The following is a 288,358-nucleotide window of genomic DNA, read 5'->3' on the forward strand; positions in this document are numbered from 1 at the left end:
TGACATTATTCCCGTTTTAGAGACGGATGTTTTTGTGACTGTCTGTCATTTGTCAAAGGTGATTATTAATAGCTGACAAAAGAAGTTAATGAGAAGTCAGCCAGGTTTTTGCTTGATCAGTCTGTGCGATACTGCAGATTTTTTTTTATCAATCCTATGCCAAGTAAATATAGTGCCAGTATTGCCGATACTAATACTGATACTTTTTGGGGGTCAAATTATGTTGTTAAAATATAAATAAAATAGACGTGACAGTAAGCACAAAAAGATTCAGACATTTTTTGTAGTGTTTGATGCATAGTTTTTACATTTCCAGTAGTAGTAGTAGTAGTAATAATAATAATGATAATCATTATTATTATTATTATTAATTTAGCAAAGCTTAGTGGGCTACATACTGAGCTTACTGATCCTATTGCACTAATATCGGTCCAGTACTGATAACATCAACGCTATCAATATTTACGTCAGTGCATCCACCTCTGAGAAATGCTCCATGAGAAGTGGCCACATTTAGTCAGTCACAGATAGACGTGACTCTGTGCACAGCTGCTCCATCCTGTTTGATAGTAGTTTGGCTACACATGCTGGACAGGATTCCAAAGTGTAGGGTTATTATTAGGGGCTAAGACCCCAAGAACATGAATGCAACCTCTGCAGGCAAATATTCGCCTGGTTCTCATCAACCTCCAACACTGACCTTTGCCAGTGCTGTTAACAGGCTGCTGGCTTTGAGCAGGGCTTGTTATTCAGTATTTGTATTTCTCACAGACTTAATAATATTACCTGCAAAGTCCACAAATATAGCTGTGTTTGAATAAATTAATATCATAATTGCTCAGCAAATAGCCTCCTAATTATATGGAGATTTATGGCTGTAAACAAAAAATGTGCTGCAGACACATTGTGTTGTGTCTCAACAGCCAGACCACCAGGACAGCCGGTCCAAGGCATTTATTTTCTTAAACATTAGCTCTATTAACTTGATGCATGGTCTATTGTTAGACGGGTTTTCATGGAAATCCCAAATCACCTACCTGCAGTCCTGACTGTGCAAAGAGAAGGAAAATCCACTCAAGTAAGATAAGCCCTTTGTAATTTGCCTGTAACAAGTTGTAACACCGATATCACCCAGGACTCAACATCTGCTCAAATGAATGATCTCATTGTTCATTTGTACCAGGGCGCTAAATGAGAAGAAGTTGTCGGAAGTCAACCCCGGGCCAAAGTTTTCTCGCATCCGCTAACAAACCAAAGTGACACAGCAGAGGCGACCCGCTTGACAGGGAAATTAATAGCGGAGGAGTGGTTCTCGCTGAGTGTCACCATGCCTCATAAGCCCACATAATCCTCCCTACTGCCGTTTGGTGGCACAACATTCGGGCTGGGTGAAGAGGCCATCCTCATTTTTTATCGGCCAATTAGCTCAGAAGAGGGGGAGTAATTAGCAGGGCTGGCTGGGAGACAGGCCAGGATCCTGAGGTTGGCCAGTGCTCATCGTCAGAATATGTTGGTGATGAAGATGCCTGGGTGCTGTTCCAGAGGGCTGCTCTTGTCTTCAAAGTTGTCCCGCTTAGTCTCTTGTCCAGCAGTCCATATAGTAAAGCTGTGCTAACTGCATAAAGGAAAATGTGCTTCCTGAATGATTAATGTGGTTATTTTGCACCCCAGGTTTAACTCCAACAGTGTCTTCTTGCAGCAGTTCCTGCACCCTTAGAGCGTCTCACAGTTGCCATACTTGCAATGCCGCTCTTGCCTTTGTTTATGCCTGGGGGGACTTTTCTCTCTTAATTGCTTGCAACTCTAATGAGACTAAATGACACTGGTTGCTAAATGACACTTGAAACTAGGATTGTGTTAACCAGAGAATTTAGTGTAATTTGAGACGTGCTCTCTCAAAAGAAAGCTTGTATCTTTTGAATGCAGTGTGTGCACATCATTTCACATTTCCGTAAATCAGGTGAGACAGAGAGACGCAGTTGCTTGAGCAGAGGCAGCTGTGTTAACCGCTCACCATCAAAGGCACCACATACCCTCCCCAGTTCATCCCATGTATTCCAACTGTTTTGGAACATTTTGTGGCTGTGTGGTCTCGGCATGATTGTGATGAGGGCTGGGAGTCGTTCCAGTGAGCTTTGCCTTGCTCCACTCGCTCATCCTTCCTTGTGTATGCTTCTAATATTCCCACCACAGAAAAAATTCCCTTCTACAGTCCCGCTTTTGTCTCGCTTTCCTTCACAGGACTGTATTAGGGTGGAGATTTGTGAAGGTGAGAAAGCCTTCGGTCGCCTGTGAAGCCCTAAAAGGTGGATTGTGCAACACTGTCTGGTAAAACATTCCTTTTTAATCAGCCAAAAAAAGAAAAAAAAGGATCTGAAATAAAGAAGAACATGTGCTGATTTTCTTTTTCCCCCCTTAAACACAACCCTGATGTCAGTGTGGTCATGTGCAGGGAATTTAAGAAGTAGAAGTGACTAGTTTTTACTACCAGGAAAAGAGAGAGGCATTCAAAGGCTTTTAGGACGCATACGTATGGAATAAAGATTATTAAAGTAATGCTACATAAGTTCACCATCACTAGCAAATGCTTCCCAGGCATAATATATGTGTAATGGCCGAGCATTTGAGAAGAATATATGGGGATTGTAAACCATGTCTATAGAAAAATATTACAAATTTTTAACATGGAGTGTAACAAATTACCTGTTAACAAATACTTTCAGTCTTATATGCAGCATTACTGCATAACTAAACTGATACTCAATTTGTAGATTTAATAAATGGATGAATTTTTGCTACATTTAATATCTTGACCTGGGTACTCATTTGGCATTTGAATAAAATCATAAGATGCTACACAGTGTTGTCTAATGAAAAAAGCAATAATTTCTCTTATTTTAAGCCGTGACTGAGCAAACACGCTAAGAAGGTAGTTAAACAAAGACCTGGATTACCGGTGGACTGACTCTCCTTGCACAGATAAACTGTGTATAAAACACTTCCCCTCAGTGACGGCAAGTAGCCACGATAAAGACTTGCAAATTCAGGCTGCGGTAAACAAATACCCATGGCTGAAAGGTAATCTGTGAGTTCAGAGAGTTTCAGGCAAAAGGAAGACAAAACAGCCTTTGGGCTGCTGCTGATTGGTCGCTGATAAACTCCCCTCAGGATGATGTAACAAGCTGGGCTTGACAAAGGGCATGTATGTGTGTGTATGACGGTGCGCACAGGCTCTTATGCCCCAAAAAGACTGCATTTCAGGTGTGTGGGGTGTGTTTGGGTCCATGCACCTGGCATGCGTATGCACTGGAGACTATATTTTGCCGGCTGTCTGCATGTGCACGTATACGATGAGTCACAAATCATATTGAGTTTGCTTTTAAAGCCTGTGAAGTCCCACCTAATACCTGGGAATAGAGTTCCACTGATGTACTGTGTAATCTTGGCTACATGGTCTCACTGGGAGTGTGCTCTTCCAGCCCAACACTGCCGCTTTTATTTAGAAGATTCAGAAAATAACACAAAAGCTTTCAGAGAGCTCTTATTGAAGCATTTGTCTTGTCACCTGCTTTACAATTCCCAAGTGCTACATTGTTGCAAAGTTTGGGTGGGTAAAAGTTGAGAGACACGGAGATGCAAACATATTATAATGAAATGCTGGTCAAAACAGTGTCTGGGCTGCTCAACCTGAGGCAATAAATTAATTCCACATATTCTCATGGCTGGCAAACAACAAACGGCACAATGACAAACAGGTCAGAAGTTTAGCTTAAAGAACTGATGAAGCTGTGGCAAGTGAGTGGGAGTCAATCTGGACTTTCTGTTCTGACTGCTAGCCTCATGGACTGCTCGAGGCTACTGAATGCTAAATGGTGTAGCCTTGGCTATCCTTTCAAAGTGCTGCTCATTCCGTGTGTGGGATGCCTAGTAATCTCCTTATTCTTTATTTATTTAAAGCGACCTTTCGACTCCCGAGCCGAGATTGCTTTGGGCAAACTGAGCTGGGTTTAAATGTTCGGGGGTGTGGGAGGGAGGCCATCGTTTGTTGCCAGGGCCCTGAGCGAACCGCGCTCAAACTCTACAGTTTTAACCCCAAAATTCTTCTGGGAAGCGCAGGCTGGCAGGCAGCGGCAAATGAAGCGTTTCAGGTTAGATGTGGTGATAGGTTTTTGTCCTCATTAAAAGAGAAATCCCTGCCACTGCTTCCTCATTTGTATTCCACAGCAATTCATTCGAGGTGGATTTTGATTTGGGGGATTTGGATGGTATAAGGCCACTGAAGCCAGGAGGAAAAGAATGAATCTTGTAGCTTCATCTTACGCAAAGCCCTGAAAGAACAACTTTACATATACTTTTCCCTCACTTACTTTCCAACTTTGCTATTAAATACAAACCCTTCGCCTTGGCTGAGCAGCAGGAAAGTATTCCTGCATATGGAAGGGTCTAACCCTCATCCCGTGAAACACCTACTCTTAAGCACACTTAGGGCTGAATGTGCCAATCACTTGAAACATTGGCCCCACTTCAGGGAGCTGAAACATAATGAGTGTCAGTATCATTAAATCTACCGTGCTGATATTAAATCAGTATCATTCAAAGGAGCTCATGCTGATATCATTGCTTCAGAAAGTGCTGATGCTGCTCTGGGACCTGCAGGCTCCAGTACGAAAGGATTTTGCATCCATTCAGAGATTCTCTAATTCCCCCAGGCACTACACTGCACAGTAATCCACTTAATTTACAATTACCCATGCAAGCCACACTCATATGGAATGATAAATGGACTCAAGTAATCCCACGGATAGAGCTTGTGAGTGTGGAAATCAGACCGTACTGTACACGGTGTGTTCTGTCGTTCCATCATTTGTCTTCATATACACAGCAAGGTATATACACAAGGACCGCTCTCAGTTTAGTATGCACACCCACATACTGTATTTACAAATATATATGCTGGACGTACCCCATGTATCTCCCCTGTGCAGACTGCATGAATTCCTCCCTGCCTTTGAGGAGATGCGGGGCTAAAATATGGCAGCACAGAGTGAATGCTAATGTTTTAACCTCCCTCCTTGTCAGAGATCAGAGGAGAGTTTGCTCTTCTTACCCCTTTGAACTTTAACCTGCTTTTTAACTCTGCCAACCTTTATCTTCGCTTCATCTGCAGACGGAAAAGGTTTTTGGTGGTTTTTGCGCAGGCAACAAAGCATCTACAACCAGGAGAGAACGGCGTCGTGAGGTATAACGTTTACTACGTTCACCATGATTTTGTTAATTGTTACTAACTGCAAAGGAGCAGATTCTAATGCAAATATGAGTTCAATAGGTATCTAATCATAAACCAGAATATAGGGCAAATTGAAAATGCGACTTGCTGATGATACTGGATGAAAAGTAAACAACTCTTACGCTTTAATTGTGCAAGCATTTGCACAATTCAGAGTCCATTAGATATTAATAAAGATATACTTGGTTTTTCAGGAATCAAAGAAATGCACCTTGCCTAAAAATATTGAAAGACTTCCCTTTTATTCTTTTTTCCCCCCTTTGATTAAGTGCTATACTGCTTGTGTCCTACGTCTTAAACATTCAGTTTGTGTTTATGATAATTAAAGATGAGTTGCTGAATTACAAGAAACACTGCTTTGGATCAACTGCCAGTTGATCCAAAATGCTGCAGCAAGAGTACTGACAGGGACTAAAACTAGAGAGCATAGCTCTCCCATATTGGCTTCTTTTCATCGGCTGCCTATTAAATCCAGAATCAAATTTAAAATCCTTCTCCTCACAAGGTCTTAAATAATCAGGCTCCAGCTTATCTTACAGAGCTCATAGTCCTGTAGCACCCCAATACAGCACTTTGATCTGAGACCACTGGTTTACCTGTCGTTCCTAGGGTTTTAAAAGTAAAATGGGAGGCAGAGCCTTCCGCCTTTAGGCCCCTCCTCTATGGAACCAGGTCCCAGTTTGGATTTGGGAGGCAGACACCCTCTCTAGTTTTAAGATTAAAACTTTACCTTTTAAAAAAGCTTATAGTTTGGATTTTTCCTTAGTTATGCTGGAAAAGGCCTAGGCTGCTGGGAGGATTTTGACTTCACTCACTATGTGTTTATACAACACTTTACTTTATCTACATTATTGTAAATCTCTGTCTTCCTCCCCTCATCCCCAACCAGTCACAGCAGATAGCTGCCCTTCTTTGAGTCTGATTCCTTCCTGTTAAAAGGGAGTTTTTCCTTCCTACTGTCACCAAATGTTTGCTCACTGGGGGGTTGTTTTATTGTTGGGGTTTTCTCTGTATTATTGTGGGCTTTATAACTTTAAAAAATCTTGAGGCAACTGATTTGGCACTATAGAAATAAAACTGAATTGAACTGAACTTCTTTCCATCTCACTGACAAGAAGAAAGCAATCCACCATTGTGGCAGGAAACAGCCTCTGCCATCAGTGACCATCCCAAATACAGACTCTGTCACCAAACAACTAATAGAGATTAAGTTGGAGATGAAGTAAGTTACCAAGTACAGGGACAGCTTCCTGCTGTATGACCCTGTAATTTGATGTATATATATATATATATATATATATATATATATATATATATATATATATATATATATATATATATATATATATATACTGAGCGTGCTCAGTGAATACCTCAGGCAGCAGAAACCCAAGAAAGAGGAGGAAGGCGAGGAACCATCATGGAAGGACAGGCCCCTGCACGGTATGTACCACCGGCAGATAGAGGAGGTGGCTGATATCCAGAAATCCTACCAGTGGCTGGACAAAGCTGGACTGAAAGACAGCACAGAGGCACTAATCATGGCAGCACAAGAACAAGCTCTGAGTACAAGATCCATAGAGGCTGGGGTCTATCACACACCAAGACCCCAGGTGCAGGCTGTGTAAAGATGCCCCAGAGACAATCCAGCACATAACAGCAGGGTGCAAGATGCTAGCAGGCAAGGCATACATGGGCGCCATAACCAAGTGGCGGCATAGTGTACAGGAACATCTGTGCGAGTATAACCTGGAAGTCCCGAGGTCAAAATGGGAGATTCCCCAAGGGTGATGGAGAATGACCGAGCTAAGATCCTGTGGGACTTCCAGATACAGACGGACAAAATGGTGGTGGCTAACCAACCAGACATAGTGGTGGTAGACAAACAGGAGAAGACAGCCGTAGTGATCGATGTAGCGGTTCGAATGACAGCAATATCAGGAAGAAGGAACACGAGAAGCTGGAGAAATACCAAGGGCTCAGAGAAGAGCTCGAGAGGATGTGGAGGGTGAAGGTAACGGTGGTCCCCGTGGTAATTGGAGCACTAGGTACGGTGACTCCCAAGCTAGGCGAGTGGCTCCAGCAGATCCCGGGAACAACATCGGAGATCTCTGTCCAGAAGAGCGCAGTCCTGGGAACAGCTAAGATACTGCGCAGGACCCTCAAGCTCCCAGGCCTCTGGTAGAGGACCCGAGCTTGAAGGATAAACCGCCCGCAGGGGCGTGCTGGGTGTGTGTGTGTATATGTATATATATATATATGTGTATATATATATATATATATATATGTGTACATATATATATGTATATATGTATATATGTATATATATATATATGTATATATATACATGTATATATATATATGTGTGTGTGTGTGTGTGTGTGTGTGACTTCCATTTTGATTGTTTTAATTGTTTGTCTGCAAATTGAATGCCTTTTCTCCTCGTTTATAATTACTCTGTGAGAATTATTAAAGCTGATTATAAACTAAGCTAACTTTGCGGTGGTGTTACGAGAAAAGTCAAAAGACCAGCAGTTGATATTTCTGTACTGACCGACCTTCTAGCGTGGGAACATCTACAAGTTCCCTTTTTCATTTTATACTTCTGTTTTGTTTTGGGGGTTTTTTTAGGGAGCGGTTACTTTGTATATGCACTTTTCCCTTTAAGGCAAATCAATCTTATTAATCTTATTCTTTGTCTCTCTCCGTGTCCACATGACATTCATCTCTGATTCGCCTGCTCCCACAGTTCTCTCACTTTGGTCTCCCCGACACATTTGATTGGCCTCTGTTTCAGTTTCTAGTGAAAGACAGGCAAATCTATCTCCGTCTTTCACTTTTTAATCACTGTCTCTTGCTCGTTTCCTTGTTCTTTCTTTCTCTCTGACTTAGCCTCTCTGACCCTTTGACTCAGTCAATTGTGCTCCCTGTACCTCGCCCCTTTTCTCTGCTTTGATTCACACGTTTTAATTGCCCGTTCTCCCATCTCCGGAATTAATGAAATCTTTAATCATACAAAGATTTATTAAGATTTAGACTGGTGGGAAAAGAATGTCGAACAGGAAGGAAAAATGAAACAATATGTGGTATTTAGCTTCTTGCAGAGAACAGCAGATGTTGACAGCAGTGATTAACCTACAGCCAAATAGCTCAATCGCCCCTCGCTAACAGGAAATAAATCACACACGAACCTTAACAATCTCAAATGAGAAGCATGTTTTTCTCCCTCTGCTTTGTGTATCATTCGCTGTCTAAAGCCTTTGAGATCGACGCTGTGAAGGAAACATGGTAGATCAAAGTCTTTTCCCTCAACCCCCTCTTGCTGCAGTCCTCATGCAGGGAACGACAGATGTGGGTGATGGGTTGACGGCAGAGAAAACAATGCAGTGAAAAAGGTTAGAGTGACATGTGAGGGCATGTTATGACTGCTGCTTTGACTTGACAGTGTAGGGTTAATTATGGATGGCCTCCTCTGTTGGTGAGGGCTTAACATTAAGTTGCAAAGAAGCCTAAGATAGCCTGGCTGCCTTCTGGCTATGTGTGCATTAGGTTCCCTTATGTTTTATTACTGCTCGAGAATGCATCGGGCTGGTGGAGTTCCACTCAGGATTTCTGACATGGGAAGTTAACAACAGTTTTTGAGCTGATGTTTTATTGCTGACACATTCTACTAATGGATTACGAGTAAAACACATCCCCTGAGTAACGTGGAGCTGATGTAGCTGCTTAACTCGCCTGACTGAAAAGAGGAACCAGAGACTCATGAAGAAACACATCTAATTCCTTCTTTCCTCAGCAATGAGATGACAATCTATTCCCTATAAAAACAGTCTGACATTACGGAGAAACACTTTCATTTCTTTCAGAGGGTGAGATGAGAAGATTGATACCAGTGTCATGGGTACCTTAGCGTAGCGCAAAGCATGAAAGTGGGGGGGAAACGGCTAACTTAGGTGAATCAAAACTCACTAAAACTGAAATATATTAGCACAGAGTTTCCCACACTGAGTCACACAGAGCAGGTATTGTAATACATGCTGTCAGTTTATCTGCACCTGGCAAACTATGTTGAAACAGGGAGAAGCTCTTCCACAGAGGACAGACGTCGATGTTGTTTCCACATACAATAGATGCCCAGTCAGAGCGTCTCTTACGAAACTAACTATGAATCATATTATTACAATAAAGAGGCCAAATACATGTGTCTGTTGTTTAAATCATTTTTAACTGACTGAAAATGAATTTGATTACTAAATGGCTGTGAACAAGTCTCCAATTCAACTGCACAGACATTTTTTTTAATATACCCTATATAACCCTATATAACCCTATAACACTTGTAAGTCATGTACCTTTATTTACATGTAAATTTTGGCCCATCAGTTGCTCGGTGAACCTACATGACTGGACTCTTTGCCTCCTGATGTCTGCATTTCAAACCTATCATGGTATTGAATCAGTAGGTGGCTCAGTTAGCTCAGCAAGATAAGAAATGGACTTTAGAGTGTCAGGTTAATAGTTTAATCCTCCTTGGATGTATTTTCTTAACTTTCTAACTCTTCTGTTGCTCAAAAATGTTCTTTTGTGTTCATTTCATGTTGTTAATATTGATTAAATACAATATAATATAAAACAATCCTTATACACAAACATCAACTTAAAAGCACAGGGGTAATTTGAGAAACACACAGAGCAAAAGGTGCCTGCTAGGTAGCTACTGGGGAACAGTCAGCTATAGGAACAGGAATATTGGGATACAGCAGCGATAACTTGAAGAAATCGTTTAGGTTGATGTCTGGGCCTGATTCTTTTCTTTTTCAGCTATTCTGTTGTACACTTGCTGCTTTGCTTGCGATTATCATGCTGTTTTATGACCCACTTTCAGCCAAGTTTTAGGCATTAGACAGGTAGCCTCACATTTGACTAGAATACTTTGGTACAAAGATGGTAAGGCTGGGCGATATGTAAAAATTTTCCAACCAACAATCGTCAGTTTAATAACCGACGATAGGCGATATATTCGCGCATGTGCAGATTTTTTGATGGCAATGTAATCATGCACTGACTGATTGCACAATGGAGGAGAAGGCGCAGATAGAAGTGGACTGTTACCTCAGCGAGGCGGTCGTAGACAGAGAAGAAGATCCACTGGCTTGGTGGAAAATGCATGAAAAATGTTTCCCATTGATGTCACACATGGCACGGAAAGATCTGCGTATACCAGCCACAAGCACACCATCAGAACGCGCCTTTAGCACCGCTGGTAAATTGTTAACCATGTCCAAAAACCAATCAATCAATCAATCGCTCTTGTAAAAACGATCGATAGTCAATATATTTGTCCAATCGTCCAACTTTAGTGCACGGTCTACTCATTGACTTCAAGGTGCCCAAATCATCACCCCTACACCACTGTGCTTGACAGCTGGTATGAGGTGTTTGTGGTAAAATGCTGTGATATGCTAGCAAACATCTACACTTTGGTCTCATCTGCCCAGAAGTTGTTGGGAAGTCTTGTTGTTCGATTATATGCAAGTCTGTTAAACCTAAGCCATGTTTCCATGTTAGTTTTAGAGCGAAGAAGCTTCCTCCTGGCAAACCTTCCAAACAAGCTATACTTGTTTAGTTTTTTCCCTTCTTCTTTTTTTCTTTTTGAGTCTCCTTTACAACTCGGAGCCATGATGGTGACTGTAGAGAGTTAGTAAACCATCCAGCTACTCATAATGAGCATTATGTTGCCATGTTTGTCAGCCTGAAGCAACTTATGGACACGCAAGTGGATGAACAGAAATATAAAATTTAAGACAGCCTGTGCTTCTGTTCCAAGGAGATGGTTGCTTTGATGGGTTTTATGTTTCCAATTATGTACGGGTTACACAAACAAGAAACAGAGTATTAATTAGACAGCTTTAGTGATAGGCATATTTATTCAGTGTGTACATGCATCCTTAACATCTAAGTAGGTCACTAGCTTTAAAAAGATGAAGAAAACCCCATTATATTGCAAATCATTAGCTCTGTTTTTACCAGTAATTTATGCACACATGTATGGTGTATAAATCAACAGATTATTAGCCATTTTCTGCTGATGCATCGTTTCATTCCACACTACAAGTTTACCTCAAATTGTTCAGTCAGTGATAAGTAAGATATGCCCAGTTTATTTGATTCATTAAAATCTGTGGCTTACAAAAGCACCACTCGAGGGTCTGTTGTGTTTTCACAAGACACTGCATATTCATAGGCGTTTGATTGCACAGATGCCATAATTAGCTCGGCCGGGAGAAAGCATTCTGAAGTGGTTCTGCCCGAGTGTATCTATTTAAAAGACCTTGTTTTTGTATTGTTCACAGAGTTATGGATCAGGATGAAGTGATGTCAGGGTGGAGGAAAAAAGCCTGAAACATTTAGTCGATTTACTGTCTCGACCCGTCGTGGAAAAAGTTGCTCAAGCCAGAAAAGTAGTGGATTTGTCTCTGTTGTCTGCAGTGTGAGGAGTAATTTGCTACATTTGGGGAAATGTGGGATAATTTTTGCTTTGTCATGGGGAATGCAATGATTCATGCTAAAAGAAGCCCAACATCTGGCCTCATTAATCATTTCTTTTCAAGTCTGGGTTTTCAGGGAATACTTTTCTATTTTTTTTCCTCAACACATTCTCTCTATCTTTTTCTCCCTCTTTCCCCCCACCCCCCCATCTGCACTGCTTGTCATCTGTTGACATTCTGGCATGCCTCATCACCCATATCACTCCTCCCTCTTCATTTGCTCCTTAATTTGTTTAGATGGCAGGAGAAGGAGAGGGGCAAGAAGGAAAGTGACTAAGGTGTGGTAGGAAGATAGAAAAGAAGGATAGAGTGTGGGAAAATGAAGAAGTGGAAAGTTGTAAATCAAGTTTGATGAAATCCATTTAACAGTTAGGGAGTTCCTCATTACTCACTAAGCTCCCAGTGAATGCAGTGACACATCCACATTAATGCCACATGCTACGCTGCCCGGGGCCAACACAACACAACGATAAGAACAGTGTTTTCCATTCACTGTGATGTCAAGCACCCACACGCCACTCGTCACGCATTTACAGGGTTTGGAAATTGCTGCTTTCTGATAAAGTTCCCATGACCACTGTGATTACAGCTGACACATATGTTACTCTTTATTGCATTACTTTCATAATGTTGAGTGATTGGGTTACTGAAACTGAAAGATGACACTCCAACTAACTGCAAAGCACTTGGAAGGATGGAAGCGTACATTACAGTAAAGGAGCGGGTCAAAACATATCATAAACTGCAACTGAAATGTCAATGCTTTCATGAGAAAAGCATTAGTCACTGCAGTTTTCCCTAAAACAGGATATGTTTACACTCAAGAGACAAATTCCTGATGACTAAGCTCCTTTAAACTTGATGAAGCAGTAATTTAATTCAAATCACTGTTTCTTTATTCCTTATTTTTCTTCAAAACTATAATTTTTTTCCCAAGCCAGATCACAAGCCAGTGCTTTCATCCTGCTCAGAGGCTCGACAGATCATAGAACATTTCTTTCTAGAGGCCGAGGATGAATTATGTAATCAGTTGCTTAATATAACATACTTGGTGAGAGAACTAAAACAAGAAAGACCTTCTTCCTCGTTTTCTTTCAGATGGTATCTTTAAGAGTCGCCACAGCAGATCATCTGCCTTCATCTGACCCTGTCCTTTGCATCCTCTTCTCTCATGCCAACCCTCTGGATGTCCTCCTTCACTGCATCCATGAATTTCCTCTGCAGACTTCCTCCTACCTGGGAGCTCCACACTCAATTATTTGCCTCTCTAACTTTGTCTCCAAACTGCTCAACCTGATGTACTCATTTCTAATCTTGTCCATTTAAGTCACTCCCAACAAAAATCTTAGCATCTCCTGCTCTGCCTCCTGTATTTTGTCATTCCCACCATCTGCAAACCTTAGATCACAGAAGGTCTCACTACCATTTTGTAAACCTTCCCTTTCAATCTTGCTGCTTCTGTCACAAATCACCCCTGACACTCATCTCCACCCACTCCTGCACTCTCTTCTTCACCTCTCTTGTGCGCTGTCTGCTGCTTTGGATAGTTGACCCCGTGTATTTAAACTCATCCACCTCCACTACCTCTACACCTTACGTCTTGACTGCTACACCTGTCTCCCTCTCAGTTACACACATTATCTGTCTCGTTTCTACTGACTTTCATTCCTCTTCTCTCCAGAGCATACATTACCACCTCTCCAGGCTCTGTTTCACCTGCTCCCTACTCTCACTACAGATCATCTGCAAACATCATACTGCATGGACACTCCTACCTGACCTCATCTGTCACCCTTAGAACAGTAACTTTAGAAAAAACTTATGTTATGCGACAGGTTCCTTTTATTTTGATGGCTGTTTGTTTGCCAGAAAGATTATGCATAAATAACAAAGCCAAATTTCATGAAACTTGATGGAAAGATGGAGCATGCACATTATAATTTGATAAACAGGGAATTAACCTTGATGGATGATGCATTTTCTGAATGTCACTGCAGTTTTGTTTTGTTTTTTGGCTTGAATAGCTACATTGCAAGGTCAGCAAAGACTGACAGGCAGTAGAGAGTAGAAAGAAACCGTAAGTCACATTTTTTGTGTTACACCCAACTGAATGTAAATGAACAGTGTGTTACCGGTTTAAAAAAAAACAACATTTGTCCTTCATGGCTGTAATGTCAGTTGCACATCAACGTGCAAAGTGCAAATAAAGCAGTTCCAGTGAGACAAAGTAGTCTGTCTCAGAATTACAATGCAGCAAGTTTAAGTCCCAGTTTTTTAGTGTGGCATTATTTTGGCACTTTTCTTTGGCACAGAGAAGCTGCAGCTGCAAGGACAAGCTCACTGGCACTTACTAACAAACATATGCTAAACTCACTCACAGCGCCATCAGAATATAATCAAGATCTCTGTGGTGCAATCTGAGCACAGTAAAATTTATAAAAGCTGGGAAATGCGACAGAGCTGTCTTTAAAAAGGCCAGTTTAACTTTGAATCTGAAGTCTGGGGCAGCAAAGTGGAAAAAAGGTCACAAAGTAATAAGGTTTAGTGAGGTATTCTTGTGCTCTCAAATCACAGTCTTCTTCCAGATGTTTGTAAGATGGTAGAGCTGCGATAAAATGAGCATCCAGCTAAAGGGAGTCATTGATGTCATGGTTATTGAATAGGAAGCTGCACCTAGATTTTTTGCAGACAGTGATTCAGTTTTTGAAGAAAATACATACTATACATGAACTGGCTAATCCAGCAGACAGGGCAAAGATGAAAAACACATTTCTTACCTCATTTACCTAATCACTTAACTTGACCTCACTGGAAAATATCTTGAGGTGAAGGAAAATCGAGGAGAACTTCTAAGGACTTAGTACTGTGCAAAGAATCGGATTAGTCTTGCACCAGAATCTTCACAACGTCTGCCACACTAAACACTACATTGTCCAGAAGATGAAATATAAAATATGCATGTTACTTCACCCCATGTGTTCCTCTGGTGAAACATTTTATATACCCTATAAATTAAATACATATTGCTTTCTTTTTTCCTGCTGGTGAAACTACCCAGTGTAACTCCTTATTCTCTGTTTCGTTGATGCCGTTTGTGACTGAAGTAAATTTCTCATTCAGGACTAGAAGATCCTGAATGGATTAATGTTAATCCTAAAGGCTGCCAGTACAACAATGGACATATTGACTTATGCAAACTGAACCACAACGAACTTTAAATCAAGTTTGCTACATTTAACACCTTGAACAAAGCCTAACGTTCAAAGTTCAGCTGTGGGTGCAACAGGCTGAAAATTCAAAGCACATCAGCAACAAACGTATAATTAAGATTTATAAGATTTTCATCACTTTTCAGGTGTGTTATTAATGTTGTGTTGCTATGATTTGTGGGATGGCATTATCTCCTCTCCTTAAATAAAGGATAAGCCAGTGTATCCTGTGGTAAAGGAGCTAATAAAGAAGCTCTGATGTGGCTTTCCTTGGAATTCAACCAGCCCCTTTTATGGCTACAGTACAAACTTCTGGGTCATTTTGCTCAGTTAGGAACCTTCCCAGGGAAATTTGACTTCTCAGCCACACCCAGCATCTTGCATTGATGACATATTTTCTTGCTACAGTACATCAACACTTACAAGTATGAGGCAAAATGCGTCCCAAAGCGCTTCGGGAGCTGATTTGAGTGATCAGATGTCAGTAGATATCGGTAATAATTTACACTTTTATTTGGGCTGTTTGCTGTATCCACAAGATATATTAAACTACAAACTCACCCATGGAGACACTACACTACACTGCATCATCTCCGCATGTGCCCTTTAAGTGGACTCCAAAGAAGAACAGTTGTCTTTTCGTTGTCTGCAGGTGTCATGTAGCACCAGTAGAGGTGGGCTGTTATATGTAAATATAGATAGTATCACTGTCAATGTGGGTATTGGTATTGGATTGATACCAGTGTGATAAAATCGATATTTCATTTCTGCCCTCTAAGTTTAGCATGTGGACCACTGAACTGTGTTAAATACACTTTTTTAGAAATGAAAACATATACGCACTGTGAAAAATGCCTCAACCTTTTGGTTTTTAAGTTTATTGTATTTATAACCTATCACACGTTTAAACAACAGAAGTTGATCCAAACTGCTTTAAAGACCTTCCAGGTCTCCATAAAAACTGATTTTTCGAAATACACGAAAATCCGAAAGTTACGTTTTGTTCTGTTAACTAGCAATTTTGGAAAGTAAAAATCTAAGTGATTTAGCTGCCTTTATAAGTTGAAAATATAAGTATCGGTGTTGATATCGGCAATACCAGCCCTGTATTTACTTGGTATCAGATCAAATCAAAATGTGCAGTAGCGCACAGGACAATGCAGCAGTACTAAAAGGAAGTGAGATGGTGTCTTTGACCAAGAATGATATTTAAACCTCTGCTTGGCAATTATTTTCCTGAACAAAGACAGTTACCTCAGTACCCACTTTTCATTCTGCAAGGTCCTCAGATCTGATATCAGTAACGTCTATAATCTCCACGGACTCAAATTTTAAGCAAGTAATCCTACATAATCCTAAAAGAACAGCAATTCATACACGCCTGCCGATTAGAGAATTTATAATCGCATAGCTCACTGTAAGATATTACCATCATTTTTTTCACATATGAAAAAGCATATGTTTTTAATGAAACCTGTCTGGAAGCTGTAAAGAAATGCTCAGGTTTGATGCATGTGAAAACAATACAGTCTGTGTGTAAAAAAGTGTATGAAAGATGTATTCTTTAAAAGTATTACCCTATTTTCTGTTGGGTATACAGTATAAATATAAAAACTTACTACAAGCATTCTTTATAAATAACAAAAGTCTATTTTAAATCCACTTTGTTGTATATACAACACACACTGACACTAAAGCTTAATGTACAGACGCGCACTTAAGACTAAATAGGCTCAGCATCAATACAACCCATTATACTGAAATTACAGCTGCACAAAGGAGAGAAGCGGGCCCCAAACATACAAATATTCACACATACCCACTCACACAAGGACAGGGAGTCATCCAATTAAGTGAATTTAATGCAGTGTGCTAAACAATAGTCTACGTCACAGGGAAATGCGCACAATGAAGCCATATGAAATAACATAATTGTGGTGTGTTTGCCAAACAGGCAAAACAAAAACCCAGTCTCATGCGTGAGTGCTCTATAGACCGACTTCTATTCAGAGGATTTCTGCGCTTCATGGACGTGTCAGAGAGAGATATCATTAAACTCTCACGTACTGACAGGCGCAGCAGCTGAAATGATAAATTATGGGTTTGTCCACTTAGATCTGTAGATTGTCATGAAAACAGCATTTCAACAACAAAAACCAGCACTCTTCAAATCTCAAAACCTCAAAGCGGTGAAGATTAGGCCTCAACTTGTAACAGGACATGGGAGATTACCTGTTTTAAAGATGAACTACAAATATAAAAACCCTCCACCAAATCAAGGACAAATCCCAACTGAGCAGTTGTAATTTAGCATGGAAGATCTGTCAGCTTTATACTTCTTTATGTGTGGAGTTTGCATGTTCTCCCTGTGTCTGTGTGGGCTTTCTCTGGGTATTCTCCCACAGTCCAGAAACCTGCATGTGATTAGGTTAACTGGTGATTCTAAACTGGCTGTAGGTTTAAAAGGTCGTCTGTCTCTATGTGACAGCCCTGCGACATACAGGTGTACCCTGCCTTTCATGTGACACCTGGGATAGGCTCCAGACTCCCCGTGACCCTGAATTGGATAAGTGAAAGAAAAAAATTCAGCTTTAGATACTCATTTACACACTCAAAGTGCTTTTATCTACATTGCTCATTCACCTAATTAGACACACATTCATGCAGGCTTTTATATACTCCTAAACACTTTCTAACATTTGCACACACTCACACTCCAGTGGAGGGTTCAGTATCTTGCCCCAGGATATTTCTCCCTCTGTTCAAGAGTCGGGGATCAATCCACCAACCTTCAGATTGGCAGATGACCCACTCAACCATCTAAGCCCCAGCTGCCCCAGCATGGTGGGCATCACAGTGGTGCTGTGGTAAGCAATCCTGCCTCATAGCAAGAAGGTCCTATAGGTTGAAATCTAATGGCTAGCTGTCCCTCTGTGTGTGGAGTTTGGATCTTTTCTTCCACCTTCCTCCCAAACACATGCATGCTAGGTTTTGGCTGTAGGTGTGAATGTGATCATGAATGTCTTTATCTCTGTTACCCTGTGACAGACTGGTGTCCTGTCCTGTGTGTACCCTGCCTTTCACCCTGTGACAGCTGGGTTTGGCTCTGCCACACCATGACCCTGAATTGGATAAGCAGAAGAAAATGGATTCATGGATCAAACCATGTCATTCTGCTCTTTATTCTGTGGGTAATAGAAGGAATGTGAAGTCCCTCAGGTCTCTCTGTAGTCTGCTTTTACTGTCTACCTTTGTCTGAAATTCAAAGCATTGTTTCATAGCTCAGGATTCCAAAAGAGCCGTGCAATAGTGAAAACCAGAAAACTGGTGTTTATTTAAGTATATTCAAATGAAATAATGCCAAAAACCTCCTGTTACAGATGACAGTGTATTATTCTCTTTTTGTGCTTATGTCTCTTTATTCTGTTTTCTTTCGGTGAAAAACGACTAATTGATGATGGAAAAATAAGGAGAAACTATGCAAAATAGTCATTAATCCCTCATTATGAAAGCTCAAGCGTTATAGAGCCCCTTATCTCCAGCTGGCTTGGACACCGATTCCATAAGGGATTTCGAGCCAATAGTGCTTGGCAAGGACCAAAAACTACGCTCGAGAAGCTCAAGGACACCCCACTGGCAACCGACATCTAAGAGTTAGCTTGGTTCATCAGGGTCCAGAAAAATAAAGACACACAGATCAAGGTTTTCTCGGGCCAGTATTGTGTGTATATTCTCCAATTTGAGCTCAGCTAAGATAGAAGATTTTCAGCCTCTTGCTGTTTCATCTGTTCTGTGGAAGAAAAAAAAAACGGAGGGGTTTTGGGGAGAGGGTTAGCGGGGTCTTTGCACACTGAATCATCTGGCCTTTGTTGGCCATAAACCTTTGTGAAATTGGGACTCACCCAGACCTGAACCATTGGTGTTGCCTTTTATCAAAATGCCAGATGAAAATAGAGGGGAGGGGAGGGGGAGCAAGAAAAACCAACAGATAATAAAGCAACACGAAAGAAGAGAGAACACAGGGCGGAAGGTGGATGGATCTGAATATCTGGGCTGCAGCGTACACAGACGAAGCGGTGACACAAATGGCGTGAGACACAGATTAGAATAACTGCCATATTTTCTTACCGACTTCTCAGACACAATGTTTATAGCATATCTAACTATATCACTCATTCGTACAGTATTACTGTGGCACATGCTCATTCTATGCATGCATCACAAACATCACATGTTGTGGAGGTGGAGGACAGTGTGGGGTGGAGTATTCCTCTTTTTAAGAAGCAGACCCAAGGGTATGTTCTGGCCTCAGGGAGATTACTCTCCTCATCCTCTCAGGGAGGTACTTCGCCAAAGCAAAGGAGAGGAGTGTGTGCCATGTGCAATGTAAAAATGTCTTTGTCACGGTCTTTAAATTTTAGTGAAAAGTGTATGGGTGCTACAAAGATTTGGGAGTCTGGGTATTGGAGATTTAGTTGTCGTAGAGCCAGAGTGAGAGCTTGGTTTGCATTGCTAGTAGTGATAAAAACATGTTCCCAGTGGGTGTGGAACTTTATCACAGATGCTCTTTGTCCCTTTTACTCTTCATAACTTTTCTAGAATTTCTAGGTGCAGTAGAGGGGCACGTAGTTTGGTAGTTTGCAGCTGGGGGCAAATGAAAATCAGCCCCTCCAAGTCTGACGCCACAGTTCTCAGCTGGAAAAGAGAGGACTGCCTGCTCTTGTTGGCTCAAGTGGAGGAGTTCACATACCCTTGGGTCATGTTGTTGAGTGGGAGAAGATTGGAGCAGGAGATATGCAGGCAGATCAGTTCTCTGCTGGAGACAGAGAACCACAAGTGTTAAACCTAAAGCAAAATCAGTTTACAGGGTGATCTGCATTCTCGCATTCACCTATGGATGCAAACTGAGCAGGAACCCAAAGATTAATATTGGCGGTACAAATGATGGAAATAAGCTTCCTCGAAAGCGTGTCAGGTTTCACATTTAGAGAGGCTTAAGGTGCCTGGACTGTCTGCTTCTCAGAGTAAAGTTACTATTCCTCTGAATGGGAAGGAAGCAGCAGATTCCTGCCAGCTGAGGTGTTTTTGGCATGTCTAACTGGGAACAGGCACCCAGGGCAGATTCATCCAGCAAAGAGGTAAAGGCAGTGGTGAGAGAGAGAGGTCTGGGCAGCTCTTCTTAGACTGCTGCTCCTGCAACAAGGACCACGATAAGTGGTATGAAATCATGTTTGGAGTGAGGTCTGTGGATCATTTCCATCTTTTTTTTTTTAAACACAGCTGTTCTTTTAGTTGTATATTAATAGAATGCCTCTATAGATTGTCAGTAACATCCATTTTATTACTATTTCACTAATTCCAGATGAATTCAGTTTAAGTATTACAAAGGAATCCTACTGGCTTTAATAATCCCTTAATCTTACCTCTAGCACCAATAGGTGCCGATAAAGTTTATAGATACAGTTCAGTGGCTGTTGGATGGGCAGCCTTTTTATTGATTGCCATCACCAGGCAATAAATAAAACAGAGCACCAATTTTAAAACTGTTCATGACCAAATACATTTTCATTAAGTTTAGATTGCATTAAGTACAAGTTTATGAATGTTAGGATGCTAAATTTGGATATTGTTGCATAAGCTTATGAAGCAGAATGTGACAATTAGTGCACCCACTGATTCAGTAGCTTTTAAAACCACCTTTAGTAGCAATAATTTGTAGTTATTATTCTCTGTATGACAGGTATTATTTTAGGGTTACGCACAGCTCTCTTAAGGTCCCACTACAGTATTTCAGTCAGGCTGAGATTTGGCCATTTCATATGACTTTATGTTAGAGAATCACAAAGCCGCTGACATAGCTGCAGATGGTCTCTCCTTTAATTTTTCAAAGACGTGAGCAAAAAAAATTGCTAATGAGTTGGCTGATGGATTCATGAAGCAACTCATTTTTAATCAAGATGAAAATTTGACCAATGAAATGAACTTGATTTGTTTTAGTTTCAAAAAATTTACCAATATCAGGGAAGTAAGGTTAGTTTATGTACAGTGAGACACGAGTTAGGCGAGTCAGAGCAGGCATCAAAAGATATACTGGAGGAATAACAATGCATACAGATATTTCAAAAAAGATGTAAAAACTAAGTTACAATAACAAAACCAGCAAGGCAGTATTTAATATTTTGATAATCATGTTTTATAAGTGATAAATCGAAAAAAAACAATTAAATGGGCAACATGAAAATCTCCTGCAGGCTGTCATCATGATTAGAGCCCTTGGTTCTTTCCTCTTTCCTAATGACTCAAGAGTCAGAATTATTAGAGAACCAGTGCTTTTAATTAACTTGCTCTTCCTGCTCCTATCATATTCATCAGCGCTGTAACCCTAATGTGCAACATTAACACTGTAGATTGCATTAAGACACGCAACAGCAAGTGTGTCAGTGTTTGCTTGTGTGACGTACAAGAGGAGGGTGAGAGAAATATAAGAAATGGAGCCGGAGAGCGTTTTTAAAACACCTGGTTTGGGCTGTGTAAACAGACAAATTCACAAATTTGTAAGTGTCAATAACTTTCTGTAGAATGATTCTCTCTCTGTGTATATATATATATCTCCTATCAGACATGTAACTTTAACTACAGCACAGTTGCCAATACAAGTCTGTAAAAGTTGCTCTTTTTTTGTCTTTTCTCACTGACCCCCCTCCTCGCTTCACGCTACTCTGAGTTTGAGCTTGCCTGAACAGCTTGGCGTGCATCTCTGTGATACATTCCATCTTCCAACGGCTCCGGAAGATCATAAGAAGGATTTCCTCAATGATTTATTCCTGACAAATTGTTGGTACGGAGGTAATATGAGGCAGACACGGCTTTCGTGCATAGACAGTTTCAAAGTAGCGTTGTTCAGATTACTGTGCAATTTGTAGCACCCTGTCGTACCCTTAATATAAAGAAATTGTAAGATTTTTTGACTTATCCTGCTTTGTTTTGTTTTTACCCTTTTTTAAACTTTCAGTATGTGGTGGAAATGTGTAATGCTAAGATTTGCAGGTGAAGGATCAGAAATGTGGTTAAACGGATCCTACATCTGCACAACGAAGTAGAAGGGAAGAGAATGAAAGAAGAAAAGCTGTATCGCTGTATGAAAGCTCATAGTATTCATAGCGTGAATGCCTCGGGCAAGAGAAAGAATTACATTGGGAGGGAATGAATCTCAGGTTTTGCTTGCATTAAATGAGAAAAAACAACAACAACAACAAAAACATATTACAACTGACTTATGGTTGACTAATAAAGTGCAGAGCTGCACTGGATAGAACAACTTACTGAGTATTAGCAATTTAATGACCCTGTATTCTAAATTATGTTCAGTGTCATTCACAGGAAAATAAACACAAAGCTTATTATAGCTGAATTTGGAAAATTAAATGTAAACCGTCATTCAGTTAGTCAGCGATAAGGTCAGTTATTAATCACGAGCTTTAGATTTAAATAACATTGCAGCAAAGAAAGCAGCAGCAGGACTTTGCAGTCATCGCCATGTCTCTGAAAAGCTGAACTCGAAGTCTAAAAGCCACGTTCCCTCAATCTAAGTAGCTCAGAAATATAAAGGAGCTACATGCAACATTCAGAGCAACCGCTGTTGGACTAGAGCACCAGGATCTTTTATTCGATGCACCTCACCTGCCGCTTTTTCTTATATTCATTTAAAACAGGTTACTCAAGTTGTGAACGTTAGACACAGACTGAGTAACCTTATCTTCACTTCACCATTGTCTCTTGTCTGTTGTGTCCATTTCCTTGTGACGCACACACACAGTGAAACAGAAAGAGAAGCAGGGAAACAGCAGTAGAGCTTCTTAACGCTTAGCTGAAATTAAAGTAGTGCAATATGAAATCACAGGGGTGGGGACAGTTAGCTGAATGCTAAACTCCACAGTGCCATCTTGCAGCACAGTATGGGAGGTCACTGTCTCATGGCTGGTCACACTGACTACCAAAAGAACAAAGAAGACTGGATTACAAGTGATGATTTTGACTTAATTTTCTGCTAAAGATGTGACGCATTGGTTCTCTTGTCCCTGGTGAAAGTGTCTTTCTTTGCTAACGACATCATTACTATATCTTTACAGAGCAAATAGTTGCTTGCTGAGGCCTGTACCATGAAGCAAGTTCAACATACCCGGGCTATCTTTCTGTTATCTGGATTCACTTACCCTGACACTGCCAATAACGATAAGTTGTCAGAGGAAGCTGGTTATCAGCTCGCTGAGTTAACCCAGAGTTTCCTGGTGCACGTTCACATGAAAGGGCCAGTGTTGGCAGTATCTGACCAATCGCAGCTATCGTCAAGTGTATTTGCAGGAGAGTGGCTGATCTTTCAAAGGAAGATGGAAGTGTGCGATGGGGAAAGTATGAAGAGGTTAAACACACAAAGCAAAGACTGAAAGCTACACAGCAGGATGTATGAGAGGAAAGGCATTGTAGAGTAATAAAAAGTTTGAGCTTTGGTCCGGAAGACTGGAAAAGAGTTACTGTATTAATAAAGTTTAATCTATTTGAAGCTTGGAAAGAGAGACGGTAAAAATGCCAACTCTCTAAGTTTACAGACTGCTCAATATCACAGCTCTAGCATTAAGATACTAGAGAATACTGTGGATTATTGAGTATTGGAGTATTTTATTAAATTAATGATAAAAAGAGTGTTTTAGTTTTTATTTCAGCTGGAACATCAGTGGTGTTTTAAGAGTCTGATAGTAAGGAATAATTATAAAATGTAGACTTAGTCTACATGCGAATATGATAAGCAAAGACAAATCATTTTAAAGTTTTAATAAAGCAGCCAAACAATCTATAACTATCTATATTCAATACTAATGCTCATAACAAGACACTTTTAAGTAACTTTAGACCCTCGTACTTGCTGCACAGAGGTCCAAGGAATGGTGACACTATTTTCTGGAGAACTCATTGGTCAGCAGAGTGATTTCATACATGTTCACCTCTAATCTAAAATATAAGATGGTCCAGAGGAAGTGAGGGTGTCACCTACCCCAGTAAGAAGCGATCAACCCTCATAGTACTTGAAAACCTGGGGTTAATACTGAAGTCACCTGGAAAAGATGAAATCCTGCTTCACAGTACAGGCCTCTGCTGCAGTAATACCATATACATTGTCTCATAAAGAAGGTTTAAAATCAGAGGGCCAATTTCAAAAGATGTATGTCCTTCATATCCGTTACATTATGCCGTGGCCTAGGGGAAACCAGAGCACAACACAGAAGAAGTGACTCCCCTGCTTCCCATTTCTGAGTCTAGAACGCTGCCACTGTGAAATTTGCTCTCCAAACTATTTTAGCTTATTTATCAGTTTTCTGATAGAAAAACATCAGAGTGGGCACGGACAAAATAACAAAAAAAGAAAAAAAAAAGGTCCACTAACTGACCTGTTATTACAACCCACAATAGATAAATAAATAAACACAAACATAAATATTTCCTAAGAGAAACTAGAGAATAAGGCTACATCCACACGTACACGGGTATTTGTGAAAACCCCGATTTTTCTATGCACTTGGGCCTTTCGTCCACACGTAAACGGCATTTTGGGTCACTGAAAACTGAGATTTTTTAAAAACTCCTGCCAGGGTGGAGATTTTTGAAAACTCCGTTTTTGTGTTTAGGTGTGGACGAAGAAAACGGAGATTAAGTCATGCAACGTCAAAGGTGTGCACCGTTTTTGACGTTACGCCGTGCGCCACGTTATTGTTTACATGAGATAAATTTCTATAATAAAAAATACTGATGCTGTTAATCTTACTATCTGCAGTTTTTAGATGCTTACATTTACACAGGCAGTTACTGTCCATCATTTAGAAAGACAGAGGAGTCCGAGTGAACTTCGGATGTGGCTTCTACATTCAACACAGAGGCTCTCACAACCCAAATCCCAATGTCGGTTTTGAATGAATTTCATAAAAAAAAAAAATACATTTATTATTGCTGTATGCATTTTGTTCATTCCTAAGTTGTGAGTCTACACCAGCCAAAAATACTGTCTGTAATTATTAACATAATTGAAAAGTAACACAAAATAAGCTACCTTTTCTGAAAAATTTCGTTTTTGGTAATTACATGTGGATAGAGATATTTTTTCAAAGCTGCAGGTGTGGACGGGATTTAAAAAAAAAGAAAACGGAAAATCTCTGTTTTCAAAAATACCTACGTATGTGTGGAAGTAGCCTAAGGTTGTCAAAAACAAAAAAAAGATTCCCAAGATTCGAAACCACTTTTACTTCTGGGTGTGTGTTGCCAGGAGGGAGCGTCAAGCCAATCTTGTCAGGCTTGAGTTTCAAGGTGGTTCCTCCAGTCTTTCACCTATAGATCTTACGTAATTGGGAAATTAGCTCTAACTGTAAGGCTTAACTAAAAGCAACAAAGGCAAAACAAGTATCTTCCAACAAAACGTCACTTGGAAGCTTGTTTCCACCACTAATTTTCTTTTTTTTTGTCTGTCTGACAGTTAAAATTTCAAGTTAGTATCTCAAAATTTGAACTTATTGATTTAGGTAGTGAAATGTTGATTTAGCATTTTTTCTTTCTTCTACAGTGGTTGAAAAACATTTCCATGAGTAACAGTTGAGGATGTGCTACTTTTTGCTACATTAGCGTGTAGCACTAGCATTAGCTTGCTAACATGGTCACATCGTATAATATTTACTTATAATATAATGTTACTATAATAATACTAAAAAATATTTTATTATTTATTATATATTTATTTATTATACTAATAAACCTTGCTTAAAACTTACTTTTAAAATATAATAGTAAGTATTTACTATGTTCTATATCTTAGCATTTTAGCATGCTAATGGGAATTTTATAATGCTTCCAAAGCCAATTGTAGACATTTTATTTGTTATTATTATATCTATGAATCTAATTGAAATGTTAGATTTATCCAAAAGTTTGCAGACATTTGAATGAAAAGCAAATATTCAATTCAATTGAGTTTTATTTATTTAGCACCACACCACAACAGAAGTCGCCTCAAGGTGCTTTATATTGTAAGGTAAAGACCTAACAATACTACAGAGAAATATTTTTATATTATGGCAGGTCCCATACTCAGAGTGACAAGGATTTATCACCTGCCTCAACAGCGATGAGTAAAACAAAACAAACAAAAACCATATTTCTACATTTCTGGGGCAAATATTCTTGGACATGGTCAGATGCCAGGTGCAACATCACCCTGCTGTGTCTCACAGCTAGCAAACTAAAAGTGAAGTTTTACATATTTGTGGCACATCAAGGTTTTGCCACCTAATGGTTAAGCAGGTACAAGCTGACCTACATGTGGTAAATAGAGCAGTTCTTTGAATCAGCTATTAATCAAAGTGAGTCCTTACAAACTACTGTTGTTCTGCACAGTTAGACGAGAGCAAAGGCAAACGCTGTATGCATCATGTCAGCGTTATATTCCTACTGAGGATTTGTTTTTGAGTTTCTCCCAGGTAGGAGGGCCCTCAGGTTCTCTCTGCATTACTTCTGTGGGAAGATGATACGTAACGCTTCATCTCTTCCCGTCTTCCTACCTGTCTGTCTTGACATGCTAGCTACAAGCAACTGTATCCATTTACTGTAACTGTCTGTCAACGAGTTGGCCCACCTGCTTTCTAGTGTCGTTTTTTTTAAAACAGGAACCACGGCTTTCTTCACCTGAAATGAATTCATTTCACCCATACTGGACTCGTGCCACTGCACACCCTGCTATGGCTGTTGGTTGTGTTATTGTTTCACTCAGCTGTTTTTTTTTGGGGGGGGGGGTGAACCTCGCTAAGGAATGGTACATTTGCACAAGTGCTGTCAAAATACATGACTGTTAGTCGGCACAAATGTGTGGGTGGGCATGTGAAAAATGAATGGCATTTTGAGCGAATGCATTCTGTTGTGCATAAGTATGTATCAACGCAAGGAAAAGTCCTGAAATGTTGCTCTAACCTTGCGCTCCAGATGTTTTCATTTGGTATTCAACAGACTTTAATATTGACTGACTCCGAGCTGTCAAAACATATCAGAGTGATAATGCACATTGCAGTAGGCTACACTGTACTCAGTTCCCAGATGAGGCACATTTTCCCATGTTTTTTTGTTACGCTGGTGGAAATATCTCGGATGCTGACTAGCTGAAAGATCGGAGGTCTCTCCTGTTAAACAGTACAAAGGTCGCTCTTTGTTTCCTTCTATTCTTTCTGCTTTCCATCACCTTCTAGCCCCTCAGTGTAGAAATTTGGATTTCTTTGATTTTTTAAGTTTAACACTGCACTCTCAGTTTTGCTTTGACTAGTTTATTTGTAGATTGCTCTGTCTTATGAACCTTTCTTAACAATGCATGCACCTTTTGGTATCTGTAAAGACTATCAGAGAAAAAGAAGAGTCAAAAAAGGTAACATAGCGAAAGAGTACAACTTTATACTGGATATTCAATCTGATTTGAACTGGAGCTTGTTTACCAGCTCTCATAGAGTAGTGACAAATGAGGCAAGTCACACAGTCAGCATAAAAACCTCAAACATTCCACCTCTGCTGCCCCTGATTTACTCTCATTAACCTAACTTCCTCCCTCAGCGGCTTTCAGCTGTCTTTGACCCCATACCTTCAGCCTCCTGCTTTCCAGAAACCATGTCCTCATTTCTGGCTCCCTGATGCCTGAAACATCAACCTATGAAACCGATTCCTAAACTGCAATGTTAATGTGTGACTGCGATTTTAATGACTTGTTACACTGAGAGAATAATGTGGCTATCGTGCATGTTTGATCTCGACAAAGTTACAGCATTTGGGGTTAAATGAACCAAATATGCTAATCTTAGTAGCCATAATTTGCAAGGACATTATTATAAAGCATTAATCTGTGTTTTTCCTTTTTAAGAATATCTAACACTGAATATTTTTCTATCCAAAAGATAGGAAAATTGTTATTTTACCAAAGCGAATTGTACACTTTTTTTCCCCTATCTGTGTATTTATTCCACCACCCACTGACACAGCAATGGGGAGCAATTCAACAGATGGGTAACCTCTGAGATGAAAAACTTGGTATACCAGCTGATAAAATGTGTGGTAATCATGAAATAGAAACACATTTTTACCACAAAACTAATCCCATCAAACTGTTTGTATATATTATAGAAAAACATTTCAAACCATGCAGAATGTTTCTGATGCATTTTTTAGGTCTTAAAAAAACTAAAAAATCTTGTTGATTCTTGTTGCAAATAAATAAATAAACATGATTTTCACTTTCTGAAATATAGAACTCTGGCATGATCTTTTGGTATTGGACCAGCACACAGTTTAAAGGCAGATTTTGAAATACTCACAACACTGTATGTTCATTTTTGCTCATGGAAACAAATTGTTCCATTTTGACATTCTTGAAAGAGTAAAAAATCTAACTGATCTGCAGAGAAATGGTTTCTTTGAAGTTTCAGTCAGCACTCAGTACAAAAACAGCTTCACTGGAGGTTGCAAATGATCTTCTTATGGCCTCTGACAGTGAACTCATCTCTGTGCTTGTCCTGCTAGACCTCAGAGCAGCGTTCGATACTGCTGACCATAATATTTGAGAACATGCTGCAGGTAATAAGGTACTGCACTGCAGTGATTAGAATCATTGAATCATATCTACCATTTTCAATTCCATTAACATTATATATGTTTCCCATAGGCAGTATTATTAGAAAGAATAGCATACATTTTCAGTGCAAATGGTTGCAAACTTTATCTCTCCTCGAAACCAGATGATACACATGAATTAGCTAAATTAATTAATTTCCTGCTTCTAAATTTGATAAAACATGGTGTCAAGCCAGATATCTTCTGGGTACAGTTTGGATTTGGGAGTCAGACACCCAATCTACTTTTAGGATTAGGCTTAAAACTTTTCTTTTTGATAAAGACTGAATCAGGTAACCCTGAATCTTCTTTTAGTTAAGCTGTAATTGGCCTATGCTGCTGGGGGCTTCCATGTTCCTTTTTCACTCACCTCTTTTCACTCATTATATACAATATAGATTATATACAGGGGTCAGGGGCCAGTAGTTATTATTAATCACTGGCTCTCTTCCACAGTGTGTCTTTTATCCTGTCTTCCTCCTCTCACCCCCAATTGATGGTGGCAGATGGCTACCTCTCCAAGCCTGATTCTGCTGGAGGTTTCGTCCTGTTATAAGGGAGTTTTTCCTTCCCACTGTCACCAGGTCCTTGCTCATGGGGTGTCTGTTTGTTGGGATTTTGTCTGTATTATTATAGGCTGTTTACAATATGAAGCACCTTGAGTTGACTGGGATAAACAAATGAATTGAATTGAAAATGACACCAACAGTGTCCTCATTCAGAGGTTGTGGCAGCATAAGTCAATCACCATTCACTTAAGAGACTGTAGTCTGACACCAGTTTAATCCCACATACATTCTGTTTTCTTTATTTCTCCCTCTTGGTTTAATATTTACTTTGGTTTTCAGTTGTGGTTTGGCTTCTTTATTGGTGATTTTCCTGCATTTTCCCAAGAAATATATCAATTTCATTGTTATACTGACCACAAATAGGGCAATAAGTATCCATTTCTTCTTCTTCTTCTGGCTGCTTTTTCAGTTGTTACCACAGAGGATCATCTGCATCCATCTCACCCTGTCATACCAACCCTCAGCATGTCATGTCCTCCTTCACTACATTCATGAATCTTCTCTGTGGTCTTACTGTTTTCCTCCAGCCTGGCAGCAGCTTCATAACTTCCACTATGACTATCCCTCGTCTGCACATGTCTAAACCATCTCACCCTTGCCCCTCTAACTTTGTGTCCATACTGCTCAGCCCAAGCTGTCGTTCTGCTACAGTGATTTCTTTTTTTTTCCATTTCATTTGAACAAAAAGAAAAAAAAAACATTTAAACAGCTCAACACACACCTGACAATAAGCAACAGCACCCCCTCGACAGTCCTACTACACAGTCGACAAAACCACAAAGGGTTAGTAAGCAGTAATAATAAATAAATGCTATAGTAATAATAATAAATAATCAAATAAAACAGGAAAAAAAATGCATCATCTCAGTCTACTATCTATATGTCTTTTTAGGGTAACCAATAAAAAGCGATAATAATGTGTTTTACAGATTGGGCAGAGGACTTCCACTCAGCAAAACTGTTTCCTTTTAGAAGCAAATTTTTCAAGTCCGAGGATAGATAGTTTAAAAAGAGTAACCAGACCCTCAGGAATGGCTCATAATTTCCTTTTATAGTAGCACACAATCTTTCATGCAGGAGGATATTAACAATTTTCCCGGTACCACAGGGTAACACTAGGTGGGGAAACTTTGATCCAGTTGTGTAAGTTACACTTTCTGGCAATTACAAGGAGCTTCTCCAGCGGTCTGTAATGTGGTGCAGGTAGGTGGAACTCTCTGGAGCGCAGGCCTGAGAGGAAAACACCGGGACCTTTTTACATTTTTATTTAAAGTATTCCACTAAGTTCCTCTGAGATAAATGTCCAGAACCTGAAAATTAATTTTCACTCCCAGAAGGAATGAAAATATGTTCCCCTATCAGAATGGCACTTAATGCACGGCAAGAAAGAGAGCGATTTATCTTGTGCAAAACAACAGGAGTGATAGGCAGCCTGTGAAGAATCTGATACCGAGTCTGTCTCGGTCCACTCTATGTAAAGGTGGATTTGATCAAGACTACAGCTCCCCGCCAGTTGCCTTCAATATATTTTATATGTAAATCATTTTCCTCATTTATGGGCAAACTTTGTATAAATTAGAAGTACAGTACCAAGAAGTGAAATGCATTTTGATGCTCCCTGATCTTCAAGCTCATCACCTTCACAACATCTTCTCCTTTCATCTTCATTGTTACATCTGTTTTGCTTCTACTGGCTTTTATTCCTCTTCTCTACAGTGAACAGTTTGTGTCCACGTAGGTAAACAAATAGATCACATATCGTCACTATTTCCATTACTTGAGCACAAGCTAAGTGGATTTCTCAGAACAATGCCATATCCAGCACATAGAGAGAAACACAAACATTCATAGTCTTACTTTTTACTATGGTAATTTAAATTGACTGCTCTTTAAGCTATTTTTTGGCCTCTACAAACTGGTAAATCACCAAACTTGTTTGCCAGGTGAGTCATAAAATTTCTCCTCCTGCTGTTAGCTACAGGGCAGCAAAAGTCTAAAAGAGAGAGCTCAGTAGTCTAGGGCTTAAAGCTGCTTTAAGATTAAGCAATTAAGACACTTGGATGAAGATAATGAAAAAGCAAGCGCTGATTGCATCTTCGTCTGCCATCCTGCATTAAAGTCAGATGTGCTACACCCTCATCATCACACCCTTTCATTTCACCTTTCCAGATTAAGTACTTACATTGTTTTATTTGTAGTGAACAGAGGATCAAAACAGGGGTGAGTGAAATTGCGATAACTCTAAAAATATACTACAAGCCTAATTTAACACAACACAAAACTACTCAGATTACACACAGTGACACATAAACTGTCTCTCATCTTTCTGTCCAATCCTACGTGCCCGTGTTTATACATGTGTGTGTCTGGAAGTTCTAACTTGGTTGGCACCCAGGTCCCAGCTGTCGCAGTACAGAGAATCTGCGCCAAGCCGGATACCCACAGGGCACAGTGGAGCCAGAGGCTGCCAGCTGGCCCACCACTCCCAACCCTCAATGACTTACATACACACACACATACCCAATCCTCACACTCAAAACCTCTTCCACGGACCTCTCAAACTCACCCGCTTCCCCCTCCTCAACACACACATTTAGACACACTCGGGATGGGCAAACATCCAAATCTTGGCATGTCGGAGCCGTAAAGGCGACAGGAGTGTCAACAGCATCACGCTGCTGATACATAATCCTGAGTACACCAGCACAGTCACATAGCCTCAATCAATAAATCAGTCCCCTCACTCAACACGTCTTAAGGAAAAAGAGGCGGGGTAATTGCTGCTGGGACATGAAGTGACGTCATTTTTAATTCTGGCGCTTTATTTATTATGGTAATGCAAGATCATAATAGCTGAGATTGAGAGGCCGACTTGGAGATAAATGCGAGAGTGTAATGTTCGAGACAGAATGTAGGCCAGCGAGACAATCAAGACATTGAGCTGTAGCTGAAGGATAAGAGCTGAGAGTGACTTTTGTTCCCCAAATTGTTGTTTATTCACTGTTTTGTTGCCATAGATCTTAAACTGCCCATTCATATTGAAATGGTTATTGTTCAGAGCTATTTCGGCCTACACATTATGCAAATCTCGGGCAAGCCAATCAGCTGAAAATGCTCCACAGTGCTGGTTCTTAGAAATGGAAGAATACTTGTCATCACGGGTTATTGTGGATGGGAGGAAGAAAGCTCAGTGTGTTTGTTTGGTGCGAGGTCATCGTCTGAGGTGTGGACGGGATGTCATCTTTTCCTTTAGCTCGTGTCACTTTGTTCCAGTCTGTGCCTGGAAGTGCTCACAAGAATATACCGAAACACACATCCATGCCAACCTATGCACGCACGCACACAATATCAAAAATGCACATATGGTGGAAAACAGATACTCCTACTTCACCCATACATGCAGGCAAGAAAGACAACACTATGATTGCATATGCAAAATACACCCAGTCCCTGCAGTTCTGCTCAATTCTGACTCACTGACTCATATGCTGAGTGCAACATTAGATCAGTCAGTGCAAGGGTTTTGCCGAAATTGAATTTCCAAAAACACTGCATAACAAAAACACTGCAAATATACATGCATACTGTATAACATCTGTATATCTAGAAAGATGTATTGTGTGGGTTATTGCAAATAATAATAATAATAATAATAATAATACATATTGTTCATCTGTATGTCGGTGCAAAGAAAATGCAGCTCATTGAGATATAAGCTAGCTATGCAAAACCATTATAATTCTACAGTTTTTTCAGTGCTCACTGATGGGATATGTTGCTGTTACAGCCTGATAACAACCAATCCGGAAGTTTTAAATTGTTGCCATAAAGAAACCACTGGTCTTGTTGCATCACAAAGCCCATGTAGGGGGCATAGTCTTAATACAAAACATCACAATTGTTGTTTGTTTTTGCTTTAACAAATTCATATGAGTGTCTTGTAGTTTTGCATACCTAACACAATGCAAACAATGATATATATAGTTTAACCAGTGTTGGGTATAGTGCTTTCCCAAAGGCATTAATGTAATCACATTGCATTTCTAGTAACCTGGCAATGCAACAAGTTACTGTACTAAAAAAAAGTTATAATTATGTTATGTTGCGTTATAAAGGTTCTTCGGTTGTCTTCATGCCAGGTGGACAGTGTCTTGAAGAACTCAGAATGATATCCACCTCTAAAGTTTGACATCATCGGCCATTTCCGGGTCTAAACTCCTCTTCAGTTCCCAAACTCAAACAAACTGCAGCATCTCTGAGAGTTAAAACTGTCTGAAACAGCAGTGGGGGAAAAAAAAGTACAGTAACCGAGAACTTAATCAAGAGCATTACACTCAAGGTAGCGCTCTGCTTTACTTTCAAAACTGCTTCAGTCTTTGTGGGTATGGATTCCACAAGATGTTGGAAATATTTACTTGAGAATCTGCTCAGTGTCGACATAATTATAAAATATAATTTCAACAAATGTGTCGACCTCAAATTCATGTTGTAACTCTAACTTTGTCATACTACCACATCCTAAAGAGCCAGTGAATGGTGAGGGCACTGAAGCTCACTAAACCCACTGCCATGTTCATAAGAACAGTGTTTAAATGACAGTTAATCTATCGCTTGGTGCAATAGTATAATGGAAGTAGCTCAAAAGTTACATGTGGATGCACGTGGTCACCAACAAGAGGCTGTGGCATTCAACCAAGAATTGCAGCTATTAAGGAAATATCGCTAAAACCGCTTCTCAACACCACCACCAGCCCAAACTGTTGACACAAAGGCGGTTGGGTCCATGCAGCTGATACCAAATCCCAACCCTCAACAGATATTAAGGTTCATTTCTCCAGGCTAAAGTAAGGTTTAAAGTAAGTAAGGTTAAAATGTGCCCGCTGCAGCTTCAGATAAGAGTGGAACTTGATGTGGTCTCCTTCTTTTGAGGTCCATCAAGGTTTAACAAGGTGCTCACTCTGAGTTAGCTTTCTGCCAGCTGTAAAACAAACAGATAAAACATAACCAGCCACTGCAGACGTTCTCTACTGTGTGTCTATTGTGTCCGGCCCTCCTGCATGCTCTCCTCAGTCAGCAGCCTCACTCATTTCCAGAAGTCAGAATGTGTCAGATGCAAACAATCTCCTACTGTGTGCCAAAGTGCAATTTTTGGACAATGTTACAATCATATTATTCTGACATTTTCTTTTGTGCGTGCTTGAAAAACAGCTTTAGAAATTAATAACAATATATTTTTGGTTATCACCTTTGGCAACGAAATGCCACAAAGACAAAGAGACCCTTTCTGCTATGACTCAGAGACACTGAGCTTCTTTTCATACATGAACTTCTGACAATTTCAAGAAATTTCAGCACTGTTGGATTTTCTCACATGCAGCACACAGCAGGAAATTGTCCATCTTGCATGCGGCCACATTGTTGGAAATATTCTGTATGGAACCAGCATGCATGAGGCAGGACACAGGCTAGCAGTGAATATACTTAACTATTACCTGCAATATTTGGACATCACAGAGCACCACGTCACATGGACTTTATACTAGCAAGCTCAGAGCTAAAGGCGAGTTAATGTTCTCTCATGCACCTCTGCCAGGAGGCCTAATTCCAAGAAATGTTCAGTGCATATGCACTTCCAACTTGACAGAGTGATCATAAATTTAGTGCCGTTTAGGATCGGTGAGTGCCAAAACAAGATAAAAACTTTTATGAGAATAAAACCATGAATACACCTGCCTGAGAATTTAGAGATTTTGTTTTAATCGGATCCACAGTTAACCAGAACCCACGTCCAAGGTTGCACAACAAGGTAGGAGGAGAATTTGCTTTTGTTCCAAACATCTATCTATTACCTGCAGCTGTCATGATATTAGTATAGAAATATGCAAAAGGGGTCCAATTTTCTCTGAAAATAAAATGCGATTGTACAAGAGAAAATGGAAAGCATGAAAACACCACGAATAAATAAATAACTGGATAAAAAGTTCCCTCATGTGGTGGCTTTACTTGGATTTAGAAAGCTGGCCATATACGTACAATTTCTACTAATCATTAGCCTGAATATAAATATGACGGGGCATGTTTGTCATATTTAATTGCTTCTTTCTTAGTAACAATTCTGGTAAGAGAGCAATTTAGGACACTGATGTTAATCATTTACCAGGACACTGGAAATACCCTGACATCAAATATCTCTTGCCAAGGTGGGGAAAATGTGGAACAGTAAGCCTCTAAATTAATATTGACTCATACAGACAGTGGATGAAAGCAACAAGGCCATCAAACAAGCCTACACTTTAAACCCCTTAGGATACCCACACCACCACCCATTTTACTGTCCCAGTTCTGTTGCACAGTGAAAACAGGAATAGACGATTTCTCACCAAAGGCACCATGTTACATCATTTCTTCTGTTCTGTGTTTTTGTTCTTTTTTGTTTTTCTTTCCCCCTCTACATGGTATCATTTCACAGCGAAGTTGTCAAGCCAGTCACTCAGAAACCCGACAGATCAAGGCCCAGCAGTGTGAAATGTGTCGGCCATTTTGGCTCCGTCAGAACTGGTGGCACAGAGAGCAACAGCTCATTAGAAGGCAAGTGTGACAGAGCCTCTCTCCCCACTGGGTTCAACTTTCTCACCCAAACAGAGGGGGAGAGCAGAGGGAGAGGAGGAGAGAGGCAGATGGCGCAGAAATAGAAAGAGGAGCTGGAGCGGGAGGAGGGCTGGAGGGAAAGCGAAAAAGAGGGGGATAGATGGGAGAGAGAGGGCAAGCTGGAAACAGGAAACGTGCCGGCGGATATCATTAGGGTCGGGCGCAGGGCTGTTTAACGAGCAAGCTCACAGCACCCCTCCATCCTCTGTGGCGCCTGCTGGCTGGAGGCCCCCAGGTTCTGGCTACCCAGTAGGGGCTCTGGCATGTTCCATCACGGCTGAAGGGGAGTTTGGTGGGGAGCTCAGGGTGAGGATTTATTTTCTCTCACAACCTGTGGAGCACATTTACACACGTTTTCACAGACTTAAAAAAAAAGAAGACAAGAAACATTCACTGAGGTTCACACGCGCATCCTCAGGGAGGAGAGGTTCCCCACATGTGCATTCTGTCTCCCCCCCCATTCACGTCGGAGGTATAATTGACACCGCCTGAGACATAAACACAGTGGTAATAATCCTGGATTCTCCTTGATGTTGAGCGGCGGGTGCGCACAGCTGTGCAAGGTGCTGGGAAAAGTCATCAGGCAGCAGGTATTTGCTGTTGCCTTTTCAACTGTTTCATCGTGGTGCCACCATGGAGACTGACCAGAAAACACTTCCCTGTAGACCTCTATTAGGAGCCATTTCTTGTTTGAATACATCGATTCAAGGAAGGAAGAAAGACATGAATCGTGAGGCTGAGATGCTGTACAAGACGGTACAATAGCTAGAAAGATGACTAAATAGGCCTCTCTTGGCTCTGCATCATAGACAGACAATATACAAAAACTTAACACCTTTTTATTTGCTTTAGGTACAATTAGTCTGAATCATTCCTTCCAACTACAGGATCTTAACACATTAATACTCCAAACCTGATTGTGCCTAAATCACTGATTCAGTTACACTTCTATACATAGTAAAATGTACACCTGATACAGCTAAATTTATAATGGAATTTGGGTCAAATATGCAAGTTGCAAGTACCATCTGTATATGCATATGTCTGAAGAGACAGGTGGTGCACAGAAGTGTCATTTTATGCTAATATTGTTATCACTGATACACTTCCTGCCCCATGCAGCAAAGTTTGAGTATCTTGGGATCTTGTTCAAGAGTGATGGCAGCTCAGCCAGGAAGCTACGGATGGTAACCGAATGACTGAGACAATCGATACGAGTTCCTTCTGCAGCATGACTGATATCCAGAGGGGACTTTGGACACAGCATCTGCTAATTCAGGTGGTACAGGGGTCTGTCAGGTTGCCTCCTGGGTGCCTTCTTTCAGAGGTTTTCCAGGCATGCCCAGCTGGACCCCAAGTTAAACTTTCTGGAGGGGTTATACATCTCATCTGGCCTGGTATGTCATCTTGGGATCCCACAGGAGTGGCTGGAAAATATTGGTGGGGAGACAGAAGTCTTGAATACCCTGCTTAGCCTGTTGGGAAGAAAATGGATGGATCATTCACATGTCCTTACTAGAAAGACACTTTTTAAAATAAGGTTTTAATGTGGAACCATCAAATGTTGCCACAATCAATTAGTGCAGCCAGTGGGAATCTTGCCTTTGCAGTGTGGCTGTAGCAAAGATAAAACCCAATGAAATGAGACTGTTGAAAAGGGAGTCGACCAAATGGACGTCAGCTTGATCTCTACCGAATCAACACACAGCACAGGATGATAAGAAGGCTTAGCCAACTTAGGTGGGGAAGGGAGAGACTCTCCTGATGCCCACTTACCTGAATGCACAGCTTTCTGAAGATATGACATGCTCATGAAGAACACTCTGAAGTCTTTCCTTGCAGACACTGACACGTGTAGAGATAATGATACACACAGAGACACCGTACACGCGTCCCGCTGACATCCAAGGCTGATCCTCGCCGCAATGAGCAACATCAGTCGCTTTGGAAAGTTTGTATTGACAGGATCAGTGAGAACAGGATTGGGAGGGGGGGGGGGGGTGTTAGGGGAAGAGAGGGTGAGGTGTGGATGAAAGACAACAGAAGGATAAAACGCAAAGATCAAAAACACGGGAAAAAAGGAAAAAAAGGTGAATGTAATTTCAACAATGAAAGTGAGAAAATACAACAGTGAAATAAAGAGTTTGAAACAAAACAGGCTGAAAACTCAAACAAGTGGAGGAATATAAAATGTGCCGAGAGCCGGGGAGGGCATGAAAAAGACTGCGGGGGGGGGGATAAACTTTTTTTATTGGTTGAAAGGTTCTTGTTCCTTCTTTCCTTTGACCATAAATCATGAAAAAAACAAACATGTGATAACCCTCACTGCTCAGTGGGATGCAGTGTCAAGCACTAAGTAACACACACTGGCAAACACTCACGGTGTGTGGTCAGAGCCCCCTATCTCAGAACCAGTGCTCATCCTGACACTCCAAAGGGGCTCAGTGTGTGCACTGTCTAAGATGTTTAATTCATACAGCTGCCTGCTTGTGCTCGACACGAACGTGTGACGGAAGATGGGAACGCGGAGCATTATGCACAACAGCCAGGCTGGCGATGACGCAGAGACACAAAGCGGGGAGGCTACACAAACAGACAGGAGGAGAGAGGGAATCTTTGAAGAAGACAGAAGTGAAAGAAAGCCATGTAGGAGTGTGGCGACAAAGAACACAAGGATATAGAAATAGACACGACTGAAAGCTGTGAAGCAATAAAACGATGGTAGGGAGGGAGAGAAGAGAGGGGAACGAAGAGATGAGAGAGCACGTGTTTGGGATAGATTCTCAGTCGCTGGCATACAGAGAATGAGTGACGGATAGAATTAGAGCAGCAAAACTCAAAGAGCGAAAAGAGGGACAGGGCAAAGTGAGAAACCAAAGGAGGGAAATTTCCAGATACAAAAAAATTGGGGATGTCACACAGGCAGGTGGCGAGAGCCCAGAGTGCTGAGGGTGTGATGCGGGTCTCGGGAGAGGAAGGCAGGGGATTGAGTGTTAGCGATTTTCTGTCCCCTCTCTCGGTCTCTTCATCCCTCACGCCTGCTGTGCACCTCTTCTTCCTTAGCCCGCCTCCACAATGCAGCATGGCTCTTCTTACAAGCACTACAGCATACAGTGGAGCAGTTCTAGGACATCAGTTTTGTTTGTTTGCAGATCACATGATTTGTAATACACCGGTATTCTTTAGTTTTTCAAAACTTTTCCTATGAAACCTGCACAATACTGTCTCCTTCTAATGCAAGTACATGCCAAAACCCCTGGTACAATAATACAGTTCATACCCTACAGCAAACAAGCTCACATTCCTCTATTTCCTCAGAAGCCATTCTTAAAGAAGTAATTTTATTCATTATTAATCAATAAATCAATCATCAGGCATACTAACTTTCCCCATAGAAAACATATCAGATTAAGATGCAAATTCAATTAAATCTTGGCCTTTAGGAAAAAAAAGTCTAAGCCTGTATAAAAGTAAAATGCAGACACTGACTGAAGCTCTCATTTTTGCAAGAAATACCCAGTAAAAGGTTGTGCATACTGCTAACAGTGGATATTATTGTATGGTGCTCAATGTTTAATCTTCAGACACTTTAACTGGTTAAAATTTAGATTTGAAATTATTATAGTGGTGGCAGAGGCTCGTGGCTATTGTAGTATTCTCTTAGTACAGAATTGAAGAAAACAATGCTTTACAACTCTATACAAAGAATGATGGTGAAAGCAGATATACAGATTAAACAAGGCCCCCAAAATCTGCTTGCAAAGTAACCAAGTAAATCAAACACCTAGACACAAACACGAAGTCTAAGTTAGTATATCTTGTAACATTAATAAATTAATTTAATTTTAGGGGTTATTTTAACTTCACAATACAGAATAATCTTTTTAGTAATAATCAAAATTCATCATTCACTCATTCGCAGTTTCTTAAAATACAAACACCGTATCGCATCCATGAAACACGGCTTCATTATTTTACTCTAAATATGATCATGATTTAGTAATTGAGCGCCATAATGTATCAAATAAAAGTTAAATCTAGTGACTGACACGTGGAATCATCAAGAAAGTGTTTAGTGAGGGCATAAATCAAGCAGGCAGTGGGGCTATTTTCTCATAAACCTCTGTACAGTTTGACCAGAGGAGTCGCCTCCTGGTGGCCATCACAAAGAATGCAGGTTTAAGAAACTACATTGGCTTCATTTTTCAGACTTGGAGTCAGTGCTTTTCTTTTATAGCCGATATATAGCAACGTCCTATCAGTCAGCCCACAACAGTAACAAAAGAATCACTAAACCTAAAGCGCATGAGCTGTACACACTCACAAAAACACCCAACCTTGCACAGTGTAAATCAGTAGGTGGAATAAACAGAGAACACATAATACATCAAGATTAATCTCTTTATTATGTACACTTATTACGATATCAATTCCATTATCATCCATCATTAGGCACCTTATATGTAGATAGATTGGGGGAAGAGACTTCGCTCACATGCCTGTTACAAAAGCACTCGGAGCAGAATTGAAACATGCTATCAGCTGGGCAGAAAACAAATCTGAGATTTGTCCTCTGTTTAAATTCTGTTTGAGGTGTCATTTGTTTACATGTATTTACGCATAACTAATGTGAAAGATGTCAGCGGCTGTGACTACGCTTCCTGTTAACTGATGTGTGCGCTGCTTGCATTGTCACTCTGTGTATGTGCTTGTGCATTTGTTTAAGTCTGTGTCCTTGAATGGATTTTACACGTGTGTCAGCATGTGTGAAAGTGCTTGTGCAATAACTGTGTGTGTGAGGTTTGCACTGGGGATCTCTTGTGTAACAGTGCACTGTGTATCAGTGTCTGCGAGTGTGTGCCAAAACTCTTAGGGGCACTAGAAGTCTGTAAGGCCAGTTCAGGCAAGTTCCTAGACACCTTGGTACAGGTGCCACAACTCAAGCTGGTTATACCTGGAATATTAGAGCCAGCAAAAACTGTGGAAATTTTCCCCTCATGCCTCTGGAGTTGAATCTATTCCGTCGCTTCCCTCCCTGCAAGTAGGGAACACACCCTCTGGAGAATATCAATACAAAATCAATATTTTACTCCCTACACCCTGGGTTATCATAGTGCTGCAGTCTGGCATATGGAGCACTAAGACACAGTGCTACATTTGTTATGCAGTGGAATGCCTGCAAGCAAATTGACCCCATTTTTTTTTTTTAATTTGGGAAAATTCATTTCAAAGACACTTTGGAAGGAAATATATTTTGATATGAATGCTCTGAATAATCCTTTACAGCCACACTGAAGTGCTGAGCTGAAAGCGAGTTAGAAAGCAGAGTGCTTTCTTTACTGGACTACCATCGAAAATGATGAAATTCTATGCAACTGTTTCATATACTGGAAGATCAGAGAAGTCAGGGTTGATTTCGTTTCCTACTAAATTTTAAGAATGCCTGGACACTTGCCTTGTCAGGTTCTTGTGTGCTTTTGACCATATCCAAACATGCTTTTCCTTTCTTGCCAAGAGTTCTTGCCATTTCCTTCTCCTTTTTCAATTCAGGGCTGCGGGGGGAGCTGGAGCCTATCCCAGCTGTCGTAGCACAAGAAGCAGGGTACACCCTGGATGGGTCACCAGTCTATCGCAGGGATAACACAGAGAGACAGCCAACCATTCACACTCGCATTCCCACCTACAACCAGTTTGGAATTACCCAAATGTGCATGTCTTTGGACTGTGGGAGGAAGCTGGAGTACTAGGACATGAGTGCTCCCCATGAAAAACCCCACCCAGCGGATTCAAACCCAGGACCCTCTTGCTGTGACGTGATAGTGCTAACCACCACGCCACCGTGCTTCTCCCAGTATAACTCCTATGTCCAATAAAGATTAGCAAACTGGTTGGAAACTGGTACAGCTAGCTTTGGTCTGTGTGAACATAACAAGACCCACCTTCTTTCTCTTTTCTACAGATTTTAAAGTTTTTGAAGTGCTGGTATATAGATTCTGTTGTATGCTAAGCTAAGCTAACAGGTTGCTGCATGAAACCTTCTACAGGTAGACATGAGAGTTAAACTGATACAATAGTTTAACTTTTTAAACAGTAAGATATGTTTTTTACAATTTCAAGACTTTATTCTGATCTTATTCTGTCATCTAGTCTTATTCTTATTACAAGAAAACTCCTTAACTTAAAATGTAACCTCTTAGATTGACACCAGCTAGATGTTTGACTGGTAACGCTTTTTTAGTTTTTTTGCTATGCTGAGCTAGAGCTAGATTTGTACATCAATATGTGCTATGACAAAGATATCAGAGATACCTAGTAACAAGTTTGGTGATGCCTGTTTGATGCTGCTCACAAATGACTAATGATTATAGTATCATGAACACCCAATACCTCTCTAAGCTAACATGCTAGCTCAAAACCAGTGCTACAACTTAGCCACATGTTTCTACCTTTCCACTGACACAACAAGACCTTACATGTTGTACAGCTTGTTTTCTTTAGGTCTTCTAATCCCAAAATTGGTGATTTGTTTCAGTGAATAACACCTCCATGAATATATCACCCTCCACTGATTCTTTGACACATGGTGGCAGATCCGCACACCTCTACTCAGCAACTCTTTACCAATTCAAACCATTCCTTTAAGTTTGTTTATGGACATTTTCCAAAGAAAAGGAAATCAAGTAGTAAAGAAATCAAACTTAAAGGAAGCTTCAGCCCTCCTCTTCCCAGCTGTAGCCTTGACAGCCATGGACACAGCACCACCACCCAACCGTGAAATAACCACTTGTGTTTTAGCCCGAACAACTCCATTCCTGTGACTGTCAGCATCCCCCCCCCTCCCGGTTTTTGTAATCCTAGAGGACCAACTGTATGTCCCGAAGAAGTGATCAATACTATTCAATCTGCTTGCAAGTCTGTGCTGCATTAGGCCGTGCCTGCTATACAAACCATGCATGGGTGGACACAGAAGGACCTGTGTGCAAATGGAATTCCACTAAAATGTGATGGCTCTCAGGGGTCGACCCTGTTTTTGTTTTTTTCCCACCCTGTATTCTCCTCCAACTGCAGCTGCTATTTTTTTAATGTGCCTTTGATTGACAGAGCCCGTCCAGGAAAGAAAAAGATGTTGCCGTGACAACAGCTCCTGCTACACCAGCGTGGATGCGAGCTTTTGATAAATATCACTCTGATACACTGAAATCAGCGGCTAACACTGAGAGGTCATTATATTGGCTACAGATTTTTATAATGTCTTTACACCCACAGACATAATGAAGTGGTCCAAGTTACAGCTGTTTTGTTTCGTTACAGACAAATGTGCTTTTAAGTGCTGTTAAAACGTCTATAACATCAACAGTGAGTGGCCATTATTCACATTGACAGTAGAGATTTGAGTTTCCCATCTGACATAAATAGGATGCGGTGTATGTTCCCAATATGACTGAGAAAAAACATTTCCATGTTGAGCTTTTGCACACAGCACGTCTTCTTACTACACTATTTTCAATATATCTCATCTAAAAATAGTTTCAAGCAGTGAGATGGAAAGCAGACAAAGCAATAAAGAGTTGGTGAAACAGAGGGGAGGAAATGAAAAAGGCTCCTCTTTTGTTATCTCTGATGTCTTTTCTTCTTTTTTTCTCTCTCCTCATTAGAGTAAAGAATTTCAAGTCAAAGCCCCTCTTTGTTCAAGGAGCCCTTTTGCTTTGCCTTCTTCTTCGTCTTTTTTTTCTTTCAGCCAACCCCCCTTTGGGTTGCCAAATTAGTTTACCTACTAGCACCATGCTTTCAGTGACACCGAGGGACTTTCCTCCTTGCAGTTCATCTCCGTTTCAGGCTCTGCTTCATCTCCATTGGATTGCTTTTCACAACGGTGTCACTCGTTTCAGGGAGCCAACTTAAGCGTACCTAATGTGATGCCAGGTTCAGTCTTTATTCTCCTACTAAATGTTATTTGTTTTCACAGTGAAGTTCTCTCAGGGTTACTGTCTACCCGTAGATATATACAATATAGAGGGCAGAGGGAGACACAATGGACACTTCACCGGGTGTTGTCAAACACTGTTCACAGGATCTATGCATAGAATGAGAAAGAGGAAGGACACTAAAGCACATACATGGTTGTGTGTGTTTTGGTGTTCTCCTCTTATGTTTGAGGAAGTACAATCTGGAAATATGGAGGAAGAAAGGTAGAAAGGGAAGTATAGAGTAGTATAATAGCAGTCCTACGGACAGTCTTTTTTGCTGCTTTTCTGAGAGTCCTCAGCGGGGTAGAACCAGGATCGGTAATACAGCACAAGAGTACGCACGGGAGAAAACACACATTAAAGTGCTACGATGAAGGAGCTAACATGCCACAAACAGTTCAGGACTTGTGTTTGAGTGATTGGAAAGTGAGTTATACTGTAGATGTCACTTTTTACTGTAGGGATAGATAGCCTTAAAAGCACAGACAAAGCAGAAATTATCTCTGTGCTCAAATACTTTTTGGAAACCTTGTTAGGCTAGAGTTTTGGGAGAAGAAGTGAAGAGAGCTATGAGAGAAGTCAGTGTGTGAGAGGTCTGGTGAAGGTTTGGCTGCAAAGGGCAGGAATGACTGGGGATGGGGCGCCTGCAATGGAAAATATTGGTCAGGCTCCGAGAAGCTGCGAGCAATTGTTTGAACTGCGAGGAAACAGCGAGTCAGAACTTGTGAGAGTTCACAGGAGTGGCTGGGACGAAGGCATGGTTTCTATCCAGATCGGTCTTTGGAGGAATAGAGGTTGGACACTGAAGAGATGGAGAGCTGCGATAGGTCCAGGAAGAAGTGTAGGTGGGTGTCGACAAGGCGATGCGTGTCAGCGTCCTTTTGCGGCTGGGAAGCCCTTCTCCATCAATCTACGGTGAAGACGGAGTGCACTCCAGAGAGGCTGCAGAAAATGAGAAAAAAAAGAACATTGGAAAAAGTTTATGAGAAAAAAAAATCTTCAGAAAACACAGTCCCAGCTGAGACGAGGTTGAGAAAAATCAGAAATGGCAAGAAGGAGAAAAATAAGATAAAAACAGAAGAGCAAAAACAGAAACGATGAGGACCATCTCTGGAGGAGCGGGGAGAAGGGTTCAAAACGAAACCAGGCAAAGTGACGTAGATGAGAGAGGAAATTAAGAAGTTGAGATCAAACAGAGAAGGAAAAAAAACAGAAAGGGCTGAGATAACAAGCATGGGCACAGTAAGGCATAAAAATGGATCTGGTGGGGTGGTGGTGGTGGGATGGGTGGAATTAGAAAAATAGAAGAGAGAGGCGCGAGATAAGAGAGACAGGATAAAAGAGAGAAAGCGGGAGAGCGAGCGAGGGGGAGGACGAATGAAAAGAGGAGACATAATTATAAAATGGCACGAGAAAATCAATGCAGTGGGCATCATTGTGCTTGCAGGAGCCGTACAAAGGGAGGTGGAGAGCAGCAGTGTGTCCATCAAACAAGTACACACCAGCACATGGTAGTGTCTCTGTCTCACACACACACACACACACACACACACATAAGCACTTCAAATGCAGAGTGAAGACAAGGAGGATGAGTCAGGCAGATGAAGCGGAGAGAGACAAGTGACATTTAGAGCTCACTCGGAGCATGTGAAGACAAGGCATAAAGATACATGCCAACCCTGCCTCTGACAACAGCTTTTGTGTGTGTGTGTGTGTGTGTGTGTGTGTGTGTGTGTGAATGCAGAGCTTGGTGCAACAGATTTGTGACTTTATACGTTACTCTTTTCAACAGTGACAGCTGAAGCTCAGGGCAAATAGCTAACACAAAACTGAGATGTATTTTTAAAACTTTTAAAAGTACAGTTCAGATCTTTAAAGTACAAAAGCCAATACTTTGATGTACCTTGACAGTACTCCATTACAATTAGAACCCGTGTATTATAATCCACTTTAAACAAATGAAAAAAGCAAAATGTAAGCAAAAGTACTCAATTTTTCACTTCCAACTATAAAATATAATTATATGTGACTAATCCTTTGCTTTACTTTAATAAAATATAAGAAGTCTTGTTGTTTTGTAATCACTTTAAAACTAAAGTTCTTCTGACTTGAGTGTTTTTGGCTTAAAAGAAAAAAAGTTGAATAAATGCTCGGGTCAGACTCTTTTCAAAGGTCACCTATTACTTATATTTCTAGCTCAATATTTTTTTAGATGCTTTGCATGATTCACAGGTTAAAATGAATCGAATGATCTGATACTGGCTCTTTGTACATCCACTAAGTTCATCACTGAGAAACAAGTTTCTCCCCTTTGTTCCGATTGGCTGTTGCTCACGCACAGACGGCTGGAGCCGTTTACCTCAGATAACCATATAAAGGAATAGCCTCTGTCTTTGACATCATAAACATCCAAGAATAAAAAAAACAGTCTTAAACAGAGCAGTGTAAAGCCTGAGGTTTTGGCTCATAAGGAATACTCGTCCACATGCTGACACCAAAAATGTGAAAATCTGGCAATGTGTAATATGAGCATCCATCACTGTAACAGTATGCATATGGCAGGTTTAAAAAAAAAGGAAAAGTATCAAAGATCTGCTTTAAAGAAACAAGATTAACACATCAGCAGACTTCCCAGTGCGCGCTGTTTGACATTTGAATCTGTCATGAGAGTCTTCTTTTCATTGTATAAAAAAACCCCCAACAACCCAACGATATAATAGAAACATGTGAATCTGTTCATAAGTTATGGCTGTTTCTTTTCAAAATAATCCAAACAGTAGTATTTATGATGATGGTTTGTACTTTATCTGTAACTGTTACTGGATGCAGTCTCATGTATTGTCTTTCTCTGGTACAGAGCTGCAGCTATAAGTTCTTGTCACATTAAAAGAAAAACTACTAATTATTTTGCGTAACTCCAATTCCCACCAAAATGTTGTGTAACTATGTAGAATGTAAGTAAAAACATGTGTTATTCACAAATATGTTACTTACAATAGAACGCACATCAGATGTTAAAAGTGGTCACAATTTTACCATTTCATGAAAAATTATTAGCTCATATAATATTTTACATTTAATAGCAGCAGCACATCTCAAAAATGCTGGGAAGTGAGCAACAACAGGCTGGAGAAGGAAGTGGTACTAAAAGGAAACCGCTGGAAAAACATTTTGAAACTAATCAGGTTAATTGGCAGCGGGTCAGAAACATGATTGGGTATAAAAAGAGCATCTGAGAGAGGCAGCGTTACCAGAAGTAAAGATGGGCACAGGTTCACCAATCTGCAAATAACTATGTCTGTGACAAATTGAGGAAAAATTTGGTGTGAAATTATGAAGACTCTGAATATCTCATTATCTACAGGGAGTGCAGAATTATTAGGCAAGTTGTATTTTTGAGGAATAATTTTATTATTGAACAACAACCATGTTCTCAATGAACCCAAAAAACTCATTAATATCAAAGCTGAATGTTTTTGGAAGTAGTTTTTAGTTTGTTTTAGTTTTAGCTATTTTAGGGGATATCTGTGTGTGCAGGTGACTATTACTGTGCAGAATTATTAGGCAACTTAACAAAAACAAATATATACCCATTTCAATTATTTATTTTACCAGTGAAACCAATATAACATCTCCACATTCACAAATATACATTTCTGACATTCAAAACAAAACAAAAACAAATCAGCGACCAATATAGCCACCTTTCTTTGCAAGGACACTCAAAAGCCTGCCATCCATGGATTCTGTCAGTGTTTTGATCTGTTCACCATCAACATTGCGTGCAGCAGCAACCACAGCCTCCCAGACACTGTTCAGAGAGGTGTACTGTTTTCCCTCCTTGTAAATCTCACATTTGATGATGGACCACAGGTTCTCAATGGGGTTCAGATCAGGTGAACAAGGAGGCCATGTCATTAGTTTTTCTTCTTTTATACCCTTTCTTGCCAGCCACGCTGTGGAGTACTTGGACGCGTGTGATGGAGCATTGTCCTGCATGAAAATCATGTTTTTCTTGAAGGATGCAGACTTCTTCCTGTACCACTGCTTGAAGAAGGTGTCTTCCAGAAACTGGCAGTAGGACTGGGAGTTGAGCTTGACCCCATCCTCAACCCGAAAAGGCCCCACAAGCTCATCTTTGATGATACCAGCCCAAACCAGTACTCCACCTCCACCTTGCTGGCGTCTGAGTCGGACTGGAGCTCTCTGCCCTTACCAATCCAGCCACGGGCCCATCCATCTGGCCCATCAAGACTCACTCTCATTTCATCAGTCCATAAAACCTTAGAAAAATCAGTCTTGAGATATTTCTTGGCCCAGTCTTGACGTTTCAGCTTGTGTGTCTTGTTCAGTGGTGGTCGTCTTTCAGCCTTTCTTACCTTGGCCATGTCTCTGAGTATTGCACACCTTGTGCTTTTGGGCACTCCAGTGATGTTGCAGCTCTGAAATATGGCCAAACTGGTGGCAAGTGGCATCTTGGCAGCTGCACGCTTGACTTTTCTCAGTTCATGGGCAGTTATTTTGCGCCTTGGTTTTTCCACACGCTTCTTGCGACCCTGTTGACTATTTTGAATGAAACGCTTGATTGTTCGATGATCACGCTTCAGAAGCTTTGCAATTTTAAGACTGCTGCATCCCTCTGCAAGATATCTCACTATTTTTGACTTTTCTGAGCCTGTCAAGTCCTTCTTTTGACCCATTTTGCCAAAGGAAAGGAAGTTGCCTAATAATTATGCACACCTGATATAGGGTGTTGATGTCATTAGACCACACCCCTTCTCATTACAGAGATGCACATCACCTAATATGCTTAATTGGTAGTAGGCTTTCGAGCCTATACAGCTTGGAGTAAGACAACATGCATGAAGAGGATGATGTGGACAAAATACTCATTTGCCTAATAATTCTGCACTCCTTGTATAGCACATAATATCAGTCAAAGATGATGAAAATCTGAGCAATCTCTGTGTGCAGGGGACCAGGTCAAAAATCAGTATTGGACGCCCACAATTTCCGGGGCCTAAGGCAGAACTGGACTGGATGTATCAGTGCCTAAAGAATTGTCAGCTTGCACATCTGCAAAGGCGCCATCAGTGCTGAAAGGCTTATCCAGGTTTTAAAGCGCCATAAGCGGCATCTTTTTTTAGGGAAAGCCTTGGATATTTCAGCAAGACAATGTTACCCCATACTACTGCTGTTACAACAACATGGCTTCAGAGTAGAAGAGTTTAGTTGGTGAACTGGTCTGCCTGGAGTCCACATCTTTTACCATCTGAAAACATTTGTCTGGTTATGAAATGAAAACTACAACAAAGAAGATCTAGAACTGTTGAGCAGCTCGAATCAGGTGAGAATGGGACAAAATTCCTCTCCAGCAACTGGTTCCCTTAAGTTCCCAGATGTTTACAGTCTGTATTTAAAAGAAGACGGGAGGATACAAAGTGGGGAAACATGTCTTAACTTTTTTAAGATGCGTCTCTGCCAGTGCAAAAAAAGCAGAGATGAGATTCTTATCCTTATCACGAAGGAGGGGGTAGACTTCCCTAGCGAACTCTGGAGCTATGTTGTCAAGGGCAACATGGCTGCTGGTACTGGCTCTACTGGCCGGGTGACAAGCTAAACTAAGTATATTTCATAAGGCCTCTATGGAAACAACAACAACCACCTTGCTACCTGGATCTGGGTTCCAGGGACCCCACCCAAGATCCAGACCTGGGGGAGGGGTGAACTGCTACTGGTCGGGCATTAGTTCATGAAGTCAGGCTTGGCTCAACTCCAGTGAGCCACATGTGCCGGCCCTACTGCAGACCCACCACCCAAAGGATCAGGCAGCTGTGGAAGTTGAAGGCTTTGGCTTCCAATACCTGCTTACTTAAAGTCTTAGGTTCAAAGTTTTTTTCCTCCCACATAGTGAGTTTTAACATGCTACTAATCTAACCCTCAGCCATATAAATAAAAGCACTGCAGCGTTAAATACTGTTAGAAATGCACCTGAGACTGTCCGGCAATGATTAGCTTGTTTAAGGAGTGTAGGAGTTGAGTGACGCATGCTCAGAAGCATGTATACATCATGTCAGCCGGTGCGCACACAACTGGGTGCACACTCTTACTCCTTGTTAACTGCATTAGTGCCAGGGCTTATCGGTGTGGCAGGACCACACACCACAAAAGGCTGAAATTCATTACAGTCGTAGGAGGGCCCTGACAAGCTGTCAGCATGTTCGAAATGTTCTTCAAATCCCGCCCTCCCTTTAGAGGTTCGCTCTGTCTTCTGAGGATCGGGAGAGTACTCAGAGCTATCTGTTTACCCACACACACTCACGCATGCACACGTGCGCACACACACGTACACGTCTCCTGGTCTACATCTTAATTTCAAGGATAGTTTGCATTGTCACACGCAGAAGCAAACGTCTACATTTACGAAACAAAACGAAAAAAACCTCTTAATTTCATGGGTAGTTTACATTGGCCATCACACACACACACACACACACACACACACACACACACACACACACACACACACACACACACACACACACACACACAAATAGAGCACACGGTGTATGCAAACACATTACTCTGACATAGTGCTAAATGGAGAGCAGGCCCAGAGGTGTAGTTCAATGACATACTCTGTATTTCCAATTTATGTTGGTGTCACTGCGTCTCTATTGGCTGCCACCAAACACGCACACACACACACACACACACACACACACACACACACACACACACACACACTGCATCTCAATATAAAGGCTAGTTTGCAGTTATGACTAGAAAAACATTTCCCTGAATGCCACAGAGATTACTGTTGCCATAAAACCACGCGAAACAATAAAACCATAACTCCTCGTAGATCCTTTATTTTAATATATTTTCCAATCTACTTGAACCAGTAAAAAGCAGAGTTTAAAAAAAATTGGAGTATGAGGATCCTTTAGCTAGCACTGTTTCAGTCTTCAAGGACAGAAAAGGGCAAAGTACTTTGAAAAATCTTTTCTTTAACATAATTACTATAATCTGCCAAACCTAAATTAAACTGAGCAGCGTGTGAATGCCTCCCTGACATAAGTGTGGAGCATGTGTGTGTGTGCGCACCAGCATTTGACAGAAAATTATGATTTCGGCATGCGTCTGTGATGTGTAATCGCAAGTGTATGTGCGTGTGTGAGTGAATGAGAGGCAGAGAACAGTTGGTTTGTCTCCAGTTAAACTCACCAATTACAAAACCCACTTTTCATGTTTATGGCCCATACGTAGGGAAAACTGATATATTACTAATGTTCTGTTTCACAGTGTATTTCACACGGATTCCATCTCATGGCCATATGTTCGTATGTTCAAACATAAAGCTTGCAGGCCTACAACACATGCACACAAACTCTCTTGTATCGACAGCGGCTCGCTCTTCCGTGCCACCGGTATGAATGATCAACGTGATTTGCTTCTATTAACACATGAGCAGCTTTATAGAAACAAGGAGTTAAATGTCCAGATCATCAAATTTTCCCCATCTGTCTTCCTGCCACACTTCACTCACGCTGTCATTGCCGTCTTTTTCTCCCCCCCCACTCCTTCGTCTCCTCTGCAGCTCGCACCCATGCATTTGTAATCAGAGCTGTCTTGCTTGTTCAATCAAAGCACACCTCAGTGTGCGGCTTCATCTGCCGCCTCTCTGCTGCGTGCCGCGTCTCGATGTGAAAATGTAAACGAGGACGCGGTTGCGCTGATTCTGTCCGCCCTGCTTTGAACTATCTGCTCCATACGGGCTGGATCCTGCACCTGGTGCTGGTGTCCTGCTGCCGGGTCACATTAAGATGAGTTTTCAAAGGATTGCTCTTCATTATCGACAAATCCCACAGAAAGACGAATCCACAGCATCAAGTGTCATCTATGTAGTAAAAGTCTGCCGAGACAGGGGCTCCATTTATGTCCGCAAAACAAAAAAAATACAACTGAGCCACGGCGTTGCACTGACTAACAGGTTCCTTCATTACAATGAATGTGGGCACTGTAGTTTATTTTGAGCCAGTCCCACACACAGATTATTATTGCAACAAATGTGCATAAATGTGTGGCTGAATGTAGTCCAATGAATACACAAATACGCCAACAAATTTAACTCGGTTTACTCTTGTTGGAGTTATTTTTGCTACAATATAATTAGTGTCATGCACTCTATACCAAACACACAATCATGGTTAACCACATTTAGCTGAACATCTGTCTTCTGTGGCCTTCAACTGAACACCTTTGGGAATTAGATGTTTTAGATGTCCACCGCAAGCAAAGCAGCGAGTGAGGGAAAATCATTTGGAGGAATGGTGTTCAGTCCCTCCAGCAGAATCCGAGAGACTTTTAGATCAATGCTGGGGCTATATAAAGAGTTTGGTGGCACCTTACTAGTTCATAGTGTTTTTTGCTTGAATTTATAATCCATTAATTAATTGTGACCTGTTAAATGTACCAATCGATGATTTTCTTATTTAAGATATGTACATACTCGAGCCTCCGTCGTGCTCAGATAAGCTTTATGGAGCCTCGTCTTCCAGCATCTGTTTAAAATAGGTCATCTTATTCTGCGAGTCAGAGCAAGCATGCCTGCTTCTCTTCCTGCCCTGATTTCAACAACATAAACAACTGACGGGATGTTTCCCCTTCTCCGTCTCTCCATCTATCTCTATAAAGCAGAGCTCCTCATCAGCGTAACCCAGAGAGGTTAAATAAATAAGTTTATTTTATGCAGAGCGAGCGAGAGGGGAACGGAAGTCCTCAAAGTGCTTGTATTTTGGTTTTCTAACTCGTGTCAAGTTGAATTTGTTTGCTACTGTGCCTTTTCCAGTGCCACCTGCCAACACATACAGTGACACACACTCGCACTTTGCACATGCACAGACCTCGCCTCCATGGTTCGGCTTCCTTCAGTTGCTCAGCAGGGCACTGTCAAACTGAGCTCAGCACTGTGCTGCTCTATCATGCAGGATATCTCTACAGAAACAAAGCTGTCACGGTCGTCAGGGCCTTAAAAAAAGTGATACAAAGAAGCAAAAAGTGAAACAGTAAAAACAAGCTTTTCATTTATTTCAGAACATCTATGCTGACATTTGTTTGTATCTATATTTTTAAGCATGTCTATGTGGGGAAGTTTGTGTAGATATGCTTTTAGATCACTGACTCCCAAAGTGTGGTCCACAGCCCCCTAGTGAACCATTAAGGCACAGCAGGTGGGCCACGACATGCCTTTTACAATAAATAATTAAACAGAACCAATGAAACAAAGCAATGGAATTTAAATGTTACACATTATTCTGGATTTTCTGATATTAAAGAAAGCAGGTTTGGGGATCTCTACAGCACATCACCCACATGGACCCCAGTATGAAGGTCCTAATGTTTGGTTTTGTGTACTTTTTGCAACCTCTTCAGGCAGGGCTACATCTAAAATTTGCTTGTTTACTTGCTAAAATGAGACTCAAGTAAGAGTAGATCATTATGATAAACGAAAAATGACATATAACTCTGAATGTTATATTCCAGTTCTTGAAATGGTTTCGATTGACGGAATCAAGGCGGAAACACAACAGACACTCGACAATTTGTTACTTCTAGAGCTAAAACAACAATGAAATTAAACAACTGGGTCAACATTTGGTTGTTGTGATTAATACCAACTCAGGATGCTTACTGCAAATGGTAAGTGACATTACTTATCTTCAATTTTGCAAATAAAAACATTTGCAAAATTCAAATTTGTCTCAATTAGTGGAAGCTGACACGGATCCCTTACATATCTAAAGTTATTTTTTTGAGCATTGCAGGCAGTGCTGCAAATTAGTGAGCAGATCTTCATTATCTATTAAACTGGATTCAGAAGACTGAAGATGTTGGTACTTATTTTGTACACGAGAAATATTCAAACTGCAGTTTTTTGGTTTTTTTTAAATTGCAAACTCCTTCAGAAATGCAGCTATAGACTGTAACAGAAAATCTCAAGTAACTTTTCAGGGGATTTCATTCACATCTTCATCAGAGTTTTGCAGTTCCATACATACCAAGGAAGTTTGCCTTTAAAACCTACACATTTTGGTTGAAAGCTGAACAGCTTAAATCTCTTAGTCTGCCAGTCTGGTCAAACGTGGTTAAACGTTACTGATTTTGCTAGTCAGCCCCAGGTAGAAGGTACTAGTTGATTATTATTATTTCATTATTGTACAGTGAGCTTGCTCTCCCTGTGAGGAGATGTTGTAAATGAGTAGATTTGGAAAGTAAACAACTGTGCTAACTAGCGTTGTTCTGCAATTCTTTCATGTAATGTTAAAAAAAGTCAAGTTTGTCGAATAAACTGGAACATAACAAGTCAGATGAAGCCACAGGTAACAATATTCTACACCAAGATGTTCATGCTAGCATGGAAGAAACCAAGGCTACTGCTGCTAGCAGTGCTAAGGTTAGCCAAACCCTAGAAACTCCCAACACTGTGTTTGCAACATCACGTACAGCACAAACGGCTGCAACATTCAAAGCAGGATTTTATTAATGAGGAATGTGATCAACGGTTTCATATACCACTTAATGTATTTGTTTGCAGGACATTTTCCATCCTATCCATGAATTTGAAAATCATCCCAAACAACATAAAACATACAGGGAGTGCAGAATTATTAGGCAAATGAGTATTTTGTCCACATCATCCTCTTCATGCATGTTGTCTTACTCCAAGCTGTATAGGCTCGAAAGCCTACTACCAATTAAGCATATTAGGTGATGTGCATCTCTGTAATGAGAAGGGTGTGGTCTAATGACATCAACACCCTATATCAGGTGTGCATAATTATTAGGCAACTTCCTTTCCTTTGGCAAAATGGGTCAAAAGAAGGACTTGACAGGCTCAGAAAAGTCAAAAATAGTGAGATATCTTGCAGAGGGATGCAGCAGTCTTAAAATTGCAAAGCTTCTGAAGCGTGATCATCGAACAATCAAGCGTTTCATTCAAAATAGTCAGCAGGGTCGCAAGAAGCGTGTGGAAAACCAAGGCGCAAAATAACTGCCCATGAACTGAGAAAAGTCAAGCGTGCAGCTGCCAAGATGCCACTTGCCACCAGTTTGGCCATATTTCAGAGCTGCAACATCACTGGAGTGCCCAAAAGCACAAGGTGTGCAATACTCAGAGACATGGCCAAGGTAAGAAAGGCTGAAAGACGACCACCACTGAACAAGACACACAAGCTGAAACGTCAAGACTGGGCCAAGAAATATCTCAAGACTGATTTTTCTAAGGTTTTATGGACTGATGAAATGAGAGTGAGTCTTGATGGGCCAGATGGATGGGCCCGTGGCTGGATTGGTAAAGGGCAGAGAGCTCCAGTCCCACTCAGGCGCCAGCAAGGTGGAGGTGGAGTACTGGTTTGGGCTGGTATCATCAAAGATGAGCTTGTGGGGCCTTTTCGGGTTGAGGATGGAGTCAAGCTCAACTCCCAGTCCTACTGCCAGTTTCTGGAAGACACCTTCTTCAAGCAGTGGTACAGGAAGAAGTCTGCATCTTTCAAGAAAAACATGATTTTCATGCAGGACAATGCTCCATCACACGCAGCGTCCAAGTACTCCACAGCGTGGCTGGCAAGAAAGGGTATAAAAGAAGAAAAACTAATGACATGGCCTCCTTGTTCACCTGATCTGAACCCCATTGAGAACCTGTGGTCCATCATCAAATGTGAGATTTACAAGGAGGGAAAACAGTACACCTCTCTGAACAGTGTCTGGGAGGCTGTGGTTGCTGCTGCACTAATGTTGATGGTGAACAGATCAAAACACTGACAGAATCCATGGATGGCAGGCTTTTGAGTGTCCTTGCAAAGAAAGGTGGCTATATTGGTCGCTGATTTGTTTTTGTTTTGTTTTGAATGTCAGAAATGTATATTTGTGAATGTGGAGATGTTATATTGGTTTCACTGGTAAAAATACATAATTGAAATGGGTATATATTTGTTTTTTGTTAAGTTGCCTAATAATTCTGCACAGTAATTAATAGTCACCTGCACACACAGATATCCCCCTAAAATAGCTAAAACTAAAAACAAACTAAAAACTACTTCCAAAAACATTCAGCTTTGATATTAATGAGTTTTTTGGGTTCATTGAGAACATGGTTGTTGTTCAATAATAAAATTATTCCTCAAAAATACAACTTGCCTAATAATTCTGCACTCCCTGTACATTTAAGTTTGTATCATTGTAAATTACACTCGTTCTGAGAAAAAGTGCAAACCTAGTTGCTGAAGACGTGATTTTGTTGATACATGAATCTTGATTGTTAAACCATTTTTTTTTAACATTAACATATTTCAAAGAACAGTAACTATGCACTGAAAGGTGTATCCCACAACATATGTACCATGCTGTCATTAAATATATTTAACTTGGAAAAGGAAGGGACAAATCCATAAGATCACACGGACAAAGAGGAAGGGACATAAACGAGCGATATGCTAACACCACAGGTGGACTGAAGATCAGTCCTCTTTGATACATTTTGTATTTTTTAATCTTTTCTGTCACTCTAACCAACACAACATACATATACAACATATCAAGAGAAAACAAATTCAAAGTTTTCTTATTTTGATCATATAACTACATTTAGCATTTATGTTTGATTTTCACAGTTACATTATATTCCACTGCTAACATCTTTGTCTGAGGCAGCACTAACGTTAGCGCTGATTTGCTATGCTGTTACCATACATGTAAAACAAAAATTACAAATAACATTTCTATAATCTCAAGTATTTATTTGCCATATTTATTTAATAATCTACAAATAAAGTAACATATCCATGCTATCTTGTGCAACCCTGCTCTAATTTTAACCATGTTACCATATCACTTTTATTAAAACAACCATAAATGTTTTTGTTAGGTCACAAGGGTTAAATCTATTGCCCTTGCAATAGTTTTAAATAGGTTTTAAAATAAATATCGAAATTACAAAAAATAAATATTTGTGTCTATTGAAAAGTTGGACAAGGTAGATTTTGAAAGTTGGTTAACTTAATAGAAATTAAGTCTTATCTAAAATCGAATTAGTATTCAGTATGATACTGATTACCTTTAACTTAAATGTCAATGAAACAGTATTTTTAAACAGGGTTGTGCCAAGCAAAGCACAAAGCAGCTAATATATCTCTCATAAAGTATGCCTTTAATGCCTGAGCTGGACAAATCTAATTTTGTCTTGATTTATTATTTGTTTTTCTTAAACAGACAAACCGAGGCATTCGACGATTTCACTAGAATCAATAAACTATTTGACAACTAGAGCTAAGCAGTTGTTTAGAGCAAGTCATTTGAAATACAAAATGACAGATAAAGTATATGGTGACAAATAATTTTCACAGTTTGGTATATTTCTGTTTTTCTTAAGTGATTTACTCAAAAGCCAACCCCTGAGGAGAAATGTAAAGGAAAAAAGAAAGGCTCTAGCACTGTGGACTAAAAAAAGAAAAGCTTAAAACACGTGAGTAGAGTCAATGAGAGAACTATATGAAGTACCCTCAGCTCACAGGTTTCTGCTGACACTGATAAATACCTGAGGAATGGGACACAGTCGAGAGGTTGGCTATGCCGTCATTAACCTTGTAAAACCTCAGCTTGTGCTCGTGATTAACGATGCCCCATTATATGCTGCTAAACAGCAGCAGAGGAGGGTTTCGTCCCCCATACCAAAACACCACAATACTGCTTTTCAGGCAAAGTCTTCCTGGGCTTGACAACGTTGTTCTGCAGGGAACTGAGGGTTTAAAAAAAAGGCCTAGCATTTTAGCATCAGCTAAAAAAGATTAGTTGGCAAGTTACAGAATGACCCACTGTGTCCTAATATCCTCTGACTGCTTCTTCTTTGCGTGCCACTTACATGTTTCCCCTCCCAGTCTTGTTCAAAGGTCTGTTATTGTTTATTACAATAGACCTCAGTGGAGTCCCCGTAGAAAGCTCAGTGATAAGCAAAATACTCTGACACAGAAAAGAGGCTTTTACCATATGAAAGGCAGGGAGAAGAAAAAGGAGAGAGAGAAACGGGAAACAGATAAAGTGAGAACAGATAGAGGTGCTGGGATGGGGCGACAATGTGCGGAGTGAAGGATGCATGTGGGTGAGAGAGTAAAAGTAAGAGGGAAGAGAGTGTGTGGCGGGCGGGATGGGGGAGATAAAGGCAGAGCTGTATTCCCCGATGTGGTTTCTGTGCATTGCTCTTCGCAGCTCCTGCTCCAAGGATTACTGCATTTACACTTCAACTTAAAAATAGCCCCTGTGATAATTTATTTAGCTTGAGCACGCCATCCAGCATTGTGTTTCCTGAGAATAGACTTTTCCCTATCCGAGTCTCTATGAGATTCTTCCTCACTTTTTCCCCCCTTCACTATAGTGATGATATTCTTTTTATCTCCAATTCCCTAAGAAAGTATCTCTCGCTAAAAAATATATATAAAAAAAATCACATATAAACACACTGGCCATGTTTGCCCGCACAAAACTTTAAACTAGCTATACAATACTTTTACATAAACCTTAGATATACAGACTCAGTGCAGTGGATCAATACCTCTCAGCTACACCTTAGCAGGTACCACACAGCTATGTGTTTGTGAGTTTGTGGACACATTTTTTAATATTATCCCTGCATAACATGACAACTGATTGATTACAAAGAGTCTCGTCACGAGCCACAGACCTTACATTGCTGTTGACAAGAAAATGTCCTATAATAGCGGATGCCACTCATATCACCATCCTTGGAGTCTTCATGCATTTGATCTTGGTGTTACTGGATATACATGTTGTGCAGTGACACGAGCCTCCAGACTTTGCACCCAACATGCACCTAACTTTGTTTTTTGCACTTTATTATATTCTTTAAGCAGGAGAGAGACAGAAGTAAGTGAAACAATAGAAACAAACAAGAAAATAGACCGAGCCCAAGATGCCGATTTGGACACAATACAATATAATCACTATTATTACCCATTGTGTTTGCCTGCGTTTATTTTCAAAATTAAAGACATGACAGAGCTGCAAAGGATTAAGATACAAGTAATAGTCAAGTCAATAGTCAAATAACAGCTCTGCCTTCAATACAGTTCAACCCCACAAACTGGTTAATAAACTAAGCAACTTAGGACTCAGCAGCTCACTGTGCAGCTGGATACTGGACTTCCTGAGCAACAGACCCCAGAACGTAAGAATGGGAGAGCACACCTCCTCCACCCTCATTCTGAATGTGGGTGTCCCACAGGGGTGTGTCCTCAGTCCCCTCCTATACTCACTTTTCACCCATGACTGTTCACCTATCCACACCAGTAACATCATTATAAAATTTGCTGATGACACCACTGTCATAGGACTGATCGACAACAACAATGATTCAGCGTACAGAGAGGAGGTTCAGCATCTGAAGCAATGGTGTGACGACAACAACCTGCATCTGAACACAGCCAAGACCAAGGAGATGGTAATCGACTTCAGAAGAACAAAGCGATCTGAGCACTCTACCCTCTACATTGATGGGGAGGAGGTAGAAAGGGTAGAAAGCTTCAAGTTCCTCGGAGTCCACATCTCGGCCGACCTTACCTGGTCCACAAACATCTCCCACCAGGTAGGGAAAGCGCAACAAAGGCTGTACTTCCTCAGGAAACTACGTCAGGCTCAATTACCCCAAAGACTGCTAGTAAACTTCTACCGCTCCACCATTGAGAGCCTTCTGACTTACTGCTGCACACTCTGGTTCAACTGCTGCACTGCGGAGGACAAGAGGAAACTGCAGCGGGTGGTGAGGGCAGCAGAGCGGGCAATCGGCACTTCACTAACTCCCCTCAGAGACATCTATACTGGCAGACTTCAGCAGAAAGCCAGCATCATCATTAAAGACCCCTCGCACCCTGGACACTCACTTTTTCCCCTTCCCTCTGGTAAACGCTACAGGTCCATCAGGTCGAAGACAAACAGACTCAACAGAAGTTTTTACCCACAGGCTGTCAAACATGCCCTACCTCCACCCTGATTGGAGGATAACTGCACTGCCAACACTCATGGACATTACACCTTATTTATAAATCATATTTCTGTTTATACTTCAATGCAACCAACACCCTTACCTCTTTAAACTGTATTTATTATAACCTTATTTAGTATAGTTCCAACAGCACCCCCCACTCAATGTGCAATATCACTGATCACACTGCACCTCTCAATGCACCTGCTAGTTAGATGGCATGTATGTGTATGTATATAGATGTAAGCGTGTATGTGGAAATATGTGTGTGTATGCATGTACGGATGCAAATATGTATATATACATATATGTATGTATGTGCGTGTATGTTTGCAGGTGTATGTATAACTTGTACATATCTTTCTTGTGTAAATGTAAATTTGTCATTGTGTAAATACTTACGCTATTGTGTACTTCACACACATGGAGAGATGCCAAACTGCCTTTCACTGTTCTTGTAACAGTGACAATAAAAAGCTATTCTATTCTATTCTATTCTATTCTAATACAAATTACGCGATGTCCCAACGTAACACTAGAGCTTTGGTTGACAAAGCGATACATAACCTTTATTACACAATAATTTCTAGCAATTTCAAAATAGATTTGGCTACTTTAGCTCTTCAACCCAAAGTATAAGCAATGAAAGCGGCATAAATAGTTTGTAACACAAAGAGTAACCTCTGTATGCTTACAAAAGCAAACAAAGAGGCTAAAAAGTGTAATATAATGTAAAACTGTACATTTTATTCATAAATGGGCCTTTGCCTGGCAGATTAAAGATTTCTTTTGAGATAAATTCAGCTTAATAATCTAATGTAATACAATAACCTTTAATATCACTGAATCTTTTAAAACTCTGCTTCTGAGGTGTCCACGTTCTTCATTAATAAATATCTGGTTACGGCATCTTTCTAAGGTCAGGTTCTGAGAGGGTTATACATGACTTTATCTCAGCTATTGTAATGGCCTTTTTATTGGTGCAACTGGTCCACAAAATGCTGCTGCAGGCCTCCTTACTGTAACCAGTAAAAGCAAGATCACATCTCCCCTGTTCTGACCTCCCTTCACTGGCTCTTTGCGCACTTCAAGATTGATTTTAACATTTTATCGTATGTTTTAAAATTTCTTAATGGGATAACGCCGCAATATCTTACCTCTTAACACTTTATGTCCCGTCAAGGTCACAGAGGTCTACAGACCAGTTACCGCCATCATTCTGTTCTTATTGTCTGACTCTTTTATTTTATGAATGTCATTTTGGTCAGCTCTACCATTTTAAATGTGCTTTATAAATAAAGTCGGACTGCATCAGTATTTTTTACAGAAATTCAGCTGTTATACGTGTGGTTTCCCAATATTGTGTATCCCATGCTTAACTTTCCCAGTCCCACCATGCTATCACAGCTCGATGTGTAGCTATGTGAAAATTCTCCATGGAGTGTAACCAAAGCCAATGGACATGAGAGAAATTAGCGTTACCACAACAATTCTGATTCTAGGACAAGCCCCTAAGCCAATGATATACTGCTCAAGTGAAGAAAGCAATACTATTACCACAGTGCTATCCAATTTGCCCTTGGGGTACGCCTTAAAATGTACTTTGAGAATACTTGAAGGAAATGATCCCACTCAAGCTTCTCAGTTGATGCGGCGCCTAGCTAGACTCAAACAGGGCATGTTCAAAGTCAACAGCACTTAAATATAAGATATGGGAGGGGGGCTTCAAATAGCACAGACAAAAAGGCTTGGTTGCTATTTTCGAACGGGGAAAGTGCTTCAGTAGCCGAGGTTAAAGGGGATCATCAGTCTTCGTGGCACAGTGAATCTCATTTTCCACAGAAATTTGATGACTCGACAACAGGGAGGATGGCCATGATGTAGACAGAGGGAGCAGGGAAGTGGTGCTCAAAATAAGGAAAAAACTGCAATGTGTTTCACTCAGCATTTTCTCTTTTCTGTCTGTCTCTCTCTCTCACCTTCTGTCTCTCACTACAGAAACCCTGCGAGCTGTTGGTGAATAATGATGACCTCACATCACCATGGCTCTGAAACACTGGCAACTCTTGTTTCCCTTTGTCACTGGAGTAATGGGATCTTATTTCTCAGTATCAGGTCTCTGCTCTTCTACTAACTGTGAACAGTTGTGTTGAAGATGGCACCGCTTGTTGCCTTCTGTTCAAAGTGACCGCCAATGATTGAAAACAAATTAGGCAGAGGAAAACAAAGAGGGATTCGAGATGCTTTAGCTAGCTACATCACCTTGTGGCCCAAATATGAAAAAAAATAATGTAAAACAGACTCGAGAGGTTTGACCATTGTTAGTTATTGTTATGCTGACAATGTTCCCATTATTGCACGGTACATAAGCCAATCTGTAAGCTAGAATAATGGCTACTGCTTGTGTTTGAGTTATGCTAGCTGTGCTATGCTAGCTTGGTCCAAGCATTTCCCTGTGATTGACTTTTAAAGTTATTGACCTGCTTTAAAATGCTACACTTTGAACAAAACTGGAACAAGATGATGATGAAGAAGCGACCTAATAGAAACACAACATTGTTCTTGTACTGCGGTGATGAACTAGTTTTAGCTTGTTAGCCTATATACATACTAAATAGGAGGGAATTCCAATCATTGGAATTTATGGTAATGGAAAAGCTTTTAGGGTTGGAGGACTACTGCAGCCAGATAATGGTATTTGAAAGGACTAATTCAGTGAGTAGATAGTAGAGGTGGGATGTAACGAAGTACAAATACTAACTGTACTCAAGTGGATTTTAAAAATGTTCTTTATTTTCTTGAGTATTTTTATCTGTACTTTCTACTCAACAGATGTAAGCAGGGGGGAAGAATAACACAAAAAAAGCATGCTTACCTTAAGTAAACCTCTAGTGTGGACCTCATATCACCTACTTTGAGCCAGCTCATCACAGTGAAGTCAATAACCTACAATTTAGGCAACAGCAAATACAGCTTTTTTTCTTTTTATTTGTGTTTGTTTTTCTGTTTTTCTCTGTTTGTGTTCTACATAACAGATGGTCAGGCTGACTCCACTAATTACAGTTATAATTTAAGTTGAAATGACATTTTTATTTCCTTGTATTGTATGTTGTTGTATTGTATGTTGTTTTTTCTATGTTAATTTGGCACATGGTTTAGTTTCCTGTGGACCAAAATGCCTGTTTCAAACACCCTCCAACGAATTACTTTTTCCTTTTAATACTTATATTTCAAATATACATTTCAAAGTCTGTATCTTTCACTTTTACATAAGTCATTAAAGTACTTCAGCTTCTACCAAAGTACTTTTTTTAAGTGAAGAACATTTGTACTTTAGCCACCTCTGTTTTGATAGGTGTAGATGCTAATAAATATAGCCTTTTTAAAAAAAATTAAATTATTGTTTTTTAAACAATTAATTTTTTACCTTTACCCAAGAAGGGTAAAAAATATCTTAAGAACAAGAGTACAATGAGAACAGTTAGAGTGGCCTTGTCAGGCTCTAGATGTATGAACTAAATGAATGAAGCCTATATCTTGAAATGGCTACATTATGCTAAAAGGTGTTATTTTCATGTGAGGCTAAAAAATGCCTGAGAAAATGACTTAATATAATATGAAGTGTATTTTGCGGTGTAATAATGTTTATCTAATGTAATTGCACATTTTTTTTTTATTGTTGCAAGCATTCTGTCAGTTTCATATAACAACAAAATGACTTGCATGAAATTATCATAAGCAAACTGCTGAAAACCACAACCAAAGACATTTTCTTTGTGTTTTCCTCAATTCCCATTTAATCTGACTCATGCATCCGTTTTGTCCCTGAAGGCACCATTTCCACTGATGGGATCATTATCCTCTTTCACGCAGTGACAACGTAAAGAAACAGTTTTCAGCATTTGGTTGCAGTTACCAAAGGTGCACTATTGAAAATATACATTCTCTTGTCAATTTAGCCAGTGGAAGAGATACATTAAGGAAGTGATGAAGCTCTCGCTAGTCTCTTCGGAGAGGACGCTGTGTATACTCGGTAGATAAATCGGTCTGGTAGCGCAATAAAGCCTTCCTCTCAGCGACATAACCAATCACCATGAAAGAAAATTTCATTTTCCTCTCTGCTGAAAACTTTTGGAAGCACTTTAATTCCTCTTGAGTGGCTCTGGGATTTCAAGTTTAAACTAATTTGCCTGTCTTGTAATTAAATAAGAAATCAATTCTACAAACAATTAGTTCCGCTGGTGCATCCAAGCCAGTTGAGTGTGCAAATGCTCATGTGTGTGTGCATACAGTAGTGTTCATGCACATTTCTCAGGGTGTTTGCTGTGTGGGCGGAAGAAAATCACTTTCTGTGAGAGTGATTGCTTTCTTTGCTTTGTGAATCTGAAAAATGCAGGCATACCTTAACACGTCGTCAAGTTAAGAACTCTGTAATTCATCAGTATGAGACATCTGTAACAAACATGAATCCTGCAGACTGCTATCCGTGTTGTTGATTACCTAAACGAACTGCCCGGTTTAGACTTTACCGCTGCTCTCGCAATACTCTAGCAATACTCTAGCAATAATGCTCAGGACCTGTATCGAGTGTCACACAATTGTGAGGTATTTTATACAAAATAAAGTTTTGCATAGGCTGCTTTGCTTTTTCCATACACCTCCCACAATGTATTTGAACAGCCTGCAGACAACAGGTATGCATTCAGTTCGAGTGGGAGGAGAGAGCGATACAGATAATGATAGGAACATTATAGTAACTGCAATAAAACAAGTATCTTCAGGCAAAAAGAGGGAGCGCTACTTCCCCTACTAATTTTTGGCTGCATTTCCATGAGACATGTTTACTGTGAGTGGCAAATTAGCATCTGCACTCTCTTGCAGGGTTATCCCTGCACAATTGTTGCACGTCAGCACATAATGCTGAGCGTTCTTTTGCCTTAAAGCTGCACTAATTAATATTTTAAACAAACAAAATCTTCACGCGCAATGTACTCTGTACAATGCCTGCTGAAAAGCTAATGTCAGACACATAATTTTAGCAGATATCTGGAGAGATTTGTATAAGAGTTCTTATATAAGCACAGAAGCGCAAACAACTCAAAATACATGCAAATGTAGCACCTTAGGGCTGTTTGCTGTCTTTCTAATGTTGTGTTTCTGCCACATACAGTCTTTGTTTTACAAATTTCTGATATCCAAATTAGTAATTCAACACAAGCCGTAACTGCAATGCAAGCAAACGAGTTAATTTTGTTCTTGTTATACTTTTGATTGATGCAACTAATTACAGCAGAAGACAGCTCAAACCCATTTTTCACTCTTGTAATAACTGATATCAAAATAATGCAAAACCTGCTTCCACTGAACTCCTAACAGGTCACTGTGGATTTTCCTATATTGTAAGGCAGTGCTCAGTCTTCATGTGCTGACACCGAAATCTTCCCACCAGTCCCTCACACCCTCCCTGCTTCAAAATAAATCACCTGAAGTAATTGTGTATTCTGGGTACGCCGCCTGCCCCGCCTGACTCCGTAGCATTAAACGTGTATTTACCAGCTAGGGGTCTGAATACGTGACGAAGCTCCTGGTTTCCCAGCGGGGCCATACCTGCCACGACTACACCGCATCGCCCTTGAGCTAGACACTTTTAACCTTAGCAGAGCACACAGGCACATCATGTCGAGTAGACTATGTATAAATGGATATAATGTTGGTGTCAGGGTGTGCAGGTCCCAGCGGATACAGAGGAGGCCATCTGCAGGCAATGAAGGAACCATATGATGAATATTAATCATCAAATGTGCAGCATATCTGGGGAGGCTGTTGTAAAGAAATACATCGGGGTGGGAATTGAACATATACATTCATTACCAATCAATAGTGCCATACCTGCTGTTGCAACGAGGCAGTGTGCTCTAGCATGGCCTCCAGTCAGAGAACTGTAGTTAGAGCTTTATGTGTTTGTGCGCGCCCAAGTGTGTTCAAATTACACGCACATTACACCGCATGCGACAATGGTGGTCCTACTGTGCAGGGGGCTAGCGCTGCTCTCTGGTGTGTGTCTTTTTTGAGGCACACACATCTCCTGATAACACACTCTCCAGTGTCTACCTGTAGCTTCATAATATGTCTGGGTCAACAGACATTGGTAACGCAGAGGGAGGCTAATGTGAAGCAGACAGTGTATCTGCTTCACTGCTGGCAACCATCAGCATTGTTTGCTAGATGTATTAGACACAGTTGGTGAACAGCGCTAGCAGAGCTGCACCCATTTGGATACAGTTTGAGGCATCTGACAAACTTGAGATTTGATCTCCAACACAGAAACATGCATTACAACAACCTCCTGAACTTTGAATTTTTGATTTTTGTTGATTTTTTTCAAATGGACAAGCAGAAAAACGTGAATATCAAATTAGTATTAAGTCAAATTTGTTATTTTTCAGGGTGTCAAACAGGGCTTTTGCATGAGAAATATTATGCATTGGCATTATGCATGCACTTTGCAATGTAAGGTAAAGACGTCACAATATTAGAAAGAAATGCCTCCTACGAGCAAGCACTCGGTGACAGTGGAAAGGAAAAACTCCCTTTTAACAGGAAGAAACCTCCAGCAGAACTTCATGTTTTATTATGTGTGAAACATTGATTTCACCCCCCAACCCCCCCGTTTTTTTGCATTGTTTTGTCTGCTGATGGCTTAGAATGTAAAATATCAGAAGATTGTGCCAAAGGCCCCGTTGCATTCTCTCAGAGCCCTCTGCGGCTTCAGAAAAGGATTTGGTTTGCACACCTTTAGCATATTTGAAGTCAGATACTGTATTGCAAAATCAGGAGAGCTAATGAATCAACTGATGGCATAAAAAATACATTTGACCCATCAAATTCAGTTTTAAACAGGCTCATTAGAAGACTGTACAAGTTGTCCTTCAAAGATAAAAGCAAGACTGAAGTAGGCAGAGGATTACTGCAGGGTATGAAGGAGTCCACTATTGTACAAGCGAAACCGACTGCTTATGCTGAAGAACTTGAGTGCAATAGGTGTCCACTGTTTTTTTTTTAATTTTTAATTTTTTTTGAGACTGAAACTGGTCTCTTTGGGAAGTGAAAGTGAAGCGAGGGAACATTTGCACAAATGATGACTAATCGCCAAAGCCTTGTTTGCACACGCCCCCCACAAATAAACGTGTCACCTGTTTTCACCGCCTACTTGACACTGAGTAATCACACAGTGAGAGACATCTGCCATGTTACTGGATGGCAGCGTTTCATCCCACATCACTCCTAGCCAGTTTGAAGAGAGAAAATAAGTGCCACAGGAAGCACTGTGGGCTTGGGACTGACCCCTTAACACCAAGGGCCTCTATCAAGGCTTTTCTTAGCAGTGTATTAATAGGCAAGCTATAAAGGGGTTTTCTTAGAAAGTCTTCCACATATTGGGTGTGAACTCATACAGAAGAATACCTGCTATGGCCAGAAATAATATACTAACTGGTTATACTAAATGGGAAGAAGTAACAGCACAAAAACGGTGTTGCAGATGGAAGCAAAGGAGAAAGGAACAACCTAAAAACATGGAAACTATGGCTGGAACAAAGTACTAAATGAATGTGGCAAAGTGGGAGGTATACAAAGCATTTGAACAAGAGAGAAGACTCAGTATAGCTTTTGAAATGTCTTTGGCTAACATGTGTGGCAGATGGTTAGGGTAGAATTAAAACACAAGCAAAACACCAAACAGTAAAGAGAATCAAAGAAAAGCGTTTCAGAGTCTAGTTACTGCGTGTCCCTGCGTCTTCTTCTACAATACCTCTACCTAACCACACTATGTAGGTTCAAATACACACTGAATAATTTAGAAATGCTATTTGACCCTGGTTTGCAGCGACGTAGGCTATATCAATAGGATCAGATGAAATTCAGGTACGCTGGATATGAGCCAGTACTCTAATGAAGGGCTATTACATATCCTTCTGATAACAAGCCTGGCTTTTCTGCTTCTTCAAGTGTAAGGCTAAGACTGGGGAGAAATGACTGAAGTACAGAAAGAAATGCAAATTAGGGTTTTTTTTCCTCAAGCATCCACTTTATGATAATCACATCTCTACAAGAAATGAGATGATTTGAGAAAACTTGGGGATGCCTAATTACCAACCTGAGAAGAAAGATTAATTTATTTCAGAGGCCATGAGTGTGTGTGTCTGTGACACAGGTTACTGGAGACGCGCTATTTTCTTTCATTGAAATACATCTCGACACACTTACTCGCGTCTTTTGCCATTTGGGGTTGAGCAGTTAGCACAACACTGACACAATTATCTTGAGAATTTGATGCGATGAACGTGTCGCCTGTTTATACATTCAGTAGGCACGCAGATGTATTTGCATTTATTTGAGGCTGTGCTTGTAAGAAAAACGTAATTCAAATATTCACCTCACTTTTAGCTGTTTTTTTTGGTTTTTTCTTTTGGTTTCCAGCAATTCCAGAGAGAAATATCAGATTCTAAATGCTGCACTTCACAGACTAGATGCTAAGGTTGTCTACTATGCTGAAAACTGTTCCATGCTGAGGTGAGACTAATCCAAAACTCTGCCGCAATGCTATTTTGAAATATTCTAACAAACATATCTAAAATACAAAAGTATGTTTCTGCTGTTTCCCCCAAAATTTACTGTATGTTCAGTTACTCAATTTTAATTAAAAAAACAACAGGAAATCATATTCATATAATACAAGATGCGTAAATGGTGCAGTATATTAACAGCTAGAAATCTATACTGGTAATTACTGAGAGTATAAAAGTTAAAGCACTTTGCATATAAATAGAGATACCATGTAAATACTGCAATAAAAGTATAATCTGTTTTCAGAAAGAACACCATCACTAGATTCAGTTAGGCCCCACTCACACGGTCCGGTTGGCAATCAACTGACAACCACAGGTCACAAGGGGAAAATGTGCACTGTATTCTCCGACTGGTTGTTAGTAATTACTGGAAGTTGCCCTAAAACTGATTGCTAAAGCAGCCTAATTCACACACACCTTTAGACCAATCAGTGATCCTCCTCTAGCCTGAAAATGACTGCAAACACAGTGCTGCACTGAAAACCTCCTTGCAAGTGTTTGGTTGCTAGCAGTTGAAGCAGCTGCTAGTATTGCACTATATATGATGACTTATCTACCAATCCCTTCCCTAAGATGTCATGAAAGTGTGAAAAAAACAGAATGTTCGCCATCAAAGTAAAAGCCGACCCTTCTAAAATGTGTTGGATTGCACAACTTCTACTTTACAGGCAAATTTTGGGCTATTTCCCATTTGTGTCCCATGTTTCACTACAGTTTGGGGACAAGTGAAGACAAATAGGCGTCTTTTGTGCAAACTATGAGGAACTGCAGCAATCTGCAAGTGACCAAAGCAATCACAGGAGGTTTTTGGTGTAGCTCCCTCTTTATGATAATTTCATTGTCTGGGAACATTTCGCAGGTGCTGTACCAACTTTTACAATTTTTAAAGTTCTCAACAAAAATGGAACAGCTTACAGGTTTGAGGAGGCACACTCTGTTGACTGATTTGAGAAGCGCAGCCTGGTCCTTAAAACCAACAAGCCTAAAGAGTTAATCAAAGGCTTCAGGAGAACTGGAAGTACCTTCACATACATGGACAAGCAGTTGAGAGTGGAGAAACTAAAGTTTCTTGGACTCACCTTATCCAACCTCCTGACATAGACCTTCAACACTAGTAAAAAAAAAGCCCACCATCGACGGCATCCTCACAAACGGTATAATGGTGTGGCACAGGAGCTGCACACCTGCTGAGCTGAAGGATCAACACCGAATGGTGAAGACTGCACAGTGTGTAGTAGGGCTGGACCTCCCACACCTAGAGGATGTCTACAACAACCGTCTGAGGGAGAAGACAGCTTCATTTCAGACATGTCACACCCCGGTCACCCTCTATTTGAACTTTTGCCATCAGACGAATGATACAGACTTACACAATCCCACACAAACAGACTGAGGAACAGCTTTTTCCCCAGCGCTGTAGCCTCCATCACCTCTCACCCAACACACATACACTACAATAACTTGCACTGATAACAGCTTTCAGGACTTTCATTCCATCCTATCTAATGATTAGATAAATAATCTTTTATCTGCTTAATTATTGTTATTATAGTCTATTTATTGCTTTTTGTACTATTTGTACAAAATTTTGTTGTACTTGAATAATGACAATAAAGATTATTCTATTCTGTTTTTGTGCAGTTAGGCTGTTTTAGTTGCTTTTGCCTCTTATATGGTATACAGTGGCTTGCAAAAGTATTCGGCCCCCTTGAACTTCTCCACATTTTGTCACATTACAGCCACAAACATGAATCAATTTTATTGGAATTCCACGTGAAAGACCAATACAAAGTGGTGTACACGTGAGAAGTGGAACGAAAATCATACATGATTCCAAACATTTTTTACAAATAAATAACTGCAAAGTGGGGTGTGCGTAATTATTCAGCCCCCTGAGCCAATACTTTGTAGAACCACCTTTTGCTCCAGTTACAGCTGCCAGTCTTTTAGGGTATGTCTCTACCAGCTTTGCACATCTAGAGACTGAAATCCTTGCCCATTCTTCTTTGCAAAACAGCTCCAGCTCAGTCAGATTAGATGGACAGCGTTTGTGAACAGCAGTTTTCAGATCTTGCCACAGATTCTCGATTGGATTTAGATCTGGACTTTGACCGGGCCATTCTAACACATGGATATGTTTTGTTTTAAACCATTCCATCGTTGCCCTGGCTTTATGTTTAGGGTCGTCGTCCTGCTGGAAGGCGAACCTCCGCCCCAGTCTCAAGTCTTTTGCAGACTCCAAGAGGTTTTCTTCCAAGATTGCCCTGTATTTGGCTCCATCCATCTTCCCATCAACTCTGACCAGCTTCCCTGTCCCTGCTGAAGAGAAGCACCCCCAGAGCATGATGCTGCCACCACCATATGTGACAGTGGGGATGGTGTGTTCAGAGTGATGTGCAGTGTTAGTTTTCCGCCACACATAGCGTTTTGCATTTTGGCCACAAAGTTCCATTTTGGTCTCATCTGACCAGAACACCTTCTTCCACATGTTTGCTGTGTCCCCCACATGGCTTGTGGCAAACTGCAAACGGGACTTCTTATGATTTTCTGTTAACAATGGCTTTTTTCTTGCAACTCTTCCATAAAGGCCAACTTTGTGCAGTGCACGACTAATAGTTGTCCTATGGACAGATTCCCCCACCTGAGCTGTAGATCTCTGCAGCTCGTCCAGAGTCACCATGGGCCTCTTGGCTGCATTTCTGATCAGCGCTCTCCTTGTTTGGCCTGTGAGTTTAGGTGGACGGCCTTGTTTTGGTAGGTTTACAGTTGTGCCATACTCCTTCCATTTCTGAATGATGGCTTGAACAGTGCTCTGTGGGATGTTCAAGGCTTGGGAAATCTTTTTGTAGCCTAAGCCTGATTTAATTTCTCAATAACTTTATCCCTGACCTGTCTGGTGTGTTCTTTGGACTTCATGGTGTTGTTGCTCCCAATATTCTCTTAGACAACCTCTGAGGCCGTCACAGGGCAGTTGTGGAGCTGTTTTGCAAAGAAGAATGGGCAAGGATTTCAGTCTGTAGATGTGCAAAGCTGGTAGAGACATACCCTAAAAGACTGGCAGCTGTAACTGGAGCAAAAGGTGGTTCTACAAAGTATTGACTCAGGGGGCTGAATAATTACGCACACCCCACTTTGCAGTTATTTATTTGTAAAAAATGTTTGGAATCATGTATGATTTTCGTTCCACTTCTCACGTGTACACCACTTTGTATTGGTCTTTCACGTGGAATTCCAATAACATTGATTCATGTTTGTGGCTGTAATGTGACAAGATGTGGAAAAGTTCAAGGGGGCCGAATACTTTTGCAACCCACTGTATGTAGTTTTTCATGAGCTGGGAACCAGTAACACCCTCCTGAGTAATGGGTCATAATTCAAATAGCAAATAACATGAAGCGCTCAAGACGTCTGGAAAGTGTCCAACATTCATGTAGCTATCCATGTGGTTTGTGGTATCAAAGTTTGCATGTTTTTGTAAATAAGCACATCAATGTGCACGTGTTTCAGACTAGCAGCCATGGGGTAGTGTATCAAAGGCAAGCTAACAACTTATGCTTCAGTGCCTCTTTAAATTAATCATCTGTCTCGCTGAGAGAGCACAAGGCACTTCAGAAAAATCTACTTGACCTGCTCTATAAGAGCACGCAGGAGTAAAGACAATTGGGCTAAACCCACTGCTGCTGAACAAAAGGATTTCATTCTTCATTACCGGTGGAGGAGAAAATTAGTTTGTCTTCATGCACCAGTGGTGGCGAAGCAAGCAGGTAGAGTACAAACCGCCTTGCACCTCAGTTTGACAACCAAATAACCAGAACGGCTTCAGAAACTGAACCAAATAACACACTGATCCTATGCAACAAAAGGCCATCACTGGCAAGCTAACTGTGATTCAGACAGTTAGTCAGTTGGAGGGAGTTGATAGACAAATAAGCATTGCCGCCCTCGTCTCTTTATCTCCCCGTTCTGTTTAAGACTGCAGTTGTGTGATTGATGGCTGAATGCAGGCCTTAATTTGTAGGAGGTGAAAAGATGGGGATTACAATGCCTGACAAAACAGGAACAAAGGAAGCGGAGATATAGATTGAAGGCAGGAGGAAAATGGAGATGTGAAGATCCATTGTTAATCTTCAGCACAGATAGAGTGACATTTGTTGGCGCAGAAGAACAGCGACGCCTGGTTAAATACTGCAACGCATATATATACCCAGTGGCACTCTTTGAATGCAAAGCTACTTTAAAAAAAAACATTTTCAGCCTGTCACGATCGGCTAATATTTGAGATAGCAAGGCTTATATTAGGGTTGATGTAAATGCTAGTTGCCATGGTAATCAATGCCAAAAATCTGCATTCAAATGCTTCCTTTTATTGTTCAAGATTACGCCCGAGTTGTTTGACGTTTTGCCCTTTACTTTAAGACCCTTGCATTCATGCATCCAGGATGATGACTATAAACAGTACTGTTTATGGTCATCATCCTGGGTGCATGTATATTATATATTTACAGGAGAAAAGTGCAGAAAAGAAAAAGCTTTCTCCAGTTAAGTTCTATATTCTTCATACTTTCTTTTGAGACATTTCACAGCCTTTTTTCTGTCGCAAACGAAGCATACCTCAAAGAGATAAGTCTCATAACTCGGAAAATAGAGAAATGGACTTGTCAGAGGAGACTCATTGTCATCAGTTCCTACCTTCCATTGTAATTCCTCCTTTCACTCTAAACTACCTTCAGTTTCTGTTAGCATCTCCCTCTTTCCCCTTCATTAAAGACTTAATTGTTGGCCTTGTTTTAGCCCACATTTCACCAGAACGTCAATAACAGCTGTTTTGTGAAAGCCGCTGGCATCTCACAGATAGGTGTGCTTTGGCGTTTGGCTGTACGGCTGTGATCGTGGCAATGAAATTAAACACAGTGGGCGAACGTAATTCCTCAACACGCCGGATTACTGATTTGAAGTGCAGTACTCTAAACCTAACCAAGTAGTTTGTAGTACTTTTGTCTCTCTTGGTGAAATATTTTCCCTGCTGATTCATCTATGGAAACTGCTCTTTTCTATGATTGCAATCCCTTCTGATTCTGATTGATAGAATGGCAACTTTTTGATCCCTGCTATAAGAATATGCTGTTCCAAACACTATTAAACATTCTCCTCAAGCTTCCCTCCTCCCTTCTTTGCCGTACATTTAAGAGGAGTAGCTGGCAGGTAATTACATTCGCCTAAAGATCTTTATCCCAGTGTAAGCGTGATAGAGTCTCAAGTTAAGGTGGCTGTTTAAAGATAATTTACGACACACTTGTCATGTCACCACCGCAGAATCCGTGAACATGATTTGTTACACAAATGTGTAATTTTTTTCAATTTTTTTTTTTTTTTTTGAGCAGACATGCTCAGTCTTCAACACACGCATAATCACTTGCACTTTGCTTCAACCCACAATTACAGAAACAGCCACTTCAGGCAATTTGAAAGCAGCCACAATAAACGAAGGTGTTTACATCATCAGAACGCTTTTCCCCTTCAGGAGAAAAGAAGAGAGGAAATTAGTGTCGTTCTTCACATGTCAAGATTAAAGAGCGCTGACTTGAGTAAACACTGCCTTCTCATGTGATACTGATGGAGACCCTCTTTGGGCTTACTAAAGACATGTTATCACACGTAAACAAGTCAAGTCAGTGGATACTCGGTAAGTGTGCGTTAAGAAACAAGCAGTTGGTTTTGGCTTGTTCGACATGACAGGCCTGCATAGGGAGAATAGAGGGAAAACTCTGCGCAACAGTGTGGTAAAGCAGACCAGACACATGGCAAATTACTGCATGTTCGGCTGTATATCACCTGAAACGCAGTACAGACAAACACTGCTGCAGCAAGGGTGTGCTGTTAACTGGCTTCTGCTTAGTTGCAAAGCTTTAAACTGAATTTGATTCAACAAAGCTTTGAATTTTTGGCTTGCTTTTCATTTCTCCCAGCACTGAAAAACAAACAGTGTATGCTGCATTGTTCCCGTGTAACACTGGGCTGCCAGCACCCCTGTTTTATTTACAGCTATAAAAAAAAACAACCCATATGTTCTCCAGAAACCGATAGCAACTGGGACTGGTTTACTTACATTTTGAAGATATTAGTGCAAACTACCTTCGTTAGTCATCAGAGTATATTCTTAATCTTCCAAACAGCAGCTCGTATACCTGGCTGTCCAGAAGCTTCCACTCATATCATATAACCAAATGGTCTAGTTGGCATAAATTTGTGGACGTTTGGCTCTCACATACTTTTATACCAATGTGGGTAAAATATGCTTGAAAAAAATGGATGTGAACATCGATGTAAAGTGATAGTAAAGAGGTCTGACAATGCTGATAAGAATTCAGGTGCGATTGTTTTCTCTTCAACATTTCACACAAACTGAACACTGACACGTTATCACATTACTATTTAAGATATTTAAGATGAGTCTCCACCAACAACTTAGGGAGATATCTGCCTTTTTAGCTGCTACTTGTTCACTATATTCCTGCTGCTTAAATCACCATTTCTGAAGCTTTTGGAATATTTGCCATCCACTGACCAAATTTGGCTGTCGGGGTGGATTACTGAGCTATCATCTATAGAAACCTCCGCACATCTACTGACTGAGAGGGTGCACATACATGTAGAGCTGCAAAGTAGTGCTAATTAGCAGTACAAACATCTTATTGTGTATTAACTACATTAAATACATTCCAGAGTGCATACCAGAAACAAGTTTGAGAATGTTTAACTCTTCGACACGGCCTGAACTTTCTTATATAAACCTTTATCACTCCACAAGACCTGCTGCAACAGATTTTCGGTGCATTGTATCATTTGACATACCTCAGCCTTTTTTGACTTTATCCTTGTCTTTTATCCTGTAAGATCAGCTTCTTGACAGCCACTTCCACTGAGATCATTTCGGCCAACACTACGTGGTCCAACTGAAGGGTCACATGCATCTTTCAGGTCCTGTGTCAGCACTTTGCTCGTTTTTTTCTTCCTATTTCTTAAGGACATGACAATACTAGCAGTATTTCAGATACCGTTCATCTGCTGTTTATATATTTTTTTCTGTCACCTCTTCTTTTTTCCTCCACTTGCACAGATGCCTCAAAATTTTAAGAATGCACTACACACCCTGCCGAAATACCATGCCAAATTTCTGACTAATATCTCTTCAGGAATCACCTTGTTGGTGCAAAAATACAATACTGTAAAACCGTTTTATCTTTGGCATTTTTGTATATTCAACTAAAGAGGTGGGAACAAATTATGAGTTTCTGTGACAGGCTGATAGTTACAAAGTGCCTAAAGATACCGTTTTGCTCGTCTCTTATGCGTACATGCAAGACAGCTTCAGTCCTTGAGTTAGGTGCCTTTTTTCTGCTTGAATGATTCATGGGTGAATGCTAAGTGGCTTGACAAGCAAACAGCAACAAGAAAAAAAAGAGCATTCTTCTAAAATGGTCAGGTACAAGGACTGAAAGGGAAATGAGTAAAAAGGCATTTTTGACAAAGGCCACATCCTTTGTCAAGTATAACTTTAAGTCTTAATACAATTGAAACAAGTGAGATCATCATCATCACAAGTGACCGCTTTCCACTTACGGCCGTTTGGACTATCTGCTGAAAAATGCTTTATTATGTGTGTGAGGAAGTGTCCGTGCTCACTTTGCTGTTCATTATAACGGAATAAAAGTTAGCACATCTCTCCTCCACTGCTAGTCAGTAAATTTCTATGTAAATCACCTCATTACTTCAGTAAATCCCAAATCCTTTCCCTTTAAAGAAACTTGTGCCAAAATATAGCACCACGGGAATTATTACACTTACTTTTGTGTGCTAAACATTAAACTTAGTTTATGACCTCAAGAGAGAAATAGCGTCAGTGCTGATGCCATGCAAGAATCATGCAAACTCTCAGCCTAAGTACATTTGTTCCCCGGGAGATGGTGAGCCGATGTCGCACGACAGTGACATTTTGTACACTCTCTGAGGAATAAGCGGGCAAAAATGAGATGCCACTATGATTAATAACCCTAAAAATTTATGCACACAGTAGACTTCAGGTGGCAACAATATGGATTCTATCAAGCGAACAATGACAAAGTTTAGCAATTTTGGCTCCAAGGGTGCAGTCATGCACAACGTGAGGTAGCCAATTTTTATAAAATGTAATTTGCAGCAAATGCATGTATAGGCATTCGACTCCCAGTAATCATGTAGAGCTTCCTTCAAAACAAAACTGCAATCAAAGAGGATTCATAAGTGTGTGCAAGAGAGTCATCATTTGTGCGTGTGTGTGTGTTTGCTTGCAGACTGATGACTGCGTGTGTTTTTGTGTGTGCGGTACCTGCCTGCCTCCTTCACTATTTTCCATCAGGCTGTGTGCTGTCAAGCTGTGTTGTATAGCGTGGAACCATTCGATCAGTCTCAGGGAATAGAGTGTGTGTCTGCAGCGTGGCGATGGCCACCACTCTTCTCCCAGGAGTCAGTTCACTTTAATTGAAACTCCATTGAAACACAAGCCCGGGCAGTACAGTAACTCACACAACACTGTTATCTGCAGCATCTCTGTCTCCCCATAGAAATAGAATTAGACTGACAGCCCCTGGCCTGGAGACCTGCTTTGTGACCGACACACACACAGGCCAACACACACACATACACACACTGACAAAAACCACTCTGTCTTGCACCAAAATAAATTCACATACAAAACACAGTAACACAGTAACAAAGACAAAGGTGAAAGCGCACATACACACACACACATGCACACACACCCTCATATAAACACACACACAAATACAGTGTGCTGGAGTGGCTGTGGCTCTCTATCAACCAAGAAATCTCATATTGGTCTGCACTATATTGGTCTGAGCTGCCACGGAGGAGAAAAGAGAACACGGAGGAGGAGATGATGGAAAATAGAAGGATGAATTGAAGCAGAGTGAGCGATGAGAATGAGACAAGAGAGCAGAAACAGAGGAGAGAAAGAAGGCGACATTAGAGGAGACCAGAGATGGGAAACGAGTACACAGATGGTGGGTGTGTGGAGAGAAAATGAATAGTTACCTTCTTTCTGGGCTTCGCTATGCCTCCTTGTTTGAATTGGGTTCAGGCTAAAGTTTAAGAGCTAATGACTGTTTAAGCCTGTTAATGAAACCATGGGATGCAGATTTCTCACACAATATAAGTAACTGAATGAATAAATGAATAATGTCAGGAAGAACCTTTAACTACCAAGAACTGCCCAGGAAATATGTAATTCATAAATAGATATTTATGTATATAGAAGATATCTTTGCTGTGTTTCTAACTGTCTCGTAGCAGGAATCTGTATATTATATATACAGATACACAGATGGGGACGATCGTGGCTCAAGAGTTGGCAGTTTGTCTTGTAATCGGAAGGTTGCCGGTTCGAGCCCCGGCTCTGACAGTCTCAGTCGTTGTGTGCTTGGGCAAGATACGTCACCCGTTGCCTACTGGTGGTGGTCAGAGGGCCCGGTGGCGCCAGTGTCCGGCAGCCTTGCCTCTGTCAGTGCGCCCCAGGGCAGCTGTGGCTACAATGTAGCTTGCCATCACCAGTGTGTAAATGGGTGGATGACTGAATGTAGTGTAAAGCGCTTTGGGGTCCATAGGGACTAAATAAAACACTATACAAATACAGGCCATTTACCATATATGTAGCCACAAGGAACTCATGCTTTGCAGATCTACTGTGTTAATAGAAACCTTTGATAACACTGTGGCTATTTGTTGTGTTTGCAAATAATTGTCACGGTTATTGGGGAAAACCTGGTGTCTGCTTTGACGCCAGTAGACCCGTTATGCTGCATAAGTTCTGTAGGGATCAACAGTAAAATAAGCATTGTGCTTGGAAATAATTACCAGAATACTGCTGCAAAGTGATTCATTAATTAATTCTTTCTGGCATTAATTCAACACAGTGCTGGAACAATCCGTCAAATTCTGACCCTACCTATTAAATGTTGCAGCAGTCCTAAAAAATCATGAGACCAGGCAACGTTTTTCCAGTTTCCTATTGTCCAATTTTGATGAGTCCGTGTGAACTGCAGCTTCATTTTCATCTTCTTATCTGACATTAAGGGCACCTGGTGTGGTCTTCTGTTGCTTCACAATACCACACGGTGTGCATTCAGAGATGCTCTTCTGTAGACCTTGTTCGTAATGAGTGGTTATCTGAGTTGTTGTCATCATATCACCTTGAAGTGGTCTTGTCTGGCCTCTGAAGTGACACTGGATATTTCTTCCTTCTCAGAGCATTTGGTGTAAACCCTAGAGATGATTGTGGAGGAAAATTCAATCCCAGTAAATCAGCAGTTTCTGTAATACTCCACACAAAACCATGACACGTTCAAAGTCAGTTTGATCTGCAGGTCTTCTCCATCATGTCTACATGTCTAGAAGCATTGAGCTGATGCTGATTAGAATCCTGTATTAATAAGTAGTAGAACAGGTGTACCTAAGAAAATGGCAGGTGAGTACAGGTGCAAAAACACACACAGACACACACAGCAGTCAGTGTTGTGATTGCAGTGGAGAATGCACCGTCTCCTCTTCTCCTCAGATGCAGTCCACATGAAATCAGGTTAATGACCACAGAGAGGCCAGTAGAAGTTGACGTCGGACGACCAATTATTAGGACAAAAAACGTTTTTCAACTTTCAAATTGTTCTTTGATAGTTTGCTGACTAATCTTAAAAGTAGGGTGTATTTCCCTTTGCACGTTTATGGAAGGGAATACTCTTTTTAAATCCCCGTAATCAATAAATTATATATTCTGATATTTAAATTAAAAAAAACATCTATTATGTGGGGCTGTTACAATACTGTAAGATCTCCATCCAGTCACTGCATCAGTTGAAGTGATTGGATGGCTACCTATCTATCTACCTTCATCCCTGCCTATTAGCTTGAACACTCATCATCATCATCACGGGGGTTTCTTTGTAATCTCGAAACACAGATGTGTGTAGTTTGGCTTGAATGTGCAGAAATCACAAGTACTGTAATCTACTACTGGTAATGTAGCAATGATGTTGTGAGAAGAAAAAGGTGCATTTCTTGGCCGGCATTTCACCAAAGCTGAAAACTGAATGAAAATTTTCCATAATTTTATTATATTTAGACTGAAAAATTAGTCACGAAACAAAAGCTAAATGCGTATAAATATAATCCTATTAAAATATGTGGGCTGACTTATATCATGATGAATATGTGGATAAACGATGGCTTTTGGTAAATGTTTCCTTTGTTAAAAAGGAAAGCAGAGTTCACTATATTGTTATCCACTTTTCTAAACAACATGTAGAAATGTTACAGATTTGTGGGCATGTTTTGCTCATGGTAGATCAGCTTTCATTGATTTGTTATGCTTTTTGATTCCTCTCTCTAAAAAAAAAAAAAAAAAAAAGCAATACAAAAAAGAAAAAGAAGAAGTCAACTATCAAATATTAATTCGCCTCTAAACCCTTTGCCAGTTGTCTTGATCCACACCATGATCTCAGCTTCTGCAAGGCAGGGTCACATGGTACCAAGCAGCAACAACATTTTGAGAGGGTACTTCATCACCCTTCCCCAATTTAAAATTTCACACCGTTTGCTAATGCATCCCCACCATTAAGGAGCGCATAATGAGCAGCAGGACACTGTTTAGCATGCAGTAAACACCTGCTTGGCCCCAAATCATATTTCACTCTTTCTCATCGTCAGCAGCTCTTACAGTGGATAGTGTAGGAGCTGAGATGTAGAGGACAGGAGGAGCAAGAGGGGCTATTTGTATTCTACTAATCCTCCAGTACAGTGCTGCAGAGGGTAATGGGGGTTAACAGGACTTTCACTTAAACACACGCTGGACTCCCTGCTCTCAGGGAGATTCTTAGGGGCGAGAGGAAGGTGCACTTCCAGATACGAACCCTTCCAGCGACATGCTCACCTGAGGACTGCCTAAACTCTTTGATGGGGTCGTGAAACTAGGTGAATTCGCCCATCGGAGACAGTGGATGGCAAAAGTCAAGACAAGGGGAAATTACAGTGGTAGGGGAAGGGCACATGTGGTCATGGTAAACCATAATTGTGTCATTGGTCTGTTAATGATGCTTTCGTGAAGGCACTAGAGCATAAGCACACACGTAAGCAAATGTTTCCAGCAACACACACAAATCTAACATTGCCGTAGTTCAGTATTTGTGTAATGGGAGTAACTACAAACAGTGAGGTTTCTTGTGTTTTTTGTTGATTTAAGCACACATTTTAACTACATTTCAAAAGTTTGTGTTTAAGTCTTTCTAAATGTATTTCACAGCTATATAATATGATGGCTACTACATTTTACTACTAATGACACAGTATAAACTACTCCCTCAGTCACAAAGGGTCACCATAGTAGAAGGAGGTGCAAATTTGATTTGGTTGAGGTTTTTTCGCTGGATGCTCTTACTGATCCAACATTTCATGGGATTTGTATCTCTTCCCAGTCTCAAATTGGGAATCTTTTGCATGCTAGGTAAATGCGTTAACCACTACACTCTGAGCAGACCATTCTCACTCCCGAACCGACGATTTGTCACGTCCTGAGGTGTTCCATGGGAACGCAAACGCTGACCTTCCGCTTTTCTATGCTACGCTCCGGGTTGTGGATGAAATCCAGTAGAATGACGATCCCGCGGTAATAGACATTCCAGCCATGTATTCCAGCCCTAACCCTAACCTTATCCCTAACCTTAACCACCACTTTATTGACGTTAGATCGTGTTTTCCAAAGCGATTTAAGTAAAATAAACATACATTTGTAGATTCATTCCAAACAGTTCTCATGTTTCCTAATTTTTCCGATCTCATAATATAGGGACGTGTTGGGTGCCCGGAAGCATAATATACAGACGATTTGTCACCTACCGTAAAATGTTACGCTTTGGGAGTGAGAACGTGTTGCTCTGAGCCCTCTTCACTATCCCTCTTCTACACGTGTCCAAACAATCTGAGCCTTGTCTCTCGAACTTTTGCTCCAAAACGCTCAACCCGAGCCTTCCCTCTGACGTCTTCATTTTAAATCTCGTCAATTCTGCTCACTCCCAATAAATTCTTGATTGCCATGTCCAGCTTGGCCTCCTTTTGTCAGTGCCACTGAGTAAAATCACCTCCCCAGCTATATGAAGATGCTGCTTAAACATACTCTATATATGTTTGTGTATTTACTTCATCCATTTCCTCAGTCAAAGCAGAATGCTTCTCTTCTTTTTGTTACAGGGTGCTTCTAGATTTCCCTAACTAAATTTTGAATGCGCCTTCAAACGCTGCTCACATGTGGTCCTTGGTGCTTCCTGATCCTGAGTCTATATACAGTATTTACACAGTGAGGTATTCATCAATTAATCATCAATCCACTCATCTATTTCATGACTGTTTTTTTCATGTTTTGCCTATTCTGCTCATAGCTGCAGGAGACTGTCTCAGCATGAACTCTGCCTGGTCGCCAGGCAGAGTTCATGCATACTTAGAGGCATGTTAAGCATTTTCAATTCATCTATTCATTTGTATTATATCTAGTACTTATATTGAGGGCACTGCATTCATTATATCTTTTATTAAATATAAAGTAATATGAGATGCAAAAGCATGACTGTGGCAGAGACCAACATCAAGATGAATGCAGAAAAAGCACCTGTTGCTGCATATACATTTGTAAATTACTAATGCTGAATGCATAGAACATTTCCTCTCTAAATCATATATTAGTCTTACATTTTCACATTCCATTTGCAGATCATACAGCAGCTTTACATTCTGAATCCATTGAGTGGAAAACGATTTGACCTGAGGCTTGCAGTGCATCCATAAGGCTCATAAAGAAAACATTATCTCTAAGAGAACATGAAGTTCCAGTGCTTTAACTGAAAAGATGTGTTCACATGTTAATGCAGTCTGGTTTTTTGAGGCGTTTCAAGGCAGTTTTGCTGTAAAATATCATTGTAACCGCCTTTTATTAATGGATATTATTCAAAAATATTTTCGAAATATATTTGCTAGAGTACATCAATTGAAGCTACACATTTCAAACTACACACTTCTTCCTTCTTCTCCATTTTTTGACATTAGCACCTCTTTGTTGTCATATAAAAAGTGGACAGAATCCAGAAAAAAAAATACAAGAGGAGGAAAGTGTGTCAATTCCCTTTTAAATCCACTATGTGGGAAGAGAGGTGGCAGAGGGAGCGTGAGTACTATTCTCTAACTGGAGGACAAGAGGTCAGGCCCCATGGTTTGTAAGCATTCACTCTGCTGAAGTGTCCTTGAGCAAAGCAGTTAACAGCTGCTAGCTTATATTCTCTGTGTTACCCTGGACTCTGACAGTGTTGAGTGAAAATGAGAAGCCAATAAAATCTAAAACATTAATGTACATTAAGCACTTTTACTCACTGTCTTCTATTTAAGGCGACTGGACATCTGGCACAAGATATTACTAATGTTATCTGCTTTGCAAGATCAATTTATTTAGAATAGCTCACTAATCACCACACACAACCTTTAGAGATAATTTCCAACTCCATATTTTTATTCCAGACTCTTGCTCTTTGTGATCTACAAAGTTCAAAGTCATTTTTATTTATGTCCTTTAAGTCAACTTTTTATCTGATTGCCTGCCTCTCTAAATCACATGTGTGGGGTTTCGCTGCTCACAGTCAAAGCTGGGTGACCTAATAGGAACAAAATTAGCAGCTCTGACTTGGCCTTTTGATGAAGTTGCACATCACCCCAGTCAGTGTTAGCTGAGAGTGTTTCATTTGCCAAACAAAGAGTCTTAAAGCTAGATTAACTGGTGATTCTGGTTTGGCTATAGGTAGGTGTTCCTCTCTCTGTTAGCCCTGCAACAGACTGGTGAAATGTCCATGGTGTACCCTACCTCTCGCCCCATGGGAGCTGGGACCTCATCCTCATCCTAGGTGCTGGTTATTTGGTTAGAAGTGAAAACATACTCTTTGAACATATAATAAGTGTGTTAGCTAAAGGTTCAAACAGCTGGCGCTTATGAAAGATGAAACAAGTTTCCTTAATGGGAAAAAAAAAGACAGGAGCAATTTCTTTATTTTATTAAATTACATGTCCGCTACACTGATCATTAACTGGTGCAGACTTTTTGACAAGACCTCATTTACAAAAGTCACAGTTTTATACAACTGAGCTGTAAACGCCTGCACTTTTTAGCAAACCTCTTATATTCTAATTAGGTAGCTATGCTGTAAGTTAGCACTTCTGATAAAATCTCACAGTCTTTGGGCAAGGAGAATTAATTTTGTTAATTAATGTTAATGGAAATTTACCAAAAAAGAAAAAACTTTTTGGTGATAAATCGCATCTGTTATCCCCTCAGATCATCTGTAGTCTGTTATAATGTAAGATGTGCTGTGTTAGAAATGTGTTCCAACAATAAGGAGGGATAGTAGAGTAGCTGAGTATATGACAGAAAGATAAATATAATCTGTGATTTCATGCACATATACTGTATGCTTAGTGTGCCAGGTTTGCACACTGACTTTACTTCATCATTTGAGCAGTTCTTATTGGGAAATGAACAGTAAAGCAGTTACACAAGCAAAGGCTGAACTTTCTTTAACCTTTCTCCACTTGATTGCTTAGACCATAGAAAAATAAAATGAGGACCATAGTGGACTACGCGGCCTCAAAGAGCCCTCAGGAGGGTTTAAGAAACTTTTTAAATTAAACATTGTCTGCGGACATTCATTAAAATGAGAGCAATGTCAAAAGAACAAGGTAACTGATGTGACTCAAAGACTGAAAAGGTTGTTTTCAGAGTGTCAGGTTGGCTTCAAAGAGACATACATTTAAAAAACGGTTAGTGAGAAGGTTTAAATGAGACGAAAAAAATATGCTCCTTCCCAAAATGAAGAATACAAAAAGTATTCCACTTAGAACTATGAACCAACTTCTCAGATAAATGGCACCATAGTTTAAAAATACCGAACATCCACATGGAGCCTTTTATTCCTACTTTCTGCGACCCAGGATGCCACCGGGGAAAGTACCTGCAGGTATTTTCCTCAATGCTTCATCTTCTTCACTCTCTGTGGTCTGGTGAACCCCCAAGGTGCGCAAAAGTAGTCGTATGTCAGGCAATTTTCCGACAGACTTTGTGAAGCCACCAGGTATAAATGAACAACATCTTCTAGAACAACATTTAAACTGAGGTTAAACTGAAAACTGAACTTTTTATTGAACTTTTGGTTCTCATAGCAAGAAATAATTTGCTTGTATTGTTTCTTTTAATCCTCATCCAATCTTCAAACATTCAAACATTCTTTATTCTTCAAGTTTGTGCCTGTAGGTCAGCTGCAAGCTCTGCAGAAGTTCTGCAAAGTAAAGGCAAGCAGATGTGTACATCAGCCACCTTCTTCACTTGGGAACGTCAGCATATTCTAATTATGTTAGCCCGCTCTGCCTAGTTGCATGGCCTTGCTTTCCAATAAGTCACTGTTAATCCCATTTTTTGGTACTTATATATATATATATATATATATATATATAAAAATCTGTCTCTAGCTGCGTTCATGCAGCCTGAAAAATAGCAGGGGATCTGCGCTCAATATCTTTGTCCAATAGTATTGTAATTGTGTGGGGCTAAGGTGGCGGGAGCACAGCGCCTTGGTTTGGATATTGCCTGGTTAGATTTCCCTTGAGCCTGATGCAGTGTAAGTAGTCTCTCAAGGTCTCTCTTGCTCACATCTGTCTGTCCCCTCCTCTCTATTTAACTGTCTCTCTGCCTCCGTCTGGCTGTCGCACCCACTGCACCATGGGAGAGAAAAAAAGCATGTCTCACCTCTCTGTCACACATCAAAAGGAACATTTGAAATTTGAGTAAATGAAATGCACTGCTTCTGTGAATATACGGGCCTGAAGAAACAATCCTCAAATAGCGTGATAATTTTTGGGGACTTTATTTTGCATCTGTGACATTTTTCTGAAAGCCATTCCTGTCATCAAGCACTGGCTACTTTCACGGTTAGAGTTGAGCTAGTTTTAAGCAGGTTAAGGTTTAAAGATTTTAAAAGGAGGACTAGCAGAAGGAAGAGAGACAGTAGCATAAAACAAAAAAAGTGTGAAACCACGTGAAGGTAACGAAGCAGGCTTTGGTAATCTGGTTCATGGACAGCTCTGTAACCAGTTTAATCACTCACTTCCCACACCCTGATATTTCCCCTCTTTTTGCCTTTTTGCCACTGGGTTTCTCTTCTTGTCTTGGCCTCTTTACTTTTCTCCCTCTCTGACTCTCTGTTCATTTACACTTGGCAGGAGAGCGAACGGATGGCCCTTAATTCTTCTGCTGCAGCCTGGACGAGCTGGCTGGAGACACGGGGCCATTTTGAGAAACAGGATTAAGGGGGAAAAAGTTCAGAAGTACAAGAGGGGAATAGGACAGCGAGTGACAGCGAGAGGGAGAAAGCCGAGGAAGGGGGATTATGAAAAAGAGATGGAATGCGTGGGAAGTCTGACACGTCATCTCGTGTTCTTTCGCAGAAGGTGAAAAATGTTGTGTAAAGATGGGAGAGTGTGACAGACTGGCTTTAAATCCCTGCGCTGCACTGCCTGTGCTGCAAATATGGAGGTGATGAATAAGCCTGCGTTGTTGGCTGCTAGTCAGAATTAAACTATGCAGTTGGAAACTTTAATTTTGACACAGGCCACATATTTGATAAGCCCAACTTTTGATTGGCTAATGCATCCTAAAAGCTTTAGCAGTATAAAAGGTTGGGTGATGTTTGTAGTTTGAGAAAGACGATGTATATATATGTGTGTGTGATGACCTCTTGTCATAAAATGGTTCACTGCGATGAACTTTGAAGCATCTGTCTGACATTTTCCCAGCGTTCCCATGTGATGGTAAACAAGAATGGATAGCATCCAGGGCTGAACATAATAACAGCAGATGACTGCCATCTTTCTCGGTGGCGTGTGAGAGATGTGCGTTTCTGTTGCTCAATTTGTCAAACGATCGCATTCCCATTCTGGTAAAAATGACTAAAAATAGTTCAGTTCAAGTCATCAATAACGTTAAAAACTCAGTGACAAAAAGCGAAAATGAGGAAATATGATTAAAGCCCGACAGCTTCATTAAAACAATCATTCAAGTCTACATCCATCCATCCAGTTGTGCAGATGAATGTACAGAGAGGAGCATCTGTGTTGTTAAATATGTAAACGTTTGAAATGTAGTTATTAGAAATAACATCATCCGTCAGTTACTGTTTCAGTGTTTGAAATTCAGTCTCGCACTGATATTACAGAGGATTATTTTATTCTTTTTCTGCTCTTCTCCAGAGCTTTTAACAAGGTGGGAGTAAAGCAAGCCGCTTTCCTCCACCTCCCACTCTCTTCTCCTACATTACTTTCCTTCCTTTTGAGACAAATAACCAGATTAATATTTCAGAATAAAGAAAATCTAACAATCTTGATATGAAAACTTATTTTATGTTTAATTATTTTGTGACAATAAATCCGTATAGAACTAGCGATGCTTACAGGATCCGTGGGGCGGGTGGGCAATCTTTATCCAGAGACCTTCATCACCTCTCATATTCCAGTGGACCAGCAAATGTGGGTGCAGCTGGGCAATGATAATATCCCATGTAGCCACAATCATTAGATAAGCAATTGCACTTACACAGCACATTTTAATTTTGAATTACAATAAACCCGCCTGTAAGTCTCACCTTTTAATAACCTGGGAAATTATGAGTGAGAGAATCATAACCAGCTTTTCAGTCCAACACCTTAATTACAGCAGCCTTGCTTTTCCATCATCTGTCAGAGACACTACCAGAGGGCACACACACACGCGCGCGCACACACACACACACACACACACACACACACACAGACGATGCAAAATGTAATTGTGAGGCACTAGATAGGACTCAGCAGATCTGTTTAAAATGTGTAAGAATAGTATCATGTGGTTGAATGCAGGGTCTCTGTTTATCTGATGTAAATATCATTTAATTTACAGCCAACTGTTAGGAACAGGACATTTATAAGTATAAAATTCATGAGCATCACCACTACAGTCTCAAACTAGCACTGCGGCAACAAATTTTGAAGCATGTTACATTTAGAAATGTATGAAACAGAAGATTAGAGCACAGATAATGTGTTTCAAAGACTGGGAAAGAAAACGTGTATTTTGTTCATGTTTTTCATGAAAATATGAGCAAAATAGTTTTTGTGAAAATCTGTGAACAAAAAAAAAATGACAGTGTTATTCTGTAGCAGTTGTTTAAGGAGTTTCCACTTGGTACCAATATTAAGTGCACTGCAGCAGGAACTGTTTAGAGGCATTTTTAAAGCTCACAGGAGGAAGCATATAGATGTCACTTACTTCTTTTACAGCTAAATATCCTTTATGCAAATGTGGAGGTTCTTGCATTAATTTGAGAGAAAACAGGATTAGAGCCAGGCACCACTCCCACACTGACATTCTTGAAGGGCCGCTATCAAATGATAGATTCATTGTTATTATTGTTGTTGCAAATACATGGTTTGCAAAAGAATTTTGGAAATAACATGCAATATGCTTCATTATGGCTGAGGGGTACACAAAACGAGGATTAGCTATGAAATGTAGCCAGTTTTTATTTACTCAGAAAATACAAAACTAAATATAAACTTAGACAAAATGTGAAATTGTTATATCCCCACGGAGAGGAAACCAGGTCAGCAATCTAAGATTAACATTCTTATTCAGAAAAACTGAAAGCCTACTCCTGTGGGTCCACTTCCCCCCCCCACAAAAAAACAGATGCACAGATAAACAATGCACTCAACAAAGCAAACGGTGACTCACTCACACCCACATGTCAGTTACCTTCGCGCAGTTCATGTGACGGGGCGGCATTGTTGCTTCAGAGGAACCTTTTACTCTGCAAGGGTTAGCGAGTGTGGCGTAGGTGTAAAAACAGATGATGCTGCACCAGTGAAGTTTGTGTCAAACACTTAGCAAACAGAGCATCTTGTGTGCCAGTCAATATGAAACTTGCACAGGTCAAACCGATGTCGGGAGATATTTATGGGATCTCAGCCTGTGCTGCTAATTCCCATAAAAGCTGGGTAGAGCATCTCTTCTGGGTACCAGGAAGCAATGTGTGATGTCAAACAGATGGATAAAAGTCACCATGCCCTTCTTTGTGTTTTTTCCTCCCCATGCAAAAAATTCAAAGTTGCAATGCCCTGTAACTTCTGTCACACTGATGATGCTAAGCTTGTTCTGGTTTCCAGAGTAGTCTATTTAATAATGATGATGTCCGCCTTGATGTAGTCAACACAAAAAACCAGAATGCCCCCGAAAGATCACATAGCAGTTATGGCCTGAGAAAAGCTGCATATTTTCTACTGCAAAGTGTGTGTTAGAGTTAAATAGACAGTGCTGAAGTTAAAGGAACTTACATGGGAACTACTTTCAAGTTATAATAGTTAATAATAGGCAAAAAAAAAAGCAAAACCAAGAGTTATTATGAATGTTTTCAGCCTCCAGGGTCAAATCACACTGATGGGGAAAAAAAGGAAAAAACGTGTATTCGCCCTAATATTTCAACTGATGATTTAATGTGTGCATAATGAAAAATAATATATCCCCCATAAATATCTGCTGGGTAGATTTGGTGTCATGCGCCCCAAGTGTGCAGTGTATCATGATATTGCCGTGCCAGGGCAGTAAATGGCTGGCATAGCAGAGCATGGCCTGCCTCATTCTGCGTCTTATGGTTTCTCCGCGCCCATTTTATAGTGGCAGCACTTAAAACAGTGACGTGCCATAATTCTGCACTTTCTGCAGCCAAACGCTATAACACTGTGTAGAAAAGGTGGAGATGGGGTTGAGCAAAGCACAGAGGGGAGGAAAACTGTATAAAGAATGAGGGAACGGGCGCAAAGGGTGTGTATGTGTATGCATGCATACACGTGTGCTGTACATTTGTTTTACATCCAAATGCCTTTGTTATAAGCTCACTGCCCGAGGCGGAACAAATTACTGTAAATGGAACTATTAGTGAAACACGGAGGGTGAAAGGAGGAATTCAAATTAAAGCGTTGCTCGCTAGCCACTTGCTTTCCTTCAATCTGCATAATTACGGTTAGGACACCAAGCACTTGTGTATGCATGTGTGTGTACATTTGTACATTCAACCAGGCATTAGGGGTCACAGAGGTTTCCTTTGATTTGCCAAGGTTACAAACACCAAGCATGTTTCCTTTCATTATCATCACAGGAGCTGTTTTAATTACAAAGGAGGGAAAGCTGATGTGTCTCTGCACATGGAAGCTATTCTTTCATGTTTAGTACCTTCATCGTCCATATGTGCACAGATGCACAATCAATATAGAACAATGATGATATTTAGGTTAGAAATTACACCTGTGCTAAAATTAGGGGGTTGTATCAGCTCAATAAAAAAGAAATCACTACATAAATGCATGAATGTGGATTCAGAGCGCTGTGAAAAAGTATTTGCCCCCTTCCTGATTTCTCATTTTACTGTTATTATTCTTTTTTTTTGTTGGATTTCCTTTATTAAGGGAGAAAAAGCTGTCCAAACCAAGCCCGATGTGAAAAACCATAAATTAACTGTCATTAATCAAAAGTTTTGGAAAGCTGAGTTTAGTTAGTTCATCCCCGAATGCCGCAGAAATGTGGTGAGGTCATTTTAAATAAATTATTAGAATTAAAGTTAAAGTGATGCTGTTTGTTGTTTCAGGAACTCAGTCTGAACTATGATGTCTCGCCACTATGTCACAATGTGTCAGAGTAATGGAACAAACTTGAAGGTCGGTGGTAAAACAGGAAAACGGACACATTTTTTGTATCTGATTTAAATGTTGACTTTCAGCTTTAATTCAAAGGGTTTGACAAAAATATTGAAACTGTTTAGAAATTACAGCCATTATTGTACACACTCCCCTATTTTTAAAGTTTCAAAACTAATTGGATGGTTGACTGACAAGCAGTTTCATGGCTAGTTGAGGCCCGTTTCCTTGTTATTTCATGACAAGCTGGTGTAATAAAACTGCCATCCATATTGATCCTAAGTGTAGAACTTGCATTTTGTAGCTGTTCACTGGAACTGAGAGGTCCAAGAGATGAGGTCATCATTAGAGTGAAAAACTAAATAAACTTATCAGAGAAACAACAAAAAATTTAACATTCTTAAAAAGAAGGAACGCACTGACCAACTCATCAAAGCTGAAAGTTCACGGATGACACCTAAAGTGAACAATGACATAATCATTAACATGGTTAAGAAAAAAAACAACTTCACAACATCTAACGAAGAAGTAAAAAAACCTCCAAAACAGGCAGGTGTATTATTATCATGGTCTAAAATCAGCAGATGTGTAAATACAATTTACAAGGTGCAAACCACTGGTTACACTCGAGAACACGGAGGCCAGATTAGATTTAGCCAGAAAACATCTAAAAGAGGCTGCACAGCTCTGAAATAAAACTCTTTGGACAGATGAAACCAAAGTTAACTTGACTGATGGGAGGAGAAAAGCATACCGCATCATCGGTCAAACATGGAAGAGGCAATGTTATGGCATGGGCATGTATGGCTGCCAGGGTCTAGCGTTTATTGACGACATGACTGATAGAAGGAACAGTTATGCAACTACACAGTTAAAACGCTCAGATTCAGCCAAATGCTGCAAAACTGCAAAAGTAACCCAACAGTTTCTCAAGGTAAAGAAACAGCATATATAGCCAAGACAGTCACCTGATATCAACCCAACAAAGCATGCTTTTCAGTTACAAAAGACAGAACTGAAGGCAGAGAGAAGCTGCTGCAACAAAAGTCTGGCAGTCACAGACTATGAAGAATCTTCATCCAAGTATTATGGCCAATCCTTATTTTTAAAACGATGTTAGTTTGTCCAGTTAACTTTGAGACTCTCAAAATGCACGATTATGTATAGTAATGGGTATAATTCTTAAACCACTGATGCAATACTTTTTGTACAGGGTCAATTTTTTATTGTATAAAAGATGCAATATCCTCTTCTCCCTCGCTTCTCTTTCACCTCAAATAGGTGGGGCTGATGGCTGGCCCCTCCATGAGTCTGGTTCAGCCAGAGGTCTCATCCAGTTAAAAAGGGAGTTTTTCGTCTTCGAGTTACCTAGGGGATCGTCTCATCTCCAAGTCTTCTATCTATGTTTTATGCTTTACCTTATAATACTTGCCTTGAGATGACTATCATTGCCATTTCATGGTATATGAAAAACTGAATATAAACTTTTGAACCTGTAAATGTATCACAGTTCTGCAGTGAAGCTACCATTTATCATCTGATTATTTAGTTTAAGTCTGACAAACTTCAGCCATGTATTTTCATCTTCGGAGAGTGATATAGATCTCCGAAGATCTATGTGGTTTACTGCAGAATGAGATGCTAAGGTAAAGGCAATTTCCACATGTGAGTTTACGGTATACACCTAGCATGGTGTCACAGCTCGAGTTGTGCTGCTGCTTAGCATTAGCGTGCTTGTCAGCAAGAAACAAAAAGGACAGGTACAGCACTCGCAGAGTAAACTTATTATTTACTGCTTCCTGATGCACAGGAATGCAGCCGCAGGTATGAGATGACTGAAACAATAAATCAAGGTGCCAGCCAGCAGTGGGAAATACTAGGTGTCCCTCATTAACTGAAGCAGTAGCAGCGGCTGGCAGACTGGCTGCACTGGGGCCAGGCCATCCTCGGGTCAGTCTGGACGATAATCAAAAACTATGATTGTATCAGCAATGCCCCTGAAGCACAGTGACTGGCAGGAGGCAAAGGAACACCGACCAGTATCAGGCACAAAAATGCAGAAGATTCACTGACAGAAACACTGAGGAAGACAAAAAATACATAAATAGAGAGAAAAAAGGGACTAAAGTAAAGAGAAAACAGCTTTAAGAAATCACAGATCTCCAGTGGGGCAGACAATAAAAGATGTGAGACGCTGATGTGTACACAGAAAGTGTGAAGAGAAAAGAGTGAGAGAAGGAATGAGCGACAAGGAGTTTGGCATTCATAGCTGGTGTATGAAAGAGCGATGGGGGTGAAAGGTTGGGGGGTGGAGGAAGATCAATCATGTGGAATAGCAAAAAGACCTTTCAACAAACTGGCTTTAATCTTCTGACAATGAAACAAACTGGTCTTGATTTGAAACGTCTTCCTGGGGCGCGAGGGCCCCCGCTTCTAATAGCTCCCCTCTGTGAACAAGCTAAATCTTCAGCGGAGGGCAAGTTCAGCCCAGAACTTGTCTCCTGCTGCACGTACATAACACAGCAGAGGCACGGGAAAGCAAGAAGAAAACCCTACCTGTTCCAAAGAGAGCTTAGTGGGAACATGACCATTTATAATCAGGGCACTTAATGCTCATATTACTCATGTAGCACCTAAAACACCAAAGTGAAATCAACATAGAGAAAAAAAGATTACATAATGAGAGAGTTCTAAAAAAGCCTCATTTATATTTCATCCCTTAGGCAACCTTTCCTCTAAATATTTATTAAGTAATTAAAATAAAAGTTAAAAGCATCTGAAGCTTTAAGTCCTCTGGTGGTGTTGTGGATAAAAAGCTCACTTACAATTAGTTCTTTTGAAAATTCTAAGCTTAAACCAATGCCATCTAAAACATATCTGAGGAGTAAAGTACTCTGAAAAAGGGAGCCAGCTATCATGGGATCAATTAATGCTTTGCTTTAATGCTAATGGTGCCAGTGGCCACCTTCTACCGATATATAATATACATATATACCCAGCATTGTGGCTGGGTTGTAGGGGAACAATTACTTATTACACTCAATGACTCCAAATAAATTTATAACTTTTCTATAATGTGGGTTTTTTTTGTGATATTCTGTCTTTCACCATTAAAGTGAAATTACCATAAAAATTGAGACTGCCATCCAGTTTTTAGATCCCTTCCCAGACGCCTTAACGCCCACTCACATCCTGGACCTGTTGACCAGGAAATCACATGATAGGGTGGGGCTAGGTTTCACAATGAGTTCACCTGAAACCATGGCTACAACCATTTTCACACCTTGGCTCGTCTGATTAGGTAGAGGATCAATAGGGGGTCCATGTCCCTCTTGGGGGACACTCTTATAGGGCTTAAATCTGGGACTGTCCACCATTTGACCTTAGAACTGAAGAAGATTCTCAGATGAGAGGTGAAAGGATTCAAGCAACTTAAAGAAGTCCAGACACTTTTCTTTCCAAGCTCCTTAGACTACAATGAGCTGGGTAACTGAGAACCTTCACACTTCCTTTATAAGTAAGCAAACTTCTAAATTCAGCGAGGGAAATAATTATTATCTCCACTGTACATAAATAAAGTTATCAATAGTTTAGGAGTTTTTTTCTGTTATAAACCTTAATATTGGATAAATTAAGATGTTTAATTGATGATATGCCCAGATGAAATGCTAAAGGACCCAGCAGGCAACTTTCATGCAAATAAATACAGTGTCACTTAAAAACACTTTTTGCCACTTAAAAAAAATACATGCACAAACTAACATTAGCATCCCCGTGATGAAATAAAGTTTATATTTTATACAGTGAAACACTCACTGTATGAACAAAATCAGATGATATCCCTTTTAGTTGTTTTGTACTTAGTGTTGCTCGTCTGTACCATTTGCTGCAGACCTTATGGGTCTTTAAGGGTCCAAGCAGCAAAGTTATTGTAATGATTATTTTCTTTCCTCTTCTTCTCCTCCCTTATGTTCTCTTTTATGTCCTTACAGTGTTTGTGAGCAGGAAACTTCATCACATCGTCCCAAATTGGAATGTGTGATATCTAACACCCAAACTTCTCTTTGGTTAGAATAGAAACACTTTGGCTGTCTTATAGTTTAAAATCAAACTGTGAAAGACACCCCCAAAAATGAACATATGACATCATCGCCTCAGTTTATGAAAAGGTGTGCAGACAGCCATGCCTCCCTGATAGCGTGGTTAGTAAACCACCTTCTCTGGGGATACAAATGATGCAAAGACCCAGGGTTTAAACCTTCAGGCAGCCAAATCCTTCTCACTAATAATACAGCAGTTTATGCATGTGGTTTACTTTCAAGCGTGCACTAAGATCATCAAATGCTAATAGTTCCAATTCCTGCATTCTGTTGGGACGCTGCTGATTGTTGCCTGTAGCAATTGCTTTCATCATGACCCAAAGTGCAGAAAATGTGCAGTGCACAGGATGGTGCATGTGCTGATGTGCTCCGCATTTGGAAGTACAGTTTTCTAGACCTTCCATCAACAGGTAAAATGAAAAATATATATTTTTAAGTTTCAAAGTTTCCACTGAAACGAGTACACAATTACTTTTAATTACTCTGCTCAGAACAAAAAAAAAATGACAAGAGGGAAATAGATAGGCTGACATTTTGGCACGCAATCAAGCATGAAAAGACTAATGGCACCAATTACAAGTGACGTAGGGTGGGCTGATCACTGTGTCTTACTAAAGCGTTTGATTTAAACTTTTTGTGTGTGTGTTTTAAAGTGGATTACTGTCACTTTTGAGGGAAGAGTGGAAAAAGAAGAAGATCAAGTGAAGCACTCTATGGGTACAACAGCAGTATGCATAAAAATTATTCCTACAGAAACATATCAGATCACATGCATGCATGCTACGAGGCATTTGTACTGTACATTATGCATACTTTCAAAGAAATTGGTACACCACAATGCACATTTTCTGAGTGCATTTATATTTCAAAGCATGCAAAAAAAAGAAAAAAAAAGACCAAAGTCAAGTCGGGCATATTATAAAAGTTTGCTTATTCTTCCACGTGTCCTCCCGTTTTAGTGGTAATAGTTTGATAAATGATTGTCTTCTTTTCAGATAATGTCCAATTGCAAACAACACCTTTTTAAAATACTTTTTGTCACTTTTGTAGTAACAACAATTTCAACCCAAAGTCATTAACAGCTTGCCATCAATCATATCTGCCCCCAGAGTGAGAGATGTTACAATAATAATGGATGATCAGTTGTGATGCTGTACTCTTGCTAAGTACGCCGTCATAAATCCTTGATACACTAACCACGATCCTGTACTGGTGTAATATACATCATTTCCTTTTATGTACCTGCTCGTTGCACCCCATTTCCCTCCAAATGTCCTTGGTATCCCGCTTCCTTTTCACTTGACACCATTCTCTCGATCTCCTTTATGCCTGATGATTTTTCTTTGCATGTCTTTCAGTCTCAGTCCTGGCTTTGCTGTCTATAGACGTTTTCATAAATGCACCGCAGCTCTGAACTGTTCTAGACATAACCTGATGAAAATACATGTGGGAATGCAAACGTCAAACACAGCTGGAGCAGACATTAACTCTTTAAGGTCCCAGTCACACACTGACACACTAGAGACCAGTCAGCAACCATCTGGCAATCACAGTTTCTGAGGGAAAAATGTTCATTCCATGACCTGTTGGCGAGCAGTTTCTGGAAGTTACTGAATCAATAACCTCCTTGATTGACAGAGAATACAAATTTTTTCATAGTGACCAGGTGGATGCTGACAGACCGCTAGGCTTTTGTGATTGAGGTCTAACCTGCCAGTTCCCCAGTAAGGCTGTGGGCTGTTTACAGTAGCTGTGCCCTAATGAGAATATCACAGGTAATAGTGCATTGAATTCACAGCAGAGGAGGGGGTGTCATGTGTTTCCCGCCACCTGCATGGTGTACTCAGATACTCAGATGTCAAGCTCAGTATTTCCAGAAATAAGTGCATGTCAGAAGTGAACTTTCTGCTGCTGTGTACAAAGAAAAACAAAGGACAACCTCAAACAATGTCACCTTCTGATTCTCCCATCATCTTCCAGAGTTTGCATGTTAAAATATTTCATGCATGCTTGATGCTCAAATACATGGACAGCAATGAGACGCAAGGCAGCAAGCTTTCCAACGATTGCAGCAAATACAACATGAGAACCTCCAACTTTAAAATATTTTAAATGAACATATAAAGCTCTAGATGGTCAGACCCCTGCTTATAGAGCAACTGAGACCTTATCATTGCAACTGACTTCTTAGCTTTACCCATAACTTTTCCTTCATTAGTTAGGCTGTTGTTTGCTTCGCTTTGCATGAATTGAAGTGTTGTATGTTAGTATGCATGTCTGACTATATTATTGTACGATTGTGAGTCTGCATGCTAGAACGTGTACACTCAGCTTTTATTTTCAAACTGTGAAGCATTTTGCAAGTCTCTGTGTTTTGAAAAGTGCTATGCAAATAAAGTTCATATGTTCATACAAATCTCCATATTAGAAACATTTTCAGTATTCCCAATATTTCAGCAGTAACTTGAAAAAGTTACTCTACTACCAGTACAAAGTGCTTAAACCAGAGCACAGGTAAATGGAATTCACCTAAATAGCCCTTTCCTACCAAGCTGCTGCTAATGGACCCATTAACCCAAACAGCCATTTATGCTACATAATTTTAATTCAAGCATTGTTCTAATGCATTATGCGCCATCCTCTAAGTAGGCTGGAGACTTTCAAACACTGCAGATTCATCTTATTAATAAATTATCACAATTAAAGTACCATGGCACAGAAATACATTAACACATTGTGGTGTCTGTTCTTATAATGCATTAACCAATGGGCTTAACGCCACACTACCTCAAAGCTGCATAATGGTTGCCTTGACAAACAGTGGGCAAAACAGCTTCTTGAGTGGCATTTTCCTCTCTTCTCCATTACACATACGCACAGTAAGTCTGGAGCCAGTACATGGGCATGTTTATGGGTAATGGCTAGTCTCAGAGTAAAGTACGTGTCCTATAGCTATTGATCCAGGTTACTAAGATCATGAGCAAATGCTGGGAAGCTGAAGGCGTGTGCTCAGGAGTCTGGTCTGTCCACGCTGTCTGGGCTCCTGGATGTCCGGAGGTGGTCAGGGAGGCTGGAGGCAGCTGCAGACTAAGTGGAACCAGCCAATGCTGCCAGGCGACCAGTACAATGACTTCCTAATGGCTTCTCATTTTGCTTTAAACTAATGACTGCGGCTGTGCGCATTGAAACCTTACCCGCTACTTCTGGTTTAAAAAGGCATATAAAAGCAAACTATTGAGTGCTTGGGATTCATCATCTGCGGAGGTCATTTTTATATAGAGTGCAGGTTGTGATTTCCAACCATCGTACAGTTTACAGAGTACTTCTGCAAGATGCACCAACTTCATTAAGTTTGCGTAACTGCTGGCATCCAGACTCTGACAACATTCGGCCTTTGTGGTGCAAGGCCACATCTATACAAATGATATAATGATGGATTAACTCTCTGTAAATTTTCCCTTACAGCAGTCACGTTACGGGGCAAAAACTACCATAATGCTTTCAAGCCTTACTGGACGTTCGGCAGCCCAGGACTCTCTGGAGACTCTGTGCAAATCATATCATATGATGTCAGTGGACCTGTCAAAGCAATCTGTTTCCCTCTGCCATGGGTCAGATGGGAGGACACTGAAACACAGACAAGTGCACACACCACATCTGACAAGTGCTGATGCTGTTCCTCAGGCTTTTCCACCTTTTCCACCCTTTCCCTACGTCTTCCTTTGGTTCTGGGTACATCTTTCTTTATTATCTCTCTTTATTTCTTTTCATTTTCTCTTGGTTTCATCTGTTTCCTCACATAATTTGGAATTCCAGCAGTGCCCTCTTTCCTTCAGCTTCATTAAGAGATCTGCACATGTTGTTCATACTCGGCTGCATCCTGCTCTGGTGTCCTTGTGAGCCAGAGTTGGAGGTAAGAGCGGGCTTGGTGCATTTATGCATCTCTTGCTTCTCCGAGGGTAAAACTAGATGAAATGTGCCTTGCCTAACCTTGATTCTGCTCAGCTATCTGTGCTTTTTTCCTCACCCCCCCAAAAAAGAAGAAAAAAAAGAAAAAAGAAAATGGCCGACTAGCAGTCCAGTTTGAAGCGCTTCGAGGGAGGTGAAAAGGGAAAGTATGTAATTGGGGCCCTGAAAAGGAAGATTTCACTGCATGCCAAAGAGAATTATAGCTTGAGGTTATAAAAAATACTTTGAGGAAAATAGGCTGCACTGGTTCTCATTTTTCTTCTTTCTTCTTCTTTTCTTTTTCCTATCAAAATACAACTGAGCACTACTTGCTATGAGATCTCTGCTATACCTTGATTACACAACAGTTTACTCTCTGAGGTGTATTGCTATACAGTGGATGTCTGCCGCTGGGCTTTGTATCCCTGAGACCAATGGCATTAATGGCCAAGGTTAGGTTGCTCTCTGAATGGTGAAACCATTTGCTTCTAACTGACATTTCCCTTGTATGAGCTCAAAATGGCTTTTAATGTGGAGTCACCCAAGGCATCAAATTAATATTCAGAGAAGAGTAAAAATGAGTCTGCGAGACTTTATTAAGAGCGATATTGCCATACGCTCCATATATCTATATGAAAAAGGAAAAAACATGGCTCACTTTGTCAGACATAGGTATTCACTTTGCCTGCACTTTAATCACATCTTTCAGGCACCGCACCATAGATGGAGTCTCTGAGGGAGGAATCTGGGTGACAGGAAATTAAGGAAAAGAATTAATTTGACCTTCGCTTGTGGCAGGGAAAAGAGAGGGAGAAAAGGCAAGCAAGCAAGAGAGAAAGCAAGACAGATAGAAAGAAAGCAAGAAGAAAGAAAGAAATGGCATCAAGGGAGGTTTAAGGAGGGAGCGCCTCCACAGAGGGCAGAAGCCTGAGGAGAGAACTTGTATAATGAGAGCTCTCAGCTCTCCACACACTCTTGCAAGACATCTGATTTACTAAAAAGCCCAAAGGAAGGACAGTAGTCACCCTGAGCTCCTTAACTCTTCAGAGTGAGTGGTTTCAATAAAGGCTTTGGAGCGAGGATATTTTGTTCACTTATGATGGCCAACGGGACACACAGAAAACCTATGCTGCTGGCCATCCTTCACCAAAAGCCCTGGATGTGTTGAATTTGGTAGATCAACGTCGAAGAATAAATACGTTTTTTTCAGTTTTTAATTAAAAATGTCTAGATTTTTACACAGTTTCACCTAAGAAAATGTGCAAAACATCTAAAGTTAAATGTAGCAGATGCAAATTCAAGCATCATAAAAAGATGGACACTGTGACTTAAAGAGTTAAAAGCATAAATGTCAGTTACTGTTTTTCGATGAAAATCTTGTTCTTGGCCCATGGACTTGGAAGAAAAGTTAAAAACTTTTCAAGCTATTTTTATTTAGTTCTATTCGAACATAACTGGCAACAAAAATATGTCCAAACGTTTATAACTACAGTTTTAGAGTTGTTCGTAACTGCATGGTGATGATACAAAGCCTAGACTTTATGTATTAAATATTGAGGTCAGCCCATGTACAAGTAATTCCTGACTTCATTCTACTTGACAGTTTTTGCTGCTCTAATATGATGATATAGATGATATATAGGGAATACCTTTAATACAGCGGTCCCCAACCCCCGGTAGGCCTAGCGGTCTGCGAGTCGTTTGGTACGGGGCCGCGAGAGTTGAGGCTCGGGTGTGAAATTTATGGTTTTTGGGGTTTTTATCGTTTGTTATCGTTAACTCGGTTTTCCTCTGTCTTTTCCCGTGTGTTATGAATAAATCTTTTTTTGGGGTACTGGTTTAATGTGGTCATCTTAGGCAGATGTCTTGCAAGCGTGTGTGGAGTTCTTTCCTCTGTACTTAAGCAGAAATTTTATATATTTGTACTTTTCTTGAGTATTTATTTTTCGGACAACTTTTTACTTTTACTCCCTACATTTTTTAACAAGTATCTGTACTTTCTACTCCTTACATTTTCAAAACGGACTCGTTACTTTTGGTTCATTTAACGGGTCAAGAGGAGGAAGGGTGAAGGGAGTGACTGCTAATTTAAAATTAAATGTTTCTATCAGCTCAACAATCAGCAAACACACATGCTGTTGCCAGCTAAAGGTTAAGCTGCTGTGAGAAAAAAGAAAGAGAGCTAACTTCATTCTGAGATGAAGAAAGAGTAAAGCCAGTATAACCAGAGTAGTGTCAGTGTTGGGGGAATAAATCATCATTTTTGTGTTCTCGTGTACTAATATTTTATTATATTAATACAGCTAAATCTTCAGCTACCTTTGTACGAAAACAGTTAGTAGAATTGTCCTTCAAGGACTTCCTTTTTACTTTGAGTACATTTCTGAGTTTGTACTTTTTCACTTTTACTTGAGTAAAAAAGTTGCTTCAGTACTTTAGGTTTTTTTTCAAACTCAGGCATCTGTACTTCTACTTTAGTAAAGAAAGTCTGTACTTTTTACCACCTCTGATCTTAGACTCACAGCACAGGTATTGAGCACAGCAGCCACAACCACCTGCCGAAATCATTGTAAAGGAGGGCAAGAGGACAATGGGAGCTATAAAGGACAGTATAAGGTAAAGAAGGATTATTTTGAACTGTGACTCACATAGAGTCAAGAGAAAACGAATGGACCTGGAAATTAACAGACAGGTTCAGGAGTACAGCTTGGAAGCAAAAAATCTAAAAGATGTCTTAATGTTGTACATGATCACAGTGTCTTGCCACTCTTGAGCCAACCTCACAGTGTTCCCACTTTGTGCTTGTAAGCATTAATGTTATTGATTTGACTGCTTGTTATTCCACAATCACTGGACTGTAAAATGATGCAGTAATTTACTAGAGGGGGAATATGTGAAATTTGTTTTATTTATGGTTAGTAAAGTGTCTCTAGTTACTCGGAATCTTCATTTCGGCACAGTGTGCATGTCGAACAAGTTAAAAAAACATGGAGAAAAAGCCGGAGAGGGGTATCCTGTTACTGAAGAGATTTCCTCTATAAACCCATGAAGCAGGGGGAGATCATTCATTAAGGGGCCTGAAGCAAAGGAAACATAGGTCTACTAAATCACAACAGAAAAACTTTTTTCATTTACTGCCCTCGGGCCATAGTACTTTACAAAAGCTGTCAGACTGGGAAAGGAATAAGAAATTCAGGCCATAGTTTCAGAGATTTAAGCAAAGAAAAGAGACAGTAGCTCTTGTTATCTGGAAGGAATCACAAACAGCACTAACATTAAGGGATGTCTAAGATTTATTTGTTTACTTACTTCTGAATGTTTGCGTGCATATATTATGTCACTGATAAAGTATGGAGCTGAAACTACATTTAACATCTTTTTAAAAAGTGTTCAATACTGTTGATTCAAGCAAACACACGTGTCAACAACTGAAGAACAAATGTCACGAATCCAGTGGACAATAACAGGCACAAGTGCACAAAGTGAAAGAAAGTGAAACTGTCAAGCAGCTATGTCTAATTTCTTCAAAGTTGTCCTCATCTTCTCTTTTAAATGAGTCTCTGTTACAGTAAATGAAGCATAAGCAGTGAGCCTGTGTCTACATTCACAGATTAGCACTATGTACTCAGAAAACCACTTTCATAGAGCTCTGTCAGCTGTGTAATTCAAGTTTCTTTTAAGAGTGATGATTTCACAAGCCAGTAATAGCATATTTACTGGCATAGGGCTGTTATTGAAAACTCTGAAATGGTTATAAGCATGAAATTGAATACAGAAGAAGAGTAAAATGAGATTTTTTTTAAGAGGAGAAACACGATGGCTTAACAGCTTCCAATCTTTGTATTTGGAGTTAATTCGTGGAGATTCAGTGCACTCACTAGAGGGTTTTACACATAACTATCTGAATGGCTAAATGGCATTATAAAGAAAACAACCTAATTAATCATAACAATCTCATTCCCTCTTCCATTGTCTCAGAGTTTGACTTTTTAAGGTGTCAGAAGAGTTAATGTGAAGCCATAACTCACTTTAATTTGCTAGAGAAGGGCAGATATTTTTGTTTTTCATCCAGTCCTCCTCACTCTGCCTCAGACATGGAACGATCTTTTGTTTCTCTCTTAATGCCCAAAGTATGTTAGGGGAAAATATCAAGGATTTATACCTTAGATGAAGACATTTACGTTAACATGAATAGATGGGAGTCGTTCGGCTAATTGAATCTGTACCTGTCACAGTTCTGCTGAACATTTACCATCGTTCCAGAGCTTTTTTCTGCTTTTGTGTAGATCCAACACTAACATTTAATAAACCCTCAAATAAAATGTGACACATAAAAGGAAAAGCAACCTCTGTTAACACAAAAACATATCTGCCCTCTTAGTTGGTAAATCTGGTGCACTGATAAGTGCTTGCAGCTGGACTAGAAACACCCAACTCTGATTACAAACAGTCCTGCAAAGTCAAATCATTTATTCAGTAGATCTTTCTCAGAAGAACAAAGCTGGCTACAAAGTCTCACCAGAAGGACACAATGCAAGAAATGCAACAGAAATGCATCAAACATGGTAGAGCCAATGTTATGCAATGGGATTGTGTCCCTGCTAGTGTTTATTGATAAGACTACAATTCATCCCACTGCTTTCATGAGCAAAGTTACTTTTGAGCTGCTGAAAATGGGGAACAACAGTGCATCTCTCAGAAGTGGCTGGACTTCCACAAATCCTCCAACAATGTTGCAATAAGTTCTACAGAAAACATCCAAGATATTGCACCTCAAAGTTAGTCTCAAAGTTATGCCTTTTAAAAATGCATCCATGGAAATAGTTGGTAAACCACAAGAAGATGAATGGCATCAAGTCATCACACCTTTTTGGCAAAATGGTGTTAAAACTGATAACTTGAATATTGAACTCTGTGATAGACAGATAGCGTAAACTGGGCACAACTAAACAGAAAGAACACAATTGAGGCCAGATCAATTTATAATTACAATTCAGAGTAAATTAATTTATGCTCTCTAGTTCTCAAGTAGTAATATTTTATTTTTGTGAAAAAGTGAAAGATGAACGTTACCATATTATTTTTTAACTTAAGCAGATCTAGATTAAACGTGATTTCCATTCATGTATTACAAAAACCCACAGTTACTATAATATCAGATCAATTTGAACCAACCACACCAATTAGCTCGACCCATCTAGTTACCCGTGTACATCCTCTTTTTAAAAATGTTGTTAAAGTACATGTTTTTAGGCTCTAAACATAATTTGCTATTAAGTACACAGCACTGACAAAGCAAGTCATATTACTTTCTTAAAGGTGGCAGTATTAACACATATTTATTTCATTTATAATTTAGTGTGAATTGTTATTTACAGCTTATTTAATTTAAGATTAAATTGAGATTACATAACCAAAAAGGGACAAAAACCATATGTAGGCTTATATAATATTTTGTTAATTGTCAGAAATTATAAATCTGGTCGTGGAAGCACATTTATTCAAACATTGGAAGTTATACATTAAATGTGTGTGACAATAGTGACAGCATTAAATATATCATGAAATTAATTTCAGTGAATATTTGCAGGAAAAATATAACCAGAAATATAAGAAATATAAATATAAAACTTCAGAATTACTATTAAATGCATTCAGCATGACTGCATTTCTGGGTGTCTTGTTCTTACTATCCTGGTGTATCTGGCATCATTTATTTGGCTTCTGAGGGGGGCATCTCATAAAAATGTGAGACAATCAGTGAAAATTTCCCCCCAAGTTACTAACTTGTGTATATTTTATACTAAGGAAAGATTTCATTCCCACATATTACCATTATCAGGGTTTATGTAAACCTACAATAAAAATGTTCTATATACTTTTTTTTCTTATGTTTAGGGGAGCAGCTGTTTCACAAGCATCACAAAAGCACTGCCAGATCTATCACGACAAAGATAGTGTGTGGGAACAATGAAGCCAACACTACTTTCTCTGGTTTTCATGCCAGCCCCACTGAGGCTCACTGTGGCCAAACAAAAACACGTGAAGCCATTTCAAAATGTTTCTACTGGCCACGGATGCCGGTGACATCGATAACTGGGTGGGAACTCCAAAATAATATAACTGTTTTTTTTAAGATGAGGCTAAAAGTCATTTGTTAGAATTTTCTAATTAACAAAGGTGTTCATTTAATAATTTGAAATTCCCCTGCCACAACATTTGCTCAGGTTTCCCAGTACACAGTTTGTCAGGCAAGTGCTGCTACAATAAAAAAACAAAAAAACAGTAGAGTACACCCCAATAAAGGCTAGTCAAAGGTTAGAACCTGCAGTCAGCAAATCATAAGAAGTCACTTGGATGCTTGACCAAACATTTTTAACCATATGCAGATGAACAGTGTGGGATAGTGCTCAAAAATCCAGGTATGGCTGTCTTTAATTTTTATATGATGAATTGACTTAATATGTCTTTCTATTTATGGTTTCCCAGCCATTTGAACTGGTTGGAATGGATCTTACTGGAAAGCTAACAAAAACCAAAACTGGACATCAGTATGTTTGCGTGTTCATTGAATACATCACAAAATGACCACAGGTGTATCTGCTGAAGTCCCAATCAGCCATAGAAGTGAGAAACTGCCTGATTAAATTTAAATTAAACCTCAATCAGGATTTTTTACTTAAGTATTTTTATTCATCTTTTTATGCCTAAAGATGAATACAAACACTTGAGAAAAAAAAATCCTGATTGAGGTTGTCATAATTCATGCATGAAAGGGTTCAGGGTCCAGCTCGAGTCTTGACTTGATCCCGATACAGATTCTGTGAAGGTAGCTGAAGATTTGGGTGATAATAAAAAAGTATATCGAACTTAAAGGTCTTTGAGCTAAAACATGAATCCTCAAATTACTGGGTGAAGGTGACCAGTAGTTATAGGAAGGGCTTAATCATTGTAATGCTATTTTTTCTATTGATTATTGACGACATAAATATTTTTTATTATAATTTGAAAGATGGCTATGTCATCTCCTGTCCAAACAAAGTTTTTGATTTAATGAATAGAATTTTTGAATAGAACTGTATTTTGTTTTTCAGGTTACAGTTCAAACAGAACCATTATCCTGGTATTGATAACTCTGTGTGTGACATTTGTATGACTGGTATATGTTTTATCTCTTACTGTACTGCATTTCTATTTGCACTATGCTCGCAATTTTATTTTTGTAAAGAGACTAAAACCAGTGTGTTTTATATGTTATTGCAGCTCAGCAAAAAGGTGTATGAAATGTTGAATATATATTAGGAAAAAAAAAATCAGCGTTTGCCCCGTCATCTGCAAACAAACGGCTGGATAGTGTAGTGGTAAGACTAGACACCTTTGGAGAGGGATTCGCAAGTTTGATTCCCACCCATTATCCAGTAAGGGTCCTGACTAGACCCCCCATGCTAAAGGCCAAGCCCTGGAATGGCGCGGCTACGTCAGCGGTTCAGACACAAAACTACTGCGTGTTGTACTCTGTATGACTGTGTATGTGACAAATAAATTGTTTGTTTAACATATGACAGTCAAATATTTACAGTAAATTCAGCTCCATGACTAAATGTTTTATTGGTTTTCTTTTCAGTAATACATCAATGCACGCCATTTAAAAAATATAGCAACTAAAATAATTTTGTGTATTTTGCTTTTGAATTTGGTTTTCCTGTCAGAGACTTCTTGAAAATTGTCGGCGACCATCCGGAAACATGGGTTGACTACATTGATGCCGTGATTTTTGGGGTTCGAACATAAAAAAGCAGATGACCACCAAGTACTCACTTTGGCAGGGCGGCTCGTTAACCATCCAAATTTCCCGAACAGTATATGGTTGTTATTTTTATCTTTCTGTCTGTGACAAACTACTCGACAATCAAACACAATGCATCGGAATAAGAATCCAAGCTTCCTGCCGAACTACTTCAATGCATGCTATTTCACCACCTTAACAACACCAACACAAGGAATGTTTTGATGAATAGAAAAGTTGCCTCCATGTACATTAAATACAATCATAGATACTGATGTTAGTTTCTATATTCTTTTATCTCAAATATGTTTTGTTATATCCAAATTAGAGATTTCTGATTGAAGACAAAAATGCATGGACAAGATGTCACAGAATATTGCAAAACATAAACAGCTGTTGGAACTAGTGAAAGAGAATATTAGCAAAGCACAGGAAAAGACAAAAATCAGAATAAAAAGGACGACAACTAATGCTGCCTTCAAAGTCAGTGACAAGGTTTAAAGAGCCAACATAAGCAGCCAGCAGAGGAAAGGAGGAAAGCAGAAAGCAAATTATTTAGGACCATATGTTGTAACGGCTATCCAGGACAAAAGCGCCGACCTTCAGGATTGCACTGGGGTTATAATTTCAAAAGTAAACATCGACCATCTGAAGCTAAGTAAAGAACCCACACCAAGAGTGCCACAAACATCTGGGGACTATCAGCTTCAGCCATGTCACCTCAACCTGAAGACCCATTACCAGCCACAGCCGGCCCACATTTAGTTCCTACACCACAACCACCATTACCTGACGCTGCTCACAATGTGCAAGCAACACCTGGCACATCAAAAGCTCAAAGATAGCTGCTGCAGAAAGAAAAGATCAGAAGATTACAAAGTTCATCGTAATTTAAGGTCTTAGAGCTCAAGCAGGCGTGGTCAGTGATTATTGGCAAGAAAGACAAGAATGATCAAAATGTGGATTAATCACAATTGATATCATCATCACAATATTCCACAATATCGTAAATCCATGTTTTACTAGCGTTGTGCACCTTTTCTGAGATACAGACTCTCTATAAATTTTAATTAAGCTACAGTGTAAACCTTTGGTGTGACCACTTTTAGTACTCGGCACAGTCTGACCTCTTAAAAAGGCTGTCTTGTAATTACTTTAAGTATTACACATGATCATCTTTTACTGTTCTTTTACTGGATACGTTGTTTATGTAATGTGAAGGACACACTGTACACTATGCTGAGAAATGCAAAATTTCATATGAATCAGAATCACTATATAAAAATACTATCTGTCTGCCAATTTATATAAAATTCATTGGCTAATTATTTTGTGTTCACGTTATAAGGTAGTTATTAACATGCCACATTAGATCAAGCCAATGGAGTATGATGTCATTGTGGGAATAGTGAACGAACATCATCACTAGACCTTATTGGTAAATAACAAATTCATTTTAAATACTCATTTAAATCATTTAACCAAGACAAATGCTTGGCATGTGGATACATGGATTTTTAAGGGAGACATTTTGTTATCATTTGTGCTTCTTCACTAAACTTTATTTGAGGTCATACAGCCACGACAAAACAAGTCTCTGTAACTGGATCCATTAGGAGAGACAAAACAGGACATCCAGAGATGTCGAGAAACAACAAGGCAAGGACATCTGCCAAATGTTATTCTGTTATCCCTTCTTATACAAATACTTTAATATAAAAAGTAATATAATATAAAAATATATTTATGTTATTAATTGTATTATTTTTTTAATATGAAACAATTTGTATAATTCTAAAATCTGGCACCACAAAAGTTTCATTTTTGTATAGTTTAAAAAAATAATAATGTATTTGTATGGGTATTCTTTGTAGCTTTTAAAATACCTGTCCCTGTTTTTCTTAGTGTTTATTTCTACCCTTATGTCTGTATCTGATGATTCTTTCACAAAAGACAATACGGCAGACTCTACACTGTTGTTGAGGTGCAGCAGTAATGCATCACACCATTTGAACTTACCCATGTTACACCAGTGTGTTTTGCTTTCAGCTCCCTCTCTTTGCTTCTGAAGTGTAATATGTAAGATACTGGCTTCTACATCACAGATGAGGGCTAGATGTGAGAACCACAAAATTGCACAGTGAAAAACTACTAACAACAACAGTGCTTTAGATGTTTAAAAAAAGAAGTAAATTTGATAATTCACACAGAGATCGAGGAGAACTTTTGTAGATTTTAATGGATTGATTTTTGATACATTTGAGTTGACACTGGTACCAGACAAAGATTAAATTACCTAATCTTTTAATCTTTCCACACGTGGGATTTTTTTTGGTCAATTACAATTGGTTTTCAGGGCATTTGTGTGAAGAAAGGCATGCAACCTCTCCAGGTGGACTTGCGACACAGTGAAACATCCCAAACAAGTGGATGCTACATCGTGTAGCATCCACTTGTGTCCTAATCCTCATAACCTTCATATATCTATCTATCCAGCCATCCGTCTGAAAAGATATGAGTATGAAAAATGCTATTTTTCAATTAATATACCATTTACATTTTGGGTAGAAAATACTTTTTTAAAGGGACAGTATCTTTTCTCTTGTCAAAAGAAGCCATAAACAAACACAGGCTGCAAACTGCCACCTCTCTCCTTCTTAATACAGGTATGTAACACATCACCATTCGATTTTCTGACAATCCTAATATTTACATTTTTAACTACTGTTGAAATTAACTGTAGCAATAAATATATTCTTTGGTGGCATATGGGGTATTTTTTGTTTTTTTCTACAGATGACCTAACAAACCTTTGTCACTACTGTGGATAGAAAGAGCATAACACTGATGACAGCTGTAAACTTAATCATAAACTTGTTGTCAAATGGTTACAAGACATCCCTGGAAATTCTAGGCTGGCCTTAAATCTTGTTTTTTTACAGATTAAATGTGACAGGTGTATGTGATGGTGTGGAAAGCCCACCTATACAAGATATTTTTCTTTGTTTGCCTTGTAAATAGTTTACACAGTTACCGCAGGTTTGCCATGGGTACACCGAAGAGTATTTACATATGATAGGACTTATGTTGTTAACAATTTTATATTTTAACTAAGGAAGGGAGAAACTAAGATCACTAAGAACTGAAGGCTAGCTGAAACACTTGACATGATGAAAGAATAACTAAGAACCTAAGAGCTAGAAACTAAACAGAAACTAAACGATCTAATAACTTAGAAGAACCCAGCTTACAATATCATTTACAAATACAGTGGTCCCTCGCTATTACGCGGCTCACCTTTCGTAGCCTCACTGTTTCACAGATATTTTTTGTACAATTTTGCATGCTTTTTTTTTTTCCAGTGCATTGTTTTCTGCATCCTGATAGGCTTTAGACCATTTTCAATCAATCTCGTGCTGTGGTCCTGTACAGTACAGAATGCGTCCAGCTCATCAAATTTACATAAATCTTCGATCGCTAGCAGTGTGACTTTGAAATGCTCTGCTTTATGTCTGTAAGTTTTCTCCCCAACAAACACAACAATGTCGATATAAAAGTGCTTAATATCTGGAAGGTAGGTACCCCGAAACGTGATTTAGTAATACTCCTGTATCTTTTGCCAGATGGGAGAAGACTGAAGGTGACTAGCTTTCCTGGTGGCATAGTATGAAGGTATGGAAGGCACAATGCAACCAATGATCTTGGAGCCTCTATACACTAAAATAAGAAGAAAATAAGGACTTTCTGTAACAGCTTTGTAAAATTGGGTCATACCTTCCCGACTGACCCTGTATTTTCTCAGCTACTGGAAGAAGTCTCTGGTGGGCTTTACTCACTGGTGTTTAATTCCCATGATAGACTGGTGTATAGTGGTGCCCAGGAAGTGCTTGAAGGAGGAGACACTCTCAACAACCTGGCCAACATCATTACTAGAACTCCCACTGCTAGAAAATTCAGAGGAAGAACATCAGTCTTTAAGCTGAAAACTCACCTTAAGTTATGCAGCAGGACAGCAACCTAGCATAAGACTAAATCTACCTTTGAAAGGAGAAAAAAAAACGACTTTGGAGTGGCCTAGTCAACGAACACATCTGAAATGCACTGAAATTGGCTTGTGACATTAAACAGGAAAGAAGGCATGGTTGAAATTTCACCATTGCGATGTCGGAGACTTGCCTCAAGTTATCAGGCCACTTTGTAACAGTCGTTACTGCTAAAGCGTGGCACAACTCCGACCTTTGTCATCAATGCATTGAATAAACAGTTTGGTTCAATTTATACAAAAATTCTTACAAAACTTGCATTACAGGTTATTTTTGTTTGATGTTAAATCTGACAGCACAAATGCACATAAAAACAGGACAGGTCAAAATGCTAATTCATGCTAGCTTGGCACCAAGAAGTGTGGACTTCCTTGAAAAACAGAAAAGCGACTGGTAAAAGTAATGCTGAAATGATGCTTCATCTAGTTGTGACAATATGGTGTATTGAATCACCTTATGATATTCAGTTTTATTGGTTTTCGGTCATGGATTCACCTTAATGTCCTTCGTATTCCATATCTGACCCATTCATATGTTTAGACACTGTAGAAAAGCTGTCATTTGTTGATTTTATCTTTTATTCATTTCTATTCATTTCCTCCCTGCTGAAGCTGAAATATTAGCAGCTATATTTGACAGGTGTTCTCAAACTGACAAAAAAAAAAGCCTTATTTATTTATTCATTCATTTCTGAGGTGATATACTGAGGGCTTCCATACTGTTATACTAGTTTAGTAGTAGTTTTACTTCAGCTAAAGGAGGAAAAGTTCTTTTCTCAACTCTTTCAGCATGTTCACCCTTCAAGCATCAGAACTGAGGGGACTAAAATTTTCAGCAACACAAATTATTCTTTTGTTTACTCTCTACACAACTGCTGGAATAATCTTGTCAATGTAAAAGACACGATGTTGCACAACATTAATCAGATTCCTTCAGCTCCAGTGCTGCTCCACATTTCTCAGTCTGAACATACAGTGCATACCCCCTGCTTTGCTTTTATGCTACCACTGGTATCGTGCACCACACCACTTTAGATCAGTGTTATTCTGAACCCTGCTCTTATTCCAAAGTGTCTCTACCAGGTTGTACACTCTAAGGCTGCTATTAAAAGGCTGGATATACCACTGGATATCACTTTCCGTTTGGTGGACCTCAGCCCATCTCTGATGACTGTAGGGAATAAGTGGTCGTGAGCTTCCGCTGTCCTCGTGGCAAAGAGAGAAAGGGAGAGACAAAGAGAGGGGAGAAATCTAATTATTTCTCTCCCATGGCCCAGCAAGCCTTAAAGGTTAATCACTGTCCGTTGAGCTAATTCTGTCTGGGTACACTGCAGTAATTACAACACCTGTCTCTCGCTCTCCCTCTCCTGCTTCCTCTAATGCCTTATTCTGTCTGTTTGTCTATCTGTGTGTCTGTCTGTGTCTCTGTCTGTGTCAGTATTTAGACAAGGGCATAACTGTTCTAATTTGGCGTCTGTACACCACTACGGTGGACTTCAAATTATGCAATTAAGATATGATTAAACCGCAGACGTGTCAAGTTCAAGACAACACTTCTTATTGCACAACAAAAAAAAAAGCTCAGGCAACAGGACAAACAGCCTCAGGTGTTGACCCGGCTTCCAACCTCTAAATATCTCAGTCGAATGAAGTATATATTTGACAGACATAAACCGAGAGAGAGCGGCATGGTGGTTAACACAGTCGCCTCCTGAAGGTCCTGGGTCTGAAACCGCTCCCCAGCTGGGGCCTTTCTGTTTGCATTTTGTCACTGGTTTCTTTCCAGGTACTCCAGGCTTCCTCCTGCAGTCCAAATATATACACGGGGTTAGGTTAAATGGTGAGTCTAAACTGACCGTAGGTGTGAATGTGAGCATGAATTGCCTGTCTCTATGTGTTAGTCCTGTGACAGACTGGTGAACTGTCCGGGCTGTATTCCGCCTCGCATCCTATGACAGCTAGGATAAGCTCCAGCCCCACCGTGACACTGAACTGAAGTGGATAGAGAGATGTGTTTATATAGGTACAGAAAGAGAGATGTATTCATATCTTGCATCACATCTCTAAGTGAGGAGGGTTTCCTTTTCTCACCCCCTCTCTTTCTCACATTCCTCACTCATTCTTTCTTCTCACCGCCTTTTCTCTCCCGTCCTACCTTCTCGTCACCTACTGTCTCACTCCCTCCCCACTACTCTCAACGCCTCTCTTCCTCCTCCTTTCTTCCTCTTCATTATCTCAACAGCACTCAACCACCGTCTCTTTCTCACCTAATTTCTCTCTGTCACTGGCTCGGCTTCTAACTGTGTACAGCTGTATCTCACTTTAGCAACAGCTGAAGGAACTTCGCCCAGGGCCTAGAAATACTGCGCCATCTCTTCTCCTTCCATTTTTTTCCCTTTTACTACCAAAAGTATGTCCAGAAGCAACAGCTTAAGAGTACCTCTCACTTCCCACCAAAGTTCAGTGATATAAGTGCCTTAGATGCACCGCCTATGACTGCTGAATAGAAGTTGAAGCATGACCAGTGTTCTTGATATTACTGTGAATAAAAATTGCTTATACATACTTTAGAAAACTGCTAATTTATGCTTAGTAGACCTTAGAAGACCCTATTCTTATTAATTTCTTATCACACTGCCATACACAAAAAGAAGTTTTCTACATCCCCTTTCATCCTCTACTTCTTCTTTCTGTTTCCAAATTTCCTACAGTTATCAAATTAGTATTTTTGGTCGCTCTGTTTTTTCTCCCTGAGGCCCAGATAGGCTTCTCTAACAGGCTGCTCCCTGCTGAGGCCAGTGGCCTGATGCTGCTGAGGCTGGTGGGCTGTCATTTCCCATATCATCAATACAAAACAGAGAAGAATGAGAGAGAGAGAGTGAAAAAAAGAAGAAGACTGGAGAAGATGAGACACAAATCATGACAAAGAAGCTAAGAGTAGCCCTTAGCAAAGTGTCATCACTCAGACAATCTCCTTCCCTTCCACTCTGTCTTTATGTTTTCTACGTGCTAAGGGACCAAAACAGAAGCGGGGGATAGTGCCAGCTTTATCACATTCCAAATGTTTTCCAAGAATTTTGCGAAGTGACAAAGATCCCTAGAATTTGTTTCTTGGCCCCTGAGGCGAAGCGCTGCTTGCGAGTCTGTGCAGATGGGTGCTGATGGAAGCAGTGGTGATGAGGAGTGCTGCTGGTAGCTGGTGGAGGGAAGCTAGAATTGCTGAGAAAGAGACGAGGGAAGCTGAGAATTTCACAGGGTGAGGAGGAGAGAGCGAGAGGGGAGAAGATGGAAAACAACAGCACCTGGCTGGCTGTTATGCCTTCGCCAAGGAAAGAGTGGAGGCGGATGTATGTTTCCAGTGATGTTTATCTGTTTCCCTGTATGTTTGTTTGTCTGCAGGATTAAGTCAAAACTACCGAGACGAATTTGATAAAACTTGTTAAAAAGGTGGGGTTAGAGCAACAGACGAACCCAATAATTTTGGATCACTTTAGAATGTGTCGAAGAATGTATTGTGGAAAGTCAGATGAATGGTCTGTCGAAAGCAAAAAATGAGGCTGAAGGACAAACTGCATCTATTATTATTATTGTGCATGAACATAAATGGAGGAAAATGGTGAGCTTTTTGTAAGGCTGTTTGCCACATTTCTCAATTTCTTCCGTCTGTTTCATGTAATCCCCAGAGACTGTATATAAAAGAAAGCCATAACCACCATGAAGAGCCGCTGGTCTGAGCTTTGATGCTCCAACATTAGCATTTTGAAGCCAGATGGAGTGCTAAGTAATCAGCAATTAACTGCACAATGAGCTGTATTATTTGTCATATAACTGCATTCAAATTATGCATTTGTGGATGACATATACCATTATCCACTCCAAGAGTGCATCAACGACTCATCCAGGAGGTCACAGATTAAACCAGAACAACATGTAAAGGACTGCAGGCCTCACTTGTTTCAATTAAAGTCAGAGTTCATGATTCAAGAATAAGATAGACAACGGGCAAAAATGGCATCCACATGAGCGATCCAAGGAGAAAACTACTGCTGACTAAAAAGAACACAAAAGCTCGTCTCACATTTGCCAATAAAAAGCATCCTGATGATTCCCAAGACTTTTGGGAAAATATTCTGTGGACTGACGGGACAAAAGATGGACTTTTTGTGTGCTGTTACATCTGGTGTAAAACCAATGCATTTCATATAATGAACATCATAGCAACAGTCAAATATAGCGGTGCTAGTGTGATAGTCTAACACTGTTTTGCTGCTTCAGGACTATAATTGATGGAACCATGAAATCTGCTTTCTACGAGAAAATCCTGAAGGAGAACGTCCGGCCATCAGTTTGTGCCCTAAAGCTCAAGCACACTCGGATTATGCAGCGGAACAATGATCTGAAACAGGTCAGGAAGTCCACCTCTGAATGGCTCCAAAAGGAACAAAAAAACAAAAACAAAATGAAACTTTTGGAGTAGCCAAAACAAAATCTAAACTTAAATCCCTCTGAGCTGCTTTGGCATGACCTAAATGTGCAGTCGTCATTTTTATACCCGCTGTATTGCTCCTATACTGCATATTTCTAAAGTGTGTTTGTTGACAGTACATTTACTGCTACATGCATTTAGAGTAAGCTAACGCAGGTAAAGTAAGACAAAAACAGTTAAACCTTGGATATCAAAGTTATTAGAGAAAGCAATATGTTTAGTAGTTAAAACAGTCTAAGTTTATTTAATACTGCAATGTAACTTCTTAAGAACATATTCTGAATTCAGACAGCTCTACAGTATGCAGATAAACTGTCCACTTACAATTAAAATCGTACCTTTTCCTTTAGTGTTAATAAACTCAACATATTGCTTGCAAAACTGAAGGCATTTTGTTCTTCTGTCAGCACACGAGCATTGATCCTATGCCTGTGCTTGCGCTGGAGTGTAGCAGCACCCACACATATTGCTGAGATGAATGTCTGGCATACAGGTAGACTCTTTATAGCTATTCTGAAATGTTTTGTCAAACAACCTTACAGTGTAACCATATAAGTTATCACAGCCTGACCTGTGTAGGCAGGTAAAGTCGTAAATCTTAAAAGGCAGCGACGTCTGTGCGCATCTCTCTTTAGAGCCGTACATGCTGTAAGCGTAGTTAATATATTTTTTAAGATGTAAAGCATATGTAACGTTCCAGAGAAGCTTGCAAAAATCGCACTGTGTCTTAAAGGGTTTTACACGCTGATGTTGCATCTGGCCTTAAAGAGATATATACACTTATCATGCTCCACCAGGTAAATGTGGAGCAGGATAGCTCTAAACTACGCCTTTAACATCAACAAGTCATCATGTTTACCACTCTGAGCTTTCTGTGATCACAGTACACCAAAAGAAACCAAAAGAAACAATTTGTGCATGACTCTCTCAGTTGCATAATCATTTATGATTCACCACTTCCTGCAGGCTTTAAAACATGCAGTGATTGCCATGACTACAGATGGCATGTGCATAAATGCTGCACATTAAATGATTTGAATATTTATCAAAATGTGACATGCTGGGTTTATTGAGAAGAATTTTACATTGCTGACAGGCAGATACAATATGTGCGCTTAAAACCTAGATGCTGATGAAGATTGACAGCATTATGGTCCAGCGTATACACTGTGTGCAAAGGGTTCTGCTTAGAAGACCCAACCCCAGGGAGACCAGTGAAATCCTAGTGCCAGAACCAAGCCTGGATTAAGGGGACGGGTTGGGTTGAAAGATTCATGGATGTAGTGAAGGAGGATATGCAGAGGGTTGATGTTCGAGAGGATGCTAGGGATAGACAGGCAGATGAAGAAGAACAAGTTCTGCCTAAAAGGTACCTTGTGTGAGAAGTTGCAGAGTCCGGACTTCCTCCCGGACACGAAGCTGCAGGACCTGCTGCAGGATGTGCTGCCTCTGCGCTTCCTGCATGATGCCCATTCTTTCCAGCTTTCTGTCCGTCAATCTCATCAGAGCCCGCCCTAAACAAAACATGCAAAACGAATCTGAAGGTTAAAGGTCAGATGCCAGGGTGAGATTTAACATGCACAGCTGGAGACACTCCAAAAAGGGCTACCGATAACGTATTCGTGCCTGTGGAAGAGCAGAGTGTAAACGGCATTCAAGTGCAAATTCCTAAAGCTGTTCAAGGACGCAATATTTTCTTTTATAAAAGCATAAAGAGAAACTGTTTTACGACTCGTTCCTTTTTATGTGACCGTCACTTAGCCTGAAATTTCCAATTAAGCCCAGTGCAACTCACTGCAAAGCAGATTCGTCTCTGCATAAATATCAGTACTGTGTATCCCTTGAGCAAGGATCCCTCACAGCTCTTTCCTTAATTGCAAATCCTTGTATAAAAATCCATAATTTAATCATGCAATCAGTTTGTATGAAGGGGATTTAGGCTGCTGATAAAAAGCCATGCAGAATATGGTGTAATTATTAACGCTTGTTATGAGTGCCTTTGTAACATGTGGGATGGTAAGCAGATAGGATAATAATGCAGAGCAATTACTAGGCATTAAAGTTTGTCCCCAGCAGCTCCCTTTCCTCTTTCGCCCTGATGGCTGTCTGGACAAGAAAATCTGATTGGTTTTACTGCCAAGAGAGTAGCTCGGTCCTGAAAGCCTCATGGATGCTGGTTTCTCATATTCGTCCCCATCTTCTTTTTGCTCTTGTTTCCTCTGTTCCACGACTATTTCTGGCTTGATCAACAACAATGAAATGCGAAGCCTCAATAATAAAGATTTAATATAAAAATGTTTGCTTTTATTCAAATCCAGCCTGCCAGCAAAAAAAAGGCAGACTTTACAATTTCATGTCTCTTGACTTTCTTGGACTATCTGTCGTAGATTGTTTGGGCATGCCGAGCCCCGTGCTACCACTTTGCTACCACAGCACAAAAGGGAGTTTGCTTGGAAAGCTAAGTACCCTTAAGTGTTATTGGTAAAATGTTGACTGTGTTAGGCCAATTTTCTTCCGCCTTAACAAAAGAAGCTCTTGACTCTGCCCTACGGCCAGATGGGGGTAAAATGCCTAACCAAGTTAAACGCTTCAACTTAGAGTCGCACTGAAAGACTGTAGACATTACAAAAACACTGGGGAGCTAAGTAGAGTCATAAAGACTCAGAAGTAAGAGGAGCATATTAAATGGGAAGATGGAAAGACGAAGATTACTGATGTGAAAAAAGAGAGTGGAATCGGAGGCTGAGAGTGGAAAGTCGGGAGAGAAGAGTGAGACGTGCAAACTGACAGGAGGAAAAAAAGGATGTGCACATAAAGCATGCTGTTATGAGTCTATAAATATTGACCAGCCATCACTTGGCACCTGATCTTGTAACTGAAGATAGATTGGCATGGCAACAGAGGTTCGCTTTTTCTGTGCCTCTGTAAAGTCTACCTTAAACAACAGCAGAAACAACAAAGAAAACACATAATAATGCATGCTTAGAATCTTGATATGTTATTATTATCATCTTGATACTGTGAATTTGGAAAATTAAAATAAAACTATAGAGCAGTTGTGTCAAACTCCAGTCAACTTTTAAATGTGTCCTTGCTGCAACACACCTGAATAAGATTAGTCAGTCATTAGCAAGACTCTATAGACTGCATGCTGAGGTGGCAACCCCTAAGCCTACTCAAGTAAATGTAAATAAATGTAAGTAAATGCAAGTGTTTGGAAAAATGTACTTTTATTGCACCATGCTCATTCGCTTCGCTTCATTGCAACATGACTCAAATTGCTGAATGCCACCTCAGCTTAAAAGTTTCAGGACACCGGCCCTCGAGGACTGGAGTTTGACGCCCCTGCTATAGAGAAACTCCCCTTAGCTTTAGTATTTATTACTTTGCTAAAATTTGTTATCACAACTTGCCTATTGAAGCTTTGATGGGCATCTTTATTGAGACTCAGAATATCTACAAGACTGCTTTAAAAACGCTCTGTGTCACTTACTGTGATACCTACACTGATGTTTCCTAAAGCAATACTGGGAATACTTAAAAAGACTGAAACTAACAGTGAAACTAATAAAAACTAAACTAAAATGAAACATTTTTCAAACAATAAAAACTGGCAACACTCTGGAAAAAAATTATTAAAAGCAAAAAGTCAAAACAAACAAACAACAGAAATAAAAACTAATAAAGAAATATAAAATATAATAACTATGTTCTCCGCAACTCTAGTACCCACCCTTCACTATTTATTTGCCCACACATTGTTTGATCACCACAGACAGAAGATTAGGATACTTAAAAGAATCAAGGTAGGCTAAACCTCACATATCTTATTTCAGGTCAATAAGTTTAGGGAAGAATTATGATAGTGAAAGGAGGGCTTTATTATTATTTCCATTCTAGCATATGTTCTTACTTTGTAACATTCCCTTGCTTTCACCTGTTTGTGTGCCAGCTGAGGCTCTTAGTGTACAATCTGAAGGACAGGCTTACAGTCTTTTCCTCTGTTGCCATTATTATGTGAAACTGCTCTCATTGGACCCTGACATTACTTTGTTTGTAGATTGCTTGTGACTCATATGGCGTAGTAAGTGGACCTTGGCATGATGTTTTTAAATGTCTTTTTCCTCTTCTTTCTCCACAATGTCACCATCGCGGATGAATGATTCACCTGCTGAAGCCAGTCCAACATATAAGCTGAACAGTTGCGTGATAAATGGTTTTGATCTCTTCCACCCAGACTTACAGTTTCCCTGTTTGCTTATCCTAAGGACAGCTTCAACCCTTATTTATCTTTACTCCCAGATTTTTTATTATTATTATTTGATTGTAATTTTAACAGATTGTTATCATAAAGCATGACAACAACATGCACTGTATTGTATGGAGATTTTCCCCCCCTGGTTCTTTGTAGAACTCAGAACTCCTAAATTGATTCTACTTTAAAATCTTTGAATATATAAAGTGTTCCAGTTAGAACCCCTGTTCACACTGGAAGCGATTTGTGGCCTGTCACTTGCAGATGTCTGTTGCTTCGGTTGCCTAGGTAACTCTTTAATGTATTTACTTTCAAGTCACATGTCAATCAGAGGCATGCTGTCCCATCATCTGCAGTCACTTCAATCTCCCACTTTGGGTTTATCTCTGGACCCCCCATTTGGTTAATTCACCCGTAGTCGCTTGAAGTCGCTCCGTGTCTTTAGCTTTCAATGCTGCTGCAAATCACTTCCAATCTAAACATCTACTTAAATGGAAAAGGTGCAGGATTGAACTCCCCTCCTTCTAGAAACGTAAAGTTTAAATTCAACCATAAGCTGCACAGTTGCGATTTGAGTAAAAGTCAAGCTTTTTATAATGTCACAAATCTAGTGGAATATTGTGAATGCCTGCAACATGACAAGCTCTGCAATGATCATGAACAAGCTGCCAGTTCTCAGCGGTGAATGCCAACGTGCCGCTTCTTCCGGTCAGTGAGGCAGCATTAGCGGGGTGGAACAGCTTCTGTAAGGCGTCCAGGCTTTCGCTCTGCTTTCCTGCAGTTCTGAGCCATTTGCTTCGACAATCCCACCAAGACTCAGCTGGGAGTTTTTCATTCCACAATTAATACACTGTGCACTGTAGCGTGGTCGTGAGGAGAGGAAGAAGAGGAGAAGGAGGAGGTGGACAGCAGAGGAAATTGGTCAAGAGGAAATAAATGATGTAAGGGGAGGAGAAGATTTAAGAAAGGCTGAATGTAAGGAAGCGAAAGAAAAACAGTGAATCAGCAGTAAAAGGCCCCAGAAATGCAGAGGTGAGAAGAAAAATGAGAAAGGGCCTGGGCTGTGTGGACAGTGGTGCGAACAAAATATTATGTCGGCCTGGTGTTCTGCTGCTTGGCCAAGACAGTTACAGCACTATGATATAGCATGGCCTTAGTTCATTTAACAGGCCAACACATAAAGATCATGGCAAAAAGACAACATGACAGAAAACCATTAACTCATCATTTACTTAAAACATATAGTTTACACACTCACACTGTGACACTGTCATCCTTTCCCGACCTAAAAGCGCAACGTTTGGTCATGAATCTAGTTCTCAACATGTGCACAGTGACTGTCCTGTTACTGTAGGCAAGAAAGAAAAATGCTGGCTGTGATCCAGTCGCCACAGCTCGTTCTCTTTCAGAATATTGATTAGACAAGAAATTTCATCCGTCTCTGAAAACTGAAAGGGTTTACCCTCTTTCCTTTTTTCACCATCATTCTTTTCCATGCATCCCCCTTTCTCGCTCATTCCATTTAAACACTACTTCAGAGTTTTTATTTATGAAATTTAGGCAAAGATGACAACCCTTCGACTTTCCAATTTTGGCCCTTGAGGTGTTAAAGCTCTAGTCTATTTTCCTGTCCTCATTAATCAAGCACCAAAAACTGATGAATTGTGGCAAGTCATTGTTGCAAACACGCCATTTGTGTTTATCCAGTTAATTCATTTGTAGGCTGTGGCGATAAAGTGGACACATGAACCACCCAGCTGGACAAAACTGGGGACATCACACACACCCTTGTTTCTACTATGAGTGTTGGACATTTACCGTATTTTTCGGACCATAAGGCGCACCGGATTATAAGGTGCATTAAGCGAAACAAATCAGTCAGATAAGTCAAACTTTACTCAACTCATTCTTCTTGCTTCCTCCACTTCCGTACCATTGATTCATTAATGTTGAATTCTGTCACAGCTGCTCTATTCCCGTGTTATTGCAGTATATTAATGACTAACCTCGTATTGTTGATGGATTATCTAAGTTGTTCTCCTGACTGAAATTTGGTCCGTTTACAGCATCCTGCCATGCGACCGCATTTGTCCCTCCCGACTACGGCAGCCGTAATGCTCAGACAATCCATAAAGCAGTGCGGCTTCGTAGCATACCAAAGTGGTACGAAAACATTTTTGACAGATTTTTAAACGCTGTGTACCACATAAAATCGGTTCGAGGTCTGTAATCACAACCAGAATTTATACATAAGGTGCACCGGATTATAAGGCACACTGTCAATTTTTGAGAAAATTAAAGGACTTTAAGTGCGCCTTCTAGTGTGGAAAATACGGTAACCTACTTTAAGTGTCCAATAAGAAAGTCATAGATCTGAAACAGAAATTCAGAAGCTGCTCCACAAATAGCAGTTAAGTTGCAGCAGGATTTAACAGAAAAACGACAAAGGCCCTTGACAACTTTGCTTTTATATAAGAATATAACCAAAAAACAACCAATTGTTACCGGCAACGATTGCAACATGTTGGCAATCAGCTGTCTGCAATTAGAAATTTGCCTCATCTGTCTGGGAGTGAATGCAGTGAGTGTGAGACAGACTGCATTTATTTGGAGACAGGCTGTCTCCCATCAGGCAACCTGTGGACAATGAGCTGGTTGCTATAAATGTTTGCAGTTTATCACCAAAGGTGAAAAAATTCATTGCAATCACCGGGCAACTGGTGATTTTTCTTTGTCGCAAGGAGGTTGCCATCTTATTTTTACTTTGGTGTGAGTAAGCCATTAAACTAGTCGGAGAGACCCAACCCACCACCATCCAAAAAAAAAAAAAAAAAATACAAATAAAAACTGCCACCCGACTCATTCAGGTCATCAATGTAGTGACTTGAATGTTGAGAGGATGGAGATGATACCATAGTCCGAGGCAGAGTGTGTTCTACTCTGGTGTTTTTACACACAATTTGAAAATGTGTGTATCAGGCATGTCTGTAGGATGTTAAAAGGAAACATGAGGGTGTATATGTGCTGCTGCACATGTTCTACCTGCAACACAAATGTCTGAATTTCAAGTGTTGAACAGCAGGGAGATGAGGTGCTCTATTTTCATTATACTCTGTGTATTTTAACACACAAACCAAATAAGGGTACACATGTTGTGCACACATACTTCCTAGAAACACACCGACGTACACACAAACACATTGTCCCTGGGAATTAGATTAATGAGTGGTGGGTGAGCAGCAGTGTTGGGCTGAAGCAGATTAATCTGCAGCTATAGCGTGGCATAGTCAGTGATGAATGGGAGCTTAAAGTGCATCTGTACACACGCACGCACAAACACAAATACATATACAGACAAAGCACTCACACCCAGACACTGATCCTGCAGGAGCCCACTTCATTTTGCAGGTGGAGCTAAAACGCCATACTAATTATGGCTGTGTGTGAGGCAGCCATGTGTAAGGACAGGAGTACAAAGGCAGCAAATTAACAGTCCTCTCCCTCCAATTTCCAAAATGGCACTTTTCAGCCCTGACAATTTTTGGCAGCTGTGCTCAAAGCTTTCGATACGGTGTGGGAATGTATTCTAAGACTTTTCCTCAGGTAAGTCTTCCATACCAGTCACTCATCTCAAATCTCCTTCTCAGCTGTGCCCATATGGGTGTCCTCTGGGGATGAATGTCACCGAGCTGCATCTGGAAAACTGCACTCCAAACCCGCACAACACTCTGTCAAGCGCAGAATAACAAGCCATGCAAGTGTTGAGCACTGGATATCCAGTACACTTCTTGCTGCCATATGTGATAGGATCCCCCTCAAGAATAAAACCAAGATAACAGAATTGGATTCAACTAGCGTGCAGTGACAAAACTGTGGCAGCACTGGGCATATCCTTCACTAGTATTCACTGTGATGTGGCGCAGCTTGAAGTCCTTAAAGTCAATGGCAACTGATTGTCTCAGTCACGCAGCTGCCTGTAGCCCTGGAGCTAAAAGGCTACTAGAGCTACTGAGCACCTGTGATCCAATGCTAATGCTAATGCAGAGTGTAGGAGAAAAGCCCAGTTATAATCCTAGAGAGAACAAGGTTCAGTCTAAGTAATGAAGACAGTTCCACCAGAGATGGAGAGACACACAGTTACACGCACCCAGACAGATAATAAGCCGCCTCAATCCTCCACTTGTCACATCAGTAGTAGCCTCATGCTGATTTCACCATTACTGATGTATTCTAAGTTTGCCGATCATTATGCTGCAACTCTGTTGGGTAGCCACCGCTAACAACATGCAGACCGCTCACTTGGACTCTAACACTGTGGAATCCATCTAAATTACTGAGATGACTTTAAGTTTTCCGTGGCAATAACTAGCCGTCTTTCGATGGTCATTATGGAAGGACGATCGCTTGTCATTTTAGATAACTACCGTTCTGCGAGATGAAGTAGATTGCTGGATACACTTGTTGTGAGCCGAGAGAGGTTGTGATGACTCAGGTGAAACCTGCTTTGAATCTGTCATACCAACCTTGAATTCACCTACACTATCAAGTTATCTATTTGCTGTAGTAGGAAGAAGAAAGATATTATTCTAGCAACCTAGCAGAATTATATTTGGGTAATATTTACTTTTTTGGTGGAACACTGCAGATTTTCTGGGCCTCTGATGTATCTATATTGCATTTATTTATATGTGGCGCATGGTCATGCCGCACTTAAAACGCACTGTGAATTCGTAGTTTCTAAAATAACATTTTAGGCAATAAAAATGTGGCAAGCAAAATATGTAAACACATATACAGTCCTATGTGCATGGCGTTGAGGAAACCTTGTGAGACTAGTTTTACTGATGCAGGAAACATTTAGGAGAATCAGATGTCTTACACAAAAATATTTATTGCAGAGAGCTTGGCCCTGCTGAATAGATCACAGCAATACAGGCTGACACGTAAAAAAAAGCCAACATCCACTTAAGTGGCCATTATGATAACAGCCCATATTTACCTACACAAAAACAAGCCATTTGTGTAGGGTACACCACTTTGTGAATGAGATATTATATATAGGGCAGGTGTTACTTGGAAGGGAAAACGTGTAAACTATTCAAGGTGTTTCTAGTGAAGCCATAAAGATGGAGGACGGTAGGAATATGTGATTGGTTAGTTGGTCTGCTGAACTACCTATGAGAGACCCCAACCCATTGGAATCATAGCTAAGCGACAAACATCTTCACATAAACACACAGACAATAAGCATGATGTATACATATTTGGGCTGAAATACAGCCCAAATCAAGACAGAACCTAAACAGATGACTGTAGACACTGTTGTACCTTGCTCCTGACCTCTTCTTTACATACTGATAACAACTTGAACCAGATCTTTGGATTCATCACTCCATCAGACACATTGCCACTGATTTTGGGTTCGGTTCTTTTTCTCTGGCATACCTCAGCCTCTTCTTCCTGAATGGCTTCAGATAGCCTGGAGGACTATTTCTTAAGACCACTTCGAAATATTACAAGAAAGGCTAGCTCCTCTGAAGCAAAATGTAAAGAAAAAAGGGGTGGAACAAGAGTAGTGTACAGTTGTGGAACATTAAGATTTAACGGGTATCACGGTTTCAAGGGTAGCGCGTTTTCACGGGCAGTGCGGTTTCACGGGTAGCGCGGTTTAACGGGCAGCGCATTTTCACGGGCAGCGCGGTTTAATGGGTAGCGCGGTTTCACGGGCAGCGCGGTTTAATGGGTAGCGCGGTTTCACGGGCAGCGCGGTTTAACGGGCAGCGCGGTTTAACGGGTATCATGGTTTCATGGGTAGCGCGGTTTAACGGTTAGCGCGGTTTGTCACTCCCGTAACACTGTGCTGTCTATGAAGGGGTATGTTGTTCGTGAGAACTGACCATTTGAGATCCTCCACAGGATGTACAGCTAGGAAACGGAAGCTGTTCACTCTTTCCACAGCAGCGCCGTTGATGGCGATCGGGGTATGTGCTTTACTACACCTCTAGAAGTCCACTATCATCTCTTCTGTTTTTGTGACATTGAGGGTGAGATGGTTCTCTTAGCAATAAAGTTTAAAGGCACTGAGATCCTCCTCGTAACTGTCACCAACCGCTGTTGTGTCATCCGCAAACTTCACAATGAAATTGTAGATGCTAGTGGCCAGCACACCGTGCTGCCTGCACGGTTTGACTGGCAGCGCAGTTTAAGGCCAGTGTTTCAGCAATTCTAATAATAAAACTAATAACAGGTATAGATTCTCCTTCACTGCTAGACAATTAAACTATTTTAACTTTAAAACTCTGCTCTCTAAGATGGGCTCTTGGTCTGAAAATCTTTTGTCTCAAAACCCAAGTTAACATTATTCAAGAGATTCATAAATAGATATGAATTCCAATCACGTTGCCTACTCTTCATCATAACTCACAGGTAGGCTAAAGAAGTGGAAGCAATTTGGAACCAGGGTTCCTAATTCGTGTATATAACTAATGCATGTCATTTAAAAAAAGACAAAAAACAAAGTACAAAAATTAAAGAAAAAATAAAAATAAAATAAGAAAATGAAAAAAATGAAAAAAGCATGCGCATGCCTTCAGGCTTCTCTAAGGCGCTGCCTGCTTTCAGTCTTTGCTTCCATTGCTGAATCATACTACTAAAATACTTGGGCGACATAAGCAGAACAGTGTGACACGATTACTGTGCTTGAGACTGTAATCATATGAACACATAGTGGCAATGAGATAAGTTGCCTTTGAATAAATGTCCCATTTTCTCAAAATCGTTACAAAAGCCTCACTGGTACACGAGCTGCAATCACTTGGATATCTGAGCTTCTCTTTTGGGCCGAGACATGATTTTTTTTCTCTTTTCATCAATAAACGGATATCTCTTTTCAGTTTATTATTATATCACTATTTAACGACAAGTCATTCACAGTCTCTACAGATTAATTTTTAATTCTCTGTATGAAGAAAATTAAGAACACCATTTTCTAAACATGCAATTGGCAGGACAGTAATTAATTACATGTTACACACTGACATGAAATCGCCTTGCTAATGGTTTCATTAACCATGATTCCTTCTGCCTGTGGATCAGATTGTCCCCCTAAGAGCTCATCAGCAGCGAGCTGTGCAACAACAACCACCGATGGATCTTTTATGTGGCTCGCCACTTGATTTGGAGCCATGTTAGTCCCTTTGACTCATTTGCTGTGTGCATTCTCATCTATTACCTGGAGGCAGTCTGTAGAAATCGCTGCATTCATGAAACAAATGCTCGTTAGGTTATGAGTTACATTTATATGGTGTTTTTTTTGTCCTGATGACGATTCAAAGTGCTTTTCACTGCAAGATACATTCACATTTTTTAAAAGTATGAAACTATAAATATAAACAGATGGTAACTTTTTTTTAGGTGCATAATCATGATATTTTGATATTTAGCTGGTTTAGTTCTCTGCCTCCTCGAGAATAAAAAAAAAGCACCCTGTGAGTAACCCTGAGGCACACAAACACCACCACAAATACCCTGGCATATGCTGGTGTGACAGCGACCGGTTGGAAATCTCATCCAATCCTAACTTGAAAACTGTTGTATAAATGTGGTTCATCCTAAGAAAAACTGCACTCAAATCTGGACCCCCATCTTCGACAGTTTTCTAAAACCAGCCCCTGCAGCCAGCCTCCACAGCTGCTTCTAATTCAGTCACTGTACGCCCTTAGAGACGCTCTGAATTTCCACACTGTGATGTAATGGTCTCTTCTGACAGAAAATATAAGTTAATAGTGACTCGCCCATTTTTCCTCCTTCATCCTCTTTGCTTCTGATTACCTATGTCATCGCACCTTTTATGCTGATTACATCTGAAGTATCGGAAACGGTGTGTTTAACTAATTTACCATGCCAAGCTATTCTCTCAACCAAAAGAGCTTTGTCTTTGTAATTACAACGGATTAGGGACTAATATCTAATTATGCCTTAATATGCTTTAATGCATTTTTAATGGCAGCTGGGTGTTAAAGTCAAATTCGCTGCCGTCTCTGTTGGGGGTGGGAGGTGAAGATTGAGGAAGGGAAAGGGTTTCTTGGCAGCAGAGGCTGGAGGGAGGATAGGAAACATTGATTTCTTTGGCAGAGGTTAGAGGAGCCTAGAAGGAAGCCAGCTGCTGCATACTGAAGTCGCTCAACGTTAAAATGTTGCACCAGTCCTGATCCGCAGTAAAATGCATTTCCCTCGCCGCTGTTTTATGTCAGGAGCGGGAGGACACAAATGCCTGTTTGAATTATGATCTGAAATAGAGACCGTTTATTGATTTGCTACTTTATGAAGGGACGACTACGTTGCCAAGACAAGTGAGATTGAGTACCGCTGGCAGCCAAAAAGAGGGCTGACTTTTCTGTCAGAAAATACAGTCAAGAATTGCTACGGTCTGGAGACTCCGATGCTAAAAAGCCAAAAATCTATTCATGCACACACACATGCGCGCACGCACGCACGGTTCTGATTTTCAAGGGTCACAGCTCACGGCTGACAAGCACACTGAACAAATAGATATTCTCAAATGCATGCCTGCATGCTCTTATAAATGTATTCATACTCACTGTTTGTTTGTCTACGCATGATTGTTTTCCACAACAATATTCCATCATTTGTTTGCCCCTTGTTTATTCTAATAGAGTGTAGGAACAGAAAAATATCTGCATAATATTTCAAAGATTGATTGGGATGCAAATTGCCTCGTGAGCCCAATTGGTATGGCTTGGCCTGTTTTAATTGGGCTCTGTTAATTAATGCTCAATGTGAAGACAAACTGAATTACTTGCAGGTTTTGCGCATGTCATTATCTCCTAATTGTGCCAGAGTGAATGTGTGTGTGTGCGTGTGTGTACAATATGCGCACGAGTTTTCATTTGGTTAACCCTTTCCACACCTGTTAGAGCCTGCAAACATTATTACACCTTAATAACAAACACAGGTCATTAAGTTAATACACTATTAGGAAGCTAGGTTCCAGGGTTTTAATAACTGGGAGACTAAAAGTGTAATTAATTTACAGACTAACTGGATGCACTAGAATTGTTAGGCACACAGAGGTGTTTAATCTTAAAGTTAGATTAATTTTTCCGTATTCAGATATGGACCTCATGAGAAATTTCAAATGAGTGGATGGATAAGCGCTCTAACTGCGTGATTAAGAGTGTTTTCAGAGGCAAGCCCTTTAAATCGTCCTTTTATATTTGCCTTGTAAGTCATCTGAATCTGCAAATATTTTATTTAGCACACGAGCTCCGAATCAGTCCACAGAAACCAGAAGCTAATGTTTCACAAGTGACTTGTCAATACATCACTTTTAGCTTTTACCTTGAGTGAAAAGAAAACAAAATCTGCTGAAATGCCTTCGCCTGAAAACGGATTAAAAAAACAAAACAAAACGCAGCGGTGGTTCAGCAAGCGTGCAATGAACTGTGGATCTCTCAGACCTCTATGCTGGTGATGAGATATATCTGCAACTTGAGCTGCAAAGTGGCGAGATTCATATTTTCAGACCATTAAACAGAAGATGCTAAATCTCAAAATCCTCCATGCAGACGTATAACAGAACAAATGCATCAACGGGTGAAATGGGAGCGTGAGTCATTACACCACTCATCATGACCACCAAGTGATTTATCCTGCCAGCCAGTCACTGAGTCGAGGAGGTCCTCGACAGCAACAAATAAACATATTAATGCGATCATTCGTGCTCTGAGAGGTAGAGTGCGCGGCAATTAGCGCTCGTCTGTTGCCACGCGGGCTGGAGTGTCGTTAGCGTCAGAGTGACCTTGAGTAGCCTCGTTAGGAAGATGATTGACATGGCCGGCTGTTTTCGGCGGGAACGCTGAAAGTGGGAAGTGAGGGATGTAGGCCGGGTGGCAGGTGGCAGACAGTGGGTGCAGAGAGCACCTGGGATGTTATGAATGAGATCTGGTTTTGTCAAGAGCAGATGTGATAAATGTACCACTTTCATGAACTTGACTCCAAACCTCATTTAAAGAGAGATATTCAGTGATTTAATGTTGTGATATTTGTTGCATAGTGGTCAGTGTTGCTTGCACTTTAGCACTTTTTCAGGAGCAAAACAGATTTGCTTTGTTTTTTCTTACTTTCTTTAATTAGTTAGCACAGGTCTGACAAAGGTGGCTGCAAATATATCCAAACTCTTCACACATGCATGTTGCACCTTTTCTAAATAAGCCGGTAATAAGAAATTGGAGTTTACCAGGCAGGAAACGCTAAATGTTTAAATTCTACAGTTAGCTTAACCTCTGTGATCGCACATAGCTCTCAGGAAGTGAGGATCTCAGAAGAGCACTTATTTAATTACTGATATCATATAGAAACATGTTTGTGATGTTAGGTTAAAAGCCGCCACTATGCTTTCTACTAAACTGTCAACATAGCGATATAGCAGTTCAGTATCTATACATCCACTTCGTCTTATCCTGTTGATCATGAATGTGAATGGAAAAAAAATCAACCAGATTTTAAAAGAGCAACAACCTACTAGAAACCTGTGGATAATAAACCATAAAACCTCCTTAAATGAAGCCACTGTACAGGTGCCAGAACCTACCTGTGATGTCGTGCTGTTTGAACGAATCGCTGTAGATCTGGTGCTGATTGGGACAGTGTTTCTTCAGCCATTTGCACACGTCCTGTTGGGTCCACAGGGCCACTGGCTTGGACAGCTTCACATATCCTGTCTGTATAAGATAGAAACACAATAATAAAAAATGAGAACTCCTTCTTTTTAAAGCTTTTTACACAGTCACCATTTATAACCATTAATAAACCCTGATCGTGACGTTTATGGACTACCACTTACTTTTTTTGGTCAAATCGTTTGATCTAGAAGATGCAGGTAAAACACTGTTATGTGTCAGTGTTTTCCGTTATTTTGACCTGGTGGGATCATGCCACTTTCATTTCTTAACTGTATTTTAGTGTATCTGAATCTTTACAGGCTGCTTTGTGACATTTTCCCTTTTGCATCAGTGATCAATGACTAATAACTGATTTTTTACACTACAACTCCAGAAAAATGTTTAAAAAGACAGTCATGCAATCTACAGCTGGGAGCTCAGCACAAAGTAAAATATTTAATCTTGAATTACACACACTGTTATGTATGAATTAAACATATGTTCTCAACATATGTTCGCATTGTACAGCTCAGAGAAACGTATTGCTTGCGTTAAAGTTAAACACTAAACGGCTCATTTTTCCACAACAACAACAAAAAATCTGTATCTAAACAAACAAAAAAAATGGTGACTAATTGAGAAAGGTGGTGTTAATTAGTGCAAATCGATTCTGTGCTTCTCATTTTTCTCTCGCAAAGGGATCAAAAACATGGACTCGAAATAAGCAGCTAGAAGATGAACACCTTGTGATGTCGTCTTGTGATGTCCCCTGAATTACAACAGGAAGCTTAGAGGATAACTCTAAGTTTTCTATTTTGATTATTTGCTTTAACGCCTGATAAGCACGTTAATCAAAATTACAGATGTCAGGAACGCATGCAAGCTCTGAGCTCTGCAAATGTACCAAACCAGTATATTTCCACACAAGCGGTAGACCGGCCAACATCAACACCACCAAATGTCTCTGCACATATTAAACATATGTTATTCTGTGTATATCTTATTATTTATTGTGATTTGCTAGGCTTTCTTTTTCCTTTCATTGTACTACGTGTAATGGTAATGAAGAGTTAAACTATTAGTGCATTTTTGGGGGAAATTAAAAGTATGCCCCTTCAATTTTCCTGTTAGTTTTCTTGTTGACTGACTTTTGCTGTATGCTTGGAAGTCTTGCAGTGTTTTATTCTTTCTGTATGGGCATCTGAAATAAAAAAGAATAAACTAGACCATAAGAAAGACAGATATCATACTGTAAAAGCACAAGAGGACCAAAGCTTACTGCTCTCCAGGGCCAATAGTAGCCAAAGCCTATAATATTGTAGCTGCAGCCAGTTTTGACAGAGAACTACAAACGAGCGCTTGCATACACTTCTCTGTTTTGCATTGCAGCCTTGCTGCAAGACACCCTTCTTATTTAAACGCACTACTTCAACAGCGGGCTATGCAGTAGACTGCCAGCGGATTGCTCTTGAAAGTGCTGGCAATGGATTTGATTTTGATTGAGGGGGCTACTAAAATTACAAACACAGGGAGGTGATTAAAATTTCACATCCACTCCCCTCCACTTCAGCCTGCTCTCTTGCTGCCGTGTGGTGCGGCATAGCAATGGAAGCCCCCTCTTTCCTCCACCCAAAGAAAGCAGAGCAGCAGGTACTGGCAGCATTTCTCCCGGCTTTTGCCTTCTCGCTCCTTCCTTCCATCCCGTCTCATCTCTCCCCCACGTTCAATCTCACGCAGGCCCTGTCAGATCTATCGCGTTGTCTTTCTCACTTCTTCTCCCCGCATATTGTAGCCCTCGTCTCTCCCATCGCCCTTCTCTCACCTGTTTCTTATTATATGGTGCTACCTCACTCTTGCCTTTTCGGTGTCTTTTCACCGCTCCCTCCCACTCATCACGCGGCATCCCAGAGAGAAAGAGAAATTGAGGGATGTGTACATGCTGATTTGGGCATATGGTCTGTATCCCCTGTAGGTAGGCGAAGTGACAGACAGCCAAAGAAAGCAGGTAGGTATGTACGCAGAAAGGCGACGCCGCCTCTCTTAATACGATTGCTTGGCAGCCTGCAAAGGATAGGTGTAGAAACTGCAGAGAGGGGAGGGTGTGGTATTACAGGAAGAAACCACATTAACCATTAAACACAGCTCAACTCAATGCTAATTAACCCCGACTATAAGCCTGAGGCGACAAAAGAGAGAGGGAGGCCAGGATGTCGTAAGAGTGAAGGATGGAGAAGAAAAGAAGAGAGAGAGGAGTGTGTGTGTGTGTGTGTTGAAAGCATGTGAGAAAGTAGAGTGTAGAAAAGGAGGAGAAAGAAAAAAGAGAGGAGGCTGGGAGTGTGAAGGATGGCCGGACTGACAGATGATCCAGAGGAATGAAAAGCAAAAAGCCTAGTGCTCCATGGTAGACTCAGCAGAGTTTGACACAGGAGACTCTCTCATTTTCCATGAACCCATTTGTGAGTCAATGGCCATCTGTGTTTTACATTCTGCACTGATTTAGCCCATAGCTGTGTTCCCTGGGCCTGTACAATAGGTGAGCCGGTGCCTTTCTGCCTGCCAGCCAGCCTGCAGAGCCAAAGGGGGGGGAGAAAACAGAGCAGAGAAGAAAACAAGAGTACAATCATGCTCAAAGAGCCGTGTTCAAGAGACTCCAGGCCAATTAGAGTTTTGAGTGACAGCGCAGGGGTGAGAGAGGAAGCCCGCTTTATTTCTAAGTGGAATACGTCTGGGAACGAGCACACAAAGACGCACGCATTTATCCACATGTGCTGCCCGTTCGCACAAACGCGTTCACACTGGAAGAAATGCGCATAAATGCAATGCATACGCGGGCACGCAGCACATTTATATGACCGCCATCTGTGCCGACATGCGTACAGTGTTGTGCTGTCCTTGGATTTAATTGATATCTGAAAGCCCAGTAGAGCTCCCAGTATTCTTCACGTTACCTTAGCAACAGAGCAAGGACAACCTCAAAAATTAAAAGAGGAGGAATAAAGCCTTTTGGGGGGGAAAACGCACAACCCCGACACGACCCGGAGTCTGCGATAAACATACATTTCCAATCACACTGGAAAAACAACAACTATTACATACATAATGAAGCATGTAATCCCACTAACACTGATAAGCATTTAAAGATCCAATATGAATGCACTCAGCTAAATTAATCAAGAGGCAATCACATGGCCCCTTTGTGAGGACAGTATTGGAATACAAAAAAGAGCTGGGAATTAAAAAGCGCTGAAAAGCATTCCAGAGACAAACACCATGTGACTGGGAGAGTGAATTTGGCAGTGGTGTTGCACGGCAATAATTGTTTCTTAGGAGAACTGCAAACCCCCCCTCCTCCCCGTGCCGCGGTTTTCATTTTGCCTCCAAGATTGTCGGGCCGATTGCGGGGTCAAATGGCTTTTCACTCAATTAAAAATGTTAACTACAGCAGCAATTAGCTCATGTAAGGACATTGTCTTGTCAATAATTTGAATTTAGTGCTAAACTGACCACAAGGCGCTTATAAAGTGAAACAGATTTATTAGTTGGTCTGAGTTTTGCTTACTTACCAGAAATAACTCAAATTCAACCTCGGCTCTGGATATTTCCCTGGACAATATGAAGTGGCAGAGTTCATTTATTGAGCAAATGCATACAAGGGCAGAACAAATACTCGATAGCTCTTTAATAGCAAAATGCTGTTTAAAACTGTTACAGCTGTCTAGTAGCCTTCATTAGGCGCAGCGGTGTTTGTTGAATAAATCGTAGCTGATTCCTTTTTGTCCTAAACAGGTATGAAAAAAAATGGAAGTAATGTTCACACAGCGTTTCTTAATATTTTGCTTCTAAACAGCCAGACTTTGTTGTAATTTTTGTTGTCTTTAGGCTTTCTGAAGGTCTTTCAAAGTATTTTTTTGGACATTGGCTGCTTTTGCACTGATTTTCCAGCCTTTGTACTTGATCATTTTTAAAGGAATGGTTTTCTCTTTTCTTTGCTAAGCCACTTAACAGCACTGACCTATGAATCACTCAAGCATAAAAATGGCACTTTACTCAAGAGATGAACCAGTGTTGACACAAAACAGATAAGACAACTAAGCAAAAACACAATTTTAACTATTGTAACTGCAGTCAAAAAACCAAAAAACCAAAACATAATGTCTGACAGGCATATTGAATTTATGATAACAATTCCCAAAGAGCTATTGGGGTTTTTTTGTATGTGAAGTGACTGGCCTAGGTAAACAGTATCTGAAAGTCGTGTCCTTTTGCACATTACTGTACATGTAGGACACAAAATGAGAATCATTCCATTTTAGAGAGAAGTTTCTCAGTTGCTTTGTGTTATATAAATGCTTATTTAATGTGCTAGCAGTTCACTTCAAATAAATAACTATGAAGACTAGAAGATTGAAAAAAAATGCCAGACTGGCTCATAAACTTTTATAGACAATACAAGGTCCTGACAGCCAATCTGAACTTATTTTCATAAAATTATGGACGCCTCTAGTAGAAAGAAGAGAGCCTGTTATCAGTGTTCATTTCAAAAGTCACCAACACGCCACATTCACACACTCATTCATACAGAGGTTTATTCTATGCCTTTAAGAGCTTTCTAACTTTTATACACACACACAAACTCTGATGTTTGATCGCACAGTATCAGCAAAATATTCAATTTAGTGTTCAGTATTTTGCCCAAGGACATGCAACATGCAGACTAGAGGAGCTAGAGAATGATCTTTCAATTGGTGGATGATCCACTTTAACGCCTGAACCACTCATGGTGGTGCATGAGTGCACACGGAAACCTTGAACTACTGCGAGAACACCATTAATGCTATCCAGACATCTTTTCTTCAGGAAAAGGCTTTGCTTATTTTAGCAAGATGATGGAAACCTGCGGCAACTGGGATAGGATGCCCTACAACCCACAACTGGACAATAGATGGGTGGATGAATAACCCTAACCCTAAGGTAAATATATGATAAACTAGGTCCTAAAATGTTAAACAGTGCTGATTGTACATCAGTAAAGGACGGGAAAATGTATCTTTTGAAAATATAATTATCAAAACTACTGAAATACTTAAAGTGTTAAAAATGGATGAGGATGCAAGACAGTGGTTCTCTTAAATGTGTTGCTGACATAAAATTCAACGTGAGTGTAAACAAGTCAACATTAAAACCACTGTCTATAATACTGTGTGCAGTATTTTTTTTTTAAACGGCCCTGCCGGGGGGAGTTTGCATCTCAGTAACAACAGGTGGTCCGAGTAAAAACCAAATGAATGCCAGGAATTGAATTTCCCAAGCAGAAAATTGCATTGTAATAAAATTATTGGTGTTATTCACATGGCTAATCGGTGTATATTAAAAAAAACTCATTAGTTTCAACATTTCGATTGTTTTTTTATTTTTACTTTCAATTAAATCTACAGATTAAATCAACTGCAAACTTGCAAAATTGTATTTGTTTTTATTCTAGACAACATTACAGCCTATTTGGAAACACTGTTATAGCTAAATATACCAATATACTCACAGCTTCTCAAAAATGCAATCCTGTATTTACATAAGGCCTTAAAACAAAGTGTTACCACGTTATATTTCATTCTTTGTATAAGTTATAATTTTAGATCCAACTTCTCAGTAGTCAAATTTGAATCTAATCCTGATTTTACCTTTTAATTCCATCCCTCAGTTCTCAACAGCAGCGGGGAAACTGAAAGGTTGTATTAGACGCTTCCTCCATCCTGAGCTTCCTTATGTTACACGAGTCACATTCCCTGTTATATACTACCCTCTAGTGTCACCACTAAACACTGCCTCCACGTTTAACTGCAGACTGACGGAGAAGCACTAAGAAGAGCAAGGCAGCTGCCATTAATGTCATGTTGACTGAGTGAATGGGTGTCTGAGACACGGAGCCCTGTGTCGCCTGCCCTATCTCCACTGCACAGCTAATTAACAGCTCTGGCATGTTCTCTCTCGCTTTCTTTTCTTTCTGCCTCGCTCCATTTCTCTCGGTGAGAGCTGGCAGGAGATGAAAATTCCCTGTATTAATTAATCTGTTACATACAGGAATTGGGATGAAACCGTGATACGGGTGCGTGTATGTGTGCGTGGACAGGGTAGAGAGGAGTCCAGAGAGCTGTGGATAGCTGACAGAATAACACGCTGTGCTGGAAAAATTAATAAGCCTTAATAAGGAGCCTCTGTTTGAAATTGGATTTACAGGCGATGCCAACTTTACTCAGGCACATCAAAGAAAGCACACCAGATCCCTTCAGAGCACCTGACCTTGGGATTCAGTGGGGTCCATAAAGCATAGCAGGGCGTGTTAACACCAAACAAGATATATTCACCTTGGGCTTCATATTGATTACGACTGAGATGAGGTTATTTGCTATGGATGTTATAGCTATCCACAGAGTCTAAATGGCTGTTTTATGCTTCATGTTTAATCTATGGCTGAGCCTTGACTCGATTATAAATCCGAGCAGGCGCATGATTCAACTTTAATCCAATATTTAAAAATTAACGCCGCTGATGTGATGAACTGAAATGACCTGCTGTATGCTGTTCCACAGAATGGCACAAAGGTCTGGATTTATTATGTCTTCACATTTATTCAGGGCTAATTGATGGATCATTAAAACAGGTACTTACACTCCACATGAAAAATGAGATGAATGAGCCCTAGCATCAAACTCTCGCTCTTAGTCAGCAATCCTGACAAAATGTTGAGTTTCTCACCTGAAAAGCCGGTGAAGCTCGGTACGAAACCTTAACGTTTCTCTTCTATCAACTGAAATGTGTCTGTAGCGCTGAAAAAGCACTCGACTGTGGCACCAGGAAGTTTCAGTTAAACAGGATTTAGATTTCTCGGGGCGAGGTATCAATCACGAGTGCTGTGTTGACTCTAGAATTAATACAGACTCTCAGTTTCATCTGCGTGGCTGCTGTTATTCAACAGCCAACAACATTTGATTAGAATTTCTATGTGCAAGATATATGGTCCCTGGACTCATATGCATATACACAGACAAGCCAAAACATTAAGACTGCTCACAGATGTAGTGAATAACATTGATTATACAATGATGCATTTCAAGGTCTGGATTAATTAGACTATAACTGAACATTTGGCTGTTAAAGCTGCGCAAATGGGCAGCAGTAAAGAACTAAGTGACTGGCAAGGGTGAAGTAGTTGCAGCCAGATGACTGGATGGGAACATATCTGAAAGAGCAACACTTATCAAGTGGCCCCGTTTGGCACTGTCGAGTACAAACTCGCAGTGGTCTGAGGAGAGATAAGGCATGAACTGATGGCAAGATGTTTTAACTGTTCTCAGTTAAACTTGAGAGGCTTGATGCACCCCGGGCAGCAACATTTGTTGGTGCAACACTCCACACGGCACCTTCAATGGTCTTGCCATGGTGGGTCCATTGATTTGGCAGCACACAAAGACCAACAAGCAAATGAGTTGAGATGTTGCAATGAAGGGACATGACAATCAGGGAGTGCTGAAAAGAGATATATGGGAAAATTCTGTAACAGAGGAGCCAATCAACAGTGTAACCTGGGAACATATGAGCCACTGACGCCTGCACACAGCACAAATGCTGTTGTTAAGATTGTTGTAAAGATGCAGGAAAGTGTACTTTTCTTGGCTTTTCACCCATAATATGAATTAGTTATAACTTTAGTAAAACACTCTGGTGGGATCAGCTAAAGACATTGATGCTAAGGTGCTCAAACCTTATTTTGTAGCAAATAAACATCAAACGCCCCTTAGCTGCAGTATGATAGAAGACACTATGGCAGCGGTCCCCAACCCCTGGGCCATGGACCGGTACCAGTCAGTGAGTCGTTTGGTACCGGCCGCAAGAGTTGAGGCTCTGGTATGAAATTTATGGTTTTCAGGGTTTTTATCGTTAACTCTGTTTCCCTGGGTCTTTTCCCGTGTTGTAGTTGTGTGTCTTATTTTGAAAGAAATATTTACACATTACCATAGCGACCAGAGAGCATTAAGGGACAGAGAGGAGGATGTTACTCTCAATTTGTTGGTCATTTCAGGAGGATGCTGCTAATAAAGTTCGGCAATTACACAGTGAATTCGCGTTTATTATTATATTTGAAAAATACCCCAGTTTTTGTCTTGGTCGTATCATTTTATTTTGTTGTATTTATCCGCGACACCTTAAAGGCCGGTCGGTGAAAATATTGTCTGACATTAAACCGGTCGGTGGCGCAAAAAAGTATCACAGTACAGGATTTGGCTGCAGTTGCAGTTTCTATGCTCTGTGCTTTTACGATGATCACCCACTGCACATATAACTGCCAGGAGGCATTCCCTAGATGACAGCCGAGTGGTGAGAGTTGCACCTATGAGGACTTTGATATGAGGGAACGGGAGGTTTTGAAGCATCACCACGATTTAGACTTGGCAGTGTATGCATATTTATGAAATCAAAAATAATATGCCGCGCCATACAGAATGTGAAAGACTGTGGTCATATAATAGCACACATATGTAATATTAATTGAAGTTGAATACCATTTAATTAACCTCAAATCCTGTACTAATAAATACTATCTGTCCTGTGTCTCCAAAGCTTGATAGTACAGATTACTATGAGACATAATTAAACTCTTTATAGACTAGTCTACTTAGATTTTTCCAAAGATAGGAGATATTAAATCCAGCGCGCAGGGACAAGTGACATTGAGGCTGAAAGTTGTCAAATAATTTCTGCGACTTTCTGTTTGCACTCAACCAACCTTCAACCAGGCCAGGCTGTGTGTCTGTTATTTCAAAGAGGTTTACACAGAAGCTGGTGTCTGACTCAAAGTACTTTAATCTTCTTTCATTGTCATAACTGATGATCAGCAAAGAAAAAGAGCATATGGCAGTTTGCATACGTTGGAAGTAAACACTACTCTCCCAATCCGTCTATTTCTGGAGAGGAAACAACTTATGAGTCTTCACTGCTGTTGATGGGTCCTTTCATCTATTATCAGGGACACCAAGGAAAACAACAGCTTGTCTGTCACTGCTTATTCCACATTAAAGTTATTGTTGGTGCTTACAAGGTGGACAGAAACGTGAGGGGTTACTTTATTTACATCACTGGCATACTATTTTGTGCGTGGAAAGCAAAAGGATGTGTGCTTTCCACATAATGTGACCACAAATACCATCAATGTACCATCAAATACGAGTAATAAGTGTAGTTATATCACCACAGTGCAGTTAAGCATGCTATGTGAATTCCTTGTGAGATCTGAGAACTTGTGCTACAGTGTTTAGAGTGCTATAATTTTGTTTAGATACAATGGAGCATTTCATTAACTTGGTTTAGCCTGTTAACATTCCAGCATTTGCTAATTAGCACTTAAGAAAACACAGTAATTACGCTTTTACCCAGAACAAAGCAGCTAATTAGAGGGGTCACAAGTGTAAATCTAATTCTAAGACTTTCATCATTTCAGTTTTTAGTGCGCTCGAGGTGGCCTATATTTATTTTGGGCAAAAACAAAAGAATTCATTCAACATTTTGGACACAGACCAAGTTATTAATTTTTAAAGCAATTTGGACAACCTGGAGCTTGCTGTCAAGCCAGAATGTAGAGCAAACATGTTTGCAGCTAATCAGCCATAAGGCAATAAAAACCGAAATAACAGTCACCCCCAAGCAGGTTTTATTTCCAGGTTTATTGTTTATTTTACTCTAGATTTGATAGATTTACAACATTATGTTGAAAGGAAAAAAGATCAGGAAATAGCAGCTGAGACCAGAACTGGGCAAATTTGTTGAAGTTTTAGTCAAATGAGTATTAGGGTCCTTTTTCTCATAGACTTCTATACAGTTACACTTTTTGCAACCAGAAGAGTTAATATATATTTATGACACACTGAGAGCTTATATCCAACTTTTATGCACAGTCTGTGGACTTGATGGATTTTTCAAAGGAATTAAAAACCTTTTGAAAATTTCACAGTTAAAGATCAAACTACGACTCCCTCGACAAATGCAAAGAGACATTCTTTTTAAAAAGTCCATTGCAGCCCCGAATTTTTCAAAACACTACGCATCAAATGACATTAAACAGTCTTTACACCCCAAATAATATAAAAGATAATACATGTAACAGTTCAGTTTATTTAGTATTTACTAGCAACTGGTCATTCAGCATGCTGCCACCTGCAATACTCACACAGCACTGTCACCCAAATCCTTCCAGTCGTGAGAACACACTCCCCCCCACTATTTCAATTCTAAACTCATGTGTCTAACTCACAGACTTAATGGACATACATGTAATATAAATATTAGCCATTAGTCACCTGTTTTCATTTTTTTGATCCAAGCTTCTCTTACAGTTACCATGAGTCTGAAAATTGCAGACTCTGGCGCCCCTTAGCTGCAGTATGATAGAAGACACTATGGCAGCGGTCCCCAACCCCTGGGCCACGGACCGGTACCAGTCAGTGAGTCGTTTGGTACCGGCCGCAAGAGTTGAGGCTCGGGTATGAAATTTATGGTTTTCAGGGTTTTTATCGTTAACTCTGTTTCCCTGGGTCTTTTCCCGTGTTGTAGTTGTGTGTCTTATTTTGAAAGAAATATTTACACATTACCATAGCAACCAGAGAGCATTAAGGGACAGAGAGGAGGATGCGTCTCTCAATTTGTTGGTCATTTCAGGAGGATGCTGCTATTAAAGTTCGGCAATTACACAGTGAATTCGCGTTTATTATTATATTTGAAAAATACCCCAGTTTTTGTCTTGGTCGTATCATTTTATTTTGTTGTATTTATCCGCGACACCTTAAAGGCCGGTCGGTGAAAATATTGTCTGACATTAAACCGGTCGGTGGCGGTTGGGGACCGCTGCCCTATGGCACTATGGTGACACAGAGAGTACAGATTTGCCAAGAAAAAGAGGAGTTGGAGTTGTTATATGCTTGAAATAACAGGAGATTAAATAATTAATAATTGGAAAATTAAAAATTGAAAAACAAACCCAATATGCCAATGCTCTCTGGATTAAAAGAAAAATACTTCTGTTGTGTCGACTACTGTGCTGTGATAGATGTGGCAGAACAACTCTTACCCGGGTCAGCTCAGACTCGGAGACAGATCGGTGTGGCGGGGAGCGCCGCTGGTACCTTGGAGGGCTGACATCCTGATAGCTTGGGCTGTCGTCATCCAGCAGGACAGACCCCACATCCACAGACTCTTCCTCCTCCTCCAGCTGTGACGTCATATTCTCCTGGCACATCTGGTGGTCGATGCCATTCTGGCTCAGGTTGCAGTGAACAGCTGAGTGTGTCAGAGGGCAAACATTTCCAAGTGATTAGCAAAGGGTAACAGCAGACATTTGCTATAAATAGGACAAAAGTGTAATATTGCAATTTTAACTGGAGGTGCTTTACATTACATTTGAATCACTTAGGTTCAGGTATGTACTCTAGTTAATAAATTAAGATTGCAGTTTTCTATAAATGGGCCTTTTAATGCTTGTGTAGTACACAAGAGTACTATATTATTAATGTAATAGTATAACATCTTTTTTTTATTGTCTCTTTTTACGGTGCTTTTAAATGTTAGATTATTCGATTTCCTGGTGAAATTTCAAACCGTGAGCAACACATGTTGAATAACCAAAAGTCCTCACACACTGAACGCTACACTTCAGAAATTCCACAAGATGGCAGCAGAGAGTGACTTATGGTGAGTAAGCCAGTGAAAGTCTCAGTAGTTGATTGTAATGCAACCTGTCTCCTACTACCAGTCAGTTCTTAATACAGTGAACTGTTTGCAGACAGTTATCCAAAATCTGTATTAGAGCATAAATGATAACAGCAAAGTTTCAGGAAAAAGCTAAGTGCTATCTATTATTCACTAACATCAGAGAGACAAGTCCCAGAACGATTCTACATGATGAGAACAACCCAAATGTAAGTCATAAAAATATCTTCTGCAAACAAGAAGATGAGCAAGTTATGCAGGAGATGATATGCCCCCACAGAGATAATCTGGAATTTACATAAACAGACAGACATCCACAGAAAAACCGTGGCAAGTTCTCCAAAAAGACAACTTACTGAAAACTGTGAAAAAGCACAACAGCAAAGGAGTTGTCTAATAGATCAGCAATTTAGTTTTTCTATCCTTAATGTAATGACCCTTCTATGAATCTCATACTCTTAAAAGTAAAGAAGACAAAGAGAATTTTGTTAGTGTGGAACTACCAGCAAAGCCAGCGTTCAGGCATCCATGAGTTGAAAATAACAACAAGTTCAGGCAGGCTACAAAGTCGAGCTCAGCTGCCGGCCTGGCAGATCAGATGATACCAGAGCCAGCACAGATCAGCTAGTCTCTCAGCAAACTGGCAAATCTCATTACGTGTGTACTATTGAATCTTCTGTAGCCTGCCAACAGTTTCTGTAACAACTGCAAGCCGCTCATCAACCCACCTGACTTCATGTCGACTCTGATGTCACTGATGCCTGCTGTGCTGGATCATTTTGTTGCCATGCCACGAAATATAAATTACTCCAGATGGAAAGAACAATTTTCTTTGGACTTCAGTGGACCAAACTACATTTTTTACATGTTATACTTGCCTAAGACTTTCAGTTTTTATGGAAAAATATTGCATTGTAAATTGACGACATTCTCAGCATAACCCAAGACTGGCTGAGCACTACAGCAGGAGAGTTTATCTTTAGCCAGAAAAGCCTATTTTCTTCTGTTTTTTCCCCCTCAAAAATCCTGCACAGTCGATTGCCTTGATAAGAAAACAACTAGAAATCTGTGTAAAAACGTGTTACGACTGCCACAAATTGGCATTCAAGGACATGTCTCAGGCAGATGACTTAAAAAAGAAAACAGAAAAAGAAATTCCTGTGAATCAATTTGCATGCATGTAAGAGATGAATGATAATAGTCACATATTGGCAGAAGGCTTGTATTACTCTGGGTAAAACCGCATCGTACTACTTTGTCATTTCCTCCATGAAGGGCTTATTTTTAGTTGTGTTTTTCAGGAGGTGTCAGACTCTAACACTATTTTAGTCTCATCAGGCAGTGATGCAGGAGCAGAAGTGACAGCTAGCAGTGAGTTGTTAGGTGTCACTAAAATAGGCCATTTGTCATCATAAAACCTGGGCACTTGTTCTAAAAACACCAGCGTCTCATTCATGTGGAATGGAAGTCAAAAACCCTTTTCATCACACCTGAAGTCTGCTTGGATAAAAGGTCAAAAAACATGTTTTTCGAAAGCCGCACATTCGGCTTTACTTAAAGGTCTAAAAAGAGCAACAGAATGAACTTGAAAAAAGAAGAGGAAAAAAAGCACAACCGTGCAATGTCTCATATAATTGCCTGCAATAAATACATATTTGAATGTCCTTGATATCTCGGATAGACACATAGGCTTTGGGGAGGGTATAAAAGGATGACAGCTATCTGCTGGCCAAACAAAAATGCCAGTCTGCTTGTTGGCAGACAAGCACGGCCAGGAAAACTGCCAATTAGCGACTTATTTGAGACCACTGTCCGAGAGCAATTACAAGTCTGACACAGTTCAGACTGGACTGAAACAAAACAGCAACAATATCCGTGCTGTCATTCAACATACCAGCGGGGCCACCTACAGTAGGTTTCACTACTATAGTTCCTCCTCATACTGTAACATGCCATACATCTGGGAATTAGAGTGTGAACACATTTAAAATCAGGGAGAAAGTGCACTACATTTGTTCAAATATCTGACCTAGAATCACACCCTCAGTTAAAAATTTATAAAGAAGATACTTCTTTTTACAGGGGGACAGATTTGTTTTATACATATATAGTCACAGAGCACTTGAGCTTATACAAAAGTTGCTTGAATCACTCAGATTTTGTTGAGATTACCATTACACTGTCCAAATGCCAGAATACAGAGACCACTTAGTGCTTTACTTGCTTTTAAAATATTACAATGTTTTTGAGGACCTATGCAGTCACAATAAGATTCTTATTAATAATTTAAGTAACTTACATTTGGCAGTATAGCTCACTTTATGTGCAACGGAGGAAAAACTAGAGCCAGAGAACCCAAAGAACAAAGCTGCCACCACAGCTAACAACAGATCTAATATTTATTGAGCTGTACAGAGTATGGAAAGAAAAAACTGGGGCAGAGGCGGTTTGCAAAGCAGCTTACCGATGATTGTGGCCAACTATGCTCAATACATTGAATGCATGATATAGCTGTTGTGATGAGCCTGATGATAATTTGTTGTAATGTTAAAATAAAGGGTGCCACGCTGTAGGCATTACTTTTAAAAAGTTAAAATTCAATAATAAATTCAGTAATTCCAAAGGTTACATAAGTCATTTAGATAATATCAAATTAAAACTTAAAAGCAGAGGTGTTCATATCGTATTTCACCCCCAATAATATCAGTACAAATTTGTACACAATATAAAAGTGTCCTGTCATGATACCGATGATATATATAATATGCATTTATGTTCGCTAGTGCACAAATCCAGACTGCTAGAAAGCTGTTACAGATAAAGGTGGGAAAAAACCAACTCGAGGCAAAACCATCAGTACAAAGAGGAGACACGGCTGCTGAAGTGAAACCAAAAAGTAATCAAATGACTCAACCGAGCATCTCACTAGTTAGACTCTACATGACAGGAGGACCAAGTGGTGGATGGAAATTAGTGATGCAGTTACATGGCTTTAAGCAACTGGTTAAAAAGTCTGAGCCAAGATATAACATCTCAAGTTCTATTATTTGATAGTAATGTGCAGGCTCTGTAAGAGTTTCAAGGTTACATCGCTTTTCTTGTTAATATTATTGTTATTTTTTTGTTGTTATTATTATTTACTTAAATGTTTGACATTTGGAAAACACTGACTAAGCTGCTTTTGGGTTTGCATTTGATGTATTGCACTATAATGCTGCTGCTGCTGCACCTTGTGGTAATGGATTCACGCTGAGAATTAGGTAGTCTGTCATCAGTGACACTAGTTCATTGGAAAAGAAGGAAAAGGAAAAAGGCCGCTCATGTTGTTTGCACCAATAAGTAAATGCTCCTGCCTGCAAGCTGCAATGTCTGACTGAATGTTATTTAGTATTTGTTTTTCCTTATATCGACAGAAAAATCATTATTGGAGATTTTCTTGAAATGTTGTGATATCATTTTGCTATATCAGCCACCTGTAATTAAAATAATTAAAATCTTTAATTTGTGATTTAACCTCTACATTAGGAATCATTGGAGTGATTTACCTATTCTAAAGCAAGCTGAATCATGCCTTAAATAGCCTTAATATAATACGCATGCTGTGATACATGACCGTTAACTACCTCTGATACTTTTATAAGCTTTTAATATATAACTATGAACTGTTCCTCTCCCACATGCCTCTTTTCTGACTTGTGTTTTTTGATACCTGTGCTCAAAGTGTAAGGCAGTCTACTGATTGTTTAAGGATTACTCTACACTTGATTAACACTGACTGACTCTTTCTGTGACATCTTCAATCAGATTTCTTTGTTTTCTAGTAGGACAAAAGGCAAGTTGCTCTAAAAGATGCCACATTAACTAACAAGGCTTACTTATAGATGGATGGACTACAAACACAGATCAGGTGTAATATTATGACACCTGCCCAATATTCTGTTGGTCTCCTTTTCGGTGCCAAAACAGCCCGGACCCACTGAGGCACTGACTCCACTTGACCACTTGAAGCTGTGCTGTGGAATCTGGTACCAACTTGTCACCAACAGGTCCTTTAAGTCTTGTAAGTTCCGAGGTGGGGCCTCCATGGATCAGACTTGTTTTCCAGCACATCCCACAGATGCTGAGCGTATGATCCACGTGCATCGGTGAGCCTTGGCCACCCATGACACTATCACTGGGTCACCACTCTTTCTGACTTCGACCGCCTTCGATAGATTCTAACCACTGCAGACCGGGAACACCCTGCAAGAGCTGCAGTGTTGGAGATGCTCTGAAACAGCCATCTAGGCATCACAGTTTAGTCCCTATTAAACTCACTCAAATCCTAACAATTGTCCATTTCTCTTACTTTAAACACATCAATTTTGAGGACAAAACATTCACTTGCTCCCTAATATATCCCACCCATTAACAGGTGCCATGATGAAGAGATAATCAGTGTTATTCACCTGTCAGCGGTCATTATGTTATGCCTGATCGGTGTATTACTACTTTAAAGAAAAATGTCAAATATGACACAGCTACAGTCCTGCTGTTTGATTCCTGATTAAAGAACAGAGCCCCGTGAAGCCCCATTTAAACCATACAAAGATCATACATGAGCGGGCCATGTTTTAAACAACGCCAAATTGAGATGCGTGGCACGATGCATTGCTCCCTCTCACTGCCTCTTTATTCTCTCCTCCCAGCTCACTCCTTCCCCTCCTCACCCTGACTAAATTCATGACTGGTGTGCAACCACTCTGGAGGAGAAATGAATTATACATCCTCTGCTAAGAGCATCTGAACAATGGTGCAAGTAGACTAAATGGATGGACGGGTGAGAAGATGGTGAGAGGGGTTAGGCAAAGGGGGAGGACCACAGCAAAAAGAGAAAGGACAGCCGCACCGGCCTGTCATCGTTTCTGTGGAAGAAGGGTGAGTGGATAGGAGGCTAAAAGATAGATTTTTTTTTTTTTAAATAGCAACAGTTACTATAAATAGCACCATTACATTCTTCCCTCTCTCCTCGCTGACATGCGCCGTGAAAGCTTCGCGAGGGAAGAGAGATAGATGAGGGAGGATATCCGCCTCCATTCTCCCACTCCTTTCTTTTTCCATCAATGGAACTCGGTGTAACTGGTTGGGAAATGAGGAGAGAACATGAATGGAGCACACTTACGTAGAATTGTTACCGAAAACTGCCATCGCTTCAAAGCTGAATGCATTTCTATTTTCCAGAGGAAGATAAAGTAAGAATTAGATTAGTCTTACGTAACTCTGGTTCTCTTAATTACTGTACATGACTTTTAAACGAGCAGCCATTATCTTTTTTTTTTTTTTTTAACCTGTCCCGTTTGGTTCTTTTGCCATCAGAATTATTGTCTAAAGGCGAAGAAAGATGCCCAACGGATTTACTTTACCAAATGGACCATCCCAGCCTTGCCGTAATGGTCCATTTGATTCACCTTTTATTGTTTATTTTATTTTCACTTGCTGAACACGGGACAGACTTGACTGGTGGAAAGAAAGGGGAGAAAGAAAGAGGGAAAGAAAAAAAAAAAAACCTGAGAAGAGGGATGGGGAAAAAGGGCAAAAAACAAAAACCAACAGAATAAGCAGACAAAAAAAACAAAATACATATCGATCACCTGGATCACCTGTTGAGAAAGAAAAAGAGAAAGCAAGCAGAAGAAGACAAGAGTAATAAACAAGATCACAATGATATATGGGAATATGACAGTAAATACTAAATATTAAACATTATGGTGCAGCACGTGAGATCGACAGCGCACAGTGTGCTTTGAGGTAGGAGCTCAAAAGGGGTGTAGTTTGTGTGTGTGATCACCTGTGTGTACACCTGTGAGCATGAACGCGCTTGTTTTTAAAAGGTTCCTTCATGTAATGATCTGCTAGAGGGTGTGGGGGCCACTGCCCGTCCTCCAGGGCATGAAGCAGGTATGGAGGAGATCAAAACTCCAGACATCCAGAGGCCCCCAGAACACAAGAGACCAAGGAAGACCAACAGAGGGGCAGCCGCGCCACTATCCCAGAAAGAGCTGAGGAGAGTCCCAGATGAGGGGTCACTCAGCAGCCGCGGAGCAGAAGCCGGGGGGGGTTGCAGTGACGTGCCCGTGAGCTCCGCCGGCAGCCAGCTGCGCCTGAGTGACCGAGCCCCGGGCCAAGAGGCCGAGGGCACCCCATCCCCGAAGTGGCCCGAGCGAGCCCCAGGCTCCAGGCCCCAATAAGCAGCCGCCAAGGAGTGAGCCGGTGTGTACCTGGGCGCCCACCCCCGGACACAAAGAACCACCAATGCACCGATGTCTGAGGGCGTCTGCCACCGGCAGGGGAAGTGGTGGGGGGAGATGGGCCTCCAAACCTTGGAGGACCTGAGATGTCCCCAGAGAGGTGGGGTCTGATACCCAACCTGACATATAGACACAGACAAACAGGCACACACAGATACAAACATCTATTCCCACCCTCATGCTCTCAACACTCACCCAACATGGAGACAGACATAGAGAGACACTGTACACACAATCACACTCCCCAAGCGTACTCTAAGCCCCGAGTCTAGGTACCCTTGCCCCTGGAGGGGGAAACTGCGCCCAGACCCAGGTGGTGTAACCCTTTTCCCTGCGGTGGGGAGAAGCAGACCGCCCCGACTCCGCAGCAGCAGGGAGGCCCCACATTCCAGACCCCAGTCGGACGGCCAACTCCTCCTCCTAGCCCCCCGCTCCAGCAGGCCGCAGAGAACGGGGTGTAGGAAGACTCAAACCTCCCTCCACCCGCTCATATGTAGTGTTGATGTATGTGTGTTCTAAGGTGCATTTAAAACCCAGGAGGGCATGGAGCTACCTGCCAGAGCAGCAGGTAAGCGATAGCCCCTCCTGCTAGCCCTCAATGTCTACGTGTATTTAAAATTGAGAGGTGGGCAGCGACGCCAGGGGTGAGGTGTACACCCTGATGGTGATTGGAATCCATGTAGCATACCCACCCCCAAGATCCTATATGTATGTGTAATGTAGGGCTGCCACAAACGATTATTTTGATAGTCGACTAGTCACCGATTATTTTTGCGATTAGTCGACTAATCGGATCATGCATCCATTGGACGAAACGACAGCTTATTGCACCAGCAGCATCTGCTCTTATATAACATTAGCTTAGTGGGTATGTGCTAACTAAAAATAAAGACAAGATGATAGTTTATTAAATTTAATGAGATTTACAGATTGTTTCGTAAAGTTTAATAAACTCCTTGCTATCTAAAATATAACGGGACACCGGAGTATATTCTCGAACATCTCACACTTCTGATAATCAGTTGTCTGCTTGACGTTTATTCAGTCGTGTATAAACTATAACTTTAATCTCAGCCAAACCGATTTACTCAGGAACAAATAAAATACTCAAAAAAAGGCCAAACAATAACATTTTTAAGTTATCTAACTGACTTATATATGTTTAACCTGAGTAGCGAAAAGACAGTGGTGGGTTTGAAAACGATTTGCCGGGAGTCCGGTGTTCTCACCGGCTCTAGTGAGCCTTGCCCCGGCTAGCTATCGAGCTAGTGGGTAACAGACGTCTCCCGAAAACGCCGGAGCGCTTTTGAAAATATGCAGTGTCTTGATAAACTGAGCAAATATTTGAGGTTTACACAGCTACATTCTCGCCTGAAAATATGTTAAACGTTTATTTTGTGACCCAGAAAGATTAATAAGAGTAATATTAAAACTAACTAGCTGCCGCCATTGTTGAAAACTGAGCAGGGCGCGCTATGAATTCTGGGACACTGCTGCTTCTTCTTCTTCGAGTGTAAAGGCAGCTGGCATCCTTGTACATGCAGTGCTGCCATCTTCTGTTTCAGTCCGTTATTACACTCTTAAATCCTACTACTTATTCCTGCGCCTTTTGTGATCTTACAAAGCTTCAAACGATGCGTCGACTATTAAATCAGTCGTCGACGATTTTGATAGTCGACTAATCGTGGCAGCCCTAGTGTAATGAAAGTGTGAGTAATGTGAATGTCTAAGGTGTGGGATAAAATTGAGGCAGAGGCAGCCAGAAGGGGACAGAGGGGGGGGATGTCTCCTCTGCACCCTGGTGACACACCCCTACCCCAAGGCCCTGCATGTGTGGGTGATTGTGGTGGAGCGGGAGGAGGGAGGCAGCTGGAGATGGGGAGGGAAGGAAGGAGGGGCAGTGACCCCTCCTGGGGCCAGCTCCCCGCTGACCCCAGTAGGCACCCCATACTCTGCAACCCGCCAGGAAAGGGGCCCAGGCCCATCCAGACCGGGGCCCAGTGGAGCAGCGCCTCCCGGCCCCACAGAGCCCGGGACAGTCCACCTGACCCCACCACAGAGAAAACTGCACCCACCCCATCATCCACTCATCTTCCAGACTACACAAGACAATAGACGCCCAGGCTGAGCTCTTCCTCCACCTCTCCTGTATCTCCCCCTCCTGCAGAGAGAGTTCCTGAAGAGAGGAAGGCTCCTGCAGGATGTGACAACCTCCCCCACCAGTTGAAGAGCCCCCCAGGTGGTTCGATGCACAGGCGGCACCCTGTGCCAGGCCTGGGCCCCCATACACCCACCCGCCCACAACCCCGGCAACACACCAACCAGGACCCAAGCCCCTGAGGCTTGGCCAGGGCCCCAGCCCAGAGACGGAGTGCCCCCAGAACCTCACGCCCATCCCGGACCCACCCAGGGGCAGCCAGGCTACCAGGTCAGTAACCCCCGTCCGTCAGCACAGACCCTCCCCTAGCCTTGCTGCACGCAGCCACGAGGAAACCGTCACCTAAGAGCCAACAGAGCCCCTAATTGGCCATGACCGCTACCCCGGGTTGAGCCCCCCAAGGAAGATGCTCCCGGAGAACCCCCCGATGCCCTAAGCCTGTCCCTACCCCCACACCAATCACAACAGTGAAGGTGGGACCAAACTATGACCCCCCACCCCCACTAGGTGATGGAGCTGATCAAAGGAGCCCAGAGCAATTGATCTGATGTGGTGGCAGAGGCTGTATCAAGACTAATGTGATCTAATAGATAATTTCTATATTGGTTAGAATTAAGATTATTTTTATTTTTCCAGTTCATGAGGACTGTTTTCTTGGCTATGCATAGGGCAGTGAAAACCATATGGGCTATATTCTTTTCCGGAGTGACATTATCTAAGCTGCCCAACAAACATACTAAAGGGGAAGTTGGAATGTTACATTTCAGACACTTTGATAAGTCTTCACATATCTCACGCCAAAACTTCTGAACTGGTGGACAGAACCAAAGAGCGTGGATATAATTGTCCGTGAATTGGTTTGGCAGTGTGAGCAGTTGTTGGTAGACGTAAAGCCCATCTTGAACATCCGATGGCCTGTATAGTGCACTCTATGTAGTATTTTGTATTGAATTAATTGAAGACTGGGATTTCTAATTAGATGAAAAGTTTTTAAGCAAATCTGAGACCAGAAGTTTTGGTCAAAGTTAACTGATAAATCCGCTTCCCATTTTGCAATAGGAAGTGATATTGATTCATCTATTTTAGAAAGCATTCTGTATATTTTGGACAGTAATTTGGGGGTTTTAAGAGTCAGAAATTGAACCACACTTGGTGGTGTTTGTAGTTCAACTTGACCCGGTTTAAATCTCTTTTTTACTATGGATTTAATTTGTTGATATTCTAAAAATCTTTTCTTGTTGATCCCATATTGTGTAACTAGTCTGTCAAATGAAATAAATTCTGTTCCTTCTAGTATATGTTCTAAATATTTGATTCCTTTACTACTCCAATCTGAAAAGTTTATCATATTATTGTTTTGTAATATGTCAGGGTTGTTCCAGATAGGTGTACGTTTGCATGGGATTAATGAAGACTCAGTCAGCTTCAGAAACTCCCACCATGCTGTCAGAGAGAAGCTGATGTTGATGCTTTTGAAGCATTCATGTCGTTGGATGTTTGAGCTGATAAATGGTAGATCTGAAATCTCTAGATTATTGCAAAGTGCTTGTTCTACATCTAGCCAAGGTTCATCTAAGAGGGTATGTTTTTGCCATCCTGAGATAAACTGAAGCCTGTTGGCTAAGAAGTAGTGCTGAAAGTTAGGTAGTTCTAATCCTCCTCCTATCCTACGTAGAATTGTTACCGAAAACTGCCATCGCTTCAAAGCTGAATGCATTTCTATTTTCCAGAGGAAGATAAAGTAAGAATTAGATTAGTCTTACGTAACTCTGGTTCTCTTAATTACTGTACATGACTTTTAAACGAGCAGCCATTATCAATTTAATCTGAAAAGGACCAACCAGCAGGAATCTGTTTGTATGCCTGCCATGCCAAATTGTAGGCACACTGAATATACTGACTGCTTTAATAAGAATTTTAAGGGTTTTGGACCTGACAAGTTCATGCCGACAAAAAATGTATACAGTGATTCAGATCATCAGACAAAGATTAGACACAGATAACCTGATCAGCACAAAATGCACTGATTTCCTTTTTTAAGGGAAAAAACATTCAAACTCTTCTGGCCCTATGTGAGAAAGTAATTGCCCACTAAACCTAATAACTGCTTGTGTACAGTTGGCAGCAAGAACTGCAATCGAGCGTTTGTGGTTTCTGGCAGGGAGTCTTTCACATCACTGTGGAGCAACCTTGGCCCACTCTTCCTTGCAGAACTGTTTTAATTTAGCCACATTGGAGGGTTTATGAGCATGAACAGCCCATTTAAGGTCATGCCAAAGCATCTCAATCAGAGGTCTTTGACTTTGACTAGGCTGCTTTGAGCCATTCGAGTGGACTTGCTGGTGTGTTTTTGGATCATTGTCCAAGCACTTGAGCTTCAGAGCACAAACTGATGGCTAAACAGTCTCCTTTAGGATTTTCTGGTAGAAAGCAGAATTCATGGTTCCATCAAATATGGCAAGTCATCCAGGCCCTGAAGCAGCAAAGCATCCCCAGACTATCAGACTACCACCACCATGTTTGACTGTTGGTATGTTCTCTCTGTTGTTGTAGTTTTACAACAGATCTAATGGGACTCAAAACCTTCATAAAGCTAAACTTTTTCTCATCATTTCACAAAATGTGGATATTCAAGATGTTTTTTGTCAAATGTGACACAGGACTTTGTATCCTTTTTGGTCACCAGTGGTTTTCTTATTGGAACTCTCCCATTGGGGCCCAGTCATTTTATTTTTGTTGAATACTGAACACTGACTTTGTGAGGCCTGCAGTTCTTTAGATGTTGTTCTGGGGTCTTTTGTGACCTCCTGGTTCAGTCGTCAGTGCAGTCTTGGAGTCATTATATTCCTGAGAAGGTTTAAAAATGGCTTAGAAATGTCTTTGCAATCATTTCCTCACTGATGTATGTCAATGATTTTGTTTGACTTCACACTTTTGAGATTGTTTACCCTGCTTCACTTTATCACACAGCTTCTATTTAAGTGATTTCTTGATTCATCAGGTCTGGCTAGCAAAGCTAAACTCGAGGATCTCCCTCTTAAATTCATGATTTAAGTGGGGGATTGTGGACAGTTTTTTTCCCTTAAAACACAAAGTCATTTTGTATTGACTCTGATCATTGTTGTCTAATATTAAAATGTGTTTGTCTGAAGGTTTCATCAAAAAAAATATGCATATGGAGTTTTGTATGTATTTTTTTTTCCTTAACATTTATTTATTCTAGAAGGCTTTTCGGGGCTGTTTGCAGAGAAGCCCAGTCATGTCATATTTGACCAGAGATAGTCAGGATAACAGGAAAATCTTTGTATTCTCAGACTGTGCACTCCTGAAGAGACAGGCAGCTGTGTCTTATCTTTGCCAGAAACTGAAGTCCAACCTCAGTGACCGCAGGGTAACCCCCTCTCAGGCAGAAGTTCACAGACGTTGAAAAACCGGAATTCATAATTGTGATGTGAGCTGTTAGGTTAAAGAAACGACAACTGCAACAGCTGCAGCTTTTGTTCCATTTCAAATTTGGATCTACTGTTTTCAGTGTAATAGCAAAAAAAAAGTCAAAGTCAAACAGTCTTTTTAAGTTTAATAAGTGTTTTGCATCAATGTGGAGTCCTGTTCACATCCCCTCATACTTAAAAAAAGCATCTTGATGACACTGCTGATATGTTGGCCATGAATTGGCTCCTCTGCAGCGCTGTAGTGTTAAAGCTGCAACAAGCCAAATTTAGAACTACTAATATTGCATCAGAGTACCAGTGAACACTGAGATTTGACACACCTCTTGAAATTTTACAGTAGAGTGTCAGGACTGCAGTCCATGACTTCAAAGTTAGGTGATGTAACAAGACAGTAACCCAGACCACACCAGTAAATCAACAAGAAGTCATTCAGAATTCCCAGCGCTTGCCTTAACATTACTGAGATCCCATGGTATGACCTAAATCAGGACATCCTACAAATATCAACGAACTGAAACAGTAATGTCAGGTCCAAAAATAGCTTCTTATTTGAGTAAAGTCCCTGAGGCTGCTATAAAATGTCTAATAGAAGTTTTTGCTGCTAGAGCTGGTACAAAGAGTTACTAAATTCACATATTAACTTTCCTTTTTCAGCATTGTGAGTCATTACTAGGTGTATTCAATAAAGACGGAAATTACTAAAGTTAGTGTTTTGTTAGCTCAAATAATGTTTGAATAGCCTACAACCGTGACTAAGATAAAGATCAGAATATTTTTTTACCTTCTTGAAAATATATTTTGTGTGTATAAAAAGAGTTAAAGTAACCACAGTGTGGAAAACCAGTTTAAATAAAAAGCACTCAAGAAATTATTTACAGATGGTTGCAAATGTCACCAACTGCAGTTTAATAGAGTATTGGAGATCTCATGGAAGATTAGGTACATCTAATGGGTAAGTTTGAATGCATTTATTAAGTGAATATTTAACATTTTACTGGATTGGACAGTTATTGGGTAAGATTTTAATTGATTAGTGTGATGCTTAATAGATAGGGACATTGTCTGTAGCTGTAATACAATCTGAAATATTACATACAGTACTTTGCAAAAGAGCAATAGTTATTCAGGCTTTTATCTTTCACATTTTTTCTTTGGATGTTGTCCCTTTTCACTCATTTTTAGCCGAATCCTTATACCGGTCCATTTTCAGAGATATATTTTTGGTTTCTTAAGCCACTTAACTCTGACCATTCAAATATAAAAAGGGCACCCAACTCAAGGGACGTACCAGATAAGTTAGCAAATAACCCATTTTGAATTATATCATTAGACACTTTGTTGGAAGAAGCCTAATGCAAAAACACAATTTGTTCCCATTTCTTTAGATGAATCTATGAAAACTTCTAAAGATAGCAAAATATAACAAAAATAATGCAAAAATAACCTTATTTTTGCACTTAACTGTGATTCCCAGGAAGCTATTGGCCCAAAACTTGGCATATCCTGGCATGCTGTACAGTCTGCTGTAAAAATTTTAAGAAAATGGACAAGTGGAGGAAAAAATAAGAAGTGGCAGACCTTCAAAACTATCTACAGCAGATAAACAGTATCTGAAAATCATGTCCTTAACAAATGGGGAAAAAGGTAAAGCGAAGACCAGACAGAACCTGAGAGACACATGTGATGCATCGTCAGTTCATCTATATACTGTTCACTGAAGCTCAAAAGAAGTGGAAGGTTGGGAAAGGAAATGGCGAGAAAAGGCTGAGATATGCCAAATTACACAAGAACTGGACTGAAAATCTGGGACAACACATCTTATGGAGTCATTAATCCAACTTAGAAATTTGTGGTGTAGACCATCATCGTCAGAGGTCAGGAGAGACGTACAATAATGAGTCTCTACAGCCATCTGTAAAATATGCTGTTATGGTTTGGTGTTGGGGATCTTTTCAAAACTGATAGAATGATGAACACAGAAAAAATTCAATTCAATTCAGTCTTATTTACAGTATAAAGCACCAAAACACAGCAACAGTCGCTTCAAGGCACTTTAAATTGTAAGGTAAAGACTTTCCAGTAATACACAGAAACCCCAACAATCAGACAATCACTTATAATCAAGCACTTGGTGACAGTGGGAAGGAAAAACTCCCTTTTAAAAAGGGGCCATCACTCACTCACTCCTTGGCGGCTGCTTATCGGGGCCTGGAGCCTGGGGCTCGCTCGGGCCACTTCGGGGATGGGGTGCCCTCGGCCTCGGCCCGGGGCTCGGTCACTCAGGCGCAGCTGGCTGCCGGCGGAGCTCACGGGCACGTCACTGCAACCCCCTGGCTTCTGCTCGCGGCTGCTGAGTGACCCCTCATCTGGGACTCTCCTCAGCTCTTTCTGGGATAGTGCGCGGCTGCCCTCTGTTGGTCTTCCTTGGTCTCTTGTGTTCTGGGGGCCTCTGGATGTCTGGAGTTTGATCTCCTCCATACCTGCTTCATGCCCTGGAGGACGGGGCAGTGGCCCCCACACCCTCTAGCAGATCATTACATGAAGGAACCTTTTAAAAACAAGCGCTGTTCATGCTCACAGGTGCACACACACGGGTGATCACACACACAAACTACACCCTTTTGGCTCCTACCTCAAAGCACACTGTGCGCTGTCGATCTCACGTGCTGCACAATAATGTTTAATATTTAGTATTTACTGTCATATTCCCATATATCATTGTGATGTTGTTTATTACTCTCGTTTTCTTCTGCTTGCTTTCTTTTTTCTTTCTCAACAGGTGATCCAGGTGATCGATATATGTATTTTTGTCTGCTTATTCTGTTGGTTTTGGTTTTGCCCTTCTCCCCGTCCCTCTTCTCAGCTGTTTTCTTTCCTCTTTCTTTCTCCCTTTCTTTCCACCAGTCAAGTCTGTCCCGTATTCAGCAAGTGAAAATAAAATAAACAATAAAGGTGAATCAAATGGACCATTACGGCAAGGCTGGGATGGTCCATTGGTAAAGTAAATCCGTTGGGCATCTTTCTTCGCCTTTAGACAATAATTCTGATGGCAAAAGAACCAAACGGGACAGGTAAAAAAAAAAAAAAAAAAAAAAAAAAAAAAAAAGACAAGGGCCATCATTTTCTGCAGCTGGTTGGGAGTGAGGGGAGAAAGACAAAAAGACACATGTCTGAATACTTCCATTAGAAACATTATGCTGAATTTCCATTTATGTTTGCACCATTCAGTAAAAACACTGTATTTCCATTGTCCTACCAATTTATAAAAAAAACAAGCGGTAGCTTAAGACTTGGACAGGACTGTATGTTGCATATTTACCCACTTAAACAACTGTGTAAATGGCATTTTTGTGCACTTAACGTTCAGACTCTTTGAGGGGTTTGGGTATTTTATGTTCAGAATTAAATTGAAGATATTTAAATATAAATGCAGTCACCATCCAGCCCACTGCATCAGCTGTACAACGTGGTTGCAGCCTGACATTTATGGTTTCTCTTCAGCAATAAAAGCTTTCAATAAATCTAATGACTGAATGACCAAGTGAATTCCTATAATTGAACACTTAACTGAGCTAACAGAGGGTGAGATGATTTAAATGTATGTACCGAGGCTGACGTGTTTCCCTATCTCCCCATAAAACTACACCCATGCAAGAAACCCAGTTGAAAGAAAAAGCACATTTCCAAGAGGGGAAATGGAAGAAGCCAGACAGCAAATTTCTGCACTAACTTTAGAGCCAGTGTTTCACAGCACGAGCTGGTTCAAAGTGAAACCAGTAGTGGGTCCATAATCAAAAGTGATGTTTGCTCTGTGTGGGCGCTCAGGCTCATAGTGATCTCTTTCTCTTTGGCTGACTCCCAGGGTGTAGCAGAATGAAATGTTTGTGTATAGAATCAACTGTTATGACCCAGAAACAAAGCCTAGAGAAAGAGGCCAGGGCGAGCCAGATGACTGGAGACTGTACAAACTGCACTGCTGCTTTGAGACCTTGAGTTTGTTTTTTTTCCTGCTTCCAGAACTTTTAGTGAAACAAGTTAATATGTAATAAGCTAACAGGCATGTACACAGGACAGGAAGGACGTGGGTGCCTTCATTCCAGAGCAATTGCGCCAGCAGACACTCTAGGGGAATTTGAAGAGGTTTTCTGGCACCCGAACTGACAGGATGTAGAGAACATGGCATTTCAGTCAACTGCGCAGCTGTGACTCTTTTTATATGTTAACGGTAGCTTAGAGCTGAATCAGAAATCAGTCTCTGTCACATGGCTGGAAACATGCAAAACTCTACATCTAAAATAACTAAGGCATTTGGGAGTAAATGTGTGGATTTGCACATATTTTTCAGGCACATCATCAGTTGCCCCCATCTGTTATCTCTCTCCTGTTAGCTCCCACACGTTCATGTGTGCCCAGGCGAACACTGCATGCATTCAGAGTGATGTGCAGACGTTACACAACCCTGCATGTATATATGCAGACAAAGATGTACGCACAAGCTGTGAAGACACCTTCCAAACACTGTGTGCGTTTGTAATTCTCGCCCAGTCTGCTCGGAGGAAGTGAGCAAACCTAGCAAATCTACTTGTGGTGTCCATCCTCTGCTTTCCAAATTAGAAAAGAAAATGTGAGAAGAGTGTGTGAATGTGTGAGAGGAGTGTGTCTGCTCAGTTGTCTGCCCCTGAGGACCTTGGAAAGAGCATCTCCATCAGTCAGGGACAGCAGACAGTTATATCCTTGTTACATGCTAACTAAAGTACTAATTAGAATGTATCTGAAAACTAGAAGGCGACAGGAAATGAAGCTCATGGCCTCCAGTATCGGATGTTCTGGACAGGAGCCTGTAGGATAAGCTCGCTGCCCAGAGAGACAAAAAAAAAAAAGTTACGTGTACGTGATCGCTTTACTTATTCTTTTGCAAAGCTCTTTAAGATTAAAAAGCATTTCAAAGGCTCTTCTATCAGAATTAAACAAGATAAAGATATTCTTTGAGTTTGACAACCATATGTACAATTTAAGCATTTTCTACTCAGTAACAAAATTTAATTGGCAGTGTTTAATAAGAGACTGCAGCAAGTTTTTTCAAAGTATTTAAAGTGCCTTACAGAAGAGGTGCTGCTGCTTTGAGTAGAAAGAGAACACATGGTTATGTAAACCATTTGCTCTGTGGTATTTGACTTCAAGCTGTGCATAGTTTAGGTTTTTATGCTTCTGAACACTGAAAAAGTAGGGCACCCTTCTTTTACACTAACTGATCCATGAGTTATTAATACACCTACTGTTAAAGCCTTCTCCGGCTACATTAACATTCATGAGCTGGCTCTGCAATCTGGGACTCAGGTGAGCTCAGGTAACAGTCACAGAACATGTCGTTCAGTGGGTCAGCTCTGTTGTTGTCATCACCAGATTTGAAGTCAAACATGCCCCTTTTCTGCACACTTGAAATTGAATCAGCTCACTTAAGTTTGTGTGGCAGAAGAAACAGAAAACTAGAGGAGTGGTCTCCTCTTTTATTTCATGAAAAGACAAAAATGTGACGATAAAGTCAAAACTGTGCCCATGCCAGAAACAACTACCCACTATCTCTATTGGAAGATCAGCTCTTTCTGCATCCATCATGACAATATGCTTAACTCTGTTACACACAATAATGCACAACCCTGGACCCCGATTGACGTTAATGCTGAGTGCATGCCGAACAACAACAAGCCGCCAGAGCCTGACCTTCAACAGGTAACAAAATCAATGATCAGCAGTTAGGCCTGCAGCATCCAAAAGGATCACTGTGCACACGAGATTTTTCTGTAAAGTGCTGTGATGTGTTTTTGCCAACTTTTAGTCAGTTTGTTAATACTCTTATGTCTTCATTAGAACAGAGATTAGTGCCAGTGTGTACACAGGTGGCCTGAGGCTCATATTGTTAAATCTCAAATATGCAACAGTGCATCAGAAGCAGAGTATTGCAAAAGTAATGCAAAAGTAATATGCCCCATGGTGCAATGAATTTTACATTTTACATACATACATGTTTGTTTGTTTTTCCTGTTTGTGAGCAGGTAGGTGTGACAAGGATTAAGATCAGGCTGACTGTGCATGGAAACCCGAGCACGGAATGTTACATTTAGGTTCAGTGGCTTCAGTGATTCGGTTAACTGGTAAAAAGTTATAATATGTAAGTTTTCCACATTTATATGTCAGTGATTTTTTTTAGTTAGCAACAGTGCTGTCCCCAAGAAGCTATCAGGTTTTTGGCTCCTTTGATCACAAAATACTGTTTATACATTTTTCCGAGATGACTCGGGAGGGTTTCAGGAAGACGGCCGGTTACAGGCTATGAAAAAGTTGGTAAATCCTGCAATAAAGTCATTAAATTGGACACAGTAACCAGAGTTTAGAATGAGCTTCCAAGCTTAAATTGTGGCTATATATGTCCACATTTTATAAAAGAATATCAGAATGCTCATATGAAAAAACTGAACATCCATGCAACAAAAAAAATATTTGATCATTAGTAACCTGTGGCCGTTTCATTATACTGAAATGACACAATATGAATACATCTTAAACAATTAGAGGCCAATAATTAAGGATTTTTAAGACTGATGCAGATATTTTCATCCGTACATCCATTTTCTCCCACATATCCAATTCAGGATCGTGGTGGCGCTGGAACTCATCCCAGGGTAAAAGGCGTGGTAGACCCTGGACAGGTTGCCATTCTGTCGGCGGGCTAACATAGACACACACAAAATCCACACAGAAAGGCACCAGCCAGATGGTGGACTCAAATTCTTCTTGCTGTGAGGCAACAGTGCTAACCACTGTTCCACGGTGCTCCTCCAATACTGATACTTTATTGATATTGTATTTTTTCCCTTTCAGACACAGGAAACATTTGTTAGTAAGGAGTTATTTAAGAGTTCTTACTGGGGAAATATGACAATGGAGTTCAAAAATGAATTACTTGTTTACACTCTAAACATTAACACTAATTACAGTTACAGAGTGCCCTCTGTTGGACAAACTATGTAATATCAACACTCCTAACATGGTTGAAGGGTGTTTCTCATATCTATTCCTTATTTCTTAAATCTATCTGTCATTTTAATGCAAATGTATCGAAAATATTGTCTTATTTGCTGGGGGAGCCCAGAGATCAATTAACAGACCTCCATAAGCAGCGGTGAGGTCAACAACTCCTATGATTTCACGCTACTTCGTGATGTCTTGTCAATATGCTTTTTGTTATTTTTGTGATTAAGAGAGCCCCTTGCAGCTAATTTATAAACTGTGCATTTAATACGTAGAAAGCAAAGAGAGAGTCTGACTATTCTGGAATTTTAAACAGGATACTCAGATGACTAAGTCAGCCTTAAAAGAAGCTTTTTGGAATCATTGCCATTAATTTTGCTCATGCACACTCATAAGGCTGGTGGTTATGTTCATATGTCAGCTGCTGAGACAATGAGGATTGACTGCATGACTAACTATCAAAGTGAAACCATGTAATGAGTTAGCCAGCCAGCTAGACTCTACGGGCTCTTAATTCACCCTGACATCCCATCAAAAGTTAACTGCATTCCAACTTCATAGACTGCCCTCTACAACCCCAGGGCTCCATCAGCCATGGCTGCTTGGGACTGTGTCAAGCGGGCGCAGATGTGCTCAGCTTTGAATATTTCTTAGGTGCAGAGTGTGAGGGAGGATAAAAAGAGAGAGAGAATGATGGATTGAGAGACGGTGGGAAAAAAAAAGTTGGATGGAGACTTAAAGTAAGAATCCGAAAGACAGACACAATGAGTCAGTGAGACAGAGCTGGAAAGAAAAAGACAGGCCGAAATGACCCACTTTGCAAATACATATGAGCTAAATATAACTGCTTTTCACTTTGGTTGCTGTGATGCTGCTTTATGCCTGTATCCCAGGCATAAAGCTGTTAGCATGCTCTGCTTCAAAGGCAGACAGTAAAAGGGTGAAAAAAATAGAGTGTCTTAATTTAGAACTGAGTATCAACTATTAATATTTAATGAAAGTCAAACTTCCTCCATTTGCCCAAAACAACAGAAACTATTCCATATTAATAGCAAAAGTTTTTGACTGGATCAAATCTCATCGGTTACCCAGTACGGTATACAGGACATGCTTTGAACCTTTCACTTGTTTTATTTGAAGAAGTTTGAAGCTGCTTTACCAATATAGCAATCCTAGACACCGTATACGTTTATATGTGTAATATATTTCAATATCAACTAGGTTTTACTGCCTTAAGATACACATAGTGCTCACAATACAGAGTCATGATTCGGCCAAAGTATCAGAGTGTCACTCATGATGATGAAAGAAGCAGAATTCATATTAAGACACAAACTGTTTACATTCTTCTGCTTTAAGGAGGGACCGGCTGATTAAACAGCCATCAGGCATGATGTGACCAATGCAATTTCTCCATTAGTTCCAGTCATATTCGATCAAGCCATGGTTGGTCAACCAACATGGTAATGAAAGAAATCCAACACTACAGCTCTGTGTGGCCATATGTTAACTTGGAAAACAGAATGACTGTATGTAGGTCTCACGCGGCACTCATACAGTTTACTATGCAGATATTAAAGACAACCCAAGAAACAAAACTAGATAGAAGATTTAAATACTGGAAAGGCGCTTGAAGAGAAGAAGTCTGTCCTGTTTCTATGGTGCAACACCACCTCTACCCGCCTTTGCCAAACACTTCGACTGCCTGATGTTCATATCCACTTCCCTGGAGCCTATCCCAGCTGGGCACACCCTGGACAGGTTGCCAATCTGTCGCATGGCCAACACATAGACAGGAGACAACCAGCCACACTCACATTCACTCCTGCTTTCACATCTATGGGCAATTTAGAGTTTCCAGTTAACCTACTAACCCCACTAACTGCATGCCTTTGGACTGTGGGAGGAAGCTGTAGTACCCGGGGAGAACCCACGCAAACACGGGGAGAACATGCAAACTCCACACAGAAAGACCCCGGCCTGATGGTGGAACTGAACTCACGACTTTCTTGCTATGAGGCAACAGTGCTAACCACTGGATTTTAGTCCTTTAATTGATAATTATAGGATATTATATCTAACCTATTTAAAAAAACAATTTGAATTTCCCACTGTATGGCACATCTAAAAGTGCTCCCCTGATGTTTTCAGCAATGGAGCCTCTCTGAGCTCATTGTACCCCAGCACACTGCTGTTCTTCAACGGCCTGATTAAATTAGTAGTGTTCTAATTAGCTCTGTTGCCACCTCCCTGCAAAACACTTCAACTGAATTACAATTAACATTTTGTCCATTTTTGGCCTTCACTGTGGAGTACTGCTGTAAGTGGAGGATGAGTTTCTGTTACCATTTGCCTTTGTTCATATTGTTTAACAGATTACTTCTGAGAGTACGACTACTAGAAAAGTCGCACTTGTCGCAATGTCGTTTTACAGTCCACCTTGTTATGGCCCACATTCACACACACTTCCTAACTGAACCGAAGCTCCTGTTTATTCCACCTTAAGGGAACTTAAAAGAATCAGCTTCACAGCACTGCTAAAAATGCCACATAACGATTGTCTTCACCTGACAATGACTCTCCATCTGTGCCCACTATATCATCAGTGACACCCAAACTCTCAGATCAGCAGCTTCAATCAGTCAGCAGAATGGAGCGCAGATGACTTCATGGTCACCAGGGACTGAAGCTGACACGAAGCCAAGTTTTTGCACTTGACACACCGGGGTGCCAAATATTCACAAAAAGCAGAAAGTGCATCCTTTTGGAAAGAGACGAGAAGTGCACAAAGGGCCGGGAGCGCTTTGCAAGGGTGAAATAAGCAAAGAATGACTGGAACATTCAGCAAAATTTGTCTCCTCCCCTGGGCTTAATTTCCCTGATGCTCACACTTCATAAAGGTCGGTAAAGTTACTGTATACAGTAAATTTTGTTCTGCCCTGTTTTGCAGTACGGACAAGAACCCATGCAATCAGCCAGGTATTTTTACAATGCATTTTTAAGAAGGCCTTCACAGAAGTTAGACAGAAGCTATCTGCATAAAACAACATTATTGTCTTCATTAATTTGCATATTCATCACTTCTAAATGTGGAAAATTGACACTTTTTCTCCCTTTCATCGCTATAATTCTGAGAACAAAATTAGCATATGGCTCATGATTCAAGTTGATTGAGCTGTACCACGAAGCATCCCGAGGCTACAGATGACACTTTAAACACAATGAGTTGGAAGTATTAATGCAGGTGTGATAGGAATAGAGATATGAATAGAACAAAAACTACAATTTGTAATGGTGCTTTTAAATTAGAGAGCTGGTTAATGGTTACATCATTTTTTCAAATCCTAAGGACGTAGTTTTGTAAAATGAGTTTTATTATTCTTCAATCATCCGTACATAAATTGTGTTAAACAATGTAGTTTGAAAAGTGACACTGGGCATGCAAAAAAAATCTTTTTGAAAGGTGAAATATTTTTTTTATGTATTTATTAAGTACAATTAGGATATTTTGTTTGGGATCTATGGTACTGATGTACCCTTTAAACTTCTAAAGCAAATCACGTTGTTCCTGCAACAAGAAACAATATTAACACACATCCTAAATTTTCCTCATTAGATGCAGGCTTAATATCTTAATTAATATAGTGTTTCTACCAAGTGAAAATAGGCTCATTTGTTATTAATATACTTAACTGAAAGATGCCAGTTGTACCTTTTGATGTGAAGTCAATGGTCAGTGGTCAATGGTAACTTTATTGTCCCCAATGGGAAATTGATTTGCAGTATGTCCATAGAGAACCAAGTGAGTGAGAGTGAACCAAACAATACCTAGTTAATGCTTGCCATTGTCAAACTCATGCCATGGTAGTCACCAGAATCAATATTTTCAATTTATATACTGTAGGCACAGTATGCTGCTCATGTACAAATGCTGCAGTTCTTCCAGAACTACCAGGGGCATCATATGCCTCCAAGTATTTTAGTCTGCTGAAGAAAAGAAGAGGAAAAAGAGGACACCCAGAAGCAGCTAGCGCAGCTGCTCTGACTATATGATAAGAATAGCATAGTTGGGTATGGTACTTTGCACTTCAGGTGGATTGCCAAGGGGTAATGCCTATAAAGGCAATATGCAAACAATGCTCTCTGGCTTATTTCAGACCAAGCGAGGGAATACTTCCAATTTAGCAAAGCACCTAAAAGACCAGCATCCAGAACTTAATAAAGAATTCAAGGTGAATGAGTTTCAATTTAACATCAATTCAAAGTATTATCCTTCTTATGTTACAATTTTTTACACAGATGGTCTTGTACTGTGAAATCCATTATGTCCCTATTGGCCAAAATGTTTGCAATGGTTTACATGAATTAGCGTTAATAATGGATAAGCAGAGGAAAATGGATGGATAGATGATATGCTTAAGCTAACATTACGAGTTACGACTTTATCTGTCAACAAAATATAATGTTGACATTTCAAATAAACAGTCTGTCACCAACATTTAGGTACATTGAATATTCACTTTGTAGGTATTTAAATTTGTCTAATTCTACTACTACATTTCATGGTATCACTGCATCCCTAGCTCACATGTTAGTGTCATTTTGGTTTGGTTTGTTGTGCACCTCTTGATTTTGTAACAGTTGGAAGACATGAGTGGGTCTATACTCAGTACAGGAGCTCAAAGATTCCCAGAGGACTAGCAGCAAGATGTTGCAATAGTCTTTAAACATGAGAAGAAACTCTACAAGCACACCCAGTCACACCCATGTGACCACAGTAAGCTAAACTTTAGTCCACTTCCCCTACTAAATCAGTCTTTTTTCTTCTTCTTCTTACGCCAGATACCCTTTCCGACATAACCCTCTCGGGCATTTATGTCTCCTCCTGGTCTCAACAAGTGGCTTATAGATGTTAGCTGAATTTATCAACCACTACACTGCAGAGGTACTATCACGAAATCAAAATAAGAAAAGGCATTAAAGTCATTGCCTGTTTTTCTGTGTGATTTTTTTCTTTTTCTATTGGTACTTTTACTTGTACAGAACAAGTTCTAGTAAAACTGAGGGAATATAAACTAGTGCTGCGGAAAAAGAAAGTGTCCAGACCAGACACACTTGGCCTTTCCTTCTCCTGGATTTCTTTCTCTCAAGCTGACAGTCAGAGACAGCAATGCAAGCTGAGCCAGCTAAAGCACTCAGACCAGGGACAGGTCCAATAGAATTGTAATGAATAACCCCTTGACATTTGTTAGACAGACTCTTTCAGGTACTTGCCCTTTACATCAATCCATGGAAGTAGTGGAAATCTCTGCAAGTCTGTTAATGAGAAAGTCTCATTTGTGCAAGTTGCTCGAGGGCAAGTTTGTGCCTACCAATACTTTAATTTTCTATTTTTAATTTTGCTTATCTCTTATGCTAAACTCCAGGCAGCAGCACTTTAGTATGGTACATCAAACATGGCTGTAGGCCTACCTAAAGGAGGACGATTGCACAACACCGCTCTCCCTCGACATTTGCTGCATCTTCTGTCATCTTAATCCTATTCCTGCTGAGTAAGGTTTGAAAGATGCTCTTCCGATGTAGTAGCTCCTTATTAAATTGACTAAGATGTAATCCCATTCCACTGACTCAAATAAACATGTTTATTCTCCTAATTCTATTCCTGGGCTAGATCCGGGGGAAGGATTTGAAATGAGTTTTCTGAATGGGTGCACAGACAGGCAGAGCAGGGCAGGGCAGATCAAGGAGGCTGGATGCATAGAGGCAAATAGGAATAAGGGAAATGAACAACCTCAGCCACAGGGGTAAACACTACTGCGACTAGACTTGGGGTCCAGCTCTTGGCGCTTTCTATATGTGTGTACGTGCACACGTCCACATAATTCATGGTAGTGACACATGTTAGCCTTTTAGTAGCCTGCCTGGTTACATTATAATGATGTAAGCACTGGAAAAATGTAGAGCTTCTGTCATGCTGATAATAACAATGAATGCTGGTGGCTGGATGATTAAGACGTTTACTACGTGGTGTTCTCACCATGACTGTGCTACCGGATCGCTACCAGATATAATCAAATTCTGTAGGAGACACTGCTATGCTGTCGTATAAAAATGAGAATCTACCCAAGATTATCTTAAAACTGAGTTATCTTATAAAACAGTTTCAGCATGGGCAAGTTGTAAGTGAGGGAATAAAACATCACCTAGCAGGTCTGAAGGCTTAATCAGATACACTGGAAAGTTATCGCAGCTACACTGACTCGCTGCTCTGCACAGAAGCCTGCAAAAAACAGGTTTTAAAAAATGCTATAACATAAATAAAACAAGCTAATCTACTTAAGCTTATTCAATTTAGTTGTGTTAGGATCTGTGGAAAATGTTAAGCAAGATTTAATTTGCTTAAAAACCCTGTTATTTTTTTGGTTTGCGAGAGCCCTCCTGCATTGGCGACCGCCTGTGCCAACACTTTCAGTTTGACACTATTCTATTTTTGGTCCCAACATGGCCTTAAGGCACCAATGTCTTCTATCAGAACTGCTGTTCAGAAGTGCTCACACCTTTCTGATGTGGGTGCGTGTGACCATTTCTGTAAAGTTCCCAAACCAACAGTCCAACATTAACACCCACTCATCTAAGCCCTCGTGCTTCATACCCAAAGTGAGCCAGCATTTGAACTTCTCTCTCCGTGTCTCTTCTTTCATTTGAAACATAATTTCTGTCACATATACAAATGAGTCCGTCACGAATACACTATTATACTCATATTTTAACAGTACTGCATCCCTACCCTCCATACAATGGTTAGCTTCACACTCCGTCATTGTACCAGTACATTTCTGATACAACCTTTAGTCAGCAGAAGGCTAAAATAAATTTCCCCTATTAAGTCATGACTTTGTTTATATAAGCTGTTATGAAGCAAGGTCACTTGATGTCTCCATCTGTGCTGAGGGCTCCAGGGAAAATGATCTAAAGCTACGTCACTAAGGATCCTGTGTCAAGTTTCTGGAGTATAACCTCAGTGCCTGTCAAATTAACTATGTGTCAGAATAGACATCCTAGAGAAGCACCGATCAACCAGCCAGGTACCAGAATCTGGTCCAGAATCTGACAATTTCCAGCAGTCTTAGCTCTGAGCTTAGCTCCGACCAGTTACCATCAGATGAGATGGTTCATTTCTTGCAACAGCAAGAAGTGGCTGTAGCTCAGGTGGCAGAGCAGGTCAGCCACTAACCAGAAGGTCGGTGGTTCGATCCCAGGCTGCTCCAGTCTGCATGCCAAATATCCTTGGGCAAGATACTAACCCCACATTGCTCTCCGATGCGTCCATCGGAGTGTGAATGTGTATGAATGTTAGATAGTTACTTAACCTTAGAAGTGCTTGTGTGAATGGGTGTGATTGGGTGAATGAATTAGTTGTGTAAAGCGCTTTGAGTGCTCGGACAGAGTAGAAAAGCGCTATATAAGAACCAGTCCATTTACCATTTAAGTAAATAGCCACACTATGAGCAGCCACATATCATTAGCATGTGGCAGTGGCCAATACTCAGTCTGAGTGTAGAAGATACAAAGTTTGCCAAAGTAAACCAAGGGGGAACCCTAAGTATTAAGATCTTCTTAAAAACAAACCTAAGCTGAACATGTCCAGTTTGAAGAAGCTAACAAAGCCAAAGTGGCAAAGCTAGCGACAAGCTAGCAGCCTCGAGTGAACAACCAAAGCGAAAAAACAAACGGGTCAAAAAATGGAGTAAGTACCTGTGATTAGTTTTGTTATATGACTGCTGCGTGGGCTTATTTTCTTAGGGTAAAATATATCAGCAGGTAAAGGTTCATCTTCAGTTAATTACAGTATATGTACCTCTTTCCAGTAGCACAGCACTTTATATTTAGTTGTTTCACTGAGAGTAGATCCTAACATTTTGCTAACAACATTTTGCATTGAGGAAATGTTGACTTTTGCCCGCATTTTGTTTTGTCAGTTAAAGGTCTAAGAAAGAAAAATATGAATTGTTAAAAAGATAAACATCATCGGAAGATCACTCAGAAAAAAATTACTGGAAATTGGAATCGGACAAAAACATTGTGCACATGTACATCAATCTCCAAGTTGTTCTGAGCAATCAACACACCCTCACTTACTCAGAATCTAATATGTGTCAAAGAGGATATCAAAAACATGCCGAGGCTAAAATATATGACCATCTTCTTTCTCAGATTCTACTCTTTTCAACTAGACTGTAAAACAACACGCAGAGAATATTTATGCTAAAAAAAAAAAAAACAGTGCTTGCACAAGAAAACAGTGCCCCCTAAACAGATCATTTAAAAGGAGCTATAATCAAATTTCACACCATTTAAAGACCCTAATTAAACCTTCCTCTCGAGTGTAAACTCAACTATTTGCCGGCTTATCATTAAAGAGCATTGCAAACATTTGTGCTTCCTTTGTTATTTTGTGTAAACTGAATCGGCTAAGCACAGCTAATCAAAAGTGCCTTTCAAAGTAAAGCTCAATGGGGTCCTGGGGTGGCAGTCTCCAAAGCCCTGATTTCCCAAAGAGCTTTTTTGTCTTCTCATAGCTTATAAATTATTAAATATCTGACCTATATTCTCTGTCTTGGAAGGGTTGGTGGAGAACTGGAACAGAACACAGTGACACAGCAGAGTTGTTGTGATGTTTTTTTGTTTTTTCATTACATCTTAAATTAAAAGTGATGATGCTGCCGCAAGCTTTGTCCCACCCGTGGGGACAGTTTAGCAATAACTGCACAGAAAACAACGGTTTTAATAAGATCTGATCTAAAAAAAGAGAGGCATTTTTAGCCAACTGTGGCAAATTTAGAAGCAGAGATCAGTGAGCAATATGAAACCCAAACAGGAAGGAGAAATAACAAAAGCAGGACATATAATTTAATATACCTGCACTGTATGCAAACCTTACTTTTATTTTCAATTCATCTGTATTGATCGTTTAATACAGCGGTCCCCAACCCACGGTCCGTGAGTCGTTTGGTACCGGGCCGCGAGAGTTGAGGCTCGGGTGTAAAATTTATGGTTTTCACGGTTTTTTATCGGTTTTTATCGTTAACTCTGTTTCCCTGGTGGTACCGGTACTGGTTTTATTTTGTTGTATTTATCCGCGACACCTTGAAAGCCGGTCTGTGAAAATATTGTCGGACATAAACCGGCCCGTGGCACAAAAAAGGTTGGGGACTGCTGGTTTCATATATAAAATGCTCAAATAGAACCCTGACCAATATAGCTTTTCTGTTTTAAAAAAAACAAAACACAAAAAAATCATGGAAAATCTCTTGTAGTCCAAAAATAAAAAAGCCAAATAGTGACTGATTAATTTCGCAACAATAAACTATTTCATTTGACAAGTAATTTGACTATAGAGAGCTTGGACTCAAAAAAGGTTTTGTGCCCTTTGCTTAGCAAATATAACACAACAACAAATAAAAATATACTATGTCATAAAAACATCTACAAAGTCTTACTTAATTAAACGTTTAGAATCACCAGGAGAAAACTGAGCTAAAAGCTTCAAAATTAAAACTACTCAACTGCAAAAACACATCCTTGTGAGTGATATTAAAAACAGGAAGTGGCGCTCGTTTATGTGTCCTTACAGATTAAACATTTAATCGTTAGTTATTATTCATCCCTGGCTCTCTTCCACAGCATGTCTTTTGTCCTGTCTCCCTCCCCCTCACTCCATGGCTCCCCTCTCTGAGCGTGGTTCTGTTAGAGGTTTCTTCCTGTTAAAAGGGAGTTTTTCCTCCCCCCTGTCGCCAAAAGCTTGCTCATAGGCAATCATGTGATTGTTGGGTGTTTCTCTCTCTTAATGTCGGGTCTTTGCCTAACAATATAAAGCACCTTGAGGGGAGTATCGTTGTAATTTGGTGCGATATAAATGACACTGAACTGAGTTCAATTATAACTATAGAGTTAAAGTGTGTGCCTCTGTGGTTACTCACATAAATATGTGGGGTGATTAATCAGGTTATCTAAACAAATCTGCACTCATCAATATTTTACTTCTTTGGGCCTTGAAATGAAGTGTGAATTTAATTTTGGGATGATGCAACGTCTAGATAACTGAAACATTACAAGACGCTCTAACCAAACCCCGAAGCTGTGAACCACTAAGCTATCACAAACCCAAAGCCTCCTAAGTTCAATTACTTTAAGATCCTTTTTCTATGTCTTTTGTAATGTGAAAAACACATCTGTCAGATGAAAGTAAACATTTCCCTCTTAAATTTAAGGAAAAAGTGAATCAGTAAGAGAATACCATATTACTTCCTTCTACTCTGAGTCGCAGTATTTCTGTGAGCATCAGTACATTTTAGCTTCAGCATAAGGCTCTGTAGGATGTTTCTGACAGCTTTGGAAAAGTTTGTGCGAGCTTGGTTTGTGTGTGCGTGTGATTTTCTTTCAGATTGGGGCTGTTGCAGCTTCAGTGAATAGGGACGTGACTCATAATTCATCTCTGTGAGTGACACAAGTAAATGAATCATGTTCGAATGCAAAGAGTTACTCCATAGCTGAACTGCTCAAGCTTTAAGTGGTGACATTTTGTTAGAATATCTCCTATAGAGGTGACAATCCTGTAAGATTATTTTGGGAGCGTTGAATGATTTGATGGGAAAAATGAAGTGATGTCATGACTTTTAGCTGTGGTGTGGCTGAGGACGTGATGCTATTCCTACTTAGACAAGAAATAGGAGGGAAGAAATGGATGAAACTGGACAACAGACAAATTATCCAGCTTTGAACAAAGAGTGCATCTGCAGTCAGCCTTGCTCTTACAGCTTTGAATGATGAATCTCAAGAGGTGGATGAATGAAACTATACAGGGGAATATTCTGGAAGGTTGTATCTAAGATGCTTTGAAAGAGATGACATCTCTATACCTGTAGGTCAGCTATCTGCACTATTAAGACGCAATATCATCAGAGCAGTAAAGACACAACTTCGTGGCTGCAACATATTTCTCGACTGGGGGCCAAACACCAGCGGCAGAGCTTGAGAAGGTTTAAAGTGGCCTTGAACCTTACAATAGGTTTAACCGATGAGGGGAGAAGTATGATCAGCTCTAGAGGCAAGCACAAATGCTTCACTGAAATCTTAAACAGGACCTTAACATGAGAGAAAATGAAGGGAACAGCAGTCAGACAGCATTTATCTCATCTCGCTGTTTAATCTGTGCTATCAGTGCCACTACACATACATCCTGGACAAAACAAAAAAAACCCGTATCCTCACTAAGATGACTTAAACCAAAGAAAACAGGAGAGACGGGTTCAGGTCAGACAATACACAGACATGGCTGTGCACACAAACGTCCCACATGAAAACCTGATCTTGGCTATGCAAGTGCGTCGAAATGTCATACCAAACATACCTGCGTGGGGAAATACACAAACAAAGGACTGGAGAAGCCCTCTCAAGGGAGAGAGCTGGCTGCATTCAATGCGTGGAATACATGCCCCTGACATACCTCTCATTGGATTTTGGATCCACAGGATACCTCCGATAAGGTGAGGAGACTGGCCGAGCATTGTGACTCACTGACTGTCACTTCGCTCACCTCAAACGTCCGGAGCGAGCACCTTAACTGTGTATTGACACTCACGGGGAGAGGCAGGTGACCACCCCTGTCCACATGCCACACCACCTGCTGACAGGCGAGCAGCCTCTAACAGACTGTTCTTGTGGAACAGGTTGAGCGCTCACACGGCGCGCTGTTGCATCACGAAACAGAGACCCGTGAATAAATCCTAGCAGAGATGGGTTTCTCTGAATGTTCTCTCATAAAAGTGATTCAGGATCCTCCAGAGAAAATGCCGACCGTGTAAAAGGACTTCGGCGATCCTCGGTCGCAGACCTGTTAACCGGGGCTCCAATCGCAGAGCAACGACGAGGCGCACAGGCAGCCACAATGTAAATACAGAAAGAGGCTGCGCGTTAACACGAGGCTTTATGGTGTGTGATCATGGATCAGCACTCTGAATACCAGCCGTACATTGATTCAATTGTACAGCGTAATAATAGGCTCGGAGAAGATGACCAAAACGGCGCATCTAACGCTGACAGAGCAGAGGCTACAACATCACCCAATCACAGCCTTTCACAGCTGACCCGACTGTGTCTTGGCTGAGCCTTGTTAATCCTTTCATATGATAACTGTAACTATTGTATGCAATATTTGAAAGGACACAAAAAGCCCGACACGCCGGTGTGGACAGCGCATTGTGAGGCGCCTTACCTTCCACGGCCATGGTGCTACTCCACGGATTTAAGCATCACTCGCAAAGGGGAGCAGACGAAATGTAAAAGTCAACGCTCGCTCATTGTACCTTGTTTGGTGTGTTATCATCACTTTGCTGCGGGCAAGCCGGAGCGCACAGCTGCTGCCGCGCCTTAAAGGATTCTGGGAAGTGTAGGCTCAGCGCTTACTGGAGGGAAGAGGAAGTTTGCTGGGTTTTGCAGAGAAAGCAGTTTTAGCCGTAGCTGGAAACAGCGAGGCAAGTGTCTGTGTACGCAGCACATTTCAACGCAATTAAATCAAAGTCTGCTGGATAGAACACACACACATACACACACACGAAAAAGTAACAAAAGAATAAAAATAACTCAAATATTATGTGAGAGAAAGCACGCCTACTGGATCCAGATTTTAAGCTTGGTACAATTACACAATGGAAGCCAGGAGCTGACATATAAGATAAATCCTGTTGTCTACGCAGCAGAAATAATTTGCTCCCTCCTTTTAACTAATCAGGTCTTCGGTCAGTAGCTCATGAGCCAAATGTTTGAACACAATCCCACCACTTTGTCACTGCAGCAGGTAGAGAACAATGCACAGTTAATTTCACTGATAATTACATTGTAGCTCTTTGTCTGCCTTACTGGGTCCAGACAGAACTGTGGAGCTCTCACACACTGTGGCCCGATGACTGGATGTGGCACCTCCTTTGTCACCTTTCAAATCTGTTTGAAGTCCATTGTTACATCAGATGCATTTGTTATTATTATTATTGTTATGATTATGATTATCATCATTATTATAACCCAAGCTCGATCTGTCACTATCCAGGTGGTCTGTGCTGTCATCATATCTCTTGAGTGAATGATATATCTATGTCAGATTTTAGATTGACATGCTAGACAGTGTCTGACCAACATCATCAAAGCACCAAATTAGGGATTTTAGAAATTAATATAAACCCTACGCTGCCTACAGTGACTACAGTCCAGTGATTACTACAGTCATCATAAAACTAAAGAAACCATTTTTAATCAGAGTATAGCATCAAGTCGGTCAAATTTCTGGGATATTGATCTGGTCAGTTAAGTAGCAGAGGGGGTTGTTAATCAAGTTCAGCTACTACTAACCGGTGGATTATTGGGGCAACAATTCAGGTAGAGGCCACCAGACGTAGTAGTGGTGGACAAGCAGAGGAAGATGGCTGTAGTGATTGATGTAGCTATACCAAGTGATCGCAACATCAAGAAGAAGGAACATAAGAAACTTGAGAAATAACAAGGACTGAGAAAGGAGCTTGAGAAGATGTGGAGGGTGAAGGAAACAGTGGTCCTCATGGTAATTGTAGCCAAGGTCGAAGGTTAAAGACAGCCCCGAGGGGAGAGTGGGGAATTAATATATATGTTACTGTTATTAGTACCGTTACTGTTATTAGTACTAGTTAGGACAGTACAAGCATTTTCCAGAGAATTATGTCTTCATTACTTAGGAATGCTGCTCTCCTGTTGAGCTACTTCTTGTAGCGACATAATATTATACATCTTAAACACAAGATGGCGCCAGAGCCTTTGCAAAGTCAGTTTTCATTCAATAAATCCAGACTTTCTTTCAATATAATCTGACTTTCATCAAATATATTCGAGTTTCGTTCAATATATTCAGATTTTTATTTTAATCATAAATTTTCCTATTCGCTTAATCTTCAGCCAGGCTGTGTCCCATAATGTGTCTCACTGTTCTAGTCTAGTAAAAGTTGAACGTTTTGTTTAAATAAATTCTATGCATCAGATGTTTTATTGCTTTTTTATTTAAAGATACAGGAATTCAACTCCATCAAGCAAGCAAATTAAATAGACTAATTTCCAGTTTACATGTAGTTATATTTTTGTGGGATACAATACCATTCCCATATTGTGTGGTGGACGGTGAATAATGGCATTAAAATTACACAGTGAGTAATAGAAGATGACAGTTTGTCAAAAGAAAACAATTACGGTTATCAACACCCGTTTTCTCGATCACTGATTTAAGGAAAGTGTGCAATTAGGCAAAAGCAGTAGGCTAACTACTTTATAAAGCTAAGAGGAAAAAATGTTAATTATAACTTATTTTTATGTTGTTACTTTATCATTTTAGATACTTATGAAAACACCCCCAAAGAATGTTGTGCAAAGTGCAATGCGTGCCTTTCGTTTTTGTCCAAAAACTAAGCAGATGATGACAATCAGCTCCTCTGCTACTGTCCTCAGCGCCCAGTGTGGTTGAAGTTTGGTTCAAAGACAGCCCAGTGTGCTCCAATTGAAGTGATCCCTCCATGCACACGGCCACTGATGAAGCGCAGCTCAGCACCACTGTTTTCAGGATACATGTTGAAAGAATGACCATAAGGCTGGCCTGCAAACAGGGAGCGGCCCATGTTGGTGTTGAACACTACTGACTGCACATAGTGAGAGTATTTCCCAGAGATCTGGATGATGGCTTCATCATCAAACAGATCAAGGTCATGTAAGTCGCCGTATGAGAAACCAGCAACAGAAGACCAGACGAAGCCATAGCGGAACTGAATGCTGATAAATAAATGAGAAAGAGACAATGTAAGGTAATGGCTGGTGGTTAATATACTGCATTCTAATCACCAGTAGATCAATAGATTTTGAATGAAAGCAGTGTTAATACCACAAGATTGGATTTATTTTATTTTTTTTATATTCACCCTCTGATGTGGCCACCGTACGTATCCCAGACCCTTACAGCTGTGATCCTGTCTTCTCCAGTGATAGCAAATGAGGTGCCACCTCGTGACCCGACAGAAGGTGAGAAAGAGTAGTGAGGCTGGACTGCAAGAAGGAAGAACAAAGACCTCACGAGGCAGTTAAAGCTTTTGACAGCCATGAAGCATATAGATAAAAACAGTGCAGATTCTAAAATCACACACAGTCCATTATTAATATTAGTTGCTTCATTGTAAATTCTTATAAAAACACATAATTGAATGGTGAAATATCAAATGCAACTCATGGCCACTTACAGGCAGCTGAAGCAGAAGCTGCAAGAAGCGCAAAGACAGCAAGGAAAAGCATCCTGTGAAGATGACATATGGCAGAATTATTTAACCCTGCAAAATTGGTGTTGACTGTAATTACGGGACCAAAATTGATTAATTCTCACCTGTCTGGTTGGTTATTTTCCTCAAGAAGGTGAAGGAGAAGTTACTCAAACGTGCATCCAAGTTTTGGTAAGACAGTGTGACTGCAATCTCCAGTTGACAATAAGAAGCTGCCTACCATGGACTGGTTCATTTATAGTCCCTCTACTTTTTCCCATAAGTCAGCCCAGTAGCTGCCAGTTAGGGAATTTCAACATACAAACATGAGTGGTATTATCTTGCATGTCAGTCGGGAATGTTCCTCATTGTCAGTATGTAATCTGTTAATCACTGAAATCTTTCAGACAGTTACAGTTGATTTCACTTTTCTGAATACACTTACCGTAAGTACAGATATAAAAGCCACACTCTTTCTCTTGATATATTTACTGCTCATATTCGACTCTATTAAAAGTGGAAAGTTGTGTTCAGTGGAAGGATATGGACCATTAAAGAGATGCTTAATTGCCATTTATGTAGACTTTGGAATGCAGGTCCAAAGAAACTGGAAATACCACTTCATTTCAGATGTTACGTAATCAATACATACCACTTCTTGTGTAAGAACACGGCCATGAAAGCAGTTCTTGACAAGGATTTAGTTTAGTTAGCTCTATATGTGTCATTGCAATAATAATAATAATGATGATAATAATAATAATAATAATGTTTTATTTTTCTTAAAAAAAGGATTTTGTATTGTTTTATTAAATGTTCCGATTCGATGGTAAAAAGGAGCTTGCTGCACAGTGTTGGGTCCAAAACAAGGACCTATGATAGCAATTTATTCCTCAGTTGGATGTGTCTGAAAGTTATATGCTATGCAGGAAGATGCAGGAAGTTTTGAGATCTAAAGCAGAGCCTTACCATGCAGGGATTTAAAAGTAATAATTAAAATCTTAAACTGAATTCTGCATTGCTTTCTGTTTGAGTATGGTGGGTATGTTTATAATTTTCAGATGTTTGTAATCTAATAATCACTGAAAACCTGTAGACTGTTGCAGCTGATTTCACTTTGTGACAACTGTTACTATAAATATATGTATAAAAGAAGGAAACAGATACATTATTAGTTGTTTTACCTTACATTTTTACTTTAATCCTGTTTCTCTTTTAGTTTTCTAATATCAAACCATCACTGGTCCTTGCTTGGCAGTGATATTCTGTGCTACCTTCAAAATCTTGTGCAGTCTCTGGTCTCAAAGGGCTGCCATGACTGCCGTTCACCATCATTCCTGTTTGCTGATGGTTTGTGATGTTGTCTCACTCACTTAGAAAACAAGGCTTGTTATCATTGGAAGCAATTTTAATGTATAGAGATATAGATATTATATTTTGCAACCAGTGGCAATCCCATATCTCCAGAATCTGGGACCAAACTCTGTCCTCTAAGCTGTTAAGGCTTGTCACCACAGAGAGGGGTTTATCAGAGACTACCTTCAGAATTTGGAGGGGACAGGATGGAATGGCCTGCCTGCAGTGCTCACTTTAAACCTACTGAACACTTGTAGGGTCAGCTTGAAAGTGCTGCTCGTGCCAGCGACCAACAAAAACCTCATTGGCTGACTTGCAACAAATGTTGATTAAAGAGTGGGATGCCTTCCCACAGCAGTTTGTGATCAAGCTGGTGACCTGCATGATGAGGAGGTGTCAGGCTATTGTGGCAGTGCGTGGTTCTTCCACATGCTACTGTGGCCCCTGTTTGTTAAATGAATACATTTGAAATAGCCAATATGTCTTGTTTCTCCAGGCTTCAATTATCCAATCCAATAAATACCATCAAACAAGAGTCAATAGAAGAAAAAGCTATTTGGCATAAGCAGCGAAGATTTGGCAGCAGGTTTCTGATGAACACAACCCACATACTCAACTCTGCTGCTCAACCCACAAATTCATTTTACTTACAAATTTGCCCCCATTTAAGGGGAAATAATGAGGCTTTCCAAAGATATAAGATTTATTGCCAAGAACCATATTTGCAAAGAGATTTTCTTGCTTGCTGTGCTAAGGTTATGTGATGTTATGTGTGACAGCATGAGGAAACGTTTGTGTTATTTTTAGCATATTTCTTATGTGTTTCTTATAATGCATCAACATCTTCCTCGTTTCTTTTGTTTTATTCTCTGTTCAGCCTGCTTGCATGGTTTCTGCAGCATGCCTTCCTGTACGTGTGAAGTAAGTATGTGTACAAAGCTGTGTTTGTTTGTTTTCTTGTTTTTCTTGTGTTACATCTTCCTGCCTGTAATCATGTAATAATGTTCCCTAAAGGAAAAAAGTTATGAGGCAGCGAAGCCAGTTTTATGTCACAGAGGGCTGACTGACTAACACTTCATGTTACCACATCAGGAAACACACACAAAAAAGCAAATGGAATTAACAGGACCATATTAATCACATATTCATTTTATATTAGTTTGTTTTCACCCAGAAGTGAAAGATTAATTTTTATACAGTGTAAATGTTGAAAAAAGCAAAAACCTACATGTTAAGTTTTAAGAGTGTACTAATATCTGCAAAGCTTCGGCGTTTTCAGTAGCTTTTCGTGATGTCCTGCCTCAGCAGTAAATGTTACAAAAGCATTGTGCACACATTTAAATTGGACCAAGGAATCATTGATTCAGTTTATATCGTGTTGCATGTTGCATTGCAACATAGTTACTTCGTAATATTCTGTACAGTATTTCCTTACTGATGATAGTGTATTCAGACAAATATTTCAAAGATTCTTACATGTACATACAATAGATAACTTTAGATTTCGATTTATTGTTAACATTTTATCACATTTTGTAAAATATTCATCTGATTTGTGATAACCATGTTTATATTTTTGTTTAAATGAAGAAGACACCTGTGGCTCCAACTGCTCAGTGTATCTTTCTCACTTGCAGACTCTGGTCCTGCCTGCATTTCGGTTATTCTGCAGACCTCAGTTGGGTTAAGTTTGCATCTGGCAATAAATATTTCTATGTTCTGCATCTCTTAGTGTTTCGTCTGGGTCATATTTCTATTGGGAAAATACCTGAAACTCGTTTGAGTCTTGAGATGTTTTTATTTTTATAAATGGAAAGTAAATGCACCAGAATTTTGTTCTGATGTGCACTAACTGAGTTCTGAATGACAATGAAGTGGCTGTTCTATTCTATTGTTTTGCTTTGTCTGTCACAAACTGGAACTGAAAGAAGGAACACGAGTCTTTTCACGTCGTGTTCGTACCTTACCAGTCTACGCGTCTTGGCATTAGGAAAACATTTTTTTGAAGAAATGTTCCTTGTTCCTTGTATGCAGCTTTCACTGCCTTAATGTGTTCTAAACCAACACAGGTTTTTAATTTTTTATGTTCTGTGTTAAGCACATTAAGTTTACATGTAATTAAATTTTCTACATATATCCCTCTCGCCCTATACTAGCTGGGATAGGCTCCAGCACCCCCCGCAACCCTGAAAAAGAATAAGCGGAAGCGAATTGATGGATGGATGGATATTATATATCCCTTACAAAATTATGATGCGCAGTTGTTATTGTATAAAAAATCAACCATACAAAATTGGGAACTATTGTAGATTATTACATAGCTTATAAAGAAGAATTTGCAAAACTGCAATGGCATGATTTACGTGCAAGTCATTAAATTGTTACATGAACTGTGGAGAGATAAAACCACAAACTTTATTACTTGATTCAGTTAAGAAGGAAATTATCAATTACAACTCAATTGCATGTTGGTACTTCATAAATTTTGATACTTCAAAAACTCCCAAAAATACTCCTGAAAACACAAACTAAAAGGCCAACATTTCCCTTTATTTAGAACCTGAGCAGCAAAGGAGCTCTCTCGTTAACACCCAGATGATGACAATAAACTTCTCTGCTACTCTCCTCAGTGCTCAGTGTTGTTGTAGTTTGGATCAAAAACAGCCCAGTGTGCCCCAAGTGAAGTGATCCCTCCGTGCACACGGCCACTGACAAAGCGCAGCTCGGCCTGACTGTTTTCGGGATACATGTTGAAAGAAGTACCAGCAGGCTGGCCTGCAAACAGGGAGCGGCCCATGTTGGTGTTGAACACTACTGACTGCACATAGTGAGAATATTTCCCAGAGATCTGGATGATGGCTTCATCATCAAACAGATCAAGCTCATGTAAGTCGCCATATGAGAAACCAGCAATGGAAGACCAGACGAAGCCATAGCGGAACTGAATGCTGATAAATAAATGAGAAACAGACAAAGATAATGTAAGGTAATGGCTGGTGGTTAATATACTGCATTCTAATCACCAGTAGATCAATAGATCGATCTCTTTTGTGCTAACTTTGAATGAAAGCAATACCACAAGATTAGATTTTATTTTATTTTTTTATATTCACCCTATGATGTGGCCACTGTAGGTATCCCAGACCCTTACAGCTGTGATCCTATCTTCTCCAGTGATAGCAAATGAGGTGCCACCTCCTGACCCGACAGAAGGTGAGAAAGAGTAGTGAGGCTGGACTGCAAGGAGAAAAAAAATCAAGACCTCACGAGACAGCTAAAGCTTTGGCAGCAATGAAGCACATAAATCAACTTTGTGAACACCTTATGGTTTCTTAATATCACACACAGTTCATTATTATTACTTAACTTACTTAACTTCTTATAAAAAAAAAACATAATATAATGCTGAGATATCAAATACAACTCATGGCCATTTACAGGAAGCTGAAACAGAAGCTGCAAGAAGTGCAAAGGCAGCAATGAAAAGCATTCTGTGAACGTGAACATATGAAAGAAATATTTAACCCTGCAAAATTGTTGATGATTCTAAGTAAAAATGTGACTCAAACTGATCCATTCTTACTTGTCTGGTTGGTTATTTTCCTTAAGCAGGTAAGGCAGAGGTTATTCCAGTGTGCATCCACGTTTTGAGAAAGGCTGTGATAATGCTTTCTATGATTTTAGTTTACTGTTGGCTTATTTATAGTCCCTCTCATTTGCATTCAGGAGAACAAGCTTTCATTGGCTTGTTCCAAAACTTTATGCAGCAGCCACTAGTTAAGGATATACTAAATACAATGGATGGGCGGTACTTTCCATTAGCAAATGTCATTGAGGAAGGTTTCTCATTGTTCGCATATCAGTAATCTGATCATCTATGAAAAACTACTTTACAGTGTCACGGATGATTTCACTTTGTGAACAGAGTTGCCATGAGTATAAATATAAAAGGAAGAAACTGATAAACGATTAATTGTTCTTGAATATACCAAGGTTTATCTCCAAAAGTTGAATCTGTTCATCTGGACGTAGCGTTTTGTGGGAGAAACGTTTCGTCACTCATCCAAGTGACTTCTTCAGTCTCAGCTGACTGCAGGTTTCCCCAAACCTTAAACTGGGTGTCATCAGGACGCTACAACACAGAGCGAACACCATCCCCACTGACACAGCGGCCAGGGAGGCAGAAGAACAGCACATCAAGAAGGCCCTGAGTAAATGTGGTTATCCCAGCTGGACTTTTGTCAAAGCTGGGAAGGCACCTAAAGAAAGCTCCAGCCGATCCAGGAGAGAAGGACAACCGCTGCCCAGGCGAAAACCTGTAGTGATCCCATATGTGTCAGGAGTATCAGAACAGTTGAGACGCATTTTTTCTAAACACCGGGTCTCTGTGGCTTTTAAACCCCAAAATACGCTGCGCCAAAAACTGGTCCACCCAAGGATCGGGTCCCCGACACAAACAGAGTAACATAGTGTACGCTGTTAAGTGCCAGGAGGATTGCCAGGATTTATACATCGGGGAAACCAAACAACCTCTAGCGAAGCGGATGGCACAACACAGAAGAGCAACCTCATCAGGCCAGGACTCTGCAGTCTATTTACACCTACAGGCCAGTGGACACTCTTTCAATGATGAGGATGTACACATCCTGGACAGGGAAGAACGCTGGTTTGAGCGCAGCGGAGTCAAGGAGGCCATTTACGTGAAAAGGAAAGACCATCTCTGAATCGAGGAGGGGCCTAAGGGTACATCTTTCGCCATCTTACAACGCTGTGATTGCAGCCATTCCCCAACTCTCTGTGAATGGTACTCATGGCCATTGATCAGTGTTCTTTGATCAGTGGGTTTTGGTCAGTGGTTGTTGATCAATGGTCATGGGAATTTGCATAATTATGATTAAGGAACTGACCTGACAGCCCATTGTTCCTTCAGTGGGCTGGTTTCAGTCATTGTGCAAATGTCCTGTTTATAAGGTTTGAGGAAACCTGCAGTCAGCTGAGACTGAAGAAGTCACTTGGATGAGTGACGAAACGTTTCTCCCACAAAACGCTACGTCCAGATGAACAGATTCAACTTTTGGAGATTTACTTTCCTGGATGATTGAGAATGCATCAAGACATACCAAGGTTTACTTTAATGCTTCTGTTCTCCAAGATCAACACAACTTACTGAGCACTGATTTTGCGTGCTACCTTCAAAATCTTGTAGATTTGATCCTGTTCACTTAGTGTTCAGCAGTACAGTTACTTAAAAAATCAAACACAGTTCATTTTTATTGTTGGCTACTTAAATGTAAATGCTTATAACAACACATAATTAAAAATACCCCACACAACTCATGGCTGCTTGCAGGCAGCTGAAGCAAAAGCTTTTCATTTACAGACTTTGGAATGTGAAGAAATGGGAAAAACCACTTCGTTTAAAAGTTTACATAATCCATACACATCACATACAGTAATTCACTGGTGAATTCATTACAAATGTTTCCTTGAAAACAGTTCTTGAGAGTGAGTTAATTTAGCTAGCTACCATATGTGGTGTTGTTGTAATACTACTACTACTGCTAATAATAATAAAGTTACAAGCTACTTCACAGAATTGACAATAATCAAATGGAAAAATAAGGGTACAATAAAAATAAATTAAGAAAATACAAAACAAATACAAAGTAAAGACAAAGTGAAGCCAGTCTGTACAGGTGCTCTTTTCAAAGGTTTTACACAGTGGAGTGGGAATTTACAGAGCGGTAGGTTGGTAGACCCACCTTACAGATGAACCCACCAGGTGTGCGTTTGCTTTATTATTTATTTACATCTCTGTTTTTTCTACTTTTACTTACACATTTTGTCTACACAAAGAAAAGCTCACAACAGAACTTACTGTGATTCTTTTCCCCATGCTGAGATACAACCAGTCTTTGCCACCCCTCCCTTAACCCCAGGCTAAACTCACTTTTCTCTTTAGGTCTGGAGGAAAATACAAAAGTTCTGATTTCCATGCTCTAATATTATATTTTCATTATATTAATATAGCGCAGGTTTGAGTTAGCTTTTCACAAAAAAGGTCAGTAGAAATGTCTTTTTACTGTCTTACATTGTATCAGAGACCGTTTGGAGACAGATTTAGAGAGGCGAGGCTGAGATGGTTTAGACGTGTGGAGGAGGGATAATGGACACACTGGCAAAAGATGCTAAAGATGGAGGTGCCAGGGAGGCGCACCTCCTTCACAGAGGAGCAGTGAAGGAGGAGATACAGAAGGTTGGTGTAACAGAGGAACAGGGTGAGGTGGAGGCAGATGATCTTCTGAGCCCAAAGTTTAATACTAAAACAAATGACTATTAATTAAAACATTAATTGTCATTTCAGGATCCAGACAGATGGTGCAAGAATGGCGAGTTGGATAGAACTGGATAATCAAAGTCAAGTATCTCATGCAATGTATCTCACCTGCCCAGAGAGACTATTTATGGTGCCAACAGGATCTATGTCAGATGGCGTTTGACATGATGAGGAAGTCTGCATGTTATTATCACACATCAGCTCAAACAGGTATGCCTGCTGGAGTATCTCTCAGCCGTGTTTCTTTTGTTTTCTGGTTTGTTCAGCCTGGTTGCAGGGCAGATACAGCATACCTTCCCGTAAGAATGAAGTAAATATGTGTGTAGTTTTTATTTCCCTGTGTTACACCTTCATGCCTGTAATCATGTAATGATGTTTCTTCAAGAAAAAAGTCACGAGGCATAGCATAAGGTCAAATATACTCAAATAAACATTTTCTTTTTTTCAGGTGTCATCCACCTGCCAACTAAGATAATCAAATACATACTTACTCTCACTTAAAGCTTTTAATAAGAGGAAGGTGAAGGTTCCTCAATGTCTCTTAACTTGACAAGACCGAGAAATATTTCTCATTAGTGATCATTACTGTCTGCAGCTGGGAGTTTCTTTTTGTCAGCATAAAAATGATTTGTTTGACAGCACTCACTGGATTGACCAGTACTCAGAGTAATGGTGAAGACCCACAAACTCAGTGAAGATCTAAGAAGGAGAATTGTAGATTAAAGCAAGTTGGGAAGGTCTCTTCAAGCAAATTGTAAGCAACTGCAGATTCCACAATGATCAGTACAAACAAGTTATTTGGATGTGTCACCACTTTGCAAAGGTCTAACAGAAGATCCAAACTGTCACCCCCAGATGAAATTGGCTAGGATGTTTGGGAACAACCCAGAAAACACCAAGGCCCAGGTTTAGTATGACTAGGATTCTGCTGGAACACCAGCATCACTGGCTTGAGACTGTTAGCACATGTAATTAACAGGGTTTTTGAAGAAATAGTAAACATAAAGTATCCACTATGTTAATTGCATATGTGTTAAATATTAGTTTTGCTCATCTAACAGTCAAAGATTTATTTTTTTATATAGTGTGAATGTTGAAAAAAAGCTTCGGTATCTGACTGTTATGCATTCTTGGTCACGTTTAAATCGGACTAATCAAATTTGTTTCATTGTTGCTGTTTCACTGAACTGTCTGTCACAATAAGCAACTGCAAAAAGGAATACAAGTCATTTTGAAGTGATGCCCTTAACTTACATAAAACCAGTTTATAGGAAACGAAAAGATTTCCTTTTCCTTACATGGACAGTTTGTTAAGATATAACCAGATCTCACCAAATTGTCTAATCTTGTTTCTTGTTTACTGTTTGCTTCACCTTAAGGTGTCCTGAACCTTTTGCATTAATCACATTGAGTTTGCATGTAGTGAGATTTGCTATCTTTGAGATTACTGTATATACCTTAGATAATTATCATGCACATTTCTTACTAGATAAATAATCAATCAAATAAAAATGGCAAAAAATGTAGATCACAGATTTACAGAGCTGTAATGGTATGATTTATGCACAAGTCATTATACAGTTACACAATCTGATATACAGTTATCACGATCTTTATTACTTTATTAGGCAAAGAAGGAAAAACAGTAATTACAGAATATTTGTATGTTGATACTTCAAATAGTCCTGAAAACACAAATTAAAAGGCCAACATTTCCATTTACGTAGAAACTTAACATCTTTCTGAGGAGCATTAATACCCAGACAAAGACAATAAACTTCTCTGCTACTCTCCTCAGTGTGCAGTGTGGTTGTAGTTTGGATCAAAAACAGCCCAGTGTGCTCCAAGTGAAGTGATTCCTCCATGCACACGGCCACTGACGAAGCGCAGCTCGGCCTGACTGTTTTCAGGATACATGTTGAAAGCAGTACCGGCAGGCTGGCCTGCAAACAGGGAGCGGCCCATGTTGGTGTTGAACACTATTGACTGCACATAGTGGGCATATTTCCCAGAGATCTGGATGATGGCTTCATCATCAAACAGATCAAGCTCATGTAAGTCGCCATATGAGAAACCAGCAATGGAAGACCAGACGAAGCCATAGCGGAACTGAATGCTGATAAATAAATGAGAAAGAGACAAAGATAATATAAGGTAATGGCTGGTGGTTAATATACTGCATTCTAATCACCAGTAGATCAATAGATCGATCTCTTTTGTGCTAATTTTGAATGAAAGCAATACCACAAGATTAGATTTTATTTTATTTTTTATATTCACCCTTTGATGTGGCCACTGTAGGTATCCCAGACCCTTACAGCTGTGATCCTATCTTCTCCAGTGATAGCAAATGAGGTGCCACCTCCTGACCCGACAGAAGGTGAGAAAAAGTAGTGAGGCTGGACTGCAAGGAGGAAAAAACAGAGACGTCATGACACAGCTGAATCTCTTTGACAGTGATAAAGCAGATCATACTTTGTGAACACAGTGCACAGTTTATTGTTATTGTTTGTCACTTAATTGTAAATGCCTAAAATGCTTTAAAAACACATAATTGAATGCTGAAATATCAGATACACCTCATAGCCACTTACAGGAGTAAGTGTACACTTACAAGCTGCAAGAAGCGCAACGACAGCAACGAAAAGCATCCTGCGAACACAAACATATGAAAGAATTATTCAATTATTATTTAATTATATAAGAATTATTTAAAATTGGTGTTGATTGTAATTATAGTAAAAATGGTCTCACCTGTCTGCTTGGTTGTTTAGGTCAAAAAGATGAAGACACGAATACTCAAGCGTGCATCTAAGTTTAGGCAAAACTGTGCGGCTACACGCTCCAGTTTACAGCAAGAAGCAGCCTACCATATCTACTGGTTCATTTATAGTCCCTTTAGTGCTTCAACATACAAATGATGGGTGGTATTTTCTGTTAAAGCATGTTCGCCAGGAATGTTCCTCAGGAATGTTCGCCAGGAATGTTCCTCAGGAATGTTCGCCAGGAATGTGTGTGTCACCTTAGCAGCCGCCGATCACTACTGCACATTTTATTTGTTCATTTTTTGTGCTACTTTGTCATCCATCATTGTTTCTTGTGGTTTTTGGTTCATTTACTATTTATGAGCATATTTAAATTCAACTTTTACAACAGAATGGAAAGGTGTAATGGACTTTTTCTGATGAGAGTAGCAAAAGAGCATGTCTGCCTTGTTGACAAACATTCTGTGTAATTTTATAACACTTAAAATGCAAGTCTATTAATACTCATACTAATACAGACTAAGAACTTTAAGTTTCTTTAAGCCTTTAAGTTTCAACTTAAAATGCATCTATCTATCTATCTGTCACACATTCAGACAGCAGACTATCTGGTCTTTAAGTGATGACGCGATGAACCCAAAGTACTCTGTGTTTAATAAGGCTGTTGCGTTTTTAACATGTTTTAATGCTTTGTATGTTGTTCTATTTAATCTACAAGCCCCTAAAAACAGTCAGTGATCACTGTCGGCCTCTCTCGGTTTTTATATCGACTATTCATTTTGAAGCTCAGTTTTTAAAACCTTACGATGTAACTACAGCTCAGCCCATTCAGCACTATATTAATGACTAACCGCGTATTGTGGATGGATTATCTCCTGACTGAATTTTGGTCCGTTTACAGCATCCTGCCATGGTCCCTAACCATTGGGAATCCTCACGTTAACTTTATCGAGTGGAAAAAAAAGTTAGCGTTCATCCTCCAGCTTCACCGTTTATATTATGCTAACATAGCTGTGTCACATAGCACATCATTATATACCAGCTAGCCCAACTTCAGTAACCCTACAAACATCACTGCTGTTTAGTTTTCTGTCTTCGTTTATGTTGGAAGTGATAGCAGAGCTGTACGTCTTAATTTGTTTCAGAAATCCCTCAGTCAGAACATGCTGTATTATATTTAGATGGAAACTAGCAAGCTAACTCCCTGCTAACTTCTAACGCCGTTAAATATCATCAATTCTGTTTTCATGGATGTTAAAATTAATTTTTACACCTGGTAGAGCAGTAACGCTGATCATTTTATTACAGATGAAAGAATTTAGACAGTAGTTCGGGCCCAGACACAGCTAATGATGTCAGACTTAAAGACTGGATTAGTGTTTTAGGTGGTGTTTTTTAATGGCCGATTGAGGTGTCTAACATTACCTGCTTTATATTACCTGCCTTAGCGAGAGGGAGGGTGGTGGGGCTTCTTATATGCGTGTCTTTGGTGTGCATCACCTGTGTGATGGAGGGAGACTGCAAAAGGAAAGTGCACAGTCTGTCTCTGAGAGAGTCGCTTGTAATCCTCAGACTCTGCTCAGTCTGTAAATTGCTTACTGATGAAGCTGAATGTTCACTGCAGCCCAAAACGACCCTCAGGCAATCAGACAATGTCCAGGTGCTCCCGGAGGCCGGTCCAGCCCCCAGTTTAGTAAGTGATTAACTGGTAAACATATCCAGACATTTATTTTTATCATTTCTTTTTTATTTTTAATCCCATGACAGAAAGCATCACAAAACACAGAATACAGCAAGTCATCATAGGCTACTGTATGATTAGGAATCCTAATTTTGTTCATTACAGCCCTTTTATTTTGACTTATTCATACTTTACTGCTGTGCACTCCTGTAAAGCCACTGACAGTTGAAGCGATTAACACTGATGATCCTGTTCTAATGTGATCTTGTACCAGTACATCCTCGAGCAACAAACTAAAAGAGGACAAAGTGCTGACCAGGCCTCAGAACTCCCCAGATTGTAGAATGATCCCAAGCAACAGCCTGATCAAAGTAGACCCTTTGCTGCAACCCACAGGAGGTTTTCTGCCATGTCTTAGTGCAAAAAACCCACAAGGCAGCCACAGCTGTCTTGTGGAAATGACTTAAAGACTATTAGCTGTCACTTACGACCTACACAGTATTGGCCAGGTGGTTTTCATGAAGTGGATTTCTCCAATTTAATGAGTTTTCCCGTTTTCCCTTCAGTCTTGGTCAACCTTCGGTACCATTTCAAAGAGCTGTGGTCTAAAAGGCCACGGTGTTTTAAAGTACTGTGGCGTTCCACTGCATTGTGTCTGGTGTAGCGCAATGAAAGCTGAGCTGCATGTATTCAGGCAGTGAAACCCAAGCCATGTTTGAATTAGTGTACAGAATACTGCAAAGCTGCTGATTATTTGGTACGTTAACACATACTCAAGTATCTCATTAACATAAACCATGAAGTGAAAAAGAGACACTTGTGATAATCTGCAAGGTACTCTGAATGGATTTTAAGGAACCAAAACCGCAACACTTTATCTCTTCAGCGCTTGTGATTTAAAGCTTTTAAGTCTCTGCAGATTTCTCAAAACACTGAGCAAGACAGCTACAGCTCAAACACTGACAGAAAGAGTCGTCAAGTATCTACCAAAATAGCAGCAAAAGTATTCTTTGGATAATCCGTAGAGACACACATCCGCCGAGCTCAGCCTGTATCCTTTTGATATTGTTCTGCAAGTGTCCACCGAGTAGTCCTGGGTCAAACTGCATTTTAAATCCTCCTCTTAGCACTGTCTGACAATGACGGGGGTTATTTCAGGTTCAAATTCCAGTGTGCAAGCAAAGAAGCTGTAAGAGGATTTCAAGAACAACTTTGACCCAGGTGTTAATATCACACCAGCAGAGTAATAATAACTCCATCATCCTGGCCTTGCCACAGCATCTCGCCTTCAAACTCCACTTTCCCATGTTTCCTGGCTCTCATCAGAATCCCCACCACCTTGTCAGAGATCCGAACATATCTGTCAAACAGTTCTCCAAATGTGACCCGGGTCTTTCCATCTGGGTCCGGATCTGCCATAGTCCTGATCACATAGCACAGGTCGTCTATTTCACGGTGGATATGCTTCTCCGCACGTTTGGCCCTTTCTGCCGTCTTACTACCCTCCTTTGGACGTCCGTAACCCTCCTGACCTTTCTGGAGGCGGAGGGACATGGAATAGTCATAATCAAAGTATTCACTGAAGGGGTTGAGTTTCTGATTATCTGTGTGCTCAGAGGCCCAATTCTGCCAGCGGCTCTTGAGATTTCCCACGGTGCTATATTTCTTGGACAACGTGTTGATCTTGTTGGCATCCTCAGCTTCTTTTTTGTAGCTGTGAAGCATGTCAAGTGACACAAGTCAATACAAAATGAACAAGACACTCAGTACTGGTTTTTATTGTTATATTGGTTATAATTTCTGCTGCTCTCTTGGCCAGGGGCGTAATTTCCAGGGGGGGTTAGGGGGGTTATGACCCCCCAATAATCAGACCCAACCAATATAACCCCCCCCCCCCGGCTGTTGATTTTCTTTACTCATTTAAGTTATTATCAGCAAAATAGTTGCATGTTTAATCATCTGGGAATTTACCCAGATTTATTTATTTAGACAGAGATCTTGACCCCCCCCAGTGTTCAGCACAAAGTTACGCCCATGCTCTTGGCCAGGTCTGACTTGAAAAAGAAATGTTTAATCTCAATGAGAACGTTACCTGTATAACTAAAGGGTGTGTAAATAACAGTAAGTGGCTGTTGATTGATTCTCTATTTCTTAAATATTGAAAAGAAGTAAAGAGTTTTTGAGTTTTTAGAATTTGTTGGATGGAAGTTAATTTGGTGAACATTTTATACTTCCTTTAACATTTTTTCTTTTAGAAAACTAAACTCTGAATGCAAAATGAAGCACAGTGGCACTACTTACATTGGAACTGAGGATCTTTTTATTCTCACTGCTGTCTCAGAGTCTTCTTCACAGTTGTTTTTCTCTGCTTCTTCTGAAAAGCTTGTTCTGCGTGTTTTAGCTTCCTCTACTTCCAGCCCCTCTACATCTGCCTCGAGGGGCCCACTGTCCTCTTTACGCCCACAGGTGAATCCCTCTCTTGGATCTCCTCCTTCTTTAACAAGCTTCTGCTCATTCTCCACCTGCTTCCAGCTCTTGGTCAGCGATGACACCATGTTGGAGCACTTCCTCCGACGGGTGGGCGAGCTTTTCTTCTTTAGCAGTCTGTCAATCTCCTCATCTGATGGGAGATGCTCCCTCTTGATTTTTTCTGTCAGGAGCCCGATACCTGCGCCCTTCTCCTGAGCGCTGCTGGTCACTGTCTTCACCACTTGCTTCGTCTTGATGAAAGACGCCGTTGGTGGCTCATCCGATGTCTTAACCTCACCAGTGTTTGATGTTGTTGTTTGTGGAGCCGCGAGACCTTTAGAAGCTTCTGTTTGCTGCGTTCGAATGGGTGGAGGCTTCTTGGGAACCCACTTCTTTTTGGGTTCCTCTGGTCCACCCAGTGAAGACGGAGCCCAGCCGCTTGGCTCGCTGGCCTGCTTGTTCTCATTCTCTGTCACCCATTGCTGCCAGCTGCTTGCCAGGTTGCACACCATGCTAATAGTGCGGAGCTTCTTGATGTTCTTGTTGCTGAATGGTTTCCTTTGGGAAGCTTGGCCATTGTGTTTGTCTGACATAATTCTCTCTATTAGTATGTAAATACAGGCACAATTAATCCTCACAAGTAAGCTGTAAGATTTGCTAAAATGAACTCATATCCTCTGCCTGACTCGCTGTACCTTTGTTGCCTCCGTTTCCCTGCTCCCACACACAGCTCCAAACTGGGGAACGTAAACCCTAATGGTGGAAAGTATTCGAGTCATCCCAGGCTACCAACGTGATCGTCTTTCTCTGACACTGGTCACCCCCATGCGCTCATGTTTCATCACAGATTAAGGCGCTTGTAACTAGAGGTGAACAGGGCAGTAGACCAGAAGAGTCTGAATTAAAACAAGTGCTGTTGAACAGAATGACAAAAACTTACCATTTTATATGCATTCAACATGTTCAGCTTCATAGATATTAGTGATGATGATGTATACTGGGAGATATCTGCAACCATTGCACAATATTCTACTTAGCTTTGCTAGCTTTTGTTAACCTTTTGGTAAAAGTACGACTTGTGACTCTTGATAAAAAGTATAAAACTGCTTTACAAAGTCTTACAAAGAATAAGTTGAACTCATAAGCAGTAAAACCCACTTTTAATGGTATCATTCTTTACAGCCACAACCTGACACTTTTGGTGTCAACACCAGCTTATGGTGGCTAATGTTAGCCAGTGTTATGAAACTTTAGAGTTGCTGAGCCCATTTACTGATTTCCTTGCTTTCCGTTTTACCCTTTAACTGTCTGAATATATTTTGTGGTCAAGGGGCTGCAGTGGTTACTGCATATAGTGTGGCTTTAAGGGAACGTTTCAGATTAACCCTCTGAAGACAACAGTGGTGCATGAAGTAAGAAGGAAAGAAATGACAATGGCTACTTTTAAGATTTTACTTAACTGAAACAGAGAATTAGCGAAGGTATTGTAAAGATAGAATGGATACTGTGGTAATTTATATCTTCTAAAACACACACGTTGTCTTTCTCTCTTTTATTTTTGTGAAGATAGTTGGATTTCTTTCTTTGCTCCAAATAGGATAGCTTATAATTTCATTTTGCTTTTGGCATAATGAGAATAAAGGTTCCGATTTTGATCTATAGGCTAGCAAAAAACTGAAATATTCAATTTAAAGTACAAATACAGCATCTTAATTATGTACTCGACTATCTTTTAACTGTAGCTAGTTAAGAAACTGGTTATAAAGAAAAAGAACAAGTATAACAAAAGGAAATTCTGGGGAGTTTCAACCAGGAAAGCATATGATACCTGCAGAAGACTGGGATGTCTTGCTTACGCATGCAGTGGTTTAGTCTTCCAATGCAGAGGTAAGGAAATCTCATCTCACTCGGTGGAGAGCGGCATGTATTCTGACATTAGCAATATCATCAAAACATACTGCAAGCCTTAAGGGGTGTTTAGTCCTGTTTTAAGAGCTGTGTTTTATGTGAAGATGGTTTTATGTGTGTTGATTTTGCATATGCATGTCTGATAAGGAAGGGGCCTGTTTATAAATAGGACTTGGAACACACACACGCACACAGGCATTAAGTTGCATCTGTTGGCAGTCTGTCATGGAGGGTGGAAGTGACTCAGAGAGCATCAGCAGAGGACATGTTCTCAAACCAACTCAGCGTGTTAATATATACAGTTTCAAACTGCGCTGAGAGGAAGGCTAGTGCTCCCCACAAGGACAAACGGGCTCACTATGCTTTCAACACTGTGCTTACGAATGCTTTGAAAATGCAAACAAAATATTAATTTTAATCCAAAATAACAACAAAAAGCATTCATTTTAATGCTTTTAATTAACAGACTGTATTTCATTGCCAAACATGAAGCACTTCCTTATCTAGAAGCTGCCAAAGAGTTTGTTTTCAAACAATACATGTTATTTTTAGGTACAACAAAACCACCGTAAGACAATTTAGCTCACAGGGCTTCTTTGTTTTTATATGACACGCAGCCACTACTCGAGATTTAAAAAAGAGCTGACCTCAGATAAAAACTAAGAAGCTAAATTTGGGAGAAATATGAGGCGAAAATAAGAAACAGGGCACTTCTGCCCAGGAAAGAATGTGATACTTGCACAAGATGAGAATGCCCCGCTTACTCATTAAGTGGTTTGGTCTTGCAGGCAGACAGGAAATTCAAGCTCTCCATGCCAGCACACATCAGCTGATGTCTGCATGTTCTGTACCCTGCGTTGTGTCAGTGCTGCTGCTTTCCCTGCCTCTGTTTGGCTTCATGTACGTACATACAAAGGTGAACAGCTCCCAGAGCATAGCCAGACTGCAAAATATAAAGTACTGCATATGAAAATAACAATTCTATCCAACATGGTTCTGGCTTTTTTGACTGATATTTGTATTTTATTTTATTTAGTTATACATGTAGTTGCATTCTATTTTGTGTGAATTGTATTTTCTTGTAGGGAGTCCAATATGCTAAAACATTAAAGTTTGTCGCAATCAAGGCAACACTCACTTTGGTTTTTTTAAGAGTTTAAAGTTTAATTTTGGAGAAGGAGTTTTTAGTTTGGTTTTCTACCACTGGAGGTCACTATGACTTCATTGTTGGAGCAGTACACAAAGCATCAGGCTACAGATAGCATAACGATGTGTTTAGTATTTTCACACGGAGCAAAAAGGCTTTTCTACTAGTAAGAAGACAGCCGGTTACACTGCATATTGAATTTAATCCCTATAATTTGCATTATTTATCACAATAAAACTCCAATTCCAAAAAAGTTGAGATGCTCTGTAAAATCCAAATAAATGATTTGAAAATCTCTTGAATCCACATTTTATTCACAATAAAACATTTTACTCTTATGACAAATATTAGCTCATTTTGAATTTGATGGTAACAAAAAAGCTGGGCAACAAAAGACTAAAAAAGTAAGTGTTATAAAAAGAATCGCTGGAGGAACTGGTTTTTAATTGATTAGGTTAACTGGCAACAAGAAAGGGTATCACAGAGAAACAAGGGAAAAATAGTGTTGGATGCTTGTGATCTTCAGGCCCTCAGGTAGCACTGCATTAAAAACATAGAAATCCCTGCATGGGCTCAGGACCACTTCTAGAAATCGCTGTGAATGCAGTTTGCTGTGTCATCCACAAATGCAGATTAAAGCGCAAAGAAGAAGCCGTGTCTGAACATCAGAATCAGAATACTTTATCAATCACTAAGAAAATTATGTGGGTTACAGTTGCTCCAAGACAGTAACAGTAACACACTAAACTATTTAAATAATACAATATGTTACAGAGTTTACACATTTAAGAAATAGCGCTAATATATAAAAATCGCTCAATTATACATGACAAAAATATTACAGAGGTGATTATAAATATCAAGAATATTGACAAATGCTCCAGAAATGCTGCAATCTTCTCTCGACTGAGGTGAGGTGGAAAATTGCTCTGTGGTCAAATTAATTCAAATGTGAAATTTTCTTTGGAAAACATGGACAGCACATCCTCTGGACTAATTGGGAAATTATCCTTCAGCCGTGGTAACATGTTCACAGACAGGCAGCGCCAAAATATATGGTACATCCAGTCTGTGGGATACTCATGACTGTGATGTTGTTGGTCAGTCAGCCAGAAATGGAGCAGATCAAAGTGATAACAAAGTGTTATCCTCTCACTGTACTTACTTTTTTACCACTTGGATGGACTACAACTTTACATCTGCACCATGAACGCGTCACAGAGGAGAAAAAAAGGCCTAAGACAGGAAATAAAAAACAAAAAACAAAAAACATCCTGGATACAGGAGGCTAATTATTTTAGGGTCTTTACCTTATAATATAAACCGCCTTGAAGTGACTGTCATTGTCATGTGTTGGTGCTTCATAAATAAAAATGAAGGGAAAATGGCTCCGTGAACAAACCCTGACCAAAGTTACACTTCAGTCATAACCATACGTTGTAAATGGAATGATGCTTATATAGCACTTTTCTACTCGTGCGCTCAAAGTGCTTTATATAACACACAAGCACTTCTTTTCTATGCTTTTTCTACCTAAGTGCTTTCTATTTAATATTCACACTCCAAAGAGCAACTCAGGGTCCAGGGTCTTGCCCAAGTAAACTTTGGCATACAGACTGCAGCAGCAGGGGCTCAAACCACCAAACCTTTGATTTGAAGATGATCTGCTGTTCCTCCTGAGCCACATCCACGCTATCATTTATATGTTGGGATGTTGAGTTGATCATTGCAGCAACACTCCAAGTCTGATGAAGAGGATACAGACAAGCACAGACAGATCACAGATCACTTCAGACCAGACTGTGTTCTGAGCAAGACCTCCCACTCTTCTGCATGTACAGCATCACATCTATTACTGAGCAAGTATCTCTGAGCTATCTCTGGAAGCAACAGGCTGCAGCACACAGAGATTAACTCATTTGACAGTAATAACCATTAACCTGCCCATCAGTTGTAATCAGAGGTTACAGCTGGGTAGAATGATCCAGAACGACTCAGTGTTCTGGGACCCTCTGTAAATGAGCAATTACATCTGATAGGCAGGTTAATGCATCCTGACATTTCTTTGGGCAAGATACTCAACCCCAAGTTGCCCCAATGTATCCACAAGAGTGTGCGTGTGTCGCATGTGTGGATTCGAGTGTATAAAACATGTAGTAGTAAGAGCTTGAGTAGAAAGGCATTGTATAAAGACCAGTCCGTTTACCATACACCTCAAGAGTGGTAGATATCAGTTTGATGATGATGCTGATTAGATTCACTCATCAAATTCTACCTCTTTCTAGCGTCCAGAGGTTGGAAAATCAGCCATGAGGCTTTATGAAACATCTGCTTATACCTTGTTGTTATTATTCAGATAGCTAAATCCACAAAGAGCAGTGAAGTTCTTATGTATCTTATTTCTCAACGCTGCACAACTAAACCCGATCTTTCACTGTATAATGAAAAATTAATAATGACACAGAATCCATGGAGCTAAAAGTGTCAAAGATGCTTCAGGTGAGGAGAAAGAGCGTTCCTCTAGACTCAGTGAGTGCACAGGAATTCTGAAAGCGGAGACATTGCACCTGTGCTTCCTGTTGCTTATCAACGTGCAGTGTTACTGCTGTTTTGTTTACCCTGCACTGCTTGTACTGAATTTGTTTTATTTGGCCGCAGATATTAATGCGCCTCAGTTGTACAGGAATGCATTTGTTAGGGGCTCTCAAGCTGTTACTCTGACCTTTGCCTGTGTTCCTGGATTTGTGTTGTGCTTGCTGTTATCCTTTTGATCATACTTAAGAGTGTTGCTAAAATGATCAAATGAACTTCCCAACATGCAGATGAAACGGATGCAATTGAAAAAGTAACTTTGTGGCAGGGTTTGTTTGCAGGGCCAGTGTAAAATGACAAGATGGAACAGCTGTAGCTGGGATGTTTCCTTTTTCCTGTCTGTAGACCTTCGCTGATTTGTTGCCTCTTCATTTTCAGGCCAATAAACAATATCTATAACTGTCTAACTGCTCTTGACAAATAATTGGAATTACCTACACAAAACTGTATTTTAATGCAGCTGTATTGAGCTCTTGAAATGTACAACGCTGACCCTTACAAAGAAGTCAGCCGTACAAATCTGTCTTGGCTCAGGAAAAGTAAACCACTATAAAATCCACTAATGCTTCCTTCCGAAGAGGATAGATGTTATTGTTTGACTGTGTGATTTGTCCTTTATAAATAAAGATGGGAAAGACAGTAAATTAGCGCTAGCTGAAAGCAGGGGTCAGCGAGGCAAAGAAGATACCTCGTCCCCTGCGGAGGGATGGACGGGATGACGGAGTGCACCGTTGGAACCAGACAAGTTGATTAGCTGAAGGCCGAAGGAGAGTTTAAAGGTCCCTGGTTTGGATTTATGCGCTGGGTTTGATGACAGTGTTTTACACAGCGAAGAGCCTGGAAGAAGACGAGGAGGAAAAATAACAGACTGAACAGGAGCATAGCGGCAGTGTTTACATTTATATGATCTATTAGTAGTGCTGTTTAATGTTACAGGTTTTTTTATGTGTAACTGATAACTGCTAAGGCTTTAAAAAGGATTAAAATAGTCTCCTTGAGGGGCTTTGAGGCTCTCCTCATGCACACACAGCACTGACTTCTGACAAATCTAGACGAATACCGCTAACACTCACAGCTACAATCCTAACATGATAACGTTTATAACTTTGAATATTTATAATGTGTTATCGCGCTTAAATTTTCGACTTTGTGCTGTAAAACAAAGTCTGCACAGTGTTTTGGTACTTCTCAGATGCTTGTGGGTGGCATTTCTCAGTTATAGTTCAGTTACACAAGAGTGAACCTCTAGGAAAAACACTGGCTGCCCAGTGATTGCACTGAATGTCTTTGCTGTTGGAGAACAATCACAAGCAGTTGGTGCTGCAACCAAATGGTTGCCCACAGTTTGTGCATGCAACACCTTCAACCTCTGTAGCAATTGCACAAGTTGCCTAGTGAAAGGCAACCTATTTTCCTCTGACTGCAGTCACTCTCAGAAAGATTGGCAAAGGTTTGCAAAATGATTTGTCACAGCTAATCGCTGTGTTATCAACAGATTGCACGAAATTGCCAAATTGATCTTACTCAGTCACAAACTAATAGCAGATTTCTAGGAGATTAACTTTGTTTTAGCTATGTCATTGACATGTTGACGCTTTGAAGACAGCAGTTGGCTGCAAGTAGTCACAGATGCTGTTGCCATTTTCAAAGAACCCAAGTTACAAGTGTATTACACACAGTCACAGTTATTTATATGCATAAGCTACATAAGTTCCCTGTAGAACATGATGATTTTCTGTTGCTATAAAAACGAGACCACTTTATTTAATGTACTTGACAAAAACAAAGTTTTTTTTTTTACCCAGATAAAGTGCTTTCTCTCATTAAATATCATAATGTATAAGAAAAAAATGCTAAAAGACAGGTACTATAGTGGTAATTGGCATTGTAGCACCATTGTTTCATTGCTTCACAGCAAGATGGAGCTGGGTTCAAATCCACCAGTGGGGAGTTGGCTCATTTTTTCCCCTCTGGGTACCCTGGCCTTCTCTTACTGAGATAAAGTAGTTTTCTGAAAAATATATCCCTGTGTTTCACAATTTCAAGATTTAAAAAATTACACTTTTTAACATCCTAATCTAAATTTTAAAAAAGTATTCACACTAATGTAACTTAAAAGTCGTCACGCTTTATTGTCATATATAATTAATTTGATCTATTGTTTAATTATGGATTTATGAAATTTTTCTGTATTGTAAATTGTATTATTCTCAACTATCTGTGTTGGCATTTTGTTCTTTTACATTCCCGTTTTGTCTCTTGCACGTACGCCACTTTGATGCACATGCTGGCTTTTGTCACAGCTGCTAACAGCAATTCTGTGTTAAATTCGTGGCTCGCAAACAAGGAACATATCAAAGTGTTCTGACATAAAGACTCAGACTTGCCAAGTGCAGATTGTGATAAAAGGTTTATTGAAGATTAGGACAAATCAGGCTGCTTTTCAAAGTATTCTTGATAATTTGCATGCCTGCGCCTCTGCATTTTAGACGCATTGAATATGTTAGTAAAACACATGCTGTTTGTTTTGTGACATGCTCTTGTTACCAGATATCTTACAAAAACATGTTGCTTTTGGCTGGCATAGCGTCAGTCAGCTCTCACACTTCATTACTTCTAACCGCAGCAGCCGCTGGAGCAATAATTGACCACACACTTCTCACTTGTTACATCATCTTTTATGGAAAGTGAGTTCCAAATTAAAATACGGCCCTCATATTCTTTATCCACTACTTCCTGACATGCAAACCAACTTCTCGTGCTTTTTTGCAGAATTTCCAGCGTAATTAAACAAACAAGTATATACTATGTTCCCATAACTTCAGGATGTTTAACAATCATCTAAATCCATTTGGATAATTTGTCCTCTGCTTAAATTGGTGCACAAATCAACATTTACAGCTGAAAGCTTTCAAGCCCTTCAGTAACCAGTACAAAGCCTTGGTGTTATTATCAGTTTGAATGGTCCCTTCCGTTGCCTGCAGCCTTTCTTTGCTTCACACCCTCTGTGTACACTAACTGTCATTCTTACTCCCACAGACCATCAATCACATCAGGCTCTTTTTGAGTTTTTCTGCATGAGAGAGTCCCGCACCTCAACATACGTTTACTTTTCTATTCTTCTCCATTTATTTTGTTAAACTGCAGGACTTTTCGCTCAAGACCAGCATATTCAGTTTAAACTGCTTTATAATTGACGATCTGAAAAAGTAAATCATGACGATACCAGATAAAAATTGGTCTTTGGTGGTCTTGAGATATCAGAGATTGATAAATTGTTAATGTACATTTGGAAAAACTCCGAAATACAGCATTTTAACTGAAAAAATACTGAATAAAGTATCATTGCATTTGATAACTTGATATGAGATTTTATTTTCTGCATAATTTCTGCATAGACGACAAAGCTACAGAGTACCAGAGTGAGAAGGGGAATGATTTGAGTTACATACCTCAAATATGTGGAATATCAGACCTCTTTCAATGAATTTGAGAGGTGACTACACCAAGGCTGTTTCAATATCATGCTTTGTGCTGTTGCATCTTTTTAAATGGCTTGCTTTACTGGTAGTTGATTCTGTCTATTGTTGCTAGTCTTGGAGCTTCCTCCTCATGACTGAAAGTGTACAAGACCCATTTAAACCTCAGCAAAATGTTGTCATAGGAATAAAAAGATAAAATAACATGTGGCTAAACACTAAATACACTTCTACCCTAAAAATGATGGAAGGAGCCTTTTCTTGGTCGCAAAACTAACACATGGATTTTAGTTTTAGCCTGCGTCCAAAAATACTGCGTTTGTAATTTGAAACTTTAGTTTGGTTGTCACAACACTTTTTCATGGAATGTAAATCAAACACTACATTATTCCTGCTGAGATAAGAGCTTGATAAAGGTGGGTGTTTTTCTCTAAACCTTTCAGCGAGGTTTTTGAGTTCATGATGCTTCGTCTGCCAGATGAAGACGTACTCAAATTTAATCTAAACACGTGGCTTAACAACCTGATGGGGCTTTGCTTGCATCACGAGCTTCCAAACCAGACCCTAAATGGATATTTATGCTTCGGGTCTATATTTTTGGTCCGTTTTATGTGCAACAAGGCTGATTATGTACTGAATCTAAACTCTAAAATATAACTGTGTGAGAATCATCGACAGTATATAAATAGTCTGTTTTTTGAGCGTCGTCTGTCGTGTGTAGGCACAAGCCAAGAAGTGTGGTCGCTGCTGCTGTCCTAACGTGCTGCTCATCTTATAGCTTGCAATCTGTTTTCCTGCAAATGTGCATATTTGTCTTACTTAAATGTTTCAGATCAAACTAATTTTTGTATTCGACAAAGATAACCCCAGTAAATATCAAATGAAGATCATAAAAATGATGATTTCATTAGTTAAGGGAAAAAAGCTATCCAAACCTACATGGCCATTTTTTTGCACCACATTCGACGGCAAGAACTGCAGTCAAGTGTTTGCAGTACTAAAAGTACTTTGTTTCACTCGTCTTTGCAGAATTAATCATCAATTAATTGATCAATAGTGAAGTATTACAGTTGTTATAGTAACAATACTAGTATATGCAACACCCCCAGTTGCATGTTTTTGGCATCTTGATGCAAATATTTACTTTGCAGAGTTACGACCAGCGATGGGAAGTTATTTGAAAATAGACATAAGAGCAACTCAGTGCCGCTGAGTCTTTGTGTTTTACTTGCATCTATCTGAAAGACTGAGTGTAAAAACAAACAATTATTTTACTGGAATATGCAGAAAATAGGATTAAATGTTAAACCAATTTCTTCCAGTCAAAGACTTTAGCATATAATGTTATTTTTGCTTGATGCAATGTGCATATGGTTAAAAGATTAAAATTAATAAAACAAGTTTTAAAAAGAGACTTTTTCATTTGATCCAATTTTATATGATAGGCTATGCAGAAAAAATAGAACTGGGATGAAAGGTCCATTGCTTTAATATATATTCAGGTTGTGTACTACCTTTTTAAAAAGTAACTAACTAATAAAGCAACTAATTACTTTGGAAAATAAGTAATCACTAAAATAACAGGATTACTTTCATGGATAAGTAATCAGTAATTAGTAACTGCTGTTTTCAAGTAACTTGACCAACACTGGTTACGACTGTAGATGACCACTATGAGCAAGATAAATAGTAAATGCTAAAGAAGTGATGTTTGGACACCTTTTGTATTATTTTTTCACTTGTAGAAAAGAACGAAATTGAATAGAATGTATTTTTATTGTCATTACAATACATATATTATACAATGCAATATATATATAAAATTAACAGTAATCATGCAACAGTGTAACATGTAAACAAGACATGCCCACTAATGATATTGTTGCTTTTTCCTACATCACTTCGAGGTATTTCAGGTTCCCCATAAATGAACCAGACGTTTGTTTGTGGAAATGTAGGAATTTTTTCCTTTTCAGGGGCAGCAACTGCAACACAAAGGCCCACTGACCACTGGTTCCAAGATAAACACATTCAACGCACCAACTGCCACTGATGGACAAACAGAGGGCTTTAGAGCTGCAACACTACACATGCACACACAGATTCTCAAAGAGTCATGAATGTACTTCTGGTAGCTGTCATGGCTTTATTATAGTCACTGCCTTTTTAGAAGAGCCACTGAGATTCCAGTGGACAGGAGGTCCTGCCATGAACAGGGATTTTTTTAGCAGAACTTTAGGATGTAGTTACCAATTTAGGGTTAAGACTCCACTGAGTACTTACAGTTCTATATGCTTTATAGCAGGCTGATTTGTGGTCTCCACTAAATGCAAATCTACAAAGACGTATGCTTTTTTCTGCTTTTAGTCCAAGGGCAGACTCAACATACATTCATGTAACAAACTTTGTTAAATTTTGGATTCAACCAAGCCTGATTAGGGCCTCTTCAGTCTGGAGACGAGTGTGTTTTGTTGCTTGTTCCACAGACAGCTACATTTTGCACAAAAGCAATTCCAGTGATAAACATCTGCTTTTGATAAAACACATTTATTTCGCTGACACCATTCATTTAGTTTACAGTTGCAATAATGGATATAGCTACAAAAATTCAACTGCTTCTTCTTCAGCATATTCGTCAATAATGATCTTTACTGTTCTAATATATGAAGACAATTTTAAGTGTATTCAGTGTTAACCTCTTAAGACCCGAACTCTTTCATGGCATGCATTTTTAATTTCTCTTTGCTATTTGGGCTGATTGGGATCTGATGAATGTAAAAGCAAAGAATTAACTGATTTTTGTTTCTGAGAAAAATGAGATCCACATATGAGGACATTTGTTTTAAATTTTGATAGAAGGGTGGCAGGCCCAAAATTTAGTATTTTGGTCTAGACAACTGTTACGTTCCCCTAAAAAGGTCCTGGGATGAGGGGAAGTAACAAAATGTGTCGGGGTTGAAAAAAGGAGACAGGGAGGCAAAATGGTTACATTAAAGAGTTTTATTGCTGCTTCTATTAATAACCGAACTAAAAGAGACGGACAAGCCGCTATCACCATTTAAAGAAACAAAACAAAACTCAAGCGTTGGTCAGTAAACTGAAAAATAAGTAAAAAAGGATTAGTTACCAAACACACTCCTCTCCACCGAGTAGGAGCCAATAGTCACAAAACACAGCTCAGTAGCTGCAACCACTAACATGACTCTCTGGCACTAGAGCTCACCTTTCTCTGGCCTTAAATACTTCTATTTGCTGATGAGAGTCAGCTGTACAGAAATAAGGTGACACCTAAGGCAGGAGAGACAGCAGGACACACCCACCCAAGGGCAAACTCAGGAGGCGGCCCTGCTAGGGCCGTAACAACAACTCAAAATGTGATGTCAACATATGTGGATGCCAGGTCCTAGGAGGTTAAAGGTCACACCTTTTTGCTAATGCCTGGCATTCAGCCTGTTCATCCTTTGTTTTCTCTTTAACCTGGGCCACTTTTACTTGCTTTACTTTACTGCTTGTCAACACTTTAAGAATATGATACTAATATTTTGTACTTTTTAAATCGCGTCCATTTCAAAGCCGTACTGTGTGGTTCCAGGTGCATCATGACAGGCCTGAGTGTTTTCCACCACCCCTGGAGCTGGCTTTGCTACCCATGCTGCAACAGTTGGCTGTCATATTGGAAAGATGGCATGCTGCTGCAGTTGGTAGTGATATTCTAGCCACAGATGTAAATGTGAGTGTGAGCGGTTGTTAGCCCTTTGATCGACTGTCGACCCTGACTTTCGCCCTATGTTAGCTCAGATATGCTCCAGCCCATCCACGACCCTTAAATAGATAAGTGGTTAATAAAAAGGACAGAGGGATGCATTTCAAATTACAATAATCTTTCTTAAGAAATATGAAAATTAAATCCGATATAATTAAATTAACAGATGGCAGCTACACTTATGTTTTCAGTTTCACTTTTCTTCTCTACGAATCCTCATTACTTGTATTTGTTTTAGTTGAGCAGGTGGTCTCCTCAGGGGGTTTCAAAGGCCTGTGGTATGACTGTTCATACTGCAGGCACTGTATTGTGTTATATCTGATTTGGTTGTGCTCCAGTGCCGTCTGTCCTCACCTCCTTCTGGGAGTCCTCGTTGACCCTTAGCTTTTTCTGACTTAACAGGAAAGGATCCATTTTCAGCGCGGTAATCTGTCTGTCAGTGTAAGAAGCTGGTGGCGTGTGTGTACGTGCGTATATGGAGATTACAAGAGGAACACCACTTTGCTCAACATCCCTAAAGCATCACCGGAGACAAAACTTCCCAGTCTTTAGTAGCTCCTGTCCTCACACCAACAAAGGACAACGCTTAGGACCACAAAGGTGTTTGCCAGGTTTTTGTGGACCCTCTTCACACTCCACTGCCTCTATAGAACACATTCCAGTGAGGGTGTTGGGTCAGCGAAGGCGCTGAAGGACACTCTGTGGTCTGCAGGCTGCGGTAATTTGTTTATTCTGATTAGGCCCAGGAATGTCAACTATGAAGAGACACTACAAGTCATGACAGCTTCGTTTGACACTTTTGGCAATCTGTCATTGACACTAGTGAGCAAGCAAAGCGAGCCACCACTCAGCACAATGCCACTCCACTGTGTGGACAGGGAGAGAGTTTTAATCTCTGCACCATCTGGTTGGGTTCTTCGAAAAAAAGGAAGATGAAAGCATGTCTGTTTATCTACGTGATTTATCTCGTGTCTTTCTGCACCAACGCATTCACTTTGCCCGGCCTACAGTACAGCATTTGTAGATGAAGATTTACACTCCTGTTAAAGATCTTATCGTAAAAGGAGGCTTGTTGAAGCAAAGGCGGAAAAAAAGGGAGATGCAATGAGGGCTAAATTCTGAAGCCCCTTGTTTAAACCTTTGTCTATCATCACATCATTTTTGGATGACAAAGTCCAGCCTAAACGCACATTGAAAACATTAGTGCATCACATGCGCTTTTATTTAATCTTAGCAACACAACACTGACCACATGTTACAAAAGATGTTTAAATAAATCTGCAAATCTAGAAGTTAACGAGGTAAAAGCAAAGTTATCAAAGGCACATTTTTCCAGGGTTATTATTTTAACTTCTCTGTTTTCTGCTCAGCTTCAGAAAAAACACCACTGTACCTCTGGCAGAGTGAAAACTGCAAAAAAGAAAAAAAAAGAAAAAAGCAGGAATGCTGCTTTACATGCACACCCATTAAATTCTACAATTTTAGTATGCTAATAAACATGTCAATTGTCATTTTACAAGTTCCAGATACACTTCATCTTCTCGCCGCGTGTACCTTTAGTAAATACACCACAGTAGATTCTGTTTTTATAAGCTGGAAGTTATGAAATACATGTTCACACGGATCAGTTGGTGGAATCATTAATTTCATGCTTCATATCCAACCCAGACTCCTTCTTCTTCTCTTAAGCCGAATTGATGAGAAACAGAAACTGGCTGGATTCTGTGGCTGTCATGTTGATGTCTGTGGAAAATATTTTGGATGTAACTCGTCCTAATGATCTGCTCTTTGTCGAAAGTTTAGAGGTCGGAATTTGATGAAAGCTATTGGACAAAAAATAAAAAACCCTTTTACCTCAACTCGCTTGAGACGCTAGCTTAATATAAGCATTTACACCTTTGTGAATATGAACGAATTGCTTCGTGGTACTATATACTGAATGCTATGTACAGTATATATAGTGTAAATCTGTAAGAATCACTTGTAGCAAGTGTGCAAATGTGAATGTTATTCCCTCAGCTGTTAAGAGTCGCATATGCATCGGAATTAATGTCCTTGAATGATATTTGTCTTTTGTTTTTTACAGTTAGCAAAGGTAACGTGATCACTCATATCGTGAACTTTGGCATGTATTAGTTGCTTCTCGGCCAAAAACACAAGGCAAATACATCTCAGTCCAGAATCTAATCCAATAATAACCTCACACGGTGAACTCTAAAAATAATCACACTCTGTCAAAACAACAAGTGCATAATTGCCAGCGAATAACTGCAAGCGACCTTCCTAATTATTACCAACTGTATATCACCACTGGAATTTCAAGGTCATCTTAAAAGTTCTTACAGTATCCATAATGCAGACAGGAATTCAGTATACACTGTACAAAAGATAGTTTCATGAGTACAGTTAGGATAACAAAAAATAATACTAAAAACACAATATGTAACACAACCGTGATACTTATGGCCTGTGTTCTGTTAGCAACATTTTAATTACAAATTACAAAAAACGTCACAATGCTGTCCTGCAGTTTTAGAGTCTGTGCAGCTCTGTGGTAGCTGCTTTCTATTCAAACAAAAAAAAAAAAAAAAAACCGTTCAAGTCCTCCACATTATTGCAACACAGGTCCAGGAAAATAAATTGAAGTGCGACATTTTGTGTGAATATTCCCTACAAGCTGACACATTTACAACGTCTTCCTCATTTGTAACATCAAGCTCGTGAAATCGCTTGGGAACAGAAAATCAGTTCTGGTGCGTCGCGCCTTGCTCTGCGCTCCTCCTCCTCCTCGCGCCGGCTTTTTCGGCTCAGTGTCGGGAAAGGTTACGAAGCAACAGCGGAGCAGGCTGAAGAAAAGATTCACTGGGTGACTCCCCTGTCCAGCGAAAATGAGATGAGACGAGAGTAGGAAATAGGAAATGTCCCTCTAATGTGTGGAAGTTGAGTTCACAAGTTCAAAAGACTAGGAGAAGTCCAGTGGGCGGATCATCATGGTTGTTGCTCGAAGTGAGTAGCTGGGGCCCTTAAAGTAGTGCCACTTGATACCGTTCAGCTTCCCTATGTGTTGTCCTTGGTTAAAGTACATACCATTAAGGTTTGAAGGGCCACAGGCATCAAACCACCAACCTGGGAAAAAGACAAAAACACATACGTATTATTAACATACAATACAGACCAGAGAATTATTCCTGTATTGTTGCAGCAGTGATAAAGTTACTTCAGCCGCAGGCTTTGTGCTTTGTAAAGGTTGAAAGGTTCCCATGGCCTCACCCGCAAAGGCTTGGCATAAGTTCAGACGCTGCTTCCTGCTATCTGCTGAATGTGTTGCTGTCAGTGGGTTCATCAGCATGCCAGTACCTGTTGCTGAACACTTTTGGGACCTTCTTCTATTTAAAGTAGTGCATGTATGTGCTTCAGTGGGACATCAGAGCAGTGAGAGGCATGGGAAACTTTTATTCCACCACAAGGTGACACATTTTATAATTTCTCGGAAGTATATCAGTTAGATGAAGAAGGGGCGTTGTTGGATGTAGAGGATGGTGAGAATTTACACCAAACTCAGGCATGTTGAGTCTTTAAGAGGGCCTCTTTTATAGTTTTATCCAGTTTCTCAAGTACATGGGAAGAGCTGTCCATTTCTTCTTAAAGGCTAAAACTGTTTAACGACTTGCAAATGTCTGCCGAGGAACTTCTACATCTTTGGTAGCCTGAATCCTATTAGTAATCTTTCAGAAGTACTTTTAATCTTTAACCATATATTTAATGTCCACCTTTTAACTCATTTATTTGAACGATACATGATATTTTCCACTCTGTGACAGCGCTGGTGATTTTCACCCGAAAGAGACTGTGTGTCTGTGCCAAGAAGTTAGTACCAGCAGAACACTACAAAATGGATGTGCCTAATGTTGGAACAGCCGGTGTCAGTGGTTGCTGGAATAGCTACAGCAAAAACACAAAGAAATAAAAAACAAAACAATGATTTGTTGACACAGCCCACGGATTTTGAATCCCATGATTTCCTGCCAATAAAAATGACAATGGAATCACTTTAAAAACTAATGATATGTAACGTTCTCAAATCTGCCAGAACGTGAGCTGTTTTGTGAAAATGCACTAGCACGAGCATCATGCTGGTGGGAAATTAAAATCTAATTTTTCCTGTTAAAGATTTGGAAACTGCAGATCATGCTTTACTGTCCTCTCACTTCCACTGCTCTAACTTATTTTCTATGCAGGAATTACGCAGTTAGACCCTTACAGCCCTGGCCTCTCGTCTCCTTCTCCTAGAACTGAATATAAATTGATTATTAATTCTCCGTGTCACCTGTGCAGTGGGCGGAGAGTTTGAAGACAAGGGGAGGCAAAACCCGGTATGGTGGAAATGTTTGGCACTACCACTACATCTTTAAACTCCTACTTTTTCAAAAACAAAATTGGAAATAAAATTAAAAGCATCCTCCTAGCTGAGATCATTAAAACAAATCTGGGTAAGAGGTCTTTTTTATTTATTTAAAGCCTATCAGTGATGCTTGCAATATTGTTATTCAGACAGTTTCTTCTCTTACTTTTAGGCATTTGTTTAACAAGTATAACATCTCCTGGTTTGATCCTGGGAGAAAACACAAACTCCTTCAGGCTTGTGTCACGAAGGGCACAAATCAAACACGCGGAGCTACCTGCCCCTGTGATCCTTTGTGAATTAAGGGAAAAGCTGTAGCTTTCTGTTTTATTTGATGATGATATAAAATGCTGTTTATGTTATACTTTCATCCACAGAGTCTGCACTCTTAATAATTCACTTCTCACTTGTTTCTGTGTTTCACATCTATTTAACTTTGCGATTCTGAAAAACAGGAATTCATGAATTCATGGTTTATGTCATCCTATCTGCCACTGATCAGTTCTTATATCTGAATCACTGAACACACACGGGAACACAGTCAGATAAAGATCGTATGGAGGAACAGAATGTGTCAGTCACATGGTGACAAATGGCACTTCTCCCTTCTGGCGGGCCTGAATACCACAGCGCACAACAGCATGACATTTCAGTGAGACCTGTCAGTAATCAGGAGCAGAATTTTGCCCTTGTTGCTGGCACACATCACACAGATATAAGTTTCACATTGATTGCTGCTTCATCCTAGGACAAATGGCTAACCTGGCATGGAAACCAGTGCACGCCTCTTTATATTTCCACTGCTGCGTATCATTTCAGGTGCAAGTGCCAGTGGGAAGTGAAATTGCACTTGTGGTGGTGCAATTTCACTTCCCACAAGACATTCAGTGAAGAGAAGGTTAAAGCCGTCTATTTTCTGAGCTCAAGAATAAAAAGTATAATTAAGGAAAGGGGTTGCTTAAATTGGCATCAAGCATCTCTGTAGTTCTAACAATGCAATGTCCAAAATCCCCATGTAGACTACCTGCACGGCACCAAACAAGAGCTAAGCAGTTAGAAAACAGCTTGTCCTTCAGCACTGAACGTGAGCATTTAGCAAGTAGGAGAGATATTTTCAAGCCAGCACTTGGTGGAGAACAAAACAGAGCTGTGAAGACCAAGAAAGACTATAAAAATCCCTCCCACACACACAAAAAGCGAAATGAAAAAGCCAGTGTTTTTTATTTTTTTTACACTTAATATATCAGGACTAAACGTACTATATAAATAACAACTGAGACAAAATTAGTCTTTAAACTGAAAAACCTATTTTTTTGCAACGCGTTCTGTTGAGTCTGCTTTATTTTATTGAGATTGCATTCTTTCCTCCCATAAAGCAAATGTGGACCACTTGCCATCTTTTACAGTACTTGCTGATATACTGCAGACCACACAACCGCTGCCATACACATAAACATTTAGTGTGCACATCTCAATCCTCTGGGATTAATGATTAGTGGCCTCCCGGTTTCCAGCCCACAGCTTTTTACGAACTTGTAAAATATTTGAGGATGTTTTCCTTTGAAAAACTCTCAAGCACTGCAGTTTGTTCTCATGATGAAAGATGTCCTCCTTACTCCCGATGTCTGAGCGTCATCCCTACTGTACGCTCTGGAGCTGGGTAAATATATATATTATGTGTGTCCGTACTGTATCCTCCTCTGTATTCTTAGCACGGCACGCTGTGGTTGTCCTCATAAAGGTAACGGAGACATATTTTCCCCTTGTATATTCAAGGTATTGACGTCATTTGATGTCAGACTTGCTCTTATAAATGCAGGGAATAAATCAAATGATATACCGCATACAGCACCACTAACTCAGCGCTGGGTTCAGCTCAGCCTCGAATCAGGCTACATGTTGTCATGCTTCTCATTTGTGGCTGGCCATAGGCGGGCCATGAATCAAGCAGAGCAGGGTGTTGATCACTGATCAATTCCAAGTTCCCTGTAACCCACTGCATTTAGAATGACCTAAGAGGTAATTCTGATCTTAAATTTGCATTTAGAAAATCCTTGATTGGTACCAGGTCAGGAATCCACAGCAACAGAGCTTCTACGAGGTGACATCAAGGGTCAGCGGGCTCCACTTACACAGCATGAGAAGCAGAGACATTTTAAATCTCTCTGACACTTGGTGCCGCGCCCAGGGATTTTTATATTGTGCTTGTTTCCAACCTCAGTGTTGCACATGTGGGAGTGGATGCAGAATATAGACTAATAGGTACAGATAGACCTTTAATTGGCCACATTTGCAGAGCGAGGAGGTTTGTGATCACAGTGACCCGAGCTTATGACTGTGCAGTGAAGGTTGTGGTTATGGAATAGTTGCAGTTCTGCATCACGTCCTCATAAAAGTGCACTGTGTCCTGGGCGCTGCGTAAGAAAAGCCATACTTCTACCTCTTCTACGTTATCCTTTGGGGTCTTTTTGTAATTGTTGAAATTGCGGTCATGGTAACGTTGACATTTACAAAGCAATCTGGTGAGACGGGGAATGTGACAACATTACGAAGAACAAAGTCCGACGGAGCAAGAAACCCAAAATGATAACACAAGAGTTTTAAACAAACCCTTAGGGAAGCCAAACAATTTTGGTTATGAAAAAACAAACAACTTTGATAGTGTGTGCCCAAACTGACCAGGACCGAGTTGTACACAAACATCGCAGACTCATTCAGCAATTAAAGAGTCAGTCATTTCTCCCAGGAGGGCCCAAAAATGAGCCGAGACACACGCGGAGCGAAGACCGGACTCATATTTTCCAGGTGACTTCAAATGAATATGTTTAAACCAGCAGCATTTTTGCGACATAAGCGATTTGATTATCTGATGGCTCTTCTCAGACTACATGTGTAACTACAATGTTACAACCACTGCGTGAACGCACTTACCACCAGTTAGCATGAGGGCGCATTTGCACATGCAGTTGTCATTGTCCATGTCCTTGGTACTGAAGTCTGCTCCGTGGATTACTAGACTGCTCTGTCTGCCCGCAGTCCCACTGTGGCTTTTCAGGAACAGCCTGAAAGACATCAGGAGGAGGAAAAGGAGTGAGTCAGGACTCGAAAACATGTATGTGGGAGGAAGTGGGGGAGAGAAGTACGGTGAACACTGAAGGCAATAAAAGCACCAAGAAGACATAATGTGGTGCAGGAAATAGCTCCTGAGATATATTTATTTTTCTGTTGTGATTGAGTACATGTGGAACACCTGGAACAACATTAAGAACAGGGTAGAGAGAATCTAAAATAAAGAATGAAAGACGGAGTGCATGAAAGAATTACCGACGAAAGTGTGAGTGAGACAGAATGTCTGGGAATCGCATGTCAGCCTGTAGAGCCAGTGAACGCTGATTTACACCGCAACAACAGGCTAAATCATTAAATGCAGACCTGTAACAGCTACCTGCAGTAAAAGAGGAATAAATAACCTGCTTAACAAATCATTTATCCATAGCTGGACACACATGGAACAATCTCAGTGGATCTTTGGTGTCTCGGCACACAATATTTCTTCCCTGGCTTCTTGTGTCAGGTACATAGTCCTTGGACTTCTTCTGTTCATGATGTATGATGATACGTTTTTGTCATGAAACCAAACGTGCCTGTCAATTTTCCTACCAAGTCCAGGAAGATTTTGCACCAGGAGTACAGTTTTCTCATGTTATCTGTGATTTATCGTGTAAGTTCTCTTGGATTGTTTGGATACTGTGCACATGCTACTATTATTCAAATTCTTTCTGGCGATCGTGGCTCAAGAGTTGGCAGTTTGTCTTGTAATCGGAAGGTTGCCGGTTTGAGCCCCGGCTCGGACAGTCTCGGTCGTTGTGTCTTTGGGCAAGACACTTCACCCATTGCCTACTGGTGGTGGTCAGAAGGCCCGGTGGCGCCAGTGCTATACAAATACAGACCATTTCTGCAGGTAAAGGTCTAAGAATTTTTTTTTTCAAGACTGAAAATGAGAAGGTGGTTCAGTACTACCAGAATGAAATAAGAATGAAGTATTTCGCCTATAAGTACACTAGATTGGGTGGCATTGTGGAGTGGTGGTTAGCACCTCCTTGCCACAGCAATAAGGCCTTTTTGTGTGGAGTTTGCATGTTCTCTCTGTGCCTGTGTGGGTTCTATCTGAGTACTCTGGCTTCTTCCCACAATCCAAAGATATGCATGGGGTTACATCGAATGGTGATTCTAAATTGGCCAGAGGTGTGAATGTCAGTGCAAATGCTTGTCTCTCTCTCTGCATTAACCCTGTGATAGACCGTCCCGTACAGACTGCAGCCTACCTCTTGCCCTGTGTCAGCTGGGACGGACTCCAGCACCCCTACACAACCCTGATTTGGATAAGTAGAAATAAATGGATGTATAGATAACACTTACCTGAAAACAACATTTTAGTTGTGGAATTCTTGCACAGAATTCTTAACAACAGTTACATAAAACTAGTAACTGATAATTATCAATGCGCTTCTGAACCAATTTAGTGATTTACTTTCAGTAGTACTATGATTCGGAAACATCCATCTACTCATATGTTGACTACTTTTTCTAGTTTATTCTGAATTAACTCCAAATAGCACATAAAGAAGGTATGATGCTACCGTTCTTGCTTTATCCCTGTAAACACAGCCGTAAATGTTTCTTAATTAGCTTTTTTTCCTCTTAACTACCTCATTAAGTCTAATTTTAGCAAAGTAATAGATGTGCAAGTTTACTAAACTTCTAGCTAAGAGAAAAAAAACAACAGAGCTTTTTCAAAACAGGCTGAGTTCATTTAGGTGCATCTATATACTTTTTTCACTAACTTTCGTCTTCACTTGCAGTGCATGAAATCCAAAGTGCATCATTTTTACTGGCATTTAAAACATCTGCAATCATACGCTTACTTAACCTTAAAAGCTTCTGTTTAAACTTATATAAGTGTATTTCAGGTATATTTTCTTGAGGCCTCTAGAGCAGAGCTTGGTAAATATCCTTTCAATTTAAGAGATGCCATTGAAATAGCATGTTGGAAACAGCACGTTTAGGGGACTGATGAGCCATCACTAAGATGAATTCCTTCACACACTCAATGCACAGAGCACAAGCTGAAAACTAATATAAAGGCTGGAAGCAGATTTCTCCTGGGTGTGGCCCACTGTGAATTCAATCCTGGTGTGAGTGATATGTGCTGCATGGGGATATGACAATTCCTGCACCCACTGGACAGAACACGCCTTCTCTTATCCTGCCATATCACAGATTTACTTTTTTCTCCATGGATACCTTTGTTTTTCTCACGCTCTCAGTTTCACTTTCTCCCAGCAGAAGATCAGGATCGCATCACCAAGCCAGTGAGGTCTCCATCATTATTATTATTGTTATTAAGTACGGTTCACTCCCAAACAAAGTAATTGCTTGAGATTATTTTATCGACAACAGGGGAGCGTGGGCGTGTTGTGAACCTTCCATCCACTTTGAGTTTTCCGATGAGAAAGTAATAAATGCAAAAAGCGGTAATTTATGTTTTAAGTAAACTCACCCAAACCCTTTTTGAGGTTTGTAGCTCTGAGGCATCAGCTTGTGCATCTCAAAGAACCAGACTGATAGGCTTCCCAGGAAAGAAAGTCATTCAACGTGAAAGACTCCTGTATTTGGACAGCTGTGTAAACGGCCGATTTGTGCACCAGGGTAAAAAGTATGTCTGCTAGTAACAGAGGGGAATTCGCTAAGCCACTAAACCAGAAGGCACAATCCTACGACATAAGGGTGAGTCATGTTTCTAATCAGTGGCAGCAATGACCGCTGGACATGGCAAGTTTAATAAGGGCCAGTTACAATTATGCAAGCAGTAAAGTGTCTAAATGTGCAGGTTCCTGTGTCCTGTGGGTGTCCAAAACTTAATCAGTGTCACATTGGAGTATTATCTGGTGTCTAAAAGGCAACAGATGTTTTTGGAGATATTTTCCAGCTCAAAGTAAACTCATCCCAAAGCGCTGCCTCACTTACATGTAGAATGACTTCCATCAGCTAATTCCCGATCCTGACAAATACAGCATTCAATGTCAAGGATGTGGTCTGCTAACGCTCTGATAAAGAACAGACTGTGCTTCACATTTACTCTCTCTGTTTTCTTTAGCTCTTTACGATCTGTGTTCGCCTGATGAATCGCCAAAGCAGATCTTCAAGAAGTCTTTTCGACATGATGCTTTGACAAACTGCTCGGAGTATTCTGTGGCTGTGTTTACCAGCTATGCTGCACATTTAAAAGACCGAAAACCCCTAATACGACTGACATCTGCAGTTTTTCCTGTCAGATTTCATTAAGCACTCAAATGGTAAGTGGGATAATCCAAAGAGGGGCCAAGTTATGAATACAAGAGGAACAGATGCCTTTCCTGAAGCCTGTTTAGAATTAGACAAAGAAAAAGACCTTGGCAGATATGGCATCTTCCTGCTAATGAAATGTATCAAAGGACAGACATCTGCTCAGTCAGACTGGAAACTAAAAAGGCAATACACGCTAATCTGATCTGGCGTTAAAGAAACTTAGTAATGCAATTCGTCAAGGTACATTAGTGAAAAAATAATTTTGGAATTATTTGGTTGTCTTAGTGACAGGGAAAGGAGTTACGTGTCATCTCAGGTCTCTAACATCCACTGGAAATGCTGGGTGTTTCTGATGCTCTAAAGTTACAGTGTGTAAAATGCTGCTAGATGTCAGTACATTGCAGATTGCAGTCAACTGAGTTTTGCTTTCTGACCCCGCCTAATTGAAGTGCATAATCGTAGCTATGGTAACAACTTTGGCTGCCATTCTTCTATAGTGAGTGTAGGCTGTTAGTTCACTACTTACCTCAGCAATGTGTTGTGTGTCCTGTCTATTTACTCTACAGCGTGTGCCTGTAAAATCTTCTCACTTGTAACCAATGACAGCAACACTGAGGTGAATACTGAGTTGTTGAGGAAATCCGGAACTTTTCTGTCAGTAAGCGCTGCTGTTAGCCTCTGTTAGCCTCTGTTAGTCAGTGTAATAAAACCTTCTTTGAAGTGGATCAAACATAGTTCGACTTGGTAACTTAGCAAATAAAGCCTTACACAATGTGGGAATGTAATCAAACTGTTTATCTGGGGGGAAATGTTACGTTTAGGACACTTAAGGTTAGTATTAGCTGGCATAATGTTTGCTTTTAACCAACTGTTGTTGGAGACGGGAGGGTCGCACACAAAATCCTGTGTTATCTGCTGACAATAAGTAATTCAACATCCTGACAATATCAGGAATAAATAAACATGTTTTGTGCATATTTTCATGTTTTAGAGCCCTGACTTTAGAAGAAGAGGCTTAAGTTGAAAAAGTGGTAGAGGATGACACTTTTTCCAGATGCTGGTCATGTTTCCTATGCGCTCTCACTCCTTTGGTGAAGGAGACCCCTTCTCAGATCATAAATGAACTTTCATATCTTGAGTCTGAAGGCGCCAACATGAAGTTCTGCTAAATAACTGCTCATCGATAACATTAACCAGCTGGACTAAGCTTAGTTTGAGATGATGTAAAATGAGAAAACGCTATGCCTACTATAAATATGTTCGAAATGTAATCACTTTAGGCCAAATCCACTTTTTAAACTTAAAAAAAGAAAAATGAAAAAACTGACAAAAATGTGAAAACAGAAACTGTAATAAGAGTTTCAGAAAAAGACCGAAATATCTAAGTTCAGTGTCACAAGAAAGTGCACTAAGCCGTATTATATTAGGGGCAAATGCAAATGTTTCAGAAAGACACGTCAAGGAACAAATAAACCTGCATAAGCAAACACAACTAAGATAAACTGAGTTTTTATGTGTGTTTTTTGGTTGAGCTGAACCCTTAAACCCTTAGATACAGATTCGGTTTCAGTCATAATGAGTCAACGCTCTAGAGTATTACAGCTGCAAACTGTGTACGTGGGAAATCATTTGTAGCACTGTAAGGTGAGCTATCCGATGACACTAATATGTTTATCTGAGACTACTTCCAAGTGAAACTAGGTTACAGTGATTGACATTTTATCACACTGTAACCTAAAACACAGGCATTAACATAATTAAGAAGAACAATGAAGGCCTTGCACTTTTTTTTTTTAGGATAAAATTTAGCACCATATGCATAAGGGCTGCATTATAAACATAAACTACACTTTATATGTTTAGAAATCTGTTTCATTTAAAGTAGTAAAGTGTTCACAAATGACCCCTTAAAGCTGTTTTTTCCCAGACTTAGCGGATTACAGCTGAGTAAGTGGGATTCATGTGGGGTCCTAGATCTGCGAACACGTTGCCTCTTTGAACTCTTTTTTTTTAGCTGACATGTTCTATTTCTCAACACTGTGTGTTACTCTGAACTGGGAGAACATTTCTGTCATATTGTAACTTCGTAGAAGAATTATTCTGGGAAGGTTTGGGTCAAGTCTTGAAGCAATACTTCTAATGGAATGTATGCCACACTAAAGTTCAGGGTGCTCTTTGAAGAAAAAGCCAGAGATAAAGTACGGATGGTGGCTAAGCATGCTTGTTTTTTTCCCATCTACTTATAGGCGACTACCCTATCAGCTGAGAGTCCTGCATTAGCCTCTGCACCTTAATCCCCTGCAGAGGTTAATCACTCTGACTGAGGGCTAGCTTCCTACCACAGAGCCACAGAGGTATCTGGCTGGCTACTCTCTTGCCAATGGGTGTCATATAGCTCCACTGAGAAAATCATCCAGCCAGGCATTTGTCATAGTGCTTATAATTTGGCAATATACTTTATAATTTACATTGCTGTGTTGAGTAAGGCCACTGCCATATCCATCTCATTCATGCCTGTTAAAATATGCAGACCTATCATGCTTACTGTCACACATACTGACCCTGGATTTTCCCCAGCTGACCCAGAAAATTCTTAGCATTGATGGACAAAAGTACAATCAGTTTTATAAGCTGTGAACCCTCGAGAATCAGAATCTGTCTAACTTGAAACTTGCAGGGATGGGATTCAATTAGCTCCAACTTAAGGTATCTCTGATAATCTCAGAGTGAGCCTTGGATAAAGAAGAAGGTAATCATATTTTGCAACTCAAATCTCTGCCAATTTCTTTTCTAAATCTCCAAATGAAAACCATCTAAACGAGATCTGATTCTACAGGGACCTTAGTCATTGCCGTATGGAGAAATCACTGGATTTTAGGAACTTGGCTTTCTCAATGGGGAATCTGAATAAAGATGTAATGGCTTGTTAAAAAATAAACATACTGCATAAGTCTTCTAGCTGGGAGATTTTGAACACGCATGCCAAAGATTTTTCCATGTAAACCTTAATTTGTGTCTGTGCATATACGGAACTGCTGTAAATATTTCTATATCAGACAATTTTGGAAACGATGGCCTTGCTTGGTGCCCAAAGTGCATCTCTGGATCTTCAGATGTGCATTATTATTTTAGGATGCATTAAATTCAGTGACATATATTGCTTTCCCTGAAATAATTACATGAAACTAAAGATTACAGAGACTCACTCAGGCTATGAAAAAAGTACTAAAGTACTGCACAAACATTTTGAACCACGTCTCATTGCTTTGATCTTCTAGGAAAATGGGAAATTGGTGTCATTACTGAAACATACCCAAACCTAAATATAAATAGAATCTAAGTGAAGAAAGAATCAAAGTTTGTATAATTCTCAAAAAGGTTGAAAGTCACTTAATGTGTTACACAGCCTGAACTCTCTTATGTAAGCTTTATTAAAATTTCTTCAAGTAGTCTTCGGGAATAGCTCTCCAGGTTTCCTGAAAGACATTCAAAGCTCTCTTTTGGATGTTGGCTGCCTTCACTCTTTCAACATCCCACACTGCTTCATTAATGTTAGGCCCAGGCTTTGGGGAGGCCAGTGCAGGAATGATAGCGTTCCTTCGTATGTTTTTCTATCAAGGTATGCTTTTACTGCACTGGCTGTGTTTTTGGGATCATGGTAAAAATAAAGCCGTTGCCAATCAGATGCTTTCCAGATGTTATTGAATGCTGGATCAAAATCTGATGGTACTTCTTTGCATTCATAACTCCATCAGTTTTGGCAAGATTCCCAACAGCACAGATGAAAATGCAACCCGGAACCATGACAAAGCCGCCACCATGTTTTACAGAAGACCTCACTGGTGTACTTCACTGACCTCCTCTGTACTTACCGATAATGATTTGAGCCAAAGGTTTCAAAATTTCATCACTCCATAAGAAATGTTGCCACTGATTTTCAGTGCAGTTCTTTTTTTATTTGGCATACATCAGGCTTTTCTCTTTATTTCCTCTTGCCTTAAGAATGGCTTTTAAAAGCTCTCATTTAAGGGCAATCTCCTGGGACAACTATGATCTTTATTTAGTTCAGTGAAACTATAACCCTCCAAGAATCAGTCTGACAAAAAATATACTTATACACATTGTGAAAATATGATTGTGGGCTATTCTTGTGAGTGTCCAGTGCAGTTAACTTTCTGTGTATATTCTGTATTTGTCAGTTTTCTGTGTGATTCCTTTGTTCCTGCTAATTGTGTTCACAGCTCTCCTGCAACCCTTTCTACCTTCTTATTTATACTCTTGGATACCACTTTCAGGTGTGTCTCTGTTTTCTTTTGCTGGCTAGGATTCATGATAATAATGGTGATTTATTAATTTACAAAGAAAAACTATTATAAAAGCATCATAAAACAACAACAAACGTCATTCTGTAGATCCGCCCCCCCTTTAAATCTTTGTTGTTTTTATTTATTCCATTTACATTTCACAGTTAGTCATTTTTAATTCTTTTTTGCATTGCTTTGCTATTTTACTTTCATTTTCATACTGAACAATCATTTTTTCTGGTCTGTTCTATTAATATTGACAATGCAGAGCCATTCTATGAAACAACAAAACTTTGACAAATGACAGTAATTAACTGATTGTGATCATCTGACGGCTATAGTTAGAACAATATTTGGAGGTCATGAAATGATTTGACTATTTTCTTTTCTGCAACCCATGCTGTGGCACAGCAAGCAGATTAGATATGATGATAGGGAACTTTTTTCAGCTGTTTATAAGGAAAGTACCCTCTGCAATTATGGTGACTTGAGTCACAATGAAGCAAAAAACCAAAATAGACCTATAGAGTTTTCCACTGAACCACAAATCAAGCTTATACGATTGTGAAATGAGCTCACTTTACAATCATGTAACTTTGTGGTTCAGCAGCAAACTCCATAGGTCCAGTGAAATGAAATGCCTGTCAAAGTGTTAAGATGTGTTCATTCATGATTAGAACAACCTTGCTGATGTCAGCTTTCTCCCTAAAGATACTGTGTAGATTTCTTTCTTTTTTCATGAGCTGTTTCTGCATTGATGCAGTTCTCCTGCTCTTGCCATATTATCGCTTGTGATTTATGGGAGAAGCAACGTTTTGAGGGCATGACTGCTTAATATGGCCTTCAGTGCACTCAAGAATACATGCAAACAGTGCACTCATCTACCATCTTATTAGGTACACCTTGCTAGTACCGATTGGACCTCCTTTCATCCTCAGAAGTGCCTCAGTTCTTCATTGCGTAGCTTCAACAAGGCGCTGGGAACACTCCTCAGAGATTTCCACGTGATAGCGTCACACAGTTGCCGCAGATTTCTACACATCTATAATATGAATCGTCTGTTCCAACACATCCCAGTTTGCACTACTGGACTGAGACCTAATGAACTAAGTACATTTATTGTCAAGTTCAAGAAACCAGTTTGAGGTGATCAACTTTGAGACATGCGATGATATTCTTCTGGAAGCAGTACACTGTAGCCATAAAGGGATGGACATGGTTAGCAACAAGACTTACATAGGCTATGGTGTTTAAACGATGTGCACTTGGCACTACTTGCCAAGAAAACAACACATAGTCACATGACCACCATCAGCCTGAATTGCTGGTACAAGGCAGGTCGCTTTCAGGTCGTTTACCCAGCCAATCTGAACATCTGAATCCTTAGACCAATTTTGGTGAGCCCATGTGAACTGTGGCCTCAGTTTGCTGTTCTTAGCAGACAGAATTGGCATCCGGTTTGATCTTCTGCTGCTGTAGCCCATCTGCTTCAAGGCTCAATGTGTTGTGGTTCCCGGGATGTCTTTTTGCATACTTTGGCTTAACAAATGGCTCTTTGAGTTTCTGCTGCTTTCCTACCAGCTTGACGCAGTCTGGCCATTCTCCTCTGACCTCTGACATCAACAGGGAATATTTTGTCATTTTCAAACCATTCTCTGTAAACCCTAGAGATGGTTGTGTGGGAAAATTCCAGTAGATGAGTAAGGATGAGTGAATAGACCAGCCTGTCTGGCACCAACAACCATGCCACGTTCAAAGTCATTTTAATCACCTTTCGTCTCTGTTCTGATACTCAGTTTGAACCTCAGTAGGTTGTCTTAACTTTGCCCGCATGCATAAATACTTTGAGCAGCTGTCATGTGATTGGCTGATTTGAAAAAAACAAATCATGTCAGTTTAAAGGTATATACTGTCTTTTAACGTCCAGTACCAGCATTTGACGTTTGACAAATCAATTACCTAAATTATCTGAATCATCTGACTATTACAAATGCGCTGTTTTAACAGTTTTATTGTATTGGGCAAACCCCACAAGAATCCGATGACCGAGTAAAGATAAATAGCAGGTCCAAATTTTTACAGCACTTGTAATAAATGTGACATTTATGCTGTGTACATGATTTCATCTGCAAAGGATTAGGACCCAATATTTCACAAAGAAATAATTGCACACCTCCCTCCCTCTCAACAAGTTGAGTGGTTTGTGCTTCACAGTATACGTAGATGAAACGAGACGCTGGCAGCAGGACAAGCATTTTCTGGCGAGCAATTCTCAGTATTGTTTATGATAAATGGTGAGTCGTGCGCAATGGTGGACCTAGATTATAATTCTGCCTTCTTTCCAAGTGGTGCTTGTGTTCACAGCCTTGCTTTCTTTAGTGCTTAGAGAGTGCATGCTCGTGAAAGAAAGAAAGCAAGAAACACGCTGACTGACTGTACAGTATAAGGTCTTTATAAATGTTTGTCTGACTAGTGCTGGCGCAGTCAGTATTCCAGTAAATTGCCTCAGATGAAAGAAAATATTTTAAAACCAGCTAGAACACAGGCCCTATCGCTTGCTATCGCTTTTAAAGTTTTAAAGCAACATAAATGCAGTCTGGCGAACTTTCTGGGGAACTTGCAGTATCTTTTACATTTAAGAGGAAGTAGGTGCCAAAGCAGAAGAAAAAAAGCCCAAAACAGAATGTGGCAATACCGGTTTGTTTGGGACTGGCCATCTGGTTTGTTTTGGCCCGTGTTTCAGAGCAGCAATGAGTGATTATCATACCACAACTATTTTTCGAGAACATATCTATTTATAGAGATCTGCATGTCTCCTTAGCAGTATGAAACTGAGTTTAAAACAGCCTGGATTGGCCGGGGATGCCCTTTGCCTGCTGCTGTGTGACAAAAACAACAGTTTTTACAGAAAAACGTAAGAAATGAGCGTTAAAATATGTGTGAAACACAGCAAAGGGAATTAGGGCGTTAAAAAACATAAATGCGTTTGTTTGTGTAAAAATGAGTGTGAATGAAATGCATGTAAATGTGTAGGATGGTGTTTAGCTTTTGAACACTTCCATAAAGTTCTTACTTTTACAATAAAGTACATATTGATCAATACGTTCGGCCTGCACTTCACATATCTGTGAACCACAGCCAAGAAATAAAGACCGAAAGCAACAAGAGATGGAGTTTCATTCGGTCCTCACATTTTGAGTGCTCAAAACTTCAACTCATAACACACACAAAAAAAGGACAACTTGATCTTTTCCGCCTAAATGAAATCCATTCTCCAGACCCTTAGAGAAAACACACAGCCCACTCCAGGTACAACCTCCTCAAGACAGAAAATGTGTAAAGTGAAACCCCTGTCGTCACAGGACTATTCTGAAAATTAGATATGGCAAAAGGCCTACCAGCCTTGCTGCTGCAGGGAAACACTTGAAGGCTTTCAACCACAGAATCTTGTTCCTTAGTTCATCATTCAAAGATGAACAAAAGTCACTTTGAAACTAAAAGGACTTCTTATCACAGAGAACCAGCCATCCAGTGAATTGGAGATGTCAGACCTTCGCCTCTGAAGCCAGCAATTGCTTGGAGCTCTGGAATTTGCATCAGTTTTCCACATCTAAGTGGGCCAAGCATCTGCCATAGTTTGAGGCCTGTTATCATTAACCCCCTCAAAAGAAAACAGAAACCTTTGCCCTGCAACACGCAAGGACAAAGCATCCATCAAATCAAAGTACAGTTTGCAATGAGGAGACGATGACAAGCAATACATTTGGGCTGGAAGGAATTTGCTACAAGACAAACCTCACCACAGACTTATATAACAGGAAAGACATGATTGAGGTGTCTGGAAAGCTGGGTTACAATTCATGGTTATAATCTTAACACTTTTGAACATTTTTTCTTACCGCTAAAGTATTATTTTCCGGTGTAATTTATTTTTTTTCCTTGCTTCATTTCAGATATACGCTATAGATACAGTCTCAGAATGTCCAGATGTGCAATGATGAAGGCAAGAAAAGGTGAAGCGAAGACCAAATGTTTGTCTGCACTTTGAGATGTCCATGGGACAGGAGGCAGGTTGATCCTTGGCTCCATGGGCAAAGTCCCGAACGCACACTAAACACCCCATTGTGTTGTGTGATAGTTGAGTTCTGAAAGCACTTTACTGTTTACACAACAGCCGTTTCAATCATTCATTTCACGGCTGTCTGATGGAACAAATATACTTCGCTCTTAATCAATTCTGTCCACACAGGCTGTGTAATAGCTTTCATTTGACTCACTCTGTGTATGTAACCGTGACTCAAAACATATTTTTATGCTTTAAGACTGTTTGCTTCCATATTACGTGAATAATTTTGATTGTTTGTTGGGCTTTGAACACTGCCAAAACTTGACTGACACTCTGCTGTGTTTGGACTGAACTGTGTCAACATTGTGTAAAAGCCTAGAACTATGGCAGTGGCTTTGAAGCTGTAATGAGACACAGCAGTGCATTGGGCAAAGCGCTAGTGACATCATGCTAACACGTGAACAGTGACAAAGCTAACAGGCTAATCTTCACCATGCTGGCATACTAATATTTGCTAATTGCTACTAAACACTAAGTATGAGTGTTTGGAAAAGCATTGGTTCTCATGGCATTTGTTCTAAGCTAAAGAGTTGGCCTGAGAGTGTTGCCACACTGAAGGTGAAGTGTGTGTGAAGAGAGATTTTAATGTTGAACTGCCTTTTAGCTGACAGCCACGCTAATAAGGCCGGGCCGCTAATCATGCGCAGTTTTAACATGACTTGGGCTTCATTCACTAGCTTTGCGTTCTTTGCGTAGCATTCTCCCTTTAAATAAGCTACATTTGAAGTCAAGGCCACAAGACATCAAGACAAAATGTTCCTTTTTGTCTTGATGTCTATAAACACTTTAGTGATCAGTTTATGTCCTCGATCACTCGTTTTGTGTCATATTCAGTAAAACATGAAGTCTGTTTTGCAAATTGTAGTCATACCATGCGATTCAAAGTCAAACAACCCTCCTTGTCTCATGCGTTTGTTTGCAACCAAGATGGCAATTGCAGAAACTTTCAACTTGAGACTTCAACATGGGACTTCAGAAACCAGTAGGTAACCTCACAGAAGCTTCGACCATCTTTAAAGTGCTTATGGTGCAGATGTTAGCACAGACTGAGTGTTGTGTTGCAGTGTAATACAGTTGTTTCTGTCCTGGATGCAATTTGCACTTTACCATCATGCTATGTTCTCTTGTGCAATAAAATATGACTACGATAATGTGTTACTTTGTAGATGGCTACACCCAACACTGGTAACATGGCAATAATAAGCAAATACTGGCCTGAAAACACATTAATCCCCCGTTTTATGTGCTATTACCTGTAGTTTTGCTTCTCACTGCCTATTTGGAAGCGATCGTACAGTGAAAAGGCTTGGAGCCCGTCCCAGTCGGTCAGCTCTACACGGAGGGCATACTGCTTCAGGTTCGTCAGCTGGTAAACGTACTCATTTCCCAACCAATGCTCTGCAGACGGGATCCCAAAACCCTGCAATGAAAAAGAAAAATTCAATAATCAGCATGTAAATACCACGGACAATGCTTTTTGTAAAGCATAAACTTGAGATTATTCATTGCTCATCCCATCACTTTTCCCTTGGATGATAACATCTTCACACTAGAGGATTATGGCATGAATGGGAAGGAATTTTCTAATTTACTTTTTCTTTTTTATCAATCAGCAATTAGATCAGAACAAACCGTCTCTGATAATAAATACTGTGGTTGTTTATCCACCATCAGAAATGTTCTTGTACTGCTGTAGCGTCCTACTCCAAATAGATAAGACTTTGACTATATATCAGACATATTTTATTCATGTTTCTTGAGCATGCTTTGGCTTAGTCTTTAACTTGGATGGACTTACCTATCTATAAAAGTACGAAAATCGATACCAGCTGAATTAGAAGCACACATTTCTGTCTTCCACTAAAGTCACACATGTTTAAGTCATTATTACTTAAAGAATTCGTTCCCAAAACATACACCGCATGCTCGGACACTCCTTCAAACAAACTCCAAAGTTTGTATTTGATCACAGTGGCTCCCGGTCACAGGCAAAGTGCTTCTGACAGCAGCGAGAGCAGTGGATTACAGAGGGGGGAATATCACTAAGCGAGATGACATTACAGGTCTGACAGGACAGTCAAGGCTGCTCCGTTAAAGATTGTAAAACAGAGGGGCTGAAATTGTCAAAGCGGTAAAGTCAGATAGAAGTTGTGCTTGTGCTGTGTGTGTAGTGACGAAGAATAGCAACGAAGGAACACAAATACGGGGCATTCCTACGGCCTTAGCCATGTCCTGCTGAGTGGGTGGAAGAGAAAAAGGCTGGGACCCATTACCACTTTCTCTCTTTTTCTCTCTGTCGCTACAATTGATCTTGCTCCTGATGAGATGTTCCCATCTAAAGGGCTTTCAGTTTGATCCAATGCCTCCTACTGTGACCACAGTTTATCTCAAGAATTCTTGCTTGGAAGAGGCTGCATGTGGGGATCTTTTGACAGTTTTCCCTCATATAATTCTGAAGCTTTGTGATTCCTCACACGCAAACCTGATCTACATCACTCAGCCCACAAAAAGATGAGGAGATGGTTAGTCATATTGTTGGACTGAGCGCTCGGTTTGCATGTCAGTTACACTTGCAAAATTTCCTGATAAAAAGGAAATGTGAATGTTGAGCACTCATATCTCATATGTAGATCTCATATCTCTTACCGACTTATTTGTTCCCAACCTTTGTTTTTTTTTGGTTGTCAGGGGAGCTTTAGTAACTTATTAGCACCACCCATCATATCACTTATACATCACACAGCCCAAAAAAAAAAGTCACACACGCTAATATTTTATCGGGCCGCCTTTAGCTTTGATGACGGCACCATGGCGATCTTTCAATAAACTTATAAAAATGCATTTTTTCGCCCAGATCTTGTCCCGATGATGGGAGGGTTGAACATCCGAATGAAGTCTTCTCCAGCACATCCCAAAGATTCTCAGTGGGGTTAAAGTCTGGACTCTGTGGTGGCCAATCCATGTGTGAAAATGATGTCTCATGCTCCTTGAGCCATACTTTCACGGTTTGATCCTGATGAAGCGTGGCGTTGTCATGTTGGACTAAGCCCGCGCCATCAACGGAAGAAGAAAAAATCAGCTGATGGGAAAACCTGGTTATTCAGTATATTCAAGTAGACAGCTGACTTTTTTCTCTGGGAACATAACATTGATGAACCTAGACCTGGCCAAATAAAGCAACCGCAGATCGCAACACTGCCTCTGCAGGCTCGTATTGTAGGCACCAACATTTATCTGCCGCTCTTCTTAGCCTGTTCCAGCCATCACTTTGGAATGAGTAAATCTAGACTCTCCGAAAGTTGATTGTGTTCATCTGAACGTAGCGTTTTCCGTGGAAGAAACGTTTCGTCACTCATCCAAGTGACTTCTTCAGTCTCAGCTGACTGCAGGTTTCCCCAGTCTTATAAACCATACATTTGCACAAGATTATAAGATTATAAATTTGGGGAAACCTGCAGTCATCTAAGACTGAAGAACTTACCTGGATGATTGAGCATGCATCAAGATGTAAATCTAGACTCAGACCATATGACCTTTTTCCATTGCTCCAGAGTCAAATCTTTATGCTTCCTAGCAACTTAAAGCCTTTATTTGATTAGCCTAACAGATAAGTGATATTCCTAAGGTTACATAGTTTTTTTGTTCCAATTCCTTGAGTTCTCTTCACATCGTGTGTGTGGAAATGCTCCCAGTTTCACTGCTAAACATACTGTTGATTATTTTGCTATCTGATTTCACCACACTTTTAAATGATCTCCGATCATGATCATACAAGACTTTTTTCCAACTACATTTCTTTCTCATTCCAGATTTGAATAACATGTTGGGCAGTTCCAAACCCGATTCGCTTCACTAATCTCCTCAGTTGTTTTCGTTGATTGAAGCAGGCCAATAACTTGATCCTTCTGAAATGGCCTTTTGCATCAGTTAGGATTAAATAATCTGTTGCCGGCCAAAACAAATTAATTTCTGAAGTTATTGTGCAATAGGAAGGCTCTTAACTATTTGCTTAGTTAAATCCAGGGCTTTTTAAAGTCATGTAGTGTATGTACATTGATGGGTATTTTTAAAGTTTCAAATATTTATCTACAGCTTTTATCTATATTATTTAAAAAAACTACTTAAACTCAATAATTCAACTGTTTTTGCATTAGCTGAAGGTCCAAGGAGTCAGTTTTCAAGTACTATCTATTACTACAACAAACACATTTTCATTGCTTGCTTGCTGACATTAATCCCTCTTAAACGCATGGCATGATGTTAATACATTAGAAGTGACTCAGGCTGATGGGCAGCTGAGCAGTTACTGTAAATAAAGGTGTCACCTGATCATACACTTACATGCATGATCTTGAGATCATATTTTAATGCACACGCCACATTCCTCTGTGGTCTCACAAAGAAACTGAGTCTGAGGTTTGGCTGAAATATTAAAAGATCCTCTAAATACAATAAATGTGTAAGTACAAGCCCTGGGAGACCAAGAATGTGAAAATTAATAACACAATAAAACACTTATTGATGACTTCTAGACTTTTCAAGGAGACTCTAAGCTGTTAGTTAGCCGCGTAAATGTCAGCCAAGTCCTGCGAGTGCATGCTCTTGCACTGAGCACTCTGTGCACCTGTTCAAGGCAGGAAGGTTTCCACTGGGTTTTTTTTCTTTTCTTTTTTATCATTTTACATCTTTCTGTTACCTTTTACCCTACTGACCTTTCACCTTTTTAATTTACCTCAAAAGAGTGAGATTGAGGTCGCTTTGAATGACAGATTTCTGCCCTATTCCAATATTGCTTTCGTTGATTTTTGTTCAGGATCTTTCAATAAAAAAGCCAACATGAAGATTTCTCACTGAAAAACTCCGCTGTGGGTTTATATCTGGTCCAGTGTCCAAGTTCTCTGCTTTGTAATTCCCCAAATGGCTTTATCTTTTCCCACTTACTGATAAATTGTACAACAAGAGCAGCTGAGAGATGAGGTAAAAACTCGAGTAGAAACAGATTATACGGGGAAAGAGGAAACATTAACTGAAAGCAAGTGCAAGGTATACACAGGCAGCTACTATAGCAAACACTAGCAATTCAACAGGCAGAAAAAATAAATCCAAGTTACCATCTAAACACAGCCTAGGTAGGAAATGTTAACACCCTCAATGCAAATATGCACAGCTTTATCCTTGATGACAAACACCTGGCCCAGCTCGACTGAGACTAAACAAATGCTTTGTTTTCAGATTTAGGTAGTAATTTCCTGTTGGAGAAGAGGAAGAATAACAGCAGTGAAGCCTCGGCTAAGGAGCAGTGCAAGTCTCAGATACCCTAGACAATTTTGCTAATACAAAAACGACAGGGGAGATATTGCCGAAGACGAATGACATCTGGCCGAAGCGTACCAAATGGTCTTGGATCAGTGCTTCCCGACTCTCAAGTTTTCAACATGTTCAGTAAAGGCCAAAGTGTGCACGATATTTTTCATCATCACACAGTGGAAGCGTATTTTTTTGAAACAGGAGGTCTCGCTCATCGTACAGTTTCGTAATTTATGCTTAATGGATACAGATGAGCGCGCTCACTCAGTTTCTGGGTGTGTATTCACTTACTGTCTCGTGTTTAAAGAACAAACATTATCCTCTTGTTTTTAATGGATATGAATGAGTGCATGGATGGAGAAGTGCGTGCACGTATTTGTCTTGTCTCACCATCTTGTACTCCTTCCACGTTCTCTGGAAGTCCACGCTGCCATCTTCTCTGCGCTGGATGACTGTCCATCCGCCGCCGGCTGTTTCCATTCTGCAGTAGACCTATGCAATGTTAAAAGGACAGAAAGGGAGGGTTGGAAAGTACTGCGCATGAAGGTGATGGAACACTGATGACACCCATAGGTCTTTGCATAGACAGAAGATGTAACGTAACTACCAAACTAATGAATTCAACATTCAACATTTCAACTCTCAGCGGCATTTACAAACAGAGCAGGGTCACTTGGACAGTTATTTGGTTCTAGACACTCCTTTCCCTTGCTTTCTCGATGAATCATCTTTGGGAATGCAATGTATCTAGGTCCTCTTCAAACTCAATCAGCGTCTCCTTATCCCTCAACAGCTCCCTCGAGATGTTCCTCATCAGTGGTCTTTGTTTCTGCAAAATCAAAGCGGAGGTCCAGGATGGACACATACCAGCAGACACCTGGGTGTAATGTGGCCCTTAACCTTAGACCTCAGTGTGTGTAAGCTGATAATGCAGTACTGGCACTCTATCTGCAGTGTTACTCTTTGTTTTGAGGCGGATACCCCGGGGTTTAGCGGAGAAGGTCTCTCACCTCAGCCAGACCACACAGCTGAACACACACGAACAAAGCCTGGGTATAATTAAAGCGGAAGCCCAGACAGAACCCTTCTTTTTAAGACTAGCTCTTCATTCATGCCAAACACACACACACATGCTATGGCCATCGACTTTACAACCATCGGCAAAAGTACAGAAGAGTATAGAATAATGTTTGTTTGTTTTTTAAATTAACTTAAAGTTTTTCGATCTTTTATGCATAGCAAGTAACACACACAAAATAACTTTCAGTGCTGAGATGAACAACCCAGGCTAAAGACAGGTAGGCTAGCTATATTTCCTCAGCAGCTACTATTCCTATCTAGCTAATTCTAAAAAGACAACTGTCCCACCCTGTGGCAGCTGGGATAAGATCCAGCCCCGCTGCGACCCTGAACTGGATAAGCGGAAGGAAATGGATTGATAGATGTAAAAAAAACCAGACTTTTCTAACTTGGTTTGTTTGAACAAAATTAGCAGATCTCTCAGTAATACACCATGGAAGTCGACAGGACATCTCCCAGCCAAAAAGACGTCAGACGCTTCTATGGGAGATATCCACCCAGAGGCTTGAAGCTTAGATAGCCTACTGTTTAACAAATATCCTCCAAAGTTTCCTCATCTTTCGTGGAGACTGGAATAATAAACAACAGCTCAAGTAACATTATACATTAAAATGCTGTGTGAATTTAAATTTCAAAAGGAGATTAGCCAAACAGCAATGAACAGAAATTCGCACACAAACTCCCTAAGTCATGAAATCATCGCTCTCATCAATCAGAGAACATAGCCAAGTTGGCCAAGGGCTCGCTCAAAGGGAAACGCTGGGTTTCTCTCTTAGATTAGTTATAATTGGTGCCATAACAGGTAAATACATTTCTGTTAAATTCAATAGCGTAGATGTGAAATACATACACACACATACTTTTGTCACCATGCTCAGCAGTGTGGTGTCCTGTTTCGCACCTAACCTCCCTGCTAAACTCCTGAACTCTCAGAGCTGCCAAATGTATTTTTAGCTTTCAATATTTCTGCAGCAGCTAGCACTCATCATTCACACTCATCATTGGCTAATATCCCACGGGTTGGTTTTAGCTCATGCAGAGAAAGCGGAGTCCAATATTTTTAAAAAACCAAGTCAAACCCTGTAAATCCACTATAAAAACGCTCCTCAGAGGTGATGAAAGCTGAGATATTTTCACATTACAGAGAAATGCTGGCTGCATGATATCACGGCTTCCCACCTTTTTGGTCTCCTGTGCATTAATGTGGATGGTGTAGACGCCATTCTTATGGAAACCAGCGTGGTACAGGTCGGCACAGTCCCGAAACTTCTTCTCTTCTTCTGTGACCTTTGTACTGTTAGGAACAACTGCAGATACACAAGAAATTCGTCATGTTTTTGTCTGCATAACCTCAATGAGTGAAAATTCTCTGGAAAACACTAGGTTACGTTAAAGGAATTCCTAAGCTTTTTGGGATTTGCTGGGTTGGATGAAAAGATTAGTATGTTTCTTTTTATTATATTTGACTGAAGTTTACAATTAAAGCCATTTGCTTAACATATGTGGTGTAAAATAAAACCTCCAAAACTTGACAATTCTCTCACTTACTTAATGAGCAAAACAAAGAAATTTGGAAATGACAGGACTGCTGGATGTGAAAAATGAACAACTTCCTGCCTGGTTGTGTGACAAGTTAAGGAAGTCTTATATGAGCTGTGGAGTGAGCTTGGACAGTTGTTTCCACATGCTTCCCGTTTTTACACTGAGCTCACTCCAGCTGCATAAAAATGCACAAACATGAGTTTACTTATCTTCTAATCTCACTCCATGCAGTAAAAAAAATGATTAAATAATCCTTCTTTAAGTTTCAAATGATTAAAGCACATTTTTAAATCACTTGAATGCCACAAAATGTGCAACCTCCTGCATCTTAAAAGTAGAGTCACAAATTGGCACCAGACCCATAGCTGATCAATCTGCAATATTTCAGATCTACATATTTCACAGGGGGAAGAAAAAAGATAATAAAATTCTCACTGCGAGCGTAACCACCAGATCAACTTTTAGAGCAACTAATTCATTTGCAGCACAGAGGTGATCATTGCTGGATATTTTCACACTCTGAGAGAAGGCTTCAGACTGTGACAGACCAGCTGCATCCATTTCCATCTGCTGATAATTATGGCAGCGTTATTTTGAAACCAAGCAAGGGGGTAAGGACAAAATACTACAAGCTATAAATTTCAAGTTCCTGTTATAACAAGTGGTTTTTATTTACTTTCCAAGCCCATGTTATATTGGTGGAAATACCTTCCGATTCTCTCTCCTCCCTGTCCCTGCCTTTCGCCTCTCATAGAAGGGGGTTCGTCTCAGTTTTCACACCACTGTTTTATTGTTGAAACGGTTGAGTCAAAGAAAATGTCAGGGAAAAGTGAAATGTGTCAGCGATCCTTTGATCCGTCCCACCCCCTCTCCTGGATGCAGAACTTCTCAGCAGAAGCAGGCTGCTTAGTTGGGCGTAGTATTGGAGCATTTTGACAAGGTATTGAGTGTCGGCAACAAGAATCCCCCGTTGTGACAGGTTGACGGAGTGGACCCTTGCTCTGCAGACTCTAATACAACAAAGAACGGCCCTGTCGGGCGGTAATTGACCCCAAGCTGGCAGACAGCAGGACACATTTTAGAGGCCTGAAAGATCACTGTCAGAGGGGAACTTTCTGGTATTCGATCTGTAACAGCTTGGACAATTATTTCACAATTGCCTTTGACATCTACCCTGGTGGAAGAAGACTGTCTGCCGAGGGGACCGGACCCTCCAGCTTCATAGCGGCTCCCTTGAACAGCTTGCTGCCCAGCTTTACAAATATTATTTATGTCCCAATATTTATTTACCAAAAAATATTTTGTGGTTCAGCGGGGACTCGTATTCAGTGGGGGGTTCATGTGAAAAGACCAGCAGGGCTTGGGTGTTTGCATAAATCAGGATCCTTGCCAAATGAGCCCAAATACTTGAACTAGGAAGGTTGAATAAAGGAGCTAAATGAACTACCATAGAAATCCCTGCTCCCATGCGACTATAATCAGTCCTCAGTGCCATTGAGAGTTAAAGTGATTGCACTAGAGAGCAAGCGAATTTCTTTATTTTGCGTACTTGCAGATCAAGCATGAAACACGAAAAACGATGCCAAGTCCTTCCCACAACGCATTTACCGTAATGCAGTGATGATTAATAATTGCCCTTGTGATTTATTACAACATGATTTACTTTTGTCCTATTTTTGGATCTCAGAAATCGCATAGCAAAGTATTAAAATCCTATCCCTTCCCTTTGCCAGATACTGCACTTGTCAAGTTGATGAACACGATGCTATTTATATTCAAGGTCAACTAGACCCCAGCTGGGCCTCTAATGAACAAATGCAAGTAACAGAAATCCTAACAGACTTCAAAGAGAAATTGGAAGCGAGGTACTGTATAAAAATACTAGAGCATGTGCGCCCAGGACAGTGTAGAAAAATCATTAAATATAAAATAAGAACTGACAATGTAACGGGGTAAAACGGTCTACAGAGTGTCAAACAGGGAATTGAGGGTAATATATAAGGAGGGTCACTGGTATCATGAAAATGTTTTGGGTTCTCTCACTTTTATATCAACTATATCTCTTGAAAAAGTACACATAACACGTACACGTGATTTGCTTTTGGATATACCTTCCATAGGAGGTATACCACACGTAAACGATGGTTTAGCTATACTCAAAACTCTTTATACTCAACATTCTTATCAATATTTACGTGATTTGCCAAATTTTTGCCACCAGTAGCTAAATCATTCTTTTACTTTGATATTTTTTATGTTTAGGCTTCAAACGCCAGTTGGTTGATGCTTGTGAAAGGGTTAGAGGTTATTGTGTTCTAGTTAACGAGAGAAAAAAAGTCTGACTCTTAAACTAAAACCATTCTCCCTCCTCTAACCTGAACCAAGTGTTACCGCAACCTAAATCATTGGAGGAAAACGACACAAACCCAAGTCTCTGGTGCCAAACAAAGTTCATGGACTGGAAAGCAGCTTCGTTTTGAAATATTTACCGTGTACCAAATACTTTTCTTTTCGTGACACAATTTTTTATGCAAGGCCTCTAGTGGGGACATGTGCCGTCTATGTAATCTTTTTAGTTTTACTATGTAGAACAATTTAGAATGCTCGCTAATTGTAATTTGTAGCTTAAATGTATAAAATTGCAAACTTTAGCTTAATAAAATATTCAGTTTTACCCTTTTTAGTACAACAACAACGCGTTTGATCGCTACAAACAGATTAAATATTTCGGTTGCACCCTTATAAAATGCAGAAGAGTTATCCCTACTTTTGGATAGGTTATTCAGGTGGATGGAAATAACTGCACACACTTTACAACCAGCCAGTGAAGCATGAAAACAATCGCGTGCAGCAAATTTGGTCTGGAGCGTCTAATGAAGTGGTTTACCATGTTCTTTTTTTTAGGGCATTACACAGAGAAAAGGCCATGTTTTTAGGCATTGCATGGAACCTTAAAATAATTATATTCTGACTAAGCAGCTGTAAAAATGATGAATGTCATTCATTTAGCTGTATAATAGAACACTGTAAAACAAAATCACATTTAGCAGCCAGATTTTTTTTTTTTTAGCACAGTGTTCCAAAGCTGAGGTCAGGTATTGTTCATAACAATGTGTGGCTCACTGCTCTCTAATGAGGTTCGAGTAATGATTGCAACCTAAATAAGAACTCCACTGCAGCATCTGGTCATACTGAAAATATCTCCCCGGCCTCACTTAGCATAGCAACAGCTGAAACACACTGGAAACTTCAATTTTAGGAAAAGCAATCGATGGACAGCTGGTGGGAAAGCGTCTTTTTTTAAATTCAGGGCTTTTTGTAAGCATCTGTCAGTTTCCCTGCACTCAAAGATGATTTGAGTCCACGCTTTAAAGGAAGCGCTCAGGCTCCGTTTTCCAAACAAGAAGTTATTAACGCAAGCAGACGCCCCCCGATGGCATAAAATGCTAAATCTTCACTCGAATGAAAACACTCATTTGTTTCTCAAACAAACTAAAGCCCCCCTCCGTGAACATAGAAAAACAAAGCTCTGCTTCTTCTGTGCTTTAAATGCTGCTGAAAAACAGGGGCAGTGCATCAGATGACCAGTGAGCTCTACCAACTCCTTCACCTTCTTCAGACAGGGCTTCCCCCAGGAGCTATTACAGTTTGACTTATCTGGGCTGGGGTGAGGAAAGGGCAGACCTCTGACCTGTATCCCCGCCCCAACCTTCAACACCCCCTTGGAAGAGGAAAGGACCAACCACAGAGCAGCAGTGGCCACGTTCCATTTCTATCCCCTCTTATTAGGGTAGCCACCAATCATGGGCTGGGGGATGGGCTGGGATACCCTGCTCACCTAACCAACCCTAAAAATGCCACACATGGCACTGAGTTATATGCTATAAAATAATAATTACCAGAGAATTTAATCAATGTTGTTAAATTACAAAAACAGCAAAACAGAGATCTACAAGTCTCACATCAAGACACGCATCTTAATATAAGGAATGTGCAGATGATCCATATGGCCCAGGCAGGCCAAAAAGACCTCCGGTAATTAAATGTAATATATACAAATCCAGACTAAGCATAGGCAGTCCGTGACCTTTTTCTGCATGGAACATTAAAATTACAAAAGGCAGCAGCATGATAAATACAAAGCATGTGTTAATCATGTGCAGCAGCTATCCGCTCATGACTCCTTCATCCTTTCAAGCCCTTGTTGTTTCCTGTCTGATGGGAAACGTCGAGAAGCACTGTGGGGTCTCGAGGCGTCTCTGCAGGAAATCCACAAATGGAAATGAGGTTGCAACCATCCCCCCTGACACGGACATGCATGTCAAATCTCCTGTGACCGAAGGGATTTTGGGCAAATGTTAGGATCAAGTAGGTTTTAATGTTTAAATGCCTGAGAAGGGGGTAAATGAGTTCACTGTGTTTGACCGAACAAGAAAGGTTGCATTGCTGTCGGGTCAAACGTTGGGCCAAAAGGGAAATCCCTAGTCTCGTATTAACAGTGAGGGACCCAGAGGAATGAAATAAGCCAATTACTTCATGGACAGAGTCGTGTCTAACATCTCGCTGAAGCCGTATACACGGACTTTATAAAATTAAAGCGTGAAAAGCGATTGTTGTGAAAAGTGCACCACGCTGGTTTACGAGAGCCACTAAATTGCTTTAACGGGAGCACATCGGGTTACAATAAGAACCATGTTTCTTTCTTCATGCTGCTCTCAATGGTGCTCGGCATTATAGCTAGTGCATCCCTGTGTCTCTCTGCATGGGGTAAGGTTTGTAGAACTGGTTTCATCATAATATCGCAAGGATTGTCAAATCAAAGCTAGTGTAACAGAAAGATCTGACCAGAGGAACTAAGTAATCCAAAACAGCTTGCTGCCTCACGGGTCAAACTTAACATAGCCAATCCACAAACTTTGCTTTTCACATTGTGGTCTGGCAAAGGTCAATCGGCATCTTCTTGCGTTAGGGTCATCGGTGATGGGGGTAGAAAACATTCAGAGCAGTGCACGTCCGACCAATGGATGATTGACAAGTCTTAAAGAAACATAAATATAAACTTTTCTTTCCCAGTATAATCCAAGCCGGTGAATTCTGGACGGTCTTGATTTTTGCTTTAGGGTGAAACAAGAGTAAGAATTTAAAGTTAAGCAAGTGTCTATTTGAGGCTGTATTTACACACAGCAGTGGGTTGCCAGTCACAGGATCTCCCTGTACAACTCCTCCATCTTATTCACAGTGCAATACTTACACCCTTTTGCACATTCTCTACTGTGAAAACAAATAAAGTTTACAGTTTAGAGTAAAATGTCAATCCTATATATTTAATCTCTGTAATAATCTGGATATTTATAGTTGAGCTGTTTGTATATATGTTAGAGCTATTTCTTACATTTTGTAACTTTGTAATATATTGTATTGTTTGATTTAATTCAGTTTGTTACTGTCCTTATTGTCTTATAATAATAATGATAATAATACATTTTATTTATAGGCGCCTTTAAGACCCTCAAGTAGAGCTGGGCGATAAAACGATAACGATATGTATTGCGAAATAAATTTTTCTCGATAGAAAAATTAAACTATTGCGATAGACCTCATCTCTCTCTCTTGCTCTCTTAAAAAAAGAAAAGAAAAGAAGAACAGCCAATCCAAATTAAGTAGCGCAGAGCCGAACCAATCACAGCCGCAGCGTCACGTCACGTGACTTGTTACGTACAGCACAAGTGCCAAGCCGCGCATGTGTATTTGTTTGGGAAGCAGCCAGCCGCTGGTAACGGAGGAAAGTGTGTTTCGTAGTGATGTGTCGGTCGCGAACGAAATGGCTTGACGTGAACGACGCGAGCCGGCTCCTTATCGCGAGCCGTTTTTTTTTTTCTTTCTTTCTCTCACCCTCTCTCGCACTTTTTTTCCGCTTCACTCCGCGCGCGAGCCTTGTGCTTTGCGCTGAGCAGAGGGGGGGGGGGGCGGTAGTTACAGTCGCAGTAGCACAGGAACAGAGCGGGAGAGAGAGAGAGAGAAAGAGAGCCAGGGACAACAACGTGACATTAGAAAGGTATAGTGATCATCCACAACTATTTTCAGTTGCAGATGATAAAGGATTCAGAAAGTTAAGAAAGCTATACAACAAGGAGAGATTGAAAATTTCCTTTTAGTTCTCAGTTTATTTGATATTGACAAAAGTTAGTCAATTTTGTCTGTTCTTCTGTAAAACAAACTAAGATTTATTTTCAGAATTAATATTTTGTTTCTAAGTGGAATTGACAATTTAGTTTTGTCTGTTTTGTTTGTTCTATTTTGAAACTTAAACGCTTTAGCGGCTGCCTTTTGTGTAGTTTGCAATATTTGCCTTTATTTATCTGAAAAATTCTCATGTTCCTTAAGTACATCTGCCCTGTTGAACTTATTATGGGAAATAAATATTAAAATCAAGACAAGCTGCTGATTATTTCACATTTTACTTGTGAGCAACGGCACATTTAAATCTTACAAATATAGTTATTTGGCTTATATCGTGATATATATCGTTATCGCCTGAAATGAAAAAAACATATCGTGATATGAAAAAATCTTATATCGCCCAGCTCTACCCTCAAGGTCACCTTACAATATCACAGAACAGTAGCAACAATACAATATAATAAAACAAAGCAAAATCAAATTTAAACATAAGGTAAATAAGAAAAAAAACAAGCATGAAGATATAAAAGCAAGTACAAAAGCTGAGCACGGTAAAAATGGGCTAAGATGGAATCAGGTGTATGCAATTCTGAATAGATGGGTTTTGAGACGTGATTTAAAAGTGGTGAGAGAGTTTGTGGTCTGGAGATCTGGTGGAAATTCCATCCAAAGTCTCGGGGCAGAACAACTAAAGGATCTGAGTCCCATGGTAGTCAGGCGAGCAGGTGGAACAGACAGAAGGGAAGCTGAAGAAGAGCGAAGTGTACGAGGGGGTGAGTATGTATGGAGAAGATCAGATGAATATGGAGGAGCGAGGTCATGAAGCGCTTTGAAAGTAAGAAGCAGGACCTTGAAATTGACACGGAGGTGAACTGGAAGCCAGTGGAGCTGTTTAAGAACAGGTGTTATATGTTCAGTGGATCTAATTCTGGATACAATACGAGCAGCTGTATTTTGAACTAACTGCAGTTTATGGAGAGATTTATGAGGTAGACCATAAAGAAGAGAATTACAGTAATCTAAACGAGATGTGACAACAGCATTGACAAGTATGGTGGTACTGTTTGGAGTGAGTGAGGACGAAGGCGGTTAATATTAAGGAGATGAAAATAGGAAGACCAAGTGATATTATTTATATGTGCTGTGAAGGAAAGAGTGCTATCGAGGATGACACCAAGACTCTTAACCTGAGGGGAGGGTGTGACAACAGAGTTCTCAGTGGATAATGAAAGACTTCTGGTTGGGACTTTAGTCAGTTTTGATTTGGTGCATATTAAAATGAATTCTGTTTTATTGCCATTAAGTTCAAGAAGTTGGAGCAACTGTACCCATATAATTTGCTTAGGGATGAATAAAAAGTATTCTGATTGTGATTCTGATACATTTTGCAGTTTGAGCTGTTGAGCTTGACTTAACTAGACTTCAAAGGATATGCTTTTCCAAGATGGCTATTGTGTAAAACAATATTTACACTTTGAAACATTCCAAACTTTTACACATTTATGACTCCAGTTTGCTTACCTCCATCTTTAGAGCAGAGGTTGAGCAGGTTGTGGACAGTGTCCATCATCTCCTGCTGCTGTCTCTGCAGCGCCGTGCTGTTTCCTGTGGCCCGGCTCAGCTGGGCTTCCAGCTCTCTGATAACTCCGCTCTGTCTTCCCACAAGGGTTTGGAGACTTCCCTTTTCCTGCTTCAGTGTCTCTAACTCCTCACGGTGTCTCATCTCCATCTCTAACATCTTCTGCTCTAGGAAGCTGAGGGGAAAAGCAAAATGAAAGAGTTTATTATGGAACATGGTGAAGTTGTTAATTATTATTTCCTTCCAGGTCATCCAATGTCTCTGGAATTACATTTGTTTTCACAGGATTTAAACTGATCCACAGTTGTTTGGCAGTTTATGCTTTAATCCTGCCTCTGATTTACTAGTTATGCAATACATATCTGTTTCATTTATTTGCAATTATGAGCATGGATCAGGTGATTAAAACATATTTATTTAAATTTCTTCATATTTGACTTTTGGTTCCCACTGCGCCGCCTGTGACGGACACCCAAAGTAATTATAATCAACATGTGGCAATACTCCCCTCACTATCTCCCATGAGGTGATTAGAGAACTCCAATTCAGGAACTTTCCCTGACTAAAATACAAACAATGATGTCTGTAGGCTTAGTTGCCATGTTTTCCTCACACAGTATAAACATGTGCTTCATTGTTCACTTTGCAGGCCCATCTGAGGTAAGTGAATACGCTATTACGGCATCTGAGCTTTACAATCTAATACCTCAAAGATGATAGAAGCTGACATCAAATTCATAATCATATCCTCCCCCAAGTTATAAGATCGGTAAAGGAAATACATATGCGATTGAATAATGTCATAATTGCTTAAGCTTAGGAAAATTGCTCTCGGAAATCTATGTCTATAAGCTTCAAGCATAATTCAAGTCTGAATCACCAGAAACTATGCTTTCAAATGGCGATCTTTTTTTTTTAAGTGATTGTCTCAGTCTCTGCGGATATCGCAGTGAGACCTATGGACTGAAAAGCTACATCATGTAACACAATCCCACAGGTCTAATCACTGTAAAGAACATGGTTTAGAGTCATGAAAACGTATCCAAAAGCAATATTTTAATTGCTTGATTTTGCAACAAATACAAAGTGGTCCAAAACGGAAAGCGAGGCTTCGTGGGGTTTAGTGGGATCTACTGAGCACGAAGACAGTATGAGCTTCTTATCATTGCTGCTGTTTACATAACTAAATATTATTTTGGAAAATCTGCTAACAATGTCAGAGAGCGCTGGTAGTAAGCTTTTGATTTTGTTTATGCAATCATGCAGCAAACAGCAGCAGCGAGTGAAAAATGTTTAGTAAATTTGCTGGCCTTTCGCCCATCGATACATCATCTTTATTACCTCTGGTTTATTTTCGGTTGCCAGTCTGTATTGTGTATTGTGTGTTTACCTGTTCTTGTCATGCAGCTTGCTGATCTCATTGGTCTGGACCATTAATTGCTTCTCCAACTTGTTGGTTGAAAGAGAATTTTCCAGCAGCTGGATCTCAAGCCTTGATGTTTGATTCAGAACCTGCCACGGCAAAAAAAATACAGAATACAAAAAATCGATATTATACTTTGTTAGTCCCAGTAATCATAAATCAGCAACAATGTAACAAAATGTAAGATAAACCAAAAGCACTTGAGGAAAAAAAAGATAAAACAAAAAACAAAACACTGTACATTCAAGCCACACATAAATCCCCAGCTTTGTTTTCATTTTGTCAAGCCTACACCTAGAACATGGGAATATGTAGAACATATTTATCTCTACTATGTTTATATTTAAAAAAAAAATTGTGAGCAGTTATCGTTTTAGTGCTTTAGTAACCGCAGTATCAATGACATACACAATCTATCGCAATTTGCGGATTATTGCCCATAAAACAATAAAAATGAGCACAGCTTGGGAGAAACCCCATTAGGTGATTCAGTAAAATGGCCTGTATTTGTATAGCGCTTTACTAGTCCCTTTACTAGTCCCTAAGGACCCCAAAGCGCTTTACACATCCAGTCATCCACCCATTCACACACTGGTGATGGCAAGCTACATTGTAGCCACCCTGGGGCGCACTGACAGAGGCGAGGCTGCCGGACACTGGCGCCACCGGTCCCTCTGACCACCACCAGTAGGCAACGGGTGAAGTGTCTTGCCCAAGGACACGACGACCGAGACTGTCCAAGCCGGGGCTCGAACCGACAACCTTCCGGTTACAAGGCGAACTCCCAACTCTTGAGCCACGATCGGCCATGTACTTTGAATAAATGAGCTAAAAATGACCCGTGCACTTACTTTTCATCACCTTTTACTCAAAGTAGTCGATAGGCATTCATATACCATCATTATTGTCGTTAGCCAGTTTGCTTTTTCTTTTTAAGAAAAAATGTGTAAAATAGTTAGTGAAGCACAGGATATAGCTACACGGTGTTACTATAACAATTCACTCAAATATGTAGGCATTTGAAAACATTCGTTTTACCTGAGTCTCAACATCAGTGAGCTTGCGTGTTTGTTCAGCAGTCTGAGAGAGGAGGTTGGTTCCCATTTCCAACATGGCTGCAGTGTGGTTGTGGACAGCACTCTGCTGCAGCTGCGCCATCTCTGTTTTCATACTCTCTTTGATGTAGTTCTCAATCTACAGAAAAAAACAAGGAGGAAGAAGCAACACTCGTGATTACTGACGAACATCCAGAATATACCATCCACAGTGTATGTGAAGATATTGGCCCATTAATATATAAATGAAAAAAAAACCCAAGCATCTTCACCATCCAGGTTTCTTAAGTTTATCTATAAAAATACACACATACTTTTTATTTCATATTATTTGAAAGGAACTCGATTGAAGAATGACCTTAGTCCATACAGGTGCACAAACATGCTGGTGGTTAGCTGGGGCCTGAACAGATTAATAGATATTAGCCAGACCTTGTCTGGACAGACGTCTTTCCTCCTTATCTCCAAACTAGTCTGTGCTCCATACCCAAACAAATGACAATACGGTGGTAAAGGTTTAGGTTCTCCTATAGATTAATTACATAGATCACCTGGGATTAAATATAAACTTATATCCTGCGAATTCTGTTCTAGTCAGGACATTTCATGTTTTCCTTTTGGTTTTTTAAACAGTGGAGAATATAAAGGTGTGGATAGAGGGTATGAGAATAACAGCAGGTAGCCAGAAATCCACCAAGATACTTGTGTCCAACTGTGGCCATGCACGACTGGCTAAAATCTACGCACTTGGCTAAAAATCTGTCAGATACAAACAAGGAGAAATTGTGCTACATGCTACAATGCACATACTTCACATACAGTTTATATTGGTGGGCATAACATTTTCAGAAGTGACAGAAATATCAGTCTTTTTTATCTGTTTGTATAATTCAATAGAAAACATTTATCCTGCAACTATTTCCAGCAAATGATTTGTATGCAGATAAAAAAAATAGACTTTTTTGCTTTCATAACAAATAAATGAACTGCAATATTTTAATCAATCCAAGACTGATGGATAATAAAAGAGAAGTGAGGCGGATCCCTGTTGCTCTTCAGCAGACACTGCCAGTTCTCAGCCATTGGTGTGGCTCTGCCAAGTTGAATTAAGCGTACAATGCAATATCCTCTGTTGGCGACAATATAGAAGTAAAATTAAACATTTTTGCAGGCTGGATTTCAGACATAATATGGCTTCATCTAGCTGTGAACTACACAAGACTGATATAAGTGTCACTTTTCATATAACCTCCAATGGTCTGGCGTCAAGACATGGAAAGAAAACAAGGAGTCTGGAATTTTCAAAGTTCTAATAATGATGGATTATTCTGGCTGATAATGAACCACAGACTACGACTGAGAAAAGGTGATCGGTAAATCTGGAACTCTATGGTTCGTGTGATGATTTCATACAATCATAGACCCCGAGTCTCAGGGCAGTGAGAAGTTTGGCACAGCTTAAGTCATCTTGAAAAAAAAGGGTATTGAAGAGACAAATGACAGAACCCTAAGCCCAGCTATCACTTCACGGTTTGTCTCAGTGTGGCTGAATCATGGCTGGACCTTGCGAGGGTCATACGTGGAAAGTACCAAGGAGAAAAGAGATTATACAAACACGCCCATTCATGTAAAATCAGCACTTTGGAAGCTGTAAAATAGGTCTATGTGGGTGTTGGGTTATTTAGATGGTTTCTAACCTCGACTCCAGTTAAATGCAGTGTTTTTTCTGTTACTGACTACCAGCAGAAACTATTGTCGGCAGTAAAAGCAAATAGTTTCCTCCACTGCCAGAGCTGAATTTGTGTCACTCAGCAGGAGGATTGAGATAGTGAAAAATGGGTGTATAACGAAAATGCAAAGGTTTTATTCTGTTAAGATGGAAAAAAAACAGGGAATTAAAAAAAATTAATATTCAGCACAAATAATTTGGTTTAAACCTTCACTCAGTGCTTATTGCTATGTTTTAAATGTTCATTCAGTAGTAATAAGTAGTCACAAAGGCCTAGAAAGTGGTCAGTAATTCCATGCAACTACCAGTTACTAGGGAAAAATATGTATTCCCCGATGAGTTGGTAAGTAGTTCCTGGAAGTTGCTGGCCATCACTGGATGAAATCAATCACGAAGAAGGTGCTTAGCATTTACTCTCCAAACAACAGTGAAATTTGAAAAAGTGTAAGTAAAACTGGAAACGGTGACCGTTTGCCTTCAAAGTCAAAGCTGTGCCTTACGACTGCAACCAACACATTCCAAAAGGTCCGACTTTTACTTTGAAGACAACGGTCACTTTTTTCAGTTCGTTTGCACTTCTCTCACTACTGCTTGATGAGTACTTTGTGAGTGTTTGCAGACAAGTTGGCGTCTTCCAAGCAAACTACTGGCAAACATGGCAACCTGCCAGCAACCAAGTCAATTGCAAGAACGTTTTTGGTGCAGCATCCTATACCTTTTTATCAACTTCCAATAACCTCCATCAACCACTCAGCATCTTACTGCACTTCTCCCTAGTGGCTGGTGATTGGCGGAGGGGTCACTGATTGGTCTCTCAGCCTGTGTGAATGAGGCTTAGCAACTGGTTTCAAAGAACTGCCACCAACCACTCACCAACCATTTAGCTTATACTCATTTTACCCTCACAACCAGTGGTTGCAAGATGGTGATCAACTGGTCTCTGTGCCTTTATGAGTGGGGACTAAGATCTGATATACAGAGTGATCTAAAGAAACCACATAACTTTAAAGTGCTTATATTAGCAGGGTCCTTTCAAGTTTTGTATACTTTCAAGTAAAAATATTACTTAAAGCTATGTACCCTTTATAACAGTAACATAGGCAGACTATAGACAAACATATTAGCCACATTAAGGTGCAGGTCATCTCAGGTCAAAAAGGTTAGTAGGTCATATTTGTCACTCACCAAAAATAATTAGTCCACTTTCATAACTATGACTTTAAGTAACTTCCAATTTCTAATAGTTTAATACTATTAAATCCTTCTTAATTTCTTCTAGAAATGGCTAAATCTATCATCTCTCAGATAATCATTGTTTGCTAAGTGAGAGTCTCATAAACACAAGTTTATGTTTCCCTAAGTGCTACTTTACAGAAGTATTAAGGTTTTATGGTGGTGTGTTTGGCACAAGCTGACTTCATGTGGCCTGCCTGTGACTTTACTAATTATGCTCCGCTCCGTGACATTCATCCTTCAGTGCCTTAAGTGCACCCTGTACCCTTTGCATGCACAGACTGGTCAGAGTAAACAGTTTATGAGGCACAACTGGATGTTAATCACCAAACAGGCTGTTTTGGGCCCTTTAGAATGTAAATGACAGGATAGAGACTTTAAAAGCAACTGTTGCTGATTGAAATGTTCTGAGCAAGCACATTTTCATACCAAGCATAACACACAAAAAGGTTGGAATGGCATCATGTCAGACATCCAACATACGGATCCTGCAAATAATTATGGCAGATCTACTGAAATACCAATGCTTGAGAGCCAGGGACAGGATAATCCCTTTAGATGACACTCTCTGTTACAATTACTATTTAAAATACCTTCTAAACTTCTTCTAAACAACTGCAGTAGCAGTGCAAAGAGACACTGTGAAAGTAAGAAAACTGCAGGCCTGGACTTTTTAAAATACTTTCCAGTGGAGCTCCGTCACATCCCTGCTTATCTCCAGCTCTTTGCACATGCAGGGAGGTGATGGTAATGGTGTTACTGGGGCAGCCTGGCTTCTGGGATACATCCCTTTCACTCATGCCTGGATGCATTGCAGGCCACTTTAACAGAGAGGATAGGGGTTATTGCTTACCATCATCTACCCCCCGCATCAGCACCTCCCAATGTATCACAGGCCACCTTAGACCCAAAGCCAGCAAATAGGCTCCACTTATGCTCTCTTATCATTCACTGACAGCGGAAGGTGAATTTGACACCACTCTTTAAAATCCGGGTCTATAATTCACTCTAGTGGGGCTTCAGAAGGTGCTACCCTGACTTACTGCAGGCCACTTTCTGCAGCTGTATAAAATAGGAGAAACTTCTGCCGTATCTTAAAAACTGTCTAACTCGGCCACTCGATTGTTTGTTTTCAAAGCCACCTTTAAATGGTTTTAGGACCGCTGTCTTAAAGTCTGTCAAGATTAGATGAGTAACAACTCAGACTGAACTCGAAGCTGATCTCCGTGACCTTTGCTCCAGTGGCCAGCATCCAGGGATTTACTCAATTGCTGCCACATTTTTTTGTCCTCTCACAGGATGTCGTGTGAGTGAGAATGACTGACATAAAATAAATAAGAAACAAACAGAGGCCCGGCATGTCAAAGTAGACAGTTTCATCAGGCAGTTTTAAAAGAGCTGTTTGCTACACCACACCTGTAAACCACTGGATTCCTGAATAATATCCAGGCTTAAAGTTAAAGTTTCTGAGGACTGCTATAAACTTGCATGAAGAATCTACAACTACAATAAAAAACTACAACTGGAAACTCAACAACACTGTAGTTTGATCCTATTTAGTTCAACTTGTAGATAAGCGCTCTAACAATATAATGAAAGTTAACAACTTCCAGAGTGCTCACTCCTCTACTTCCTAACAGACATATCAGCTAGCTGCAACCACACAAACCCATCCATTGCATAAGATGAGCTGTCATGTTTACTGAGCGAATGCTTGGGGTATATGGTCAATCTTATTAACTTTTTGAATCAAAGTTTTTTGCTTGCAGAGAGCTGGAAGTTTCTACATGTTGCTTGTGTGGTTCATACTTGCGTTGTTGTAGCGAGTCACTAACTGAGTCATTAACTGTGTCACTCCCTCTGCTCTGGCTCACACAGACTATTTAGGTCTTGCAGTCACGTACCCGCTAACTATGTGATGTCAACTTGTCTGCCATTTTGAACATGTTGCAACATTGGGTCAAGTGAATAAGGCTCCAGTCAGACAGGATGAGAGACCGGCCGAATATCATATTGCAACAACCAGTCAAGTCAATGTGTATTCTGACCAGTTGGTGATCACTGGATGTTGATGCAGTCATTCTGATACTCATTCCAGAAGCAAGAGTCACACGGGCCTATAGACTGGTCAGTGACCCCCTCTGGGAATTTTGGGTCTTGAGAGAAAATACTTCCTGTTAATATCCCAATCAAACCTCCTTGATATGGTCACTAGCAGGTTGCTACAGACGCCGGTATTTCAAACTGAATATGCTGACTTTTCTACGAATACTTGCTGACCACTAGCTGAACATTTGTGAAACTGTGCAAGAAATGGAGACCCTTTGCCTTGAAAGTAAACATTGCATCATTTGAAACATGCAGATTGAAGTGCTGACGAACAACTTTTACTTTAAAGGCAAACATTCACTACTTCGGGTTTGTGTTGCAATTTTTCATGTTTCACTTTTTCTCAGTTAGTTAGCACAGTTAGAGTGTTGGCAGACAAGGTATCATCTTACATGCAAACTACTGGCAACTAAAGCAATCTGTTAACAACCAACACAACCACAAGGAGATTTTTTTGCACCACATCCTCTTTGTGATTGATTTCGCTCAATGACAGCCAGCAACCACCAGAAACCTCTCGATAATCCATCTGGGAATAAGCATTTTTTCTTCAGGACTGGTGATTCTATCATGTTCAATGTGGTAGACAGCTCTTGAGCACTGTGTGTGAACCTCTATAGTTGATGAATTAAGCAACTTTCAAGGCACATGTCGTACACAAAAAGCAGAAGACTGAGAGCATGGATATTAACAGCAGAACCTCTAGAGGATTGCTGCATTGGTTGGCACCTTGAGTGCATTCACTCAAGTACCTAAACGAAGCACAAGTAAGGTTGTGGAAACTTGCAGTGAGAATCGATCAAGGGATTATATTTTCTACTCCACAGAGTAGAAAGTAGAAAGCTTGAAAAGAGGGGCTGGGGGACTTCCCATTTCAAAAACTCTGGAAGTGCCCTTGGTGCACAAGGATTTTATAGGTCGGTATAGACTTCCTGCAAGGAGGTAGTTCCCACAGAATGCATTATTTGTGAAAGTCACGCTACTACATTGGAGAAGGTCTGTAAGCAATACAAGAAAGCAAGTAAACATGCTGATGGTGGATCATTTAGAATAGGAATAGGGGTGCGCAATGAATTGGGTTGTCCAAACCCTCTCTCAGCTCTCTTGATCTGTGTGAATTTGGCCATCTGAAAAACAACCAAGTGCCTGCCAGCACCTGCTTGATCCAACACTGCCTTTTCTTCCCCCTTTATATCTTTCTTGCTTGTTTTCTTCCCGTTTGTCAACCTGTCAAGATAGTATTGATGCTAATCTTGTTGAGGTTTTGTATTTCCAAGGACATAATGAAACATGTGTACACAGCTTTAAGTAAACCAAGCTCTTTATGAATGATTAGGTCAATTATAGTGCGTAGTTTGAGGTACCCAAAATTGCTTGGCAGGTTCAGACGCACGCCATTTTTCAACCTTCAAAGGTTTACTGTCATGATGGTTTGTCAACAGGGCAGCCAATAAAAGAAAGTGAGATTTTCTGGCTGGTATATTCAAGGCTGGGTGATATTTCTTAGGAAAAACAAATCAGAATCTAACCAGAGTGCAAAAGTTTTAAGCCAAATTGAAGTTCATATTTTCCACATTTTGTCAGATATTCTTAAACTATACGACTTTGCATATCATTACTCAGTGTTAACAATTCAACTAAATCACAAACACAGAAGGGGGAATATACATAATACCTTTTGATGTGGGGATTTTTTTTCCCAAACAACTGATGAGATCTGTGTGTGGATCATTTAAATGCTTCAATTGAAATGAGGCTTGATTTTCAAGAAGGTCTGGGTAAAATTCTGATGCTCTTAATCACGATTTCGAAACACAAACCCGAGTCAAATTTAGATTTAATACTTTTTTTGATTATGTTAAATTTGCAAAAACATTAAAACCCAAGAAAGAAGAAAACCTGCTTGCGTTGCTCTTGTTGCTTTTAGTCTGTTTTTTTGTCAGTTTCTTTGAGACATAAATTTTGTGCAATCTATGTTATGCTTTCTCTTACGTGAATGGTCAAACTTGGAAGGACCTTTTAAATCAAAGTCTGACAGTGTTATGTCTATAACACATACATTCAGTGATAAACTACTAGAATATACAACAAAGAAAGTCTTTTATTTGTCAGAATGACAGATTGAGATATAAAAATTGCAATGTTGGCACTGTGTTATGAAAAGCACAGATGGACAAACACGGTCTTTTGACATAAAATAGAGAGACGAACATTTTAAAGCCTTGAACTTGAGTTTTGTAGCACTTGTGTGAGAACATCCAAGAGCAATGTTTGCTTTTCATTTACTGATTTTGATATGGTTATACACACACTGCTTGTTTTCACGAGGAAAATTTATTCTGGAAATGAATTTTCAGAGTTGCTCTGCTCGGTGCTTCTTTAGGACTAAATTCCAGTGAAACTACACATAACTCAAATCACTGCAAAGTCTTAGACAAGAAACATATAAAAATATCATAATATCTACAGGCTACAACTCCTATAAAACCGAGAGAACAAGCCCATCTAATAAAATCTACGGAAGGAACAAGCTTCTATTATTTTTATTATTATAAATTTTAAATTGCATATTTAGGTCCTTTGTTGCTCGCAGTCTGTCGCAAAAACACATTTTCTTCTCATTTCTTTAGCTGAATCTATGAACAGTGCCAAAGATAGCACTGCTTGACAGCAATATAATAGTATTTTTGCACCAACAAGGCAATTCCCAAAAAGCTATTAGCCAAAAACTTGGCGTATCTGAGCATGGTGTGTAGTGTGTCCTTAAAAAAGTTGAGGACACTTGACAAGTTCAGATCAGTTGATCCATCTATTGTTCGAAGCCTCATCTGAAATGGCATCAGTGGAAGGGTGGCTATCAAGAAGCCATTCTTAAGGAAGGGAAACATGAAGAAAAGGCTAAGGCATGCCAAATTAAGTAAAAACTGAAATTGCACAAAAACCAGTCCCCACTGAAAATCAATGGCAACCAGTCTTGCGAAGATCAGGAGAGAGGTACAACAGTGAGTATCTACAGCCTTCTGCAGAATGCGGTGGAGGGTCTGAAATGGTTAAGAGCTGCGTTTCAGCCAGTTGTGTGAGGATATTGTCAAAGAGAATGGAATTATGCACACAGACAAGTATCAGCAGATTTTGATCCATGATGCAATACCATCTGGAAAGCATCTGATGCCAATTCAGTAAAAGCATCCCAGAGTAGAGAAAAAAGACAAGAAGAAAGACAAAAGAACACCATCAGTCATGGACTGACTTTCCCAGAGCCCAAAGCTCACCATGATTGAAGCAGTATGGGATCACCTTGATAGACAACTGGGGAGCTACTCCTGCAGACTACTTAAAGAAATTACATGCGTAAGACAGTTCTAACATGAGAATTCGTATATGCCTAAGAGCCCTTATTTACTGCATGATGGACATGATTCAATAAATCGCTGTACCTAAAGAAATGAGGGGTGGTTCAAGACAAGATTTAATGTATGATTCCTAAGTCAAGCAGATGTAACAGTCGCTATTAGAGACAAAGCACGGTTTATTCAATGACAAATGTAAACAAATACAGTGAAGGAAAGCGTGCATATGAATGTATATTTTCATAAATACTCCAGTTACATTGGTGCTCTCTAATGTCAAAATTGGTCCAAAAATTACTCCAATTAATTTTGCTTATCTAGCCTTATGGGAGAGGAAGTTCTTGCAGTCATCCAAGACATGGGAATGCATAACGAAAAACAAATAAGCAAACAAAGCTGGACCTGCTACCATTCATCCAGATGTCTTAAACAGGGAGCACCAGCAGAGGGACAGTCCTGAGATACTGTGGCTCGCTTAGTCATCCAACATGAGAAGCTTTCCTCAGGGACACATCTGGACAGGAATGCACCCCTTTTTTAAAAAGTCTCTTTTTGTGTCTATGCTGCTGGCCATGTCAGTCTGCCCCTTTACTTAAGCACACAGGGATCGCAAACCCACCATCCCATGGAGGAGTCTATTACGTCCAAATATTTGAGATAGCATTCCAGTATACCCTCAAAACATCCCAGCAGGAGATTCCTCTGCCAGAAAGTTGTAGAAATATATGAAAGTGGGCATGTTTTGTTTTAATTTCAGCCATGACAGAAACCTTACTACATACAGCGTTGTATGTTAAACCTCCTAGTCAGACAAAACCTCAGGGAAAAACGGTTCCAGTAGTTTGTGTGCCAGCACCACTACCTACCAAGCTGGGTGTCTTTTTAAATCAAAACGAATGAGCCTTTAATGACAAGGGTTGTTTCCTTCAATGTCACATTCGTGTTTATCTTTCATCCTAACATCCCATTAAGCATAGACTCCGGAGTCTATAAACCGTTCCTATAGTTAATCACCACAGTGCGAGCTGAGCACGGCCTCCTTCACTTTCTTTTTCTGCCTCCCTCCCTTCCTCGCTCCCATATCTGCACATCTACACGTGCTTGCATTTCCCTGTCTTTCTTACAATCTTTGCTTCGCTTTGATTCTAATACCAAAGACACGGAGACACTACCGCATCAGGTCCAAATTATGTTACTTTTCAGTCATTTTGCATGCTTCCACTGTTGCTGACACGCACTGTCAATGGCTGCACGAGGCACTTCTAAGTAAGTGAGGCCGAAGTAGACCAGCTAACATGCACACACGAAACAGCTTTGACCCGAAGTTTACCACATATGTTGAAAAGGAAGTGGACGCTGTTCTTATCGACGATGTGCGGCTAATGAGCAGTTTGATCTTTGGCTTTGGCTGATACGTTGCATGTTTGTGCATCTTGGTCATTAGCTGCTCATGTGTTTGATGTTTTTCATAGAAAAACTGCAGTACGAGTACATTTGTACACACATTGAAATGTTTTTGACATAGCATGTCATTGGAATTACATCACATCTTTTTCTGTTGTGCAAGGTTGCTAAAGAAAACAAGTAGAGAAAAGGATAATTTAGAGAAGCGCACGCTGTGTGCATTACCTGTCTAATCCCTGGGTTTCTGTGTTCAGTTTCTGTTTGTTTTTGAATTTCATAGGCAGCGGCACTCAAGACATGTCTATAAACAAAAGCAAAAGCAAAGGATGGATCAAATGATTTCAACCAGTGCAACTAAACATAAATGGTCATGCTCAAACAACAAAACATCTTATCCATTTTTTTGTGATTAGTTTGAGGGCTTAAAGGTTCCAGGTACTAAATGGACTGTAAAGCAATAACACTGTGAAAAAAAAGAGAAGAGGCTTTGTTTTCTTTTTGAAAGCTGCCATCTCTGAGGACGTGAATGAACTTTAAACCTTAACTGTTAAGCCAACATGACAAGTACCACAAGGCTCAGAAAAACTGAAATTTGAACATCTAATCTGGGAACCGAACTCCGTCTGGTGCTCTTGTAGGACTGAAAACCACGAGAAATCCACGAATCTTAGTTGTATAATGGCAAACACAATGATAATTACTACATTCAAGGTAGATTTTAGGAAAACAGTGACGTCACCCATTCTTTTTTGCAATCTGTAACTGTTAAAAGTTACATCTTCATCCATCCCTTAGACGAGACATCATAGACATCATGTATCACTGACGTGTATACATTTACATGGATAATGTGAGTGCTGTTTGACAGCATGTGTCAGCTTCTGTTCCAGTTTCTGCACCACATGCCCAGAGAAGTAACATCTCATGTGATCCTCCTCAAACTATCGGTTAAGCTCAAGGTCATCTCATCCAAACACAGGCGAAAAAACAGGCTCGTGCAGATAAAACAGTGTCATGCACAAACCCGCATGCAGAAACGGAGACGAACGTGACACACTCACGCGTGCAGATTTACTCACGTCCATGTACAGGCCTCTGGAGGATTAACCTTGCCACCTCAGAACCACAGCAAACATGTCAACTTAAACAAACCTCTGGAACTATTTGTAACCATTTGTATTTTCGTTGTAAACCCAGACCAACAAGCACATCCATCTTTTCAATCAACAACAGATTTCTAAGTTAGTTTCTGTTAGGTCACCGTGCAGCAGCGCAATTTAGAGGTAGTCTGTCACTGCACCGTTACTGCAGAGGGGAAATACATGAAGAAAAATGTTACGCTACATTTTTTCCATCCCTAAATGTGTGCAAAGTGCTTTCTCTACCAGTAATCACAACACTGATTGCTAAAATCCACCTGTACTAATCATTACGGTCAACTGTTTGCCTAAATCAAAAACAGCTTGATGCTTCAGGCTGACACCAAATACAGCAGTGTTTTTACAAGGTTTTTCCCTGTAACACGCACTCGAATAACAATGTAGCAATAATAAACACAGTCCTAAATGAAGGTCGATAAAATGTTTTAATTAACATTTCTCTAAGGTCTAAATTGAAGAAAGATCTTGACTTCTGTAACAATGCGCACATCTGATGTGTCTGATGTGTGCATGGGGCTACATATTACTGATATCACTGACAATAAAAGATGTTAAAAGATGTAAAAATGTGGCATCTTTTAAATGCCACAACCTATCTGAGTACTGTTGCTGACCGTGTCCATCCCTTTATGACCACAGCGTACCCATCTTCTGATGGCTCCATCCACCAGTATAAATCTCCATGTCACTAAGCTCAAATGATCTCAAACTGCTTTCTGGAGCATAACAATGACTTCACAGCTCTCAAATAGCTTCCACGGCAACCAGATCTTTGGGCTGTTGTGGAACGCGAGATTGGCAGCAGCTGTCCACAAATCTGCAGACAAAAAAGGGTCCAACTCGCAAAGGTGTAACTGAAGAAGTGGCCAGTGAGTATATATATCAACATGTTTGTATGGGTTTTGCATTGTGAGCACAGAGAAAAAAATATGTAGGACTAGATAAATTAAGCATAGACTGATTTTTAAAACATTTATCATTTAAAGTGTATTTATGAATTATATAAAAGAGCTATTTCCAGGTCAGTTTGGGTGTTTTCTTTGGTGGGAGTGTGATTAGCTATAGTTTGGTGTAATGCAACAAAGCAAGTTCTAATGAAAACCTAAATCAGTATCTGCTTATATGTAATGTTGAACTTTTTAGAGCCTTTACTACAAAGAAAAAATCCAATCCACAGCTTGCTTGCCTAAAAGATTATTCGTTAGAGCCTCTCGTTACCGTACTTGATTGAATACTTTGATTGTGTGTACTTATTTTGTGTTTTAAAAACAAACGGATTGCGCGTTTTAGGCGTGTGAATTGCATACTTGGTGCAATTCATCACCAAATCCTGTCGTGCAGCAGGTGTTCCTTATCAGCTAATCGACAGCTCTGATAGCAGTGTGACCGAAAGTACAAACAGCTAAAACGACCAAAGAAAAGAAACATACTGAAACAGTCGACGGAGTCAATGATTTTATGAGGACTCTTGAGTTGCACTGTACGATGTTTTGAGGGTGTTATTGTTTAACAGCAGGGAACATAAGAAATGTCACAGGGTAACCCACTTTACTGACTTTCCTCTACACGTCTGCAGTGACTGTGCCAGCTCCAGCTGTGGTATTCTGTGAAATATGAGAAGTCTGGCTCAGGTCCCCGCTAACGCAAACACAACTCTGTACAGGGTTACGAGTGTCTTTGCTTTCAAAACAAATATTAAGATTTGTGGGTGCAAATGTGTCTGCATGTGCGTCTATATCTTTTCGTGCGTGTGCGTATTGCCATTAGCAGGCTGAACGAAGTGTCACACCAATCACAGCATTTAAAGCGATAAACCGAGACCCGACTCACTTCATGTGCCCAAAGCGCCCAAAGAAAACAGAGGCAGGTTATAAACAGCCTGCCCTTCTGAATTGCTCCAGACTGAATTCCATCAAGATGTGTGGGTCTGAAGATGTAATTCAATACATTGCACAATACTCACAGACCAGCTCGCCTCCCTCACTCGCACCACAAGACAATAAACGATTAAATAAATACGTGAAGTAATGCTCAGATGTGACACGAAGGCCTTAAGAACAAGTGGCTCACATCCTACCACCATAAGAACGCAACAAAAACAATGGAGACAACCATTACTCATTTGAAGATCTATGTAGGCCACACTGCGAGGGAATGAAGCTGTTTATGTTTTCTTTCCTACTATCCCCGAGTCTGTCCCAATCTTCTTCTGTCTTCTTTTCACCGTTATGCGCTTCCTGTCAACAGTTTTCTACAACTTGGCCTCACTCTACGGCCTTTTCTCCTCATATTTGAGCATCTGACCTTGATTTTTGTGTTTCTTCGCTTTAGAATCCGAGAAACACATAATCTGCAAGGCTGACTCCAAGCAAGGTGAAACGGCGCTGCCCTCTGGAACCTCTGGAAGGCTCCCCAGCGCTGACAAACAAAGACATCCACTCAGAATGCAACATCTGTCAGGGAGAGTCAAAGAGACACTGGAGGGAGAGCCGGCCTCAAAGGCAGCATCTAAGGCGGCTTCAGGAATTTTTCCTCCACTTCACAGAAATATCTACGGGATTGAAAATTATCATAAACGGGGATCAAACAACACAACTTAGAGTGAACTTCCAAATTGGATGAACATAAACTGAAGCATGTAGCGAGAGCATTCAAATTCACAGCGTTTCCTCATTTTTCATTCTGCGGCACATTGCCAGAGTCAGCAATACAAGAAATGGATATTTTATCAGTTATCTTTTCCTGGAAACAAACCAGTTGTTGGAAAAAAAAAAAAAAAAGAGAGCATCTGACAGATTACTGCAAATTCAAACCGAGTTAGACGTCTTGGGGTATTCTCTGCAAGCAGCTCAAATAGCAAATATCCAAACAGAGCTTTGTTTTTAATGCCATATCAGTTCCTTTGACCTTAATCAAACTTTGATTTACAGCGTACGACCTGCATGAACCGAAGTCTGGAGGAAAACAAATAGCAGATATGGGTGAGTAATATTATCATCTGCTCTGTTTATCAAGAGTCATTATAAAACAAAAATACAAAAAAGATAACAGGCAGCTCTGCGACCGAAGTAAGTTTAAACACACTCGTGATTTGCTGCAGGCTAAAATAACAGCACATTACATTACTAACTGTGCACTTAGATCGACCATAATGCCTAATGTTCCACTCTATCTAAGTTGTTATTATCTCATATTTGGCTCATAATCACTCAACCTTAGCAGTGGCAAAGATGCAGACAAGAACCTTTTTGCTTTTGGCAACTCTTCTGACAACAACTTCCACTCTAGTACTAATGGCTTTCACTTGTCTGCCCAGAATAATATTATGTATGGTTGTTCTGTTGGGGAGGCAAAAAAACAAAAAACCTCTTATTTCAGCAATTTTATAAGAAAATATTTAAATACCACACTAGAATAAAACCTATACACATACACTTACCTTAAAGCTGCTATAATCGGTATTGCTGTATAAACAATGGCTCTGTCAACCTGTCCAGGTTGTACCCCATATCTTGCCCCATGACAGCTGGGATAGGCTCCAGCACCTTTCACCCTAAGTTGAACGGATGGATGGACGGATGACCACATATGTGTCAAAGCTCTTTTCCAAAACCAGAATTTGTTATCAGGCAAGTAAGCAAGCAGAGTGCATTAGTATTGTAAATAATGCAATGATAGGGTAAAGCTTTTTCATTGCTGTATTATATAATGGCTCTCTCCCTGTTTATTTAGATAAAGGCTTGGTGTTATTACCTCTAAATAATTTCCCAGAGCATTTACAAGTATTGAGATATAAGTAAGTAAGGAAGTAAAGTTTATTTCTAAAGTGCTTTTTACAGATATATCTTCACAAAGCAATCCAAAAAAATAAAATATAGGACTTAAGGAAAACAGCTAACTAAAAACAGGTACTATCTATAAGAATCTCAACAAAAGGCCTCCTTGACTAAAATGTTTTTAACCGTTTCTTAAAGGCGTCCACAGAGTCAGCTAAACAAAGCTGGAGTTGGAGACCATTTCAAAGTCTCAGTGCCGGAATTGCTTCTGACTTCATTGTTTAGTTTGTTTCTCTTATGACTCTTTTGCTCCTGGCAAACTGCTGTTTAAGTAAAAAAAACGCTCGAGTTAAATCACTTTGCTCTTAATGTCAACTAAAAAGCATACTTGCAAAGTTAGGTGAACATAATGGAGCGTTTAGCAGCTGAAAAGTCAGATATGTCCCTCTGAAGTTGGTGGTGACCAGATTAGAGCTAAAAAGGAATCTGAATACAACCTCTCATCAATCAGATGGCCTGGGGCTAGACTTCAGACTACCTCCAATTTTTTTAATGATGATTAAAAGTAATAATACGGTATAGCATATGTGCGTGACTTTTTTCACTGTGTCCAAGTGGCCAAATCACAAGAGTACCTACATTCGTAATACCTCTAACGACCAAATGAAGAAAAATTAGCACCATTAGAAGAGTGAGAGCGCACGGAAACATGAGCCTATAAGAGGAAGCTCTCAATTTATTTTACAGATGCACGAGCGGGTGCCAAGTTACAAGCTATAGCTACAGTGTTTTCAGTGGGGATATCATAAATCCTGCAAGCATTTAGCCAAATGTATAACCTTGTAATTAAAGCAAAATAAATCCTCAATAAAGTACCCACCTGAGAGTAATTCACTAAAATGAATGATGGAAAAAGAAACCAAATGGTAACTTTGTATCGCTGCACTAAAGGAAACTAGACAAATTCAAGATGGACTGTCACATTACCTAGAAATGTACTGCTTCATTCATTTGACTTTAAAGAGACATAGGTGTACAATACCTGCCTGGCCAGTATCAAAGCTGCCATCATGTTCGCAGCCACCGGTTAATTGAAATACGACCTCTGGAAAAAACGGGTGAGTCTGAAAACAAAGCGGTATGGCTTATTGAGCGTGACAAAACCGCTAAATGCCCCCTTTCCCTGAAAATCAGCAACATTAACAGTGTTGAACCCCATTTTCACGTCCGTGTGGAAATACTGCGGCATTGTTGTAATGTTTTTCCCTGCTCCCACGACACGCAGAAGCAGAAAGTTCTCTTTCCTTTTCACTTACAGTCAAAGCACAAGTGCAACCAAGAAAACCCTTCTGGAAGCTGTTATTGGAGCGCCCTTCTGTAATTTCTATGGTTTCCTTTTTGCAAGTTTAGAGGTCCAGAAGGACAAGATTTTTTATCCCTTGGAGCATTTGCCCGTCTTTATGTATCATCCGATTGTTAGCTTTGGACAACATTACGAGTGAAAATAAACTCTTATAGAGGAAGTCACTACTAAAATAGATAGGTTTCCCCTTGGATCCCCAGGCACACTGTGTGGCCTTCTGACAGCATTAAGCAGAGAAACATATTCACTCTATCTCAAATGAACTCCCAATATGGAAGGGAAACAAGCTGCTGCCCACATGTTGGTATATCCTCTAAAGCACTGTTTATGCAACGCAGTCAAGTTCGTCAAGAGGCAGAAAGATGGGAATTTCACAGGGATAAGACACCCAGGATGGTCATTTCCCCTTCCATGTTCAACAGCTTAGTTTGGCAAAGGCTTCTCCAGAAACTTTCTGCAGTTTCCACAAGAGGGGGAAATGAGAAGATCTTGTTACACTTCAGTGCACCAAAGAACACCATCTGTTGTTAAAGTGCACTAAAAAACACCAGTTTCATCTTTTTACTTGTCAATAAAGCTGAGTTTTGGTATTGATCTAAGTATGTCACAACACTAAATAATAGAAATTGTCGAACATCAAAATCTTATTAGCTCAGTCAACATTTTTGGTCATTTCAGGCTGTATATCAGTTATGAAAACTTGCCTTTATCAACACTCTATCGAACAACCAAAAGAGGGGGGAAAAACTCCAAAGACAATTCAAAAGTAGATGCTGATAAAATGTTTCCACTACCAACAAAACTCCTTTTATGCAATAAATTAAGTGAACATTTAAATCTGGCTGCTGGTTACATTTGCAATTTTCTGGCTTCTTTATTCCACGACGGCTGCTAACATTTAGTCGAGGTGAAATTGTCCTGTTGTTCCGATAGCGTTAAGATTTTGGGACAGCCTGCTTGAAGAAAAAAATTTAATAGGAGGTTTTTAGAACATTATTTGTTACCTGTATATGCATATAAACGGTAGGAGACCTTATGGCGAGATGACACTGGGAATTCTTTTTGTGCCCTAAATTGCACAAAGTTACAAGCATGAAATATTTTAAATCCCAAGAAGACCAACTCATACTTAGTTATTGAAAAAATAAGGTTTGCTGCATTGACCAGACAGTTTATTTTATAAAAGCGTCAGAAATGGAAACGTTAGCTTGCTACTGTTTGATGCTAAATGATTATGTCTGATGTTTGTGAGACCCTGGGGTTGAGATTTATATATATTCAAAGTTTCCTTGTGGAATTTTACAGGCATACACTGTTGGATCTGGATTGAAAATGGACGATTTTTTTATGCACTTTGACGTCTACCAAAGGTGAAATATGCTTGAAATAAATAAATAAATAAAGCTGACTTGCCAGCATGAGATAACAAAATCTCTTCTAAGCTGTAACCGTATTGCATTCTAGCAAGGAACTACCTCTAAATAGCAAAAACGCCTGTTTATGAGATATGGAGAAAATTGGAGAAAACTTGTACTTTACCTTCCCGCTGCATATTGAGTATGTATTTTAGCATTTTGTGAGCTTCAGTATTCTGTATCGCTCTGTTGTGTACTAAGATTGGCTGGTTTACAACTGATAGGTGAGTTGCTGCAGCAAGTGCATTGTGGGAATTGAATCCTGTGAAATTTCTGATGTACTGTCCCAGTTTTACAGCCTGTCCGATAAAGGATTTTTAATACTGATCTATACTTATGTTTGGTTCTTCCTTGTTGGCAAACACCTGTTGCCAACAAGTTGCAGAGCGCCCTCAGGTGGACAGACTATGCAACATCAACACTCATAACATCACTGAAGGGTGTTTCTTCTGTATTGTTTTACATTTTCTGTTATTGCCAAATATAAACACCATTAAAGTACAAATCAGTGAATAATTAATATCACTATGGACAATATATTTGGTAAGGATGGAAAATAAAAGCATTATAGATAAATGTGTCAAAAATAAAAACACATTTTCATACCAAACACAGTCACCTACCTGTTGTCTCTGATTTTCTCTCCATTTCTTGTTTTTTGTGAGTTTTTTCTGCCCGTGTGTTCCTTTTATGACATACAATTCTGTGAAATTCTGGTAAGAAAGCTTATCCGTGGCTCTTCACCTTGCAGACAGGAAAAAGAAGTAATCCTTGAGCAAACACGAGCCACCTTTGACTGGTTAGGAATGTTATCAGGGTCCATATACTTTACCCTGGGTTGACAAAGGTAAGATCTCAGGCTTAAAACACTTCCCCAACAGCTGTTTGCTACATCACTCTTAACTGTCTACCCCCCACACTGGACTGAAAGCACAGGCACAGGGTTGCTATCTATAATAATCTTCTCTGTCCGTCTCTTTCATCAGGGCTGGTTGGAGCAACATCAGGGCGAGCTTTCTTATAGACAAGCAGTAAAAAGACCGGCGCGATTAAGATAGATAGACCGACTGAGACGCTTAATCTTCTGTCCAATGAAAAATGTTAACTGCATCCTGATGTTCTCCCCCCCATGTAGTGCAATTAGCGTGAATTACCACTGTGTGTTTAAACTTCCCTTATGAAATGACCAAGAGGTAATTCCTCTTTATTTCTGATATACCTACTTCTGTTTTTCTGCTGTTGTATTTAAATTTACAGTATTTAGAAGATACATCAGAAAATCCATGATAAGACTGTTTTTGGTCCTGCACGATAAACTCCGAGGTGTCAGGAGAGAAGCACAATAGCAGTAGTGGTGCTCCCTTCCTTACATCTGAGGAGAAAGTTATTCTAGAGGTCCCATTAGTCAAACCTTCAGTGCACGAATGCTGCCGTTGTGTTTTCACAGGGTCCCTTGTACTGTCATAGACGGATGAGGTTCACTGAGCAAAGATAGAGCTGCTATTATTATAAACCATGGCCTTTCTCTGCACTTAAGACGCGGACAGAAACACATACACAAGTTTTCAGATGTTTGACTACTAAAAGTCTTTTCTCATTTTTCCGCCCTTTAATGGTGACTCTACATAAACAGCTTTGTAAGATTTTTCAGAACAACATCTCTAACTGTGACGCACAGAATGCTAAATGTAGATAAAGTCAGTGGTAGTGACAAACTCCCTCTTGTGCTATACCCAAGTTGGTTTGAGACGCATTTCTAAGTTCTATGGTTTCGTAAGATATTCTGAATTTGCTGGAGGGTGGAGTAGCCCCCAACACTACCTCCCTTAATTACAAACTCAGTCAACATCTCGCTCTAGCAGACGGCTGCCACTGCCTGGTTAATTGATGAGAAATTACCATTTCCTCCAACCCGAGGAGTGAAAATTACTTTCTGTGAGAAAACGAAAAACAGACGCGGCGTAACTCTGAGAGCTTTCGAAGGACATGTTCATTGCGTTCGAACAGATTAATCGGCGAAATTCAGCTTGATAAATTCCCCGTTACACTGTGATCCATGAAATCCATCAGTTGTTAGCTGTGCGCGTGTTTGACTTACAAACTGCAGAAAATAAAATAAGCCATCAGCTTTTAGGTGTTGATCGCAGATTGGACATGCTAATCTTATTTGGGAGCAACAACACCGTAGAAAATGCAGGAGCAGGAGATCCTGTGATGCCAAATTTGGAAGTTTGTTTGTTTGAATCGTGTATTCATTTCAGAGAGACGGTCTTGGGCTTTTCGGAGACACAAAGTCTCAAAGCCTGAAAAAGCAGAGTGCCTGCCAAGCCGTATCAGATATGGCTTCAGAATTCGCGTCTTATTAACATCACACAAGAACCATATTTGAACATAGCACCTCACAGATCTTCAAATTCCCTTTAAAGGGATTTAATTTAGGAGTTATTTAACCAATAAATTATTCCAATAAAAATGTTCACATAAAACTTCTTTTATATGAATCTGGATTTTCAGGCTAAACTCACACTTGAACAAAAATAAAGAGAGCATTCTCCTTCCCTGTCTTTTCCTCCTCTCTGAGTCTCTTGGGGCTCCCTCTGACTTCCTGCCATTAAAGAGACAGCCCACTGGAGAGCAGAGGGTGACTGACATATAGCTACCTTTGCTGTATGACCAATGCGACTCAAAAGGACATCTGTGGAATTTTGCGGTTAACACATAGAAAAGTAGGAAGACGTCAGGAAAACAGAGATGTGTTAGACAGAGACGCAGCAGTACGAGATGTCTGTGCGTGAAAACCGGACAGCTGTGTGACATCCAGAATGAAAAGTTCAGTGCAGTCAATGTACACAGTTACGTAACCAAATACCCCAGTCTGTCCTCTTTTGTGTGTTATCAAAAACACATATTTTGTTAACTAATAAAAGTCTGTTTGTCAACTCAGAAGCAAAGAAGATTAGTGCCACTATGAGACCAGGCTGCTTTCTCAACAACTGAAGGAGTTATGAGGTGTAAGTCAGTCAGTTGACAGCCGTGCATTTTAACATTTTTGATGTTGTCAGTGTTTTGTGTGGTAATCTCTGGAATTTTATTTTGAAAGTGGCCACACAGCATCGCTCTTTGGGGGGGGATAAGGGTAAATGAAAGCTGCACTTTTCCAAGGCACATAAACTCTCCTACTGACAAGCACTTTGACAAACTATGTGTCGACTACATGAAAACAGCAAACACTGCATGGTTTTAGTCTGACAGCCTCGTCCACAAACCAAAACAAGGTATCTAGTGAAGCTACAAACAGACGCTCCGGGGAGACCACACACCCAAGCAGACACAAATATCTCAACAAATAACACACAGCAGCGTGGCCACTTCAAAAGAAAAAACTCATGCAGATGTAATTCTAAGATTTTCTGCGTGGTTCTAATTAAAACAGGAAAATTCCACTGCGTTCTTATTTCAGCTTATCATTAAGCCAAGCTCATGTTTAAAAGAAAAGAGAGGTCTAGCACCTGATGCTCCACATACAGTTCCTCCTTACCTTCTGTAGCCACTGGGTGTAATTCTCCATAACGTTCTCCAGCTGCTGGATCTTCTGGCTGGGAAAGTCTGGCTCAGGTGGTGGAGCGTCCCTCTGGAGAGAGTTGGCGTTGTACTGCGAGCTACTGGCCTTCGCTTCCTTGCAGGAGCCTCCTCCAGCTCCCTCTCCCTCAGGTAGGATGAAGGTGTAGGTGCACTGGCCATGCTGGATCTTATGAAAACGTCTGTTATTGGAATTACTACTGCTGCTGCTACTACTACTAGTACTCCCTCCGTTACTGCTACTGCTGCTGCCGTCCGTCCCTCTCCGTTGCTCACCTCCTCCGCAGCTCACGATCACCAGAAGCGCCGCCAGCGACAGCAGGTGACGGCTGTAGTGGTACCACAGCATCATATCAGCCTGGAAGCGCTGTTGAGGGTGATTAAATTTCTTGTGTCTCTTGTTTCTCCTTCTATGCTTTACTAGATGTTCTCTTAAGGGCTGAATCAGAAAACGTTAGCCTGAAACATGTATCCTCCATCCTTAAGTTGGACCTCCAGCAGTCAGAGTTCATGCAGACTTTTTTGCCATGGACTGGACACACATGCTATGTTTCCAAACCTCCTCTTAAGTTTTTGTCCTGGCAGGGAAAGTTGCACACATGTCTTGGAGTGTGACAGCTTGGTTATATTTCTTGGTGTTCCTCCAGTAAATCAGAGCCTGCCTGCGTTTATCAGAGTGTGCATTTAAAGTAGGTGCTGGGTATGCTGGGATAGTGTCGTCAGACCTCCCCTGGTCTCTCTGCCGTCCTTTCCTCCTCTGCTCGCAAACTTAACGACTGGGGGTAGAGAGTGAGAGAGAGAGAGAGGGAGACGCTCACTCTGAAGAGCAGTTCCAAGCTTCCAGCACACTCTACGCCTGCCCCTCGCAGAGCCTGCAGAGGAATGTGACTCTGTGCATGGACGCATTTGTGTGTGTGTGTGTGCGCGCGCGCGCGCGAGCCAGTGATCCTGGCAGAAAGAGACCTCAGCACAGAGGACATGCTTACACTGTGGGGATCAGCTTTCAGGCCGGTTTATGTGGTTGACCTGCTCCCTTGCCTGTGTAAAAAATAATAATAATACTAATAATAATAATTTGAACGCACGCATTTAATTTATCTCTTCTTTTCTCCCTGTTCAGCTAATAACAGGTGCTAACCTGTCACCTGTGCTCGGGGTAGCTTTATATGTTCTTCTGCTTATCTATTGAAAGTACAAATCCACAGTCAGGACAAGCATTTTTTTTAATAAACTGCAGCACCTAGATGGAAGTAGCCATAGGATCAAACTGCAAACTTACGTAGTGGCTAGTGGACAGCAAACCATAAGCCTGAGCTACATTTACCACAAGATATTAAGTATGTTTCATTCCATAGAATTTGTTGCAGTAAATTTAAAATACTATTAGAGAGCACTCAAACACCAAAAATGCTATCTATTCTCATTCTATCATTTTGCTAATGTTTGCTAAGTCTGTTTGACACTATATATACTGTAAGTAGTATATACATATATGTACATGCAACTATTAAATATGTACTATAGAGTAAAGTCAAAATTCAGCACACAGTCACAAAGCACCTGTGGTTGGATAAAGTCTACTCTCATGCGCTAAGTTTACTAATGGCAAACGTAAGTCAGCAACCTCCTTATGACTAATAAAAACTATGTTTTTCCCAGTGATTTCATTGTATTGCATTCAGCAACCAACTGCAAGCAGTTGCTGCGACCAGCTGGTTGCTCAGAGACTGGATGTGCAACATCCTCAACCTCTTCGTGACACACTTTTGATTGCACAGGTCACCTCCTGGGTAACCTGTCTCCAAACAACTGCAGTCTGACTCAGGCAGACTACAATCACTCAGAGAAAGTTTGCAAATACTCACTGTCTAGTTTATAAATGCAGACAGATTGCCAACGCACTGCAATCAGTCTGAGTCAGTCTGCGCCAGTGAGCGCAACTTGTCTCCAATACTTCTTTATGCAGTAGAAGACCTGACACATCTGGTTGAAAAATGGTTGTATGGAGCCTGAACTATGGGAGGTCTTGTCCACTGAATTTGTACAGTAACGGATTATTAAACTGTAATTATTATGGCTTGTTCCAGACTTAAAATCATACGGCTTTTTAGGTGTCATTTTGCTTGGTATCTTAACTAAAAGAGTTTACATATGCACAAGTATATCACATGCCTTCCAGTGTCACGTTTTCATGAAAACAAAAGTGAAATCCAAGAATGAGCAGGGGATAGACGGAATGCCTCTTTATCATTAAGCCAGAACAAGGGGCAGAGTGAGGAAACACAGCGCTGAAAGACCCTGGGTTAAAGGTCAAGTCCTTGTTAGGGCCAGCCTATTAAAATCTCTGATTCCGGGAGACACAGCTGTCTGATTTCTGGCTGAATTTCAACATTCCTCGTCAGTTCAAGACATTCAAATTTGTGTACGTGCTTGAGTGTGTCTGTTTTTCTGTTTGTGTGTGATGTATGTGCAAATACTGTATCCAGCGTATGTTTATGTGTATCCTTCTGCTTATGCATACTTACAGTACATGTCACAGTATTCTGCATAATCCTGTGTGGGTTTGACATCTTGTGTATCCAGTGATATCAGAGGGCTGCAAAAAGTTGGGTCTTGTGTGTGGGAGCAGAGGGGCGGTGTGAATGAATGCATGAAGGAGACCCAAGATAACAAACCCTCTGAATAACCCAGACTGGCCAAGACACAAAGCATGTTTGCTCTTGGAATGCTTTTCTTAGGTTGACGTACTTTGCTGGTGTCCTAAAAGTGAGGCGCCTTTTCCTGTGTCCAAAGGAAACTAAGGAGGAGATAATTGTAAGAACTGGAGCTTGTAAATTAAAACAGCACGTGACTTTGATGCACAGCTATACATGAAAATATCTAAACAAATTTAGGAATTATGACTTAGTATTCCTTTAAAGCTACAGTATAGATATTTTCGCATGCATCATGTAGGAAGAACAATGTCAGTTATTTATTTTTTAGCCTTTAATAAAACAGACAAACACAGAAAACCAGAGGTATTAAAATAAAACATTAAATAAATGTGCTTTTTCTGTTTGAAGCTGCTACGGTTAGAGGGCATTTTGCTTTCTGTAGCCTTATATGGTCACTGAGAATCAGTTCAAAGTTGCTCTTAGTAATCACTTTTATCCTGCGAGGAAGCATCTTATCGAGATTAAAGCATGTGTCCACGTGCTTTTCGTTGAAGAAAGTGCATAAAATATTTTTGGAACACAAAACGCTTCATTTTCAGCCATCTCACATCCAGCAGTGGCTTGTTTTGCAAAGGAAAACACACAAGCTGTTTATATTTATGAGTTAGTAACTGAGTGCTATAAGCTCAGATCTGAAATCTTACTGGAATGTAAACTTATTGAGAAAACAAACAGTTTACAGAGCAACGAGAGAAAAATGATTCACTAACTCTTGGCGTCCCATTCTGCCTGCTCCACATCCTAGCTAGCTGGCAGGACGGTTAGCTAGGTTCAACAAATCCAGGAAGTGGCTTTTCTTTGTGGAGGTTGAATGCTCTTTCTGTGTAGTCTGAGTCAGGACAGATTAATTTGTGCTTCTAAACTGAACGTAGTACAAAATTACAAAAAACACAAGAAAACTCATAACGCTGGGTCAAATGGCCCAGGACCATGACCGAATGGTTATCTGTCTCTATATGCTAGCCCTATAAATGTAGTGCTGCAGAACATGTATACATGTTTCTGTACTTGATTCTAACCTAATGCTAAGTCTCTTTTACACTGCTGGAACTGTAACTATTAGAACACAGAATACACACCAAAAATACCTATTCAGTCAAAAGAATTATTTTCACTTTGATCTGCCAACAAACTAAAGCAATTTTCATTTATTAGGCAACAGGACAGAAATCTTCAATGTTTAAATGCATGCAGGATAAAATTTCACAGCTCTAATCAGCAGCCCCACTTTAGAAATAAACAGCAACATATGGATTTATAGATTTTTAATTTGATCATCATATGACCATGTGTGATTGATGCCGGGGTCACTCATAGGGATCATTTTGTGGTCACATGACTTGTAAAATGCCACTTTTTACGTGACACAAAACACAAATCCCAGGTAAACAGAAAAAGCAACATGTTTACTATTAACTTTATATTCTGTATTGGATGCAGGTATGATACCCAAAAAATTGAAAAGCTGCCAATGACAAAGTTACATGTTTCTTTTTATTTAACTTTTATTTGATATTAACCACTTGAGATAACAACTGTTATAAGTCAAAAAATGTGATAACTAATTTAAACATGTTATTTGGTAGGTTAAGATAAAAAAAAAAACAGTTAAATGTTGACAAAAGTTTTATTGTTTAGATAAAGTAATTCTGCACCAACTCGATCACCAGTGAAGACTAAAAATAAAGTTTGTGTTTATTTATTGGAAACTCATTATCAACTCAAAATTCATGGTAAAACATATTTGTACTCAGTGACATATTGGTCCACTATTAAGATGTGAGGGTCTTTGATCTTCTATGGCTGGCTAGAACCCCGCCCCTCCCCAATGTGGGGCATAAAGGGTGTTGTCACTGGATATAAAAGGCACAAGCGTTCCGTTTGACTCCAGTGACAAACCTAAGCAACTCATTCAGAAATGCTTGAATAGCTTCAGCTCGATTTGAATTTGATGAAATGGTTGTATAACCCAGCCTAACACTGATGGAACCATTTCTTTTGGTCCTGAGCTTAACTGTTTGTCATGGTGACGGTGACTGAAGGCAACACAAATACGCGCTTAAACACGAATGTCAAGGCAGCGGTGAACTAGTGCCAGCCTCCATGCTACTGACATATCAGTGGCAGGATCTGCTTGCAAGTGCAAATGTGGGTCATTTTCATATTATTCTCCTGTTCTGAGTTCAGTTCTGATGTGTGATATCCTGAGATCCTTTCTGAAAGATCCACGGCCTGGTCTGCTGAGGCCTCAAAGGAGCGTTAATCTCACACACAATAGCCTCGTTAGCATTTGACCATTGATGACATCACTTCATGCTAGATGGCTGAGAGGTGATAGTTAAAGAGTTATGCATTTGTGGGTGCTTTGAGTGGTTGTGGTTTTTGTGAAAGACTGAATGGATGTACTGAAGTGCATGTGCAGGGAGTAAAGAGTTACACCAGTGGCTCTGCAGGCACTTCATCTACTTTGCAGTAAGTCTATAGAGTAATAAGCTCGTGTTTTCAAGTCTGCTTACTTAAATCCTGTGGGAAAATAATAATGGGGCTTAACGACCAGTCTTTTTTTTTTGTAGAGAGACAAACATAAAGGATTAAGAAAAAAAAGCAGACATTCAGCTGAGTAGAAATAAATCGAGGCCTAAAACGAACACGCATTTTGCTTTGCAATTTCCTGTTGAGAGTAGATTTAAAATGCAAAACTTAAATTCCTTGCAGACCAACCTCAAATGCAAATGTAGCAGACCCTCCTGAAACAGTGTGCCTTGGTTCAACAAGCATGCTAGAACAGAGTGCGACGATTGCACACTTTAAGAGCTCTGATTCCAAAATTTAATTTTCAATTCATTTTCTCCATTGAAATTTCAGAAAATCCTCATATACAGAGTTTTAATCCTTGAAACATACCAACCAGCTTCTTAGTGACTAATGAAAATAAAAACGTCTGATTGGGAAAATGAAGTAAAACAAAATAAAATCCAACATAGACCACGTGACGGCTCAGGAACTACTCGTCCCATAACCCATTGCAAATCCCAGATTCCACAGCAAACACGTCCAATTTTCCTGAATTTAATCATATTTATTCTTGTAGTGTTTATTTGGTTAATAATAATCGTGAATATCATCTATAGTTTGTGTTGTCTTTTGTGTGTGTGTAACAAAGTATAGCCTAGTTATTGTTATGGCACAGAGGTTCATTCTGACAGTTTTGAAATTTCATGCTCTCTAAACAATCGTAACGTTCGTGGTTTTAAAATTTTCCATGGTAGCAGTGAACTCCACCAATCAGAGACATTGCTGTTTCAATTTGGGATTGTGGTGAGTGTAGTACTTTTCCGCAACATTACCAATAAAACACATTTTTGCTAAAATAAGGTTGATATCATACAGACTTGTGGTTTCCACAGGAGCACATGCCATTGTTTCACAATGTCACTCATAATGAATCGGCTTTGGATGGTTAAAACATTGTGGCGCATAGTCAAAGTCCCTACGGAGAATATGAATGATACTTTTACTTCAGGAACCTCACTGTTGAGCTCAAAGTTTTGACTTTCCTGTTAAATATACATCTGCTTTGCAGATGCCATAAAATGCGGCTTTTTCAACACTAGCTTGACTGCCATTAAATATGATACAGATGTGTATGACAGTCAGACAGTGATTCCTCAAAGGTTGCAATCCTGTGATTTTTTATTTTATTTTCTTCCTTTGCTTGTTTTCTTTGACCATTTACTAGTCTACCATCATGTTGGATAGATTCATAAAACATTGCTTTCAGTATTTCCTCAGGCTGACTTGGAATCATGTTAATGGGTCTGTGCCAGCACAAGACTCCTCTTTGGATGCTGAAAAAGCTACTGCTGGGATTTACTAAAGAGTTGCCGTGTTAATTTCACAACTGAAAAGCATGGACGCAGGTATTTTAGTTGTTGGCCTTATTGCAGAGTGCAAAAGGAGAATATTTAAATGAATTAGACAAACGTGATTTATTAGGTGAGCGACATGCACTTTACCCAACATTGTGAAAAATTTATTGCCAATATTTGATGTGGCTGTAATCAAAGCCGCTAGGAGAGAACATTTATTTGAAATGAGAGCAGGAGATGCTGCCAGAATTACATGTGGTTCATGGCTTAACATATCTGTCACAATGCAGAAATAAATGGGACTGTGTTACTGTTTTAAAGTTTGAATTTTGCAATATGCACTACTGACTTTGATAAATACATAAAGATCACACTACTACCTTGAGGCAACTGGTATTGTGATTTGGCGCTGTATAAATAAATTGAACTACTTGCAAAAATACAAGAGTGATGTGAGATTTCAGGTTCACATGGAAGAATAGCTTCTGTTAACATCTCTGCTGTTGTAACCCTGCTGTCCACCTATTATCGGTGTTATTAGGGCATGTATTATTTGCTCTCTCAAGCCTTAATTATGCTAGGCTAGGTTGCAGACATGGACACAGACAACTGAAGAAATAATGGCTGGGAAGTCACTCCTGTTACTTCTATGAAGTTCACCGCCTAGCACGCATGCACAGTTGGTGCACAAGTAAAGTCACAAAAAACAGGCAGGCACATCCAAATGGACCTACACATTTACCAGCCAATGACACTTGGACTGAAGTGGACCCTAGCATAAATCTGGCCTAGGGTCGCTTGTGCTGTCATTTTGATTAGTTGACTGGCAGATTTCCTGTCAGCCTCAGCTGCACTTGCATTTGGAGCTATTTGTAGTTTAATTCTAAATGTTCTAAACTTGAGCGTTTTGACAGTGGCTATGATAACATACGTGTACAATGTTCAGTTTGTAGCATTGTGTTGACTAGAACAGTATGTGACTATACATAACAACAGTCTTGTTATCTGCTCTTTTGTCAGAAAGACACTGATTGAGATCGACAATAGCCAAGCGTATTATTTTTTGCTGAACCAGCATTGGATTTGATGGATTTCATAAACAACCAGTTCTGACATGTGCCTGCTGGAGCAATGATGTCATCAGGGCGAGACCATTGGAAAAGTGACAGTGGGAAGCCATTAGCACAAGGTGGCTGTCAGTCTTCCTTTTCCCCTTGGGATCCCCAGGTCGATATGTACTCCACAGGCATGGCCTCCATCTCCTGTCAAAGCATGCCATATCCCTATCCAACCTCAATTCCACCCATCCTTGATACATGAGACAAAGTTCAGGCCGAGGTGAATGGAAAAGGTTTCTGTCTGTCAGTATGGTATTAAATCTTATGTTGCTCCTCAGAAGAAGAGCTGTTTTCTTTAACTCGTTTTTTCTTTTTTTTATCTCAACAGAAACAGAAATAGGAAAGTTAGGAAAAAGGGGGCACCCACGGTCAAGCTAACTACACTGTTGGTGGTCCCGCAGTTGGGTCTGGTACCATGGTAAAACTCTAAAATGAATGACAAAGCATCAGTAAACAATAGAAACAGACAAAAAAACATAAATAAATGAAAAAGAAGTATGGGTGCTTTGTGCCCACTTGCAAAAGCTTTTGTGGTTCCGACCTCGTGTTTGTTTTTCCTCTATGCTTCAGCAATTTATCATTGTAGCAAAGTCAATTTCAAATTCAAGTTGATATGTGTATTCCTTAAGACGTTCTGTTTATTTTTGTGTACTTCATGTCACCAGTCCCATCTGATGTTTCCTTTTCCTACTCCTCACCCTCATTCCGGCCTCACTACAGACTGCCACAAATTTGCATGCTTTAGTTTACTTTGTGTCTCTCGCGTGTATTATAAAATTTTCATCAAATCACAGAGATCAGATTTGTCACAGTCAAGTTTACACGATATCACTATGCATTCAATTTGCAATCATAAGGTTAACCAACGCCACATGGAAGCAAATGCACAAACAAAATATGACCTTTGCTGCTGCAATATTTGGTTGGTGCAAAGGTCAGAAGAGTGTTTGGCTAGACCCCGGGAATGTGCTATGTGGCTCTAGATATGTTACCCTCTGTTCTGTCTCTATTTTAGAGAGCAGTAACTCTGCAAAGCAGAAGACTGGAATACACGAACACAGATAGAGACCAAGAAAGCACAACTGAAAACAACATACAAGTTACATTTATAGACTGACACACAATATATTTAAAAAACCTAAAAAAAAGGGAATTGTTTACTAAATCTCATAATTCAAAAGTTTTTCTTACTTTCTTTCTTTGTTTCTTTCTTTCTTACTTTTCCACTGTGCACAACCCTTTGTCCTTTTGTTGTACTATCTATGCCTGTACTAATCGTGGACAATTGTAAACCACAAAAAGCTGCAAACATCGAAATATACCAACAATTACTGAGTAGAGTCATTGGAAATCAAATGAAATAAGTCCTATGATGTGGTTGGCTACAGAGCTGAGCTACTCTCAACTTTAAGGAAAGTGACAGAAGTGGCTACTAATGGCAATGAACAGTACTTGTGATTTGAGTACTTGTGGCTGACATATATTATGCAATATAAAGCATTACCAGAGCTAAGTGTCAGCTCCAAAGTGATGGGCACTGAGTATATACACTCAGCATCCACTTCAGGTACACCTGCTGGACTGCTCATTAATCCAAATATCTGTGGCAGCTACTCAATACATTGAATTATGTCAACATGATTAAGACAACATGTTCAAGTGCAAACCCAGCGTAAGAGAAGGGAAGACAGGTGATTTACTGTAAGTGACTTTAAATGTTTGCTGGAGCCAGATGAGGGGAGGGGGTTTTCCAGCACAACCTAGGGTTTACATAGAATAAAAAAGAGAAAATAAATACCTTAAATTTTAAGGTAGAATTTAACATCTCTATCATGGTCGGAAAAAAATGAAATATCTACTTGTTGCAGTTAGAGGAGAATGAATAAACTGCTTTGACCACACGTTACAACCAAGGTATGCAGAAGACCATATCTGAACACACAAGACATCAGTAAAATAAGAATGTGGCAGTAATAAGCAAAGTCCTAAAGCTGCAGAAAACCACATTGGGTGCCATTTCTGTTATTGTACAAGCGTGTTATGCAGAACAACACATCAAACCTTGGAACAGATTGGCTGCAGCAGCAGAAGATCACGCTGCGTACCATTTCTGTCAGCTAAGAAAAAGTAACTACGAATTCCATCAAAATATCTGGTCAAAATTGGACAACTGGGAAAAGGTTTCCTGATCTGATGAATGTTGATTTCTGCTGCAATATTCAGATGGAAGGGTCACAATTGTATATAAACAACATGAATGGATCCATCCTGGTCAGTATCAGTAAAACAGGTTAGTAGTGGTAGTGTAATGGTTTTGAGGGCACACTCGGTGTGTCTTATTACAAATGGACATCACATTTCCAACCCTTTATTATCACAATGTACTAATTTTCTGATCACTGCTTCCAACAGGATAACAGGATGTCACAAAGCTGAAATCATGGACCAAAATCTTTGAGGAATGTTTTCAGCACCTTGTTGAATCTATGGTAATAGCAAGGTGTACTTCAATAAAATAGGGACTGTGTATTATATCATTGGTCATTCACCATGTAAATATAGGCTTGAAACAAAGTCTGGTACAACAGGCACACCACAACTACTGAGGCTGTTGTATAGTTATAATGTGGCAGTGTGCCACAGATGGAATAATTCACTCTTGTTTAATTGTTACTTGCTATATGCAGTGACAATTTAATGCTTATTTTAATCTTTTAGCATCTCTTAGAAGCGCCTCATTATTTTTTCCATAAAGCTCTGCTGTCTCCATGAAGACTAAACAAACTCCATTTGAGTAAAAGTGAAATGTACTGTAGTGACACGCAAGCTGAACACTATTACCATAAAATAGCTTTACAGATGATAATGAAAAAGGAAAAATGAAAGGAAAAATTGCTGTTGCTAATTTCGCTGCCTTGCAACACAGCTCCATCATACTTGTCCTTATCAGTTGCCTAGTTGTCAGTATGTTGCCTTCTAATTGTCAAGGCTAAGAAAAAACAGTCACCGTCCAAGTACACTTCTTTGAATCCAGTGGCTGGTTCGACAGCTTGCATTCAAAATCTATTCCAAACTTTAGGACCTTCACCCATCACATTCCTTAGCCTTTAGATAATATTCTTCATGTACATTTCCCATCCTGTCCTGCCATATCAGATAAAATTAAGTCCTGTGCAACAGCAAACTGACACCTGATACAAGCCGATGAATGCTGATATCGCCATGTTTTCTTCACATTAACTCACACAATCAGATTTTGGACATAAACGGAAACATGCCTTTGTGTCAGTCTGAGCAAACCGCTCAGGCTGGTTAAAGCGCAGCGTTTTCACTTTGATGCTTGTCAGCACTCCATAACGATATTAAGCTTTGGAAACTGATATCAGACAGCAATGCAACTTTAATTAGCAATAACTAATTTAGCTTGACTACTTGGACCACCGTTTGACATCAATTACTATAGAGTTCCTTTATTGTTGGCCTCAGATAGGGTGCATTGTTCAGCGGACATACATGAGAAAAGACAAAGTAAGCCGAGCTCTATCTTCTTACTTACTTTGTTAATTTCACCGCTGGCAAGTGCTCTATGCTCGCTCCATCTTAATGTGATTCCAGCTCGCTGCCATTTGTCTTGTAGTATTTTCTTCTTCAGTAATGGAGCCAGTTGGTCCTCCTAACTTTGGAAAGGAGCATGACATCAGCAGATGGTTATTTTCTGGACTTAACCTTCTGGTGGAATCAAAAACACAGTGAGTCAGTGTGTAGGTGTGTGCAACATGAGATCATATGTGAGAGAGCAATAAATAAGTCCAGCTAATACTATGCTTTTGGTCTGTTCAGCTGCATGCCGGTTGGCAACAAAGCACTGTTAAAATTGAATGTCACACACAATCTGACATACATTCACATCTTGGATTGCATGCTCCTTCGTGTCTCTTTATTTTTTGGCTGATGTAGCACAGTCTAACAGGTGGACAGGTGGAGAATAAGCCAAAATCTTTAGCATCATACATTTACCCCTAGCATACCTTAAGAAAAATGGCGAGGAAGGAATCTGATAAGAAGTCTTGTGAACAAGAATTTATGTTCCTCTGTCCACCCAACATACACCTTCTCACAGCTCTGTTTGTGAAAATTATGAAGTATGATATAGCCAACAGGAGACAGAGCAGGTTTTTGTCAGCTCTGTCACAGTGGTAATCCTTTAATGGACAGAAGGTTAGTCTCCCGAGAGCTCCAGAATGTACACAAAGACTTTACCGTGTCAGGTGGTGTATACTATAGAGACTCTTGAGAGAACATCTATTTTGAAAACCTGCGTTATCTACAAGCGATGAAGAAGTGAAAATGGAAAGGAGAATACTGGCCTGATTTATTAAATTCCAAAGGGCTCTTTTAAAATGTGTGAATAAACGCTACTAGCAGGCTGCTAAATCAGTCACCAACTGTTTAAAAACATGTAAAAGATAAGATAAAAGAACACAAAGGTAAAAAAAAAAAATCCCGTGTATAGTGACACAAAGGTGAATTTTATGAACGGCTCTTACAGTTTATAAAGAGATGTGCAGTATTAAACTGCAAGCATCATTTATGCATCTTTAGTATTTTTAGAGGAATGACATGGCATGTTAGGTTAACAAAGAAGACAGTGGCCTGGTCACATTGCACAGTGTATTTAGCAATAAGTTAAAGAGTTTATCTGAGAGCTTTGAACACATATTTCTAACACAAGGCGCTTTATATTGTAAGGTAGACCCTACAATAATACATACAAAGAAAAACCCAACAATCATATGACCCCCTATGAGCAAGCACTTTGGCAACAGTGGGAAGGAAAAACTCCCTTTTAACAGGAAGAAACCTCCGGCAGAACCAGGCTCAGGGAGGGGCGGGGCCATCTGCTGCGACCGGTTGGGGTGAAAGAAGGAAGACAGGATAAAGACATGCTGTGGAAGAGAGCCAGAGCTTAATAACAAGTGTGATTCAATGCAGAGATGTCCATTAACACACAGTGAGTGAAAAAGGTGACTGACGAAGAAATACTCAATGCATCATGGGAATGAATCCCCCAGCAGCTTATGCCTATTGCAGCATAACTAATGTAGGATTCAGGGTCACCTGATCCAGACCTAACTATATGCTTTAGCAAAAAGGAACATTTTAAGCCTAATCTTAAAAGTAGAAATAGTGCCTGTCTCCTTAATCCAAACTGGAAACTGCAAAATTATACATTCAATCATTTTTTAATGCAATTTAAACAGGTTTGAAGAAAAATTAAATCATTATTTAAACTCCTACAGATCATCAACCATGATGAAAGTCCAAGATTGTAGACAACTGCTAAAGGCCAGATTTAAATAAGGAAAAGACCTGATACGCTGTTATGCTATTAGCATAGAAGGTCCATGCTACACTTTATTCTACTGCTAGGTTTACAATTAGAGAGGAACAGCTAAGGAATGACCAGGCGTGCTCAATATCTTAATTTTGCTCTATTTTCTGTTTTGTTTTGTAATATTGCATTATGTGTTATACTTGTGTTGTGCTGCTGCTTGTTGGACATCATTTTTGCAAATGTTTTCATTCATTTTTCATTCATTTGTTTGAAATAAAGTGCTTTTCAACCGTTGAGTTAGAAAGATGCACAACAAATGCTCAAAAAATGTGTTTAGAAATATGAATAGGAATTGATTGAGTGTTTAAAGAATTGTCTGGATATAATGGAACTTAATATGAAAACGCATTCCTTTAAATTGATGTATTTCTTGTTTTTCTCAGATTCTCCCAAACTCTTTTTCGCTCCGTGTATGGTCTTTTTCCAGTTTTTAATCACCTGTTGACAGCACACGATGACTCTTTATTTTTCTGTCTCTGTAACTCTGACATTAATCAGCCACTTGCTCCTTGATGATGGTAATGATATAGCTCCATGTTGCAAGCTTAGTTTATCTTCCAACTGGTTCATCATTTAACTTGATTGAATACATAGTCACTTTATTGGTCTTGTGTCTACCCACTAATTCATTTTAGGCTTTGTTGCCAACAAATAGAATATAAAGGGTTTGTTTTTGTTAATATCAACCAAGTAAAGAAAAGTTTTTTCATGAAGAATGAAGAATATTTGTCATCACCTGCCCAGGTGAATGCTGCACAATGTGCTGTCGCCACCTCAGAGTCATTGGCTTTGCCTGTGTTCCAGTATGTTCGACGACAGCAATGCAATATGAAAATATTTTTGTATGAAAAGTGCATTTCCATATTTCATATGTGGCAGCCTCATCATGTTTCTGTGTTTGCACTGGTTCACATAATGAAGAAATGTCACCACATATAAGGAGGCTGGACCAAACATGGAGTGGGTTAAAAAAACACTGTGTTGTCAGCTGGTTTGCCCTTTTCCTCATTTTCACATCAAGTCATGCGCTCCCACAGGAATTGAAAGGAATTAGGGTGTTCTGCTTTTGTTTTCTCGTTGCCTTTCACCACATCGATAATCACTCCATATAACATAAAGTTTTCCAGAGTTTTCCTTTTTTGTTTCCAGTCTGTGTTGTGACGATGACACAACCTTACTGCAGATAAACTGAACAAAAAAATCCAATATGTGATTCACATCTTCTGACATATCTCAACTAAATCTTAGGTCATCACATCAACTGGGATTAAAAAGGGCAACATTTTTATGTCTACAGTCAAATTCAATGTAGTTTGAAAAGCACAAGTCACATAATGACTTGCTAATGTGCCTGTAAAAGGAGGCTTTTACAAGCGCTTGGTTAAAGTCAACCAAAACATGAGTGCAGAAACACTGGAACCTTATTTGTTTTTACCATGTAGGGTGCAGAGATATTACTTGGTGACCAAACATACAGTATATGTGGCGATAGCACAGCACTGATTTTCTGCTGTGCGCTGCCAAACTCGCTACTGTGCCAAGATTTGATTTATAGCACTCTGAAAGGATATGTTTTGTAAAGGATATGCTTTCAATATTATATTTTTATAACAGGCATTTGGAAAACAGGACTCAACAGATACAGTACTGTGCAAAAGTCCTGAGCCAGCCTTTATATCTTTATGTTTTGATAGGAAAATTGTAAATAGGTGCATGCATTGACTGAAAGATGTGCAACATATATATGTAAATATAGTTTATAAGGCAAAAGCAAATTCTGAACAATTCTAAATACCTTTATTCCACAACACAGCCTGAACTTTTTTAACCAAGCTTTCTTGTAATGTTTTCAAGTAGTTCTTCAAGCTACCTAAAGCACATCACAAAGCTCATCTTTGGATGCTGGCTGCCACTTACTCTGTTCGCTGTCGGGATGATCCCACACTGCTTCAATAATGTTGAGGTCCGAGCTCCGTGGAGGCTAATCCATGACTGATGATGTTCCATTGTGTGTTTTTTTCTATCTAGAGATGCTTTTACTGGACTTTTTCTGTGTTTGGGATCATTGTCTAAAAATTTAAGCTCCCGCTTTGGTGGATCACAATCTGATGGTACTTTTTCTACAGCCCCAAGCCATAACAGAGCGTCCACCGCGTTCTCGCTGTTGTATCTCTCTCCTCACATTCTCAGAACATATTGCCAATGATTTGAATCAGGAATTTCCAATTTGGATTAATCATGCTACTGATTTTCCATCCAATTTGTGTGTAATTCATCATACTTCAGCCTCTTTACCTTTGACCAGAAAATCATTCAAATCAAGGGCCAGATTCATCTCTTGGATTCTGTGTCAAGTCTTCAGTGGATTTTTTCCCCTTTTCTTAAAGTTCATACATCTTCTTAAAGTTTTTCTGAAGTTGTCTGTTGTGAGGACACTGGTTCCTTGAGTTAAATGCCGTTTTTACGCTTAAACGATTCATAATTCAAGTAAGTGTTAAAGGGCTTAACAAAAACAAAACAAACAAAAAAAGTATTGTGTGACCACAACACTATGCACACTCATAAAGTCAAATACTGTTGAGCCAAAGTTCAAATGCCTGTTGCCAAAGTCAATCATGTGCACTAGAAAGAGTTTAGAAAGAGTCAAATAACACATTAAACTATTGCTGACAGTATCTCTTGCCCCTCATAAGTGGAGGCATCACATGTTTTACTACAAAGTTAGGGAGAAAGCTGAAAAGAAAACATACAATATAATGCCAAAGTTAAATCAGTATTTCCACCTTGAGACATAGATATGGTTTTCAACAGCTTTTCTGCATATGGAAACAACCTATGAGGCGTCAGTGTCTGGTGACGCTTGCATCAACCTCTAGAAACACAATGAGGTCAGGGGAGTGAGTGACACGGCGTAGCGTGGACCCTCAATACCTCCCAGAAAGCAGTCCTATTAGTTGCCTATTAAAACTCAAATAGCATCAGAGCGTGTCTAACATGTCTGGCAGAGAACGGGCAATCATTCACCTGGTGATCTGGACGGGTATGTTTCAGTGATCTGTCAGAAACACTGAGTGTGCTACAAAAACCAGATCTTCACGCCCCTCTTCACACTTTACGCGCTGAAACACTTGAGGTGCTTCTCAGTGGTGATTTTCATGGCTGCTGATCAGAAACAAATGTCTCATTAAACTGTCAGAATTGATGAATTGATTTCCTCAAACCGGAGTGATTCGTGCTCACGTAAGTGATAACTTAACTTTATCAGTTTCATGTCACGAAGTCAGTTGGAAGGTGGGGAATGGTATAAACTTGCTCTTGCTGTGTATATGTTTACAAGAAATATGTCACATTAGATTAAGCCAGAAGTGCAACAAAGGTTTACATCATGTCACATTGTTGTATGGGTCAAAGGGCCAGCACTAAACACAATCAATGACTGCCTCGCCTCCAGGACACACGACAGAGGTCCTTAGTGGTTATTTGAGTATTTGTCTATGAACTTGTCACGCACTAAAGCCGCTATTACCAAGTGAAAATAAATGGAAACTAATTTAGCAAATGGGAAGCAAAAGCTCTACCACATGGTACTTGACCTCCGCGACACACTGGTTTGACCAACTTACCGATCCTTCTGGTTCTGTTTGTTGCTTCTAGTGTTTTAACAGTTGACAGAGCTTGGGCTTGGAGGTGCACAGCACTTTCCACTTCTCACAGATGGCTACGCAGCTCCGGCACATTGCCTGCCATGCCTATAATGTCCCAGTGAGAGCCACCAACCGCTCTACAGTACAAGTTCAGTTGTACAGACAGCTGACTGAGCCAAATCCTCTGCATTTTAGCACTAGTACTGAACTATTTTTTTAGATTCTTAAAGAAGATTGGATTTAATTATTTTACTGCATTATGACTGTATAATTCAGTGATATGTTTACACAGAATGCTGTGTAATTGCAGTTATCCCATACTGCATAGCCTCTGTTGCTGGAAAGTTGGTGGGTGTCTGGGTGAAATCTGTTGCAAAGAGGGTTTGCCAAAAATCTCCATGTGATTTCTTTGGGTCACTAGGGGATTGCTGCGGTCAGCTGTAGTTTGCAGGGAGGACGCCAACTCTCCTGCAAGCACTCATTAGCTAACCACAAAGTGGTAGTAAAACTGTGAAAATTGTACTGACATTGAGTACATTCACATTCAAGTTTTGTGTTACCACTGAAATCAACACTTTAAAAAGACCAACTTTTACTCTGAAATCAAACATTCTTGCGTTTTGTGTATATGCACCTAATTTCTTGTAGCAGCAGCCATCAAACTCCTGCAACCACTTGCCAACCTGTTGCAGTGACCAGTTGTTGGCAGACTATTACCAAGCAGTCTCGAGGCTTGCAACACTGGGGCATTAGCAATCAATTTCACAGCAAGAGGCCTAAAGCAACCATTCCCCAAAGGTCAGCGAATACTCATATTTCCCTGGTGGCTGGTGGTTGCCAAGCAGTTGCCAACTGGTCTCTTGCCTGTGTGACTGGGCCCCATATGTACACTGACCAAATGTAGTGGGGGCCAGACAGCTTAGCTTAGATCGCTGTTAGTATTCGCTGACCTTTCAAATGTGAAAAATCACACGGCACACCACCAAAAAAATATGTCACAAAAAGCCTATTAATAATTTTTCCCAGCATACTAGATATAGCGGAATTGGAGTCATCTCACAACACAGTCCAGTTTTTTTTCTACTAACTATATCCATCAATCATATAAAGCAAGAATTCAGCTAACATTACGGCTCACTTGAGGGGAGATATTGTAAATGTTTACATTCTGTTACACTGCTGTGAGCCTCTCGACTCAAACACTTTGTCCTGTAGAGCGATCCAGCTGGTGGGTGTAGTTCACTAAAAGAGAAAATGCTCCCTATTTTAAAATGCTCACAAGGTGGTTTTTTTGTGTGTGCTTTGGGCAATACTAGTCAAGAACCGTTTAGTTCCATTATAGTCATGAAATACCAGATATCAGCAAACCAGAATAATCTGGGTGGATAAACAGCCCCACAGCCCAAAGGCAAAGTACAGAAATGTTATTTGGGGGTAAATTCTTTCTTTAACAATCAGACATGTTGACTGGCCTCACTCGGAGGCTTATATGTTGAGTTATTTCATGACTGGGTGGAAGAAACTCTTGGTAAGTAAACAGGTAAAGTGTATTACCAAAAATGTTTAACTGCTATTTTAGCTTATTTTTATTCGATGGATTTGTGATGGCGTGGTCTGTCCCAGCTCTGACTTTTGATCATTTCTGTGAAATACATATGCTCGGCAATGACAGATTGATGCGAAGCATATTGTTGTCTGTAGAAAGATCACAGCTGAGCTCACGAGGAACTGAAGACGTAACCATCAAAATGTTGTTTTGATGATGTTTTATTGAAAACCAATGAACCACACCCAGTTTCTTGGGTGTGGATGGGAATAGTGTTTTCTTTCACTGCCATACTAAAGTACTAAGAGTCGTCTAGTATAAAGTAAGATTTTTGGAAAAAGTGAGCGCCAATTGATCATTGTAATTTATTTCTTTTTTGTGTGTTTCCCTCCAAAACTCAAACAGATAAAACATCTCTTAAAGGTCTTTTCTAGCCAGCTTTCGTCTTAACCCATTTGAAGTCTACATTTAGAAGCAGAGTTGTATTTATTTGAGGCAAAAGTAAAAGTTAGTTTGCCTGCCGCTAACAAAGGCCTGTGAAAAGCTTTTGGATTGTTACACTTGTGCATTTTCAATTCCTGACCTTTCACACTTAAATTGTAATCACATTTGGGCATACAGCATTCGCCATACGTCTTCTTAATGATGCCAGATTTTATGATTTCTATATCTGACAACACAGAATACATATGCATCAATCAGGACCCACCAAGCAGATAATCAACTACAAATGTGTGGGGTGGAACATTTTATGTCATCCGTATCTCGCCTATCACACAACACCACACGGGACACTGGAAACGAGCCAGCCTTTCAACACTACATCAAGTGGTTGCTACACATTACATGCTAGTCCTATTAACTCTCCTGCCACGGTGAGGAAGACATTTTGTACTAAATACCTTCATATGCTGTGTTCTGCTTGCCAAAAAAGCTCTTCATGTATGGAGATCGGCCTCTTTAAGGGCTATTAAATAGTCAGATTTGGCCTGTCAGTGCCATTTTTCAGGTTCGACAAAGACCATTCCATGCTGGATCTCCAACAGAAGAGGAGGAAGGAGATAGGTATAAATCCCAGAGTTACTAGTGATGTAACTACAATCGTCTATGCATGCCTTAGCAGGGCTGGCCAACTTGAGAAGGTGATGACCAGCCATTTGGCAAAGGCGCCACAGGAACTTATCTTAAGATCATAAATCTGTCGTGGTTCCTACCTTTGATACGGAATATGTTTTTGATTCCAGAAATAAAATTTACATCTGGAGATTTCAAAATGAAATGACACAGTTTTAAGAAAGGATTGTAAAGAATGAATCACTGTCTTGTCACTGTGCCCTTTTGATGGATGTTGATCAGCTCAAAGAAAAAGAGAGAAGATATGGTTACAATAGAGGTCTTGACCTCTGATAAATTATGTGGTCATCAGTGTGATTTAAAAGGAGCAAAACCATAAATTGGTGGAAAGCAAAAAGACAAAAGCCTAACAAATCCTAGTTCTCTCCATTTTTGGCTTCTCGAGCACAGAATGCAACTTTTCTGTCAAGTTACTTTGTGGGAAATTGGCTGGCTTCAGTTATTATTGTGCAAGTTTAAAAAAACCCATCTACAATGACTAAAGGCTAAACATTTACTTCACAGAAAGGGGTGAAAAGCTAAGGACATTGTGTAAAACTTGACTTCCAAGGAAAATCTCCTCAGAGGGTTTGTGTGCAAATGAAGTGTTCCTCATTTTTATTCTGAGGTTGTTATATTTTATAACAGCAGTCATAACCAATACTGACTGCTCACCTTTCCCTGTGACTTCTCATAGAGTCCAACTTTCAGCCCGATTTGATTGTACTGAAAATCTTTAGTCTTTCTATCTAAAATAATTTACGGTTATATTTACATGGCTATCGTCATTACTCCCTGTTATGTTTGAATAAAGCATTTTATTCATTTGGTTCAAGTCCTTGGGATTACAACATGGGTTTCTTTAATTGTGCCATGAAAAGGAATGAGAGCCCACAATGTTTTCCTCCTAGACCGCCGACTGATGCTTAATTAATCATATGCGATGCTTGAATCATTCCATGTAAACATATTGTTTCTTTTGCAGCTATGATAAAGGTTTATTGAAACAAACGGGATGTTTAACAGGAAAACATTCCCGCCTTTGATTCATTTTGGGGCATCCTGTTATTATGACTACTGCTGGTGACAAGCGTCATCCTAAAAAAGAGCTAGCAAGGAATCTGTTACAGTTATAGCAACCCTCACAAACAAGACTTTCCATGAACTTGTAATGTTTTTTTAAGCCCACAAAAATGGCAGCGACATAAAGACTAAAACGAGAAAAATGTTGGACACCAATTGTGACTCATTACCTCTTCCTCTGGGCAAGACATTGGCAGGACAGAGCAGAAAATGGGATTATATTAATGTTCGGGTTGCATTTTTATATCAACCCACCCATCTCCGACTAACCACACAAACATAAATAAATAAGCACACATGGCACAGCAGCAGGGAACTGGTGACAAGAGAAAGACAGAGAGATTAGGCTGGTGCATCACGCAAGATTTCCGAATGTAACGCCATACAGTTCAGGAAATAACCGTTAAAAAGAAGATGGGAAGTTCAGTTCACTCCAGTTTAAAGTTCCTATGCAAATTTAAATTCCAATCTTACGTAACAGCCAAATAATATTATTTCAACCCAAATAGCAGCTCTGTAACAAATTCTCAGTAATGCATGTAGTTAAAACAGACCTCAAATGGCCCCGAAGAAGCTGGCATCAAGCTGCTTCCAGATGTTAAACTGACAAGGTTACTGCCAAAGACAAAGTCTAATGCTGACTCATTAAGAAGTAGGTGTAGATCTTTATCCTCGCTCCACTTAAACCCAATGGTTTGGATTTCAGGACAAAATAGTTAAAAGCCGCTGATTAATAATTGCAAGGTAACAGTTATTCATCAAGTCGAGGACAGTTAAATCTCGGGTCATCACCCAAGGAGTCATTGACAAAGTTGGATAGTGATAGGAGCTTAAATAGTTTCCGTTTTGATAGTTTTATACTTTCTTTTTTGTGATGAATGAGCCACAAACTGGCACATCTGGCTCCAACAAGCAATTAATTGGAATTAAGTTCACAGCTAAGTTTTCTGGGTAACGGGGTTAAAAAAATATACAAAGGGATCGGCCACTGGGTTTTAGCATTTAAAAATGGTCTCCTGCAGCCAACTCTGTGGTCAACCTAGATTGTATTTAAGACAAGCTTAAGAAAAATACAGAGGCAGCCTGTTGACATTGGTGAGGAAAATGCAATTGCAAGCCCACAAGTTATTAATGTATGGAAATTAGATAATTTGACTGTGGCAGGAAAGTAATAGGGCATGAGATTGTGATTAAAAAGTTTACTGACCACAATGGGCAAGGTTCCATTATTTGTTTTTATTTTGGTATGAATTATATTGTTTTCCTTCAATATTCCTGGTAGTCAGACAATGCTAGCCAATCAGCTGGTATGTTGGGCTCTGTGAAAGGTTTTAATTTGAGTCCCACTGTAGGCAGTGCAGGAAAATCTGCTCAACAATCAGAGAACAATAACGCTCCTAAGACTAAGCATGCTTGTCATTACAATTTAACAACCACAGCATTCACATTAATAAAATCCACATGAGGAGTTGCAGCCATTTACAGCTTTACTCTAGACAGTGCTGACAGGAAGTGCTTTTATTCTGAGTTCAGCTTGTCGTAAACCCTACCCTGCTTAATTGTCCTTCTGTATAATAATGAGGACAAAATAAACATCATGCTGTTTTACATTAAAGACTTTAAAACTAGTCACTGAGACCATAAACTAACCAGGAAAGTGTTTAGAGGTAATAAATCGAGGGTGTCAACAGCTGTTTTCCTATAGACTTCTACACAAACTGACTTATTTTTAGCAGCGAGACTAGCTGCCCCCTGCTGGTCATTATAAAAATGCAAATCATTTATTTTTAAGTACAAACGTCTGTTTGTAAACTTTGTCTTTGTCACATAGTTGCAGGCATGTTAAGTCTGAATGACATAACTATTTGAAGCTTCCACTATGCACCATTTTTCTAATTTATTGATTGCTTATTGCACACTAGACCAGGGGTAGGCAACTCCAGGCTTCGAGGGCCGGTGTCCTGCAGGTTTTAGATGTGTCCTTAATCCAACACAGCTGATTTAAATGTTTAAAAGACCTTCCCAACATGTCTTGAAGTTCTCCAGAGGCCTGGGAATGAACCAATCATTTGATTCAGGTGTGTTGACACAGGGTGAGATCTAAAACCTGCAGGACACCGGCCCTCGAGGCCTGGAGTTTGACACCTCTGAATAAATGGAACAGCAACTTCATTGCGACTAGGAAAATTTGGTTATTGCCTGGTGACTGCACTGACTTTCTTTTTCACCAATTACAAGTAGTTGCAGTGACCAACTGATTGCCTCATCTCAACCTCCTGGCAATCTGTCTCCAAACGACTGCTGCCCACTAACTGCAATCACTCTCCGCCCCAGTATCACAGCAAAGCGTGTAACCTGATTTCAGAATCCACTCTCAGACAGATTGTCAACATGCTGCAATCAGTCGGAGTCAGTCTAATGCTAATGAGTGCAACTCGACTGCAACATATCTCTTTGCAATAGCAGAGATAACTCAACTGGTTGTATTCTGTTTATATTTCTATATAAAAGCAAGGTTGTATGTTTTGCAGTTAAATCATGATACGGCAGCAACTACATCACATTTTCTGAACAGACTTCTGAATTTACGTTTCAGATCTATGAGGTTCCGGCTTGAGTCTGAAAATACATAGTTTATTTTGAATTTCAGTGTTTACATAGACAGATTTGCAATTTTCATTACTCTAATCACAGTTAATTGCTGCTTTATTACAAACAGATTACAGGTAGCACGTAGATTACAAGCTGACACAATTAAACTGCAAACTGAGTGCAGATTGCAGACTGATTCTATCTTATTTACATTTTATTGACACACCAAAGTCACTTTGAAGACACCAACTGACTGCAAGTTGTCACAGACGTGGTCCCTGTCTAAAAAGCAACTGTTTTGAAAGTGAAATAATTGCAAGTTAATTGTGACACAACAATTGTGACTGCAGCATTGTGTGTGATTATACCACTACGGAGCACATCACACAGTCTTTACTGATATACATTATGTCATTTGTTGAGGAGAAAATGATGCACCAGCTGTACATCAACAACAAAATCAACAACCCATTGACGGCTGGGTAAGGCTAAGATTGCTCAAGTGTTTCCTTCATTTTTATATTCAAACAGCTGAATGCTAATTCTTTAACGCATAGAAAATAATAAAAATGTAAACTAGTTTTTCACTGCTATTAAAAAAGTGGATTTAAATTGGTTTCTGTGTGTTTCTCTGCCTCTGTTTGCTCCTTCATGCTGTGTATGCTTACTAGCACCCTCTTGTGTCATCACTGCAGCCTTTTTGTCACCTTAAAGCTGTTTAATGGCCGGATAAAATCCAACTTCTGCTTGGAAACTAAGAACCATACGCCAATGCTAGCACTCGCTGCCAAGCTGCCAAGGTCTTTAGTCTGTTGATAATAGGCAGTCTCAGTGGCGCTGTGGGTGAACTTTGTGATTATACAGAAAGCTATCTCAAAAACATAATAAATGTCTCAGATATGGACCTTTCAGCTTGACCAACAGTTTCAAATGTGTTCTGATATAACCTAGTTACAAGGATTCATATCCTTTGCTCTGGCAAAAGCAACACTGCACTGTTAAAAACAAAATATTCCATGACTCCAAAATGTCCCACATAAACACGTATGCAGCACTTTAATGATGTAGCCAGCTAAAGTCAAGCTCCTTGTAACTATATAATTCACCATTTTACAAAGTGGACTTAATGAAATTAAAATGTCGCATTTCATAGTCATATATCACAGTGCGGTTTGTATGTAAATACATGTTTTGAGTATTCATGGAAACACCCATTTTAAAGCCATTTTCTGACATAACACTTTCAAAATGCTCCTTTTACATCAATCACTCAGTCCTGATGTATTTTTATTTCCGAGTCCTAACATCAACACCTTCCCTGTTTAACACAGGTAGAAAAAGAAAATAAGACATCAAGAGCACAATAAGCTCACAGGTGGAGTTTAGCATTAGCCAATATGCTATGGGGGCTATTTAATGAATACAGCCATCTCTGAAGAAGGGAAACATGTAAATCAGAAATCAAACCAGATGCCATTTATGTGCAGGTTCTCGGTCGTGTGCATGTGTGTCAGGCGCTGGTGCTTATGTGCGTGTTCGATATGATAAAATAATTCAAAGTATCTGGAGGGGCTTTGGTTTATTCCACTCCCTAGTGCCTGGTGTTGTTGACGTGTTTGGAGATAATGTGCACACACTTTGACTTCCGTCTAAGTGTAAGGACGAAGTGCTCAATTAATTGTGTTTCATATCTGCTGAAAGGTCTCAGGATATCAGCAGCACGAACACCTTTTTCTTCTCTTACACCCTCTATTTTTACCGACCACTGACAGCCGTACAGCGCAGCTGATTTGGGTAGAGGCACCACATGGTATCCATTCCGACAGTTCGAGACCAACCGGATGCCTGACGCCTGTGCGCTCTGATCCCACTGGTGCAGATTAAATGATTCTCAAATATTGATGCAGTCCTGGTTTTATGCCTCGTGCAAAACCGACACCAGCGGACCACCTCTGCAACATCCTCATCAGTTTGAATTGCACCTTTGGGATGTAAGAACTCATTTCTCAGTGGTTACAGTCAAAGTAAAGTAAATATATAACACAACACTGGCCATCACGTTTCATTATAGAGGCTTGCATTTTATTTCCTAAACAATTCACTTCAATGGCCAATTTGTCCTAATCTATCTAGGAAGTCGTGCTGTGTTAACAAACTGCCCTTCAGAGCGCGCTGCTTTGGGAGAACCAGAGTGTGAGATGTCTTAGTTTATCTGCAATTATGCAATCACTTTCACAGCTGCTTGAGATTATGCTCAATTTGCGGCACAAACCTTGATATGAGCCCGCTGCACTGTGGCACACTCCACCTACGCAATGATGTATTTCATTTGGCATTAGGATGCACACAACTGTCTGCTTGACATCTCTAATGTGACAAGAATCGCTGAGCGTGCGCCACGGGCTCCGTCGGGGTCGGCGCGATCGATGCAGAGATTTAACTTGTAACTGCAGACCGGTCCCTTGACTCTGCCAGCATGTGTGGTGTGTGTCTGCACATGTAACCATGAGTAAATGTGATTAATCTGAAAACCGACACGTTCCCTTGAGTGGCCCTTAATAAATCTGATCTCAATTTAGCGGTTTAGTCCAGAGAGTTGCTTCATTTCATCTCAGTGTTGTGTTTTGCTCCCTTTTTCTCTCGACCACACATACCTGAGTTGTGTATGTCTGCAAGCTGCCAAAAGGTTTCCACGCTTGTTACAGCCACAGGCTCTTTCGCGTGTCCTGTATGTGACTTGGAGGGGTGGCATCTACGTTGAAAGGATACTTCTGCCGTGGCAGCTGAATGGGCTCTTTGTGCGACCAGCTCAGACCTGCGCTCTGCAGAGTGTTATGAAAACTTCGACTCACGACCTTATCTGAAAACTGACAGAAATGAGTTCCAGACTTCTGCGGGACATTTGGAGGTAAAAGAGGAAAAAGCTTGCTATCTTAGATCTTCTAGGTGATTTGTCATTCCCCCTTTGAAGGCTGTTTTTAAATTCTGGCATCATGTTTTAAAATATTGTCATTGTGAGTCACACTGTAAGTGCTGAGGAGAGTTGCAAATTACATTTTCATTTGGGTTGGATTTGTTGGAAATCAGATGACTTGCAATGATAGAGGCAAAAGTAATTTTTCCGTAATTCAAAGCTGGTGGAGCGGGTCACTTAAAGGGCCTCTCGAGTACACATAGCATTCAACTTTACAATTCGTTGGGTTATTTTGCATTTGGAATTTCTGCTTTCATCAAGGCATAAACCTTTATAATCCTATCTTTTGGCAGCCAATTTGAAACAGTTTTACCTCCACTTGCACATCAGAACTTTCATTAAAGCCTCTAAATAATGAGCACATATTGGTACTGAAAAATGCTTAAGAACTAATTTTAGAGTGTTAGACTGCGAGGTACTTAAGATAAATAAAATCAAACCTTCAAAGTGCTTCATTCTGCAGAACTGTTTACATAAAACTCTGAGTGTTGCGGCATATCCGCTAGGAAAATTGCCAACCATATATGGGAATTATTACCTAATTAGTTACTTTTCCTTCAATCACTTCTTCAGTTCAGCTGAATTTTATTTATACAGCACCAAAGCAAAACA

General features: G+C 40.1%; 6 protein-coding genes across 9 annotated transcripts; all 6 read right to left on the reverse strand.

Annotated features, from left to right (window-relative positions):
• Window positions 1-40,328: 40,328 nt before the first annotated feature.
• On the reverse strand, window positions 40,329-172,810 carry samd12 (sterile alpha motif domain containing 12). 2 transcript variants are annotated; one of them, XM_039605105.1, is made up of 6 exons: window positions 172,692-172,810; window positions 140,854-141,062; window positions 129,668-129,797; window positions 116,174-116,314; window positions 78,831-78,903; window positions 40,329-44,850 (listed from the first exon to the last, which is right to left on the reverse strand). In XM_039605105.1, exons 1-6 carry the CDS (start codon window positions 172,702-172,704, stop codon window positions 44,814-44,816), a joined length of 603 nt encoding a protein of 200 aa, XP_039461039.1. In that variant the 5' UTR covers window positions 172,705-172,810; the 3' UTR covers window positions 40,329-44,813. The 2 variants fall into 2 exon arrangements, with proteins under 2 accessions (XP_039461039.1, XP_039461040.1); XM_039605106.1 differs by lacking the exons at window positions 78,831-78,903; window positions 172,692-172,810 and adding an exon at window positions 171,924-172,449.
• A 1,670-nt stretch (window positions 172,811-174,480) lies between these two features.
• LOC116318925 (zymogen granule membrane protein 16-like) lies at window positions 174,481-176,155 on the reverse strand. Of its 2 annotated transcripts, XM_031738109.2 has the most exons (4): window positions 175,860-176,155; window positions 175,720-175,772; window positions 175,405-175,528; window positions 174,481-175,258 (listed from the first exon to the last, which is right to left on the reverse strand). In XM_031738109.2, exons 2-4 carry the CDS (start codon window positions 175,769-175,771, stop codon window positions 174,937-174,939), a joined length of 498 nt encoding a protein of 165 aa, XP_031593969.2. In that variant the 5' UTR covers window position 175,772; window positions 175,860-176,155; the 3' UTR covers window positions 174,481-174,936. The 2 variants fall into 2 exon arrangements, with proteins under 2 accessions (XP_031593969.2, XP_031593968.2); XM_031738108.2 differs by lacking the exon at window positions 175,860-176,155 and having other exon boundaries at window positions 175,405-175,757.
• A 2,068-nt stretch (window positions 176,156-178,223) lies between these two features.
• Window positions 178,224-180,770, reverse strand: LOC116318930 (zymogen granule membrane protein 16-like; the record flags this gene model as incomplete). The annotated part of the gene is made up of 3 exons (XM_031738116.2): window positions 178,224-180,038; window positions 180,204-180,327; window positions 180,674-180,770. Coding segments are annotated over 3 exons (543 nt in total), but the record flags the coding sequence as incomplete, so codon positions are not given.
• Window positions 180,771-184,968: 4,198 nt separating this feature from the next.
• Window positions 184,969-186,305, reverse strand: LOC116318935 (zymogen granule membrane protein 16-like). Its single transcript, XM_031738122.2, has 4 exons — window positions 186,182-186,305; window positions 186,042-186,079; window positions 185,708-185,831; window positions 184,969-185,543 (listed from the first exon to the last, which is right to left on the reverse strand). The coding sequence occupies exons 2-4, from the start codon at window positions 186,076-186,078 to the stop codon at window positions 185,222-185,224; spliced, it is 483 nt and encodes a 160-aa protein (XP_031593982.2). The 5' UTR covers window position 186,079; window positions 186,182-186,305; the 3' UTR covers window positions 184,969-185,221.
• Window positions 186,306-188,745: 2,440 nt separating this feature from the next.
• Window positions 188,746-192,213, reverse strand: abrab (actin binding Rho activating protein b). Of its 2 annotated transcripts, XM_031738123.2 has the most exons (4): window positions 192,171-192,213; window positions 191,038-191,205; window positions 190,175-190,943; window positions 188,746-189,587 (listed from the first exon to the last, which is right to left on the reverse strand). In XM_031738123.2, the coding sequence occupies exons 3-4, from the start codon at window positions 190,933-190,935 to the stop codon at window positions 189,104-189,106; spliced, it is 1,245 nt and encodes a 414-aa protein (XP_031593983.1). In that variant the 5' UTR covers window positions 190,936-190,943; window positions 191,038-191,205; window positions 192,171-192,213; the 3' UTR covers window positions 188,746-189,103. The 2 variants fall into 2 exon arrangements, with proteins under 2 accessions (XP_031593983.1, XP_039461915.1); XM_039605981.1 differs by having other exon boundaries at window positions 190,175-191,205.
• A 12,209-nt stretch (window positions 192,214-204,422) lies between these two features.
• angpt1 (angiopoietin 1) lies at window positions 204,423-262,513 on the reverse strand. The gene is made up of 9 exons (XM_031738125.2): window positions 261,655-262,513; window positions 240,561-240,716; window positions 239,490-239,611; window positions 238,042-238,274; window positions 229,978-230,105; window positions 228,109-228,210; window positions 223,665-223,831; window positions 210,565-210,695; window positions 204,423-206,357 (listed from the first exon to the last, which is right to left on the reverse strand). Exons 1-9 carry the CDS (start codon window positions 262,045-262,047, stop codon window positions 206,194-206,196), a joined length of 1,596 nt encoding a protein of 531 aa, XP_031593985.2. The 5' UTR covers window positions 262,048-262,513; the 3' UTR covers window positions 204,423-206,193.
• Between the last annotated feature and the right edge of the window lie 25,845 nt (window positions 262,514-288,358).

This window comes from Oreochromis aureus, linkage group 22 (genome assembly GCF_013358895.1).
Source record: "Oreochromis aureus strain Israel breed Guangdong linkage group 22, ZZ_aureus, whole genome shotgun sequence".
Lineage (NCBI taxonomy): Eukaryota > Metazoa > Chordata > Actinopteri > Cichliformes > Cichlidae > Oreochromis > Oreochromis aureus.

Coding starts and splice junctions, on each gene's coding strand:
- samd12 (XM_039605105.1), bottom strand. Junction 116,315..129,667: donor CAAACAGCACGACATCACAG/GTAGGTTCTGGC, acceptor TGTTTTGTTTAG/GGCGGGCTCTGATGAGATTG. Junction 78,904..116,173: donor TCTGCAACTTCTCACACAAG/GTACCTTTTAGG, acceptor AATCATCTCTAG/GGTTTACACCAAATGCTCTG.
- LOC116318925 (XM_031738108.2), bottom strand. CDS start 175,583: ATGGCTGTCAAAAGCTTTAACTGCCTCGTGAGGTCTTTGTTCTTCCTT. Junction 175,259..175,404: donor TACGGTGGCCACATCAGAGG/GTGAATATAAAA, acceptor TTTATTTATCAG/CATTCAGTTCCGCTATGGCT.
- LOC116318935 (XM_031738122.2), bottom strand. CDS start 186,078: ATGCTTTTCGTTGCTGTCGTTGCGCTTCTTGCAGCTT. Junction 185,832..186,041: donor CGTTGCGCTTCTTGCAGCTT/GTAAGTGTACAC, acceptor TCCTCCTTGCAG/TCCAGCCTCACTACTTTTTC. Junction 185,544..185,707: donor TACAGTGGCCACATCAAAGG/GTGAATATAAAA, acceptor TTTATTTATCAG/CATTCAGTTCCGCTATGGCT.
- abrab (XM_031738123.2), bottom strand. CDS start 190,935: ATGTCAGACAAACACAATGGCCAAGCTTCCCAAAGGAAACCATTCAGC. Junction 189,588..190,174: donor AAAAGATCCTCAGTTCCAAT/GTAAGTAGTGCC, acceptor CATGCTTCACAG/CTACAAAAAAGAAGCTGAGG.
- angpt1 (XM_031738125.2), bottom strand. CDS start 262,047: ATGATGCTGTGGTACCACTACAGCCGTCACCTGCTGTCGCTGGCGGCG. Junction 240,717..261,654: donor ACACCCAGTGGCTACAGAAG/GTAAGGAGGAAC, acceptor TTTTTTCTGTAG/ATTGAGAACTACATCAAAGA. Junction 223,832..228,108: donor CGTGGAAGGAGTACAAGATG/GTGAGACAAGAC, acceptor TTTTCATTGCAG/GGTTTTGGGATCCCGTCTGC.